Source organism: Vanessa tameamea, chromosome 7 (assembly GCF_037043105.1).
Source record: "Vanessa tameamea isolate UH-Manoa-2023 chromosome 7, ilVanTame1 primary haplotype, whole genome shotgun sequence".
In the NCBI taxonomy this organism is placed as follows: domain Eukaryota; kingdom Metazoa; phylum Arthropoda; class Insecta; order Lepidoptera; family Nymphalidae; genus Vanessa; species Vanessa tameamea.
In genome coordinates, this window is record NC_087315.1 from 5,168,130 (window position 1) to 5,450,766 (window position 282,637).

At 30.7% G+C, this 282,637-nt stretch overlaps 7 protein-coding genes across 13 annotated transcripts; 3 read left to right on the forward strand and 4 right to left on the reverse strand.

The window, feature by feature from the left end:
• Positions 1-5,048: 5,048 nt before the first annotated feature.
• On the reverse strand, positions 5,049-193,916 carry LOC113401342 (poly(rC)-binding protein 3). 7 transcript variants are annotated; one of them, XM_064215377.1, is made up of 15 exons: positions 193,502-193,916; positions 130,904-130,933; positions 64,747-64,797; positions 32,533-32,565; positions 25,676-25,887; positions 23,436-23,492; positions 23,086-23,202; positions 22,163-22,315; positions 21,412-21,519; positions 21,107-21,226; positions 16,746-16,847; positions 15,256-15,349; positions 14,636-14,760; positions 14,295-14,449; positions 5,049-9,802 (listed from the first exon to the last, which is right to left on the reverse strand). In XM_064215377.1, the coding sequence occupies exons 5-15, from the start codon at positions 25,754-25,756 to the stop codon at positions 9,718-9,720; spliced, it is 1,197 nt and encodes a 398-aa protein (XP_064071447.1). In that variant the 5' UTR covers positions 25,757-25,887; positions 32,533-32,565; positions 64,747-64,797; positions 130,904-130,933; positions 193,502-193,916; the 3' UTR covers positions 5,049-9,717. The 7 variants fall into 7 exon arrangements, with proteins under 7 accessions (XP_064071447.1, XP_064071449.1, XP_026496997.1 ...); XM_064215379.1 differs by lacking the exons at positions 32,533-32,565; positions 64,747-64,797; positions 130,904-130,933; positions 193,502-193,916 and adding an exon at positions 26,276-26,544 and having other exon boundaries at positions 22,163-22,303; XM_026641212.2 differs by lacking the exons at positions 32,533-32,565; positions 64,747-64,797; positions 130,904-130,933; positions 193,502-193,916 and adding an exon at positions 26,276-26,544.
• On the reverse strand, positions 10,211-13,099 carry LOC135193357 (uncharacterized; the record flags this gene model as incomplete). Its single annotated transcript, XM_064215309.1, has 1 exon — positions 10,211-13,099. A coding segment is annotated over one exon (456 nt), but the record flags the coding sequence as incomplete, so codon positions are not given.
• A 34,348-nt stretch (positions 193,917-228,264) lies between the features above and the next one.
• Positions 228,265-236,564, forward strand: LOC113401331 (uncharacterized). Its single transcript, XM_026641185.2, has 8 exons — positions 228,265-228,345; positions 228,435-228,683; positions 232,821-233,086; positions 233,255-233,438; positions 234,102-234,201; positions 234,298-234,402; positions 235,772-235,927; positions 236,511-236,564. The coding sequence occupies exons 2-8, from the start codon at positions 228,454-228,456 to the stop codon at positions 236,562-236,564; spliced, it is 1,095 nt and encodes a 364-aa protein (XP_026496970.2). The 5' UTR covers positions 228,265-228,345; positions 228,435-228,453.
• Positions 236,565-261,503: 24,939 nt separating this feature from the next.
• LOC113401201 (lipase 3-like) lies at positions 261,504-263,073 on the reverse strand. Its single transcript, XM_026641019.2, has one exon. It carries the CDS (start codon positions 262,881-262,883, stop codon positions 261,657-261,659), a length of 1,227 nt encoding a protein of 408 aa, XP_026496804.2. The 5' UTR covers positions 262,884-263,073; the 3' UTR covers positions 261,504-261,656.
• Positions 263,074-273,324: 10,251 nt separating this feature from the next.
• Positions 273,325-277,326, forward strand: LOC113401178 (molybdenum cofactor sulfurase). The gene is made up of 6 exons (XM_026640989.2): positions 273,325-273,549; positions 273,702-274,521; positions 274,647-274,941; positions 275,123-275,762; positions 275,841-276,268; positions 277,006-277,326. Exons 1-6 carry the CDS (start codon positions 273,477-273,479, stop codon positions 277,198-277,200), a joined length of 2,451 nt encoding a protein of 816 aa, XP_026496774.2. The 5' UTR covers positions 273,325-273,476; the 3' UTR covers positions 277,201-277,326.
• A 789-nt stretch (positions 277,327-278,115) lies between these two features.
• Positions 278,116-278,917, reverse strand: LOC113401180 (migration and invasion enhancer 1). The gene is made up of 3 exons (XM_026640992.2): positions 278,683-278,917; positions 278,510-278,607; positions 278,116-278,378 (listed from the first exon to the last, which is right to left on the reverse strand). Exons 1-3 carry the CDS (start codon positions 278,733-278,735, stop codon positions 278,215-278,217), a joined length of 315 nt encoding a protein of 104 aa, XP_026496777.1. The 5' UTR covers positions 278,736-278,917; the 3' UTR covers positions 278,116-278,214.
• A 653-nt stretch (positions 278,918-279,570) lies between these two features.
• Positions 279,571-282,343, forward strand: LOC113401179 (ras-related protein Rab-27A). Its single transcript, XM_026640991.2, has 5 exons — positions 279,571-279,988; positions 280,217-280,284; positions 280,843-280,957; positions 281,083-281,279; positions 282,232-282,343. Exons 1-5 carry the CDS (start codon positions 279,833-279,835, stop codon positions 282,335-282,337), a joined length of 642 nt encoding a protein of 213 aa, XP_026496776.1. The 5' UTR covers positions 279,571-279,832; the 3' UTR covers positions 282,338-282,343.
• Positions 282,344-282,637: the final 294 nt, after the last annotated feature.

The window sequence follows — 282,637 nt, forward strand, 5'->3', positions numbered from 1 at the left end:
GATTTTTTTTTATTTAAAAATCTTGAATTTTTTTGGACTACATATAAATGCATTTATTATACTAAAGCTATTAATCTTTATCAAAATAATTTCTCCCAGTAATGAAACAGTCAACGAAATAAAAAATTTAATTATGCAGAAAGTACCGGGTGAAGTTAAGTGCTATAAATCCATAGACACCGTCACTAACATCGAGGACACAGTGCACTACCCCCAGGAATTTTTAAATTCTCTTAATCCCGCTGGGCTACCACCTCATGAACTGTCGTTACAAGTTGGCACGCCGATAATGCTTCTCAGAAATTTAAGCCCCCCCAACATATGTAATGGCACGAGACTTCTTAATAAGGAGCTACAAGATAATTTAATAGTAGCGAAGATTATTATCACCTGCCCTGCAGCTGGTGAATTAGCTCATATACCAAGAATACCCATGATTCCTACTGATTTGCCTATACACCCATATACAGATATACCCTTCAACAATACAATGCTACAATTTCCAGTAAAAAATTCTTTCGCACTAACGATAAAAAAATCCCAGGGCCAAACATTAAAATTAGTAGGAATTGATTTACGAAAAGAATGTTTTACGCATAGGCAACTTTACGTTGCCCTATCACGGGCCGGGGCTCCCGACCATCAGTATATTTTGTTACCTGAAAATAATTTAACATCAAATGTTGTGTATAGAGAAGCACTACAATAATCGCTTTAGTTATCTATCCTAAAACAACGAGTTGCACTCCGGGACTGCCGGCAGAAGTGAAAACTTAGTATTAATTACATTTAAATATTTTCATCATCAACAACTTTAACATCCACATAAAGACAATCTGTGCACATTACATTATATTAACAGAGAACAAAAGATTGGGTTTGAACACGCAATCATCGGTTAAGATGCACGTGTTCTAACCACTGGGCCATCTCGGCTCATCTATGCAGCCTGCGGATAATGACAGTGTCGTCGATGTTAGTGTCGGTGTCTGTGAATTGACCTGGGAATCATTTTGCTAACCGTCTTTCCTGGGTAGGCTTTTTGCAGTGGTAACCGATATCCACGCGGGCGGAGCCGCGGGTGAGCGCTATTAAACATATAAAAATATAAGCTTTAAATTTTCAAAAAATATTCAATGTACACATACAGATTCGGTCAATTTACTCCTTAATTGAATGAAGGAAAATTAATTATTATTGAAATAAATATAAATTAATCATTAATTGAATGTAGAAAAAAATTGTCGGTAAATAAGTTGACAAAATCAAAATTCAAGTCATAATATAACTATTTACATCACATCCATGATCTGTTTAGTGTTATAAAGTTTTCATAATTTTCGCAAAGTTTAAAAAATTCGTCTTCTTACTTCTATTTATTTAAAAAATATATATTTTCTATCTTTATGGGTTATTTTGATTTCCGTTTGAGATACGCAATCCTGTCACAAATCTGAAATCTACGCGGACGAGGTCGCGGGCAGAAGCTAGTCAATTCTAAAGCGGTATTAATGAAAGTTATGTTTTGTGAATGTTTTAGCGACGTTTTGCGTTTTAGTAATTTTAAATCAATTCCGAAACTATATGACCGATATGTTTACTGTAATAAGGCAAATCTTGTCACTTTATTATGTCAAAATAATTGATCTTGGTGAGGATTCATATGTTGTTTACATAATCATACACGCGTAAGTACATATGCCGAGAAAAATAGTTTTTTAAATCACAAGAATTTTCTGCCGCAGACTTTTTTGTAGAATTATTTAAGACGGACCAGGTTACCATACATTGTATTAAAAAAATATGATAGCTCGGCTAATATGCACGATATACAACTAATTTTTACTCTATAGTGCTCAGGAAGAATGCAGCTGCCGATGAAAATTATTTTAGACTTGGTTCATTTGTACCAGAAATTACCCCGTACATACAACGAAACAAATTTTATCTCTTTGGAATATTAGTATATGTACATAGTACTGATTACGCGAAACTAACTTATCGTCGAGACCAAAAGGTAAAAAAGAAGGCATAGCCAGAGAAAACTCTAGTATTTTAAAGTTGGTTTGGTCCTGAAATTTAACCAATCCCAGAAATCCCACCTGGGGTTCAATTAATTATTACATAATTTCGAAGAATATGATCTAAATATATTTTATAGTGTCTAAATTACTTTTATTCTTTAGAACGTATTTACTAAAACACATTATTCAAAATTTTGAGCATGACTAGGATTTTGATATTTTCATAAAACATATTTATTTTTAATTATAAAAGGAAGAAAGACAGGCAAATGGACCCCCTGATGATGGTATCTATAGAAATTAGCACGGAAATATATGAAATATAAGTTATATATTCCTTACTCCATAAAAATTAACCAATTCTATAACATATAAGTACTTATACTACGAGAATATAATACTCCTACGTAGATATTTTAACATCATTTATTATTGAATACTAAAAACCCATAAGGGTGCCAAGGTAATCCTTACTACTTGTGTTTATACTATGCTTAACGATGTTTCTATCAAAATTAACGATGTTGTTGTGATGCTACATTATATTGTTTAAAATTAAATAAGAATGGTAGTTTGTAACAGTTTTATTGGGGTCTATATTATTATTGCTTCAATACTAGTGATTGTTGTAAAAAGTTATGTTTTAGTAGGTAGTATAATAGTAGTCATCAAAATAATGTTAATGTGGAATAAATAGAAAATAATATACTATTAGTCAAAGGCGATAATAATGGTATCCACTTTTCAAGCGGGTATTGTTGTGCAGGATGTTGACTCTTAGTCAACGATGAATTTTGGTGGCAATCAAAATTTGAATAATTGTAATGTTTGTATTGAGAAGAATTTGTATTGAAAACAAGTTATATTACATTTAGGTTCCTTTGTAGTTCTTACTCATATATTTTATAAAAAAATGTTAAACGAATTAAAAAGCATTGTAACATTGTATACCTATTACCTACATAATAATGAAAAAATTAAAAATGTTGTTCGAATAAGTATATCATTTCATATGTCATGGTCTTATAGAACCTACCACGTAGGTAATCATAATTCCATCTATTCTACTTCAAAGTCTTATAAGTAAAGTCGAAATTATAAATTAAGGCAAAGGTCGTATCGGCTACCTTACACTATATTGAAATGTCATAGGACAAAGACGAAAATATGTATTGTGTTTTGCTATTAAACAGTAGCGAATTAAAACTAAACCAACGTACTATCACAGGATTTTTCAAATTGTCATATTTTTATAACCTTATTTTACTTTAAAAATTAAAGAAACAATTCTTCAGCAAAAATAGGTTTGTAACCCAAAAAATTAAATAAGTAAGAAAATGTTCAAAGAATCGGCACCTACCTGCTCTCAGGTATAATCAAAATTCGGGAGATCTCACCTCAGTTTTTATGATTTTTTCGTCTGATTTCTCAGATAATCAGAATGTGGCATTTTTAATGCCGTAGACTTCTCGTCTATGAATAATTTTAATTAATTTTTCATGTTACATGCGACCCTAATATTAGATTATAAAATACCTGTAAATTACTTGTAACTACTTCGAGACTAAAAAAATGTTTTCAATCTTCAAAGCTGTACCTATCTTTTGTTGATGATCCCTTGTAAGTCTAAATAGGAGGAGATGAAAAAGATAATCCGTTATAAAAATCGGTACCTACAAAAAAAAATCTAAGATAGTTTATGGATTGTATGAAATATAATTTATTTACTTTGTCAAGTTAATATAGTAAATAGCATTCTTGAAACCAAAATCTATCACATATTCAATCTTTTATATTAACAGGATATTAGTATATTTTAATATAATCAGGACGCATGCTAAGTAAAGTTGACGAGAAGTGTCTATTTCTAATCTATATTATATCACACGATCACTGGCATTTTATCGCGTTATCGCGAACCTTTCCTGAAGATTTTTTGAGATAAATCTCATACATAAAGTTTTCCTCGAAACGCGAAGCGAAAGCATCTCATGTTGGAGAACGTGAATCAGGAAAATATTGAAATCAGTATTAATTAACACTCATTTAAATAAAAATATACTTAATAATTTTTTTTTTTTTTTAAATTAAAACCGTAATCAGTCGTTTCTTTATATAAAATATAATCCACATAAACCTTATATCAATGAGACTAGAAAACTTATGGATATTTTGTAAAATGGTATGTTTACCGTCAAATAAAAAAAATATGTCTATCGTTAGAATCTATCTGAAGAGACAACTATTTCAAGAACATTTCTTTTTCTTTTGACTAAATATGGTACGGTACCAACTTACTTTGTTTTTTTTTTCATCTAACATTGACAATAAAAAAAAATTGAAACGTAACTACTATATTTCTCGAGTTTTATAACTGGTAAACCAAAGATACATGATTTAGGTTGTCCAATGGTCGATGACTCAATTTTAAGATGTAAATCGCGATGTTTCTATTTATTAACCAGGGGATTTGCCAATTGTATTGTATCAAAAAAAAAAAAGATCCTATAGTCGACCAAGGTTCATAACAATAGTTTTTGTTTTACTTGTTTAAGATTATATGCCACCAAACGAGAAATTCCTTCAACATAATGATCATTAAGCGCTTAAAAAATACACTCAGGAAACAAAAATTCCGGTTCACTACTGGTACAAGATACATAATAAAACTCATGCGTACTCATGGTACAAGCTCATGCTGTGGTACCTGTATATTTGTGGTTTCCCCTTGCTTTCAAACTTGGTCAACCTTTGGTTTGTACCAGGGTTTGTTTACATCTGGACCCTTGGCTGGTCAAGATAGAATACATTCCAGTATTTCAGAATATATTTGAAACATTAAAACATTATAACTTGGTGGATATCAACAACAGCACACACCGATTTTTAGGCTCAAAAAGATCATCGGTCAACAAAACTTAATGAATTAATAAAAAAAACCATTCTAATTGTAGGTGGCTCAATACTAAATAATTACCAAAATACTATAACTATGATAAAATAAGGATTCGTCAATAAAAGAGATTTATTTTATTTACACACTTTATTGAATAAACATAATGAAAACAAACATTAATTATATCGAAACTAACCATAATGACAGTATACTGTAACCGTACGTACAACATTTATATTAACATTAATCAATTCAATTCACAAAACGATTAGATATGTTGACAATTACATTGATATTTGAAAGATATGACAAGTGAAAATCTAACTGTTCGATCTACGTGTCACCTATCTATAGTACCACTAAAGATTTGCAAAAACATAAATGATTAAGTACCTACATTAACTGAAGGCTCTGTCTTTTGAACAAACATTGAGGGTAGAACAGAATCAAGTTAAGTAACTAGTATAAGTAGTCAAAAATATATTACAATACTCTTATATTATTTTTTCATAAACATACAAAAAAAAATTATGTATGAGCCATACAAGGATAATAAAACATTTCTTTTTCATTATGTAAAATAATTAATTAAGTAATTATTGCTTTATCAATTAAAATAATTAAAAAATAATGACACTTATAAATATAGACAGAACCTTTCAGGGCCCATTTAATTGCATCACTATAAATTGTAATACATCAATTATTTTAGAATTTGAACACCACATATAATATAGATCAATATATTACAAAAATGGGTGTGATATTTATTTGCAAAGAAGTTTTTGGAGAGATGATCATCGAGATAGCCACAATGTTGATCAAAAAGGTTATAATTAAATAATTTAAATGCTTATAAAAATTGTAAAAGAGATTGACAGATATTTTGTTATTAGTTATTGTTCTGATATAGATCTTAACTATACTCAGTCAAAGTACGAATGACTTTATTGCTAAACGAATTAAAAAATGGCTCAGCCCACTCTAGACTCGTCAAACATTCGTATACCACGTCAATTATGCTTTTTAAAATTATACAATTTAATTAATTATTCTTATTTCACAAAGACAAGATAAGATTCTAAGTACATTTCTTAAATATTCTCAAAATTTTACAACAGATAAAGATAAGCTTTAGAATTATTTGTATAGTGATTTTAAACTCGTTTGTGAAGTAAACTTATATCGACTAAAATTATTATTATTTACCCTGGTATTCTACAATATCATAAATCGAGATTTGCAACTCCAAATTGAAGTGTGTGTTTGAAGAATTAAGCGAATATTTATATTGAGTTGAATATTGTATAAGCACAACAAACTACACAACCCTTTTTACCCAATCATCGGAAACCTTTAGAGATTTCAAAATTACTTTCATCATATTTTACGTGGCAACATTACAATTTTTCTTTCAAAACTTCGCAGTCTAAGAGGAATGAATGCGTTTCATACCAATTTTTAAAAACTTTTCAAGTGATATTAATTTCATCTTGTACTAATAGTCACAAATTCTTAAGAGGGAGTTTCCAAAAAGGTGCAATAACAATAAAAAATTCAGGTGCTAACACGAATAAAAATTTACTATTACATTTAGTAAATATTTGCTAAAATTGATTTTAATTACACTATTTTACAGCGCAGTTGACCCTGTCTATAAAAGGCTAATAATTAAGTCATACATATCGAAACGAAGCAAATATAAAAAGAAATAAGAAGGCACGAAATTTTATGATTTTTTTAAAACATATTGCGTATAATTTTTCAACAAAAACATGCAAATAATTTTTTAAACAGAGATTTTAATAAAATAACTAATAGATTTTTTATCCTTTGGCTGGATTATTGGGGGGTACATTTAAAAATGTAAATATTATGCGTACCCTAAAATATTAATTCACGACACTGATCTGTATAATAAACATTAGAAGTGTTCATTACGCATATTTAATAATTTATATAAAGAGACAAAGTAGACATAGACATGGATGTTGTCTTCTTGTTTTCCTAGTGGAAATTCTTGCACACATCCGAAGACGACGGACATTTTAGCGTCGCATTAAATATTTAAGCTACAATTAAATTCCAACAAAACTAACACGATTACTTCAGATCTAGCTTATATAAACATTTAAATAATTGAGCAAATCAAAATAACAGTAACAATAATACCTAAGATAATACGATTACAATATTGGATGTTTTCAAAGTATTGCAAATTATTTATATACTCGAAAATAGTACATAAGTAATATTTTTAAATGTCATTGTACTAAATGTATAATTCAACAACACCAATAGACTAATAAATACTTCTTTATCAGAAAGTATCTGCGTTACAATTGCCATTAATAGCATGCCACGTAAATAATAAATCGCCGCTCATCGAATTACATTAGCGACGTCCTACGTTCTGTGACCACGTGACCTCGCTACGAAGCGCCCTCTAGAACTATTCACATGCCCTCCGACACCTCTTCAGTTTAAAATGACGTAGCATGCAGCACAAAAGTGCTTCTTCAATCGTACATCACAGCTATAGAATTACCTTTCTCTCTCTAGTAACTCTTAACGTCACCGAGTTATTTGTATAGATTATAATCTACTATACCTGCGTGTTACTTAAAGTTAAGAAGCTCTATACATTGTCTTATTTGTATATATTTTTTATATAAATAATTGAGTTTATTATTTTTATTGCTAAGATAAAATACTTTAAGTGAGAGCACGCAAACATATTTTTATATTTTTCATCGACATACACAAGTATAGTTAAATAAAATACAGTATAAAATAAAAAATAACCAATCCAAACAATAATTTTGACTAGAATTTATTAAATAACGTTTTGTCTTTTTTCATCAGACCAATTTGACTAGTACTAAAAATATTATTAATTGTAATTATAATAATTTTAAGAACGTCACAAACACAAAATAAGTAAAATCATTGTATATAGATATTTGGCACTAAAGTTCAAAAATTCACAATTAAATACTGGAAGGGAAGACATAAGGGATACGTTAGGGATATGTTTGAAGATTCTTTATCCTAACTGTGAAAGTGGTCTTACTCTAGGGTGCAAAATAATGTTATTGGTGGTTTAAATTAACGTGTTTCAATTTTTAAGATACCCAATAGTTTCGAATATTGAGTGTTACTTTTTATATATTAACTTTGACTGTTTATTATTGGCATTGTTGCATGTATTTTGGCACAAAATATTTCATAAAATGTGGCACTATTTCTTTCTAAAAGATCAAAAATACTTTACTGGAAAGCATCTTAATACACTGGTCCTATACTTACCTTAGTCTAGTTAAACCTAACTTTTTTTTTCATTTTTCTTTTTTATGTATCTTACCACAGACTATCTAAAATCTCAATCTAAGACTAAATATCATGAGCAGTCTGGAGAGGGTAATAAAGTAATCGAAATAAACTGTTCTTAACTCACTAAATTGTAACTACATTCAGAATAATTTAGCAATAAATCCACAACATTCATAATGTTAAACAAATTCAACAATCTTTGGCTTTGATCCCTGGACCAATATTATTTATTCGACTTAAAACGCTGTTGCCGATGTACACGAGGTGTTTATGTTAGAATTCTTCAAATGTTAAATAAATTAGAAGACTATCACATTTAGTAACACTATTTTACATCTAACGTCTTTTTTTGTGATAATAGACGATATTTTAAAATATAATATACTGAATGTTTCAGTTCGCCACCGTTTCTCTGTTAATGTAAGTTTCTTAAAGGATTTGATCCCATCGGTTTCGTAAAGCCACATCGCGTTCGCACGACGGACCTTGTAAAACTTACAAACTGGCTATTAATGACAATTTTGTACGAGTAGAATATATCAAAAATCGCAAGAAAAAACAATTTATCATAATGTCAAGAGCGTCCGAACTTTCTTTCAATTGAAATGACTTCCGAAACAACCGGTCGCACCTCCAAACAAAAATGTTTCTCGGTGCAGTTCAAGTAATCAATAACATACGATTTTTGGAACAAAATTGCCATTAAACGCAAGAATGTAAGAGTGCTTACTGTAACACCTAATTTTCCAGGTAATTACGATTATGTTATTTACAAATATTGTCTTTAACCCTCTCACTCTGTTCGCTAGTCTAACGCTAAGCTACGTCAGCAGATCCGAGGTCGATTGTAACGCATCTACATCTAATGTACGCCGACGCTCGATTAAATAATTTCGAACATTTGTTTATTTCCGATCAGTCCTCTACCGATCATAAATAATGAAAGATCCAACCGAATATAGAATTATTTGACCGCTTAAATCCGTAGTAAATTCGATCAGCTTAGTCACTCCCGACGTCGGAAATCTTATTCCCTGAACAGTGAACAAAGGCAAAAAATTATAGATTTCTATTATGCGCTCCTCATATTTATCGTCGTGCACTGTTCACGGACCGAATAAATATTCAAAATTTCAGTCCTTTAATTAGTTTTCATCATTCGAGTGCCGAACTACCACTCTCGACAATCGATCACACGACCGACGGGTGAACTCCAATCAATCAAACATTGGAGAATAAATATAAGAATATCTAAAATACTTATAAACTCGTAACAAATGTAAACATACATTCAGCTCTTCGCCGATCGCTTTCCCTCTCGTTTCCCGATCGTTTGGTCGATATGTTTTTATTTTATTTGAAGAAGTACATCGGAGCCAGATTCCCGTATTGCGGTTGGATGTAGTAGCGGTCGGTGTTGTAGAACTTGGTTGCAATGCTGGAAGTCTGGCCACGGAGCCCCATTCAATGGATCGGCGCCTTGACGATGTGGTTGGGCGCGATGTAGTGGTAGCCGGGCAGCGGCAGCCCCGCCGTCTCCATCGTGATCCTGCAACGGAGGGAGCGGCTCAGTCTCGCGCTTACACGTCGGGCGCATTCCATTACTGTTACGGTAAATTGGATTTGGAAACAATGAGGAATTTCGTCGGTACGATTAGTCGACGACGGGCGTCTCGTCCGTATATGTGGAAAAACTAGGAGAAAAATTAAAATGTAGGGAAAGAAACATCTTACCAGGATATTGGATGATCCAGTGAGCTGTAGGATGAAGGTACACGTTGGACCGAATGTCAGCTTTCAGGTATCACAGGAATATTAAGTGTCTGAGTAGACAGGGAAGTGGCGTGGGTCTTGAGGAAGCTTTGTATTTCAGACCGTAATAAAATATTTATCTGTACCTGACACGAAAACACATTAGACAAATACCGGTATGGCATGGGGAAAGGAAAACGACACATTTTGTTATGATTTTATTAAGTAAGTTCTTAACACTTTTTCTTAACAATACTAGCGAATAATACGATTCCTGAAAAGAAAATGTCTATTATCTTATAGTTAACATGATTTTAAATTACGAATAAAATTATATTGACAGGCAAATAATCTGCTTTCCACCTGGAACTATATCTAACTTTAAAACATTCGAATTGGACCTCGATTTTATGTTCGCCCTAACTAACGAGATATTGTAAAGGTAAAACGTAGTTTATTATTATCCTCATCATTATCTACTTTCAGATTCTAAACTAACTCTCCTTTACGATGTGAAGTACAAAACATTCCATTCTACAATAACTAACCTAACTTCTTAACCGATGACAAGTTTTCACAAGTTACTTTTATAAAATACTATTATTGCTGTGAAAGAGAAATATTAAACGTACAATATAATGAAAGTGGTTTGATACATAAATGAAACATAAACCGATAATATTTCGTTATATTGATAAAACTTCAGCAGTTAGCCGTCATCCTCGTACATTTTAACCTTATTATCGACAATCTAAGTTAATTAAAAAAATATACAGAGTTAAAACTCATCTATCGCCATCAAACTATACTTCAGTTTAATCAATGCAGGATTAATATACAAAACTATTAAAGTTTTTCGTTAATCATCTGATTTTGGTACCAGCGATTCGGAACATAAAGGACTTACGAACAAATAACTTCCAGTTTTGAAGTATGGTTTGATGTCTTCGCTAGACACCCTGTATTTGTATTACGTTAGACTTCTATACAATCGTTTAAACGCGAAGCACTCTGTATACCTACAGCCTTTAAGCTTCTACGTATTTCTACTATTGTCACATTCCTAGTTATCGTTAGATGACTATTGCTTTGAGTGTAATTTAAATAAATAGATTTAAAAATTATTTACGTAGCATCGATTCAAAATATTTGTCAAAATAAAAGCGATTTAACAAATGTAAAATTTGGAATTTTCGTCACAAGTTATTGAAAAATTATTTTAAGACATAAAATATGAAAATAGATTTTATAAAAATTAATATTACATTCGTTTATACTAATATAAACCAGGGCTTATAAGTAATAAATATGCAAAAAAATCTACAAAGTTAAACCGTCAGATTGAAAAGTAATAATGGTGGGTGACACTGCCCTTCAAACAAACAATACAAAAAAAAAAAAAAAGCGATAATGGCCATGAAAAATAAGAGAGAACGACGGGACGAATACTATAATTTCAGTAGAACGAATCTAAAGATTAGATCTAACCTAAATTCTATTTTTAAATGACTACCGACGGTATAAAAATATTAGCTATGCTATCATTTTTATACATAACTCTAAAACGCGTCGTTAAATTTCACTAGTTGTCTCGATTTTGGTTCTCTTTCGTTTTTATAAGGAAAAACAGAGACAGCGAATGTACCACGTGAACTCAAACAGCAGTCGCTTGTAATGTATACGGCTGGATTGTGATCTTGGGTTGATGGAATAGGGAGTTCAGAACCAGTTTCATTATTTACTAAATATTTCGTTTAAAAACAGAAATAACGATTATTTAAAGTTTCAAACATTTCATTAACGGCAGAAATACATTGTCTTTTTATGCGCGTGCGGTTGAACGTGCAATTTGAAGAACTACAACATGGATGCACTATTATGATACAAATCCAACGTCTAATCGTAAGTGCCAATTTGAAGTCAATATATTTTTTCACCTCCATTTGACCTACACTACAAGACAATCATTAAAAACGATACAAGCTCATTATACTGACATGACTGTTCATGTTAATAAATATTATCTTTTGATAGAAATGTATTGACGCAATTCGTAGAAAAGTTAAACAATATTTATTATCATTAGTGAAACGTTATATTTTGAATAAATTGAATCAATGAAAATCAGTTTGTATCGCGAATAAGCTAAGAATCGTTAATAGTTCTTTGTGTGCAACTGGTGACGAGTTATACTACGACGGGTTGTCTTCGAATGTTTCCCCGTTACTACTTTTCAACCTGTGTATACTTTAAGTAGACGTAACAGTCTTTTAAAATTTTACACCGACAACGAGATTCACAGTGCGTCACACATAAACAGCGACGTAATTAACTCACACTCCTACAAACGTGACCCACTACGAACTCGCTTTAAATAATACATTTCTAAAACATATAAAGTATATTTCATCGATTACGACATACGACATTATACGACAGTCACGGATGAGCGATTCGAGCCTTAGACGAAATCGTTCTTAAAACAAAAAAAACGGGACCGACTACGAAGAAAGCGCGCCCGGAGACTTTCTCGAATCGATATCGATATTCTTTGGACGAGCGATGTCAACCCCAGAACGGGAGAGGGATACGAGGAAAAGAAATCGATCCGGCGGGAGCCATAGCGACATCGAGGCGCCTAGTAGGGGCTGTATTTATTGCGCTCCTTGGAGGTCTTGGAGGGCGGCTCGTCGTCGGCGCGGCGCGCGAAGGACTTGTGCGAGCGGTGCACGCCCGTGGTCTGCACGGGCGGCGCCGCGCCCGCCAGCAGGTCCGACAGCCCGCCCAGCGCCGACAGCGAGCTCAGCGCGCCCAGCGCGCCGCTCTTGCTGAGCAGCTGCGCGAGCGGGATGGCGGACGCCAGCGGGCTCGAGCCGCTGCCGCCCGCGCCCGACGCGCTACCCTCCAGATTCGCCTTCTGTAGCTCCACACTGCGGGGGCGGGACAGGACTCTTGTAAAGGGCCAGGCGACAACCTGAGACGTCTCGATGCCGGCGGACCGGGCGCGACCGACTACTGACCGGAGGGGTCCGATATGACCGAGTACGGGTGCGAGTACGATGTACGATGTGGACGTATTAATGCGTACACTAAATTATTCCTACAAGCGAAAGTCCTAAAATTACACAGTCCCTAAATGTATAATTTTAGTTAGAACATTGAATGTTAATAATAATTAATATTATAATTAAACATTAGTATTTCATAGGTTTAATTACGTTCTAAAAATATAAATTAAACTTTAATATACCAAATTATCTATTTAAATATTAGTATATACAAACAATTTATTACGTAATCACAAAAAAATCCCGTAATAGCTTAAATTTACGGTTAATCATCACCGAGTGTTAGAATTTAAGGCATATGATTCATGGAATGTTGATAAATAGAATGAAGCTCGGTTTTTAAAAGTCCATGTACAATGGTCCCTAACTAATAGTTAAACGAATTTTTGCGAAAGATGAAATGTCCGGTAACTTCCAATGCGTCTGTGTATACGTACACATTTCGTTTAATACTAGTTTATAATTCATATTTTCCAAATACGAAATATTTATGCGCCTGCGCGGTTTTTTTTCACTGTATATTCACTTTACTCATATACATATTTATAAAAGAAAAACATTTAAATGCACTGTCATAGTTTCACGGGTGAATAATTTTTGTATTGTAATATACTTATCGAAGCGATATTTAAATCCTGTATCCGTAATAATTTTGAAATAGTTTCTCCTTCGGCTTAAATTTCAAAGTACATTGGAATTAAATTCAGAATACTTCCGAATTAGGGAAAATGTATTCGTATCGTATTCGTTATAGTATTATTAATACAAATACACTTGATGTAGTTCGTTACAAAATGAAACGTCAAATAAAGTTATGGAACTGATTACGAGCACACATTGGTCAGTTAAATAACCCTTAGTTTAAACGGAGATTATATTACATTGCGTTGTTCGGAAATCTGCTTTCAAAAATTATCGAATTGATAACACTATCAAATAGAAAAACTGCCGATTAAAGTACTTCGGAAACCAAGCGTTAATTTTTAATTTGTACTATGGTTGCGCATATCCGAAGTGTAACGTTCAAATTAATTCGGTCATCGAAACGCCTCAATAATAGGTAGAGACAAATCAAAGGAATGTCAGGGGATGACAAATAAACTGTTGCTTAAAGGTGGGCTAGGCATAACGTTTTGGACGAATGGGTTACAATTTGTTCGTGGGGCATAAGTAGGGATATTTTAGAGGATTCGTTAGTTTAAATAATATTAAAAGACTTGCCTCATATTGATGAGATACTGGGCCAGAGCAACGGAGTCAGGGTTGCCGGAGATCGTGATGGTGCGGTCGGTGCTCCCACCCTCGCGCTCCTCACAATTCGATATCCGGATCATTGCGCCTGAGATTTGGCGAATTTCTGCGATTTTGGTGCCACCCTAAAATGTACGCATCATATTTACCTGTACTATTATACACCAACAAAAAAAAAATTAGTAGAAATATCGGCATTCTTTACATTACCTTCAAAACACAACAGCGCTTAATAAAAATAACCATTTAACAAAGATGATTATTTACGAATAAAAATGATCTCTATTACAAGGCGAGAGAGTGCGACCGACCTTGCCAATGATGCAGCCGATGAGCTCGTTGGGCACCGTCATCTCGTGCGACTGCTGGTTGGTGGCGGGCGTGTTGCGCGTCTGGTTGGACGTGCGCAGCTGCGAGCCGGCCAGCGCCGCCAGCGCTGCGGGCACACTCGGTTACAGAACTGGCGACTGATCGTACTGTGACTTTTGTTATGATACGCGTTATTTTCGTTTACATTATTCAAGTATGATTTCCATAATGAGTGAATGACACGAATCTCACTATTATAATAAAGACAACACGACAGACAAACAGCTATCTGAATAGTTAGTAGCATATAGCACAAGTTTGGGGATCCCGAGTGAGATCTTGGCTTGACAAAAGTTAGTGCAATATAGGTGTTGTGAACGTTAAAAGCTACCGCAAATCGTTGCGTACTACCACTTTTTAGAATAAGATAGTGAGGATCTTCATCTTACGCCAATTTTGGGATTGAGATGTGGGTTCATCGCTTTGAAGTTGAGCCAAACTGAGCCCACGCAAAAGCACAAAAAGAGTACATTACCGCCTGCGAAATTTAAGAATCAGTCGGAGTCAGTTTTTGCGAGACCGAAGGACTGATCTTCCCTCCAATTGAGCTTATAGTATTTACCTGCTGGATTAAGACCGCCAGTATTCGCTGGTCCGAGACCTCCAAGTCCGAGAGCAGCTAATCCTGCTAACGGTGACTTAGCTAGCCCACCCATCTGAAAAATAATAAATTATAAGTTTATCTTGTTGAACGATTGAGCAATAGATACAATATAATGTTTTCAAGCTCCAGCTGCTTGTTTTCATCTCCGTTGATATGATGAGGATGGGATCGCTGGAAAGGGTTGCCTGGGTAAAAAATAGTTTTAAGAGTAATAAATATTGTTCCAAAGAAAATTCGCATTTACTCTGCAAGTTTGATTTATGTAATAAAGTAGAAAAACACATTTTTGTTTTCTCGAACGATTCATATTAAAATTTAATTTATTCTAAGTGAAAAAACAGGCAATGCGAATTCTCTTTGCTCGAAAGTCCACCACGTTGTGAGTTTCGAGTGGTGCTGCCCGTGAAAAAATGCATTGCCAAAATTGGGAGGAGGATAAGTTCATTTTGAATTCTAGAACTGAACAAATAGTGTCATGTATAACATGCACTTCACGGCGGTTAATCATTGAATTATAACGTATTACAAAAATAAAATCGGTCAAGGCGTGGTAAAGGCTAAGTAAGGACAGGTGCACATATAGGAACGTTGAAAAAATCATTTGCGCCATCTTAATGCAAGTGAATGTTTAAAACTTAAAGCTCGTCTCGGCGATGCCAGAAAACAAACAGATAAAGCTTGATTTATTACGAATAGTATCTACGAATATATTTTCTACATAATGATTGAATGAACAATTGTGCTGAAAAAAATGGTAGGATAACTACTATTACGACTGTTAAACATTACACACTAACAATAGGGGCCAGGTTAACGTGCATCATTTTGAAGCCAGGAATTGGATATCATGTACTTCCTAGCAAAGCATAGGGTATCAGCGCAAAATAAATTAATAAATGAGACCATTCCACACCATTGGGACATCTACTTCATTCGCATTTAGTTATTAACTACTACGGGGATAACGGAAAGACATCTAAGCCAACTTGGGGATATGGGGCAGCACCAATCACATAAATTCACTCCTTATCCCACTCAACCTCATAGAGAAATGGCATATCGCCAGTTGTCCGTATGCTTGACGTGTTAAATAATCAGGTATATACAGTTCTATTAAGATTATTTTTAAAGATGAATAATTTACGAGAATTTAATGATTTTGAAAGTGAACATTAACTTTTAATCATTAAAAATATATATTATTTTTTTAAACCAACAATATTATTATTTTCAATATAAATAAGTTTTAAAATTTTCAAATTAAATGGTTTTTATTATTCGCCAATGTTTTTTTCTCCTTTTATAAAATTAACCAAAATTACAACGATATCAATTCTTCTGACGAGTATCCCGCCCCGCGATCACAGTAAAGAGAGCATAGAGATCGGAAGAGTCAAGAAGTGGTAAGGGTTATCGGGGCTCTATGAGGTCGGGCGGCGGTCACTCACAAGGTGGTGTTCGTGCAGCGGCGGCAGCAGGTGCGCGGGAGGCAGCGCGCCCACCAGGGGCGGCTTCATCTCCAGCACGGGGAACACGGGCGCGCACACCGCCTGCCACACCACACCCGTCACATACCCACACTACCACACACGTCCTAACATGTCTTAACCTGGGCTAAACCTGGGCTAGCTCTCGATAATAACTTCTGATGTCTTGCTAGATATATTATTTTGTATTGTTGGTTTCTTGCACGTTTGAATTTTTACTAAATAGTTTATACAAGAGCAAGAGTAATTTATGGAGACAATCATAACGAAAGAATAGTTTCGATCGAAAGGAGGTTCAAAAATCCGCGACATGAAAAGTAAATTAAATTACAAACCAAATTTCCTATTCAATTTTTTCAAGTTCATAAAAATTAGTAGGCTGGCGTACTAATTTTAGAGACAGAGAATACTGGTACTCTAAACACATTTTTAAAAAACTTTTTTTTTGACTTTACTCTCTGAGCGTTTCAAAATAGTCTTTCACTTTGGGGACAATTCCACACTTTACCCTTGTAAATATGAAGGCATTATACTTACAAAGAAAGTATTATGCTTTCATTGTACCTTTTTCTTTTTAATAATCTTAAAAATCTTGAATCTTAAATTAAACAACCATTAAAAATCTTTCACTCTCTGGCTTATGCTGACACCTTAAAATTCATAGAAGGTGATGAACATTATTTTTTTTTAAATTCAAATCAGTATCCAATCACAATCCAGTTCAAAAGCCTTGTAGGATTCTCACCATACAGCTCCAATAGGTGGTTAGAGTTAAGCGTCATCAATTTGCAGTTGCATTTGATGAAATGTAAAATTTTCTATTATGAAAAATACTTCAAGATCGGATTATTTGTTAAACCATTATGTACTTGAAAACGTATGAGTCAAGATGTTAAAACATAATAATATAGAATTAGGTAGCCCTGACTGTATTTGCTTGGCAAAATCCCGCAACAATGAAACAGGCAGCGAGTAAACGAGAGCAGTGAAAAAGTAATATAAATATATAATAATTATTCTTAATTTAAAAAATGAAACGAAAACATATAATTTTTCTTAACCCTTAACGAGTTTACTTAGTTTTTAAACAAATCAAAGAATCCGTAACCGAACTAAGAGACCTGTGCAGTCAGACCGTGACGGCCTTACACTCACGGTTATCATTAGTTACATATTTACCTACAAAGATTTGCTTTGATACAGAATAATAAAAAAATATTATATAATTAAATAAACTCTTATGCTTTGTAATGTGTGCATGTGTGTGTAAAAGTAATATTGTTTATATATGTATGTATAGTCATTCTAGGAATGAATATATAAAGTATACATTTTTATAATTAGGTCTGAATAGTCAAAAGTTTTCCGCTTCAGTATACGACGTAATTTAAATGAGTTCCCAATTACCACCTTGCCCTCCAGTCGCTGTTCTTTTGAACCTTCTCTCGTATTTTAACCACTCGTTTATTTATGGGTTCTAACACATTTACGTTAATTAGGAAATTCCATCATTGTCTTCGCTGAAATTACGATGCGAGACACTAAATATGATACTTACGACCTCTTTCATAATTTAATAAAGTGTGAATACTCAGTTTACATATCTACTCTGTACTAATTTATATATCTGTGGTGGTGGATTTTTTTAATGAATGTTTGACTAAATATTTAATTATAAAAGGTGTTTATTATGTTTTTTTAAAAACGTTTGTCCTGTTTGTAATTAAGTTTTACAAGGATATGAAATAATAAATTGTTAAAACAGTTTCGAACCAGCCAATATTATTTGTTAGTTATTCCTTTTCGTGAACTATTTTCAATTCATCATTAATTTAATTTTTCTTATTTTCAAGATTTACATACCTCGAGGGAAACAAAAACGCATGTGCCTTATGGATTAAAGTGCTTGAGTTTTTTTATGTGGTATCGTGGTTGCTTTACGAGCATATGGCTCACCTGATAAAAAATGACTACCACCACCCTTGGACATCTGCAACACCCGAAGGCACGCAAGTTCGTTGCCGGTCATTAAGAAAGGAGTAGGCAATTTTTTTTAATGTTCTCAAGTGGGAAAAACCGCCAGCGAAAGCTGGTTGAAAATGCCTTAAAAATCGCGTTATTGTAGATTTCCGGATATCGAGGTGATGTGGATGCTATTTGGAATTGTGATAGCTACACTAGGAGCAATAAATAAGCTTATAACGATACGCGTATTCCTTTTTTATTTACCGTCTAAAAATTTACTAGTCTCAACGGCAGTTTACCTACATTGCGATTAAAATACAAAAATCTTTTTCATTAATATGCATCGATACCACAAAATTGTCATTTGTCTTTTGGAGACTGAGCTTTATAAATGAAGAGAACTGCCTTTGGCTTTTTAATATTTTACTGCTTTGAAAGTTAATAACCATTTTATATTAAACAGATTTTACATAAAGAAATATATATATTGTACACATACATGACCATACCACGGTCAATTTTTAAAAACTCCCACGTTTAGTAAATTAGGTTATTTTTTCCAAAATGTGTTGTCAATACTATCCTGTTAATCTATGCAAAATAGACTAACAGTAACTTGATTCTTGACAATTCATATAGGTATCTATATGGTATAAGAATTATATTGCTTGATGTTTAAACTTTTTCGTGGAAGACGCTAGTAGCTCTTAGCTATAGAGGCTCAAAATAAATTATTACCAGCTAACATAGATAAAGATTTAAATTATTTGCAAAATAAAACAATATTTTTCATTCAAATAATGATTGTCTTTAGTCCTCCATTAAACGTAATTATTTTTTTAAACGATATGCAAAAAAGTCTGATTGATACTGATACTGAAACGGTCCTACTTAACAAGAAAAACGGACGTTCTCAATTCAACCGTATTTTTCCCTACACGTTTCTAGTGAACACGTTTAAATTTCAACGAAAAATATTTATATTAGGGGTAAAGAAACTGTGGAAAACTACGAAATTAAACTTTTGTTTTTTCTTAAAGGCGCACAGAGGCGCAGACGCGGCGCTATTTTGGGGAACATTACAATGGCTGTACATATGTATATAATTAAATGTATATAATTAAATGCTTATTTAAAAATTCCACGGGGTGTCAAATAATTTAATATACTTAGTTAAAAGTTTGAAATAATAGGTATATTTACTGAAATATTTATAAATAATTAGTTGTTTTTGGAGTAAGTGGAGTGCCAAAGCAAGTCATACGAGACGAGTATTTTTATAAATACGTAATATATTCCGTATTTAGATATATTTTCCTTTAGCTTTTGCTGGTACAGACTACAATAATCACTGGTAAGGATTTATATATATACAGGGTTATTGGTAATTCGACGTATTCCCGTTAGGAGGTGATAGGGGTGATTATTTGCGATAATTTTAACCATGGTGGTTTTTTTCGGTTGCTTTGAAATAAATTCCTAGTTTTTATACATTTTCGGAAAGCTAAGTAAACGATTATGTTTTTTAAATAATCTGCAGAACAAGTTTTATAATGTTTTTTTTTTGTTTTTCAGGCATATTTGAGGGAAAAAAAATTAAAAATATATTTAAATAATATCGTTTTGTCTCGCATTTTTAAATTTGGACCGATAATTTTTGTTTTAATATTGAAAAATATCCAGTGTTTAATCGTTTTTATAAATCAAAATAAAAAAATACATTTTAATTGATACTTTTTTTTAATAAGTTTTTGAAGTTGCAATTTTGACTTATTTTGAAAAAATCTAAAAAACGTGATAACTCAAAAATGGTTCACTTTTGCATGATTCATATGGGGGTTAAAATTATCGCAAATAATCACCCCTATCACCTCCTAACGGGAATACGTCGAATTACCAATAACCCTGTATTTTATTTTCACTAGAAAACTGTTTAATACAAAAAATATATTATAGATTTATGTCTATTGGTATTTCATTATACATACATAGATGTGAAAATAAAAACTTTTCAAATATTTTACATAAAATTTTGAAATGAGTGTATATCTCTTTCGTAGTACCAATCTTAAAATTATGTAATCCTTCTGAAAACCACATAATAATATAAAGTAACATCCTGTAAATGTGGGCCCAGTGGGGTTCTCCCTTTTAAGAAGGATTGGAGCTCATTTCACCTCACTGCACATGTGATCAATTTTCGTACAATACGTGCAGGTTTCGTCGTGATTTTTTCCTTCACCTCCGAGCACGAGATGTATAAACACTAAGTGGTTCTTGCCGAATTGGTATCCACGATTTAATAATGTTGCCATCTCGTATATAATCATAATTTTTTATAAATGAATTCAACTTACATCTTGCGCCGGTACGGCGTAATTTCCCTGTATTGTGTAGGCTTGTCCGCCAGCTAGTATGACAGGTCCTGCGACATTTGGCTTTGGTCTGTATGGAATTGTTGCACCTTTTGGTGGACTCTGAATAGAAAAACAACTTATATTAATTTATTTAGGTTAGATTACATTGTGTAGACGAATATATGCATCGGTAGCATTTGCTAAATAGGAATTTTCAGAAACCATTAAGTTATACTTCATATAAGTAAATGTATAGTCAGCAGGAGTGGGACTAGTATTTATATATTACATATATTTGAACTCACCTCGAGCATAACACAGCAAATGTGATAAATGCACTGCGTTATAGCATCGCATGTGCCACTGATTGTCACCGCTCTCTCAGTTGAGTTTGGAAGCATCTCACTTGCAACCTTTAATAAAATAAAGTTTTGTCTTTAATATAGTAGTTAAAAAGAGATATAAATATTACATTTTTGTAATATATCATAAAGTTTAATACAGACTGTAATAAGTAATTTTATATCGTGACACTTAACCACTGAATCGGAATGTACTATTCGACTAGATTGAACTAGTAAGAGTATAGTGCTTTTAAAAATTTATATATTTAAAATATATCAATCACAAGTAAAGTTATATCAATCACAAGATTTTATTATTTTTGGACATAAAATTCAATAATATAATATTTCTTAGTATTTTTAACTTAGTGTCAATTAATTAGATAGAAAAAAATGTGCAAAGGTTACATTTATAAAAAAAATTAGTTCTAAACTAAACTAGTTTAGTTCAGTTTACAACACTTTATACTCATTATTACTTAAAGGGTGAAAAATGTCAAACTCAATTCGTAGCAAATTTCACCAAAATCGATTAAGTTAATCTGTATGAAAATGTGGCAGACAGACAGTTGCTTTCGCATTTATAATATAGCATGTCTTGTCGGTATCTCGGGAAGTCGTCTGGGTGTGGGTTTATGTCAACAGTACAAATTCATAGGAGCGGCCCCGAGCCAAGAAGTTGGCAGCGCGCAAGCGAGCGGAAGGGCGGTACCTGTATGTTGGCGCCCGTGACGTCACGGATCTCCTTGATCTTGGAGCCGCCCTTGCCGATGAGCGAGCCGCACTGCGACGCGGGCACGATGAGCCGCAGCGTGATGGGCGCGCGCGAGCCGCCGCCGCCGCCCTCGTTGAACTGTGAGCACCACTGCAACGTGTACGGGCTCTCAGCGGGCGGAGCAACCGATACGGCGAGGATTGCATGGGCGATACAGAGGATATCGCTCGTTCAGACTTTGACTTTAACTATTGAACTTTTCTAATAATAATCAAAACTTAATTTCTAACCCAGAACTGATAGAAGAATCGACCAAAATTATAATTATTTGCCATAATTATAAAGTTTCCTTTAAAAAGTTTTTATTTTAAGTCTAAATTACCACATACAATTCTATTTGTTTATTATTGACGTAAGATACTGAGAAAATATTATCATATTAATTCAATCAATCAACTAATTACTACTTAATTATGTTTTCATTTATTGAGAATGATTGATAATTTTTTGTAATAGTAAGTTGTAGTTGTGGTATTGTATAAGCAAACATTTTATTTTTTTTCGAAAAAACCATTCATATGCATAAGAACAGTGCATGAAAGAAATATAATTAAAATTGGTAATAGGTTATTATATAAAATTGTTATTATAATTTATTGTGATTAATAGTCGTTGATTATGATTTAATATTATCTTTATATAACTTTGAATATTATCAATAAATCAATATCCTTTATATCTAATTTTCCTTTATAATGTAATTGTTTATTATATATTTATTATACAAATAAATGTTCATAAAAAATGTTATAGTAGTAGTTTACATGATGACTATTCTATACTATTTGATAATATACATTAAGAGTTCATTCCGTTCATTGTTTTACACATTTATAATATTAAAACATTTATATACAAACCTCTTCAAACTTCTTGCAGATGAGTGTGAAAGCTTTGAATATAGCACTCGTGTTGCCAGTGACTGTAACAATTCGCTCTGGACATGATCCATCTGATATATTGATTTTAGCTCCAGACTGAAAAAAAGATGCAACAAAATCATTACCAAACTATATTTTTTAATTTTGTTTAAAAATGCCTTGTTATTAAATTAAATCCGGACGTTTATATTGAGTTAATTATAAAAGTAATATTTATAGGCAGTTAAAAAGGTCATTTAGTTTAAATATATTTTTTAATTTTAATTAAAATCATATCAAATGTTTAAAATCAAAAATAGTTAAATATTGAAAGTATTTGTTTTGCTCACCTCTTCTCTGAATCTTTTAACAATTTCGCCTTTTTTTCCAATGATGCTGCCAACCTCCTATATGATAATAAAAAAAAAAATAGTTATAAAATATGACATTATATTTCGCTTAAACAACTATAAATTTAGATATTCAGTTATTAATGCAGTTAGCATTGGCAAGTATTGTGCAACAAGCTCACGCATAATTAATGCAACTGCACGAAGATTTATATCATACAAAAGATTTCCTGTCTGGTATCCATTAATAGATGCAGCATAGCAATTCTTTACAGCAATAATAGTATCAGGGATGCACAATGACAGTTTTAGAGTGTCGGCGACGTAACTCCGGTTTGTTCCTGGCAGCAACGCTAGTTGACTTCTGTAGTATGTGAACAATGCACATGCGTCAGTCTAGCCTCTCAAGTAATACATCTTAAAAGACGCAAATAGAAGTGGGATTGATGGCGAAAGTATTTATCAGTTCAAAGAACTTTACACTTAAACATTATGCAGTTTATTCAAGCTAAATTATTATACATTTTAATGCAAGTGTGTGGAGTTGTAATGTAAAATAGGCAATAAGACTTGCTACTAAATATAAACTGTATGCATGCAATTTAAGTGAATCACGATTTTAATTTAAAAACTAAACAGACATGAAAGAGAAGAAATAAGAAGAAAGGGCTCTGAATGGTGAATATCACTTACATTATTTCAATTAGAAAAAGATACAAATCGACATGTTTGATGAACAGGGAGAGTGCCAATAGCTGGCATGATGCCAGGTATACTTTATATTGGATTACAGCCAATTAAAACTGGATACTAGACATATCACATAGGTAGACGTTCACATCAATACATTTCACGGCTGAGACACATTTAAGTATTTAATTAGAAACTATTCAGCTACGGTTTATGAGCACAATAAAAATATTTCCTTGAAGTGTTTTGTAGTTTTCTACTTTTAATTATATCCATTTATATTGCAAATGCTTATTTATAAATTCACATTTTAAATTATTTCACAAAGGAATTAATTTCCTTTGTCAACCACAAAGGAATTTTCATATCATATTGATGGTTCATTACAATAAACAAATATTAATTTGTCTTTTTTTTATATGAAATTTTGCAAACAAAATGAAACATATTTCTTAAGAGATATATATAAGTGACTACAATAATGTGATCTTCCTTTGTCTTTTATGCGATGTTAAAGTTATTAATAAAACAATCAACATCCACTATAAAATATTATTTGTAATTTTTTAATTCCATTAAAAAAGACACATTTATATTTAAATAAAATCAAATACTTTAAAATAAATACTCATATAATACATGAATATTTGATAGAAATCAATTTGTTGGTAATTTTAATAGGATCAAAATAAGGTGCCATAATTTTATGAGTCACTTCCTTTGGTTTTGGATTTTAATTAATAGGCATTAGCATATTGATAAGCATGTTTGATGGATATAATCATATTATTTTTGAATGGATACATATATTGTTTATAATCAAATGCTAAATGAATGAAGAACCATCTCAGATTAATTGCTCTTGTTTGAATTAATGTTAACTAACTCGGTTAAGGTTATTTGCATTGACTTGTAATTGTACAATTGATATAAACACTTTCTAAACAATTATTGGAAAGTAAAAGCATGTAGTAGTATACTTTTACAGTTATGTAATAATAGGAACAGCTTAACTATTAAAGTAAGATAATTTCTTTAAATAGCTACAAAAACCTATTCTAAGCAAGCAAGGTAATATATAAAGAGGATATTGTGTTAGGCATCCATACAAGTGCCTGTTTTCTAACAGGATTTAAATATCAATGTCATGTAAGATTAACATACTTTAGAGTCATACAACTCATTTAAAAGACAATTATTATTATTGTATTTATATTATTTTTTATTAATGTAATGTTCAATTATAAAATATTTTCTTATATTAATGTTTTCTTTATTTATTTTAAAGCACAAAAAATTGTTTAAAATGATTATTATATGACTTCCATTGTGTGGTAAGCATACTATATTTTATTGGAAGGAAGTAAAACTATTATACATCACTTAAGATTGAATATAAGTTAAAAGACTAATCTATAAAAAGCCTCATGTTATTATAAAGATAAGGGAATATAGAAGAAGGTAAAGTGCACACTTTCACAGAAAATGCAAATAGAATTTAAGTGAAAACACCCAGTATTTGTTATTATGTTTAGTGCAAACATTCTTACCTTCCCCTGCATAATCAATCTGATAGTGAGGGTAACTTTGGAGTCTTCTTCATGGAGAGTGGGGGCTTTCTCCAGATCCATGCTGGAGGAGGTGTCCGTTGTATCTCGCGGAATTTTGGCTGCGTACAGGGCTACGTGTGGGCAGGGGACACTCCACTCAATCTAATGGCTGGGACTCTGGGGCTCTTGGCACGCACTGCAGGCAGGGTAAGCTGGAAAACAGGCGCACATCTCATAAGGAATATCCAAAGGTTTCGAGCGCTAAAGGTTCGGGGCATAGGAAATACTCCTCGTTTTGAAGCGAAGCTAAATACCGAAGTATTTATTTACAGTGATTATCTGTGGCAAGCGCAACGGAATGAGGGCGGCTAATGAGGATCTAGACGCTATTATAAACTAACTTGTCCTAAGTCCGACCGGATTTTGCGGCTGTAATACGAGTCGGCTCGCTCTGGTCCGCGGGACCGTTACTTGAACTCGGATACTGGTTCGCAACTCGCAACATAACCTCAGCGTCGCGCCTCATGGCTAGCCGACCGGGTTATCGATCCCGCAAATTCTAAACAAATCTTGACGACACTGACTTCGCAGCTTTCTTACCTCGTAGTTTATTCCGAAGAACAAAGATAACATAACAAATCTTAACACTAATATTATCACGAAGATTTGTATAAAATCACACTTATCACAATTTTCTTAATCACATTACTAAATTATAAAAATAATAAAATTCGACGCAGATGACGCGTCTATGTGAAGCTTGTAGTTGTCATAGACAACGAGAATTGTTTTGCTTTTGCTTGACTTGAATGCTAGCTACTTTAGTATTGAATCTGTGGCGTATGGCGACGATATGACAGCAGCCAATGAGTTCATTTCCAATGACAAAGATTACGGTGGCGATTGCAGCGCTACTAAGGTATTCCATACATTGCCTTACGAGACTAATATTATAAGTGAGCAATACAATTTTATCGTAGTTATTTTGTTTAAAGTAGACCTTTGTTTTGGTTATATGGTATGTGTATGTAAATTTACTTATAGTATTAAATTTTCTTTGTTGATGTATAAAGACCAGCGTTCAATGATATATTTATTTAAGCCAAAAACAACACTAATCATTTTAAATAGCGACTAGTCCTAATTTTTAATATGTACAGGCATTAAAATACAAGCAAGTTAGGAACATAATTAATTAATTAAATCTTGCAAATGCCTAAAATAATTAAAGTTGTAAAGATTTTCTCAAATTATACTAACGTTTCGTTTTAACTCGTTATTTGATATTATAACGACTTAACTTAGATTGTAGAATGAAAAGTAGCTTGTACTTTTAATCCGAGCAAAATCAGAATGAGAAGCAGCCTTTTTGAGCCGTGTCCGATACTCTCGTTGCTGACTCACGAGATGTTGTTACTTTTTAATTAGTGTGGATATTGTTCGTGATTTGCAGTAGCAGAGAGCTATTTAAGAGATTTAATTATTCAAGTGATACGATTATTATTTATAAAAATATTTATTATATTATTAGTATTAAAAGTCCCTAGAAATAATGCATTTTCATACATACTATTTACAAACACCTACAATTACATTATATAATTATTGTGACCCTTTGGTATACTAGAGTTTGATAAATAATAATTGTCCACAAATTCTATGCCAACGCTCCCTCGCTCGAGAACTGTCATTTTCTTCAGCTCATATACTTTACAAAGTCCCGCCATATTTTAATTGAACATTTAAAATTTGATGATTGATAAACCACCTTTTCTAATCTAATATGTTAATCTCTGCTTAAAGTACAAAAATGTGATTTTTAGTTTTATGGAAAAAAACCTTAACTACCACTTATTCACTTATTTATATATAACGGTATAAAGTACGGTAAGGTTCGGTTGTAAAATATTACTAATAAAATTAAGGTTTAATATTCTCTCAGACAATTGTAGGTAGCTAGAGCTATTATATGTATATGCTTTTTGTTATTAACCAATTTATTGAATTATTAAGTCTTCCTTTGTCTTTGTTACCTTGATTTGCGAAAATTGTTTTCCTATTATATGATGGGCTTGGCTTTTCTATTTGGTTACCGGTAGCAGGGGTTTATGGAAATAAAGTATCGTATATGATAGAGGCTTGGTTAAAACAATATCTCTGGTGTAAAATGACAATGAACAATATGCGAAAAAATTAAAAAAAAAAGCTATCTTATATCGATACGATCCCGTAATCCGTGCCGCAGACGTTTATTGCATTAGTGCATTATTTGTATTAGTTAAGAATCTTACATAACCCGGTTCTACCTTAGAACCTGGGTACTTTTTTGAAGATTTCCACTGCTTGAAATGAAAAATGAAATAAAAGTAGGCATAGTCGTATAAATATCTCGGAATAAAATCCTTATTTTAGATATATGAAGCCGAGACGGGCAGGTAGTTTGTTATAAATAAAGGTAACAATGAATTGAATAAATTGTAATTGTTTCTAAAGATCTGTACGCCATTTGGTGTCATGTCCACAGTGCTGGCTCGTTTTTGTATCGAAATATATCAAGTATTATTTGTAAATTAGTCTAAGGAATTAATTACCTTTTACTCAACCTAATGTGTTTTATATATAAAAGAGGATTTTCTAGTCCTAAGTCCACGACAACATAAAATCAGTGTTCTCAATATAAGTATATATAGAATATCAATATAGTATTAATCAGTGGAGTTATTAAAATGAAGATGAGTTTTATTACCTAAATATATTTTATTAATTATTTTTATATACATAGAATTGGGATAGGATAAGCACTAAATGTAAAAAAAATTTTTTGTTTTGTAAAGTTCAAGAAAGAGATGTACCAATAATAAAATAAGGGTCACAAATAATATACATTGGCAACATTGGAATGTCATTTATTTATTTTCCCGAAGCCTGTAAGTTCGCATGGGTAGCAGCAGTTTCATTCTAGATTATTTAATTTATACGCTTTAACTTGAATCAAGAATACCTCTGCAAAACTCGACTTGCGCGTAGGACGATTTTATTTAATATACCTTGAAATAAAATCTTTGTAAAGAATGTCATCTTACTTTATGAGATTTTGAAATTACTTTTTTTTTATTTGAATGGGCAGGCATACTTTATTATTAAACTTATTAAAATCTTTTTTTAATTAAAGCGCAGTAATAATGCAGGTATCACAATATTTTTTTAGAAATATTTCTAATTCTTTGGTTATGTAGACGTGTAATTAATCTAATATAATTGAACACCATCAACACGCATTGAAGCAGCATGATGCAATATGCTCCAAACCTTCTTCCCAAAGGCAGAGGAGGAATTTAGCACAGCCGTGGGAAATTTACAGGCTGCTAATGTAAATAGAGCATGATCTTTTTAATTACTCTAAATTAATATTATATGTCAAAAAATATAGTGCAATATATGTAATGTTTCACAGTTTTTGTGTAAAATATTTTTTGTTCCCATTAGCGCTTCCGGTGCTAAATCTGCGCTGTTATCGATTATGAGTGTCTTGAGTGCTTATTAACTCTTAATAATACGTATAAAAGAGCCACTACACCTAATCCAAAGAAAAGCGCTAAGTTGAATATAATAATATTATTGGTTATTAATATATTTTTCCCATGATCAATTATACATAAAGTACTCATAGAATTTCACTTGGCGGAAGGGTTTTTGAAAGTCAGTCTGACCATTTGAAGTTAATATACAGTATCAACGATTCAAATTAAATCACTCTTAAATCGTGAAGCTTTTTTTTGTTCGTTCTCTAACCAGTAAGATTCATTTAAGAAGCACAGCGGATGAAATCGTCGGGTAAACATCGGTTAAAATGAAGCATATTTTTGCCGAGTGCACACTAATGGACAGCTTTGTACTGTATTTGTTAGATAAGTTGAAAACAAAGAATGGCCTAGAAAGATAAGTTATTTAATGCAGTTAAGTTCATTTTAATAAAAAAAAACTACTACTACTAGTCTTATATAATAATATATTCCCATTATGACAAACACAATTAAAGCAATTATTTAATTTTATTTCTAGTTTTTACTCAAAATAATTTATAATTAACTATATATACCCATCTAGGCGGTCTGCTAAAATGTAACAGTAAAGGTTAAAAATAAAAACGTTTTATTCGTAGTGGTAGACTCTGTTCTTCTAATTTATATAGGATTAGGATTAGCAATAATATCATAAAATAACTATTTTTTTTTTACCGTGTTATATATTGAAAACGACTTATTTAATTATCGTTACCCTGGTTTAAATTTAAGCTTGTCATCACAATATTATTAAATTAACTCATGGTTTTCTTAAGGAAATCACTGCAAATCAAAACAAGAGTTAGGTAGTGATGTCTCTGGAGGGTTTAGTTAACAAAGTCAGAATATGTAGATTGTTGGAGGACCCGTTTATTAACAATAACCACTTTAATTACTTGTGACTGACTCTATTAGATAACGGGTTGTAATAAGAACAATATATTATATATAGATATGTATTTATGTACATATTTAAAGAATGGAAGTTAATTATATGCGTAGAAGTTAATTTACATACACAATAAAGAATCATCTAAAAATGTTTTATAAAATTAGAAATTGTCCTTTGGAATTCGAATATATAACTTTGAGCACATATTATTTCAATTTTATTCGATACAATATAATCACATTTATTTGTGAATCATTGTTTAATTTTTATTAGGAAACTAGTCTAACTAGATGCAGTATCAAATCGTTTTTAAAGTTTTCATGGAGTAATATTTCGCTTTCAATAATACTGGTTCCTCATCGCATCGTAAAATTTACTCATAAAAATTATTATGACGCTCTCAACAATAACTGTATAGAAATACTGAGTTTCTTACGGAGTTTGTACGGGTGGTAGCTTTGCGTTTAATTAATTCAATAAAATGAAGATTCGAAATGTCTTGGAAGAGTCTACTTGAATATTTTGCATTGATTTTATTTATCGAAATGTGTCATATCATTAATGTATATGTAATGTATCTTTAAATTCATTTCAATTAGTGTTTATTTACTTAACGCATGTTTTTTGTCTGCATACTCTTCTCTAATATTGCATTTAACGTAAAAATAATATCACCATTTGAGTTTTCTATTTAGTTGAATGTAGAAACGTTTTTATTTAAGTATGGCTTATTGTAATAAAAGGGTAAGTAAATATTCTGTTTGTTTTGAATATTACTGCGATATATGGTATTTTTTAATAGATGACGACATTTTTTTTTAACTACTACGATAAAAAATTATCATTAAATTATTTGAGCATACAGAATTACTTACCATATAGGTATTTGTATATATATATATTTTATATTTAAATATACGGAATTTTTTTTTACTTAAAATTATATGGATTAACTTGTTATTTTAAGCTTTAACTATAATAACGGTTCCTTGTTTCAAATAAAGTTCGTAAATATAAGTGAAATTTATGAAGTCAAGAAAATAGTTATTTTATATTTATTTCTTCGAAATTTGAGTTATCTTATCTGTAAGCCAATAATATAGTAATAATATTTCATACTCGATAATCCTCTTATTGGATTAATACAGAACAAGTGGAATTACCCATTATTGGACAAATCTGAGTTAGTACCTATCCACTTAAACCTATTGAATATCAGATACTTAAGTATATATTATATGGATATTAGTCGTAATCATTATGTAAGTATAATAATGAGACGGACAAAACCGAAAGAGTACCTAAATCTCTAAAGAAATTATTTAAACAATACACACAAGATTAGTGAACATTGTCGTAGATAATTAATTCTAGGATTAAACTCGTCCTCAAAAATAATTTTGGTCACGTTGCGTATTCAGCGGTCCACTGTGTCCACATCGTGATGACATATGATAAATTTATACAGAATGAATTGCCGTCGCCGTGCCAGAACAGCCGGGCATCGGCCATACAAAAGGTTATTATTGTTGGTAACTCTCAATTTAACATTGGAGCGAAACGGAATCAATTAGTTTGCGTACCCTTTTGAATTTTTCAGGTTTCATCAGAATAGAGGGATTAGAAAGTCAAAAATTTTAAAATTATTCCTTTATCGGAACTTGGTTACGATACTACAGTATTAATTTCAATCGTTTTTCAAATTTGGTTAATGTTTTAGTAAATATAACTATTATGACTCAGAGGTATGTTTAAAGTTTATTTAGTTAATTAAAATACAAGAATAAAAAATATGTATATATTATTTCGTATTATATAGGATATATTCGTTAAACAATAACACTAAGCCTCAAAATAAAGACGAAACTTTGTAAAATTGATTTTAATTTGTTTACTCTACCTCCTTTTTATTTTAACAAGGTACATAATAGCTCTATATATATAAGGTAAAGATAATTAAAAAAGGAAAGTAATTTATAATATAATATTTTATGCAACAACAATTTAATACAACGTAAGTTATGTGGGATTTTGTTGAAAACATTGTAGTCATATGATAGCGGTCAAATAAACTGACAACGAATTACTCATAGCGAAATTTCCATATTTCACGTGTAGCTTCTAATGCAACCTGTCGTAAGGGTTTAAATTATGAATTGTTATTTCAAGTTATCATTTAAACGTAAATTATTTCAGTAAATAATAACTATCACAAAAGCAATAAATACTGTATATGTTAACCAAAACTTTGACGTAAAGTTTTAACGAGTTTTTTTATATAAATTCCTATATGTTATATGTAGTTGTTTATAATAATATATTAACACCATTCAAAACTAGTGATTGGTTTTTAAAATTGTAAATAATTTTTATATTTATTAAAAAAAAAAATTGATACTTACATTTAAATCCCGCTCGTTTGATCCCGTTCAAAACTAAAACAATAAAATATCGTCGTTAAAAATACATTCTATTCTTTGAATATACATATAAATTATCTAAAGGTATATTTTTTTTTAGAGGGTTTAGCAAACAATGGTAATTGTTTAGTCTAAAATCAATAGCTTTTTTTAATATTATAATATATTCCGATTTCTTGTTACATTTATGCACGTTAAATTCTGTAACAAATTAAATCGCATTTATTTTGGAACATTACATTTGTGATACAATATTTTGATATACCTATGCTACAGTTTTACTTAAGTAATTGTGACACCCATGTAAAAAACGTTCAGATCTACGATTATTTTCTCCAATTACATTACAGAACTATATAAAGAATGAAATGCTATAATATGTTTGTCTCGAAACTACGTACCTACCTACTTACATACCTAGTTTTTATGGAAAATACCAGCAACAAATGAGTATAGAATTATGAAATTTAACTTGTCTAATATAATTAATGAGTAAAGTTTTAGCTTGTCTACATATTATACTCGTACCTATGTAGCAACCCTACTTAATATAATGTTTATTGAATAGACAAATATATTTCAAATTAAAAAAATATGTTGGGTTAGATTAATTGTTATATTTTTAAAGTCATCGCTTAAAGCAACATACTGATTTTTAAAATATTATTAATTTGCTTATTTTAATAACATAGTATGTGGGATTTTTTAAGGTATAATTTTATGATATTTCAATAATATGTCGATGTTTACTGTAGGTCTTATAATGATTGCATGATAAACTGATTATATGTATAGGTAATATTAAGTGGTTATTTAAGCTTCATAAAAGTTTAGTCTTTAAAAGAAGTTTTCATTGTAAGTAGTATAACAATGAAAATAGAAATGTTTGTGACGTAAAAATCTAAATATTATAAAATAGTTAAATGTAAATGACAAAGGAGCTATTTATAATGTTTCTTTATGTTTTAATTTTTTTAATTCTAGTTACGCAATGATTATGAATTATGATAATTAAATTAATATATTCGATTGTATTTTTTTGTGGGGTGATTTAAATACGGAACAACATAAAAATGAATGCAAAAAACATATAAATAAATTATTTATCTTCGACGAATAAAATATATTTACTTTGTGTTGTTGTTGTTCCTGAGTGATATTTGGAAACACATATACGAGCATAATATTTCTTTTACACGGGTAAGGGATATAATATCATAAGTCCAATTCGCGGAATTCTTAAAATACTATTGATATATAAAAATCGTGGACTTAAATTGAATTTTTATCTGAACTGTAGAAGAATGAGATGGTAATCTATAATTAAGAAAGCATTAATACAATAGGCGTCATCTTTCTTCAGAACTCTAAGTAATTTAACTTAATAATCCACTAGCATAGCTCACTTCTCAATTTAAATAAACGGATTTTATTCTTTTATCTTTCATTGTGCCGTTTTAAAGCGGATCTATAAGAATATGACAATGTCATAATTATATAGTAAATATATTTTATCATGATTACGTGTTTCTTTCATTAAAAATTAATTTTATAATCAATGACGAGAATGATAAATTCATTGTTGGCTTTAAACATTTTATTTTTTTCGATCTCTGTAAATCTTAAAAAATAACATGCAATCGTGATAGTAATGAAAGTACTATTTATCTAACCAAACAAATAAAATGAAAAGTGAAGCTTGCTAACGGTGCTCCATCTATTTAGGCAATCTTTGACCATATATATAGTGATGTATGAAAAACAAAAATGCATTTACTTATAGTAATTAAGCTTAACAAAGGTACGGGCGCTTTGACCAGGGCGAAAAAAAAATGAATTAAAAATGTATAAATAAAAATAATAACGAATGTACGAAATGATGTGGATATTTTTAACAACTTAAATATATATTGAATGATCTGTAACAAAAATGATAGGAAAAATAATACTATTAATAAAAAAAACATTTTTTCAATTTATTATTAAAATTTTCTAAACGAATAATTCTAATGAAAAGACTTAATATTGTTACGGTATCCTTTATTATTATTTATTTATATACATTCCGTAATAATCATACTTGGCTCTTAATGCGATTATTGTACACCGGAACTTCGACGCCATTATACTTCGCTCACTTATTACACTCTAGATAATATGTTCTATAGGACATCATTCTATTGTTTCACCGCAGGAATCCATGTGAGCAGCTAGAGTTGCATAGAGCTATCGCATTCCCGTCCGTGTTTACTGCGGAACCCATCTCAGATATTCCAAATAACATGATTGCTTGTACTAAATCTATCTATTAAACTAACTCGATAATCTACATGCGTAATTGTTTGTTTATATACCTACAAGTAGCTTATGTGAATTACGTGAATCTATGTTAAACTAAAGTTCCGGCGTTGGTGAAATAAGTTCTTTTTGTATGTATTGAAATTTTAAAATTTAATTGATATAAGTGTTTAACGAATACGCAGATCATGTTAGATTTTTAAACTTTAAATTTTTGTTTTTGGATTTAATTTAAAATAAACCCTTTGATTTAAATTCTTACTGTTTTTTAGTATATTGTTATTTTGAGATGTTTAGTACGAGTTTTCAAATTTGTAGACCAGAATTTATTTTTAAATCACAAGCAATATCGGTAAATTGTTTCCCATGGTTAACATTTACATTATTAGTGTATGTACAATGTATGTACTGTTTAAACAAATGAGTCGTTGCCTATTAATTATTTCTGGAACAGTCCTCGCCAACACAATATATGCTAGAACCTATATGCAGTCAATTCCTAAGCGGAAACCAATCAAGCGCTTGAATCGCTCGAGGATGTTTAAGTGGGTATATTATTCATTGGTTTCTCGGCCAAATCGCAAACCCTGCTATGTCAAGGAAAGGTTCGACGGTATGCGATTTGTTTGTTTTTGCTTCATTTGCTACGAGCGTTATTTCATTTTGTTGTATTTCGAATTGATCTGCGGCGAATTGTTTAATATGAAATAATGTTCTTTAAAATTCCTTAAAGAATAATTAAAAATTATATATATATATTAGTAATAACGTAACTGATCACCAATAAGCTATATGGAGTGTGCTCTTAAATACTAAAAATCAAGATTTAACAAGAAAAAGAATGAAAAATGTATTAACGAAATATTTTTACAGCTTATGCACTATAGGGTTATAGGTTTTCTCTGATCGTGAGAAGATGATATGGAGTTCAACTCCGTAATAAGGAGTCAAGAGTGATGAAACAGTATTGCAAAATTTTATCGTTTTTTCTTTAGAATGTCAAGTACGACGTCTACGAAGCTATATATATAAAATGATATAAAAAGTATACATTGTTTCAATTAAAATACTTCAATAAAATAGTGGGTGTATGATGCGTGGCAACAATAACGTAAGTCTGTACCTAAATACCAATATTTAGGTTAACTTCTAATGTCAAAGCTATGACGTTTTTCTAACAGCTTTACTATTATTTGAAGACAATTCAAAGAATGTATTTTTTATTTACTATAGAAAATACTTTTCCAGACAAGATAAATAAAACATATTAATTTTTACATGACATGACAGGAAGTCAATTGTTTCGTTCAACATTTGATTGCAAAATAAAATAAAAAATGGTTGTTTAATGGGTATTATACGTTAGTTGAGTCCACGACTTCGCCCGTTTTTTATTATTTCTAAACTATAGTTTTTAATTCTCATTTCAGAATTTAGTCCTTTGTCACATAAAGCACTTTGTATGTTAAATAACAATATGTTACTATGTAGTTTTATAGTTTTCTTTAATTTTTAACCATTATTTGAACATTGTTGTTTATTGCTCGACTTCATAAGTGTTCCAGTTTAATTATTTCCTAAGACACTTAAGAGTTAACATTGTAAATTATTTAGAGGGAAACTCAAATTAGATTTACAAAATAAAATGTATAGTACTTACGATTAAATTTCCCTAACTAACTATCATATTCGCTGAATGATTTTTTAATGATTTCATAAACAATTCTTAAAATTATTCATTGTAAATCAACGTTAAATCAATACGAAAATAATATTTACGTGTAAATATGACAGAAATTTAATTGACAAAGTTAATAATATGTTTTTTAATATTTCATTTCACTATATTGCAACTTTTAATTGCTTCGGCTGACATTCCCTGCTTACGTCTAATACCCTCTAATAACTTATATTCGCTAAAAGAGGGATGCAGTAAAAGTTTATTTAGAAGTAACGGTTTTTTAGTAAAATTCGAACGATAACAATCTAACAACAAGATATGAGTTACGTTATTTCTATTCATAAATTAATAAACAGGGTTCGAAAAAATCCGATTTTTATAATAAATATCAAAAATCCGATTTTTTGATATATATCCAGGCGAAGAAAACGAAGCGAATTTCATTTCGTAAACACTTAAAAATGTGAAAGGAATTTGTAAAATAATACAAGTGTCGAAATACCACATTTAAAAAAAAAAAAGACCAAATGAATTAGTGTCTATCTATTTGAGAAAGAAATTTTTAATGAACACTTAAAAAACAAGTACCTTTTATTATTACAATAATCTTCATTTGTTTGTGAGATAAATCAACTAATTTTATTTTAATATTCATTTGTAATCGACTAATCATAAAAAGTAATCATTCAGAGTCAGGCCTTAAGCATAGATCTATGAGTGTTGTTCAGAAGATAGGGAAAAATCAATTGATATATATCGTGATATATATCCGCGGACCCTGTTAATAAATAATATATATATATATATATATATATATATATATATATATATATATATATATATATATATATATATATATATATATATATATATATATATATAATATAATATAAAGTGTTTTATCATTGATTATAAAATAAACAAATTTAAAAGTGGAAATAATTATAAGAGTAAGCAAAAGTATCCATGAATGTAACTGTTGTGATACTGTAAGATATTTTAATTGGAGCCAATATTGATATTGTAGAGAGAGAATGTTCAGCGCTTAATTGAGAACGCGTAGAGGCTTATTACAACCACTTTTGAATATTCATTTAATGTCTATCTTTTCAGCTCCAAGTACAGTGGTAGTAATCATTTTAGATTTGAGATTTGTTTTGTTTCAGTTATAATTAGGTAATAGGCATATATAAGATCATGCTTGAAGATCAAAGTACTCTTTATGATTTCCACTTTAATCACGTACACATTAACAACTTAATATTAATGGCTATGTATATTGCGGAATAAAACATAAGGTCATTATAATGTTAACAATTAATCTTTTTACAATATTGTATGCGCGCATAAATTATCTAAATTTCTATATTTTTATTTCAATTTGTACAATATTGCCGATATGGTTCAATGAATAGAACACGTGGACCTTATGCATAAGTGGCGAGTTCATATCCATTTTCGTTTGCATCATTTGTGTTTATAATTTAATTCATCTTGTGCTTGGCGGTGAGAGAAAACATTGTCAGGGAACTCGCATGTCGGATCAAATTCGGTCACTTTTATAATATATTAAGTCCACGATCTCGCACAGAAGCTGTAGTATGTTCTAAATCTTTTCAAAAACAGGTCTTTATTTGCCCAGCACGGACGCGGTGGACAGTGGACGGACAGTGGGCACGGGCTGATATTAAACATCACATTATCTTTATATTATGCCAATGGTGTACGTGGAAAACAATTTATATAAAAACTGTTTGTAATATAACTTGCAAGGCTGTGTAATAATAAAATAAACTACAAAAATTTAATATAAAACACTTTGCCTTGAATTCTTTGAACCTTGCAAACGTGATAAGCTTAAAAGTATTTTCATTAAAGTATTTGATGCATACAAACAAAGTGCTAATATATTTTTTTAATTAAGATCAATTGTGTAATTTTGAAGTAACAACAATTATCTTCTGTAGAATAAACTTATATATTGATAGGAGTTATAAAAGGGTTCAACATAAGCTTACAGAAGTAGTAAGAAGTAATATTTATCGCACGCTAGCAATATATTTATGAGTGTGTAATAATAAGAAAGAGCTTACGCTGTGGTATAAAACTTGCATAACGTATTACAACAATTACCCTAATGTTAGTTTTGCATGTATACAAGAGAACTTGACTGTAGATTCTCATAGATATTAATTCAACCCTGACTCAGGCCAAAAAAAATTTCTGTCGAGAGCAGTGACATGAAATCTGGAAGTTGGCGTTATTAATACTCCGTGGTTGATTCCGTAGCTGTACTCTCACCGGTCGTGTTGGAGTACCGTGCTATCGGATTATGGGAGGGGTAATAGAAGGTACACCTATGTTCGCCCAAACACTTGAGCACTATTATATATCCCGCCCAGTTAGCTATTCTCAGTTGACAATGGTCGCTGTGATCCAAATGGTACAGGAAGGCAATCTTTATATTATAATATTACAAGATAACAGTATAGTTAGTTATACTAACTATATCAGTTCATATTATATACGTTTATACATCGTTATATTATAGATGTATTATAAAATAATATTTAGGCTACTGTAAATACGCTTGCTTTTATTACAGTTTTCGGGGTTTAGCTGCGTTTAAACTCGTATGATGAATAACATTAACAAAAACATATGTCGGCTCTCAGGTCACCCACCAATTCTGGTGCATTTAACCAGAACCACTTGCCTCAAATGAAAGGAAATAAATATGTTATGAAATTTGTATTGTATTGTTTTAAATATTTTATTTACTTTATATTATAGGATTATAAAAACATTTTTAATTACTTTTGTAATCAAAGACAAACCATGATTTTCCATAACACAAGTGCTTTATCTACTTACATTGGGATCAGAGTAATGTATGTGATGTTGTCCAATATTTATATTTATTTATATTTATTAATTATGTTCCTGTTGCTTATTTTATTATTCATTATAAGTTTATTCGATCTAGTCAAGGAAATATCTACATTGCAGTTGAGATTTGGTTCCGTTTTGTGTTACCTTATTCGTATAAAGTTTCTAGGATGTGAGGCTATTTATAAAGTTAAGGGTGTAAGCTCTATTCCAAATTTCATCAGCTCATTGGTTTTAGTGTTAAAGAGTAACAAATATTCGTATATCCATTACAAACTTTCGTGTTTATAATACATATATGTAAGATTACTGATAAAAGTAAGTGTTTAAGACGACATTGTTAAGTGGTTATTTAATCTCAATTTGTCCCGTAATAGCTGTGTATTAAGTTTACAACGATTGCGGATATTTTTTTATTTCTCTTACGAGATATACTTTAGACATTCTAATAATTGTAATAGGTAGAATGTGCAATTGGGCTACCTGGTGTTAAGTTCCCATACATACAACATCAGCGTTTTAAGAAATATTAACCATTCTTTACATTGCTATTGCACCACTAACCTTTGGAACTAGAAAGTTACGTCCCTTGTGCCTTTAATTACACTGGCTCACTCACTCTACAGACCGGAACATAAAAATACTAAGTAATACAGTTAAGAGGTAGAATAAGTAGTAATGGTCTGAGAAAGATTGAGTTATGAATAGGGGTCCGTTTCTATACTAAAATTCCGCAGATATTTTTAACATTGTCGATTCATAAATTTAAAAAAAAAGGCGTATTATTCAATACAAGATTATATAGATGATAAAAAAGCGCGGAGCTAATATTGTTGATTTCCAGATAGGATATAACTTTTACATGGACTTAATGAACATAACTTTGTATTTTAAATGTTGAAAAAGAGTATCTACCGAAATTCTTGCCGTTTCTTCTCGGTAGATACATATACATTATATACATTCCAAACAGGTGGAGCTCCACTTAATTTTGTTTCTAAAATGACGATTCAAAAGTGCTTGTAAAAGCTTACTCGATTAAAGTATATTTTGATTTTGATTTTTTGGTAGTACCCAAACTTGCTCGTAAACTCTACAACCTTTTTTTTAGTGCTTTATACGTATACATATTACATAAAGACAGAGAGTTAGGAAGAGATAATACCTATGAATCTACAGATTCAACTATAATTTTACCAGATAGTAGAAAGATCCCGAATTTTCTAGAAATTCAACATATTTCCCCTGTGTCGTCTTAACATTGTACTGTAAGTAATCCGATTTTATAATAACCATAAGTTGGTCAAATGATATTAACGTAAAGATATAACCGGTATTCACTTCTGATTCCAAGGTACTTTTATATATAACAATGTAGCATATTTTGTGACCTGTTATGTTTTTATGGTTTAAACTATTAACTTGGTTAAGACATACCTAAAATGATTTTATGATAAGAATTAAAAGAGTTTAATGCAAGTAATAGTTTGAGATACTGTATATATACTACCACCAACTTATACTGTATGTATAACTTGGTGGTAGGGCTTTGTGCTAGGTATAGGTATCACTATATGTATACCTATATTGTTTTACTTGGTTATAGGGCCACTGAGTACCATTAACTCATTAGATATTCTAACGCCAACAGTAGTACTGAGTATTGTGGTGTTTCGATTTGAAAGGTGAGTGAGCCAGTGTTACAGGCACAAGGGATATAATATCTTAGTTCGTACATCGATGTAAGGAATGATAATATTTTTTACAGCGCCTTTGTCTATGGGCGGTGGTCACTTATCGTCAGGTGGCCCAGTTCCTCGTGCGCCTACCCATATAACAAAAAAAAAAAAAATTATGTCCATAAAATTAAATCATTGTGACAGGCTGATTGAGTTGTTACTCATCTATTTTGACAATAGAGTCAAAAGATTAAACATTCAATTGATGCAAGTGTAATGCAAACATGAATTGCATACTTTCATTTCTGTAAGTATCGCATACAAAACATAGTAGAATATAAATTGATAATTTATCATACTTAACATATAACTATACTTACTACCAATTAAACCAATTTCACTATTATGCTAGCTGTATCAAACTCCATATTATTAAGTCCATACGTCTTAAATTAATATTTATCAATTAGAATGGCACTATTAGAGTCGGTTTAACAGTTTCTTTTGTAATTTTTACATTATCCAAACTACGAGTCAACTTCTAAGGCAGTATGCGAATTATGTATGAAGTTTGTAACTTTGCCAAATTTTTTTGCAATAATGTACAACCCGCAACGAACGTAAATGAAATTGTAAGAATTTAATTTTTCTTGAATAAAAAAAAAAACGAAAACAAGAAACTTTTATGGTATGCGTTTGGGGAGGTTTGATTTTATTTATAAACATTTGTATTTTTTATGATTTATGTTTTATAATTATATGGTACTATAAGAGTTTTTAAAGTTTTATTCTCTTTTATTTTGTTATTATCTTTAAAAATGTCACGTAATTAAAAACCGCATGAAATTTATCATATTCTTACTTTTATGTTATTTAATAAACACATAATTACTTTTAAGAAGTAATTGTACATATTCTGGCTTTGACGTCGAGTAATTTCAAATTGCGTGAAGCGAAAATTAGTGTGGGATAGCTTTAATTCCATCCGTAGAAATGGCCCGGAAAAGAAATGAGCCGACATCCCTGCCAAAATTAAATGAGACTGATTTACAACGTACGTAAAACCTGAGACTGAATCTTATTAACATTACTTTTTATAATACCAAGAACAGTTACTTGCAACAATGTAGGCAAAAGTTTAATTAAAAGATGTGTTAACTGGCATTACTATATATATATTTTACTTTACAACATCCACGGGCTCACAGTTGCCCGTGCCTTTTTTTACATTTTATTTTTATATCGCTGGACATCGAGCTTGTCGTCTTCTTGGAAGACGTGGCCCACACTGCCTCGGCGACTCTGATGTCGCGTTTATGTATAGACGTCTTAAGGCTGTGCTCTAGGATGGTCTTATCTGAAACGGCATTATTATATATTTTCTTGGTGGTAGGACCCACTCATCAAATATTCTACCGCCAAAACAGCCGCACTCAGTATTGTTGCGTTCCGGTTTGATGGGTGAGTGAGCCAGGGTAACTAAAGGCATAAGGGACATAACATCTTGGCTCCCAAGATTGGTGGCGCATTGGCGACATTTCTTACAGTGCCATTGTCTATGGGCGATGGTGATCATTTACTATCATAAGGCTCAATATATCATAAAAGAAAAAAAAAATTAAACTGGGTAAGGGAAGAAATTAATTTGTGTAAATATAAGGTTTACATTAACCAATTTTTAACGTGGATCATTAATTTTCTTTAAAAACGATACCCTTGTCGATTACTATGAGCATTCTACATTTTTTTTTGTTATATACTCCCGTTATTCGAATAAGATTTTTTTTTAAATATATCAATTAAGAAAGCAGGGCATTTTGTTTGAATACAACATACATTTTATTATTTACTATGACCAAACCCCTTTTTCTTAACGAATAAATATAATTTTAATAATTACCATTTAAATACGAATATGATTTCGAAATGTTTTATATATTTAAATGACTCGGATTTAAATGACAAAATAAACTATTCATCAATGACGGAGAGACGTTAACTGAACTATTAGTTTTCAACAGAGTTCATTTTGTACTCAATCACGATACAACGGTTGAATGGTTGTTAATGAAACTTTGAATAGCAAGTTTACTAGCAATCGATTGATTAACGCTTCATTTTAGTATTTTAATATACTTGAACAATTTAGAAATATTTTGTATAATATATTTTAGTAGTAATGTCTACTTATATCCATATAAGTAGGTAGATACTCGATTATTAGGTTATCGGATGACATTGATTAAAACGTTCATGTAATATAGATATGATTATAATTAAATTAATTGATTATTTATCTAAAAGTAATAAATTATAAAACCGACCCAAAGGTCATTTTATCTAAATTATGTTTGTGATAGAAGTTCGAAATTGAGGCATATAATTAAGGCAAGTGCACAAAAATATATTGTTGGAACATAAAATATAATACATTTGTTATAAAATGAACATATGGTTGTGACAAAGGCTTATAATATCTGGGCCGTGTAATTTGGAGTAAGAGCCCGCGGCGCTATGCTATTCTCTATACGATTCTATAACAGTGTTTCTTTTACTTTAATTGAATTTTTAAATAATATACGTTGTTTTGTTTTGTTGGGAATTTTTGGAAGTAATTACACAGAAATAAAGATGTAATATGTATGACAGGCAATCGTTGCGTGATACGATTATGTAAATGTTATTTATTTAAATTATCATTAAAATAAATTGTAATAGAAATTATAATGAATAAATACTAAACACATTTTTACATCTCAATACATATACTAAGCACTTTTCCCTTCTTGCCTTATTTTTGTACCATCTGTTCATCCCTACTTTGAAGTTGTGAAATTCATAAAATATGACACCAAAGGACAAACAATTACAAGTATGATTTATTTGATTGTATTCATACATTTATAATATTTATTTACAAACAAAAATAATGACTTTGACAATAAATAAATTATTTAAAATTTTTGCAGGTTAAATATAATTTAAAGATGCTATTGGATCTGCCCTTAAAGATCAGAAGTGAAAAGTAATTTTTAAAAAGAATAGAACAATAACTATCTGACTTTATAATAACAAATAAAAATCAAGAATAACATTGATGACTTTTAATGAATAATAATTATTAGCAAAAACCAATTAAAAATACTATTTTTTTCTATGACTCTGAAATATTATGGCCGCGGCACCTAAACTTCGCGAAAAGTAAACCCAAGTCTCAGTGTCAGACGTTTTTTTTAAATGTTTTTAAGTCACAAGGTATTGACGCATAAGGCGGTAAAACATTATGGTGACAAAAGGCTAGTGTACCTTTTCAATTTATGGTAAAAAATAACATCAACCACGAAATTAAAAATGTATTAATCTGAAAACAAAATGCATATATATACGATTTTTTATCCAAAGTAATAATAATACTTCTGGTAAATAAACAGCATGTAATTAATCCAGCTTAACTTTTTAGTCTGTAGTCAAATATTATTCATATTTGACTACAGACTACTAAAATGTATTGTCCGAATGAGAGAGGATAAAACTTGTAAAATTGAGATCGATTGTTTACGAAACCGAGAAGTTCTATTAGGAATACCTTTGGGTACGAGAGCTTTGAATTTTTTACATTTTACGCAACAACGATTTAAGAGGTCGAATGATTTAAGACTTTAGAAAGACGACTTTTTACCTAGGGATATTATATAACAATTTATTACAACATAGTCTTTATTTTCACTTAGAAAATTACTTTATTAATGTTTCAAGTTAATTTTCGTAATCTGTATATATTTTCGTTCACCAACGATCTGTTGCCCTTCGACTCTTTGTATCTGCACTTGAAGTCTTGAACCTTTTCGTGAAAGCCTGCTAAAAATTTCTTTGTACGATTGCCAACGTAATATTTCGCCGGGCCTTCAGACGGTCTTTGTTAATAAGAAACTCAGTCTCGAAATAATTTCAAGATTGATATTTACTTGTTTAGGTTAGAAGTTAATATATTAAGAATTTTCCCATCTTCCACGTTTTTTACGAAGCTATACAAAAACTAAACTAATAATAAATTAAAACAGTGTAACTGACCGCTTTACTAGTATTTGCATAAGTCATATAGATATTCTTTCTGCCTCGGTGGTCTAGTGGTTAGCTTATATGGCTTGAAGCCATATTCCGGGTCAGGCAAATGAAAATTTATTGAATTTTGCCTTGGCGGTCGTGTAAATTGCCAGGTAATTGTAAATGGTTACCAACGCTTGTAGGCATGTAGGCAAGAATTTTTAACCATTGCATAAATCGCGAACGCGACACCGAACTTGGAAACCAAATTATAACAACTTAGTTTCCAAGCGGCAGGTTTGTCTCTTGGGCATGTAATAATACTGCATACCCTTCAAATCAGAATACAACAAAACGAAGTATTGCTTGGCGGTAAAATATAGGATAAGTGGATGGTGAATATGGTATGAATTCTTTTGCGCAGTTTACTAGTCTTTGAGATTGTATACACATGGCCAAAATACGTCAGGAGTACTTCACTTCACAGATGTATGTGACTCGTCGTGTTTTTCTTCGTTCTGGTGTCATGGGTGTCTATCAACACACGACACACACACACGATAGACACCAAGAGCAGAGTTAACAATTACGGGCAGTTAAATGTGAATCGTTTAATCACTTTATATAACAACGAGTCTCAGAACATATCTTACAAACTTTTTTTGTAAATCAACATGCCGTATTTAATTAAAATATTTTCGTCATCAATAGTTGGATGAGATATTTTTTATATTTAATTAATTCATATTACTCTCTCTATTCTTTGCATAAGGTAGGCGAACTGTGTGCAAGAAAGAATCTTTACGACGCATCCATACATTCAGTAACGTATACTATATTTTTAACAAAATTTATGTGTATATATATTTATCGACATATTTCATCATGAGCATAACGAGTTTTACTCGTAATGATCTCATAAAACATTATGTATAGAAACAGCTTCGTTATTGTTCATTAGGTATGTAGCTATTCATTTGTTCGAAACATTTTTCACTTAGAAAGGTAGGTGTAGTGAAAACATCGCGAGTTTTTAATAAAAATGAACAAAAGGCGAGACGAAAGAGTTAGTTGTTCGAAAGCTAAAATGTTTATGGATTTTTTTATCGCTACTATCGAACGCTGTGAAAGGATGTAGTCATAGCTTTTTAATTCAAATTTCATTCAGTGGATTTGAAAATGTTAAAATTTTTCCTAATATTTTAAAAAATATTTCACAATAAAATAATTGAAATATTCTTAAAGTTTATTTTAAATTCTGCCTCGTTTTTCTATTGGTAAGAGTATAGTTCCAGGTATAAAATTCGGGATCGGATTCCATTCAATGAATTTATCTGGTTTTTTCTTTCCATAAATTCTTAGTAGCAGTCCCAGCTAGGGATTTAGGGAGTAAACATGTGCTTGCGCAAACTTGTCCAGTTTATTGTATTGTAGTTGACTAGTATCGTTTGAGAAAAGTCACTAAAGCTGAATTCGGTCAGGGATATGATATTAGTGTAATATATATATTCATTAACAAAGTTATAAATCATAAAAATAATTTGAACCGCATATATCATTTATATACATATACTGCACTATTATTTTACTATACTGCATCATACAAAAGGGATCATGCTATTAGTATTAGAACTTTAAATAACTTTTTAAGCGTCAATAGCACAATGGCCACATACGCCAACGGCCAATTACGAGCCACCTACCGATGTAAAAAGTCGCAGGATCGATCCTGACTCCTTGGGCCATTATCGTCCCGACACTTAACACAAGTGATACTAATATTAGTAATTCCTTAATTAATTTGGGGCATTGATACTTTTTTTTTTAATGTATATTAAAATATACTTAAATAGTTTTGAAATTCGATTCTGTTTCTTATAATAATGCTTAAAATAAATTATTTACAAAAAAGTGAAGGGTATTCATTTTCATTAAGGGTATTCATTATGAATACGTTTGAAATGTAGCAAATAATACCCATTTAGATTAGTAATGTGAACAATTAAATTCTGATATACACTGTCTTCTAAGGAATTTATAATATTGCACTATAAATTGTGTTCGATAAAATTCGGTCACATTTATATCCGATAAATGAGGCAGCGTGGTGGAATAAGCTTTAAGCCTTCTCATTATTTAGTTTAAGCCTTTGCCCAGCGTTGGGAAATTTACGGATTGTTACGTTTTTGTTTTAAAATTGTTTCGAAATGTTTCTCGCGTTGATTCTCAAATTGCGTTTTTGTAAACGTATACTTTTTAAATATTCAAAAGTACTATGACAACAAAGTATGAAGACATCGCAAAGCAATAGTGTCGGAAATCCGAAGAGAAAGGGTCGAAAAAGGGTTCGGACGCTAGACACGTGTCTTTACAGTAAAATAAAATTACTAAATGTGTAAGTTTATTGTAGTGTTTCTGATACTGGCTTAGGCTGTTGATCCTTTATACAATATTGATATAACATGAATGTTACTTGGTAGTAAATCGGCTTTACTGAGTGTAATTCTATATCATCCCGAAGTATATACAAGTATTTGATGCAAGATCTATGTTGTGAAGGATTAAAGAGTCAGATGTATTAACACATACGTACATCTATGGACTACCCATTGCCTAACTGTGTTGAAGATCAATAGATAAAATTTCAAAGAATTCATTTTAGGTAAGTTGTATTCCTGAATCAATGACGAATTTACTATACAAATTCTTTATAGATTTCTTTCATGTATTCATAAGGCCGATCAATGATCATGTCGAATCATAAATTAAAACAGGGCTGTGATTTTGGGTATTTTTATTCTGGAGGTTAAACTTTATTTGTATATACAATTTTAATTTATTTTAACGCAGATGAGCAAATGTGTGACTTGAGCGGGTAAGTGGTCACCATTCCTCATAGATACCAAATCTGCAAAAAATTTAAACAACTTGTTATGTACTGATGTAAGTAGACATAGTCTCTGTTTATAGTTTCCTATACACCATGAATGACGCTCATGACAAATTACTATTAAATAAACATATTTAGCGGTAAAGCGGCTTATGTAGGCACGTCTGTGTGGATACCACCCACGTAATACGGGTGCACGGTTAGATGCATATTATATTATTTAACATCAATATGTATTTGATATTATTGATATACACGCTTATATAAATATAACCCTATTTTGATTTATATAAATCAACTTTTCTTTGTTTGTTTCTTGACGTTATTGGTGTGTAATTTTGAATGCCAAGGTTTCTGCTAAAATGTCATATTTTCTTTGTTTGTAGAAAATATATACAAAGAGGTAAGTATTGCTAGGTAATGTCGGGTATTAGCTAGTTTCATATAAAAATCAATGGAAGAAGGAATGATTTTCGTCCAACTGCCAAACTGAACAAGTTCGTTGGCATTATTCCCAAATCGGTGAATAAAATTGCTATCAAAGCGCTGGTAAATTCAATATATAGACAATAAATGCTAATTCAATCCGAACTTTTGGAAGAAATCTAAAAACTCACACCGCAAAGTGAAAAGCCATAGGAAAATATGCATGAAATCTTACTCGGGCTCTTTTTATCGTAGCTTGAGAACTAAAACTTGTTATAATGCACTCAGTAAGCTACGTAAATGCATGGCTCACTCCTACCACCATCTACTTTTGTTATTTTCTCCAAGGTATATACATTTGACGTAACGAGCTGCTTTAGTTGTTACATTTCTTAAGAATTTTAGACGAGAGTAGTTATGAGTTGTATTGACTATTGTTTGTTATATAAATATATTTTTATCTTTGCTTATAATATTAAAAAAAAAAGGAAAATACGAATATATTCTGTAAAAATGTAAAAACACATTTTGCCGTTTTAAAACAAAAACACCTTCAGATTTGCATAATAAATCAATTATAAAGCTCGCCACATTAATGATGCAAATTGGTAGCATAAGCTATTGCTCGCCGCAACCCTGTTTTATCCCACGGGGCCACTAAATAAATACTCTCAACAGGGTGATCGTTTTCAATAGCCGGTGTTGAATTCGGAAACACGTTTAATCCGGACGAATGGTAGTTGCCATTTATATATGGCTATTGACGTAGCAGCCGGTGTAATTGGAAATTAGGGCAGCGTCGGCAGGATGTGATGAACTTCTCGGGTTTTTTATATTGTTTTTTTTTTCTTTTTATAGTATGGGTTGGCGGACAAGGGCACTTTAAGTAGTCACCTTCGCCCATAGACAATGGCGCTGAAAAAAATATTAACCATTCCTTACATCGCCAATGCGCCACCAACCTTGGGAACTAAGATGTTATGCCCCTTGTGCCTGTAGTTACATTGGCTCACTCACCCTTCAAACCGGAATACAACAATACACAGTAATGCTGTTTGGCGGTAGAATATCTGATGAGTGGGTGGTCCTACCCAGACGGGCTTGCATGATACCCCACCACCACGTAAACTGGCGCTGAAGACAGAATGAACTAACGTGATATTATTTTGAGGTATATAAATCTATCTTACAACTTCTCTTCAATCTGTGATTATGACTACCTATTAAGAAAATTCGAGAATAATTGTTCATTTATAGTTATTTATAAAATACCTTTATTTGAGCAAAGTTGTTAAGTAGGTTTTGGAAGTTTCGATAATCTGTTTAAAATAGGAACAATTGATATTCAATTTAGAACGACAAAACTTTAAAATTAAATACCGTGCAATACTGAAATTTGGTATTCTATTTGATGGTGAATTTCTATCGTAAATTTTGTAATAATTTCCGCATTATAACGATACAAAATATATTCCGTTAATAATAAAATATTAATGGGACAACGTTTGAGTTACGTTCTGGAGCACAAACGGATACGGAGAACAATATTCTTGCGGTCCATACGTAGCGTGCACGAATATTACTACTATTAATCAGATAGAGAAAACCGTGGAAAAGAAGAATGGCACCCCTATATAATACAATCATATAGCAACATACGTACAAGCTTAATAATATTAGTTAGAGCATTCATTTTCATTTTACTAATTCTCGACGATTCTTTTGTATACGATGTTTTGACGAAATTCTAATGGAGACCTTTGTCATCCTTGTTATTTATATAATAATAGAGTTTATATAAATATTTTTAATTTAAATTGAACTATTTTTTTATGTAATAGGACGGGCAACTGGGCTATCCGATGGTAAGTGGTAACCACCACCCATTAACATTAACGCTGTGTGTAATAATAACCATGTAATGATATGTCCCTTGTAACTGTAGTTATACTGGCTCATTCACCCTTCAAACCGGAATACAATAATACTAAGTATTGCTGTTTGGCGGTAGAATATCTGATGAGTGGGTGGTACCTGCCCAGGCGGGCTTATTTACTGTTTGTAGTAATATTCTTTATTTGGTGGTAGGGCTTTGTGCAAGCCCGTCTAGACAATATTTAAAGATATTTAAATAGATATATGTAGATATTTACAGATGAGACATTTAGATTTCTTTGAGACATTTATTTATTGAGTCAGGATACAATAATACCCAAACATTTTATAACATTAACGGTTATATGTTAACAAAAATAGCATTTTTAATTTAATGTATTCCAATTATAAGGTTATACATTGTATATTTAAAAATTGATTGATGATGAGATAAGCAAACCACAGTGAGACAATGCAGAATATGCCATTAAAATCAATTTTTGAGTTATGTTAGGTTTGTGTGTATGATATGCTTAGCTTCAAAATCACTTAAAATTTAAATTGAACTTTGTTTATACGCAACAATGTAACATGTCATTCCCTAAACCCAAATTCAATTTTCCTCTTTGTCAAAATTAGTTCCATATGGACTTCTCCGCTAAGCTAACAGAATCAGGAACATATTGACTTTGAAGAAGCAATTAAACTTTTCATCGCAATTTCGGAACTAATTTTCAGTAGTTTGACAGAGTCAGCCGATCGGTCGGCAGGTAACTTTGACAGCGACCACTTGCAACCTTGCCTATTCGGGAATTAATAGCGACCTTTAATTTTCGTGAACCTGTCAAACAACTCGTAAGTCGTAAATTTACAGAATATTCCGAAACGTGCCCGAACAGAAATGCAACGCATAAATGCGGTCGACAAGCAACTATCGAATAAAGTTACGTTAGTTGAAAAATTGCAACGAAATCTCGTTTATCGAAGCAATTAACTTGTTATGTTGAACGAGTACTTACCACAATATTTTTCAATATTTGAATCATAAAAAAATTAAAGAACGTGTTTTGTTAAAAAAAAGTCATACTTAATCAAGCGTTCACGTGGTCGTTTAAAATATTTGAAAAATCTGAACAAAAATTAAAAATACATATTTTTTGTTATATACTATCGTCTATCATATATTATAATATACATAATATATTTATATAGGACGAGTAAGGCGCTTCAAGAAAGAGCAGTTCTTGCCTTGCAGTCACTATCCAAAATTCTTGGACTACATTCTTGCAATATATTATAATGAGTTACGACACACATTTAATGCGTTCTCATGTGATAAATATAAGCATTTTGCAGTGTGTAATTTATCAGATTTAATAGTTTAGGTTTTACGAGATTAATGTATGTATCATTATAGTAATGTTTATTGTTTATTAATATATGATTATCATCTAATAATAATAATAACTAAGATTTTATGCTTAACATTCATAAATATCTTATTACTTCTCAACTAACTTATGTTATGTCGTGTACTTCAGAAGTCGAGCTTTTTCCACATCTTAATTCTAATAAGGTAATCAAAATTCATCTAATATTTCTGTGTACCTGTGTATAATAAATGAGTTTAATATGTGTTAATGTATATTATATGTGTGCGTGTAGATAAATTACATAAATTGGTTTAATCAATTTTTATCTTTTCTTAACCTTATATTGCTTAATATGTTTGGAAGGTAATTATATTATCGCTGTGTAGATTTTATATGATGGTTTTGGATTATTGTTGTAAACAAAAAGCGTTCCTACTAATAACACAACTCACTAAATTATTTATGAGAACAAATTAGGTCGAATATATTATATATATGTACATACAAATGGCAGATACACGTTAAACTTAAGCAAAATTCTTTAGCTTCAGTGTCTAGTTAATGAGATCTAGTAGCAGTACCCAAATGCAGTAGGTAAGAATACATTCTGCTAGTGATTTATATATATTTTTAAAGAAGCGGTAGAATGTTACTTGTCTGATTTTTTAAAATACATGTATTATTATACCATGGTCCTCAGTTTTTAAAAGTGATGCGATATATTTTTTCGCTACGCATTTTAACTGTATTCACAATTATATGCATTTGTTACTCGGTGACAAGGCTTTGCTCAAGCCCACCTGGGAAGGTACACCACATTCATCAGATATTCTACCGCTGAATAGCAATGTTAGTATTGTTAAGTACAGATTTGAAGGGGAAGTGAGACAGTGTAACTACAGGCACAAGGGACGTAATATGTCAGCTCCCAGTTCTGTAGGCGCATTGGTGTGATGTAAGGAATGAGCATTATTTCTTACAGTGCCAATTACCATCATATGGTCCATTTACTTTTCTGTCTATCTATTACATAAAAAGCATGTATTCATATATCAGGTATTTTATTTATAGTGTAGATAACTACTCATAATTTTAAACTTGTATCACAGTAATAATAGAAGTGAATGTCGAGAATCCAATTTAAGGACGACTTCATCGTATTCATATTAATTCGAACACTGTGTTAGCGTTTTTGTTTCAATTAAGCGGTAAAAAATTACTTATCTCAATAGCACAGATGATTAAATTAAGTCTAAAGTTATACATTTCAATACAACAGCAGTGAATTGAATGTCAAATAAATTTCGAGTCAGGTCAAGCGCGCTTGCTGTTTCGGCTAATTTGAATAATTAAGAACTTCTTCATTCGTTGCAATGAGAAAAGTTTTGTCATCATAAAATTTAAAATATCCATACGAAGTACTAACAGTACTTTTAGTTTTCCATGATGAACAATAAGCTTTGAAGTTGACACTAGTTGAAAAAATATTTTTAATTATATGTATAAAAATACTAAATCCTTCCACTGTTTTTAATTTATTTTCAAATAATTTGATAGTGATTTTTAGTTAATTTGATTAATAAACTTTAATCTATGCCAATTTGAAATAAAAGTATCTTGTAGTAACCTTGACGATAAAGTTGAATAATAATATATTACAATGAAATGAAAATCCACAAACAATTACCGCGACGTCGACTGCTGACAGTTGATACAGTATCGAATAGGGACTAAACAGGAAACCTTTACAAATCGCGTCGAAAGACGGTCGTAATGCGATAGTGGGTTGTAAGGTAGCCTTTGTTAAGCATAACGACGGAGACTCACGGAAGCACTTGTCACTGTCATTCGTGTTGCAACGATAAAATGTTCTGTATCGTAGTTTGTTTTGTATTGAATAGCACCTTTAACGTCCACACTGACAGCTACGAAGTTACTGACTCATTTACACAAAACTATGATACCTTTATGTGTGTCAATAATGTAGAGTCTAATTCAATAGCAGAGGTAGAACAAAATAAATCATCTTACAAATATTCATTTCAATGTATATAACATTTACTTGACATGTTTAATCGATAAGGGTAAAGTAGGACAAGTTCATTACGTTTCAATATTATATAACAGTTTTCAATGCTCTTGCTATTTTATATCAATATTTAAAACACTAAAAAGGTTTAACATCACAATGTTCTTCTTTTAAATGAACCATTTAAAAAAGGTTTTTTTTTTTAAATACATTAACATACTATTTTATATATCTATAAAAGCGAAATATCACTCACTGATTAATCACGAAATCTCAGAAGCTATATAACCTACAAACTTGAAATTTTCCTTATTGGGTGTAGACATCTGCTAGACGGATTTTACGAAACTAAAAGGGTAAAATGGGGGTTAGAAGATTGTGTTTGTTATCTATAAAGTTGATTGTATTTATTAAAAAATATTGTTTCTGAAATAAATAAATAGGTATGTATTTTATTATTAGTCTGTTTAATATATATGAATGCCAGGATATTTATAAACGTAAAAGATGTAAAACTTACTAATATTGTTTATGTTTACAGATAATAAGTGATTATATGTGATCACCATCACCCAGACAATGGCACTGTAGGAAATATTAACCATTCATTACGTCGCCAATGCGCCACTAACCTTGGAAAACTTGGGGATATTATGTCCCTTGTGCCTGCAGTTATACTGGCCCACTAACCTTTCAAACCGGAACACAACAATATTGAGTACTGATGATTGGCGGTAGAATATCTGATAAGTGGGTGGTATTAATATTAGTAATTAAATAAATAAATAATTTAGAACGCTAAACTAAACCCTTACTAACTAGATTGTTTAGATCTATTATTATCGTAACTAAACGCTCATAGTTTATGTTACAGAGCTAACAATGACGTTTAAATCATTTGACCTTTTCTCTACTATGTAGATTACAGATTAATTATTAAATAGAAGTTATGTTTTAGAATATATAAACCATTTTTAAGCACAAATATAGATAAAGATATGTACATACATATAAATATATAAGATACTCTACATATTGTATTAATAAATAAACATTATTCTTTGATTTGGGTCATGTAATAGCAAACCTTTTAAAAAATTCATTCGTTCATTCATTTGCGTTCCCAAAGTAAAGGTTAGGTTTAAATTTGAAAATATACGTATATTTTCGTTGTTGTTTTATTAAAATTTAAAAGGTGCCTGAGTGTGAATCTAAGAAATTAAATTGGAAAAGTTTACAATACTGATAAATACATTCAATCAGTCTTTGGTCGGTTTTATCAACGTCTAAGATTTTTTTCGATTCGATACATATTTGCAAAATTAAAAGCTGAATCTCATAAGTCTATTTACAAATTATAATGTTGCTCCAACTCAATATAGCATAAGTGTATTGACTATATGTACGACAAGAACACACAGAGAAAATTGTCGTTCCAGGACCTTATAAAATGAACGTTAGACATAAATATGATCGATACGCAAAAATATTGTATGAGAGAACAGTGACCATGTTTATGTTTAAAATAAAATGAAAAAACGGTAACTGTACTTTACATTTGTTTGTATTGTTTAGCATTGTATGTATAAATATTACTTGTTACAAATAGAAATTCGAAACGGTAGTTTAAAAAATAAAACGAGATATTTAAATAGACGCGTACATAAATAGGCGAGACGTTTTGTACTACGCATTAGTACAGTACGGGCGAATAGATCGGTGGGCGACTGTTAATATGTCACACGTTCAAAAATAGCTCGGGATAAAATACCTACTTTACCTGTACGAAGTTTGGGCGGGCAGCTAGTATTATCATATAAATAAATTACACTAATCACCAGATTATTGGATTTACAAGAACACTTTATTCTACATTATCCATTCGCATCATTTATTAAACAGTATAAAAGTAGGTAAATAAAACGAGTTGGGTTAGCGGAATTAAATAATTAATAATTTCGCAACTCTCATGCGCCTCGAGTAGGGAACCGTGTCACGGGTTCAGAAACAAGTAAAACACAAATACGAACACCAAAACCATAATAAACATCCATATTCCTAATACAAACATTTGTCTCAGTGGGGTTCAAACCAGCGATCGCTAACGAAGGAGTCAGTAATTGTTTAGGCCACTGCCTCAAACAATTGTCATAGATAAGTTGATGCCATTCTCTTTGGAAGTATCACTTCTCGAAAATTGACTTGTAAGTTTCTTATGCTACGTAACTTTTTATTCATTTTTTATGTAAATATAGATGATATATGGGCTTAAGTTAGAAAGTAAAGTGGGTTATACTCAATCAGGAAATATAAGTCGGTATTATGAAATAAGAAATTCAATTGGAATACGATGAGAAAAGGTATATACTCTCTTCTGAGGGTTAATAAAGAACACACTTATTTGAGCTACTCGTAAGGCTTAAAATACGACGACGATTTTACAGAAAAATATACAAAAAAAATTGCGTAAGACTTTTAGTTTTAGTTTAGTTCATTTTTATTATTGTTAAATTGGGACTGGTAATAGTGCAAACAGTTGTGGAACATGGGATCTTCTTTAAATGATCTATACGAATGTTATAAATGTGAAAGTAACTCTGTCTGTCTGTCTGCAGCTTTTTCACTGCCAAACCACTGAGCCAAATACGATGAAATTGGGTATGAAGCAAGCTTGAACTCCAAGGAATGACGTAGGCTACTTCTTTTTAACTAACACCTAATGACCAAACCCCTAAAACGCGAGCGAAACCCGGTCATGTACAAATGTATGATTTATGACTCAAAACATCAAGATCTACAAAAGATTCGTACTAAATAAATATCTACTGTACTTTTCAAATGCTCCCATATAGATAATGACGACGGTAAACAAAAAAACTCCGAGAATCTCGCCAGTTATGCATAAACAAAGCGATGAGGCATAATTTCGTTCAATAAAGAGATGCTTCGAGCGTAAGGTATCTTGTACAGTAAGCCTCGCATTTACCTGTTATCCTTGTCGCACTAGTGATAAAGTCTATATCACGGTGATAGAAATTGCCAACGAAGCCATCTGTACCTCATCCGTACATTCCTCTAGGGGAGGGAATATTTATTCTACAGACGTCATCGTGGACGTGCAATTATTGAGCAAATATTTACCGAGAAGAGTGTCCAGTGCTCACGTTAAGTGTACCTATTATAGGAAGGACTAGTCGCTTGCAGGAAACTTGTTATTTAGTGATCCAATAATCTCGATTTAATGGTACTTCTATTGCAAGGTAAACAGCGATTATTTAAAGATCGTTTTTTTAAATGAAAATTTAAACAATCGTGGTTGTCATATTACTAATAATTATATTGCCTTTGGACCGTAAAACGCGTACAAATTATATTTATTTATTTATGTACATAATGTCCGATAGATTTGCATGTTTATTTTAGTGATTATAATGTTTATTCACTTAGTAAATTGTATCTATTCTATTTATGAATTTGAGATTTATTCTTAAATTAGCCTGTTATTATATTTTCAGATATATACTTCGCTCTGGCAACATTTGCTTTTAAATATTCATGAATCCCATGATTTTTTTTTAAATTATAAAACGTCATTGACTTCAAACGCCATAGTATAATCAAATAAATCTTCGCATAAGAGATATTAGGGTTGGCGGAACAGATTCGCTAGCAAATTGAATAAGAGGAATGTGCTAACGAAACACATTGTCGAATCTAAGACGAAGGAATTTAGGGAAATTTATCTATACATGAGACAAAATTGTAATCAAATCTATCAAGTAAAATTTTTTTTTTTGTAAATTTTTTAAAGCATTTATCAAACATTGATCGATGTGGTTATATTTTTGTTTGGCTGTTTTAAATAAAAAAAAACATAATCGGGAAAATTTTGCGTATATAATAAGTACATTACCATGTAAACTTCCACCCAAAATTGGTTTAAACGAGATCCTTAAGTAGTTTTTTTTTTTAATTTCATAAATCGTAAACCGCAATTTACCTTTCATTTAATCAACTCAAATATATAAAATAAAAATTTAATTTCATAAACATAAACCTTGTTACTTGCTGCTACGGAACCCTTCATGAGCGAGTCCGACGCGCATATGGCCGCTTTTTTATTATATATTTATTTGTTGTTAAATAATGTGATTTGTTTTTCTTGTTTATTTTTTCACATTTAAACTTATTCAAAATTGGTTTTATTAATCTGATTCAGACAACTTGACTTAAACACAACTTAATACACATTATAGCTGAAACATACATATATTGAGATTATTTTGACATTATTTATTAATATAATTAAATAAGCTACAAATGATTAAACATAAACTAGTATAGGGTATTTTGTTTTGCTTCTTTTTATAATTTAACAATCCAGTGTCCCACATTCTGTCGAGTCGGATCGGGCTGACACCCGAGGGAGTGTTTCATTACTTCTATCAAATTTAGCGGAAAATCAAATCTTTCGATGAGATTATCCCAAACGTCCGTGTCAACAGCATTCCGATGAATTCACGTAGTTTGTTTTGTATTTTGTTGTTTTTTTGTAATATGAATTTGTTTTCTTTTTTGATTTACCTTATTTGTTTATTATGGTCATTTGATATTTTTTGTGAATTCTGGAAGATTATCATTTCTTTATTTAAATAAATTTGTACCACGTCAAAAGTCTTAGTATTTAAAACAACGTTAGTACTTATTATATCGCTGTATTTAATAGATAAATGAATGCTTTATTTAAATTAGATTTTAGATTCAAAAGTTAAGTAATTTAAAATTTTAGTTTAACTGAATTTGCCTAAAAAATAATCACATTATTTTTATTCATTTGGTAATGGTAAAACAAATTCCAATTTTGTTAAATGATTTTTAAGTTTTTGGATTGATTTTATGAGAGATCCAAATCTTAGATGTCCACGAACTTAAATTTATATTTTTTAGATGTACAATTTTCTTCTGTCTAGATTTTAAAGAAAATATTATGGCATCCTAACTAAAGTGCAGACTAACATGCACCCAAACAAAATGTTATTATATTTTACGCTTATTAGCGATATTCGTAATATGAACTGATATTTTGGGATTTACTCAAAGGACTATTAAATCCCAGAACATATCATGTCATTTTATTTTTGAAAAATTATGATGATTTGAAAAATTAAATAACAAAAAAACATATTTCCTATTTGATTTAAGTCCTTACGGGCAATAAATTTTTTAAAGCGAAAATTTATTATTTCTATTCGAAAAATGTTGTGCAGAATTCACATGAATCATTATTTTACTGAATAAGTAAGATGTGAAAGATTAATAGTGGTGGCGGCTAGGGAAATCTTCCTGAGTATTATGAGTGTTTGTTATTCGAAAGTGATTTATACACGATTTGCGGTCACAATTTTTTCATGCATTACGATAACTACCATATTTATTTAAATATTTTTACGTGATAGTTCAATGTTTAAAATAAGTGGTAGCTTGTTTGTTCAGGTTACTTTTTTTCTTTTTTTCCCAAAAATTGGTTATGGTTAAAGGCACTGACTGACACGTTTTACTTTAGAGTATGTACTCTATCCCAAATTCAATATATTTTAATTAAGTATATTTAAACGATTTTTAAATTCTTGAACGAAATAATATTAAAGTAAAAATAATTTAATATAACTATACTATTAAAGTAAAAGATTTACACATACGATAGTCGCCCTCAATTCAATCGAAAAATAAAGAATTTTATTTGTGCTCAATTTTAATCATATGGTTTATCTTATTGGTTTTATTAATTATTATTTATTATATAATAGTTTAAAAAATGTATTATATTTCATATTTTTAATTATTATGCTTATGTTTAATTTATATTTTCAATAATTACATTGTGTAATATGATAATACATGGTGAGACTACCTGTAAGTAGTAGAATTTTTGCGTTGATAATTTTGAAATGTAATTTTTTTATTTTTATATTGGATGTTATATTGTATCTGCTGTTGCTTGTCCTAATGAAAATAAAATAAAATAAAAGCCCGTAAGAGGCCTACAGCTCGGCTAAGGTCTCCATCTTCCTTTGAGGAGAAGGTTTGGAGATAAATCCACCACGCAGCAACAATGCGGTGGATACACATGTGGCAGAATTTCATTTAAATAAGACACATGCAGTTTTACTCACAATGTTTTCCTTCACTATTCGAGCAGGAGATGACTTATAAACATAAATTAAGCACATGAAAGTTCCAGTGGTGGTTGCATGGGCTTGAACCCTTCTATTAAAAGCACCTTCCAGTAAAAGCTAGTTTTGGGTACTACAGACTCTTTAATAGTGTTTGCTTTAAAATATTGCTAACAGTTCAGGATTGATAGCAAAATATTTCACCTAGATACGACATCAGGGAGCAGTGTAAAAAATGTTTGTTTGCTGACGATACTGGTCCTAAATCAAAGTCAAAACGGTTCTCATACGTAAAAATATTAATATTATTTAATGTCAACGAGAACTTTTATTTAAATAATATATTTTTATATGTTATAAACAAATAATCAAATAGTGAAAAAAGTAATCCTATAAAAAAATTATGTCTGAAAAGTAATCCTTGGAGACTTAGATACTAGAGAATTTTAGAGTATTTTAAATTGGTCTTCATTATCGACTTAAATAGACGAAGGCAAAGTTACACTGCTTTTTATTAAAAAAAAGTAATTTAAAACGAACAAATTTTATATAATAGAGTTTTTATTTTATTTATTAATTGGAAATTGCAACGCGTGTGAAGTGACCCAGCTCCGATCGCAATGAATGTATATTTATTAAAATAGTTGAATTGTGTAAAGGGAACGTTCAACTAATTAAAATCGGTCTCTCACTAGAGTTTGGTTGAAACTGATCGATATTTCTTGTTTAATATGATATCCGTATTGTGTTCAATGTAACTATTCTAAAATTTCGTTGTACAAATTCGGTCGTAGGCTTTAGATTGAGTAAATTCATCTAAAATAAAGCAATGATTACGAAACATTTAGTTTGAACGGAAAAAATAAATAAAAAACACAAGAATAAATGATACTTAACAGGAACTTAACAGGTGCGTTCAGTAAGTGGCGGTGAAAGAGCAACAGGCAGACAGACATAGAGTGTTACTTTCGCATTTATAATAAAAGTATAGATTTCATTATGTAGCAGTATATATTAGTAATACTACTACACAATACATATATTAGTAAAACAAGTAACCTTAAAGACCTCGTTTTTCACCTCATTAGTGCTCCGTTGTCAATTGTTAAAAATGTTGAAAAATATTTTAGAATGTTCAAATCTGCCTCTGAGAATTGCCTTTGTTCAAAGTTCTTCTACAAATATTACATAGTATTTATAACGTACTTCCATTATTTATATACGTCCTCTTTCTTTTACCTCAAGGTATAGGAAATGCCTGTTAGACGTCAAAGTATATATCGTCTCTCGCAGTAAATATGATTTTTTAAGTAGGTAAGTGCACACATTGCAAATCTGGATTGTTATATTAAATAATGAGAAATACTACAGAAATATGTTTTGACGGTATATTTCTCCTGGTTCCAATCGATAGCGCCTCCCAGTCTTTAAAAGGTCTTTCATTATTTATTCGCGTAGTTTTGATGATAGTATAAAAGAGACACGAAAAGAAAACTTCTTATAAAAATAAATTAAATCGATAAGCCCTTTGAAAATGTTTATACAACAAAAATAGAGAGCAAACGTCTACTCTTTTTTAATAAATAATTGGAGAATTACTTTTATTCAGAATAAAATGTATAATTTTTGAATGTAGCATAAATTGTACGTCTAGTAACATTTATATATAACTAGTTGTCGCCCGCGGCTACGGTCGCGTTTGTGGGTTAGTTGTCAGGTTTCAGTTATAAACATATAGCCTTCTTCGAGTTCAAGTACTCTTCGTACGAAAGTTCATCAAATTTGGTTCAGTGGTTTGTATGTGTAAGAGCAGTTACAGTAGTAATTTACATATTTTGACAAAAAAGTCCTGTTAAAGATAACAGCTTTTCTTTACATACATAACATAATCAGTCTGTAAATTTCCCACTGCTGGGCTAAGGCCTCCTCTCCCGTTGAGGAGAAGGTATGGAGCATATTCCACCACGCTGCTCCAATGCGGGTTGGTGGAATACACATGTGGCAGAATTTCGTTGAAATTAGACACATGCAGGTTTCCTCACGATGTTTTCCTTCACCGCCGAGCACGAGATGAATTATAAACAAATTAAGCACATGTAAATTCAGTGGTGCCTGCCTGGGTTTGAACCCGAAATCATCGGTTAAGATGCACGCGTTCTAACCACTGGACCATCTCGGGTCTTTTCTTTATTGTATTATTTTAGATCCTAATTGTTTGTATTTTAAGGCCTGTTTTGAATTTCTTATTAGCACTTATTCCCGCGATCTACGTTCTCAAGGAAATCTTATCCTTAAAACTTCTTCATAGTTCTTCCTTTTATATTAAAATCTTTCACGATGTGCTCAATGTAACTGTAATTAAAGAAACTCTAAACTAGAAACGAATTACTTTCGTTGTGCATTACTAGCCCTACCTTACCTACCTACCTACCAAACAATACTAATATGAGTTGTCGTTGTTGAGTGTATGCCACACTAGGTGAGAAACGGAAAACACATAATGGCTAAGACTGTTCTCTGTGGAAATATCGTACAGACTACATATATTCATGAGATATTATAATTATTGGTTGAAACAACGAATCCATACAATCATATATATCGCTTATACAGTATATTCCCATCACGATTAAACGCAAAATACGTAAAACATGATACCATATAACAACATTTCCATTTCCATTGTATCATTATTCGATTCAGTGACTGCACACATTAAAGCCTCAAAATATTAAATGATTTGACGAACGGATGTTAAAAAAAATATTATTTATTACAGAGCTATAATTCAGTCACATCGTTATTTTAACGCCAATTAAACAGGTTGCGGTTTTTAGTACAGACTCGTTGAAATCGTGACTGTGAATATAGAAGAGTCCATGCTTCATGTTAATTTTTTTATATTTTTTCTGTGTTTTTTTTTGGTTAGGCTTGCACCAGGTCATGGTGTGGAAAATGGGTGATTTGTTTCAAGGATAGCAAACACTTTTTATTTAAGGAAAATCTGAATACAGTCTCTATAAAAACGTTTGATTTATGTACGTTAAAGTGATAGACGAAGTCATAGTCGGTTGACGAAAGTTCAATACTAATCAGGTTATCAGCTCAGAGGCCGTTTTGACTGCATACAAAATGCTGAGCCGACTAATAAGTCGCTATCAGGTTATTCTTTCAAGAAAATATAATTACAGCCTAGAGTTAAAATATTAGCAGATAAACACTTCGTTGCCTTGGAAAATATGTACAGCTGTTTGCTCTACTTCTAATCTCTTTCACCGCGGTCGAATTTCGATATGAAAACAGCTTTAAATTAATTTGTGTTGACTCTCATGATATATAATGTAAGTATTTTTATTTTTGAAAACATTAAAAATGATTTACTAAAGAGTAGCTTCTTTTTCATTGCCTTCGATTACGAATCGTGATAGATTTGTATGCTGATTGTATCCAAACTTAAATTAAAGTACGTAATTCTGTATTATATGAAGTTCGGCCGTCTGTATATTAAGTGAACTGTGTGATCTATACTAATGTTATGAATTCGCAATTACCTCTGTCTGTCTGTCAATTAAGCTTCCACGAATAAATTATTGAACCGATTTTGATGAAATCTGGTACGAAGCGAGCTTGAACTGGAAAGGACACGTTTGGTAATATTACTTATGTAGTTGTGTAAAATGTGTTTTTCTTGGGAATAATTAAGTTATGAAAAGTTTCTGTAAATTCTTCAGTTTTGAAGATGAAATAATGGGTATTAAAAAGAAAATAAATTTAGTAGGATTCCATATAGTGTTGACATTTTTTGTGAAGTTTGAACATATATATTTAGGTTTTTCGGTACAAATAACATGCAGTAATATTTTTATGTTGAGGGATGAAACTCAATAAATTGTGAAATCTTAATTTTGGAAGATATTTATGTGTAGATTAATTTATTTAGGTAAGTATTTAAGTTTTAACATATTTTCAACAGCATACTAAGATGATTTAAATATTCACCCCTAATGTAAATTCGAATATATTAAGATATACATAGATTCAAGTCTATATTTTAACAAATTATAATAATTCAATTATCAACCAATCACAGAGCTTACTAATAATAATTTATATTTTGTATAATTACCTAAACGATAAAATATCACGATTGCAATGGATTTTCATAACAAACTGAATTCCATGCGGGCAAAGCCGCGGCTTCAGCAAGTCTTTAATGTTAACATGAAACAAGACAGGACTTCATAATTGACGAATAGGCGTAGGGTGTAATTCTTTTCGTCCGTCGGGGAGTTTTGATGGCATGCGTGATCCTGTGACGTCTTACGAAGAGACAACGTATGTACCGTTGGTATTTTATTGGGTATTCCGGTGTATTCGCTGGCGTACCCCTCCCCCTCTTTATGTAGGGGATACAAGTACGCTGTTTTTATAATAGGTTTTATGTCAGTTTTGCCGAATTTAATTTTCGTATAAATGCGCTACGGTAATCTACTTTAATCGTATAAATTTACTATTAATGAAATACTGACGGATTACTCTCCATTAGCCTAGGGCAGAATTTTAATTAAAAAAAATGGCAAAAACAAAACATGTTTTCTAAAAATAATTTTAAAAAGTTGGAGCCCTATTCCATTCCATCACAAATTACTGTCAAACAAAAAAAAATAATATTCATACCATTTCGTTATAGTTAATTTTACATAAAATGAATTAAGCTTAAATCATGATAGATTCATGAATTTTATAATAAATTATGTCACTAACTTTTTTAAGCAAACAATTTTAGGCTTAAGCTACTTTGATATATATATATAAATTCTACGAAAAAAACATACGTACCTTTTCAAATTTAGAAGTGAACTGTTGTTTGAAGCACGCTTTGTTTAATATCTGGAATGAAATAAACGCTGAGTTAGAAAAAGTTAAAAAATCCACATCATTTGTTTGCCTGAAATCGATTCTAATTACATTTTCCGAACTAACGATATCGACCTGACAATAACACTAATATGGTTCAAAGCATGAATAATTATATAATACTTAAGCATTACATTCAATTCAATTAAACGTAATATCTATAGTACGAAACCACAAAAATGATAATTTACAAACCAATTAGGAGGTGAAGTTTTCCGCTGTTGGTATTGCGGTCGGGAATCTAAACTAATAATGAATTGTTTGACGGGGCTTCGCTATTATAGCTTAAAAATATAAAATAGATCCCTGATTTTAGTTATGAACAAAGGTTTCTCATCGAAGTTAGATCTGTTTCTGACCAATAATCATTCTTATTTAATATTGATAATATAATTTTTGTATATTAAATAAAAATTGCGGTAGACAATACTATGATTAGGTTATATTTATTCCCGCAGAGCATATTTCACGACGTCACGATAATGTCAATCAATTCTCAAAGTTTTATTTATACAGCGCTATGAAAATTCAAAATAGTCATTAATAGGGACGAGAATGAACTAAATTTTCCTTAATTTATATTGATTACTCCACTCAAAAACTTATTTCAGAATTAAATAGCGATCGATAAGACAGAGGATTCCGTAATGGTTCTGTTTTAATGATCATCTACTATATAAATTTAAAGTAAAAAGTAAGTAAGTTATGAAATATCTCACTGCTGGGCGTCCTCTCCTTTTGAGGATAAGGTTTAAATCTTATGTCACCACGCTGATCTAATGCGGGTTGGTGTATGATTTTTCAAGTAATCCGAACTCACGAAGACTGTACATAGCTGTCTAAGTATTGATTAATTCTATGTAAAAAAAAAATAGTTATACATTTTTTTAGTTTGTCTTTTAACATTTTAATAATATAAATATGTATTGCTTTACCGAGATTTGAGACTTCCGTGAGGGACTTGTGTATTAGTTGGTTTGCATTTGAGTCAAGTTTTCGAAAGATTTCGAAATCTTGAGAAATCATTGAGATTTTTTTATTATTTTAGCTAATATGAATAACAAATATTTTCGCTTAAGCAAGTATCGTACAACTTTGACGTTCCTGAAACTAATATTAAATATACAAAATTTGTTTTTATATCATACTTGTTCTTTTGTTATACTTTTGAACCATTTTTTATTTCATTTTGTAAAAAAATATTTGCTTTAATATTTTTATTATTATATTTTTTAGTATTGTTTTATTTATACTTATAATCAATACTGTGGTTTATGTTTAGCGTCTTTGTCATAGCCAACACATAAGCCATTTTACTAAGTGGCTGTTAGTTGGATGTTTAATAAACAGTTCGATATTAATAAACAATTCTATTTTAAACAGATATATTTACAACTTACTAAATTTAATTAAAGTAAGAAGCGGAAAAAACACGGTTGTTACGAATATCTAAAAAGAAAATATATTTTATACTATCTAATAGATGTCATGTTATTTTTGGCGGTTTTTAGTGAAAATATCATGTTATCTTGTCCACAATGTCACGATAGCTCGTTCAATACGTAATCCGGCTGTCTGTTCTACGATCGAGGGTCCTAAGCAAACCACTCTTACATCGAGTGTTTGCATCCACACCAATAGAGCGTTCGGAGATTTCTTCGGTGAATTGTGTTTGGTTCTTGTTCACCTGTCAGATCCTTTGTTTTATTAAACATCAGGTGCTCTTTCAAAATGAGTTTGTTAATAAAATTTATCTGCCAGTGGAGTTATCTACTCAAGGCTTTATACTTAGTACACTCACGCTAGTTGTTTCATAACATTACGTAAAAATTTTTGAGCTTAATTTGTGTTTATAATTCATCTCGTGCTCGGCGGTGAAGGAAAACATCGTGAGGAAACCTGCATGTGTCTAATTTCAACGAAATTCTGCCACATGTGTATTCCACCAACCCGCATTGGAGCAGCGTGGCGGAATATGCTCCAAACCTTCTCCTCAAAGGGAGAGGAGGCCTTAGCCCAGCAGTGGGAAATTTACAGGCTGCTAATGTAAAAATGTTTTCAAGGATGAATGAGACCATATAATTGCAGAAAAATAGACCTAACATCTAAATTCCATGGGTTGGTTAGCGTATTGAGAATATGAGGAATATTTCTTTTGATAATATCATGAGGTGTTTGTGACCAATTACGCCTAATATGATACGTGCCTTCTTGTTATTTCTGTAATAAAAACCGCTTAAAAGAAAGGATTCAATATCGTAAATAATCGATAAAAATGTTTGAACATACTACTTAGTTTAATAGTATATTAATTAAAATGAGTACGTTAATTTGTTCAATATCCCCAATACAGCTGTATAACGAAAGGCAGTATGGAAATTTAATTGAAGTTTTGATTAAGCACTATCGCACATGATAGAGGCGTCGAACGTTTTTCAGCGAAAATGTACCATTATTTTGCATAAATCAATATTTGACGACTATCTTTACCGATTTAATAAACTTAATAAAAAAATCCCAATATATAACAAATTATGTGACATCAAAAACGTACATATAATTTAATTCCAACTATGTTAATAATGCGGCTAAACCAAACTTAGGTTAAATAATAAAACATATTATTTTGCCAAAAATATTGTTTTCGAAATTTCAGAAAGTAATACCAGGTTACTTTTTAATCACATAGGTAAGCAGACGAGCAAATGGGCCACCTCGTAAGTGCCCAACGCCGCTTGTGTAAAAGATATTCCAATCGATATGGAATGCCAAAATCCGTTTCTGCCCTACTGCATTCATGCGAAACAAAGATCAATTAACAAAAATATAAGCTACTAGTTGTCGTCTGTGGGTTCACTCGCATTTTAGGTTGGTCGTCAGCTGTTAGGTATAAAAAAGCCTAAGTCCCTCCTTGGGGTTCAGGTTTCCTTCATACCAATTTTCATCAGTATAGACAGAGACAGACAGACAGACCAAAATATTTTGCTGATAAATGCATAATATTTGTCCCCTGTTTCATTTTTCGTTTTACAAGTGAATGCTGATGTATTTCTTTGTACCAACGTTACGCACACCAGATCAGAAGGAGTTATTTACGCATCTAAGAACAATATTTATGTTTTTAAAATATGTTTCGAATAAAAACATACACGAACATCATTTTAAATAAACTATTTTCGTACAAGAATTATAAATATTATTATGTTGTTCTTAAACTATAATTTCTAATTTTTTCCTTACGTAAAGACACGTATCTAATAGTTGGGCAGAATTTTATTTATCTGATAATTTGAAGATTTATCGAGAAAACATTGGGCAGACCTTCACATATATTTTTTTCGAATTGTCAGTAGCTTTTGGCCATAGTAGCCTCTACAGCGTCACCAGGCAGAGCAGAGGTTAATTCCCTTGTGACATATGAATTCAAACAAACATTTTTTTATCGATGTTTTGCTTGAATCTGTTATTTGCTCAAGGAGCATTGATTATCTTGTCATATTTTAGCATTTAGAGTCAGTGAGAAGACAGAATTGTAATTGAAATTTAATTTTTTTTGGGCATCGTAAAATTACGCTTAAAATATGTGTGTCAGCATCAATCTTATTCAGTGTCCTTTACACTAAAAATGTCTAGTATTCGACCTTGGCGGGTAGAGTACAAATAATTGGGGTGACGCTTGGGTTGAAGATAAATTTGTGTCCTAAATAAACATTGCTTAGAATTGATCCCTGAATGTCATGATGTTGTGCCTTAAAATATTAATCAAAAAGTTAATAATACTAGTAGCAATTTATTAACGTAAAACGCTGTTATACCTTTGCAACATTAATAAAAAACGAGAATATGCTTTTTTAAAATTCTGTTTTAAAAAATATCTATCAATGCGAAATTGATAACGGACGGTTTAATTCCAAAATCCATTTTTGTTTCATTCACCGAACAAAGATCCTTTGGCATTTGATTGACGTTTAATTTTCCTAAAAGTTTAAGTGTTTGTTTTTTTTTATAGTAAAACTATGTGAAGTACGTAAATACTGGATTTATTTTTAATATATTTGTGGATAGCGCGATCAAAACTTCGTAGGTGTTTTATTTCAATAAATTAACCTATAATTGTATTCTGCTAGCATTGGCAAAATGGTGGGGAGTAAAATGTAATAAATTGATATTAGGTGTTTTTTTAATAATAATGTATTTATTTACTTCGCTTAAATTTTACATAAAGTAATTAAATATATCATAGTTAGAATAAATATGTGGATAGAAGTATTGTAATCACTTTAAAAAATAAATATATTTAAATGCTTCTCACTCTAAATCTCATGTTCATACAATAATTTTCGCAGTAGTTAGATCGCGTTCATCTTAACTGATGATCGTGTGTTAAAACCCAGGCAAGCACCACAATTTTCATGTGCTTATTTTGTGTTCGTGAAGGAAAACATCGTGAGGAAACTTATATGTGATTTATTACAAAGAAATTATGCCATGTATATCCACCAAACCGCATTGGAGTAGCGTGGTGGCGCAGACTCCAAACATTCTCCCTAAAAGGCAGAGAAGGACTTAGTGCAGCAGTGGGACACTTTTTGTATATAATAATTTTGAATGAAAGCAGTTTCAGTATAAAAATTAGTTATTTTTATAAGTGTTCTGAGGAGCTTAACCTTGTTGTAAGGGGCGTTAAATAAGGATTTAGTTGAATTTCAAAGCCATCTTATACTTTAGAAGAAGCGAGTGATCAAACGTACATACGAGAAAAGTGGGCAGCCGAGAAACAGAAGACGCCCGCAAGCCACGTGCTAGATAGCCGTTTCAAAATATTAAGAACGAGGCTTAGATCTTCTATCAGACAAACCAAGATAAGACGGACTAGGCGCCTTAGAACAAGGAGGCCGACTCCAAATGAAATGAGAAAAGGCACAGAAGAAGAAGATCATATAGATAGATATGTAAAAGAATGCTTCATTCATTTCATTCATGCATATTTAATAGTAACTTAAACTTAGACTGTGTGTGCTCATTAAATTATATTTGACCACAACATGTACAAGGAGGAAGCTGTATATACATAATCATCGAGCATGTTAGGATCTGAACATTTTAGTCATGATAAAATTGTAATGAATGCAGATCCGATCTAAATATGTACCCGCATTAAATCGCATAAGAATCAAGTACATCATTAAAACTATATTTGATATCGAAACAGTTTTAAAAAAATATATTTTCTAAATTTTGTTCGTACATATTTAGTACGAAGTTAACAAATAAAACAATTCATTATTATTACTGCTGCAGATTCCAATTTTCTTTCTAACTTTGTCCTCGACGTTATCTCCTTATCAACGTTGAATGCTTCGTTAAATATAATTAATTAACGTTTTACTCTAACTGCCTAGTTAATTAAGTAACTAGCTTATAAGGCAGATCTATGTATTTATTTTTATATATTTCTGTCAAGGCATTCTCAGTCCTTAGATTGGACTGTGGTACTGTTTACACTTCCAGCCTCGGAAAATACGTTTGTATTATACTTGAACTCATTCTGCTCGTGATAGTTAACCTACCTTTTGGACTTTGGATTATGCCAGTAGGATATAATAAAATACATTCTGTATATGTACACTATAAAATGTTAATTCAAAGGAGGTTGTCCGATGATGATAATATCATCATCTTATATGTAAACCTTTATGATAGGGTTCTGTAGAACGAATTTACATAATTATAATTACAATACAAACTTGTACCAATATCCAAAAGTCTATTGTACTGTATTATTGTGATATTGTTGTGCCAAAGTGGTTCAAGATAAAGATCTCGATTAAGTGGTCTTGATTGGGTCACGAGATTGCCGTCGTTTGAGTGGAGAGCACTGTTAGGATTGTTTAAGTTTGAACGATAGACGTACTGTTTCGATGACACTCTCAGTGATAATAATAAGTGGTGCTCTGTTGTTAAACTACTAATCCTAAACAAATATTATTAAAAAAATAAATACTGCATAATTTTTATTATCGCTTGTAAGATGATATTGATTGATGTTTCTATTACCTGTGTGTTCGTTTGAAACGTCAGGTAAATAAACTTTCTAGACGAATGGCCCCGGTATTGGAGTGAAACGCAAACAGAAACTCGGAATAAATGGCGTATGAAAGTTAGGGAGAAAACGCTCTCTTAACAATAATCTACACCATTCAATAAAAAAAAACATTTGATTTTTTCAATGACATATTGATATTTAGTTGGCTGAATGAAACAAATCTGTAACATAACTTATTTCTGTGAAATTACATCAATGAAATTTATGTTCATGTCTTTATAAGTAGCGGACTCCGTCAATCTTTCATGTTTACATTCAAAAAACAAATTTAATTATTTTGTTTAGATCAAACCGAATTCAATAAGTGGATTTATGAATATTAAATTTTATATAATTTCAATAAGCTTCCATCTATCAAGGCCTTAAAGATTAATCTGTACAAAACTTTTACGTTTAATTAAATTCGTTACGTTTAAACTGGTTTATATACAATTCATTATATGAAAATATTATTTTATTAATCGTGAAAAATGTGAGAAGTAAATTTCAATTGCGAGTATCATTCAACCGTCGGGGGCCACCAGTAATGAGAACAACGGAACTTCCACCAACTCGTTTACCTGGTGCGGATTAAAGTACATTAAACTATGTAATAGAGGCTGGCGGTCTGGATAGTTTATTTTTTAACTAGCGGGTTGCGAGAAAAGTCGTAATTAACGCGGCTTTCACGATGCGACGACCTCCAAGCGCCTCCTTATAGGATTGTTATTATGACGTGAATATAAAACTGCTATGTTACAAAATGAAAAAAATACTTTCTTTTGGTTATTAACCTCGTTTTTTGTTTGTTTTATGACGTATTATGTCGAAGTAACTTTTTAAAATACAATTAATTAGTCGCTTTTTTTTGTATAACATTATACTATTTGATATAATTATTGTTACGAGGTAAAGGTAAAAGTTCTACAAGTATAATTATATTTCGAGAAGTTGTTCATATAAACATAGATGATTTTATTTATTTTATTATATAATGGAAGAAAAGCAATTACTTTACAAAATACATAAACCTAATTTAAATTTTGTCGTGATGCGACGCAGCTTATAAGATGAATCACATATCACTGTCATTTCCTCTGTAATTATATTATGCAGATTAAAAAAAAAAAAAGAAGGGTGACACTTTATCGTCATACAATAGCTGTGACGCTTTATAACTTTTTCTTCACATTCAACCGACTTAAAAAAAAAGTAAAGTTTTCTATTTGCTCCGTATTATTGCATATTCGTGATATTATCAGAAATAACAGAAACGACATCATGATTCTTTGACTGGGTTAATTTATACTAATATTACAGATGCGAAACTCTCTCTGTCTGTTTGTCTGTCTGTCTGTTGCTCTCTTACGACTAAATCTACCAAGTGAAATTGAAATTTGGTACGAACCAAGTTTAAACTTTAAGGAACTTTTTTATGTCCAATACCTGACGACTGATCTCTAAAATGCGAACAAAGCTGCGAGCAACAACTTGTAATTTATATTATGGGAAGGTTCTATAATAAATATTAAAGCACCATCCTACTGAAAAGACCAATTTATAATAATAATAATTTTGTATTCCATATAAATTATTTTACTTAAAAAAATGTTTAGAATCAGTCGCGAGTAAATAAAACTCAAGAATTTCAAATTTTATTCGGTGACTTGTGCCCGTTTGCGTTGATTCTATAAATTTTTAATTTATCAATTAGCTTTAAAAGCAAAATGTATTTTTTATTGAATTCGAGAAAACAATCGATTAAAGTAAGCTTTTTAAAAAATTATCGAAACAAAATAATTATAATTCGACTTTGTACTTTAATTTATTAAATATGAGATGAATAGTTTGAACATATTGAAAGACTCACTAAGTGAATCACAGCACGTGGATGTCGTAAGAATAGACAGAATGAACTTTTGTTAAACGCATCAATTTATTGAAATCATTAGCACTTTTGTAACCCGATTGACGATGAGATAGGAATAAAAGCAGTTGAAGACCTGACTTAGAAGGCAGGCGGATGGCGGATCAAAAATATGTTAAGTTTGTCTGCTGCTTATTACACTATAATAACATAATACATAATCAGCCTGTAAATTTCCCACTGCTGGGCTAAGGTCTCTTCTCCCGTTGAGGAGAAGGTATGGAGCATATTCCACCACGCTGCTCCAATGCGGGTTGGTGGAATACACATGTGGCAGAATTTCGTTGAAATTAGACACATGCAGGTTTCCTCACGATGTTTTCCTTCATCGCCGAGCACGAGATGAATTATAAACACAAATTAAGCACATGAAAACTCAGTGGTGCCTGCCTGGGTTTGAACCTGAAATCATCGGTTAAGATGCACGCGTCCTAACCACTGCGCCATCTCGGCTCTTATTACACTTATTACACTATACTACAAATAAATTGTATAAGGTAAGACGAATATTATGATATTTACTAAAGCTTATAATTTGCTTTAGAAACTTAACGCACAAACGTAATCATTAACTTCGAATGTTTTGATCTTTGAAGTTAGGTAATTTGTAATATGAACAACAGTCATTTTATTTTATAAATCCTGTTAAAAGGCCATTGTGAACTAACATAAGCTACATCAGACCGCCATTATCGGTATCCTTTTGATTAAAGTCAATCCCCTAAGTAATTTTAATAGTGTATGAAACCAAAAGTTTATCAAAGATTTCTAAGAAAAACTCACAAAACAGAAGTACCCAACGTAAAAGATCCACGTAAATTAATGTTTCGAGAGACAGAAAGAGGAATAAAACTTTTTGAGTATAAATTTGCAGACTCTGGTTGAAATATTGAGAAATATTAAGAAAAATATTGTGTCTGCTAGAAACGAACTCGCGATGTTTCTTTAAGCATTTTTAATAAGAAAACAATTTACAAATTTAAATATATATTATTGTTTTATGATTGAGTTTTTTTTTTTCTATCTTTATTTATACATAAAGTTATTTTCGTTATACGTAAATTGTTTTATGTTATGTGTGTTTATATTTTGTAAAAATTTGCACTACCCAATTTTTTTATTCAAATCACGCTTTTAATCAGCTGGATATCATGTGTTCCAACTGTAAAAACTCCATCATAGAGTTAATAAAATACAATTGAAGTATTACCATAAATAAGTGTTAATATTCAAATTTCAGATAAAATTATATAATTTTGAAACTAAAATACCACAAAAGAACAGCAAAATATTAAACGTAACTTTAAGATAACAGTCTTATATAAACAACTATAATATAATTATGTACAAATAGTAGTAATCCATCCGTATATATAACATATATTAATATAAAATTTGCATCTTTGAGTTAATTTTGTTTGTACGCTACGCTTATTTATTTACATTTTTAATAAAAATTGAGTTAAATATTTCGCTGCTGGGTAAGCGGTAATGAAGTTTTTTATTAAGGGATTATGAATGTATTAGTGTTGGAAATTGACCCAGTACGTTCATTTTATGAGAAGATTTTAATACAAGCGTATTCTAGTAACTCATAGAATATATATTTGTCATAAATACTTTTTTTTAATGAATAACTTAAAGCCATACAATATATAAAATTAAATTAGTGATTATTTCGACAGATATATGAAAATCTTATATTTTCAAATTTAATAGATTAATTTCCATAATACGATAGCTAAATGGACGTGATTCAAAGTATTTACAACAAACGTAATAATTAATAATAGTATATAAAGGAAAAAAATACGTTTAATATATTCAAACATAAATATGTAAGTAGTTACTGTCGTATCTCATTTAAGCGTTCACCAGGTGCACATTAAGCCGACTGTATAGAGCCCTGTGGCTTCACCGAAATTGAATTTAAAAAATATTACCGACTCGCGAACCGTTGGCCGCTATCCAAAAGACAATACAAAATGTCTTGCATATTCATTTTACAGAAATGAATACATACAAAGTAAAAAGAGCTTTGAAAACAGAACTTATTAGCAAAGCGGTAAAAAGAAGCCCCTTAAGATCTCAACTGCAGGATAAAATTCTTCTTAATGAACGCTGTAGCTGGTGTCGGTTTAATTAAATACCGTACTCAATGTAATCTGATCATTTCTATTTAAATCTATAACTCGAATATCCTGCAAATCAACAAATTTAAAATACTATCGATGTTAAACAGTAAAGTTGCATTTATTTTGTCAAATAATGAGTACTGATGTAAGAAGAACAGAAAGTTATTTACAAATATTATAAATGATATCAAAATTACTGAGGTGAAGGGAAAATCTTATGGGTTCGCGTCAACGATATGCTCATGACTGGCGCATGCGTAGAGACCGTGTGCTGTGCGCGTTAGACGCTTTTTGGATGGCTGAAACCTCGTGTGTTCGCGTCACCGACATGCTTAATAGCTATACAGCTGACGTATTGTGTAACATTAGTGCTGCGTATACCTTTTGTTTACCAAATGATGGTTATTTTTTGAATTTTTAATTTGAAACATCATGTAATTTCAAATTTTAACTATTACTAAAAGTTCTAAGTTTTCACTTCTATCGGCTGGCCCTATAACTGCCATAATATTGTTTTTAGAATCAATTATGAAAATATAATTGATGTACCTACTTTTATTTTTCGTTTTATTATTTTTTCACTTTTCGTAAAGTTTCGTAATGAAGTAATATTGTGTAGACAACAACGAACGCTCACGGCTGAATAATGTCTGAGTGTACTCGATCCGTGATGTTTTGGAAGCAAAGCAATACACTGTTGCCGCCAGAAGTTTTTACATTAGCTTGCACCGAGTCTGTTTATTTTGTGCCTTCGAACCTGTTTTCAAACTACGACGCATAAGTTGGAGGTCTCGTTTCAAACTCTTTGCCCTCGCCCGGTAAAATTTTAATCACAAAGAGACAAAAGAGATTAAGGTATCTGTATTCAGAAACTTTCAAACGGATCGGTTCAAAGTTTTTATTTCGTTTATGCAATGAAAAAATTTTTTTACGTTCATTTAGTCAAACGCGTTCTCGTTTAGAAAAATCTGATATGAGTTTCATAAAGTTACTTCGACGCGATGAGTTCATTTCGTAGCATTATTCAGAAGAAGTATTCAGTTGAATACGTTACCTAAAAACTTTAACAGCATTGTAAATTAGATTACTATTGAAAATCATTCTTGCATACTTTAACGTTCTAATGAAAAAAATAGTTCTTTGATATTATGTTAAAGGCTTACGATATAGCAGTATACATTATTTCTAGATTAAGTAAAATAATTTTACTACAATAGATACATATATGACCATATACATATATACAAGGAATATAAGTCATAAAAAGCAAATGATTAGAATTTTGAAATTTGTTTTTACTAATGTGTTTAAAGATTTCACTCGTTGCAATGACGCAAACGTAACTAACAATTATATATTATTCCACATAATTACGCATATAATATAAGCCGTTCCGATGTATGTAATTCAAACTGTCGCTTGAACTGTTTTTAATGAAAAAATCCGCTATTGCTACAAATAAAGCGTTACGAATGAAATTGTATGTCAATATTGGCCAATATGTGAATGATATTTTGCAAACATTTGCGGTAGGGTTCATTCGACTTTGTTGGATATTCAATTGTATGTACGTGTAGACGCAGCATTAATTAACACCTTAAAACGATGTTAAATAATAATAGATTTCAGTTGCCATTTTCATTGCACATCGTACTGATATCAACCCAGCTTGATATTTTAATTATTATGCTATTCAACTGTGATCATATTAATGTACGTTTATTCACGTAATTTATTTATACTTGGACATAAATAAGTGGTTACATAGAATAAAATAATGGGTTTATTTTATTCTAAGAACATATTTATATTAATAACAGTTGAGAGTCTCTCTGGACGATATACTGTTGTTTTATTAAATTAATATTGCTCTGAAAAAAATATTTACTATCTCTATTTACAACGTCCATTTTCTTTGCTGGCTGCATAATAAGAATAATGCAAGAACAGGAGTGACATCATTTAAATTCAGTTTTGAGAGAGAACCAGGTGGAAGCAATTTTTTTCACGTAGATTTTAATAAACAGAGCTCCATTTTTTTTAATACGTTATTTTACGTTATTTTCGTCGTTTTGTATTTTACAAATTAACAAGTTCGTATAATTATATATTTCATTAGCTTCTAACCATGGAATAATTAGATTATTATTTATCAAGCGTTCCCTTTTAAAGTAAGTAAGTATGGCCTCGGACCAAAAGATCCACCTTGAAACAATAAACTAAAATATTATTAAAGATATATTCAATGGTTTAGTAGTTTGAACGCGAATCGGCAAAACAAATTAAAAAAGCTTGGTTCCTAATAATCGTAGTATTGTATCTTATTGAGGCAGTTTAAATATGAAGAAAAATATTGTATCACAATCAAAACAATAAAATTGTAATTGATAAAACCGTTTTATCGTTTCAATGAATTGGAATACTTTAAATAAAACTATGTTGCTTGCGAAGATTTATATGTATTTGCAGCATTTACTTTATCGGCTCGGCTACATGAAAAGAATAATAGAGGTACTTTGAATTAATTTTACAGAATGACTCCTGGTGGAAGCTTTATCGCATTGTTTTTATGCAACTAAGTATAAAAACCTCTTTAGCTATTTAACATTTGAAAAGTATTTCTTACGTTTCTAGTTAAAAAAGTAGTTCATTTAAATTTATTTAGCCGTTTCATTAAACTCTTCGTTTCACTGGTATTTCGTTCGCTAAAGCGGCCACGTGTTAATTGATTCATAACATTCAAGATTTTCAATTTCAAAGGCGAATATTAATAAGATTGCTCGGTCGGTTAGAGCAATAATGAGTTTTCAGAATAACATTTTACCAAAATGAAATCTTTCTGAGTTCCGCTTTATTTCGTAACGAATTTGAATAAAATTTGATGATGTCGCAACTTAACATTTAATTATCGAAACACTTAAAGATTAGATTCTATACATTTTGACATTTTTTTTAATTTTCACATTGTTGCATTTTAACTTCTATAAATTATCGAAAAACAAAACAATTAAAGATTAGCGAGATGCTGAGAAGTTGAGATGAGAGATAAGGGATAAGTTTGTTATTTCGAAATGATTAACATTAAATATATGTCAAAGTATTTTATGGTAGTCAAACAATATAACCTAATTGTAAAATCGTCAATAATATTGTGCAAGTGACATTTCTCTTTTTTGAATTTTTTAAAAAAATATTCTTACGTTTATTAATGACGTTTTGTATTGTATTATCGGATACTATTTATCGATAAAGGAGCCACTAGAAATTTATGAATTTCTTCAGTAATTTAACAAAGAAATTGCTGTACAAATTATTATACATTAAGAAATTTCCAACCGTGTATTGAACAGTATGAAGAGTAACTTAGACGAAATTATTATAAAATTTTAACGCCAGGGAGTTTTAATCACGGGGCGTTTTCTGAAAATTAATACGGCCACTCACTGCGAGTAAGGGCCTACCTTTTTGTATGAGTAAACATAATTTCATGACAGTTTAATTAAATCTCTAATTTTGAGGTATTATATTTTGAATAGCTTTCAGTGTTTGGGTTTTAATTATTCGATTTATTCTAGTTGATAATTCAGTGAAGTAAAATAAACATTTTTTTAATTATTCACAAAGAAATCTTTGATTTACAGTTTTTTTTTTGTATGTACACGAGAGAAAATCTACTTTATAAGTAAATGTATATTTGTTTCATTGTATATGAAGAAAACTTAGGATACTAACAAATAAATAGAACATGTGATAAAAGTTTACGTCTAAATCTAACAAACCTATAAAAAAAAAACTTTGAGAAGATAAATTAGGTTTAGAATAATCACAAAAGAAACTTGTAAATCTTTAAACATTATAAAATTATCTGGTAAATTTAAGAGAAAGAAGTTTTCGTTCAAGTTATTACCTTGAGAGTAATTTCCTTCTTTGTGTCATGGCGTTTCCGTAACGCAACGAAAACGGGGATCATTTCCCCTAATTCTTATTTTGTACTTTGTTTCACTTGCCAAAAACATTCACCAAGTTTCCACCATAATTCAACTTGTTATTTCAAGCGTAAACACTTTAGACTTACAAGATGGTAATAGTTATTTTTACATTATAATTCAAGTTTTCTTGGTACTTCATATGACCATGAAGGTTTTATTGAGCAAACTATCATAACTAATACATTTTTTTAAGCGCATAAGTCTAGATAGAACCCAAAGCTTAGCCATTTTGACAGAAGTATACGTTGATTGACAAGCTAAACTAAATAACAAATGATAACGAAAATAAAATTAGAGTAAACGGTTAAACATTTTTAAAAATAATCAAATAATACAAAGACAAGAAACTAAGCCGAGAAAGTAAATAAAAACGTAAGCCAAAAACTATGAAATAGGCTTACTTCACTGAAAACACGAATGCCAATGAGCTTGGACACCTTTTATATATCAAAACATGTGAGAGTTTTGTGTACAACCGAATCTGCACCAACATGATATTTTGTAGGCAATAAGCATGGAGTCACAAGTATTTACAACTCGACATTGCTTGATTTATTAGCTACTTGTGTCAATCCGTCATTCCTGTACATCCCTCACCAATACTATAGTTACCCGAGTTATTTTTTATATCACCCAAAATCACTTTCGAAATAGCGTTATCACTAATGTCATTTATATCTTGATGAGTATCGACATGTTCACGAGGCATTAACTGACAGACGAAAGAAAAAAAATAATTTCAAACATTTTTTACAGTACAGCAGATTACCTACAGAACATATTCGCTATCAAAATATTTATTGAAGTCGAAATTTTCGATCGGCTTAAGAATAAATCAAATCCTGAGTATTTAATCGTCTTCGAAATCCTGCAATTAGGGGACGTCGATTATGAGTTTGTTTGACAATTAGCCAAGAAGTGAACGGTTTGTACTAAGCTCCTATAAAATAACTATACAAATATTCGTCATATTGTACGAACGTATATTCTAACATGAAACCCTGGTTACGGGAATTTCAGGTAACACAAGTTTCTAGGCATATTTCGCATTCAAGAAGTAACAATATTTGTTGGGCAGCAATTTGTTCACAGTTCACTTGAATTTGCAAATAACATTAAGTTTTAATGTAATAATGAGGTTATTTACGACAATAATTGGTGCAACATCTATTAACTTAAACAAATATTAACTTAAGTTCGTATATAGAGTGAATGATATGATGAAAGTGAATGTTAGAAAATTATAAATGACGTATCATCCAATAACGAATACTTATTAGAGTTGGCATTTTTTGGATTGCACATGAGCTAACAATAGTCTCTCTGAATACTTCAAATGTACCCTACGTAATTGATTTTTGCGAGAGTGTTCGGCCATGGAATGTTTCCAAGGCTCACATCGGTGATATTTTTCAAATTCAATTTCTGCGCACCGCTCCAGTACTTTGCTTAATGTACTGCAGGTGTACTTTTACCTATAACGTAGCCTCCAATGTTTCCTGTTTCTGAATAAAATAATGTTTGATGCATGGTTAAACAGGTTAACTTTGGTCCCGAGAGACGGCGCGCCGCGCAGTAAATTATGTTAACTTTTATCAAATATTATTTTATTAATTATCACGAGATATTTTTTAACAATTTTTCAATGTTGGCAACAGTTTTTTTTCATTTTGAACAATTAAAACTTAAATAAAAACTTGTTAATTATTTATGAACATAACTTATTCTCGCGTACGTCGCATCGTATAATGCAAGCAATGACACATCTAATAATATAAGCCGCCCTTTTATTAAATATGTTTTTAATGTACTTGATGACGCCTAAGAAGGTTCGTATTAAAAGAACGTTGGTGTAAAAACAAAATGGAGTAGGTAACCAAAAGCCCATCTAGCAAAATTGCCATCCGCCCGCTCATTACCGACTAAGCCAACCGCTTGATCTGATATCCCCGTGCACGTGACTAAAGGAAATTGAAATCTCTATCGGTTAATCGAAATATTGAATAGTATCTTAAAATAGAATTTTAATTGTTTCATTAAACTACATTTCCGCTTATCTATAAAACAATTGAAGTTTATTGTTAAGATAGACAGTCAAAAAAGTGTTATACGTTAACAAAAATTAAAGTATCAATTGGAAAGGACATTACCCGATTTTTTTTATAGTATATACGCGAACTGGATTTTCTACCGCACAGGCAGGCAACCTTGATGTCTAGAGTGGTGAAAAGTAAGCATAATTCTTTATGAATAAATTTGAACAGATACTCCAACACACACTCGACGAAGAAACAGGTAGGGCATAATGATTAGATAACAAAAAATATGGCGATTTTCGAAGGCCGCTTTGACGGAACCATCTTATTATGAGCCAGCACGATTTGCTACTTGAACACGTTTTCTACAAATTTAAAAAGACCGATACCGTTTATTTATGTCTTATTTTATTTTATATTTACAATTTATTATTATATTACCGTTTTTTTTTCTTTGGTAAATGTGTTTTAATTAACTTGATTCTTATCAAAGAGATAACACTTATGTTATTTATCAAAACAAAACCTTGTCTTTGATGTGTTTAGGTAAAATGAGACTCGAGTCGAATTAGAGCTTGAAGACATAGGTACGTTTACTAAATTTCAATTTAAACTCATTGAATTGCTTAGCCTACAGGTACTTTATGAGCTGATTCGAAACTTCAGACTAAATCTGTAGGAAGTTAGAACTAACTACGAAACATTGAATGGGCGCTTCAATTCATTACAACTTTTACTACATATCGAGAGCCCTGATATATAATTATTTAAATATAGAGTATCATTATTAAAATTGTAATTTTTTTATATATATATTATTATTTCGTTCTGAGTCGTGTTCGAATCGCTGGAATTACAAAATATTATTGAATTTTCTGTCAAGATGTTCTCAGTAGTTGTAGTCTGAGTTTGTGGGTTGGCTATGTTTACGCTTCCGTGCCTCGGTGAACGGTGAATCGTGTAGCTGAAATATATGTGGATTATTATCCCATTGGTTTATGAGTTTAAAGGAATAGTGTTCACATGTATTTACATCCTCCTACGTTGATAGCCGATGTTTTTTGACACGTCTGCCGTTGTCGTCATCGGTCAAAATCATCGATTCGTTTAAAGTACAGTTTAATACATACGTATATAAATTGCGTTATATTCAAGATACTCATAACACTGTTTCTACAGCATAGCTTAAAACTGAACTGGAAACGGCACAAATGGAAAAACTATGAGATATAAGCTCTATCTGTTTCTGTGTCTATTACTCCAGTTTTGTACCCACATAAGTATTACCACAGTATTATGACATATTAGTGTTTACATTACATTAACAGCCTGTAAATTTCCCACTGCTGGGCTAAGGCCTCCTCTCCCTTTGAGGAGAAGGTTTAGAGCATATTCCACCACGTTGCTCTAATGCGGGTTGAAGGAATACACATGTGGCAGAATTTCATTGGAATTAGACACATGCAGGTTTCCTCACGATGTTTTCCTTCACCGCCGAGCACGAGATGAATTATAAACACAAATTAAACTCATGAAAATTCAGGTGTTCTTTCACTAGGCTTGAACCCGAATTCATCGGTTAATATGCTTCTAACCACTGGGCCATCTCGGCTAATATATTAGTGTTTGGTAATGAAATACTTCCACGTTTAAAGATGTCTGCGATAAATTAAAAAAAGACTTAATTTGATGTTATGTATATCAACAAGGAATATTATTCTTAAAAGAGATCATCAAATTTATATTATTAGTGATTTTTCAGCACATTAATTTTGTCTAATTGTGGCAAAAGATATAAAAAAAACTAGATTTCATAGTTAACACAATGATGTTAAGAACAATTTTGTAAGAAAATGTATCAATTCGTTGTTTCGTTTATTTATATTAATAAAAATATAGAATTATATCAATTATTGTTATATAATATACAATTATAATCTTAGATTACAGCGTCTTTTTGTTAATACATTAATATTAATAATTAAAGTGACCGCACTTTTGACGTAATTTAGTTTCCTATTCGCTTTTGTTGCTTAACTTTAATGTTCAACGCGCATGTTTATAATCTGAGGTAGAAATGTTGTCGTTCCGGCCATAATAAAGACATAACATTCGTAGGCTTACTAATTGAAATTTCAGTTATATTGAAAGCATCAACGCGTATAAAGTGAAGCGATTATAAATTACTAACGAAGTTTGTCTGCCTGGGTGACATGAAGGTGTAAATGGAGGCAAATTCGTCAATTTATATGCGAAGCAGGCGCCTTTGAGATAGCTTTGATGTTAGCTGTACAGAAAATTCTATTTGTTTTCGTTAAATATTTATTTACGATTTAACTCTTGATTTGATCCTCATTGAAATAGGTCATTTAATTGAATAAAGACATAACGTCGTCATTTCATATATTAAATACAACATTTAATCGACGTAATAAATAAAAAATATGCACATATATTATAGTGATATTATTTACCGAATTTCGTATTTGTAATTTTGCTTGAATTATTTAACAGTGAAAACTTAGTTATATTATAAATAAAGTCCAATTACGGGACGGTTGAAGTTCATTAAAAACGCTTTGAATTTAATTATCCGTTTTCTTTGTTTGCTTTACTAGAATAGAGAACGACGCTAACAATGTGTTCTATCAAAATCTTAAAAATTAAATTATAAATATAAGCATTTTTTTTTAAAGTTTATGGTGGTTTCATTCCAGAAGAAAGGTACTGTATAAAATGGTTGCCGCAATTGTTATAATATAAAAAAATCGGTCAAGTGCGTGTCGCGCAACGCCTATTGTAAGGTTTCGTAGCTATGCTAATTACTTGAAACAAAGTTGTTTTTATTGTCACTCAGTCTGTATGATCAGGACTAAATAAGAAGTTACAACAGTGTACAAATATTTTAAGCTTCATAATCAATAAAAAAATACAAGAATAGCCTTTGTACTTGATGGCCCTTATAAATATTTTTATTATTATCAGAGATTGAGCATAGCAGCCTAAAGCAGTAACTGCTCAGCCAATTAAACGTCGAATAAAAAATATTTTCTAAATTGTATTGAGATTAACATTATATATACATACATATAACATAAGCAATAGGTATACATATTATTCTATTCCAAAGTATTATCTTATGTATGTTTATTTGATAGAATAACGAAACAGGCAACATAATATAAATATATAGTGCAGAATTCTAAGGCTTCATTATTTTTGCTATGAAGCCATAGCAATAAAAGGCTTCATTAAGACCGTAATAAAGCCATCGGTCAGTTTCCTTATTACCTTTATACACACATCTTAGAATATAAAACCTAATCATATAATGCTGTACTGTGCTCGTTTATCTTAATCAGTAGAATACTATATATTTAATTTATCTAAAAAGTGTGAACTCTGAAGCATAAGAACGGACCACAATTGACCACGACACGACAAATCACTTAGCTTTACTTTATAGTCTATTTGCGGACCACGACTGACTCTTGGTAACATTTATTTTACTTTTTGTGCAACTGACAGAACTATTAAGGATGTTACTAAGAAAGTATTGCGTCAGTTGATATGACTAATATTTTAAAAGTTCAATAATAATCATAAAAAATAATGAATTTAGTTTTATCGTGGAAAAGAATATTTATTATTATATTTAAAAAAAAAAACACATTTAAGGTTCGCTGCTATTGCTATTATCTATATGAACTGACATTAGAAAATAAAAGTGGAACGGAGGTCGATGCAGAAACTCGTGCAGTGTCAAAAGGCGCGTGACGATCACAGGCAGCTTGTGATAACAGATCCAACTCTCTTGAAGCGTCGGTCAGAATAAAAAGGTTTGATCGCAGTTAAAAGTCTACTATACAAATACTTAACCTGTGGCTTTACACGCGCTAAATTTATAAAAGAATGGAAAAAATACTATTGATTGTTTTCGAGTTGAAGAAAAATAAATCAAAACTAATAACTAAACCCTTGCCATAGAATAATAAATGATATTCATATAAATTCTAATGCAAAATTAATTAGCAGATGTTAGGTGGTTGACAGATATTACTAGCATAACATTACAATGACAGGTTAACACACAGAGATAATATTTGAATACGAAATTAATCACAATGTAGTTAGAACAATATTTCTTGGTAACTCGGTGTTGCAATTCAAGCTACCTGCGTTACCAGTAAGTGTTAATGATAGTTAATAAAATTGAAACAATACAGATTATGTGTAGTAATGTGTGTACAGACACACATTACTACACTAATGTACACGCACACAACCATTACTCTTATTTTAGTATCTTTTCTTAAAATTAATTCTCTATTTATAGTATAAAGTATCAATATAAATAAACAACAACAATTTACTTACGAGTTGAGACTGAGACAGAATATATTTTTTGTTATGATTTTACAATTTTGAGCTGTAGTAATATATAACCTGTTTATTTTGTATCTGGTAAACCAAGTTATGGGAGGAGGCTCACTTTGGATGATACGATACCAAATATAGTATAGTATATATAGATCAATATTTGTCGTAACTTATTTAAGTTGGAGGGTAAAAAATAGGTCATTTCATTAAATCCTCAATGCTAATTATAAAATATAAAACAAATTTTGTTGAAATAGTTTTGTTATACGAATATGAAATCAAAAATAAAGAGCGGTCCTATCTAGTTACAATTCATTTAACGTGAACGGCAAAAAAGCCTTTTTTTATTTTTAATACAGTATTCCAATGTTTTATTAGAAATATATATGTATTGATATTACAGATTATGTCATTTTGTGTGTATAAATTAAAATTATATCACTTACGTATACAATTTTTTAGAAAAACAAAATATCATTGTCGTTTCCGCATCACGGAATTGTTTTTATCTCAACCTCTTGGTGTCATCTATACGAATGATCAAGTACAGAGTTCCTCTTTCTAACGCGGCTGAAATAAACTAAATCGTTTTATAAACCGGAGACGGTCCAACTCAGGTTACCCTAGCCGGGTTACACGGAGGTGAATTGCTTGAAACGTGATTCTCCGACTGACGGAACAATAGATGTAATCTTAAAACGGAAGAAAAATCAGTAGTTTGAATAGAAAGACTCAGAATAAAAGTAAACCAGTTTACAAGGAGGTAATAAAATTATATAGAGGTTATATTTACATTTTTCGTACAATGAGTAAATAAATAAATAATTTTGTTATATTTATTTATATTTATCTTGCTTTTATTGAATCAAATTTTTGTATTATACGTTTGGGCTTAAATCTTTTCGCTTTATTTGTTATTACCATTGCAAAGATCCTGTTTTAAGTTTGCAAGATGTATTGTTGCTGTCATGACTCCTTACCATTCAACAACGTTCAACGATTCTTAAACGTTACGGACTTCGGTAATTACGGTAGCGGTTCAAGCCAAATAATTGACACTAACTGGAAAGTTCATCTGTACTGAAAACTTTTAACGAGTTTTAGAGGTATTCGAATTAGAAAGGAAGAAAAGAAAAACAGACTGTTTAGTTAATGAAAATTTATTGTATCTCACAGAAAAAAAAAAATCTTATTATTTTTAAATTAATTCTAAATATAATTACTCTGTTTTCAACTTAAGTGGCGCAAATGTTTATTAGTTTATTATGTCTCGTTGGCTTCGTGGCTAATTTTTAGGACTGCAGATCGTAAGATGCTGGGTTCAAATCCTGAGTCAAGTTTTTGAATTTCGTTATCAAAATGTTGGAACTTAAACTCTTGTGTACTAGACTCTACGGTTGTGTGTAATGAAAGGTAGAGAGTGTATCCGTGTTTGGAACACACGTGTCCGTTATAATATTTCATGCATAGATGGCTACACCATGAGATAAGCCATCGTGTCTTCGATCAGAGTATTTCTATTTCATGATTTTTTTTGCCTAAATTGAAAGTCGTGTAACAAACTGTGTGCTAATAAATGTTTACTACGAATTTGACTTAGAGACTGATAAGATTGAATGACTGGAATAATACATACTCATACACATTATGTTTAAAAAATATAGCATTTATATTATCTAGACCCCCATTATCTAAATTTTGTTACATGTTTAGATGTAGACGCTAAGCAAATAACTCATAATATTTGACACAAATTATGATCCGCATTTTTTATAAATGTTTACTAATAAAAGAAATAAAAATCTTCTAATGAATAGACACGTGCTTCATTTTTATTTCTGAGCATTCAAGATATTCATGCTTTTGGTAAGTTAAGCTTTTAAATGAGTTTTATAATTATGCAATGACATATATATGCGTTAACAAATTGCATAACATCTGAAAAAACACTGCTGAAATTTTATAATAACGAATTTTATTTGACTTTGTGCATACGTTAAAGTGGCATGAATTTTTCAAGTGTTATTTCTTTGTAGAATAATAATAATATATGTTAATATAATGACACATAGATTCTATTACATTTAATAAAACGGCTGTGTAGAGTTTGAATTCGTTAATTTTAACCGATGATTGTGGGTACAAACCCAGGTACGCAGAGATTTTTGATATGCTTAATTTGTGTTCATAATTCATGTCGAGATTGATGGTGAAGGTAAACGAGACAGAGACATCTAAATATGTCTAATTTCACTAATATTCCGTTATATGTACATAAATGTGTCCGCCGATCCACATTGGAGCAGCGTAGTGGAATAAACTCCAAAATTTCCCCCCAAAAGTCGTAACTGTGGGATATTTACAGTCAGTTACTTTAGTAAATAACAAAAATATTGGAGATATAATGACGTCAAAAGTCTTAATTGTAGTATGTGAGCCAAGTCGGGTCACATCACTAATATACAATGAAAACCGTGCTGGTACTATATAATTATATCCTTTTTAATGTTACGTTATTTTCTTCTAGTGTGGAAGAAAGTACAAGATCATTCATCGTTAATTTGTAACCGAGTACCTCATTAAATAATGTGTAATATAAATTAGAGTATTTTAAGAAATATTACATGTTGTTCAATTAAAAGGAGTGTAATGGCGTATATATTTGAAAAAACTCGTCACAAATAAAACCATTATATATTTTAATGATCTTGACATTTTCCTCAACTAAATTTCTCTTTAACAACCATATTTTATTTACTATTTTGTGTTATTTGTTATTTTGTACAGTCATTTTAACACCATTAAAAAATAAAAATGAAACTCTAAACATTGTATTATGAATCAGGGAAATCCCATGCGAGAGAAATGGGTATTATTGTATCTGAAATAAAATTCAAAATATATTATAAAACAACGTCTAACAACGTCTAACGTATCTTTGAAACAGATATGACGAATGTCACAAGGGACATTTTTCCGACGTTTAATTTCCTCCTGTAAAGTTTTAATTCGAGACATAAAGCGAGCTTAAAAGCGGTGTCTGGCAAGTTTCATCATCGCACAGATGCGTCGGTAGGAAGCTTACTTTACAAAGCCTACAAGTACAAAAGGCTCAGCACCGCTCCATTTTGCGCCTGACAAGCGAAGTCGGGGAATGAGGTGCGTCAACTCTCGTTTAACGTCACCACATACCTAGAAATTCAATATATACACATGTGTTTGCGTAGTGAGGTCGATTTGAAGATGTGCCATTTCTGCCCTAGAACCGCAGTACGATAAAAAAAACCATATTTTTTTATGAAGTATTTTGTTAAATCCACTGCAAAGTTTATAAAGTTATCGGTACACCGTTATTAAAATTAGTAGGCCTAAGTGATTTTAAATAGATCGACGAACAGCTAAAGGTCGTCTCCCACACTCAGAAAAGATAGAAATGTCAGCGAACATAACGACAATCTTGGATCAAATTTAATAAACTATTTGAATAAAAACCTATTTAAAAAATTGTACTATTTATAAAAAGTTTATTATAAAAATCAAATTACAAATAGCAAAATACTGGGACTATTTAAAAATACAATCTTATTTAACGATACATTATATGAATAACAATGAATTAATGAAAACAAAAATACCGACTAACGTCGTTTCGGATTACAATTGAACTTAGTATATTTGACGCGCAGCGAAATATCCTAATATCTACAAAACACCTGCATTCATTGCATCTGCTTTATGTTAATTTATTGATTCTACATAGATATGATATACAATAGCGTCGTACACTTCACTTTTCAACTATAATTTACATTGTTCTTAATTCACATAAAATATATTCATTGAAATAATCAATTTAACTAACAAAGAACAAACGCATACCATTTCGATCTAGTGGTGTACTGGGCAACGTAATCGGTCACAAAGCGTCGGTCTCATCAAAGTTAAGGCAATAAATAGATTGCGGTGCGTGTCATGTGCACCTGCCTAGCGATTATGCTTTAGGCGGCTTTGACCATTTAATTATAATACAAGATCTAGGGTTATGACTTAATATTGTGACATTGCAGTCGGCCGGGAATATTACGTTCACGTCGATATGCAGTGTGTTTAAATTTGTGACTTTAACATAAGCTATTTGTAGAAACACCCTTGTTTCAGATCAGCCGTATCACAAACCTATTAGTTCATACTGTAAATTCGTTACTAACTTAGTCAGTAAAGGGAACGATCTACTTACTAATATAATAGAGTTCATTTGTTTTTTTTCCTTTTGCACGCAAAATCTAATTCAATTTTAAATTAGACTAACAGATTATTTTAGTATAAAACGAGCATGGACATTGTTTATAATGTATGTTAATATGTTGTATATTTTTGCTGTTATAAATAAATACTCTGACGTAGTCGTAGAGTAAATTGTCGGTCCAGACTCTAAGCGCTTTCGAAACAAACTGTGCCAAAACTATACGAGATACACAAAAACTTTATATGACACATTTGCATATGTCAAAAGTCAGCGACAGCATATACGTATGCTTTATAGTCAAATAACTAGAATTACCCCATTTCGAAAGAACGGGAAAAATGTAACGAAAAGTTTAATTTCATTGGATAGTCGTAAAATAACATTTATGACTTTGTAATTTTGATTAAATGCTTAAAATAAAATTCATATATAGTTGGTGGTAAAATTTATTTTACTCTAACATAAATTTAAATGTATCACAATTTATAGTTATTATTACTGATAAAAAACATGTATATTGATTCCATAAATTCCAAGAAAGAGATGGCGATGTTGTTTTTGTGACTTCGTAGCTCTCACCCATTAATAAGGTCAAAATTCTAATTAGATACGTCAACTTCGCTTAACATGTTAAGAAATTAAATTAATTGCTGCTGAATATTATGTATGTGTTCCTACATACATTTACGCAACATGTGTATTTCAAATGTGCCAAATACACAAAGCCTTCGCGTGAAGACGGTATGTGTTAAATATTCATTTCTATTTCATCAATCTAAATTTTCTCGTTTTCATAACGTTACTTAATGAAGTATTCATTACAGGAGTATTAAGGTTCTGAGTCAAAGATATACAATTTTATCTTATGATATAAAAAATAATGTATATAGTATATTAATCTTAATATACTTGAACATAGTTTGAACAATTATTATGATACATACATAGATAGATACATTTGTTTTTTAACAGTCATCGTTTTGTTCTAACTGGTAACTAGATAGCACTATATAGATGGTACATCAATTTCAATAGCATTCAAGACAACATCTACCTGATTTTGCTAGTATGTGTATAATATGTAATGTTATATAGAATAAAAATTTAGGAGCCTTCGCTTTGCAATGTAGAGTCGCTCCAAAAATATTTTTTGTAATTTTTTATTGACACTTACAAATTGTCATTCTTGTAAGCACACCTCGGCAAATAACATAAATATTTTTAAGATCAGATTCTATTCGATAGTATCAACCCAGAACCGGTATATATCTTGATATATACAGAGACGTATAAGGAGTAAAAACCAGAAAATAAATTCAACTAAAAAAACCACAGCTATCATACATATAGCGGTGAAACTATTAACAATATGAATAAATAATATCAGGTAAAGGAATTGATTACTGTTTGCAATTTCAATATTGACACATATGAAACAGCAATGGCCTAGCAGGCAGCTTGTAAATAAAATATAACAAGCTGTTTCAAAGCTACAATTGAAGGGTTCTAGATGCATAAATGTCTGTGTCTCACGTTTAGTAACACGAGCAACTGCTAAGAGACAAGTCTACTACGTTAATACATTTCGTTCGTCGCTATGATGCTTATTAACGTCTTCTTTATAAATCATTTATAAATGTTACGAATCACTTGATAACATATAATATATACGAATAAAAATGGTTTAATTAGTATTTGTTGATTTTCATGCGGATAAAATAATTATTTCAGAGTATTGTTTAACCTATGTTAATACTCTAGGTGCCTTTTTTCTCAGTCGGTGGTCACTTAATATATAATTTATGATGTTAAATGGTTATATATATATATATATATATATATATATGTATATATATAGCCTAAGAGTAAATATATATATATATATATATTTACTCTTAGGCTTAACAATTGTCTCTACTATGAATGCATAATATTTTTTTATATAATCTTTAAATTTAAATATTATTTTAATATACTGCAATTTTGCATGAAACTTAATTTGTCTGTAAGAACTTCTATAGGTAATACCATAAATTACTATTTTGTATATATAATTGTGTACGTCGTAATAAAAATTGCTGTTAACAATTTTCTCGGAACTAAACTTTGCTTCGAATTCTACTCTAAATAAATAATGCAAAGAGTTGTAGGTCTTAATTTTCTCTTAAGTCGCGTTCACGGGACGGAAAGAGATCTTTTATTTGCCCGTAAATTTTGTGTGAGCGCAGCCCTAACGAGGGAAGACGGTGTACTGTTGTCTACTCTACGTTATTATTTTGGCAATAATATAGCCGGTGCTTTTAGACGACACCCTCCCGCCCCGCCAGCTGGCAACGACGAGTCACAGAAATAGTTTTAGAAATTCATAGTCTATTATTGAACATGTACTTTCGTATTTAGAGCGACGACTTTTGTGATCGAATAGCGCCAGCTTTACTGATCTTAATCATTATTATAGTAATATCACTTACAACCTTACAAAATTATACTTTAAGATTTCAGAAATAAATTAATAACCATTTGAATAATTGTCGTAGTTATTTATTTGTAATATATTTGAAAACTTACTCTACTATACTATTATTATTTATTATTATTTTATACTACTATAAGTATACTATAAGTAGTATAAAATAATGTACATGGTATAATTCTACGTAGATGATTAAAAATTTTCATATTATCATCTAAAAAAATATTCACGTATTTTGCTAAAATATGTCTACACAAGGCTTGAAATAAAGCTGGATACATACTCGTAAATACAGCAAATCTGAACCGTAATAGGCTCCCAGTTACAGAGTATGCTTGTACTAGTCTATCCTTGTTTGAAGTGATAGTTACTAAGTATACCGTAAAATAGTTCGCTTTTGTCATTAGCTGATAAAGGCATATCTACATTATGGAGAATGCATTGCTTCTCAGACTCCACGTCTCGCTTGGAACATTCGATTGGACCGAGTTGCTAAGATCTAAAATACATAATGTAAACAGTGTGGAAAATTGAATTGTAAGAAAATATTCAGATGCAAATTCAATCTTCAATTTGTACGCACTCAGTAGTAAACGAAAACCTCGCAAGATACTACTTGAAATAGCTGCTTGTTGTTTAATAAAAACATTTTTATATATTGATTTCAAAAGGACGTTTTTACTTTAACATTCAGTGATGAATTCAAGAACAGTATTAAATGAAAAAAAAACACATTCCATATGTAATGGAAAATACCATAACATGAGTCAAAAACACGTACGGTAAAAAATCCCAAACTAAACCTCTACACAGTATCAACACCTCTACATTAAAAAATATATATACAAAAAAACCAACATATATAATAATGTCGATGTTAACTGACGTTCCCATATAGAAAAAACGTAAGTTAGTATTAATCAATAATAGCTATATAAATAAATAAATATTGGACAACATCACATACATTACTCTGATCCCAATGTAAGTTTCTAAAGCACTTGTGTTATGGAAAATCAGAAGTAACGACGGTACCACAAATACCCAGACCCAAGACAATATAGAAAACTAATGAACTTTTTCTACATCGACTCGGCCGGGAATCGAACCCGGGACCTCGGAATGGCATACCCATGAAAACCGGTGTACACACTACTCGAACGTGGAGGTCGTTAATATATAGATGCTAGCTGTGTCGAATAATGTATATTTCTTAATATTAAGTGTAAAATGTAAATAGCGTCTGATTTCAAGATCTTCGGTGGTTTATGAGAATTATTGTTTAAAGAATTATCGCTTTTAATTGAACGTTGTATTTATTCTAAACAGCTTGGAAATGAGATAAGTTCTGATTCTTTACTCTGTTATTGTGAAAATAGTAGTGCTATTCCTGTCGTTAAATTGAGACTTCTCCTTCTCTTGCTGTAGTCTTTTTTTAAACTTTTTTTTTAGTTGAAACGAACTTCGATGCAATAAATACCTTTCCTCCTGTTAAAGAGATGGATTTGAACACGAAGTGACTAAAACTACTACAAAAATATATGCAACAAATGGTGTGAAAATTGTAGCGTTTTTTTATTTTTTTATGTCATAGGTGGCAAAACCGTTACTATTAGGCAAATAATACGGTTTTTCTTTGCATTATTTTTTTATATCACATATAAAAGGTAAGGTAGCTGGACAAATGGGTCAGTTGATAGTAAGTGTTCACCACAGCGCATTGACGTTGAAAGAAATAATAACCATTCCTTATATCACACCAATGTGCCACCAACCTTTGGAGCTAAGATGTTATGTCCCTTGTGACTGTAGATAAACGGACTCTCTCATCCTTCCTACCAGAACACAGCAATGCTAAGTATTGTTGTGGCGGTAGAATATCTGATGAGTGGGTGGTACGTGCCCAGACGGGTTTGCACAAAGTACTAAAGTACACTAATCTTTGATTTGTATTTAATATGAACATACATCAAACCGTTGATGAATTTATGTGTGAGATTAATCAATATAACAATTATCAGATTTTGTTCGCTGGCAAATACCGCACAAATGTATATTCATTATTATTCAATGTATTTATTATTATATATGTTTATAGTAGTGTATCAATTTAATTAATATTGAAATATTAAATATCTGCATTGTAATGAAAGCGTGTTTAATTAAAAATAATAGCATTTTTTTTTTCTAAATAATATTTCCAAGTTTACGATGTCATTGATGTTCAAGATTGGTTTGATGTCTGACGTTTGCAATATCCGTTACGATCACGTTTTATCACAGGAATGTCATATCAAGATATTCCTTTGATGTTATTTAATATCATTACTTTGTACTTCACCAAACAGCTGATCCCAAATAAATACTTTTTAGAAAAATTTACTCCGTCAAAGGGGTAATAGCGACTGTTTCATCATTTAAAGTGACATTTTCAATAATTGATTTGATTTATTATGAAATTGATATTTAATTATTATTATTATCTATGTAAGATAGGCAATATTTAGTTAGTTGGATCATATTGATGATAAAAATCTATTATTATTCTTGAATAATTGTTTGTTTTCATACAAATTCCATAAATTTTATCAAGTGCCTAAATATTAAACTGAAATTATAAATTAGCCGTTCTGTTTTTTGCAATTTTTACGATAGATTTTGCAATTAAATCTGATGTAAAATGTCGTTAATAAAAGTGTTTGAAACAAATAATTGAATTATATTTTTATTTGAACTAAAAACATTGTGGTTTAATTGGCAATTGTTATATGGTTCAATGATATTTATTTGTTTTTTTTTCAGAAGCTACCCGTAGTTGAGGTCTTCAAAAGAGCCAATACAGTTCATCAGAAAACACTTAAAGCTGTGGGGCTCTCCATTTGTCTGTTTGCTGTCTCATCGGACTATGTCAATGATAGAATAAAATATGCCGCGTGCGCTCTATTACATCTCCCGCGCAATTAGTTTCAGTTGAGATTGGTCGAAATTAGTCGATAGGACATAATCATCACACTCATTTTTTTATATATTTAGTGCATAAACAATATAAAACTATATGTGATCTTATAACAGAACACCTAACGGTACGTTGTAGTTAAGGTAATCATTTTATGGAACATAACATTTTTCTTGTTGTCGAGATAAAAATATTTTCTCTCGGCTTTTAAAAGAAAGGACCGGCGAGTAAACTCTTTGTTTGTATTCTACATTGTATGATCGTATTAAATCATTGTACTTGGACTAACATTTTACATTCTCGGACTGTATAAAATAATCTAAGAAAAGATTAAACTTGTTTTTCGTTAAACGTTATTCTTATTTATTTGCAAATTATTAAAAATAAATCACATCCCAATATTTATCGATTATGATATGAATCAATCATTATAGTTACAACAATATACGACATTGTGCTCAATTTTAAAATTCGGCAATTGTACAAATTATTAAGTTAACCTAAGACCTTTTGTTCACGATGTATCCTAGCACTAAGTAAAGTAAAATATTAAATATCATTTAAAATTGCTTTGAATCACATCTGCTTGTCAATATGACATCTGCACTTACAATAAACCTGAAGACTGAGTATTATTTGTAGTCTGAGACAACTAGTCTTTCGTGTAACCGCAAATTACGCTTTAGCGTGAGACGCTTCGGATGAATGAACTTTTGAATAAATATTATTTTGTAAAATAAGTTTTAGAAACGAACATGATACATTGATTCTTGGCGAGAAATCCAATACCTTATAAAAATACTTGTATAATTTAAAGAAAACGTACTTTAGTAATAAACTGCTTCTTCTATGTGGATTAGTATGATTTCTTTTTTTAACAAGCGTTTTAGGTAGCGGTTGTTTTTATTTTGTACTAGAGATTTATGCAAGTTTTGCTGTATTTTTGAAGGAAGAATGAGCCTGTCCAATTATACGTACAAGAGATGTGTATCGTAAGTATTGAATAATATGCCTTATTTATTAATGTTTATTAACAAATTATATGAATTTATAAATTGACTTATCTTTAACATAGAAAGATCATTTATATATAGTAAAAATAGAAAAGGACCAGAATTGATCCTTGTGGAACACCTATTTATAGCACAGTACCAGAAAACTTTATTCCATTAATGTAGTCTAGTTGGACTCTTTGACTTAAATATGAAACAATGAGATCAAAGCCTTTGATACCGTAATGTTTGAGCTTATATGAAAGCGTTTCATGATCTACATAATCGAATGCTTTAGAAAAATCAGACAGCATACTCCAATAGCATTTAGTGGTTTTATCCCATGTATCGTAAATATGTTTAAGAAGTAAACGTGAATTCTAAAATGTTTTGTATGATTTTAGCAATTAATGTATTAATGATTATCGTGACCTCTAACTAGAAGCCCAGGCCGTATAATATTAATGCGAGAAAAAATTGGCTTCGTCCTACGGCCAATGTGCATGCCCACATTGCATTGTCGTATAGTTTATTGCGAAGTCGCGAGGATAATTGCTAAAATGTTATCGATACATTTAACTAAATGATAAATTTAAATGTTACCGATTCATAAATGATCCATATCGAAATTATACTTGCGTTGTACTTATTGTGCACGGTGTTTGATTGAAATGTGGCCGCGTAAGCGAAGCTAATCGCAATAAAAATACGAAAATGTTAGCTTAATAGGCGATGTATGCGACGCTGGCATCACAAGAGCGTTCTTTGGCTGTAAATGAAGTAAGCTGATCTTGACAATAATCTTGTTGATATTTGCGATCATTGTTTGATTGAATGCGTGAAAGCAAAAACGTGAAAGCAAGAGGAAAGATGTCACACATCAAAAACATTGTGATATCTAATCTTTCCTCTCGCTTTCACGAAATCCGTGGCACTGATTTCATGAAAAGGGACGGAAATGTGTAACAGGAAGCGGGAAATGCCCGTTATTTTGACCAATGAGCGCGCACTGCTTGAGTTGGCCTTCAAATGATACGAATTCATTTTCCGAGTGCATATAATGTTAGTGTTGCATTAACAAGATGAGATGTCAGATTTTATATGATATTGCGACTACTGCAAGTTCGCTTGTTTTTTTTTTCTCGTTCTCATAATCGATAATATAAGTGATTAACTATAGAATATTTACAAAATATAATCTAATTGTAAAAAGATTTTTTTTGAAAAGGTAAATTGAGATTAACAATTAAGCCTATTTTCCGTATTGTATTTTACAGACGTGCCTTTAAACGTAGAAAAGCTTTTAATAGAAAGAATCTCTCTTATGCCCGGTATTGTTTGGTCTAATTTTATTTCGTCTGGAAATAGGCTATTACGTGAGAGCTATTGATCTTTCTCTGCCGTTATTGTCTCTGATTTTATTTTAAAAATAGACCCATCATAAAATTTAGCTGTTAGATATTTCTTTGATATTCGAGCGTTTTCAAAGTTATTATTTATATCAAGCAAGGACTTTATTTTAAGACGAATTTGATAAATGTTTTTATAATTGAAAAAGACTGTAAACATAAAACTAATTCATTTCTTCCGCCATAAATTGGCGCTGTTATAGCTATTAATCATTCTTAATATTTTATTTAAACGCTATCAACCAACAGTATACGATAGCGTTGATATATTTCTGTTACACCTAAATTATAGCATATCAAAGTATTTTCTTCATCCTGTTTTTACCTAGTAGCCATAATGGATAAAAGGAACTTATTTAGTGCCAAAACTATGGAAAGTACTATAAAACTTCAAATCAATATCAGGTTATGCAAATTTAAATGAGTCGAACATGGCTGAATACCTGCATTTGTTAATTAGTTGCATCCCGTAAAAGTTTAAAATATTCGCGCACTAAAGTGCCCTCATTTCCGCTTGCTCGCATTTCAACCTATCGCAGCTGGAGTATAAAATGCCAAGCGCCCATAGCAGTCGGAAATATTTTGTGGGAATAAAATATTAAATGACGAAAATGTACGTTGTAAATGGGACATCGTAAACTTAGTTATTTCGAGCCTCAGTCATCATTAACCTGATCATTTGTCTTCATCATATTTAAAATATTTATTACAACGACTAGGGTTGTTTATTCGAGATCGAGAGCAAATTTGCAACAGAGAAACATAATATTGTTATCAAGACGATGAAGACATATCTAAATTATATTGTTGGAATTTTATTTGAACTTCTTTTGAATATTTAAATACTATGAAATTAAATTAAAGAGGTATTTAGATGAAAGGAGTATATTGTCTCGGTCTTATTGTAAATTAAAATAACAACTGGCTAAAGGCACTTCTCTCTCAATTCATAACATACAAAGGCAGAAGTGTAACAATCATGAACATGTCGTTTTAAATTAGTTCCGGTAACTAATCATTATAAAACCAATTTACTAACCATTTGAAAAACTGACTTGTGAATGCCAGGACACAATTCCATTAAAATCAATATCTATTAATTGTAATATTTCGTCTCAACCCTTATTAAACCGTTAATTGTTAATTTTATTACTTGCCTTACAGACAATCCTTGAATTTGATATCAATATTATATAGCGTCAATTTGAACTAAATCCCCTTATTGTCTGTCTATAATATGTAAGACGGCGGCTAAAGATTATATATTACATATTATATAACTATAAGAAATATTTACCACTCATAATGACATTGGTGTTTGTATATAAAAGATCCCTTTGACAGAGATCTGTTATGGTAACGTTTTCTTTTAAAACAGTTGAAAGAGAATTCAAATAAAACGAATGAGAGTCGTTCTTCTCAAAGAGAAGTAAGGTGTTTCAAATAAAAGCTTATTCTCTGTAGGATTTTTTTTTTAAGAGTTGTGTCAAAATATAAAATGTCAAGAAAGGATGGAAATATTACTTCCGTTTTTATTAATTGTCTTAGTTTAATGACAAATTGGTTTTTAAATATTTAAACATTCATCAGTAAGATTAATGATAATGTCAATCAATTTAAAAAGAAATACTATCAGCTTAACGGATTTTATAATGCAATGCAATGCAATGTAATGTATATAATTTCTATAAATTTCCCACTGCTGGGCTAAGGCCTCCTCTCCTCCATAATATACCACCACGTTGCTCCAATGCGGGTTGGTGGCAATTATATGCAATTACATAATACTAACTACGACCCTTAAAAAGTGGAATACTATCACGAACTTCAACCAATATGGAAAATCGTCATCATATATACATAAATGTATGAAATACAAAAATAAATTTTAATGCGAGTGAATCAACGAGGCAAAGCTAGGTAATAATAAAAATAGAAACTAAAGCATATTTTAATGAGATGTGCATATTCCCCGCTTACGACGGTAATAGGTGTTCACAGCGTAGCGATTAGGCCATATAAATTTACAAGAAAACTGTATACCTTTCACTAGCAACGATATATTAAATATTCCTATGCTACTTTATCAAAGACTACTTTCAGTTGCGATGTAATTTGTTTAAGTGGACACGTACACAGCTTACAATATTATTGGACCAAATAACATATTTCTCATGTCATATTGTAAAGTACTCGAGCGTATTATTAAGATTGTAAATATAAGTAACTGCGCATGTAGTGCAAACTGCCAAAACGATATTAATTCGCAGTCAACGTTCCACGGGCTAACGTATATGTACCGGATTGACGTCGCGTAATGATATTGTCCGTTCAATTTACGCAGCTTGCTATTTACAATTTTACGTTAGAAATTAATGGCATAATTGTTTATGAAATAGTTCCATAACAACAAAATTAATAATACAGAAATAAACGACTGTAAACGCTGCGCTGCCCCACTCGGTTTTCGATTTTGTTGATTTAAAAATTTTAAAAATATTTCGACGTAATCGAAATTTAGAAAAATATTTTTTAATCTAAACAAAATAATGAATTATCAGAAAGACCAAGAAAGAAGTTTTTTTTTTTAAATCGATATTAAAATTCGACACACTTTAATTTCTCTTCAAATAAAATATGCTGAAATTAACTGTTAAAAATAATATTTAATGTCAAATCTTCGAATTTTTAAGTTATTAAACTTTTTCCTTGATATTTTGTAGGTAGGTTAGTACTATGGTAGTGATTTTTGATATAATTTATCTATATTACACAACGTTAAGGTATTCGTTTATCTAAAAATAAACTAGTTATTTTATTATTTATTGTAATTAATGTGGTGTCATTAAATACCAAGAGCAACAGGAACAGTGCCAAGGTATTGTAACTGGCCAATGATTTTTACTAGTTGGCATTCGATATTTTATCACCTGTGATATAAATCACACACAGCAATTAACAATACATTTGAACCCTATTTTTAATACAAACTTCACCTGTTACCCTAGAGGAATCAGAAGTTTACTGTACATTTAATAATTTAGAGTCTAGATTTACAATCTTTTGGAATTGCTTAAGTGATATATATTTTTAAATTGCTCTATTTTATTTTCAAGTTACTGTCATAATAAACAGACATGACTACAAAAATGTGACTAAGCCTTTACTATATGTGAATATAAAAAAAATATATATTAGAAAATTCCATGTAGCTCAATTTACTATACTAGTTAAGAAAATAAGAATCTTATTAAAATACTATAAAACTATATTTCAGACAATACCTTTTGAAATATAGTGTATAAAAAGCGCCAAATTATGATTCGACACATTTAGTTTTCCATAAAAAAGAACAAATCACATATAAATTCATTGGAGTTGCAATGTTTTGAACTACTACTGTCGATTAAAGTCCTTACCCCAGTGGTAAGGACGACTGCAATTTTAATCAATTAATTTATTAAGATTCTATTAATTTATGCCTCGCAACGAGAACATGTTATGTAAGTTTTTATAAAGTATAATGTTTGATATAAACAGAATTTTGGAACGATACAAATAAAATAACGGATTCCTATTCCAAAGTTAAGCAACTGATCGAGTTACAAATATATTTTCAAGTTTTCTGTATAGAAGAATAGCGTTTTATACGTTCGCTTCGTAGTTTATGGGCAAAACAATCGGATCGGATGCCGTAACGTTTGAAATGTGTTTGCTAACTTTCAGCTTATGTCAGTTCTTGGTGATTTCATTATATTTGAAACTTGAATAGGTTACGTTGATTAAATACTAGCAGTGCCCGCGACTTCGTGCGCGTTTGAATTTAGCAAAAAAGTTCAGTTCGCAGATTTTACTATAACTTATTAATTATATATTAGGCAGCTTTTGTGATATTTAAGTCGTTGGTCGGAAGTACCCGATGTGACGGCGGAGTGCGCGTACAGCGGACAGTATTTGGACATTGCTGCGTTACTTTATTATTATTTTATACACGCTTCTAAAATAAAAGTAAAAGTGAAAGTCCCGTCAAAATCGGTTCAGCCTTTCCAGAGATTAGCCGGAACAAACGGAAAGACAAAAATTGTAGAAAATATAATTTTGGTATATGTACCGTGTATGCATACATATGCATTTAGTAAAAAGAAGTTATTTTAATATTACAAACAGACACTCCAATTTAATTATATGTATGTATAGAAGATAATGAATTGTAGAACTGTAATTGCGTGTTTAAAATTTAATGAAATGCAAATTAATCAATTATAAAATTGTATAAAAGTCGTGTTTTTTTATTTGAAATATCTTTTGGCTTGACCTTGGGGGACAGGCCGGTGCGTGTTTGATTGCAAACGGTTAGACAGTATCTCATGTCTTCATGTTCCTCCCCGACGGTTTATTTTATGAACGACTGTTTATGTGTATAAGTAATAAAAATAATAAGATCCCGTAGTCATTGGATAACGTATACTTTTTATACATGCAGTTGTAGTATTAGTGCAACAAGTCTTAGAAGTAACTAGCGCTAAGTAGATAAAATAAAATGGCGCGGACTTTTCCTAAGAGCTATTTGAGTAGATAATTTCACCCTAGATAATTTACATTTAATTTTATTAGTTTAAATAGAGCGAGCTCTGAAGACTCCGAGGATGCACGTTTTTTTACTTAATTAATTAGGTAATTTGAAATATAATATAAAACTTGCTCATAAATCAACCAGTCTATTGGTGAAAATTAAATAAAAATATACAAGATCACGAGGCTTACATCATTTCTAACTTTTTATATGTAAAGCAAAAGCGCTTTTCAAAATGTATCGCGTCATGAACAATATTAAACGTCAAAAGGAATTATTTTAGAATTTTTTAAATGAAATACGTAATTTTGATCAGCATAATATATAGTGAGATATATATTATCCAATATTGTATGTATAGTGCAAAAATACGAAATAAAAATAACTAACTTTAATTTTAAAACTTAATATTAAAACAGGTAGGAACTGAATGTTTAGTAAGTTTAATAAATTAATCATTTTTTCTAACTTAGTACATTAATAATTGAGCACAGAAAAAACGTATAACATTTTATTTTTTTTCAAAATTACTATTAATCGAAAGTATTAATTCGTCAATAACTTTCTCCATAAAAAATAATAACATTATTAACAAGGTTCATTCCACTCTTAAGCCGACTAACGTGAGTTAGTAACTATATTTGTAAAAGAATTTGTATTTGTTAGAAATGATATCTGCAGTCAAATTATTAGAAAACTACACTGACACTAATCTTAGCTTCAGCATGATCGTGTGAGTTTGAAAACGACAGACTTCATTACAGCTAGTGCAAAATGTACTTATTATATATTTTTTTCATAAAGCATAGTAGCAATGCCCCAAATTAATTAAGGATTTACTAATATTACTATTTACTTCCTTTTAAGCTTATCACTTGTGTTAGGACTGAGGACGACAAAAGCCCAAGGGGTCAGGATCGATCGATCAATTTTTACACCGCTTGGTGGCCCGTAAACCATTGCACTATGACGCAATTTAAGATTGTAATGGTTTATGAGGAAAATTTAGAAAATATATTGGTCAAAACATAGCCTTACTTTGTTTTTTTTATATTTTTTTTTCTTTATAATAAAAATAGTGCCCTACCCCGACTTTTATTAATTGATAAAACAAGAAAATAATTAATAAGTATTTATGTTTTTAATCGATTAATGAGAATAATAGTAAATTTTATTGCGACGTAAACTCTATAAATAAAATAGAATCTACTTTCCAAACCTTAGCTTAGCTTTCCATTTAATTCACGATAATCGTTTAACATCCAAAAGCATTTTTTAAATTGTGTTCGAGTTCTGATGCCGTAATAAAAAAAGTAATTTAATGAAATTATTAAGAATTATAATTAATTAAATTTGTGCGTTAGGAAGTATGAAGTTAATAAGTTTGCAATAAATATCACTACTAGTCTTACAAACATGTGGTTTTGGTTATGCGGTTTGTGAAACTTATACATTACACAATTGATATAGTTTCCAGCTGTTGCCAGCCTAGATATGTGGATTTTAGGTAAAATATTGTACCTAATTCTATAAAAGAAATTATAGACTTTTTCATTTTCTACTAATTAAGTTGCATATAAAAATATTAGAATTCTAGCCTAGTGGTAATCATGCCTAACTAAAGAACTATTTCGGTAATAGCTTAAATCTTTTATGAATATCATTTATTTTACTGTTGAGAATAATGGTGGATTTGAATTCATATAAGCGCCAATTTTTTATGAACGTTTGCGTGTAGTTTACTGTTTAAGTATTGCAATATATTACAAATCTATGAAATGTAAAAGGTTTGTCTCCAACGGACAATTATATAAATTTGTTTCAAATTATCTATTTGGAAAATATTATTATTATTAAAGGATGATATTACTAGAGGATTTCTGGTTCGATCAGTAATAAATAATGTTTTTTTTTTTAAATTCACTCCGTTCCTCGCCTTGCTTGTAATAGGGTAGAGTTTGAAAGCAAAACGTTCATTGTCATATGCTTTTTCGTCATTATGAATACGGACTTAAATCATCTACAATGTTGACACAATCACGGCGCTGTAATAAGAGGTCGCCTCTCACCCTCGGTCGAGTTCAGGTAATTGAAAATGCCAGCTTATGCTTTGTAAGTAAGTAGTTACTTATAAAAGTGCGTACGCAAACATTTCAAGGGATATCATGGAGTGGTCTTTTGATCTTATCGCAGATCGTTTATTATCATATAGCTTCTTTAATCCAAGAAAAAAAGGTGAGAGATCATCTTTTGAAATAAAATTGTATTGAATAAATACATTATTCCTTAAAAAATGTTTAGGTAGGTTTAATTATTTGTAATGTTCATTCGTATTAAAACGTCGATTTTTAATCATTGTTATGAAACATCTTCAACCACAATTCTATTTTATTATTAGCTTAAGGTTAAGGGTCGAAACGGTACTACGTTTTATAAAAGTAAATATTTGGAATTATTATAATAGATTTTATTAGGTCAATGTTGGGTTATAAGATGAGATCTTTCAATTATTTAGTGACATATAAGTACTCGTACGAACGAAGTACAGACATAATAACGACCTGCCTACGACTACGACACGAGTGACGACCTATGTATCTGTATAATTAATAATTACTTAATATAATAATTATTTAGAGCTTCAGTGATCATATGAACAATGCCTTTTCCAGTAGTAGTCTAATTTAATTCATTTAGTATATACTTATTATACATGTAATGTTTACTAATATACCTACTTATTAAAGTTGGTATAGACTTGGTATTGAATTTTATAAAAATTAAGATATTTATAACTATTTCAATTATAGTAATTACTTACTAACATCTAATTTATATAATACTAGTTTTTGACCGCGGCTTCGATCACGGTTTAGGGGTTGGTTGTCAGGTATTATTCAGACAATATATTTATAAACTATAGCCTATGTGTTAATCTGATGTATATGATATATTATTGTAAAGTTTCATTAAAATCCATTCAGTAGCTTTCCCTGAAGAATTATCAAACATCCATACATACAAACATTCGCCATTATAATATCAGTAAGGATCAAAATACATACTACATTCGAATCCGACTAAAATTTAGGTTATGTATGTCTGATTCGTATAGTTTGTTGCTGTGTATTATTATTTCAGGGCTTTTGTTACAGAGTCCATAAATTTTATTACTAAATGCCCATTTTAAAGCAAGAAGAATTATCCAAATCGCACAACAATGACTCGGATAACAATACAAAAATATATTGTTGGTTCTCAACAAAATCCATCGTTACAATTTATTAATAAAGTATAAAATAAAACGTGCTTGCTAACAGTAAGAAGATACTCTGTACACTAGAACGTAAAGTTATATTGTGTCGTGGTACTGTTTTATCTGAAACATAGGTTATGTTTCAGATAAAACAGTCACCTAGATTCTAGTGGTAGTACCGCGTTTCATCGTTCCTTTGGGTTGCAGTCGAATGGGTCGGCACGCTTGGGAAAGTACCACTCTCTGACATCGGCGTACAGTAGTATCTAAGCTATCTACTATACTATACTTACTATTCGGGGCAAACAGAGTAGGTACGCTAAGGTATACTCTTTAATATTTTATTATAATTATTTATATACTAACCATACACAAATAGATCAGTATAAAATATTAATTACGACTCTACAGTTAAGTTAATTAGATTCGATTGTATATTCAAGTCATGGCAATGCCATTTTAATGTTCAACTGATATTCGAAGGTTATAAGTGTTGTAAAAAAACACAATATAGCTCGACAAGGAAATTAACATTTTATTACATTTTCGTTGATTACGTTTTCCTTTGCAATTGAAATAAAAACGAATGAATTATCTGTAAATAAGCAAATCTGTCAGCAAATATTGTGTGCCATATATTATTATATGTATATTAAAACGTTCTGATCGTGATGTATATATTTTTGTATATTGGTTTAGTAGTTTTCAGTTAGGGAACACAAAATTGATTTCCTCATGTTTTAAGTAGACAAATACTCGGCTATATAATATTGATTAAAATCATTTAATGTTATATATCTATCAAAATAAATTTAAAATATTATTATATTACTAAATTCATTCACCGACTTTAGAAATATACAACGTTTTAATAAAAATAATTGTTGTTATTGCATTTTAATGGATTGCTCGGATAATGACTTCGATGGAGGATGCTATTCGATCTGCGCTTACTATCAACTTTGGGCCATTTCAGTAAAATCTCTTTCTGCTTTGATACAGTTTGTTACAACGAAGTTCTTCTGCGCGACTTATAATTAAACTAGGAGAAATCGTCACGTAAGAAAAAGCGTTGGGCCCTCCATGCGACCTTTGCGTGTCTTATTCCGTCTCTCTCTATTACATTATTATTTTTGTTATTCTTTTAATTCTCATGGATTTTTTTAAAACAATTTTATTTTTTGTCTTGTCTTATATATTCTACAAAATATTATTAAATTAAATATTCTATAAAAACAACTTCGTTCCCAACGGGTGTCCCTCAATACGTCTCGTTTTTTTTTTAATTACTTGTTACAATCTTCAAAATCTAATTCTGTTAAATATTATTAGACTTGACTTTTGTCAATATTATCAATTTTGCTTGTGCACCTTTAAGCTTAAAATTTAGTACAAGATATTTTTCAAATTGTTAGACGATCGAAATTAGTATATTTGTTATTTGATAACTATTGATTGCCTAAAAAATTAGACTGTGAGTAATCTATATAAGATATATTTTCACGTAATTTTCTGACATTTTGAAGAAATCTACAAACATTTCGTGTATCTATTATAGTTTTGGCAGAGTCCGCCGGTTAACCGCTTAGACCGACAATTTTCTCTACAACTACTTTGACATAATGAGGTATATTTCTATAAATATATGTAGCCTTTAATATTTTTGAAAATGTAAATGATCATAAAACTAATTTTCACATCAATCGAATAGTAACTATTGCGTAAATCCACAAGAAACAAGCAAAACGTAATTCTCTTTGATATAAATATAATATCACAATTCTCTATGATATTAGTATGAGTACTAGCAGTATGGAAAAAAGACAAAGGCGTGAAGAAAATGATATTGAACCTACAACGATGTTACGAGTAGCTTACACCTGTATTATTTTTCCATTTTCGTGTAGTTTATTTGATCAGAGAGGTTCGGAAAAACAGTGAAAGGATTTATAATAAATAGGATTTAGTGTTAATATAATAAAAATAAATATAAAATTTTATTATAAAATAATTTCGATATTCAAATTGTATCCATTGCCTTGATTTATAAAGTACCATAATTAAATTATGTGTTGTTCGGTAAGATTTTTATTTTGTCTGATTTTTTCTACTTATCTTCTCCGAAACATCATATTCGACAATTTATTCATGGTTTATTTAAATGTCTTATGTAAAACTTGTCTTATGTAATTTGTTTATAATTCATCTCGTACTCGGCGGTGAAGGAAAACATCGTGAGGAAACCTGCATGTGTCTAATTTCAACGAAATTCTGCCACATGTGTATTCCACCAAACCGCATTGGAGCAGCGTGGTGGAATATGCTCCATACATTCTCCTCAACGGGACAGGAGGCCTTAGCCCAGCAGTGGGAAATTTACAGGCTGATTATGTTTTATGTAAAACTTAACCATTTATTTTTAGTAGCTTTACTTAAGTATATATTCAAGTAGATTTATACTTGTTTAATTATTAATATCTTATCATTCATATGAAAAATGTGTGACTAAAAGACGTAGTCTGTTCGGTAACAGTACAATAGATCGTTTAGCTCGAAACGAATCTTATAATACTTTTGTCGTTTTTATCTCATAATTAATATAATATCATGGAATAAACCCTAAGTTATTTTATCCGTCTGAAGTTGAGTGTATGTAGGTATAGCGATACTGGAATATTGTCTTTGAGTATTCACGCTCTGAACGGGACTATGAAGGCTTTGAAAAGATGTCTCTGCGAAGTTATAAGCATATGACAGAATGCTGTTGCTTTTAGAATGTGTGATATCCACATGTCTATACTAAGAAATTGAATTGTAAATGTCTTGTTAACGCGCGACGAGATGTGCGAATTGTATTAAAATGATATATTATTATTAAATATTATTTAACATCTCTAAATTTTATTTATAATACAATACCCAGTTAGTAACTTTTACATTTGTTTGAATTCAATGTATTGAAAATATCTGTTTACTTTCGAATAATAATTGTAGCCTGTTCTGTAACACGAGTTGGTTTAATAAAATATGACGTTTTTATTATTAAACAAAACGAAGTTTGACTTACTATGACTTAGACGTTTTTGAAATAAAAAAACATTTATGCGAATGTTGTGTACGTTGAAATTCATGTTTCAACCCCTCATTGCCTTGGGGCCCTTTCATCCCTTTTACTGCCTAAACAACCCTATCCGCATTAATCTGATATGTTGAGAATCATTACGGGGAAATTATTAAATCGGTGAATTCGGGAATTGCGTGTTGCAAAGGTACGATAATAACATTGAAAATAGCAAATGTACCATAGACATCGGTACTGTAAGATATATTAATCATTTCTAATATCCCTTGTGACTATAGTTACACTGGCTCACTCACACCTCCAAGCGAAACATATATATTGTGTATTGCTGTGTGCTGTTGCTGTAAAATTAATTTATTAAAAGTATATATTTATTATTGTCGTTGTTGTCAGTACTCTTTAAAATTAAATATTAAATGTTGCTAAGAATTTAAGTAAATTGTTACAGTTTTAATGAAAATAAATTATAAATATTAAAACAGTTAATAAGACGCCATACATCAAAGGCGCAAAGGCGCGTAATATTTGTACGACTGCCAAAATGTCAAGCGCCTAGTCGATATTATACGTCGCATCTATTAATATAAAAATTGATTAGCTTAAATGTTATTTATAATTAGAATGAAAACTTCCAAACTCCAGTTGATATTTATACAAAATTGACCATTGATCGAAATAGAGTAAAATGCAAAATGAGAACGCTTTTATAAACACATAACAGTGCCCTAACAAATTCACTAAATTTGGTACAGGAGAGTTCCATTACGATTGTCTAGCGACACTTTCCAGAAGCGAGTCGATAGATGCTGCTAAATTAGGATTGACGCCGACAGGTTTTGTAAAAGCATTGCACTGTTGAATTATTAAGGCAATTCTGGCGAGCTAAATTCGTAGGTCTGGCTACAGGCGGACTCGACTCGGGTATACAAACATAGCTAATAGTCCATTTACAGATCCGGTTCATTTTGAATTCTGACACTCGGATAACGGAGCTAACATATTAAGTTGGCATGAGCGATTTAAAATGAGACGTATGACCGAAATATGTCTGTCTTAAATCTTATCTAGTTATTTTTATAAGCTAAATTAGTAAACAAATCTTTACAAAAATATGATTAAGGCTTACCAGCCCGCCCTCGAAGGAGGGTTATATTTTGTATTGTATGTTTCCTTGGCCTGAAGCCTATTTGGCTCAATAGCTTGTGATGTAATGTGAGTTGTCGTTTGACTATTCGTAATTGTGGGACTGACATATTGTTAAGCGAAAGTAAAAATGACCGAAACCAATTAAAATTATAAAAATTTAAAACATACCCCAATATAACTATATGATATCCGAATTTAAATTAAAAAACATCTAGCTTAGTCATTACGCATTTCATTTCGCCTTTGACAGGATCTAGCTATCCTACGCCTAGCTCAGCCACTCGTCTTCGTCTTACTTTTTTAAATTAAGAATATAAAACGTTAATGTTTGTCTTTTTTTCAGTTTTATTTGTAGTGTAATTTTTCTTAATAATTCAGTTCATATAATAAATTAATTCAAAGCAATTTCAAGATCCAAACCACCCATGTGTAGCTAGATCGCTAATCCGAATGTAACCTCCTCATTTCTTGTATGCGTTATTTCAAACATATTTTAATATATAAATTAAAAACATATAACTTTTAGTTAGTTAAAATAGTGTTATTGACTTGATTAACTGCAGTATTTTTTATATATAAGGGTCAATACGGAATTACAATTTTTTTTTTCACATTAAAATGGTTATTGCGACTGATTTATTGACAGTAAGTGCTTATAGTACAAGTTACGAAGATAGGTACTAAACCACGTATTTTATTTTGAAATCCTAAAGCCTGACAATAGTATTTATGTTTTATCAAGTATGCAATTTCATTATTTTTATTTTATTATATAATTCAATTGGAAAGCAGATGGGATTTCTTATACCTCATCAATTGTATAAATCTACTTGCCCCGTATTAGAAAACATAAATATCTAGACGGTACCTTTTTGTTTCTTGTACTATATAATTTTGATTTATATTATGTTCGTTCGGTAAATAAAATATTGAAGTGTAAACAAATTAGGAGATGGGTGACAGGCGACCTCTCTTAAGACGTAAGTATATATGAATGTAAGATTTTATACAATACAATATCTACAATATTCGGATCACATTTTTTATTTTTATTTAATCAAATATGTGTGAGAAATTTACTTAAACCATCGTTTATAAATTCATAAGGAGCTTAACGTATCGGTTATTAAAACACGAAGGATATATTTCGAACTATGCCTTTCGAAATTGAGTTTGGTGCTATTGAGAGTGGAAAAGTTTCAAAGTAATTTCATGAAAATTTAATTCTCTCCAGAACTTACGAGAGTGAAATGTAACCGGCATTGTTGCTAATATTTTATGAATTATTAACATGAGAAATACAACTCAAAAATATAACGAAAGCCTGAAATTAAAAGGTGATATGATTTGAATTATATATAATTTGTCTATTTATAAACAGGCTGAGACAAAACAGTTCAGTAATTTTTTCTTCTCTATTTAGGAACCGAGTTTCTTATGTTTTAGCCCAATAGTGACACATTTACAGGCTGTACATCTTAATTATTTTTGGTGATAATTTCGGACACTGAACTAACGCTAGTTAACATAATTTTGATTGATAAGTTTTTGTTAGAGACAGTCTGAGAGGTTGTATACAAAGCAACATTCCACTTCACACGTATAAACGTTTTTTTAATTGTTTATATATATAGTATACTAGACGATTTTATGCACTTTATTCTGCACGGATGCACGGAAATCACTCAAAACTTTCATTTCGATTTACATGAAACTTTCTCATTACGATAGGTATAGGATACGCTTAGGATTTTAGTGCCGTTGGAAAGACAACTGAATATAAGCTCTCGGTATACCAATTTCAATATATTAAAGTACAAAAATAATTTGTGGATTTAGTAATAAATTTACGTATTCAATAATTGAAGTAATTTTTAAATACGAATTTTTATTTTAGTAAAAAGTAATAAATTGTCTAAGAATAGTCTTTTCATTTGAGTAACTTTTCTAAATAACAAATAAAACTAAAATTGTCTCCAGTTGAACTTAAGAGCGCTTCATTAGTGAGGTGTAACTCCAGTTTACTTGAACGTACAGCGAACTAATTACTCGTTTAGACTATTTACGCAGCACAGCGATTGCTTTGTCGCTTCAGAACTCTTCACACTAAATCAAAGAACGATTTATAGCTTTGCTTAAAGTCACTTAACTAAGTCATGTGATATATATGAAACTGTAATATTAGTTTAGATTTTAAAGGAAATAATGTTATTGTTTTTAAACAATTCAGACATATTGATGGTTGCTGTGTTATTAAATCAAGCTTGTCTCTGTCCCTCTGACGTAGTTTTGATTAAGAGAAAGAGGGTAGGCATAAATCCAACCGCCATGAATCAATAACCTGGTTCACTCACACAGGTGTGTATTTAGTGGATCCAAGTCACACAACCTTAACATACGCAGACGATATTTTGACGGGAGACGGTAACGGTATATTTTGAAATTATTCTGCTGTTAAGCGCGTAGCAAGCGTGTTTGGTACTCCCTATATTGTTCATACATATATTAATGCGTTCAATATTTCACATTTGGATTACAATCCATACTTTTCTATAAAGCTTTCAAAATAAAAGTATTCTGTCAAATTATTTGGACTATAGCTTCGTCCGTAAACAAGCTTATATCATAGTATCGAGGGTATATCATCGCTGGAGATATATATTTCGTTGTTTTTTGTTTTAATATTGTTATTTTAAGTTCATTAACAGATTTTCAACTGTTTAGAATTCAATTCATATATTTATGATTTTCGAAATATCACTAAAACCACGAAATTAGCAATGCAAGCATAGCATGCAGTGTTGTTAATTTTACAAATACACATAAATTGTGACCAAGAAATAATTTCAATTGAATTTTTCAAGGCTCAATGTGAATTAAAAAAGTAAAGGTAAACAATTGTACGGAATGTAACATAGATATTTTACATGATGATTTTATCACGTCCCGCCTGTTTGAAATATTCAACAGTTTCGATTATCTGCTCACTTGTACACAAATTCTTTTTCATTCAATTCTGTCGCGGGAAATATTCGCCTATCGTGATAAATTATTTATATACTAACAATAATGTTATGTAAATTAGTAATTGAAAAAAATATAGAAGTATATTTTTTTCTAAAGCATTTAATTTTCTGGTTACTAAATAGCTCACAATTTTGCATTTTTTATTTTTTTTCGTTACATCAAATTTTATATCACAACAATTCTAAAGAAATTGCACTTCAATAACAATTATATACGAATGTACTATTTATTACAAGTAAGCGAGTGGTTTTTAAAAAAGTTGTGGAATGTAATTTTAAGGAAATTCGTAGAATACCATGTCTGAAGATCAAGGAATATTGAATTATTTTACCAATATTATATATATATATATATATATATATTTATATATAGTCTATAGCTATGAAATTGCATGTATCCTGATCTGAGGTTAATATAAGTAAGCAACAAAATTGTATTACTGAACTTTCTAGCACCCTCTATTTCTCGAAGAATCTTGTCAAAACTTTCGCGTTCAGAATGTTACCTGTAAGATGAGAAAATAGGTTAAATATTTGTAATACTCTATACATATCGTATAAAATTAAATTAACAAAATCTAATCAGCAAACTAATTAAAGTTTGTTCATAATAAAAACAAGATATTCCTAAGAAGTGACTGTATATATTTCGTGATTAAAAAATGTGGATATTAAACGAATATCGCGATCTTCTAAATTCAAATATAGAATCTGGGTGAGTACCACTGACTTTCAATTGTGTTTATAATAAATATCGTGTACTATTAGTAAAATATCGTGAGGAAATCAATCATCACATAAAATTCTACCACGTGCATCCAATCTGTAAACTTCTCGTTATAAGAAGAAAAGGTCTGCCTGCCCAATGATGGAACAGTTACGGGATTTACCTTCAATAGTAGGTTTAGCTTTATTGTATCTTGCAGTAAATTTTTGTTTGGAATATATTATTTTTTGTCAAAATTCCATCCCGATATTTTTTATCAGGTTAAAATTTTTCGTTTAGTAGGAAGAAAATATCTGTAGATACAATTTTCGTGTTGTTATTAAATTGAACAGGAAAGTGAATGTATGTAGCCCATAAAATAATCCTTGTTTTGTGCAGTTGTATATTAGTAGCTGTTATCAGCTTTACTCCGGTGGAAGTCAAATCCCTGGGATTTTCGAGGAGGATCAAATTTCGTGGGAATTTCGCCAAATCTTATATTATGTGCCGTTTACTACAGCGAAGCAAGCTTTGCAAAACATTTTACAATGCTTTGGAGAATTTGTAACATTTCATTACTCGTTTTAAAGTAAAACCTTTCGGGATTCTATTTTTCAATGTAATAGATGAGTAACTTTCATCTGTTGGCTTCTACTACACGTTGGCTATTTATAAAATGACCACTTTTACTTGATTATTAATGTTTGTTATAATTAGGTTGAACCAAAGCGTTCCTCTACCCGTTATTCCCTATAGAAACTAGTGTAATAAATATAACATCCTTTTACTATGGGAATCCGAAAAAATATATTATAGTGGATACACATGGCGTACGTAAACACTGATGCATGAGGCGATCGCATGCTGGACGTGATCAGACCCAAGCGAATGATTTTTTAGCTCACTGACGCATCTTATAAATTATTTTGAAGAATTTGCGAATTAATTCGTTATTGCGAGATTTCTTTAAATTTAAATACAATTTTGGCATCACGACAGCTTACACTACGTTTTCGGTGACTATTATATAGTATAGTACTAAATATAGACGCCAAAAACGTTAGGACGTGATTTGTATTAATCGTTACAAAACAATTAAATAAATATAAACTTGGTAGGAGGTTTCGAAAAGAAGCCTGTATTAGTCAAAAGTACCCTGTACGATGACATTCGGCAATTAATATAATTTTCCTTGCAATGCTTAACATTTGTCCAGTTTAATCAAATAATTAAGGAATAGATTCAATTTAATTTTGATACTTAAAAGTGGGTGATAGGAAAAGTAATCCAACCAATTTCATATCAATATGATCTATTGAATTTAAAAAAATGTATATTTTCAAAGTAAATCTAACGAATAATTGAAATTCTGTAGGTATTATGATTGATGCGGTAGTTGCGAATCGCAAACAATTGACGGCAGTTGGATTGTAATTAAAACTTCAACAGAATTGCTAAATCAATTTTTATAAGTTTGTTGATCGTGTATAAATTAGGTATTTTGTTTGGACGTCTTTTGTTCGAATTCTATACGTTTATTCCAATTATTTTCATTCATTCTGTTCCTTTTAATTTAATAATATAACGATAAAACAAATTGAATAAGGAATAAGTTTATAAATTTTGTTTCTCAATTGTTCAAAGTTCGCTTTAATTCGAGAAAAATATAACTCATAAGTAATACGTACCCATTTCAATTGGCGTTTGTTTGATAGTTTTGTTTTCTAAGGCTATTTGGTTTGTGCGTTGTTTGTTGTTTTATTATTAATAAGAAAATTTATGTGTTTATGAAAGTTTTTGGATATATTTTCTAAAAACTTAGAATAAGGATATTTTATATAAATAGTTTGCTTGCTGATGATTCAGAATATGTTTTGCGTAAGATCAAAATTATTCGATTCATTATTTTGAATTACCATAACAAAATGTACTTTAAAAAATACATCACACATATTATATTTATGAAATTCATATGGGGTTAGTTTTTGTTATTTTATTTGCGATCCTAAAATTTAGATGTGCTATAATATTTTATATTTACTAAGTATTAAAGCTTTTAATCTGCTATTCATGCGAGCACTTCTTATATATCCCAGAAGACTTTCTTCATTTTTTTTCTAAAGTATCATTTAATTCAATTAAAGTTATATTTAATTTCAAATACGTAGCGTCTATGACTTTTTTTTAACTAATAATCAGTTGGTTGCGTTCAGAGTTTGGATTTCGTTAAGTTTATAATTTCCTTTGTAGTTTTCGGAAGCCTAAAAGATGAAGAAATCGTAGGTAGTTGTTACATTACCACGAAGTTTATCATTATTGAATTAAATTGACAACACCAACGCTCTCCAATAGCAATTAAAAGAAAACTTGTTGACAGAAGAGAGAAGGAAAAAAAATGTACTGAACTATTTTATCTTTACTTTTTATATTAAAGTTTATTAGTACATAGATAATGTTAGAATGTATCTTTATCATATTTACGACGCTTGAGTTAATAATTCAATTGCGTATTTACCTCAAAGATGAGATGTCGTCTTCCAAGTATTGATTAAGAACAAACTTTGATAAAATAATAATTCATTTTATTAAAATACTGCCATACATATATGAAGAAACCTTGTAACGACTAACTGAAAAAACTACTAAATCAATGTACATATAACTTATACCAGAAGTCGCAGCGAGCTTCGGAGAAGATTTTAGTACATAATACAGTATTTTTATGTAACTGCGCTTTCCAGTTCAATTTGAATTAATTTCAAACTACTCACAACAGCGTAAGAGACAAGCGTAAATTTAGCGTTCTTATAATTTTTGTACAAATGTGTAAAGACCTAGTGTTTGAGTAAGTGAGTGAAATGTTTATATAATGTTAAATATGTGATGAGTGGATGCTAGATATCCAGGCGATCCTGTATGAAGCACTACAAAGAAAGTAAATTTGAAGTAATAAGTCGAAATATAATAATAATTAATAATTACTTATTAGCATAGATAAGGTTAATTTTAAAAATAAGCGTAGTAATTTTTTAGTTATTCCTACGTCTAGTTTAAAAATGGAATAATCTTTTTTGAATTACCCTCAATATTAATATTATAACTTACAACCACCGCGATCGAACAAAGAATAAAATCTATTGTGAATTTTTCAAAGCTTGATAATCCTTCTCTCTTTGTGAAGTGTCAGAATAGTTGGTCCACTAGATTGTGTAATTAGCACTTTTAAAGATAGATTGTCAATATAAAAAAGTACACCTCCGTTATAAGCAGTTCTCTTTTTGTTTATTAGTATCCTATAATCCTCTACAACATTCGTATTTTATAAAATTAAAATAGGAATCTCGTCTACACTGAATAGATATTATTATGAGAGTTTATAAGTAATTGGTTGTGTATATATTTACGGTCGATTTATTTGTATCTCAAGAACAGCCTTGTGACCCGAGACTAAGTCCTTGAATACTTAAATTTTATATATTATACGAAATATTATTTTTTACCGAGTAAAAAAATTCCAAAAAAACTTTCTTTTCCCAAACAAAAAATGAATGAACCCGCTATTAAAAATGAAGTATCCATTTCATTATTAATCATTTTGCTTTGTAGCAGTGTTGTATTTAATTGAATATGGAGTTATGAATAATAACTCAAATATTATATAATAATACTTATCATTCTGAATATATTTATATTGTAGAGCATGATCCTGATCATTAAAATATTTTAAGCAAATTTAAACATATTTCCTTAGGCGTGCAAAGACAATCCTCTGCACGTCTTTCACGGAATCCAATTAATGGATCGAACCGAAATTGGGTTAAATGATAGTTGGTGTCCCGTGACAATATATAATTATTTATAGTACTTAGATTTATATATATATAGAAAACTGTACTCTATGTCTATGTACTTTGTACGACTCTGAGCAATAGAAAATAGAGAATGAATTTCTCGCAAGATATATTTTAATATTATATAATTAACTTTACATGTATCGTCACTAGATTCAAGTGTGTAAAACTTCAACGTATATTTTTGCGTGGAACTAGTTAAAATATATTTGGAACATAGAGCGACTGCATAAAATGAAAAAAAAACGAATACTTATTTGAATTTAGGTAAATAGGTTATTCAATTAAATGCAATTAAAATACTTATTTCAATCCGACTCTTTCTTACAAATTCAAAGCTACAACTAGATTGAAATAATAATGTTTACTGTACCGTCAACAAACTAAGTAGTTATTATTTTCCGCTAATCAATTACGTAGGTATGTTAAAAGTATGTTTAATAAAGATTATTTTTTTGAGATGAATTATGTACGACAAATTTGTCGGTTTATATTAATATACAATGAAATGTTAATTAATCAACGAAGTTCGCTTAATTTGTTCTCTCAATGCATTCGATAATGCTATTGTCATTACATGCTGTGGTAAAATATTTCAAAATGAAAATTATTTATTTGCAGAGTATAAGCTTTTGCTATTATCAATTAGCCGTCTTTTATATACAAACAATATCGTAATCGATTATTATGTTATCGAGTATTATGATAACATATTAATATATGTAAAATAAAACTTTATATTCGACTAATAGAGGGTTAAAATATAGTAAATAGTATTTCCACACAGTGGTAAAAAACTTGAACACACTGCGAATTGACATAGGATTCAACGCATGTTATCAATTCAAAACTTTCAAATTTTTCTTTAGTTTAGTCCAATCTTTTTCAAAATTTTTAGATTGTTAAACTATTCAATCTGCAAGTAAATGCACTTACAGGTTTCCTTGTAAGGTAATGTATGTCTGCCCGTCTGGATGGGTACCCACTCATTAGTTACTGGTATTTTAAGTTCAACATCTATACTTTGTGTTACTGTATTCCGACCGAGTGGTTGTATTTACAGGAACAAATGACGTGATATTTAGATCGCATTGTAGGCAAAGTGATACCGTTCTACACCTAATGTCTGTAGGAGCAGGTGATGTCAGTTACTAATAACCCTATTGCCTTTGTGACTTTTCAAATATTAATCGAACATTTTGGTCAAACCATTGATCATTGTTTGATTATCTGCTTAAAACAGACAGTGTTTCGAAATTAAATTAAAAAAAAACCAGAAAACTTCTGTGGATGCAACAGTTGAAAATCTATATTGTTAATGTAAATATTGCATGCTCTTCAATCAATCTTCAATCTTGTTAACATGCAGTAAAGAACTTCATCGAAATTATATCTCTATATGGTGATCTCGATTTAATTGTCACTCTATCGGTTTGTTAGTGTGCGTAATTTGATTTAAATTGTAGAATAAACCTCTTGTGGCACAACTTTATATTGTACATCGATTTGAATGGAGAATGCGAATGAAATGGAGCGTTCACCTCGCTTGAATACTTTCTCGTAATCCACGAAAGCTAAATACAAAGGGCGGTATTTTTAACTTTTCTGCATCACCTGTTTCACGGTATGAATATGGTCAATTGTGGAGAAACTGCGAGGGAAGCTGGCTTTCCCGACTGGCTGACTTTCATCTAAAATACATGTTTATAAATGTGAGAAAGTAAACTCAAAGATTTGTAGTTGTTACGTTTTGACTTACTTTTCAAGATTAACATTATAATATTATTCCAAACGCATTGACATTCCAGAAAAGCCGGATTTGACGAGTACCTACTGGATAACCTCCTGTGTCCTGAAATTTCACTGTGATACAATCTTTACTAGATGTACTAGACATTTTCCTCGTAAAATATCCAAACGATCTTTGTGTTTTTGTATGTTTCGACATCCATTACTTTTTGATTTGATTTTTTTTTTGCGTGTATTGTCCATGCTACACTTAAATAGGTAGCACTGAGATAATAAGGACGAATAATTAATTAATAACAAAACTGCGCGCTGCTACTGCGCTCAAAATTTTTTAGAAAAAAGTCTAAATCCAAATAAAAATTGATAAAAATGAGACATACAAATCGTCGAATTATAAATAACATTAAAGGAAAATTTAGAAGGTATAACAAATAAATTGTATAACTGAACATTTCGCTGACGATTTCTCTGAGTTGATTCAACGAAATATTCACGTCTGATAAGATTCCTAACGTATTCCTTACGTAATTTCAAAGTAGTGTTTTCGACCGCTGTTAGTACACCTTTCAGGCACCTTTGACACGTATTAATGACTTGTTTGCTGCGGTGAATATGAAATATCTACCAGTTAACGACAACTTCACGGCGGTTCCCATGTTTTGACTTCCATATGACACTTTATTAAGTAACCTTCGTAACGTTTTGTGTGAAATATTATGGCTGTCTAAACTTCTCTCTTGTATAACTATTCTTCGTTCTTGATTTTGATTTAAAAATAAAATACCTAAACGCATTTAAATTCGTTGTGTAATTTTAAAGATCTAAGCATACACAGGGACAGCAAGCGGTAAGCGTCTTTATTTTATACTATGTAATGAAGAAAAACTATATAAAAAAAATATTCCGAACTAATTAACAATTTTTTTTTAATCCTATTTTTAATCCTGTTCTAATATCAAAAATATACCTCTATAAAGTATAATGGTTTCGAATAGCAGCGTTAACTGGTAAAACGTCAATGGTCTGTCAGATCAATCTTAATTAACATTTGCGGGAAGTTTGGACTCATGGGCCATTATCTAAATGAATGCGGGAAGGACTAGGTGCAAGCAACCATACTTTGTTTTGTTACTGCCGTTACATTTACGATTCTGACACGGAAGAAAATGTAATAATGTTCCATGCTTAATGTATGTACATAAATAATTCACATCCAGATCGCATAGTACTTACCCAAAAATATACCAAAATATTAAAGAAAAAGGAATGATATTTGTTAAAAATGTTAGTGAGATATACAATGATAAAAAGGTTTTTTTTTCTCTTTGTTTGTCTGTCTCTGAATTTAGGTTTATAAATTATAATGTTATATCTAGTTTATTAAATGTAAGCAATAAAGGCAGTGTTTTTTGTCAAGTGTTACCGAAAATTATATACCGGGGCATTGCATATTATATTATATGTACAACATTTCGAGCTACATTTTCGCTGGCACCTGACCCGCTTGGGATACAAACAATATTAATATTTTATTTAAGCGTAACATCACGAGACAAGTCCGCAAGGTGTATTTCATTTCGGTATTTCGTATATTAACTTTGTAACTTTTCATAAATTCAGAGAGACTATTACGTGTAAAATATTTGTTTTTATTCATTCCCGTGTCTTGAAACCAATTCACTTATTGAACATTTATTATTTATATATGCATTTTTTTTACCCATCGGGATAATAATACAGTCTCATATGTATATCAGGTGCATGAGATATTCTGTATATGTACGTGTGAAAGTGGTACAGACAATTATTCAGCAATATTGTTTTTTAATTAAAGAATATAGGGTTAACTTAACAATTAATGATTCTGATATAAATCTCAATTTTAATAAGATTCTATTGAGATAATTTGTCTCAAAATATCAAGATTTCAACTTCCGATTATGAATTATAAAAAGTACTTCTATAATTTAAGCTCCGATTTTAACATCTAAAAGCGACGTTTCGGTCACTCTAACGTCTTTGTGGAAAGTGAAGACGAAGAGGTCAAGTGCCCTTGGTCCTTCCATTATTACTGACACTGGAAAGTTAGACTACAACCTCGAGTTAGGTATGCGTTTGTACGAGTTTCTTGTTAGTGTTGTGACTTTAGACGACGGAATAAAGTATATTTAGGATTCATATTTTAAGTGTTGGTTACGTAATTATTTATTTTTTAAGTTTAAGAAACAATATTTTATTTGCAATGGATTGCTTTGCATTGCAAAGTAAAGGGAAAGTAATCATACTTCATTCTATTTGTGTTAATAATTCATTTCGTGTTTTGAGGAAACGAGTTTGGACGGGTAAAATGATCCCACAATATGCGTATCTTCTAATGCGTACTGGCTACCTTCTCTTTAAGATTAAAGCTTAGGAGGTTTTTACACTTTAAGGGCATGTGTTAATTTAATTTATTTACTTCATTTTATTCATAGCCATTACATATTACAATTTCTATAAAATGTTGTTGATTATATGGTAAATGTTCCATGAGTTCGTTCGTTCATTCGATCATTCGATCATTCGATTACGGAAGTTGGTTAAGCGTTTGAATTTCGCCCCCACCAAAATGGCGTCCTGCAAATGGCTAATTGGCCGTCTGCATGATCTGTTGCGAGAGCGCAAGGACAGAGTTAGGACGTGTTTTAAGTGGAGCGTAATTTATGATCCTAATGTGTAGTAAATATTATCTACATTATCTTTAGTTATTGCATATGAAATAACGAGATTTAGGAATAGGATAGTCGTATATACGAACGTTGCGTAAGTTACATTTGATTCATGAGCTTGAATACACCTTGTATAGATAAAATAGTGTTAATATTCTCTGGTCGTTTATATATTTTTGTCATAAACATTATATGCTATTATTTGTTTTCGATATGACGTAAAATCATTCGTTACATTAGGTCAACCATGACAATCAAATATGTGAGATAATGTTACCTAATCCAGTCACGGACTATAATAATATTTCGATTCTCATATTTAGTTTTTTTCATAAAATAACTTATTTTACATATATATATTAATTTCTAAGTAATGTAAATTCAAAATATGATAAACATTCCGTTTAGAATATATTGGCAAGTACAGTCAAAATTGATATCATAAAAGTGGATATTTCCTACTTGCGCACAAAGACTTACTCGAATATTAATTAAAATAAAGGCATTTAGTATCGTATGAATATTATGCACATTTTTCAATTAATTCACGGTAAAAATAAAGAAAATCGCCGTTAGATGCGAAACAGAGCCGATTACTGGCTTTGCTGGAAAGTACTATGGCTTGTACTGTTGTGCTTTTAGTAGTTTATATCTCTTGTTTTTATTTTAAGCGAAGTGTTGTATACTGATTTTCACTTACTTGTTAATAGGATTATATAGTTTAACTCTGAAATTATTTACATAAAATTTAAGATTAATTAATTGATACTTAACTAAGAATTATGCCGAATGAAATTAAATTAAAAATTAATTATAAATACATACATATGTATTCATAAAACATATAAAAATATTTTTATCTGTTTATTATAGTTATATACGTAATTGTTTTCTAGTCGCCTTATTTTCAAATATTGTAAACTATTTCTATCTTATAGAATGTCTAAATGTAATCAAAAATCATCCTTAAACTATGTATATACATTTTGTCTACTTTGCTATACAAATCATAAGTCATTATGCTTATTTCTTTGTATGGTTTTTTTTTTTTTGTTATAAAACACAATGTGAAACATCAATTAATAAAATAAATAGATATTTTAAAAAATTATCAAGAAAATTATCCTAAAAGTTAAATTTCTAATTCCTGAACAAGAACTACGAATCTCCGCAAAAATTATGACTCGTGACCGCACTAAACTATGGTACCGTGATCGAAATTCGAAGAAGTATTTTCTGAGAGTATAAAATCCTACCAAACATTGCAGTAAGCAGCTTAATGATCTGAAAAACATTGCCAATTTGCTCGCACTCCGATACAAGTAAGTTTTTTTTGTTCCGTAAATTGGTAAATCGTTATATACACGACAGTAAACCCTATATCAATATTTGTTTGTAAAATGTTAAAACTATTGCTTTATATTCTAGAAATTCAAATACACTGATTTGACAAAGTCTGGATCGCATTTTATAATTTTATAAGGAAACTGATAACAATTGTTTATTATATATTTTTGCAATGTTATTTGACTTTTGAGTAAAACTTATTGTATTGGAATTAAAAAAATGTACATAATGACGATAGAACTAATGACTAATTTTGTAATTTCGTGCCTAGACTAGCCAGATTTTTTTCCAATCGTAAAATAGAGAAAACAGCTGTTTTTGCACATACGCTGGTTTACTTTAGTATGACCCGCACAGTTTGCTAATCGCTCTTAAAAAAGGCTGCCGTGGCTGGCCGAAAACCGTCATGAGGATAAAATGATGAATATTATCGTAATCCCTTACGAGGATAAAATTATGATTACTATTATCATTTGCAATTATTTCAATTGATTAATTATTTTGCATCATATTAATTTTCACATTTTTTAAGTTTTGCTATTTCTAATAATATGATGTTGAGATAAAAGTACTCGATTCGAGTTTGTTGCAGTTTTTGTATAAGGAAATGTGTTGGGGCTCTTTGGAGGTTTTCAGTTCTTCAATTAATCTTGTGGTTTAAACAGAAGGGAAGGGAAACTCTCCCTAAATAATATGATTCATGAATTCAATTTTTTCCTTAATATTTCTTTTAGTCTTTAATTTAAAAAATATATCATAATGTGGAAAATATGATTTATGTATTGTTATATTATTAACATTATAAAAAAGAGCCGAGATGGCCCAGTGGTTAAAATGCGTGCATCTTAAACTGGACTGCGGGTTCAAACCCAGGCAAGTACCACTGAATTTTCATGTGCTTAATTTATGGTCATAATTCATTTCGTGCTCGGCGGTGAAGGAAAACATCGTGAGGAAAGCGACACGTGTCCAATTTGAACGAAATTCTGCCACATGTGTATCCGCCAACCCGCATTGGAGCATCGTAGTGGAATATGCTCTAAACCTTCTCCTCAAAAGGAGAGGAGGCCTTAGCCCAGCAGTGGAAATTTACAGACTGTTAATGTTACATTAAAAAAAAACTTAATCCAAAAACGATCTACTTCATTTCATAGCTCCAATATATATTAAGTTTAATTTTGTAGACATAATATATATTTTTATTTATTTAAAGGTGATAAGATAAAAAGTATCAAAATTCTTTAAACGCCGCCAGGAAGATGTTGAGACTATATACCGTGTTAATACGATACACGTGAAATTGTTTCCGAATTCAATATCCGCTAAAATCATTGCGAAACCTTTTCGTAATACATACTTGAAAAAAAAATATGTAGGGACGGCGAGGAAATCTAATAACTGCGCCTAATATTCATGTAAAAATCGAATTTTATCTGTGAAACTAATATTTTGTGGGACTACTGCTATTGGACTAATCTTATTTCTGTTGAATTGAGAATTCATATAATACATTCTGAATACATCTAAATATACGTTGAACATCCAATGATGTTTTTACTTTATTTGCAATTTCTTTGCCTTATTTTTCAATACGAGCCGAGATGGCCCAGTGGTTAGAACGCGTGCATCTTAACCGATGATTTCGGGTTCAAACCCAGGCAGGCACCACTGAATTTTCATGTGCTTAATTTGTGTTTATAATTCATCTCGTGCTCGGCGGTGAAGGAAAACATCGTGAGGAAACCTACATGTGTGTAATTTCAACGAAATTCTGCCACATGTGTATTCCACCAACCCGCATTGGAGCAGCGTGGTGGAATATGCTCCATACCTTCTCCTCAACGGGAGAGGAGGCCTTAGCCCAGCAGTGGGAAATTTACAGGCTGATTATGTTTATGTTATGTATTTTTCAATACTAATATATATATCACTCTTATTTAACTATTTTTTTAAATATCTGTAGTCTGTTATTTGACCACTGCGTACATTAAACATATTATTCGATGGTTCGCAATAAAATTTAGCACAGTAATATTTAGCTATAGGAGTCAAGATTACTATTAAATTACTATTATCTATAAATATAGGCGATAGATTTGTCGTTTTTGTATAAAGTTCTATTTCAAGTTGTGGTAGAGCTCTGTGTTCATCTGAGATGGTATCTACTCAATATTCATGTAACAAACAATACTTCGTGTTATCGTATTTCGGTTTAAACATGAGAGTACTACAAGTGACGTAACATATTAGTTTCCAGGTGTGGTTGCGCATTGATGGAACAACTGAAATGTACAACATCCCCATATTGTACATTTTATACAGTGTCAACCTTTGTTATGATCGCTTACCATCAGGTGACCCATTTGTCAGGCTGCCTTACTATCAAATATTGAATCTACAATTGAATATTAAAAAGGCAATGATAAATTAATAAACTAACAAATTTAAAATAGGCGTACTCACATAGTAAGAGAGATAAACGGGCTTCCAGAATCACAGATTCAATTTCCAAGGACCTCAAAGATCATCAAAATTTATAAATATATGCCCTGCAAAATCGGACAACTAACTTCCATTCGGAAAATTAACCGATATACCGATATTACTCATTCCGGAAATATAAAAAAGTTATAAGGTTACCTGTAACTTCAGCATTAGTCTGATATGTATTATAGCAATGTTGATGGAGAGAGTCAATGGGATAATAACAGAATATCACTTAACGTCAATCTAGTTTGAAACTTTTGTTTTTCTTCAAACAATAACAGATTCCCGTTTCCCTGGGGAAACAATATTTCAGGATAAGAGTATAATGTTGCAAATATATGTAATATCAATCAATCATTGCGGTGCAAGGTTTTTCCTTGGATTTATTTTTAACAACAAATGTTTATTTCATAAAAATACAACGAATAAGTTTCAGCGTTTTGATCAAAGTTCAATATAGGTTTTTATTTGCATAATATAATTTATGCGTGTCAAATGTTATTACATTGTATATGTATTAATAATACCATTAAAAAAATACTCAAAAAAAATAGTTTATACTATAACTTATAGATTTATAATTAATAATAATTTTAAATATTTTATACTTTTTACTTTAAATATTTTCCTCTACCTCAACGCATACATTTCAAAAACATCCGATTACAGAGTTGCTAGTTGTAAATTGTGCCGTAGAGGAGTAAATTAATAATTAAAAAATATATACAAATTAAAAAAAGTAAATAGTATTTTGTACGTATTTTTTTTTAATGTTGCGTTATCTAGCATCTGTATATTAATAATATATACTTGATTATATGATTTTATCTTTTTTTATACCTACTCGCTTTTCCATGGTTAATTTCAGTTTTCTAACGCTCTTTACAAATATTAATCCTTCAGATTTATCCTTCACTCAGTTTATAAATTATCCCGTTACATATATGAATGTTTCGCCGACATGCATCAGGTCAAACTTATTAAGATATGTATTAGAGTCACGTCGGACCTAAAACCATCAAAAGGTCAAGGGATCCTCTCGGACCGACTTGGAATTATCTGCAAATGTAGCTCCGATATCATGCACACGGAATACGAGATGTGATTACCTTTTTCAGCAATTATTGTAAGTAGTCACAGTTACACGTGTACAATGTGCACTAATAAAATAAATGTACTAATAAAATGTTATTTGGTGATAGCCCATTTAGGTAGGTACGACTTATGTATTTCATCAGCCAGTGTAACTGCAGGCACAAGGGATATAACGTTTCTGCTCCAAAGGTTGGTTTGGTGGCGCATTCGTGTGTTGTAAGGAATGTTTAATATTTCTTAGCCAATGTCTATGAGTAGTGGTGGCTTACCGTCAAGTGTTCAAGATGCACGACCGCCTGCTTTTAAATTTAAAAAAAATTACGTTAACCTCTAGTAAAGAAGTTGCAGTGGTGTTGGTGGTTGGTGAGTGTGTGTTGGGGTGTACACTCCCATGCCTCGGAAGCACATTAAGAAGCATGGAAGCAAGCAAGCTCGGAAGCACATGGACTATTTCCGGTTGTGCCAGATTTGCCACTTCAAAAATGTATGAAGAAATCTTGTTTATCTATAAATAATAACGATATTATATTGATTTACTATGTAAACAAGAATAAATGCCATCGTTACTTGAATAAATTCGATTAAACAGTCGTCGAAATAAAATACATAGATAACATTTTATATCTTAGTACTTTGCAATAAGGCTTATAATTGTTTAAGTGTATTATATATTTACACGTGACCTATCGTACCCACCGGTACTGGTTTAATTAAAAGTCTTCACTCAAGCGTATTCGCAATATTGGGGCGTTTGTCCTCGCTACGTACTTGTCAGCTCAGATCTCACTAAGATGGATTAGGTAAATTAAAAAAATAAATGATATTTTCTATTACGCTTAGAGCAAATTTATTAAAATTAAAACTTCAATCGATGTGACGTGCTATTTTATGAAATATTGGATTCGATCAAACGATTACTTCAAATTTCAGATGCCTTTGAAATTAATAGTGCTTTAGTTTGGTTGGGTTAAAATAAAAATTGAGGATTGAAACAAAATAAAAATATTCTTTATTCAAGTAAGCTCATATACTATTGAATCGTCACATTTTAATGTGACTATTCAATAGTTTTATAATTTAGTAACATAACATGGCATTAAATTACTGAGAGATGTTATATTAAAAAAATGTTTTTTCATGTAATTGTTATTTTTTAAAAAAATAGTGGAAATAATGAAGTTCAAAAGTAGAAAGCCTTTTTTTCTAAATCCTGTCAGTCACTTTTTTTGTTAATTAAATGGATGAAAAACCATTTCTCCCGAAATTGACCAGTTAACAAAGGTTAATAAGACATAAAAAGGAAAAAAAGATTATATTAAGGTTTGTTATTAAAATTTAATTAGGTTACGATTAAATTGAGGTGAAATTCCGAGATATTTTTAAGAATATTAACGAACAGTTACGCGACTTCTACGTCCATTTCATTGCTAACAAACCTTTACAGCACATCCCACGTGGTTCCGAGTGCTTTTCTTCAATCACGTAGTATTACTAAACAATAGAAGCGTCCAATTTCAAGGAGTATAGTTATAACTCCTAAGTAATAACTATCATAAGCATTTACATTGGACGAACGAATCCAGTAAAAGTAATCGTTCAAATATTCCCAATTCTCTAAATAAACATTTTTATTTACTAAGACTGACATTCATGATTCTTTAGCGGGCTTAAAAAAATATTTTAGAGACCAAAATATATTCCAAAGAGATTCGAATGCTTGTGAAATATGAAACAATAACAAGACATTGATATGAAAAAATTACGTGTTATAACTCAGTTTCCTAAATAGAGTACACGAATAATATCCAAAAAATAATCTTTTCGAAATTAATAATAATCAGCCGTAATTAAATAAAACTCCCATATTGTTGTAAATGCACATTATACATGATTATGTGTAATGTGATTGGCTGCCCAAGTTGCTTGTTCTCTAACTCCGTAAGGTATTAAGTTAGCCATAAGCGATTTAACTATCTATCACCGGCATTTCAACTACGCCGTATTATCTTCACATAGTATTAAATAGTCTCAAACACTTTGTGCGATTAACTGTAATTCACTGGCGTTAAGAATTGTCTTAATTCTGCTTCGTCAAAAGCAAAATATGGTTTTACAATAATATAATTAGCAACTTGGTGCGCATAAAAATATACTTTTACATCTTAGAGTAAAATTTTTATCCTATATAAATTCTATTCCCCGGAAAATAAGATTAAAGAAAAGAAAATTGATTATTTTTATTTCAAGCATAATTTTTTTTTTGTTTAACTTCAACAATAAGTGTAAATATAATTAAAACTGGAATACCTACATATTTTAAAATTCTTACACCGCAACAATTGGTGTTCGAGACCATACAAGTACTTATTTAACTATATGTATTAAATAAAAGCTGGATTTTATATATTTTTTAATTTATAATTTTTCTTAACCATAAAAAGTCTATTTATATTATTTTTTATTTCGTAATTCTAAATTGAACAACTTTCTATAAATATAATGTTTAAGCGGAATATTCTTATAAAAATTTCGTACATGTAGACCCGATCAAAACCCATCCATAATTATAGATCGTTAAAAAATAATGATTTTTTAGTCGATAACATTAGCAGCCTGTAAATTTCCCACTGCTGGGCTAAGGCCTCCTCTCCCTTTGAGGAGAAGGTTTGGAGCATATTCCACCACAAGTCGATAACATATAATCGCAAAATTCGTAAAATCGAGAAATTTGGATATTAAATACGTGAAATGACAGTTCAATGGACAACCACAATTGACGTTTACGGGGGCGTTCAGAAAGCTGCGTAAGGAATGATTATTGTTAGTTTTCAGTGATGTTTGATAATAAAAATGTTTGTAAAAAAATAGTAAATGATAAACCATATTCTTTTAGTTTTATTTATTTAACCCGAGCGAAGCCGGGTTTTCATCGAGTGCCTAATAAAATGAGACTACTTTGTTCATACTGCTGCTTTAGTACTTCCAACTTAGCGATGATACCTCAGTCTACATGTTCATCTATTAATAAATCGTATATAAATAGAATGGATACATTTTAAATATAGTTCAGTCTCTTTTTTGTGACTAGTTTCATATAAATTAAATTTAGAATACTTATAAAGAATAGTTGTAAAAACTTTATTGTTAATTAAAATGATGAAAAGATAATTTAATATAATATTTTTGGTTGAAATATGTAAAATTCAGTTAAAAAGCATATTTGTATTATTTCATGAAATGGTGAAATTAATGTTATTGTTTAATCAGCGCTGCTTGCTTGTGTGTACATTCGAAACATAAAATTGTGTGTGATTTTAAAAAATTAAAAACAACTTTGTTTTTTAATAAAAGAATATTATATTAAAAATTCTGTCAACGCTTGACCCACCTTGATTTAGCAAAGTCTCTTTTTATTGAAGCAGAGATTATGAATGACTTAATTAAATCTTACAATGAAGAAAAATTCCTGCGCAAATTGTATAATTAAAACGAAAAAATTACAAAAGAGCTACACTTGGTCTTTAACAGAAATAGAGATATTATTTTAGTTTATTGTATAATATTTAATTTAAGACAGGAATTTACATTGCACGATTTTAATTTATACATTACAAAAAATTATATCATCATCAATATTTCAAACTAATTATTATAATTAATTCCAGAGATATTTTGAACCAAAAAGAAGAATTGAACAGGGTTTGAAATTGTTAAACTACTATTGTAAAACGTGTATTTATTTATATAAGGTACGTATAATGATATATATAATAATAATTTACAAGACATTGACATATGTATATATTATTTATAATAATAAACCCTGTGTGATAAAAATAATACATTATATTTGATTACGGTTGATTATTCAACGGTCCATATGAGTTGAGTTATTCTGTTAAGTATTAACTTAAAACTTATTGCAGAACATGATCGTGAAATGTCGGAAAGTGATATTGACAAAATTATACCATTAAAAGATTAAAATCAATGAAACAACCATGAACATGTCATATGACCGTAAATCGGTTATCAACATTTCACGAGTGAAATGCTAGGTTAGTTCTTAAGTACCCAAAACAAATATAAATATAACATTATTTTCAAAGATAAATAATGAATTTTTTTATGTAATTTTATGGAAGTAAATGTTCTTAGCTGAATGTTTTATCTAAATCTCACTAATTTTATAAATGAGAAAGGTTGTTTGTTCGTCACACCTTTACAAACACCCGAATGAAGGGGAGAGTTCAAATGAAATTATTATACAGAATAGGTTATGTCAGGAAATAGAATTTATAATTTTCTTTACTACTTTTTTAATGTTTACAACAAAAATTGGTTCTATAGTTTTCTTTTTTGGTGTTTGAAAGGTATAGAGAATCTTTTTTTTTTCGTGTTATAAAACTTAAGTCTAAAACGTACCTTAAGAATTTCGCTGGTTTTGGTTCCAATCTATAACAAAAAAAAAAAAATAGTGAATATCTTAACTTATGATATTAAATAGTGTGAGTAGGTCATATAATATCGGAAAAATATTTATCATGTCGTAAAAGTGAGTAGGTAACAGTTTATTGACCCTAAAGGCGTGTTATCGTTACATTTGCATAAGGCTCGATGTACGGTTGAGACCCTCTCGCACTAACCCGATGCTTTTACGAGGCAGATAGGCATATGTCTTACATCAGCCTTTTATTTTACTAGTTTATTGTTATTTGTTTTTTTTATTATCTTCTCATAATCAAAGTCTTATATGAAATATGTATAAAGATTATCATGGGTAAAAAATACTTCGTACTACCTAACGCTTGGTGGTAGAACTTTGAGCAAGCTTGGTAGTATCACCCACCTAGCAGATATTCTACCGCCAATCAACAATGCTAAGTATTATTGTGTTCCAGTTTAGAGAGTGAGTTAACACCTTAGCTCACTAGGTTGGGGGTGCATTGGTGTTATGTAAGGAATGGTTAATATTTCTTACCATGCACATGTCTATGGGCGGTGGTGACCACTTACCTATAAAATAAATAATAATTCAATAATAGATCGATAAAATCACTCTGTTAGTCATTATGTTCTGACATTAAGTAGAAGGATACGAACCTCAATTAAGACACTAATTCACAGCGAATCGACAATTATACGTTTCTTAGATTTTCTTTCGACGTTTTTCCTTCATCGAGAACGAGATGGACTTAAAAACTCAATGACGTTTGCTTACATTTAAATTCATGTTTTGAAGTTAAAATCTGTGTATTGTTAATTAATTGGACCGCAGCCGAGAACGAGAGAATTTTAAACACAAGAATAAACGCATGAAAAGCTCTTAGAGGACCTTGTGACCTGGTAATTATATTACAATATTATATGAAATCAAAACAAAATATTTTCTAAATTTATATCAAAATGATAATTTATTTAAAAATTACACAATGTTTGCGTATCGTTAACATAATTATGTATTTAAAAATACAGAAGGGATTTCCCTTATTCAGCCCTACGGTGAAATTCGTTTGAGTAAGATATACCGACCTCGTTTTAAAAAATAATTTGTTTTGTTTTTATATGAATGCCGCAAAATAATTAAAAGAAATGAATTTAGAGTATATGGTTTATCTTATATATTGAATATTGTTTTTTTTTTATCAATTTGAAAAGAGAACACTAATTATTCCAAATAAATAAATTTATATATATATATATATAGATATTTTTTTTATGGCGTTGGTTGGCGGGCGAGCATATGGGCCACCTGATGGTAAGTGGTCACCACCGCCCATAGACAAAGGCGCTGTAAGAAATATTAACCATTCCTTACATCACCTATGCGCCACCAACCCTATATTATTAGGGTTGTCCATAAGTATAAAATTATAAAAGTGTTACTAAGTAATGTGAACAATCTCGAAATATAACTAAATAATGCAGGCACCATACATAAAAAATATCACACACGCCGACGCTCTCTCTATTCTCTTACTCATGCAATTGGGTGGAACAGCAATCCGACACGATGGAAGAGAATCAGACATGGGACCTCCAACTTTACGTTCCGCTCCGAGGCACAGGAGTGTAATACCGTTACCTTTTTATTAACTCCGACTGTCACTTATAAGTCAGTTATAGAGAAATCAAATAACTCTAGCCCAAGCTAGAATCCGAACTTAGAATTTCATAGTCAGCTAGGTAAATTAAACAATCTAATACTGAATAGTATTTGGACTGTAGAATGAACTTGGAAATCTGATATGATTAATTTTTTTATGATTTAGTTGTGAGAACGGGCTAATGGACAACCTGATAGTGGTCACCACCGCCCATAGATAATGCCGCTGCAAGAAAAGTTAATCATTCCTTACATCACCACCACCAACCTAGGGAACTAAGATGTGTGTGTGCCTGTAGTTACACTGGCTTACTCACTCTTCAAACCGGAACACAACAATACTGAGTACTATTATTAAGAATATCTGATGAGGGGGTGGTACCTACCCAGACGAGCTTGCTCAGAGTCCTACCACCATCAAGTATATATATTTATAATAAAGCAGTTACTCATTATATATATATATATATATATATATATATGAGTCACTGCTTTGACAGATTAACTTGTTGGATTTTCATCCAAAAATAATAATTAATAAAAAAGTCCGCATCTTACAGTCGTATCATGCTCCATCGGGACAATAATACCGTTTGAATCTTAATTAATACCAATTAATCGCGCTTCAAGAGACAATTATCCAAACAATGGTGAATATTTAAAAAATAAACGCCTAATTAGCTGCCATCCGATTTTTTCAGCTTTAAAGGGACAATTTTACAAAGCAGTGATTATCTCTTAGCCACTGAATAAAAGTTTCCAAGTCTACTGAAGTCTGTAATTCAATTAGCGTTGTTATTTAAATTGCATTATAGCTGATAACTTATGAAGAACATTTTTTTCTCTTGTAATATCAAATATTTAGTAGTTGTTAGCATTACCATCGGAATATATACTGTGACTTTGGTTGTTTGACTGTTTAACGTTATGCTTAGTAGCTAACTTATGCTTATTAAACTCAATATAGATATAGCTTATGTAAATTTGCCACAAACCCCATTGGATGAAAGAGAGAGATGGAATAAGTTTTAAAACTTCTCTTTAAAAGGAAAGGCCTTACTTTAGTTATTACTTTACTTTACTTTTTGAAGTACACTTTACAAATAAAGATGTGCTGTACAAAACTGCCTGCTTTGCAGTATATGAAAGTCATTGTATAAGCTTTGTTCATTCTTAAAATACTTCTTCTTCTTCATATTATTTTGAGTATGAAGGAAACATTCTGCTCCTATGAAATATTCTTGGGATCACTGGTTACATATATTCTTGGATCAGCTCAGAACTCTGGTAGAGTGTGAGACGATTCATTGATCGGCGTAATCGTTGCAGTTACAAATGGACGACCAACGAATAACAGAGCTGGCGTCTGTTGTTATTATTAGAACCTGCAGACATTTCTAGTCTCTGTTATAGGGGATGGGAGGTCAGAACTCTCGTTCAGCATCTACGTGTGCTGGAATGAAAAAAAGGAATTTTTTTCGCTTAACCAAACGCTCTTCAAACATAGGTTCGCAAATTTGGCTTGTAATGAATTGAACCGTGTAAATGCAATGTAAATTCATAGTTAGCGTGGAAATTGTATTACATAGTTATTCATTCGACTTTTGTAACTGATTTTTAAGGCAACTACAACAGCTGAATGGTTAATGAGGCCCCGCATTCGACTTTTTGTTCTGGCATATTCATTACCTGCTCCCATCGCAGGTTGTTTACAAAAAAGCTTTGTTCTCGGCATGCCCTCTCGAGAGAAACAAACAATATCTCTAACAATTTTGAGGTCAAGCGATTTCACCCGGCAAATATTCAGTGATAATTAAAACAACAAACGAATCTAACTAATTAAAAATATCGTATACATATATGTATATAGAAACACAAAGATCCGTATAAAATATGTAAAATATATTTATTTATATTTCATGGTGAGTTATGAATGATTAAATTTGTTTTCAACTTTTTAATGCCGTATTTTTTTATTTTTTTTAAATTGAAAAACAGTACTTATACGAGTATTGAATGTTGCGTACATTTATTAAATAGTTATAAGTTAAGTTAAGATGGTTTGATTTAAGATACAGAAGTTACATCCACGTTTTAAACAATAAAAAAATGAATGAATCAATATGCTTCTTTAATAAAAAGAAAATACAGACTCAAGGGGTGATGTTGAAATAATAAAGTGCATGAATAACAATTTCATAATTTAACGGATATGAAAATACAGAAAGGTGGAGTTGGAAGTAGTGTCTGATTTTTCCGCCGAGTGTTTATTCAATTGTAAATGAATGACCAATAAATTACTACGAAACAAATCCCTATTTTGTCGGGCAATGAAACGTAGCTAACAAGCAAAAATGAGATACAATAAAATAAATTTATTTACAACCGAGTGCGCTATTTATATTTTCTTTGCAAATAACGTTTTTCATTGCAATGTAAATTATTATGATTAAAACGATTCTTATTTTTGCAACGGATAGTTTGTAAAGACGCTGATTTTAAAACAATAAAGAGTTATTAAAAAAAATGTCTCCAGAAACATATTAAAATGTAATTATGTCAACTTAAATAGAAAATGAATAGTACAATATATTTAAATCATACCAAAAATTTTGAAAATAGTGTACAGAATCGTTAAGCATCTACCCCATATGAAAGTAAGAAATAAAACAAGTCAAGCGTGTGACGACTGAATGTAAATACGTCCTCGGCTTTGAAGACCTAACATCCAAGTTATGAACTAAGTTACCCTAACTTACAAGTTTGAGCTGCAGTTCATTGCTGCCATATAAGCTGATTTAACAGTTTGTATGAGCTCTTTAAGCTTATTATATACATGTAAATAAATAATATTATAGGGAATAGAGGGGTCCTAAATATGCTAGTATTCTTTTTTGTATTTCGTTCAATTAATCAGCTTTAATTACGCTGTTGTAAGTTGTTTTTGGAAGTCCTAAACTACGAGTAAATAAAAAAAAAAAAACATGTATTTATTGAAGTATATTTTATTTTATTAATGTATTTCAATTATTGATTTAATAATTAAATTGAAATACATATTTTATTTCATAAATAATAACGCGTACAAAACCAGAGTTATTATACCATTAACTTGCCAGATTAAGCCATAATGGCGGAAAAGTTATTAGGAAAACTCATTAATCAGTTTCATTTGGGTATATTTAATAACAAATCCCTGGATACCTACGAAAAAGATTTTTAAACTGTTTTTAAGACTTATAAAACAACGTAAGCCATGTCGGTAAAAAGTTTTATTTAGCTAATATTTTAGAGGTAAAATTTTTATTGTGGCTGAGGCAATAACTATTTAAAAAAATGCTTTTTATATTTTTTTTTGAATTAACTGTGATTTTTTATTAAAATATAAAGTGAAATATATATTCAAATAGTACATAAAAACAGTTCGTTATTTCGAACGAAATCATGACCGTATCATGAGGCATTTAATATTTTTGACATAATTCTAAGCATTATTATCAATAATGTTAAACATTTTCCACTAAGCGTGAGAGTAATTAACATACAAATTATATCTAGTCATCATCAGATGTTCTGATCTGTTTGAGAAACAAGCAAATTAACTTAGATGGCGGTTTCTATCACAATATTACACGGGATTAGGCGTAAACCGATGCTGCTCTCACATATAATTTGATTGACAAATAAAGGGATCCGGCGCATAAGGTATAACTACATACACGTATGTTCTATGTGCAGTGTTAAAATAAGCCTTTGACATTTGTTAGCGTTGAAATCCTTATTGTTATGTTTACTCCTAGTATACGTGTATATATGGTATTATGTATTACATTAACATAACGTACTAGTATATTTATATACATATAGAAGCGAATAACATAACATAAACATAATCAGCCTGTAAATTTCCCACTGCTGGGCTAAGGCCTCCTCTCCCGTTGAGGAGAAGGTATGGAGCATATTCCACCACGCTGCTCCAATGCGGGTTGGTGGAATACACATGTGGCAGAATTTCGTTGAAATTAGACACATGCAGGTTTCCTCACGATGTTTTCCTTCACCGCTAAGCACGAGATGAATTATTAACACAAATTAATTGAAGCGAATAGAAATAACAAAAATAAGTATCTGTATTTAAAAATAATTAATTAGTAGGTTTGATTGAAAACATGAGCTGTGTGATGGCACAAATATTGCAGACAGTCGGCTCAATATTGTAAGCTTGTAACGAGGTTGTTTCGTTTTATTTTTTAACAATCTCTCAATTGTTATACTCTTTATCTGCATGTATGTCTACTAATTTGCAACGTTTCTGTACTTTTCATAAAAGACTTATAAACATTTTACCTCATTGAAACGTTATGTCGACTAGTAATGTAAGGATTTTATTACAAAAATACACGCAAATGGCTTTACCAAAATACCCAAATACACTTCATTTAAAAAAAAAATGCTTATCGAAGAAATACAACTGAGGTCAAACAAATCCAATTTCGTCGCGTACGTATATAAAAAAAATCATTTTACTTTCTTCTCAAAAGATTTCAAAGAAAACACCCTCTATTAGCATTGGAGGAAGTCGACATAAAATCTGCGAACGTAGAGCTCTAGTGCGTGAATAAAGGGAACAATTTTCGATACATAAAACGGCAACTTATTTATTACTGAGCCAAGTGTGATTGGGTAAATCCTATCGTATAAGGATTGAAAACTAGGGAGTAGAATTACTATTACTGCCTTCTGTGACCTTTGAGACTGTTTCAATTTAATTGTATTATTTTGTAATGGCAACATTGTTTTCGAATATTTCATGCGAGTTTGCTGCTGACGTTATTTGAATTGTTTTGTATTAAGGATGTTTCTATAAATCTCGTTGATATTGAATAGCGACGAATATAATAGAAATATTACAAAGTAAATATCTTTTATAAGTCTCTCTCAGCCTGTAGCCTTGTTTCAGTGAAACTTAACAAGCCAATTAAAAAAATTGTATAACATCGAAAACTTTATAGTTAGCAGCTTTTGCTTGCGGTATTGTTCGGTTTTTGTCAGGTTTGACATTTCCTTTATTAGACTTGTGTACAATACTTATAAGAAAAAAAAAAATTGGAAATTATATTAATTAATTGTGTTTTAAAATTGATTTATTTTTTATTAAATATAAAACACCTTATCATTTAGAGAGTTGTGAAATAAAAAAAAAAAACAAAAGCATTTTTTTTTAATTAGACTTACAATTCGAGTCTGTTATTAAAAATTACATAATATTCCGTAAGTCAAACAACCACTATACAAAGCGTTATAAAATATTTTATTTATTTCAAGAAGACTGACAAACAAATGGGCCACGCAATGCAATCAAACACCCTTACTCACAGACAATACCACTGCAAGAAGTATAAAGCATTCCTCCCATCTTTATTGCATCATCAATCAAGACCGACAAAGACATTATACATAAATATAAAGCCCACTTATGTACTTTTCTAGTTACACTCACTGTACTAAAATGTATATTTTTTTAATGTTACAAATTTTCAGTTTAGTGGTTGTTTATTATATTCCAGCTGTAAAAATGTTTAGTTTTCTCAGCACGTAGGCGAAAATAGTGCGATACATTGGAATGCTTCCTGCGTTACCGTATCCGCATGCAGGTCGGTTCATTTAAAATTAATAGCATACGTTACAGCTCAGCGACATATGTCGGCGCTTGGCTTAGTGCTCATAAACTAAACGTTGGTGCAAACCGACGATACTGTACAAAAATATAAGACAAAGATTTATTTATATGCATACATTATAAACGGAACGTTATATATAAAAGTTATCACTGAAAAGAATAACCTGTTGTTTCTTTATTATTTATATATCTAGACAGAGGGTCGCAATACAAAATAATTTAGTTGTAATGAGTCAACTTGATTATCTCTGTGCGCGTGACACCTTCGCTTGACACTAGCCAAACGTCATACTACCTTACTAGTGTGCGTGTACTTGGTGGCCAAAGCTTTTTTGTTTCATTCAAAATATTTTAATGTGGTTTTGTCGTTACGGCCCCGGTCAAAGTCAGACGTACGTATATAAAATAGTCATGTTACAAACATAACCGCACGGCAACAGCAATCCCTAATTTTGGTCACTGATGCAACCTCAAATGTGTATAAATAAGTTAGATTGCCCTCAGTTGCTAGCGAATGTTAGGGCATCGAGTTAAGGATCAAAACATTATTTCTAGCTAGTCTAATAAGTTAGGAAATCATTAAAACATTGTTAATCATTAAAACCATAGGGCAAGATGCTATATGTGTATGAAACAGTATAATAGTTCAGCCCGCAGCTTAACTCTCGCTTTAGGTTAAAATGTTAGTTAGCAAAGTCTTTTCTGCTATATCACATGTCTATCTCCTAAAGTACATTTATAATAACCAATTTTATCTATTAATAAATATTAAAAACTGTAGATTATATAATTCTTCTGTGTATTATATAAAAAAGTTCATTGTACCCTTCCTAAAGTGCTGGGCCGGTTTCGAAGTTTTTTTTTTTATGTATGAGTGATTGATTAAATTGTTGAGATTGAATCTGGTCGGCTACGGGTTGGTGGATTTTTTTAACGAACAAAAAATAACAAAATAAATTTCTTATTTTACCCGTATGGAGCCGAGACAGCTTCCCTACTAGTATATATATTGATATGAATATTTATTTAGGAAACAAAAAACACTATACTGGTAATATGAGTGTATTCAAGATTATACCGCCATTTATATTTATCAATAATACAATACCAAAGTTCTCTGTTGATACATTACGCATAACGAGCCTCATTGCCATAGGTCATTACTTATGTACCCTGAAACTTACTTTCTTTAAATAAAAATAAATTATAATTTTCATTTTAATGTATGATATATATTTTTAAAATACATATCTCTTAAATTAAATTAATTAATGTTTTATCGAAATCTAAAAACAAGTGATATTTTACTGCCGAATTAAAAAAAAAAAGTTGTACTTGGACTGGAACGCACGCAGACCGCGTAATTGAACAAACTGCTTAACCAGGAGTCATATTAACCCGACGCGATTTCTAACGTTCATATTTCGTTTATTTTTAATATCACGTCTTTTAGCATTCGAGTAGTTGACATGACACTCTACTCGTCTTGTTCATGCACTCAGTATAATACCGCTTGCACAAAGGATTACACCTACGTGAACTCAAAACGGGTGAGTAAGACAACATCACTATAAGTGAGATATATTTGTAACGTAATTTATTTTATTTATTTAGTGATTATTTACAATTTATTTGTAGTGTAGAGTGTAGTGTAGTGTGTAGTGTAGATTTTTTTTTACACGATACTGTTGATAAACCCCTAGCGAATATAGGCCGTGAAGAGACAGACTTAAATGAAGTAGATCTAAACCCCGCTTTAGACGCAAGAAATGAAGACAATAAATTTATAAACGTAGTACTTGTTACTACAAGATAACTGTGACACAATAAGAAGCAAGCGAGATGACCGCATCAGAATTTTGGGATACAAATCCTACTGATATTCATAATATTTTATTGTAACGAAATTGACAAAATAAATGGTATTTTAGAATCTGATTAATATAATATGCTCTGAAAACGTGATTCTTGAAAAGTGCAGTCTAAAAAATTTTTTAAAAAAAATAGAAACGAAAAAGAAACGTATTTTTACGTGGAATACGTAAAGTGTTACGCATCACATTTTAAGGCATTCGAATTGATCTTTTAAAATTACTACAATCCTGCCGAATAATTTCCTTTCAAGGGGAAATTGGATTTCAAATGACTAGAAGAACTTTTCTATAGAACAATTTCCAGAAGTTTTAATAGACAAATTAATATGTCAGTTACACCAGAGGTTATTGATGACACAATCGTTTAAGAATCCATTAAAACGGGCGTAAACACACAAAAGTACGATTATAATTTTTTCATTATTAATTATGCCGGTTTGACCGATTTCGGCCAGAGGTGGCCAATCTCAAAGGAAGACCTCCCAGCTACGCAGAATATCTTATAGTGTGCGTGTGCGCAAACAGAGTTACTCTGTCTTTTACTGTCATAAACCGATGGGACGGCAATTCCGACGTGACCCGAAAGAGTTTAGGCGCAGAACCAACGGCTTTACGTGCTTTCCGACGCACGGGAGAGTACACACTTCCAATTTTCAGACTCCAGGCTGTTCTAATATTTTTTCGATAGAAAAACTCAATAACTTTATCAGCTCGACCAGGGGTTTGAACGCAAAACCTCACGATCTGCGGCCTTTTTGTAAACATAAAATATACGACGATATGCTAAAGCTGTTGTCAAATAAAAGTTCTTCGATTGCTCTTTTCTAATTTTTTTATCAAAGATAATTTTAAATTAACATTCGTTAGAAAATGGAAACGAAATAACTAATTAACATAATTAATTAAATTACATTCGACGGCACTATACTGAAATTACGCTTTATTACGTAAACATTAATTACAATTATAATAGGAAAAAGCTTTATATCATTATTTCGAAGTTTCTGTCGTACCTAACGCCTATAACGAAAACATTTTATATTAAAAATTAAAGAAAATAAATTATATAAAAACAAAAAGAACCAAATTATTATTGCAGTAATTGACGTGTGTTGTAAAAATAGGTCATCAACATTAATACGCATTTCAAAACATTTTTCGCTTAACCTAATTTTTTTTTTCATTTGTGCTTATAATTTTTTTATATTGGCTTAAAAAAAACAGATTTACCGATCACAATTATTTTGTATTTTAGCGCTCTATAAAAAAACAAAACAAAAAAGCAATTAAATTTTATTACAGATAATCTTAAAAGAAAGAGAATTTATTATTGCAGAAAAGTAAAATCTTTTAAAGATTTCAAAGTTATATTTTCAACATTTTGTAAGTATATGAAATATATAATACGTCATAACGTTATTATCTCTTATAATATCATAATTTCAGACTCTCCGTTTGAAAGCATTTTCGAGTCTTTGGGAGAAGCGCATTCGAGACTGGGGAGGACCATAAAGCGAATAATTAAACAGTTTAACTTAATCTATACTATGATATTCAGTGCACAAGAGATAAATCAATGGAGAGAGTCATATATAATCGCATTTTCTTTTTCTAAGTCAACACCTTTTTTATTTAAATACAAGCAAAACGAAAACATTTTTGATATGAAATATATTTTGGCGGTCTTGGGTAAGACCGACTCGTATGTGATGGCAAAAGGTACTAAACTATCTTATGCCGTCGTGTTCTATCCGCCAACCCCCTCTAATCACTAGTACACCAGTGATTAAATTAATTATTATATTATTATAACAGTATACTCTATATTCGCCACGCACACGCATGGCACAGATATATTGTTATAATAATGAGGAAGATATTTTTACTTTATAAATGTTTATCTGTATGCATTGTCTATATTCCTTTTTTATTTTTTTAATTGCAAATTCTGATCGAAATCAGTTGTCATTAATTTCGTTAAGTAACAAATTTACCGAGCCTCCCGTGACGGTCACGTTTTTTTTCTATTATTTTTATAATATAAATATTATCTCTCAACTAACAGAAAAATACTTAAATAAGTCTTACTGGGTCAATCTTAATCAGACCAAGTAATATGAAATTTGTAGAATTAATCTGGCCCCGGACTATATATTAACTATTTAATACTTATCAAAGTAATTCACAACCTAAGTCATGTTATAATAAATCATTAAATCAAAACATATGAAATATCTACATCAGGGTTTATCAAGCCAAGTGCTCTCGTAAAGGGCTTGTAATTAATGTTGAAATGGGATATTGAAGTTTATTAGTGAGAGCATGATCGTTGAAATAATATGCATGTTAGTTTTAATAATTAATATTATGTACATATTAGTATATAATATTACATAGTTAAATAAAGTATAGTTTGAATAGATTAAATAAAAAAAAAAAATACAACTTTCCTTAATTGAAGTTTTGAGAATTTTATTTGTTATAATATGATGAAAGTCTTTTGGACGAGAGGAAGAGTTGTAGAGTTATTTAAATATCTCACTGCTGGGCTAAGGCCTCTTTACTCAATGAGGTTCATTGTTTATACTACAATGTTGGTTGGTGGATATGAGGTTGGTCTGTTGGTTGAAATCAACATCTTCTAGCTACTGATTCTTCTCTGCTCAACTTTTCATACTGTTTCGAGTATTTTGTGTTCATAGTAAAAATCGCAAGTTTCTGCATAACATCGCTGTTAACGTTTGCTAATGTTTTAATTAGAGCCAATTGCAGAAACGATTTTGTATAAGCTTTGTTTCTTATGTTAGCCTAATAATTTCAATCGCTGATTAATTAGAAATTTATTTATCAATTTTAACAGGCCAACAACCATTAGTCCTTTCATAAAGATTATTTAAATAATAATATTACCTATATAATTAATACCTATTTAAAAGAAGAAATATTTTATTTAATTAGTTTTTCATTTTTCTGTTAGATTTATTATTTTTACATTTATCAATTTATTTCAACCAGATTTATAATCGTTTGTAAGCACAAATAATCAATTATTTATTTCTATTCAGGGTATCTATATCTATATTTATCATCTATATCTATTTAAGAATAAATTGAGACGTAAACGCCAGATTAATAATATTTAAAAATAAACAATGATTTCAAACAAAATAAATATTTTGATTCTAACTGTTTTGTAAGCATTTAAATTTCAGACAGATGTCGAGAACGCTGCGTCAAATCATGAAATCCTTATGTCCTACAAACCATCCTGGCTCCTAACAAAGTTACTTGAACACAGATGATATATAACTGGAATAGATATGTAGCAAAAATATCAGTTTTAGCTAAATATGATGTACATAGTAAGAAATTTAGACTTTATCAAAATTTAAATTATTTGCTAGACTTATTATGTGATCAATAAAAATATTCTCTTCATTAATACTATTCAAAAAATGTAGGAATAACTATTATAATTGGTTTTGTAGAAAAAACGGTAATTTATGCATTTCTCAAGTGGTATCCATTGGTTAATTATTATTGTTTTATAATATTGTTATTTATATCAGACATAAAGAAATATATTCAAGTTTTAGTAACCCTATGATATTAAGTAAATAAATTATTAAAAATATAACATTGTATTTCTAAAATACGTAACGTACTACAAGAACAATAGTTTATGGTGCCTGCTCTGTTTTGATACACATAATCTTTAATGTACCTTGACAAATAAGTCTACTTTTTGTAATTATTAAATGAATATATTTTAGAGTCATTTAACAGAATAAATATAGCAATAAATAGTCTTCCCTCGCAACTCCGTTTGTTTATATCGTTCCAAGTGTTAACTTTTTAAATTACAGCTTAGAATAAAACCAACCGAGACTGATTTGCACTGTGGGTTCCGTACCACTAGACAGATACACAAACAGACACTGATGTTACAGCAAACTTACGATTTTCGGACTTTATCCTACACTCGTACTACAAAATACTTGCTACTTGCCAAATTTCATGATTTCACAGCTCTAAGGGACCGCAGACATCAATATTTGATATTAATTTTAACTTTATACCTCAAAGCGTTCCTGAGAAAAAGTCTTGATGGTCAAACAGACACAGAGACAGAAAGACGTAACGAAATGATCTTATACAGATATCTTTTCTCCTTTAAAAGTACGGACCCCTAATAAAATAATTATTATATTAATAACTTGACTAAAAAACAATTACATGATGATACAAATGCCACCCATTAGATTCTATCATGGCTGTGAACCATCGTCCCATAAAAGAAAAGTTACACGATGCACTAACATCAAAATAACAACATACGCGTCAACGTATACTATAACAAATGTATACAATTGTTACATTATATAATACTAGCTGAAGCTGCGGTTTTACCCTTGCAAAATTAAAAAAAAATTACTTATACTCACCCCACATGGGAAAAATGTAGGGTGAAGGTTTGTGTGCTCGAGGCGTGAATTAAAAAAGTCAAAGCCAATGGCCTTCCCCGGGACTCAAACTATCTCCACAACGAATTTCATCTAAATTGGTCGAGCGGTTTAAGCGTGAAGAGATAACAGACAGATTACCGTCGCATTTATAAATGTTATGTTACTAATTAATGAATACCATTATCTCTCCAGGGACTTACTGAAACAGTTCAAGCTTAGGCTCTCCTAAGAACACAATACCTAAGCGTAATATTAATACCATCTGTGTCTGAAATATTAATGATTTTTATGAAGCTTACGCATTATATATTTTGTCTTTGTGTTATAACAAAACGTTGGTTTAGAAAAGCAGATAATTGAATGAGTATTCAATAATACGACTCAAATAATTTTGAATACGAATAAAAGACATAAATAAAATTGAAAAATATGCCATAGTTTGAGCACAGATAAGCGAAACTTCAAACAATATTATAAAGTAATAAATGGCATTATTATAGTTTAAAGCTGATATTTTATTATTTGTTTTTTTTTAATGATTTATATAGCAAATTCGCAGGAATACAAATTTAATATAATACTATATAATATTTATTTGTAAATATGAGTGGAGTTATAAATATTTTAATACAATCGGATCAAATAATATCTGTCAGTGTGGCTTGGTGGGTTTTCACATTATCCGATCCGATATCAGTTTCGGGCACCAATCCGATATCAGAGGAAGTAAAATGTATGACATATGTGTATCTGTCTTTCATATTGTCCGATCCGATATCGGATATCGGAGCCGACACCGATGTGTTGACGGCACCATCGGAAGGCCATGAGCTCACGGACGATATTGTTTGTAAGTGTGCTATACGTGCATTTAAATTGTCTCTGTGTGCCATTTTGCATTTTTGTTTTGGGTGCGTTTTGTAGTTTGCTACAAAGAGCATAAAATGCTCCCTCTGAATATCTAGCTTCCACAATGGGATGTATCCAATACTTTCTTTGTACAGATCTTTTTTTGAGTCTCATATATAATAGACACATTAAATAAAGTTTTCTATTATGGTCTACTATAGCACGAAGATATGGAAATGGCAGATTCAGAACGATTTTGTCGGACATACTATGTGAAAATAGCACATGGTGCCACGGTGGCTATCAGCTGTCAGCTATCGTCGTCCGACACCGAACTCGGATCGGATAATATGAAAACGCTCTTAGTCTAGCCAATGTACTCATTATACAAATAAATTTTACTGTATTGAGTATTATTGTCATTTGTTTAATTATATGTTTGTTCAACACTACTGTTCAAAAATACAAATTATATTTTTTGTCTTAATAAAGTATATCTCGTGTGCTATTTATTGCGGTAAGAGTTAATATTCCAGAAGTACATTAAATTTAAGTAATTAAAAGTTATGTTTGACAATTTTGGAATCTCAAATTATTTATATAGAATTCGTGAATAAAATATTTTGAAGCCTATACATAACTTACTCAATTATAATTATGTTAACATGACAAGAATATAATATTATCAAAGCGTTTTTATATATATTTAATACTATAATATTAGAAATATCGAAAGTGTAAACGACAATATTACGTTAGCTATCGTTTCTAGTCCTGCCTTACATCTTCGTTTGAAGCCGACGTAGTATGTCGTGGTGCACTTATTCAATAATATGATCCAATTCACGACGTAGGAACAGTTTCATGCTTCCTAGCGTCTAGTTTAATATTCTATTACCGAACTCACTCATACATGTACCTGCGTAAATTTGAAACTCGTTCCAAGAACTCAATGAAAAAAATATAAAGTTCAATTTAAAAGAAAATCAAATATACTGTACAAAAATCTAAAATGGTCTTATTAAATAATATTATTAAAACCGTTCCTATACCGGATAGGTACTCCTTTTGTGCCTCTGCACTGCATTTTATAAAAAATGCCATAATAACGTTATTATCGTAAAAAGATATCTTCGTAGAATATTATATACTATAAAATTTTTAGATGATATGAAAATCTGTCGATTTTGTCATATTTTTTTTATTCATCTAAAAAAATTCAACATATGTTTAATATTGTGACGCTACATTTTCAATAATATTGAGAATAAAATGACATATTCTTATCTAAGTTATGTTTACTGCGATACAACAAACAAAACTTATAAGTAGTAATTAATTTAACCACAAGTGAGGTAAAACACAGTGTGAGGGCGAATGTCTCAAGAGATCAAAACCAATGTCCGCGGAACTTCCGTTGCTTTATTAAGTTAGTGTTCATTTTGAATTCTTTGTTATTAAACGTAATAAAAAATACTAATATTTAAAGAATTCTAATATTCTATTTGCACAAAATCTCAAAATCATTTGATTGAAAGATATTTTTTTACTTAAAATAGCGTACAAGGTTAACCGTAGCTAATCTATATCTAAATACATATGATGTAATTGGAGTGTCTGTTTGTAATAATAAAATAACCGCTTTTTTCTAAATGTAAATCTAATGTTACATATACCTAACTTTTTTTTCAATTTTTGTCTGTCTTTCTGTTTGTTCCGGTGGCTAATCTCTGGAACGGCTGGACCGACTTTGACGGGACTTTCACTAGCAGAAAGCTGATGTAATAAGGAGTATCTTATGCTACAACATTAACTTTTTTGTTAATTTGAAATATATAACTAAAAAATAAAAACATATTCGTTCACTTTATTAGTGTATGTTGGCAATATATGACATATATATACTCTTTATATAAATAATTCGTAATTTTCGTAACGCTCATAGAAAAGCCCTGACAGAAATTATAATATTTTTTTTCTAAATAAAAGGGCGCACTCATACAGAACTTCTTATTTGAATTGAAGTAAAAATTAAGCAAATTTCCCAACCTTCCAAACATGTTTAATATTATTTGAATTTTACGTGCTATATATTTAAATAAGAGACGAAATTTCGTTAAGCCAATTTTTAACATTTCAATTAACATGAAATCTCGACTAATCCTAGTCTATATTATTATTGTTTGAAGTCTTAGTACCTTGTTAAGATAATTTTGTTTTCAAACTTTTATAAAATAACTTAGCCTGAAAATAAAAATATTTAACAAAATAAAATCGTTGTTATTTAAAGCAATTACACTGGTTAATTTCGAATTGAGCATCCTATAAAATTTATGAATAAAAAAAAAATATATGTATGAAATAAAAAGGAAATTCGTTATTTCATACATCTGAAAATTCTTTGATCTTTGACGCAGATGAATTCTGCCTACTTGTTCAGAATCTCTTTTGTATCACCATTTGAAAGGCTATTCAGCTTTCCAATAAAACTTGGATGAATTCACCGCAGGATCGTCACTAAAAATTAATAATCCCCCGAGCATCCTTATGCTGACATATCATAATCACGACTATAAAATAATATGTGAAATATTTTGTATACAATGTAAGCTCAATATAAATGAACTCTTCGTAAAATAAAATTTGTGAATAATAATTTAGTTTACTAAATATTACATATAAATGGATAATTAATCCTCTGAAAAGGAAAATACCGTGAGCCCTTTTAATTTAATCATGTCGTAAACAAATGATAAAGGTTGATCTGGGTCATCAATGTATATGAAAGTATAGCTTACCGTCGTTAACATATTAAATAGGAATTAGGATAAAAGACACGTGCTATTTTTTTTTACCATCACATTACAGCTTCCATTTTTAAAATACACGTTATGTAAAAAGAAGGAGCGATATATTTTTCTTAAAATGTCAAGTTGAAAAAGCAATTTTGGTTTAGTACTGAGTTTAAAAGAGGCAATTACATATTTGCTCGTGAACACGCAGTTTGTTTGAATACATAAAATACAGCTCTACTATTACATAGCGTTAACGAAAAATACTTATTATGTTTAACTGATGTTTCTATTAATGATATTAATGTCATATAATTTTCTCTATTAATAAATTACACCCGTGCAAAGCCGGGCGAGACTCTAGTTTCTAATTTTATACGCATGTTGCAGAACAGCGTAATTCCCTAAGGATCAAGTGAGTTATTAGTTCCGAAGCTTATTAAAAACGGAATAGTTACCAAATCTGAAAGAAATTCCTATTGAGTTTTAGAATTTTATTATTTATTAAGACGCCTGAAGTACATAAGAAAATCGCAATATTTTTAATTATCAGATTAAAGTCAGATAAAAACGCCATTGATATTGATTCTGAATTTAAAGAATCGATAAAATTCTATTAATGTTATTTTAATATACTTAAATTTTATTTTAGTAATAATTGTAATGCCTGTGGTCCCTTTAAAATATTTCTCAAAATGTTGTTGATCATATAATAAAAATGCTATATTTTAAATGGCGTAATTTATTCCCATGAAGCCGTGATCCAATGGATCTTAGGCGAAATCTAAGGCCTGAAGTATATCACTAATATATTCGAGCCACGACAAAGAATTTCTTTAAAAAAAACTCAATCAATATATACAGTTATAGAGTTTTTTAAAGGCTGTACCCGAGTGGCTCGACCCGGAATTTAAGCACTGGACCTCGGAATACGTGGTCTTAAAGGCTACTGGACCATCCAGGCTTTTGAAAATTTTCTTAATTCTTTTTGCTCCGTTTGTATAATAAAGTCTTAAATCCTGCCAACAGAAACTAACTGTAATTAATATTGTCTCTTCGTTATATTTTTAGATCATAGCTAACATCACGTTACATTCTATAAGAAATCAATAATTTTATATTTTACCGTCTTTGCCTTTTTATTTCATCATTGTAATGTTAGTAATAAGTAGATTCTGTAACTGAATTCACACGAAAGGTGTTAGTTTAGATCAAGCTAACAATGCCGTTGTTCTTCCGTTGTTTCGAAAGAAACCTCTAAAATGAGCAAGCGTAATGGTTCCATTAGTGCCTCGACATTAATTATAATAACGTGTCCGTATTATGAACTATAATAATGTTATTTTGCGTAAAAAGCTCATACAATTATAGTATTTTATAGTGAGTAGAAAGTTATAGTAGTTTGCAAACGTATATCGTTATAATATTAATTAAATTAAATTAAAAAAAAAATGTTGTTATTAAATAATATTTGTTTTTGTTGTCTTATGCTATGTATGTGTCTAATGGAAAATGAAAAAATGAGAAATCTTGAACAATATATGTGGACTATTTTTTTATTATTTATCATATTTCGATATTTTGGTTAGTTTTATTTTCTCATCCACTTTTCGAATGGATTATTTAATCGTATATTATGTATTGATGTGTTTTAACAAATAAAAACTATAACGCTTGACGGTTTGAATGCAAAATCATTTAAATTAAAAATTTGAATAAAGTCTCAATACAAAATGACGTTTTCTCAGGATGTTCGTTATTTAATTTCATTTGTAAATAAAATTTAATACTAAGTTCGGAATTCAAATATAAATAAAATAATTAAAATAGCAATTTCTTTTAAAATAACATTAGAATTATATTTTCGTTTCATTTATATTAATGGATACTGTATGATTTATATTTCGTTTCGAATGAATACATTTTTAAATATTATAACGTATTTATATCATTATGAATCAAAAAAAATATCCAAGGGACGAATTGCAAGAAAAACGTGTTCGACAATGACCCTTATGACAGTTTCACAACCAAATAGACGTAATGAAGTCGTATGCCAACTCGTCCGTAATATAATATTAAGTTATAGTAAAGAATAGTTCTAACAAGGTACATATTAATGTTTAATTGAAATATATTTTTGAGAAAAACAAAGGAGCGTTCGTTCAATCTTTGTAGTCAGTTTCGTGAAATCCAATAACAAAGTATACTGAGGTAATGAAATTCAAAACCTCTTCAGTTTGTTTGAAGTTGGATTCAAGGGGATATTGAGTCGAAATCTGATATAATGCTTTTAAGAAAAGTGTAAAACGAACAACGTAGCATTTTATCAACCGCATTGTGTTTTATTTAATAGAGGATTTTTTTTTTCATATAGGTAGGAGGATTGTCACCTGGGTCACCTCGTGGTAAGTTGTCACCATCGTCAATAGATATTGGCGCTGTAAAAAATATTAACCATTCCTTACGTAGCCAATGCGCCACCGACGGGGACTAGTATGTTATGTCTCATGTGCCTATAGTTACTCTGGCATACACTCTATAAGCCGAAACACAACAATACTAAGTTAAAGTTAAGTAATATCTGGTGTTACCTATCGCTAAAATCGTTCATAATAATAAGCCTTAGAAATTAAAAATAACCTTCAAAACACAAAAGCTGGTAACAGCGTAATTATTTATTATTAAAAATGTAAAATTATCACAAAATTAAGTATCTAAGTGAAAATTACATATTTAGCGAGTGTTCGACTTGATCCATGATAAGATTAACTAAAGTAAAACGTTTTTAGATTCATTATTTTATCGTTATTTGTAAATAACGTATAAAGTAATATGTAAAAAAATATAGAAATTTACATACAACCTGCTCCTAATGTTCAAGTTATTAAGTTCAAGATGTTACTAAATAAATGTATTATTTAATAATACAATTATTTAGTAATATCAAGATGATGATGGTTTTATGTGATAGCCCACTAAACAAAGAAATGATCCTGTCATTTCTTTGTTTGACGGGTAGCATATTGCACCGAGAAAAGCATGTTTTTTTTTAAGTTTTTAAAAAATAACTAATTTTTCTTAGTTATATATTACGTTTTAAAAAAAAATTAAACAGACGTAATAAATTGGTGAAGTTATTTAGACAGCAGAATAATATAATTTATTGTGTTCTGATTGTTTTATTGAGTGCAGATATATCGCAATTATTAGAAAGTCCGCGTAACATATACATATTAAGTTACCTAAGTCGTGTTTACACACGAACATGAACGTATTCCGCCCGATAGCCTGTGGTTTCAACCGCAACCGCAAACCAACAACTGACTGTGAGTACAATATATGTGTTACATATATAAACATATAACATGTATAATGCTTAATCTTCATAATTATATTAAGAGTTTAGCAGTGTTATAATACGCAAAATAGTTTATTTGTAATATTTAACGCAGTTAAAGCGCCGAACACAATTCATATAAACTCTTACTAACATTTTATTTATATCATAAATTTTGTATGTATTTCGCAATTTTTTTTTATTAGATATAAATTTCACCTACCTATTGAAACATATGAACAAACGTGTAAACGGATTCATCTGCTCCCACTAAATGTCCGTCGAAGGACCGCTGATATTACCTTCGTTGTAAATATATTAAATAGCCGCATTGACTACACAGATCTTTTGGGCAAGCTTAATTTGATAACACCTAAAACCATAAATCGACGTCGTCAGCCCCTACTGCATGTCCTAACGGCTAAGACAAATTATAGGCAGAATTATTTTCTGATAAGAACGTCTGCTAGTCTTAATGAGCTTATCGAAGTTTGTGAAGATTTTGATGTTTTCTGCAGAAAGCATAATAATGTTAAGCGATACATGACAGAAATGTTTGCAAAGACATAGTAATTTTTAACTTTTTAACTTGTGGTCTCACGGGCTTTTTAATTACAGACACTTAGTTTTATATGTATTGTTGTTATCTTTTTTTTTTTTCGTTTATTTTCCTTTTCTCAGTCTCTTTAATGTTATATGTGAGAACTGTTATTGGCCTAATAGTTATTAAGTATTTGTTATTTTTGTTTATCAACGGCTGTATGTTCTCCAATTAAATAAATAAATTTTATTTTGGAAAGACGATACAAATATTAATTAAATTAAATTTGAATAAAAAAAAGTTTTCGTCTAGAGCAATGGATTATAATATTATAATCAAATATTATTTATCCACTGATTTTGATCAACAAATATATATTTTTAGTACAATTAATAGTTTTAGATTACGTCGAAGACTTCATCTATTTATTTGTAAGTCGAAGGGTCTCTGAAAGCTTGTCAGTTTAAAACACGACTTAACGCTGCCTTGTCATAACTTATTTCTTCAATATTACGAGAGTCTGATCAGCTCTTAAATAAGTATAAAATGGAGATGAATTTATTTTTTTTCTGAATAATACAGTGTACTTTTATATTGGCTGTTTACACTAACATTATAAATGCGAAAGTAACTCTGTCTGTTACCTCTTCACGCTTAAAGTGCTGAACTAATTTAGATGAAATTTGGTATGGCGACAGTTTGATTTCCAAGATACCTTTTTTAATTTACTCCTGGAGATGGTAAATTAGGGGGGGTAAAGTTTTTTAAATTTCGCGCTGGTAAAGCCGTAGGTTCGGCTAATATATTTATTAAGAATTTTATTGGATAAACTCTAATATTTGTAACCTCGTCTGAGAATGTCAAGCTTTTAGAAACTCGAATTTATTGAAATAGCAAAATCACAATATCGTAAACACAATATTCAAAGGTATTTGAGAGATCTAAACAGTATACTTCCAACTAAAGCGGTAGAAGAAAGAAATATTCCAACATGAAAATTTACGTTCTATTCACCGAATTCAACAATATTAAACGTTATTCAAAATCTTTATCAGAATAGTTAAGGCGGGTTATGTTTTAAAGCGAATATTTGAATGTCCCTCGTTAAAACTTCAATATAAATATCTTTTCAGGATGAAAAAGTCTTTTCAATGGTGTAGACGTAAAATTTTTAGCCAATCGCAAACCTTGTGTAATATGCAGGAAAATGTTTCTAGTTTACTGAGTGAGATCATAAAGAATGCTAATCAAGGTGATAAATATTTAACATATTCACTATGTAATCGCCCGCGCTCTTTGGAGTTCATCATCCTCGGACCCAGATCTCTTTATACTGGATATATATCGCTTTTTCCTTACTCCGAATTTCCTACATAAATTTTCATTTAAAAGGACACTTAAATTGTTCGTATAAAAAATTGTGATTTGAAAATGTTTTTATTGGTTTTGTTTCAGTCTTATATTAATATACATATGTTCAGTGTGTTTGTATGATATGGTATATATCATGAATTGATTTAGTCATAACAGCCTTCAAGAGGGAATAGCTCGCAGGACGTATTTTAATGACCGATCAATACATAAATAATATAATGTTTTACATGCTTTCAGAGACGCGGAATCGTCAGCATTTCTGACTTTGGGCTGCTACTGAGATTTTAACTACAGAAAAATCCAAAAACTTTTTTATTGGCCGAACCGTAGCTTAAACCTAAGACCTCGGATCGTACAGCCTTATATCTAGTCATTCGATTATCAAGGTAAACTATCAATAAACGTTTTTTTTGTAAAAATGAAAACAGGCAATAACAAATCAAAGAAATACTTATGTTTGGGTTTATTTATATTGATTTTATTTACTTTATTTATTATAATTACAAAAGTAGCTCTGTATATTGTTTGTCTGTTACTGTATCTCGGTCAAATCAGTGAACCGAGTTTAACTTTTTATGCCTAAAACATGGTAAAATAAAATAAAAATAAGAGATTCTCGTTAAATTAAATGTCTGAATTATTATTCTAAAAAAAAGTTCTCTCCTATTTTTAGTGTAAATTACATAAAATTTTATATCACCATATAAGGGATAAAGTTTTTTACTAGGGGCAAACTTGTGATATGAATAATAATCATAGTATAAGATTACAATAAAAAATATTTTTTTAATAAAATTATTATATTATATTTTTAGTGAGTACTTACTCGTCACTTTAAAATAATAAATGAGCCAGTGGAAATACCATCGCAGATCCCATAACTGATCATGAATTATTATTTGTAATAATAAAAAATAAAAATATTCATATGTACTATTGTATAAATATACATATATACATACTCCTTCGAACTGTACACTTTACCGCTTTATAAATCTGATGTCCTTTGCCCAAAGGTCGTCTGGGAGAGATCGCTCTCTTAGTGATAAGGCCACCTTTCGTACATATCATTTTTTTATTATTTGTTTATAAATGTATGTTTTATTTACTCCTTTTGTATACAATAAAGCATATTCTATTTGATGTGAAACGGATCAAAAACTTGTGCGTATAAATGTGTACCTTACCTTAAATTAATACGTTAGCGTAATTACTTTAAAACATCCGAATATACGTCGTATTAAATAAATAAAGAGGTTTATGAAGCAGCAATGCGGTACTCTTTGGTGTAATATTTCTTTCATTTAATATTAAAGTTAGTCACATTTCTACTTGAATTTTAATGAACGGTAGTTTTGAAAAAAGTAATTATAAAAAAGTAAAAATAAAATTACTTTACTTATTAATAGTATAGTAAAAATTAGCTTGACACAACTCAAACAAATAATTTTGTTTCACATTATTTATGAAAATTCGTTAGCGTTTATTTTGTAATAATTAATCATTACTACTTAGGGTCAAAGACTATACCTTATATTCATATGACTAATCTAAAAATGACAGGAAAGAAAGGTTATATAAAAGGTTATATTACTTTATTCTACGACTTAAGGAACGAAGCAATAACCATAAACATCAACCAAAATAACAAACAGCATTTAGTTAAAGAGATGCTCATCATTATTATATCATCTTTTTATTTGATTATACATTCCTATTTCATACTAAAATATGAAAACAAAGACGTGTAAAATAGCTAGTATTTGTATAAATGTTGGGTCCAAGGTAGTTTTATTAACAGACCAATTTACCTAATAGACTGACATCTTATTAAGACATTACAACTAAAGGATTTGCGTTATACATACTATGGGGTCGTTATCGTAAAATTGTAAAGAGGCGTGTGACTCCACACGTGTTCTTAATGTATTGGTATGTTTTCTGTTGTGAGACTCGTATACCGTGACGGTAAACGACATAGTGTGCTTATTAATTGCCTAGGACTTCGTGCAAGCCCGTCTGGATAGGTACCACCCTCATCATATATTCTATCGCCAAGCAGCAATACTTAGTATTATTGTGTTTCGGTTTAAAGGATGAGTGAGCCAGCGTAATTACAAGCACAGGAACATACTGACTTAGTTTTAGGTTGGTGGCTTATTGGCAATGTCAGGAATTTAAATTTTTTACGGCGCCAATGTCTATAGGCAATTGTGCTCAATTACCATCATGAGGTTCATTTGCATATTCGTTTATCAATTTTATAATAAAATGTTTTTTTGATTTCATATTTACTTATTGGTTTTCTTAATTTATTTGTGTATTTTTATTTGAATACCACGCGATTAACAACATCAGTCATTAAGGCAATAAGTAGATCAATTATCGTGTAGACAAAATATGGGTGTACTGTACGTGGTTGGTTGCCTATTCATTTTAAAAATTTTATTCATGAACGAAATTGTAATAATAAAAATAAGAGCTCGCTACATTTTCATGACAGGAGAGTAATCTTCAAAACAATTTTAATTTACTGAATACCACGTTCGTCAAACACCGCTGGTCGCAACTCGCTTCAAATAGAAATGATTTTAATTACTCGGATTCAATGAACACGGCGCGTATGAATAAATTGAAAACTTCGGAAGTATAATACCTTATGTACGTTTATATAACCAATCATCACAAGTAATTGTTAATAATAATACTTTATTTTATTTGCAATCGCTTACTTCAATGCATTCATATAGTCAAAGAAAAAAATTTAAAAGTGATTATAAACGATAGAAAACAGCCAAACAACAAGTTGATCAATAACTAATACGAAATAATTTATTCCGAAACGAATCCGAAACCGGTCACGGCAGCCAATCCCATAGACTGCGCTAGCCAACTGCGCAGGAGATATTACAGTCAACAAAATAATATGTGACAATCAAGTCCACTTTCCTATAATATCAAATAATTTGTGATGTATCCATGTTTAAACAAATTAACATTTTTATTAAAAAAAATATAAGAGACTGTTAATTGATCCCATCCTAAAAGTATCAATCATTGAGCAGAGGGGAAGATGATATACTGTCGGTATAAAAATACAAGAAATATTTCGAACGCAAAATAGAAACGAAATTGTAAAATTAAATTTTTAAAGTAAATTTAATAATTTAAAAGGGCCTACTCGTCCTTGACGCGATAAAAAAAGACTTAAAAAATAACGTTATATAAAAAATATTCAATTGCCTTTTTATTAAAAGGTTTTATACGTAATACAAAAGTATCTTAATTTGGCGGAAAACCAACGAAAATTTTTCAACAATTTTTTATACATTTACTAAACAATAAAAATATAAATTCAATATGCTATAGGTAAAACATCATTTTTTTTATTTTTAGTGCAGCCCATAAAACTGCTACATTGAATTAGGACTCGGTTCAAATTAGGTTGCAGGAAAAACCTCCATTTTCATTTCAGAATATACAAGGGAAAGAAACAAAATAGAACGAAAATACACATATGAACATATTATACTTACATCATTCTAAAAAAACAATACATTTTCTGATGGCTTCATTAATTGGAGATATTTGAAAATGTATTTGAACATTGAGCTTCATAGTTATTCATATGTTTACTAATGTGATATATATAAAATTATATATTAAAATTGCGGTAAACCGTAGTATTGCAAGCATATTTTGTTAATTGTCTTATACAAACCTTTTTAACCCTCTTTACGAGTTCAGTGTCAAAAAATCCCTGCTCTGTGGTTGCCTATCACTTCAATAACTCCTAAACCCTATGAGAATTACTTTGTGTAATAATGTTAATTCTGCATAATATTTTTATTCAGCCTTTACTGTTATATAATTTTTCATTTAAAACAAAGTTAAACTTTTATAAACAGACGCTCCCGTAGCTTGCGGCTTTCCCTTAAATTTAAACAAACAATTTTGAATCAATTACCGTGCGCCTCGAATTACTCTCTTAAAGTATCATGCTACACGAAATACTTTTGGGATAACATCAAAATGACACATTTTTTTACTTCATTTTCAGTTTATTTTCATAAAAATAATAAGAATTATAAACGGTATCACTCAGATTTTGTAAGATTATTTATTCCAGGTAGTGCGAAACGACCCATCTTTTTGTTAATACGTCAATAGTTAATACTGTCAGTTTTATCATTCACAAATTGTTAATAACAACACACAGTAGCATGTATTTGCTTTTTTTGTATGTTTTTTTGCTTCATTATAATGTTCCATGCACTCCATCTGCCTTTTGTAATCTAATCGCAGCTAGAATTAAATAAAGATATCATTCAGAATCTTTTTTTTTGTTGAAATATTATACTGTAATTAATATTCAATACCATAAACTTAAGAGGTGCTTAATCTTGCTTGGAACAATAAGATAATTTCAATATAAATTGTCCATTACATTTATATTTTACTTTGTGCTCACAGCCACAAGTCTTACACATCCCCGAGGAAAACTTAATGGGGTCCTAACGCCAAACTTTATCTCGATGAAAATACTATTTAACTATTTATGGTACTCCCTTGCAATTTTGCTAACAATAAAATGTACAATTGACAACGGTTTTTCCGATACTAAACTCTCTTGTGAATCGTAACAATCTTCTTCACAAACGATCGATTTGAATTCAAATTTTCACCAATATTACAGCGCGGGGAAAACTTTCATAGTTGACTCTAAAGGCTGTCATTAAACCGATTTCTGACTTGAGATTTCAAACTTTATAAAACTCTTGATACTAAATCGGCTAAAGCTGAAGCGGTCAAACAATTTTATAAATTGTAATTCACATTTGATACAATCATAATTGTACAATAGTACACGTATATGAAGAAGCCTGATTTACAAGAATTTTTAAAGGGATTGTGAGATTGATTTGTTCTCTTTTTAATAGAATATATAGAAAAAACTATCAACTCAACTCAACTCAATAAACATTACCAATATTTGACAAATTATTTGATAAAAAATTATGTTTTCAAAAATGTCTACGTTTCGGTGCAAATTGAACGCTGTTTAACATATAAAAATGAGTTTTAATTTATTTCTTTAAACACTACACAAACGAGCAGATTACCTTCTCTAGAAAATTTTGATGAAAAATAAGTATTCCTATATAATTTTTGAGAAAAAAAGGAATGAAAACCAGGCTAAATGAACAATATTAAGCTGCAAACTGTTAATTGTAATTTCTACAAAACTACATCGATAACCGAATAAATACTAATGATTCGAATACCATTATATTTTCTATGGAATCAAAATTAAAACTCGTAGTTATTTTATACGGAAAAAATAACATAACATCACGATGCTTATACAGATTGGTTTGACTATAGTATTCGTGTTTATACACGCGTACGCAGTTTCATGCACACAAACTTAAAAATGATACTGAGAAGCGGCAATTGGATTAAGCGCTCTTAATGTATTGAAACAAAACTAAACTGTAATAAGTAAATAACCGCGACGTACATGAAGGTTAATTTTCCATTCATTTTTTACGGAGTAAAATTATTGAAACATCGTAATTGCAATTGATTGGTAGTTGGAAGGGATTATTGGTTAATTTTGATGCTTGAAATGTATGCCAGTCGCTTAATTAGTCGCCTTTATAGCTTGTTTGCAGGTCAACACTGCGTCATGCAGTAGTCTCGTAGCATGTAGCGGCGACAGATCGGATATCAGTGGAAGTGACATATGAGGAACTTTACGGTAGTTCTAAGGTATAAGGTATAACTTTTTTGTCTTATTTAGTTCACCACAAACAAAGATAATTTTATTTTAGCTAAATTACAAACGCTATTGATGGTGTTTATACAAAGATTAGATTTTACTTTACTAGGTACGAAATTTATAAAACATTACCTGTACAACCACCACCAACATTTTACCCCCTTGAAGGGTGAATTTAAAAAAGTAGCCTTTGTCCTTCCTCGGGACTCAAACTGTCACCATATCAAATTTGATCTAATTCGGTTCAGCGGCTTAAGCATGAAGAGGTAACAAACAGATTCGTAGTTATAATGTTAGTTATGGATTTTATAATTTTAGTGAAAAAAACGAATGCTTCTCTCCAAAGACTTCTTGTCCAAGCTTTTAGTATTTTTACGTCCTACGTGTTTCTATTTCCAAGCAGCATCATAGTCGCAATTTTATAATAATTAATTAACTCTTAGATATATTATAATTCTATTTGTGTTTTGACATAGTTCTATAATATATTTGTATATACACTAAATAACTTCAATATTGTACATTCAAATAAAATAAATTTAATTTAAATAAACAAATAAATAACAAAAAAACTAAGCCTTAAATTTTCTTAACACTTCTTCTCACAATTATATTCTAAGGTCCTCGTACTGATAGCATTTACAAAATTAAACTAGAGCCCCGTGTCCAGTACACCATTACAAACAAGTGCTTTTAGCACCTGACCACATAATAACGCACATTAACAATGTAATTTGTGCCGCGTTGTGTTTATATTATCTGTTCATGAAATGTTAATTAAATTAGTTTTCCTTTTGAGCTAATCACGCTACGTAATGTGTTTAAGTCTGATTTTAGTCCGTATATTTATACGGAGTCGTGGACGTTTTTATGCTTATTACTACAGATTTTATTTTAAAATGTCTGCTATATATTCTTAAATGTGTATTAATATGGAGAAAATACATATTTTAAACTTTTCCCCTTGAGCCGAAATCAGAGTTTTAAAAATCCCTCCATAAATCTCTTTACCACAACTTGTTTGATATGCACGTTTAAAAGCTTTCTCTTTCAAAATTAATATTTTGCGTTTCACTTTAAAATGAGTTTTTATTTATTTTGCCATACTCGCTACTTTATTAATTTGTATTCGTCTCATAATAATCTTCGTTAAGAGATTGACGGTATTCTATTTATTAATACAGAATATCATCGCAACAATTTATTAAACTAAACTGTAATGGTCGCCTCGTAATTAATATTCACAATATTAAACATACGGATCGTTATTAAAGATATTTGTCAAACTGTTTTTTTTTTACCTACAAAATAAAACTTAGTAAACAAAAATAAAAAGTATCTTAAATCTATGAAATCAGTCATTTGTGAATATTTAATATGTTATTTTATTTCTACCTTTGTCCTTTAATGCGTGAAGCCGGGATGAGTAGTTAGTTTATAATAAATCTAGCAAGATAGAAAGCTGTCAATTAATTTTGAACTAATTTTAAATATACTGCTTCCAATGTAACGGGCAATTTGTGTTTCATATTTTTTCTTACATGGGAAATATTCAGAAAGGTACCCCGAACTCTTGGGGGAAACCGAGTTACTTATATGAGAGCTTTAAGTAATTTCAATAAAATGTTCGAAGTATAGCTTTATAGTTTTTATATATGAAGTAAAATTATTGACGTGGTGACATTTATTTGGTTAAAGAATAGTTCTGTTAAGCAGATTACAAAACGGTTTTCAAAACAAATATAGTTGTTATTAAACTAAGTGCTTCCTACCAACGTTTTATGAAGTCCGACGTTTTTCATTCGCTGTAAAAGCAATAACGTTACTGAAATACAGACGCCCGGACATCAGAGAGTATTTGCCAGAACTTGTTTCACTTAAAACCCGTTTTAAACTAAAAGCCAAGTGTTAATCGGATCCGAGTATTCAATGTAAATTTTTATCCGTCCATTGAGTTCACGTTAGGTCATTTGTGGAGTATATATTTATTTATATGCAAAATTTACGAGGACCAATAAATAGTATACATAAAATAGAAACATAGTACTTATTTAAAAAAAAAAAAAAAAAATTACGCAATGGGATGGGATATAATAAATGGAAGTAAATGGCGTATAAAAAACCGTAAATCGAATGTGAGCTGAAGGTAAGGAGATCCAGGACTTACACGGGGATCTTAAACAAAGATTATGGATTGAAACCCAAGCACTACTGAACTTACAGGTGCTGAATTTGCATTTATTAATAATTTATCTCGTACTCACCAAATGTTTTGGAGTAATTGTTACCACACCACTACTAAACCTTCACCACCGACAACAACAACGTAGTGGATTAAGCCTAAAATACTTTCCTCAATGGGAAACGAGACTTGACACAAAAACAGAAATAAAAGTGTGAGATATTCACAGGCTGTTATTTTATATAAATAAATAAATGAATAAGACGCGAAATCACATCTAACGTAAATAAAAATACAACTTACGGTTACGCTAAGAAAAACAAAAAAAAAAACATATTAAGACAACTAATAAGAAAGTTCTTGGCATTCATGCGAGAATATACGAGCTTTTGTTTAAAACACAATATTTCAATGTTTGTCAACAATCAGCATCCATCCACCGTCGACTTACATCCAGAAACAATGGAGTATACGACGTAACGTTCGTCGGTGCTAAGCGTCGTTGTAAAACGTTCTCTCATCAAACGATACAATGTACTTTCTTTTTAGAAAAAATGACTTATGTCTAAGTGCATTATATATGTTTAGTTTAGGCACGTATCTACTTCTATATTTACACAAAAAATAACTAAAATAAACAGCTCTTAAATGCACTACTGGACTAACAATTCCTCTTCTGACAAGGAGAAAGCTTGCAACTTACTCTGTTCCTGTTTGTATTCATCTCTTGTTGGTATTCGTGTTGCTTAAAACAAGCATACGCTGTTTCCTCATCACCACATGAAATCATTCATAAACCTCATAAAAATCGAAGGCACTCGCTCGGTTTAAAAACTGTAACGATTAAGATGGATGTCTTCTATACTGGACCATCTCGGCAGTCGAAACCATGTTTTATTATCGTTATAAAATTTATTTCTTAAAAAATAACTAAAAGCTAGCTAAGCGGAGGAAAATTTATAGTGAACAAAGAAAAATGCCACCTGCTAACGCTAAATTCAATAATTTTCAATTTATTCAAGAAAGGCGGCAAGGCGATTAGTCAAATATATGTATGACATACAAAAATTAAAAAATCTAATTAACTTAATTATACTAGTTTTTTAAATGACACCCTTAACATTCAACGCAAATAATAAATTCCACCAGGCGTGCGGATTGATTAATTTTCAGAGAGGAGAGTTGAAAATCCAGGGAAGTACATATTATTATAGTACGTGACGTCATACTCAAAATATATAACGCAATGGCTAAAAACGAATGTATATTTAGTCCGTGTGACAGCTTTTCTATGCAATATATCCAGTTAAAAATACAGGCAACATTAACTAAACGAAGGCAGTGCTTTGACTACTTAACGCTTGTATTTGTAGTGTCGTCTTTGTTCCCGGTCGAGCGGCTAGTGTAGATGGTTCATTCCAATTATATTCGTACTAGCGAGAACACTTGTCATGTACGACTGCGAAAAACCAAGGTTTTTCAATAAAAATGTTTTCATACACATCTTTTATTCTCGTATGAATTTAAACTTCAACGTAATTGGATATTTTAATTAAAGTAAAAATTTTGAATTTGTAAATTACAACTTAAAGATATTGTGTTGCGAGAGATTTTTTGCCGCTTTTTTGTTGAAATTAATATATCGACAAATATTTATTATGAAGAGTATGCGAATGTGAAATCCTGAAATACTTATATGTACTTAAATGATTTATAGTTTTGTAAATTAGTTTAGTGAAACTTTCAAAAACAATATTTTAATTGTGTTTTATTAGATATCGACTGACAAAATGTCAACTATCTAAGGTATGTAAGGTAACTCCTCTTATGTAAGAATAATAATAATATTTGTAAATTATAACAATACATTGTCATAAAAAAAGGAAACATTCTTAAAATTTTATATTGTACATTTATAAAACTTTGAATTGTAACTTTCGTAGAAAATGAAATCTTAAGATATGGCACCTAACAACACACTATCCAACGTTTGATACGATTATGTTTTTTTTCGAAAGCAAAAGGCTTCTTTTTGTAGGTGGGATTTGTAAGGATTTGGGGGTTGCCAATCTCTACCGCGGTAAGACCTAACGGCGCTAGATACTTTGAACGGGCAAAAAGATCCAATATCAGGGTCGCATCAACAGATTTCTAAAGCAATCTCGTAAGGGAAAATAACAACAAAAAGCTTTTAATATCAAATAAAGAATTTGTTCTGAAAGCCTTGCTTCGTAATCCGTTCGTGATTTATGTATTCTATCATTTCTTATGAAATATATTTAAATTTAACTGTTTTTTGGTAGACATATTAAACAGCAATGAAGCCTAATAAATTCGTTCACGTGTGTGTGTTTAATGTGACGATCTGTTCATTGGTAAATATAAAACTCGATGAAGAGATAATATTTTGACTTATACAGATATGATGATTCAATGGAGGTAAGCACATGGCCTTGAAGGCATTTTTGATACTGTACTTGTTAAGAAACCCCTGGATATAGGTATAAACTGTAGTCCTGATAAAATAACATGTTGACTGAAATATCAGCAACGAGCCGACACTGAATCTGAAAGTATAAAGTAGTGAAGACGATTATTTTATTATGATTTTTTTATTATATGGGTGGACGGACCGACTTATGGGACACCTGATGTTAATCGGTCATAACAGACCATAGACAATGGCGCGATAAGAAATATTAACCATTCCTCATACCGCCAATGCGCCACCAACTTTGGGAGCTAAGATTTCCCTAGTGTCTGTAGTTACACTGGCTTACCCTTCAAACCGGAACATAACAATACTTAGTACTGCTGTTTGGCGGTAGAATTTCCGATAAATTGGTGGTACCTACCCAGACGGGCTTGCACAAAACCCCACCATAAATAAATCGACTCGATTTCTGAATGACGAAGACAGCCGCTAAGAAAGTAAGCTTTACTTTCTACTTTTACTTGATTAGTGTGGTAATTTTGGATTCTACCTACTGCGATCAAATAATTTAAAGATTGTGTATGCAATAAAAAATATGAAAATAGATGTTTTGATCTGGTTTACAAAAAATATAATTGTGCTCACAACTATGATACTTCATATTACTTCTTTTATAAAACACGAAAAAGTACGTGCATGATTTTAAAATAATTTCCTGAAGGGGTTAAATAAAGAAAAATTTGAATTTCAATTTCGTAAATATATTTTTTTGGTGAAATCATGAAACTGAAAGCATTTTTTTATGTATAGATTGTATTATGATTGACGCGAAAATTTATTTTCAATGATACCATAGCCTTTATAAAATGTTTTCCAGTAAATCTGGAAAATACACATTTATTAGACTGGCAATGTTTTTCATGAATTATATTTCTTAATAAAGTGAAAACAGTTGTTCATTATTTTAATTAAGTCCCTTAAGGAATTTAAGAACTATTTAGTAATATTTTAGTGATGCAATAACGAACAATTACTAAAGTTCATACTTCAAGATATAGGTCAAATTATTTGACATATATCAATACAATACAAAAATTAATAATATTTATATTCAATTTTCTGGCAACATTCTAATTATATAGTATATTAAACATGGAACAAAAATGTGTCCTAGTAACCAAATGATCGCAATTTACACATACTATTGGTACGAAGAAGTTCCCATATGTAAAAAAACTTATTATAATGAATATCAGCTGTGAATGGTTATTTGGCAATGATATAAATAATAATAATGATTAAATTACTCGTCTTGTCATCGTATAAGCTAAAAAGTCTAAAACGAAAATTGCCAAATTATATCAAGACTTTTTCATAATTAACACATAAATACGAAAATAAACAATTAATATACCACAGCAGACTAATCACTTACACAACCATTATTCATCTACAAATCGACGTATCATCAAGAAAATTATATAATAACAATTTGACAAGCTATTAATTGTTCGTGGACGTACTATAATTCAGTTATCTTGTTTTGTATAACAATAGAAAATTCATAATGGAGATTATACCTTTTTGGCTTTTCAAATATAATTACGATCGACGTGATCGTGATATTTGTTTTATTTTATAATTAATTTTATTGGTCCGATCAGATATTCGACCTGCAGTCACATAAGCTAGTTATTAGACCGATGACTGAATTGAACCTCATACATATATAGTAAGTAGCATCAGCTTATATGTCTAATGGTACATCATAAGCATTACTGTTGATTGGTTAACTGATGCTACAAAGTATTCTGTATAAGTAACCGATACAACAACATTGATTGAACTGATCCGAAAACTTTTCAACGATAGTTTGCTAATATTTGTTAACTATCTCGAATATTTCGAAACATCTATGTTTCGCGATATCGATGTTGCAAATATTATTTGATGATATCGAATGAATTTAGAGAATAGACGGCCGCAGGTGGTAGCACTCAGAAAATTATCATCACCCATATGGGGTGCTAATCCATCAAGCGATCAGGATCGTGCGCTGGCTTTCATTAATCATACTCTATTGATTAATGCTTCGCTTACAAAGTAGGTAATTTAGTATAATATGATGGAGTTGGGCTTCGATTATTGACCAAAACGTTTAATAGACACATATTATACATACAAATAGCAAAGTTGTATTAAAAAAAAAGTCGAACTGGAAAAACCAATAAAAATTCTAGCTAATGTTATGAAATCATATTATATTAAGTTATTTCAATTTCTAATCAAATATCGTAACAATGAAAGTGTAAAAAGGCTATGTACGTGGATAACGAAAACACAGGCGTTAAACCTTTATAACCAGTTTAAAAAACTTATTATTTTTAGATGCACTTAAAATTCGTAATTCTTAAAAAATTCAACGTATAAAATTGACGTTACGCTTTGATCGATCCCAATGGACGGAAGTGCTCATTAAATTCTTATATTCGGTTTGTTGTTTTCGAGTTGCGATGCCTCTACCCTCGTTTATGGGGACGTTAAATAAGGAGACAGTTTTTTTTGGTTATACTCTAAAATCTTTCCAATATTCGGGACACAACGTATCATTTGTAACGTACAATACGGATACAATAGGATATAAGCTACAAGTATTATTTAAATTCAAATTTCATACCCTATTTCAATATAGAAAATGATTATGTAATCAATGAAACTGCCATCAGTTTGAAAATGACAATACCTTATCCTGAGAAGAATTGGCGAAAGAAGTTCCGCGGGTTATTTCCGACAGCTTTTTTCATGATAAAGGTAAGCGGACATTTATAAGGGGCATCCGATGGTAAGTGGTCCACCACCACCCACCACCACCACAGATATATTAACCATTTCTTACATCGCCAATACGCCACCAACCTTGTTTGCTAAGATGTTATATGCCTTGTATTTAACACAACAATTATAAGTATTACTGGTTGGCGACGAAATACATGATGAGAAGGTGGTAGCTACCCAGAAGGGGTTTCACAATACCCCACATAGTAAATAGCTTTTGTAATATTTCATGTCATACTTGCTAAGAACAGCCGCTGAAATCAGACAATGTTTTTAAATAATAGTAGCATTAATAGAAAAATAATTCGCCACGATTAATTATTAGTACACTGCATATGCCACAAAATATTTATAATATTATTAAACATGCGTATCGGCGATACGACGTCGAATTGTCTGTTATTTAACTCGGAAAATCAAGCGTCCATTATGAAATGAATATTGCAAACATTAGTGCCGGATGTCCGTCTGTGTTGTATTCAATTTAATATAAATATACTTTACAAAACATAAAATATTTATGTTATGTATTTTTACAAACTCATTCAAATTTTGCCATAAACTCTTTAGTTTACGGTAAAATTTGAATGAGTTCATTTATATGCTTAAAAAGTGTTCCCTTTGACAATATAAATATATATTGTGCGATAACCAAACAAAAGAATGATTTTTGAGTATTATAAACAAACTGATATAAACATGAACATGAACACCCCATTTTTGAGCAGCCCTATAAAAATATAGTTCAATACAAATTTACAATTTAGTGGTATTTCCTCGTACACGGGCACCCTACCTTCGAACAATTACAATTAGAATAAATATTTTAATAAAATAATTGGTATAGTACAAGGATTGCCTCATATCTTATTAATTGTACATTTTTAAATACATTTACATTAGAAGCCTGTACATTTCCCACTGCTGGGCTAAGGCCTCCTCTCCCTTTGAGGAGAAGGTTTGGAGCATATTCCACCACGCTGCTCCAATGCGGGTTGGTGGAATACACATGTGGCAGAATTTCGTTGAAATTAGACACATGCAGGTTTCCTCACGATGTTTTCCTTCACCACCGAGAACGAGATGAATTATAAACACAAATTAAGCACATGAAAATTCAGTGATGCTTGCCTGGGTTTGAACCCGAAATCATCGGTTAAGATGCACGCGTTCTAACAACTGGGCCATCTCGGCTCTAATTGTACAAACCAACGAATTTTTCGAAAATCTGGTAATAACTTTAAGGATTGGCTTACGCCAGTTACTGGCACTGAAAGGTACAGTCAAATAGTCCATTTGCCCGTGTTTGATAAAACCTACGATCAGTCATTTACGTAAGCCTAATTAAAATAAAGTGATATTATAATAAACTATAAATATAATATCAACGATACAATAAAAGTATTCAATTTCATGTCAATAATAATAATCTGGTATTATAGAGCAATCGTTTAAAAGCAGCAATCAAAAATAAATAATAATGATTGGCTTTTATCTTTAATTTCCACATTGACGTTCAAATAAGCTGAAAAGCCGTCTGATCTGATTAAAGTTCAAATAAAATAAAGTGTCCATTTATCTACATATATACACTAATATTATAAATGCAAAACTCTGTCTGTGTGTCTATCACGGCCAAACAAATTTTCACAATTCGATGAGATTTGGTATAACGTAAGCTCGAACCCCAAGAAAGGACAAAGGCTTATACTTAATACCTAACGACCAACATCTGAAACGCGAACAAATAAGCAGGCGACAACTATATTACAAAAATAAAAAAGGGACAGTACTTAAATGTACCCAACCCCAGGAGTGGGACATTTTTTTTTTTAATGTCTCCGTATATGCAATACGTATAATAATAATAGCTAGTAAAGTTTATTTTTTTTTATTAATTTAGAAAATTCAACAAATAATCTTTATCTAATCTAATAAATGAATTAAACTTATCATACAGTCTCTTTGAATGAACAAGCAAATTTAACATACAATTTGATGTTAATTTAACAACTATGTATGTATACACCCGTACTGGCCACAGGCGCTAATAATAACTGCCCCGTTGATATAGTTGTTTGCTTATTAGGTCGCATATCCCGAGGTTCAGGGTTCAAGATTCCAAGCAAAATATATTTGGTTTTTATGTTGAGAAATTCTCAGTAGCAGCCAGGAGTCTGGAAGTAGGCAGTGTTTACACACGTGCTTCAGAAAGCACGTAAACGGTTTTTCCTAATGTTAAATACATTCTGATCGTATCTGATTTAATCTCCCGTGTTTAATGTCCTGCTCAGACGGCTTTTTCTTGTGAAAGAAAACGATAAACACGATCAAAACGAATACTCTAATAGCCTTCGATCAATATCATTTCTAAAGAATTAATTTCGAAGAATTCTAAAATATCTTCTGCGAACTAATAAAAGTTCTTTCGAGAATAACTACGCAATTTGCAGGAGTGCTTTACGTTGTTTCTAAAGCTCGGGGCGAGAATCATTAGATTTAATGTAAATATTACATTTCCAGAGTGAAACTGAGCATCTACACACACGACACACGACGTGAGACATGATGTAAAGTTACGCCGAGCCTCTGTCGGCCCTGTGTCTATTTCCTTAATAACAAATCCATGGTTACCACCACGCCTATTCCTTTTGTATATGTTCTATAGCGGTTCTATCAATTTTGACTATTTAAAATATCTTCAATACAAATAGGTCTCGAAGTGGTCCAATATTTTTTTCTCTGACGCATTATATACCGTAAGATACGTATTTAAAAATCTGGACATGTGATTGGTACACTTTACATGAATAATGCTTTAATCAAAATGAAGAAATATTGTCATTTGTTTCATAATATTTTGGGCCAGATTTAGTAACTGAACTGGACACGTTTAGTGATATTATATCTAGTAACAAGCTAATATGACTTCAGCAATAAAAGTGTGCAAGAAGAGCTGAAGAGATTGGAGACAAATTGTCAAGAGTGCGCGAAAGAGACAGCGAAACATCCTGGAAGAAATCCAGTATATGAATACGGAAATAAATGAATAAATACGGACGTGTATGCGCTACAACATTTACTTTTTGTCAACTGACTAATATTTCTCTTCTATTCGAGCGTTATGGAAGGAGGGAAAAAAATAGACCAAAGATCAGGATCAAACCTGCCACTTATGCATAGCAGAATACCATTGAACTATTAAGTACATAAGTGAAGCATACCGAACAAGTTAAAGATAAGCTAAAGGGTATGATTTTTTATGGTTGTATGTTTAGATGCGATGATTGCGGGCTCAAACCCAGGCAAGCACCACTGAATTTTCATGTGCTAAATTTGTGATTTTAATTCATCCCGTGCTCGACGGTGAAGGAAAACATCGTGAGGAAAACTGCATGTATCTAATTTCACGAAATTCTGCCACATGTGAATCCACCGACCCGCATTTGTCCAGCGTGGTGGAATATGGTCCTAACTTTCTCCTCAAAAGGAGAGGAGGTCTTAGCCCATCAGTGTGAAATTTACAGGCTGTACATGTTTATGTTTAGATATACAAAATATTATATTACACTATAAAGAAAGAAGATAATATTTCGTGGACTAAAGTATTCTGCACAGACTAGTGAAATAAAAATAATAAGGATCAGACTTTAATGAAGTGACTTTTTGTTTCGTAATTACAAAATGACGAACCCGTCTTTAATATTTAATCTTGGTAATTAAAGTGTGCTATTAAAATATCTAGTACGTAACCTGTCTGTGTGTGGAAGGGCTATCTCACTAAAATATGTAAATCTAATTTTCACATCCACTTCTATTTCAAAACCAGCAATTATGATTAAACTTGACATTATATTCAAATTATGTTTTAATAAAAAATATTACTGTGCGATTGGGAAAGGCGCTGTATTCAAACATCGTTTTATTATGATATTTCGGTTAAACGTTCGTTTTAATTTTAACGACATGTCGTATACGACATTTTATTTTTTTATTCGCTTCAAGTTTCTTAGGTAATGTTGTCTGAATGTAGCAATGACATTGTATTCTGCAATTTTTTGATAAATATACTTATTAAATATAAAATATGTAGTTTCCGTGGAACGATGGCCCTAGGGCCGCTCTGACGCCGTGGTGTAGGAGACCTGGAGATTCACGAAACCTTAAGTTCACCAGTTTTTAGTGCAATATCTAAATATAATACACTCTCATTGATCGCAAAAATAATAATATTTTATTTATTACTATCCGATTTCAAAAATACAGGAGTATATTCAACTTTCTTTCTGTAAGATAATTTTAGTGTTAGTCAAAGCAAATCTATTAAGATATTAACATCCACCGAAAAATAATTAATCATGTCAAAATCAAAATATACTTTATACAAGTAGAATCTTGCTTGCAGTTTTGAATAAGTTCGGAATGTAGATTTAACCGAGAAAAACCTAAAGAAACTCAGTAGTTACGTATTGTTAATATTTTAATAACAATAATAAACTTTTCTTCAACGCAATAAAAATATTATTTTTGAGTCAAAGTTAATATTTGAAATATGTTTTTACTTTCTTTGTAAAAAACATTTGTATTTTAAATAAAGAAATTAGGAAGGCTTGGTTCCACATGTATGAAAATGATTTAACTAGATATTTCAATATAATATTTTGTAAAAACATACATTAGTAAGCATCCAGTAGCTCTGCAGTTTCCATGGCTTATATTTTATTTAGATCACTTCTTGGGACCGTATCCAATTGCATACGTTATGAATGGCGGTGGGTCGACGACCTATAAAAGGGCTTTCTATGTAGCGTTGTGATACGCGGAAAACTGCGAGGATAAGATTGTCGTTAGTGAAGTTGAGCTACACTGGCTACTTAGCTGAAGTTATTCGATGTACTTGTACCTATCACTTTCATTACAAATGTTAAATCATTACATGACTTTTTTTAAATATAAATATTCCTAGGACAAAAATATTATCGTTTCACAATTCAAATACCAATTAATAAAAACTATACGCTTGCATACTCTACATATAGACAATTAGAAAAGATAATTAAATAGTAATATTTTACTCACAAAAATTTTAATTAAAAGAACAAGGAACGAGTATGAAAACCTTTTATAAATATTTGAAATGAACAAATTTTAGACAACCCTGTTCGACGACAGTACGCCTTCGTCGTCAAAGCAATACACTACTTTGACAATATTGAAATTATTTCATAATGTATAGTATATCTAACGTCTATGTGCAATAAACAGATAAATATTTTCAAATTGTATGTAAATGTTATACAGCTGAGGAATTTCTTTATAGGAAGGAACACAAAATTCCGAACGTATTTTAGATCATTTCGATTTCCTCGCGTTGTTTCTGTTCAATCCAGAACATCAGAGTGTAGATACTAGACAAATTAAGCAACGAAGGCGATCGTTTCTGGACTCACTCATTATTCAATGAGGTTCTGCTATAAAATACATAGTATAAGTAAATAATAGTCTCTTATAAAATAAACGTCTAGTAAATTGTCTTTTTTTATGATGTCGGTAGGCGGACGTGCAAATGGGCCACCTGATGGTAAGTGGTCACCACCGCCCATAGAAAATGGCGTTGTAAGAAATATTAACCATTCCTTACATCACCAATGCGCCTCCAACCTTGGGAACTAAGATGTTACGTATTGAATCCTAATTTTGAGCTCTTATTCAAAGTTCATAAGTATAAAACTCATTATCCATAATCATTGTAACGTTTTCATGGTCACGTACACAAATAAACCAAGAATCATTAAAACCATGTAAAACTCTAAAGTTGTTGCAATATATATATATAAATATAGAAGTAAATAAGATTTCAATTTTTTACCAACGTAATCGACAATATTTTCAAAGTGCGTATGCTATGAAAATACTCGTACATTACTTATGTATGTGAATACGAGTTAAGTCCTTATTATTTTTAATTAACTACAAAATTTAAATGGGATTTTATATGAGATTAGTATTTTATGGATTACAACGTGTGCAATGGCCGTTTTTTTTTTATTGGGAGCCATTCTAACGTCAAATTTAGCGGTATTTGCAGATTGAACGAACTCGCTAAAACGAAAAACAGTTTATTTGATCAATTGATTCTTCGTGACGGCAGATTTCTTTATCAATACAAAAATATAACGACTGACAAGTTGGATGAAGTGATCGGTCAATGGTTATAGTATTTTCGGGAATATTTTGTTTAACCGATGCTGAGCTATCACGAATTCCTGTTATGATGGATCAGTTTGTTAGTTTCTATTTCTTCATTATAATATAATTACAATACATTATATATATAAACAAAAACACTAATTAATATAATCTAATAGTAACTGTATACCTCTGCTCATAGACTACATTGTAAACGACCTAATAACCATTCTTAATATAGTCAAAGCTCGGCCGACTGAGAGGATCTTAGATGTTACATTCCTTGTGCCCCTAATTACATTGACTCAATATCCGAGTCGTAACATAGCAATGCAGCCTTTATTGGCGTTAGAATAACTGCTGAGTTAGTTGCCCTGGCGTTACAAGCCTGAACAAAACACTGTCACTGTTTTTTTTAATGATACAGTATTAGAAAATACCTAGCGGTTTTCTCGATTTTCCTCACGTGGTTATCATATCAATGTGATACCAATGGGCTACCAAACAATGAGGAGGTAACAATTTGATTCTACTTTTAGGGGGTCGGGTAAAAAGGGCCTCGTTTGTCCATTGTCAGGATCTAATTTATTAGATTTCTTATGCTTCTTTTACCGTTCTTGTTGATCGTTTATGTTGAAGCACACGCCTGTACGCTATATTATTTCTGATATAGTTTGATCTTTTAGTTTGAAGCTTACTCATAACTCCTACCGTCATCACAGAGCACAATTAAAGGTCATTGAATCTGCGCCCAGTTTAAGCTTTAATTTTAATGACCCATTCTATTTATATTTTCAACAATTAATAGTTATTTATATATTTAACAGGTAAATAATTTAGAAAATTTAGTAGATATATTCAACCGACATGAAAATACTTAGCAATCCTTTGACGTACAACTTTATAAAAAACATGCAATATTTAAAATAAATGAACTACTCAGGTAAAATAACTTATTTCTCGCAGGTAAAATTTACTAAGACCTTGAAAATAATTAAGACAATTTTTATTCACCATCAGGACTTCACCATCGCTTTCATAATTTATAAGAGTTTCTGAAGGTAAATAAAAAATGTTTTCTCTTTTAAGAAAGGGTACTTAAAATGCTTGTCTTTTAATCGTTCATAAAAAGATCGAAGTTGTGCATGCTCGCTCAATAGGACATTAGGAGACTATTGGAATAATATATTCTTCAAATTAGAATAAAATCTTTTAAATCATCATTTTACAAAATTTAATTAATTGTAAATCGGTTCAAAATGTAGTTCTATCGAAATAAAAATTATTTTTTATGATTTAGGTAGGCGAACAAGTAATTGGACCAACTGATTTTAGCGGGCACCAGCGCCCATAGCGCTGTAAGAAATATTTATGTCCATTGTAAGAACTTATGTTGACTTATGAAAACTAGTACTTTATTCTACATTTATATACAGATATGTTAATTGTGTACAGTTAAATTATTATTATTAACCCTGTGCGAAAATCTAAAAATTTACAGTCAATAGTCTTTTATCGAGTAAGCCCTATAAAGTATTTTTTACACGTGATTTAACATTATTAATTGGCTAAATATATTTATAGCCTTTTTTTAATTGGATTGTTGTGAAGGATTTCTAAATTAATTTGTTATGGTCCAGCGATTTCGACTCTAGTGTTGCGAACCAGTAAGCCCGAGTTTTATTTTTTTTAATTATTTTATTTCTCTTATACATATACATACAGCTCTCACTTTACTAGCAAGGGGTGAAATAGGGGTTGAACGTTTGTATGGAAGTCCGTAATTTTTTAAGTTAGAAACATGAAACTTTGTTTTTGGGATACTGATTAAAAACGAGTAGATAAAATTATAATTAAGAGTTTCTGCATATTCTACCCCTACGGGGGTGAAATAAGGGTTGAAAGTTTGTATAAAATTCCGTCATTTTTTAAGATAGAAACATGAAAATTTTTATTTTTGGGATAGTGATAAAAATGAGTAGATACATATTTAAGCGTTTCTAGATAATCTACCACTAATGGGGTCAAATAAGGGTTGAAAGTGTTTATGGGAGTCAGTCATTTCTTAAGTTAAAAACATACAACATTATTTTTGGAATACTGATTAAAAATGAGTTAATACATATTTAAGTGTTTTTTGAGATTTCTCTACTAAGGGGGTGAAATAAGGGTTGAATGTTTTTATGGAAGTCGTCATTTTTTAAGCTAAAAATATGAAACTTTATTTTTGGGATACTGATTAAAATTGAGTAAATACGTGTTTAAGCGTTTTTTAATATTCTACCTCTGAGGGTTTTAATTCTTATAACATTTCTTATACAGGTTAGTCTGAAGGTCCGTCATTTTTGAAGTTAGAAGCACGAAACTTTATTTATATGTTTTTAAAAATTAGTTGATACGTATTTAAACGTTTCTTGATATTCTACGACTATAGGGGAAAATAGGTGTTGACATTTCGCATACAGGTTAGTCTGGATGTCCGTCATTTTGAAGTTAGAAGCTCGAAATTTTATTTTTGGGCTACCGATAAAAAAAGTGTTGATTCGCATTTAAGCGTTTCTGGATATTTTACGCCTCAGGAGAGAAATTGGGTTAACATTTCGTATATAGGATAGTCTGGAAGACCGTCATTTTTGAAGTTAGATGCATGAAATTTTATTTTTGGGCTACCGATTAAAAATGAGTCGATGCGGATGTAAGCGTTTCTGTATATTCTACCCTAAGGGCTGAAATACACACCAATGTGGTATACAAAGAGGTCTTACATTAACGTAATATTTTAAGTTGATTTGTAAATATATTCATATTCTACGCGAGCAAAGCCGCGGGTAGCAGCTAGTAAATTAATATGTGTACATTGTATGCCGTACGCATTGCTTTTATTTTAAGATGCAACTTTTATAATATGTTTTTCTAAATATTGCAGAAAATAAATAAAATAAAGAAACTTATACTACATTTATAAAGTGAAACTGAGCAGTAGAGATATTCTGTAAGAAAAACTCTAAACTCATCATAAAATACGAGCTTGAAATGCATGTGATGTGCAACATTGACTAGAATAATAATAAAATTTATAGGATACACGTATCAAAATACCGTAAGTCGGTTGTCAATATTTCACGAGTGAGGTATGAAGTGAATACTTACAGAACCGCGCAGCTAAACGTCCAAATCAAGACACATGAGACATAATGTAAAGCCACTCTGCGCCGCCGTCATAAGTGCCTTTATTTCCTTAATAGCAGACCAACGTGAGATTTACGATTTTCAAACAAATCTTTTAATTATATGTTCATAACTCGGCGATAAAACCGATAAAGTATATCTGTACGACCTTATAAACATACATCACAATTTTTTTTTTTGTATAGCCAACTATATGTGCTAAAATGCAAGAGATCATATAAAGGCTGCAGATCTGCACATTCCACTGCTTGTCAAATGCCACTTGATTCATCACAGTTTTTTCAATCGCTGACCACAAAATGATTGATAACTATATTAAGATTCGCATGTCTTAATCATTAGGCCGGTTTATGCTTGTGATTTATGTAAATAACTAAGTGTTGCTGCACCTACATGTAATCACTGAATGCTTAAAAGTAACAGAATATGTTAAAAATACTTAAGATCAGAAAATAAATAGTAATACTCTCGATCTATTTTTTAATCTATTAAGACCTAGATGTCAGCATATTCCAGTCACATGTTTAAATGCTTATCTGGATCTACTCGTATTCCGTTTTTCTTCTAATCCGAAGGTACTTTTTATATTAAATTCAGAAAAAAAACAGTGCTGACTTTCCATCTCAAATGAGTCTAGAAACCAACGTAGATAGATAGTGCTGACATATCCAATCTTTTTGCCTTTAGCTGATCGTTCCATGTGAATACTGAATTATATCCAACTACTTCGATAAATTACCCCAAATACGATTATATAATTTAATTAACTTAAATTCTTACAAAAATAAAGGTTCGTTCAATTTGTCATAATAAAATAATATCAAGATTAAAATATCGCACATTAAATTCTTGGTTAATTAAACAAATTGTTATAAAGTGTCAAAGTAATAGTGTGTGTCGTCCCCTGAACCGTCTACGCCGCCCTTATTCATTGCATGGAATTTGATTTTTATAAAATATTTTCTCTGTAGATGCTTTGAAATGAAAGGACACTGATACGCCAATTTTTTTTTAAATATATTTTTAGAGATTAGTTACATAGTTTGTGTAGCTAGGTGTAGGGCCATGTTAATAAATAAAATAAAAAACTTTAAAAACAAACAGGTTTTATATATAATATAGTTTTCTTTTTTTTATTTTTAGGTGAAAAAATACGTTTACATTTGTATGAAATTAAAAACCCTGGAACCCGGTCCATTTTTAAATTTTAATCAAGCTTGGGAGTCTAATATGTAACCGAAAGGACTACCTCACTAAAATATGTAAATCTAAGTTTTATCCAATTCTATTTCGAAAGTAGTAGATATTTAAAGTGTGTACATTATTAAAATCTTATTTTCGTAATTGTAAACTTTATTTATATGAACATCCTAGTTTATACCCGCGATTTCGTCTGCGTGGATTTACGACAAAAAGTTTATTTTGCGCTGTCATTAGCCAGAACATGGCCATAGACCTCTTCAATGCGGAGATAGATACTTATGAATCTATATAATGGATTTTAAATTTTTCAATTATAAACAATAACGTAATATGCATAATATTTTTTTAATATATAGTATTTATAAACTGCCATCTATTTTATGAGCAATAGACTATTTAAAATTCTGTTAATCGCATTACATAATTAATTTATATAAAGGAATTCTTATTTATTTAATTTTTTCTAAATTATTTTTATTTGTATTGTTTGTAATCAGAAAAATTTACAACATATTTAAATTTAAACGAACGAAATATTTGGCAGTAAGCCCCTTATTTGAAGTAATGAATGCAGAACTTCCGAAACAAAGCATCCGTAGCCGCCTCGCTATTTCATAAATGTCCGTAGCGAAATGGGCAAACTATAAATTCAAAAGCAGATCTAAGGTAAGTGAGGAAGGTAGGTAAATTACTTACTACTATCTAATACTAGGTTATGTAAGATGTTTTTGCAATAAGATAAAAGTTTACGTTCGGTACTAGTCACATGACCGCTAAGAATAAATGTGTAGAATAATTACTTTGTTAAATATTAAATTGTTCTCCGAAGTCTGCATACACTAGGTCCGCGGTCGTTACGCCTCCATCGTCAAAATACCCAAACTCTTTTACAATATTTTAAAATCTGTATTCGAATTAAAGATAAATATATTTTGTTTCCTATTATTTTAGACTTACTTACTGTTATAAAAGCAATATCGAAGTAATACGACGTATGTAATTTTTTTTAATTGTTTCTTTACACAAATGTCATATAGTCAGATAATTTGGCCAAGTAAAAAGATTTCCTTTTATAACATCTATTTACAAATTTTGCCCATGAAGCACACGTCCGAGGGGTGGTCAACTTAACTTTCGACGCCAGAGATGCATTCGATGCCGTTAGTACTGCGTGTGTATTATGGCCGGGGGAGAAGTTATCGTACCCTTCCTTCTTTTAACAGGATTGACCAAGACATCTGGCGTGCCTCTCTTGGCTGTAACGGCGTGGTCAGAGCGACCGAGGCGGTAAGCTGTGGTGCGGTAATGTGCGGCTGCAGCTTTCCGCTCGGGCGAAAGTGTGGATTTCGGGACTCAAGCCGGGCTAGCCGCCTGGGCGTAGATCGGATCATTTTGCTGCACCAACTGCCCCCGTTTTTAGCCGCTAGCGGGTGGTTGACCTACTCGGTAAGAATTTATCATCACGCTGAACGACAGGACTATGGTGGCCTATAACTATTTAAATGCCTGTGCATTGCACACAATGCACGTGCCCGCGTGACGCTGAAGATGCGAACCATATCACTCCAACAATTTTCTGTGAAGATGCCGCGGAATCCTTTATTTTGGTTATATATCCCTCTTTTAAATATATTTTTTCTAGATTTTACCTATAAAGATAATGGTATTATAAAAGGTATTATAAAATGAACATGAAATATTTCATATATTTAATGATAAAAAGCAATAAAAAATAAGGTAGATAGATACTTTATCCTGTATCAAAATACATTACCAATATTATTTTAGTTTTTAATCAAACTAAAATCATATGAATAAGTAAATTACTGTCAACGCAATGATAACTTTGTATTTAGTATGCGATAGAAGTGTGAGTCAAAATAAATATGTTTTGGAAAAAAAGATCGTTAAAAGATCTTTACACGTTAAAAATTATATTCGGCTTATATGTTGATTCTAATTCATCAAAATTTTTGCGCGTTTTATTAAGATTATACTGTATTGTTTATTGTGTTTATGTCCTAATAGCACTGCTGGAGATTAACAAATTGGAAAACACATTATTTATTATACCGAGTTTAATTAAGTTTATATGCAATATAACTTTTTCATTATATTTTCAAGATAAGACCTTTTTAAGCTTCTATTCGGACATACTTGTTTTAAGTAAAATTATCAAATTTCGTTCGAAGTCATTAATATTTATTTGCGTTTTCGCTTTCTTTACAACATTCGTAATAAACATGCTCATTAAAATTATATCGAGGTTACAAGACACAGAACACACATTTTCACGTGGCTTAATTCTAATAATGTTACTATATATAACCAATCTACTAAGCTACCTTACAAACTTTTTAATATTTAGTATATTTTGGACGAGATTGAACTTCCTACGGAAGTTGTTGCAATCAAAATGCTTGAATCAACAAATGCTCGAAAAAGTACATATAATACATAAAATTACTTATGTCTACAAAAACATACTGGATGCCGTTAACTACAATACGACGCCGATAAATTGTATGGTAATGTCATATGTACTATAATTTTCCCATTCTTAATGGTTAGTTTATTTTATTTAATTTTCATTTTTTTTATTTTCATAAGAATGAACGATAGCAGATTTAAATTAACGTTCAGATTCTATCGATGAAAAATTAAGCTGCCCTTCTGTCACCAGTCACAATAACGCGATCTTTTAGGCTATAATTGCACTATTATTTCAAGATCCAAAAATATTCAAGAAAAAAAGATATAAATAAATAATATTTACGATTCTGTAGTGTCCGCTGTGGCTGTGGCAAAAATATCTTTCCAGACACGAGACGGAGATCATGTGTCAACGTATTTAGCGTCCCACGATAGAACCCCCATTTACTAGGGAACCAGTGTCAGTCCGTCGAATACTGTGCCGTGACCCGTGGCGGAAAGATCTACATCAACAAACGATCGGAGAAAGTTCAGTTTAAATATGTATATTATTCAATGGCAGTATAAAAAAAAGAGAGGACATGTGTATTCTATAAAAATATAACATTACATTTTTTACATTAGCAGCCCGTAAATATCCCACTGCTGGGCTAAGGCCTCCTCTCTCTTTGAGGAGAAGCTTCGGAGCATATTCCATTACGCTGCTCCAATGCGGGTTGGTGGAATGCGTGGGAGAATTTCGTTGAAGTTAGACACATGCAGGTTTCCTCACAATGTTTTCCTTCACCGCTAAGCACAAATTAAGCACATGAAATTCAGTGGTGCTTGCCTGGGTTTGAACCAGAAATCATCGGTTAAGATGTACGCGTTCTAACCACTGGGCGATCTCGGCTCAATAAAAAGATAAAGTAGTGATAATATCATTTTTTTTTGCTATCCTATTATTCTAATGGTACTGGGGCCGCAATATGATTAAATAAAGCCGATTGTAACGTTTTAATTTCCTAAGTAACTATATATTAAGTATAACGCTATACGGTTTCCATAACACATGTCGTTTACGTATCGCAGTGAGATCAATCCAATATATTCAAACGGGATATCAATGAATTTGAAAAAAAAATTAACGTACAGAAATTTCTTAAAGTTAAAATTGATATTCGGCTTGTATAGCGATATTTATAGTTCGATAATTTTTCGTTATATTTCACGACTTTACTGTATCTTATATTGTGTAATTTTAATTTATATCGTTTATTTTCATCTGAAGTTCCGAATGACAATGTTAATAACTATTTCTACGCCAAAATTAGTGTTTAATATTTTATTTATGTTATTTTCAAAGTCAGAATATTGTTCGAATTTTTATTCTGATTTAATGATATTTGACAATTTATCAAAGTTTGATATGAAACATTTAGATATGAAAGCAAATTTGATTGGTTATTTGTTAATTATTACTTTGAGATGTTTCTCCTTTTACTATTCGGAAACGTTTGAATTGTTCTCGTTGGAAAGCTCGGCTTTGTGTATGATTATGATAACAAATTACTTGTTCTACACAACGAGTAATTCAATTTTTAATTTTTACTGGGCTCGTATGAAACACTTGAGGGCTAAATTATACGATAATACTGAAGCTAAAAACGCATCGTTTGACAAAAAAATATATAACATAAAAACATTTATTCACAATTACAAATTTATACTGGACTGTGTTTTTCGACGAAAATGCGGTATACAGTTGATGGTATATAATATGTTTATAAACTTTTTGAAGTTATAATTAATTCTTTTTGTTTTTTCTTATTATTATTATATTAGATATTATAATTAATTTTGTTCTGCTCTTATTATGTTTTTAGTTATAAGTGGAAACTTTACTGGTATATGTGCTAATTTTTATGCTTTAGCTTTAAGAATGACTTGTACTGTTTGTTTCCCTAATAAAGTAAAAATAAAAAAAAGTAAAAATAAAAATAAATAAACTTTTTGAAGTTATAATTAATTCTTTTTTTAATATTTAAATTACTTTAGATAATTCTATAATGATATATGTATAAATGTAATACTAGGTATAAGAAATAAAATACAATTTCTTAATTTTCAGATTTTCGTCAGTTCAGTTGTCAATGTTGTCAAAATAATTACCTTTATTTATTTAAACATAAAACATATTTTAGACACTGTAAGATATTATTTTGCTTAAATAACTAAAAGATTTAATGTTTTAATTGAATTGTGTTTTTGTAATAAAACAATATTTTAGGGATATCAAAAAATACAAGTGACGCTTTTTATCGAAGCTATAACGGGATGCACTCTGATGTCTTACACAGCGGTTTTTGCGGAACTGGTTTTATACGAATACGAAAGGATCAAAGAAATTTTGGCGTATCAATTGGTTCTCTGTGACAGTAAGTAGTTTTTAATTAGTAACTATACAACGAGTTTCAGACTGCATAAAGTGGTCTGTGAATGTTTGACCAACTGTTATTCAAGTGCGGCATATTATGTTTCTTTATAATAATAATGAGTTTATAAGATCCTAATAAATTTCAAATATAATATTATATTATACGTCACTCGGTCCTATAGAACAGATAAACGATCCCTGCCTACGAAATCACTAAATAGTTTTCACTTAGTCTTTTCTATCAATACAACAACGTCAACATAAGTAAAATAAGATCAATTCGTTAATGGAAATAAAATATAATATTGTCATCTTCTAAAACTATTTAGTGATTTACAGAATGATATAATATATTACAACAGTTATAAGTGTATTATCTTAATATTAAGGCTTGGAGCCGTAACCGAGATGATATTGTGGCAAGATTGAATACCACAGATATAACAGATGGTTCTGCTGTTTACAAGTGTCAAATGTGATACAGACCCCTAAAGTTTTTATTTAACTTTACCAATTACAATGACTCATCACCATTTAAAATGAATTAACCGGAACCAAGCAATACAAACTATTGATTTCTTGTGATAGAATTACAAACGTGTGGGGAATATTGTCGGGCTTACGCAAATCCAATCCACCACACTATTCTCAAAAATTTGCCCATACGGTTAGGTATTGCGGTATGTTTTTATTAAATCTCATAAAGATGGTAAGTGTTTACCACCGCCAATACACATAGGTGCCGTAAGAAATTTTGATAATTCCTTACGTCTCCGATGCGCCACTAACCTTGGTACCTAGGTTATATCTCTTGTGCCTGTAGTTACACTGACTCACTGACACCGTAAACCCGAACACAATAATACCAAGTTTTGCTGCTTGGCGGTAGTGGGTGGCACCCACCCAGACCAAGCCCAATCACCAAGGAAATATCAAGTTTAAATTATATTTTTCCAGATGAAGATTTACATGCGGAGATTCTTACTGCACTGAACTACCTCGAGACGCGTCCTCCTAAATATCCCATATACGGACTGTTTTCTTTAGACCTAAGTCTTATTACAGGAATAATCGATGTTTGTGTGACATATATAATTATTTTATTGCAATTTGATTTGTAGACATATTGTTTTGATGTACCAGTACTTAGTAATGCGATAAGTCATTATTTTAACTTTATATATACGTCACAAATCTACAATATATTAAATTATTTGGAACTAATAAATAGTTGTGGTGTAGAATGGGCGGTATTGATGCTAATTAATCACCTCTTTCAGGCAATCCCAGAAATAAATTAAAATATGTACGTATTCTGGGTAAGCAGTCCACCCAAACCTAACAAATATCTATAAACGGTTAAATACTTATATATGTAAATATATACACGGATACTAGTATTTCAATGTCACTTATACCCCTTCACCCCCTTCACTCTCGAATATTTTTTTACTGTAACAAGTGTAGTTTTTACGACCAAATCAACAAACACTTTTACATTCCATTACAATACATAGTATAAAACTAAGTCGCTTTCCGCTGTCTGTCCCTGTGTATGCTTAGATCTCTAAAATTACACAACGGATTTTGATGCGGTTTTTTATAATCGATAGATTGATTCAAGAGGAAGGTTTGTATGTATAATATATGCTCAATATAGTAGAGACACAGTGATAATATTATAGGTTTCTAAAGTGATGTCGTAAATATATTCATTTTTTGCGCTTGCATTGCAAACGCTGGCTGAACTCTACGAGATAGATCAAAATAATTTAGTACAGTATTGTACACCTTAAAAAGGTCTTTTAAAAGTCGGGGATGATACATGTCTATCTCTTAGGGATAACCCTCAATAACCATTTTTTATCCTTTACTTTTTACGATAAATAATGGCTTATTTTCGAAGCGATTTTAAGCAATAAGACATTAATCCTTATCCAATTAAGTGCCTTAAATACATTGTGTATTTAATATAGACGAATATGGCCCTTTACAGCATGTAATTTAAATGAATATCTCCGAATATATTACAGATTTAAAATGCAGGCACATAGCGATTTGTATTGTCTAATGACTGAAAAACTGTGAACGTTGTTAGACATTCTGTGGTATATTTAGTATCAGGTTTGCACCCGTGCGAAGCCGTGTCGGGTCGCTAGTAGTATATAATTGCGAAAGTGGATGTTAATGTAATTTATTTTATCTGTTTTGCAATCAGTCTTGAATTTTCCAGATAAAAATATATTTAAAAAAGATTTTACAAAATTAAACTAAAAGTGTATTTGTATTTTTTTTAAATGTAAAGTTATGATGAATTCTATGAAGAGATTAAATTGCTTCGGATCGGAAAAACTTCACCGAATTCGACCTTTCAACTTGAACATTTTATAAATATATTCGCGTTGCAAAAAAAAATACAGTTTTCCTCATATAAATAACTTAGCTGGAATTAAGATGTATATTTAAAAAAAAAAATCTGATAATAACAAAAATAACAAAGAAAATTGCTTAAAACATGATTTTAAATAAATAACGGGAAATATAAAACAAGAATGATCACGAAGTATGAATTGTTCCACATATACGATATTGAATTGTCATATTGTACGTATATATATATAACCTTAAAAGTATAAATTCTATGTTAATTTAACAAAAAAAAAACACTTTGCGATTGTAATAATAGTATTTTCATAAAATAATAACAGCCCTAACATTTTATATTCGGGATAATAACGTATCCGTTTTGAGGCAAATTCGATCCAGCAACGGCAGTGAAGCGCAAAGTCGGGGCGCGTACGTAGGAGCGAGTCGTCCACGCGCAGCAGATTGACAACCGGCAAAAATACTCAATGAAATTGGGACTCCTGGTAAAAAAATTGAGGAAAAGAATCTGGATGAATAAAAAAAACTGGATTTTGTTCCTCTATTATCTACTCTGTCATCTTCCTTTTATCCCTGTTGTATAATTAGATTTTCGAAGAAATAAAACATTATTAACTTATATTAAAACATAAATACATATTTTTATCGTTTTGTTTGATAAACAGTAGAAATTCTTACTTTATGAAATTTTAAATTCATTAAAGTATATTGAATTTGACGGGAATCAAATCATTTTAATTAAAATTAAAAGCGATGCCAATATTGCTTGCCTGCAGTTTCTGATAATAGCCCAAATCAATACAGAGCGTCCATCGGTCTGAACCCGCTAAGTTATTTAAAATGCAGTCGACACATCATCCGAGTGAAAATGCAATATTCGCCTTGCCCATGCGGAAACATGGTTATTTTCAATCACGTTTTCATCAGAAAAATGCTTTTAGCGCAGGTATTTTCAAAACAAATCTTATCAAGAATCGTACTTGTTTCAAACAAAACTACTTTGCACATTTTAATATTGACAGAGTTGTTTATTTATTATTACCTAACATGAAAATACCTACTATATATCTATATTTATATAATATTAATGGTCACTCTGTACTATTTTTTAGCTGGTTTATATTAGTTTGATGCTTATAGTACAAAAATGCGTTGAGCTACTTATGTACTCATAGTACTAGCTTGATAGCAAACTAAGGTAATTTATTTTCGTCTTTCTCTTTAAATTATCATATACTATTTTATATTTGACAGGTGAGTATTTTTTAAATATATTTAACTCTTGTTCACAATCAATATTCTAGTATCATTTTTTGTTATAAAGTCCATGCCAATTTTATTGTCAAGGCGCGAATTAATTGAAAATCAAGACAAAACAGTTAGCGTAAAAGTAAATAGTATAAAATGATTAATAAGTAAATAGTATAATATAAATTGGGACAGAGAATGTAGTCTACAGATAGTCTAGGTATGTACAGTGTACCTAATAATTACTTAGTAATTTAAATTAAAGTAACTAGATTTACATTTTTGGAGATATCACTTTTCTTATTTTAATAATAAATTATTATTCTTTCTATTAGTAAATACATATGACACGTATAATACGAGCATATATATTGGATCTGAAACTATTAATCCCAGTTTTCGCTTTCTTTTGCAGCATTCACACAAACGACAAAGGTAAAATATTATAAGTTCTATCACCTGGAACTAATGAGGTCACCACTTGCATTACTTTTCAAACTTTTACCCAATTTATTTTATATTATGCTTCTTCTTAACAATAACCTTTGTCCTGGAGTTTTGTTTTGTTTAACTTTTATATGCTGTTATGATAAAGTTTTAACAAGCTTCATTCAAATATGGCTCCGTGTTGTCAGAATGTGGTATTGTTAGAACAATAACAACTGTTAATTTAATCTTATGTTAGAAAAAGATAGATATATTAGTTTATAGTATTTCATGACGAAGATGAGAGTCACGATCTCTTTTTTTTTTTTTCGTATAGCTTTGTGCAAGCTTGTCTGGGTTCCACGCACTCATCACACCAAGCACTAATATTTAGTATAATTGTGTTCCGGTTTGAATGAATGAATGAATTAACATACACAACAGGCATATAGGATATCATTTGAGTGAAAGACGATATGGTTAGTGAAAGAGTGTTACTAATGTGTGATGACGTCCGACTTTAGATGTCTGAAAAGTATCTAGTACTTTACCAGCTGGTATTGGATTAGCATTACCATAAAATAATCTTTAAACCTAATTTGATACATATTTTAGCCCAATAACTATAAATAACCCCTTTTTCCTAATCACATCCTAGTAATAAAAAAAACTACTTAAAATATATATATCTCGTTTATTAAATAGGTTTTTTATTTATTTTCATTTAAATCTAATGGGATGCTGACATGGAATAACTAGGATTTAAATATAAATTAATATTTTTTTTGATGATACGTGTCCGATTTCTTGAGAACTGTAATTAGCAAGGACTCAAGTACAAGTAGCTTAAGTAGACCCGATGTCGATCATGGAATAGAAAACATTGCTGTAAACATCGAGTGCGACTTCAAATCCAGGTATCTCAGTCTCAGCAAGTTAATGTGTTTACAATTCATTTGCGGTGAAGGAAAACGCCGTGAAATTCTTAAACGACTACTTACTCGTAAACTTGCACTCAATGGAACTGAATGCTGGATTAAGATACAAAACCTTCCGTCTTTAAAAAAGAGTGGATTGTAAGACCATGTCGACTCAGGACGAATAATTTATACGTTGTGATTATGTATATGTGAAAATAAAAGTATTATATATCTCAAACAATACAATAAACTAGAAACGTGAAAAATATAGGTATTGTTTAGAATTATTCATATTATACACTCACCGTTGTTGTTGTATGAACATACTAGTTTTTGTCTGCGACTTCGCCCACGTGTTAGGGGGAGGGCTACAGGTGTTCGGGATAAAATCCCTGTATCCTATGCCAGACGATAATCTATCTTTGAGCCCATTAAGATCCGTTCCGTCATTTTGGCGTGATTGAGTAACAAACATCTATTCATCTAAACTCAAAATTCGCCATTGTAATATTAGTAAGGAAGACAAGTCAATTATTTTAATTACGGAATATTAAATAAAAACAAGAAGATAATATCATACAACATAATAAATATTTATGGGAGTTTTTTATTATTAATATTAGACATTATTAGTATTAAGTAATACACGTAAGCCTTTGGAGCTGAGCCGAGAACGCGTGCATCTTAACCGATGATTGCGGGCTCAAACCCAGACAATCACCACTGAATTTTCATGTGTTTAATTTGTGTTTATAATTCATCTCGTGCTCAGCGGTGAAGGAAAGCATCGGGAGAAAACCTGCATGTGTCTAATTTCAATGAAATTCTGCCACATGTGTGTCCACCAAACCGCATTGGAGCAGTGTGGTGAAATATGCTCCAAACCTTCTCCTCAAAGGGAGAGGAGGTCTTAGCCCAGCATTGGGAAATTTACAGGCTCATAATGTTATGTAGTGTAAGCCTTTGGTCTTACGCCTGATCTGTCTCTCCCTTATCAGACTGCCGTACTAGAAGCTTAATTTGTGATTTTTTTTTGTGTGTGTACACACACAAGCGCTCAGCATTGTGTACGTTTGTGTACGTTGTGTGTACGCTTCTTAGATAAATACTTAAATTACGGACGCAGTGGTCGAATCCGGTCAGTGGGACAAAACATCTTCAATATCATAGACGCACTCCTGTAAAATGCGTTACTTTTAACTAATAGTAAAACCATTAATCAAATCATTTGCACTTAATTAAAATTAAATATTTTAATGTGAAAAATGTATTGGCGCGCAATACGATCTCTCGATTCGTTCTCAATATTACACAGTATATTAATTAGAGAGTTACAAAATATATACTAGGTAAATGTATACAGTATTCGTGACCAGAAGTATAGCGTTATATGTATCGTAAGAGCACACGAAGCCAAAGTGCTTTGAATTTAAATATATTCATATTTTTTATACGTCTTGATCATTGTAGTTCATGAAATTTTATACTAAAACAACAGTAGTTTAATATTGAACGACATATTTCTGGTGATCTTGTCTTTTCGTATATCATTTATATAAAATTTCTTCGTATTACATTTTACAGTACTGACTTAAAATCATATGGCATATAAAACCATTTTAATTAACATAAATCAATGCGTTTAATATGGCTTCTTTATCAATCACATGAATTTACTGTTCCAGTTTTATAACGGAATCAAGTATAGCCTGTCTCCGTAAACCTGTCTAGGGCTTACTAGTTATTTGCTAGGTCATTCACACTATCGTCTTCCTTAAGTTGCCCTTACAGTTATTCGAGTACTGGTAGAAAAATTTAACTTAATTTATATTTATTTTAATATTATAACAAAAATACACAATTAATTTAATATTTTGGATACGTTTCACTTTCAAACCCAATTTGATGAGCTTTAGTTTATGTTATCTTTAGTAGATTATTTAGTTTGGTATTTTATTTGGAGGGCTAACAGAATTGTTCGAAAAAAAAAAAAGAATTTTAATGATTTTATATTTTTCATGTTAAAACTTTGGAACTGTTTCTTTTAACGTTAACAATATATTCCAACAATGTATTTAATAGCTAGTTTCTTTGTTAATAATATTTGACTCCAATGTACGGGTAAGCTATGTGTCTAAAGATATTCATCTGAAAATTGATTAACATTCATAGACAGGGCACCAACATCTCATGTGATCTATATTTTAGTAATAAAACATAAAAAGTAAAAAATAAATTCCTTAATTAAAAAGAAAATTAATAAAAAACGAGCGAGGAACGAACACAAATATATATACGTATCATAAACAATAAAATGTTTAGCGACCCTTGACATTCATAAATCATTAAACACTTTCATCTCAATATATGATACCTTGATTCGTATTAACGATTAATCAAATATATTTAATAAGGTCAGCGAATATGTTAATGCCTAAACGTTTTCAGAACCTCACAAGCCACTAATTACGTCGGATCCTACAAATAAAGACTCTCACAAAACCCGTATTAATGCCGCTTGACCCTCAAGATTCTCAAGTTCCCAGAACAGTATCGCGATCGATATAAAATTCATGGCATTTGAAAATTTATGCTCGGAAAGCAATAAAAGCATTTTTATAACATACTTCAAACTTGATGAGATGAAAACTTTGACTTTATGGAAGAGTGGTTTTACAAAGCGAGAACGGTATGAAAAATTTCTCGTGTACAGAAGTTCAATAGACTCTCTTCAGATGTATTTTGTTTGGACTTTGATAATAAACAGAATAATCTAAAGATGATCAAAACACATTTCCATAACAGCAGGAGTTCGAAATTTTCGATGTGAAACATTAAGAAAAATATGGTCCATTATAAATAACAGACAGCATTTGTTTATTACAAAAGATAAGAAAATATATTCGGTATATCTTTTAAGTGAAGATCATACCAGACAATAATTGAATATAAATGACGTCATAATTCTAAAAATAGCAATTTTATTCAAATCTGATGACAGAGTTTAGTCTCGGCTACATACTCACAATTCTCAAACTGTTATTTTATATCTGGGTGAATTATGAATATCTCAGTATAATTATTATTAACATAAGCAGCATAATTATGTTTCCATCGTAAGTTATGCTTAATACAAAGAGCGACTACCTTTGTAGCCAATATGAATTGACTTACTTCATTTTCAAACTAAATGAAAATTGTATTGCCAACCATACTATGCGTCTTGTTGTATAAAAACTGAGGTATTAAGTCGCGTTGCGGCTTTCAATTCACAGTAGGTACCGGATTTCACCGTACTGTCGGACTCGTCGCGCCTTTTACTCGGAATTAGATGTTTGCTTTATAAGGTAACATACTACATCTCTCTATACGTAATAAAATCCTTACTGTATGATAACATGTCACTAACGGATTTTGTTCTGTGTTATTTAGGATTCTGTAAGAGATGTGTTTTTCATTTCCTTTAGTACAATTGAATCTAATAACTAATAGTATTTATTACTCGAAATATATTATGAAAAAAATATTGGATGTGTGAAATTGAAATAAATATAAAAAAATTACCTGTGTCTTTCTTTTTTTATTTATCTGTCAGTTACCTCATACGTATCATAGATTATAGAGTATTTTAGATTACGGTGTATTGGCTACATACTTATTATCCTTATTAAAAGTGTAGCTATTAAAGATATTTACTTACTTTGTCAGGAGTATAGATACAATATAAAGTAGGTAGGTATGAAAAAAATACCATTTAAGAAACCGTCAATTTTCTCAATTTCAAATATTACATAAACCAACAACAGGCGCAGATAACAGCTTAGTTTAAGCTACTTTTAAATACTCCATACTCAACATATACTAGACTAATGCTACCGTTAATCTAATCCTGCCAATTTAGAAGAATCGACAAGTTCGGTTTTTACTAAATAAAAAAATTAAAATAATAATTTAAGATTACTTAAATTCGCTTTAATAATTATTATTATTGGGGTAGGGTGGGGTGGCCCCATGTTATATATATCGTAATGATAATTTAAAGTGTGTTAATTATTAAAATAATAAAAACATTTTTATCTCGTCAAGTAATTTAAGTAACTTGTTAATTATATTATACGTATTAAGAAGGATTTAAATAATTAATTTAATTTAAAAGCATATTTAGTGATAATAAATTATACCAACGCGTGAAGTAGCAGTCTGTTGCAAGTATTTCGGAACACGCGTACGATTCTATTTATAAGATATATATTAATAAACAGCTTTAAACAGCGAAGCGTTTGCAAATTTATATGACTATTTGTCCATTGGTTGTGAACACGTATAAAACGACATGAATATTTTAAACCCTACATTTTTTATTATTTCATTATATAGTTTATTAATTCAATGAAAATATTATTTAATTGTTAACGATTTCAACTAATAATATAATGTTCGAAAATATTATATGATTAAAAAACTATGTTTATGTATGAATCTCATGTAAAATCTAAGTAATCAATAAGAAATAAATAAACTTGAACACTGTCAATCACAAGCATATTTAATCTTTCGAACGGTAATCCTCTATACAAAACTGTCAAAGATGCATAAAATCAGAGTCCCTGCTGGAATTGAATAAAACATAATTTCAACACGTCATGGTGTATAAAATATGAATGAGATAAAGTAGTATCTACAGTAGCAGGGCTTCTAGGTCGACAACAATGCTCCCAGAGTCCCAATAGGAAAATTTGTCTCCATTTTTGCGCCCCTGAGCGTATATAATTTAACCCATAAAGACCGTAAGGGAGAAAGTTTTCAACGCACTAAGTGTATTTTCAGAAAAAGTTTGTACCGAAACAGTCAATGCTCTTTGTACTTTTATAAAATAATAAATTCATGAATTAAATGTTGTCTTAATAAATAAAAATGTTTTTTCTTCGTAAGTTTGTCCTCTATGTTCCGAAAACATTCAGTCGATTGGAATTAAACTTTGATGAGTGACTTCAATATCGATGTTTTATGTAGTCTCTTATTTTTCCTGAGGGCTTAATTTTTTTTTTCTAATATTATATTTGTACTGAGCTATTCTCCATATATTTTTGTAACGTTTTTTTTTGCAACCTTTAGTTATTTGTTTATAAATAAGGTAGACCAAATAAAAATATCGAGTCTTTATAGACAGTGATTTGAGGGTTTATTAGACGTTCTAATCGAAAGAGGTTGATAAGAGATCGTACAATCAGACATAAATAATTAGATAATTAATTACATTTGTATTTTCAATAATATCGCAAATTTTTACGAAGTAATTTAAATCAATATTTTTAAATTTTAAAGTCAGTAAGTAAAGTTAGTTCGATTCGGAATAATAACAATGAAAGCGTATTCTGTAAGTTTTCTTTTCGCGAATTTTGTAAACGGTATGGTAATGTTGGTGCTTTCAAAAAGTTAATTTTTTTGTATAATAACTAAAATAGTGAAAAACAATAACTCATTTTTCTATTCGAAAGTCTTTGATAAACGAGAAAATTATTAAATATATTTCTTTCAACAAAAATAAAAAGTTCACCGCAACTTACTAGCAATAAACTAAATTTATACGAATTTGAATAAAAAAAATCATATTGTGTATTTTTCATTTATTACTAAACAGAAGCTATCGCAGATATTGCTATCACTGTTGGGTAAAATTCATTATATATATAATATATTAAATCTTAATATCACCTAACTTAGCTTACCCTCGTCTAACATTTATTTAAAAAAAAGAAACAATATTTAAAAATGGAACCATACAGTTTTGCCTCAGTTTAGAAAACATACGCTTCCACAGCTTGATGTATGATACGATCATGTCATTCAAGCCTGTGGTGGAGCGGGCGATTAAGAGAATTGGTTTTATGTCATATCAAGGATTTCAATGTCATTTTGGCGCGCTTCGCCTTCGATAGTGTAATTCGATGGATTGGCTTTATTGACAAGTAGATTACTTGAAATTATCATTAATATGGCAATTAAGATTTTTTTAATATTATTTTTATAACAACAATTAGTAACGTATAATATCTTCATTGCAACTCGTCGTGACGTCATTTTGGCTTAAGTTTAATACATTCTTTTAACATTCGTAAGCAAATAAAAATATACAATTTCGTATTTTAGAGTTATTAATTAAACATGCCTGCATTGAATAAGGATAGTCTTTATAGAAGATAAAACGTAAACAACAAACGGAACATAAATAAAAATAAAAATAACACAAATAATGAGCAAAGTAAAGTTTCTGCTGGAAACTTCAGGGATCTTTGCATCTTTAAAACGCAAATTAAAGAGGTAGATATTAAAAAAAGCAGACCAAGAGGAATTCTTACCTATTTAAAAGATGTAAATGAGATCGGCAACTTGAAACTGGCGCCTTTGACTTGGGACACTTTTCACTTCTCCTATAATCCAAATATTCTTTTTCTCAATCACAAATGTCTAGTCGAAAGTCACAGTTAAGCTATTCAATTTATTTAATCTTAAAGACACAACAAAATAAATTTTAAAACTATGAAATGAACTGTTAAATAAACGGAAACGAGATTAAAACGATGAAAATTTATTTAAATGAATGAGAGGTTTATTTATTTTTAAAATGATACTTCGGGAAAACGGCACGCTCAAATTAGTACCGGTAGGATTTGGATATCGTACGTCACGGACAGGAGAGGTTCGGACACACGACCGAGGAGACCGAGTCGACGTGAGTGACGCTGAACCAGGGCCTCCCGCCCGCCTAGCGTCGCGCGCTCCCGTGAGCAAAAAGGATGCAGCGAACTAACCCCCGGCCCCGCGAATATCGCCGCTCTGATCTTCTAGCCAGAGTCTCAAGTACTCTTCACAGTTGGCAGCGCTCGTTCGGAGAGGGAGGGTTTTCTATTTATTAATACGAAACTGACATATGTAGCACAGACGATGCCATTTGATTTTGTAACTTAGATTCATTGTAATAAAATTGATTCTAGCTTATATCGCATGGGATGAACACCTGACGTTCGGCGTCATATCGCGAAACATATGCCCCGGTTGGCTAGGTGTAGCAAATACCATAACGAATACTTTGGCTGAACACGCGCCATATTATGCAACGTTACGTCGTGTATTGTACTGTTTAAAATTTTCTTCTCCTTCGAGTAAGCTTTTAAAGCATGCCAGCGCTTTTACTATGCAACAACGTATGCACACTATTCTTTTTTTAAAAAAGATTAAAAAAATGTCTTGAATGGCTTGGACCTATTTATATAGGATGTGTTTCTTTATAATTTTACATTCTATTGTGATTCCATGTTAGTTTTCCGGAATAAACATATATTTAATATCATAAAATGTAAGAGGGATCGGGATAAATGATCGTTGTATTTTTAAAAACAAATAAAAGTATAGTCGACATAATTCTAGATAAAAAAAATATAAACTTATTTAAATTTGCAAATTTAGTTTGTCAATAAACGGGTGTTTTCGTACACATAATACAGCACTGTCCAACCGTTTTCATTAAAGCGCGCTTTGAGCGTAGCGCATCTCACTACTTTGTTTACGAACTACGCAGCCGATAATATTATCGGTGCGGCGCCCGGCCGTGCGTTTTTATCATTTAAAAGCTTTCAAGCGAATTTTAATAAAGCAAACATTAAAAAATATATATCTTTTACCTAATTTTTTATACATCTACGTTGTTTTTCATCAGACTATGAATAAAAATTCATTGCAATACAGACCTGGATGGGCTTCAGCGTAACTTAATATACGCTCTATAACTATAAAGAATATATAAATATTTTTTATTACTTTATACCAATATATTTATTGGAGATGAATCATAAGTCCACAGCGTTTTTCTGGCACACGGATAAAATAAGAATAATAATTTATTTTAATTGGATAATTACTGATTTCAATGCTAACAAAAAACTTTAGAGCATTTAAAATGTATGTAATAACAATTACCGTGTATGTTTGTATGTGTGTGTTTGTGTATGGATGTGTTTGTGTATGTATGCATGTAATAATAATAACGCTTAAAGATTTAAGGTCATTTTAGCCTATTACTTAAGAAGTTGTTTGTTCAATCAATTTGAAGCTAAAGTAAAAGTCAACAAGGTTACTAATATGTATGATGTGTCGTAACAATTAAAAACTTTTTAAATTATGCTTTGCCAATTTTTTGGTATTTTTATTTTATGGCTGGGAACAGAAGAGATGTTGCCATTATGTGGTCCCGTCACATCAGAACGTATGTTTTGACGTTGTGTTTAGCAGTTGACGCTTCTGTTATCATCAGTTTTTTTTTTAACTTAGGTTGTACTTAATATCATCACCATCATAATTTACATCACTACTTTTTAAAATTTGAAACCGATTAATCTCAGATGCTTCATCATTTTTACACGTAACTGTGCTCAAATAGCAGAGATAAATAAAAAAACATTGACTACTAATCAGTGTCCTCAAGTTATTATTGTCTACTGTTTTATATTTTAACAGCCGTATTTCATGTTACTTTTAAAATATCTATCTATAAAGAAGCTGACCATTACACGTTAATTTAAGAGTACAATAAAAAAACATGTTTGATCTAGGTTTGTTCTCATGCGTCTTCCGATTCGTCACGAATGGAAATTATAGAAAATTAAATTATGTATGGTATATTTTTTACCAATAGGTTCTACCTATTATCATTATTATAGGATAATAGTCGATAATCGTATCGAAAGGATAATACGCTCAGAAATAGTATTCATCTTTATTCATTCTATAAATATTAATGAACTGGCTCGTATTTTAAAAAAAATTCAGACAACAGTTAGTCAAACATCGATATGTCTTTATAAATGAACAAACAAAATACATTTACGAATAATTTATGCGTACATATACAAACACATCCATTCTCCTATAAAACACGGTAAAGAAGTATTCAATTCTTTTGAACTTATTGATTCAACACCTTGAATTTTCGAATATCGATTCGAACATGATATAATTCATTAATTGTTGTCATCAATTTCTCTACACAGCATAAATGAGCATCAACTAACAATCAACAAACTAAAACCTTATTCCACGAGCACGTCTTAATTCTCACACTAACCAAAGTTCAGAGTAAATAACTACACGAGTTTCGTAAGCAAACAAATTACGTGCTATTGGGGGTACTCGGTAGCATTTTCACGGTAACATTTCAGTGCATCGGCCGGAAGTTGCCGCGGAGCGAACAGTGTGTAAACAAGCTGCCACGCCGAAACACTTACAAAATTTGATTGTATTTTTTTTTACTTTTCTGTCTGATATGAGAAATGTTTGTTATTTAAAAAAAAATATAATTGAATTAGTAATAATAAACGGAGTGTTTGTTTTGTATAATTCGTTCAAGACTTTTTTACAAAATTTGTTTTTTTGTTTTTTTTTAAACAGTTTGTAGGCATTACATGTTATCTTACATCTTATAAATCAATATAATATTTAAACTAAAATAACAGCAATGCACAAATATCCCTTTTACTTAGTGATAGGACTTTTTACAAGACAATCTTGATAGGTACCATCATACCTTACCATATGTTCTACCACCAAGCAGCAACACTAAATACTGTTGTGTCCCAGTGTGAAAGGTAAGTTAACCAGTATAATTAAAAGCACAAGGGACATTACATCTCAGTTTCAAAGGTTGGGGACGCTTTGGCGATATAAGTAATGGTTACATTTTTTAAGGCGCCAATGTCTTTTTTTTTGTTTAGTTGTGCGAGGCAGAAAATGTCTTAAAAATCGCGCTGTTGTGGATTTTCGGACATCTAGGTGGTGTGGGTGATATTTTTAATTTTGACGAGATGTCCGAAGGTGAAATTCAGCAACCGGGATTAATCCGAACAATTCCTCGGAACATTCCCCGTGATAAATTCTATAGAAGATGCAGAGCGATCCAACATCTCTACGGAAAGCCAAAGGATCAAGCAGATCCGAAAGGGCTTGATCGTCGATAATTCGAGCCGCTCTACGTTGGATACGGTCAAATGGAAGAAGCTGGTACTGGGGAGCACCCGCCCAGAGGTGAGAGCAGTACTCCATTTGTGGCCGAATTTGAGCCTTGTAGAGTCTTAGACGATGGGCCGACGTGAAATACTGTCTTGCCTTGCTGAGCACACCGAGCTTTTTTGATGCCAATTTGGCTTTGCTTTCCAATTGACCGCGGAACTGAACGAGGCTTGAAATATCGACGCCAAGTATTCCGATACTAGCTGTGGCGGCTAATGGAATGTTCTCAAATCGTGGAGATACGACAAATGGTGTTTTTTTAACGAAGACTCGATTTCAGACACAAGTTTGTTCCGGTTTTCTTCGACGTTTTCCCGAGAAATATTAGCATGGCCGGTGTATGAAGTGTCTACGGTGCTATCGTCTGCATAGCAGTGAATATTACTGATTTCAACAATTCATTGATAGAAACAGAAGAAACAGAGTGGTTGATAGAACGCAGCCTTGTGGAACACCAGCATCGACGAATTTTAAGTCGGAGCATGCACCGTCGACGACGACTTTGATGCTCCGATCTGCCAAAAGACTGGTAATCCAATTGCATAATTTCTCAGGAAGCCCATAGGAAGAAGCGCTTTGTGCCACACGCGATCGAAGGCCCATAGAATCGATTGTCTATGGGCAATGACTCCATCTGTAGGCCTATTTACTCAACCGCCTAAATATGCTATAAAAATATTTATGTTAATAGTAAAAAAATAAGATTAATAGTACTAACGACGTATAAGATGCCTACACAAGTATAAATACACACCCACACACACACACGCATACAAACACGATCAAACTCTAGCTGCTCTATAAAATGGACCTCTGTAGCTATCAAACCAATCCTTAACAGTTCGTCTTTCGATCTGACCGAGCTTGAAACTATACCGGAGCCTTTGTTGTCAGTTTCAAGAAGCATTTACGTCGTTTTATTGGAATACTACGACCGAAACTTCAATTGTGCTCTTAAATGAGAAATTCAAATAAATCCTTCCAAACCGCGTTACGATCTAAGTATAGACGTTGCTACGAGTATCAGCTTTAGTCTTGGAAATTCTTACCTTAACTATTGTTAATTATTATTTATGTTCACAAAATAACGTAAACCATTTATATTTACCATTTCAAATAAAATATAATTATTTATTTTTTTATAAAGATTTATTTTTTTATGAGAGACGGAACGTTTTGAAAACTATCGTCACTGCCAGCTGCGTAAAAAGAGAAGGAAAGAAATATATGATTGTCGTCTTAAATAAAGCTACTATTTGTAAATTGTATAAAGATAAATTTTATATTAATTTAATAAAATTTCAACTAAAAGAACGAATTGAAAACTAACCAAGAACTACATTAACAAAAAAACAAACAAAAGTTGTAACTAATAATAGGTAACAATTTATAGAATCGTACTACTACAGTACGACCTTTTTTGTGAAATCGAATATATATAAAAAAAAAACAAAGACAATAATAGTATAAAAGAAAAATACTAATAGTCCGGGATGAATTAGATAACTGACAAGGGATATAAGAACTTTTTAAACTACTCACTTATTACATTACAGCCACAATAAAAATAATCATATAAAATTCGAGTTTAAAAGAGCTTCATATTCAATATTACTAGACTTGGCAAAGTACCAAGAACAGGTTTTATTGTGATCCAGTTTTGATAAGTTATTAGTTTAACGCATTTTGACATTTCACTTCGACAACCCTTTCATGAGTACACAAAACAATGTTAGAATAATTTTTTTTTGTATATGTAAAATTGTATTTCCGCCGAAGCGGCGCCCATCCATCAAGAGTAGTTTGCCTTTCACAAGTACACAACTGTATGGAAAAAATATGTTTTTTTTTTATGTCAAACGAGCAGGAGGCTCATCTGATGGAAAGTGATTACCACCGCCCATGGACATCTGCAATACCAGGGGGCTCACAGGTGCGTTACCAGCGTTTAAGAAATCAGTACGCTCTTTTCTTGAAGGTCCCCAAGTCGTATCGGTTTGGAAAAACCACCGGCGAAAACTGGTTCTACGGAGTGGTTGTGCGAGGCAGAAAATATCTTAAAATCGCGCTGTTATGGATTACTATTTATATTTCTACTCTTTATTCTATATTGTAGTTTCATATACATACATGCATACAAATTGTATTTTGATTGGTGGTAAGGCTTTGAGCGAGCCTGTCTACCTATATGGGTCTGGGTGTTACCTGGGTATCACCCAGAATTTTTTGTGTTCCAATTTGAAGGGTAAGTTAACTAGTGTACAGGAACAACTTAGTTCCCAAGGTTGGTGACGCATTGGCGATGTAAAAAATCTTTATAATTTATTTATTCAAACTAATGGTAATCGAATCCAGCAATCATAACAAAGAAGATAAGTTCTCTACCACTGAGATGATAGTGATATATATCCAATTGAATTGTAAGCATTATTAAGTAGTCTCCTTGAAGAAAGCAAAACATATTATGGTAAATTAATACTGTGTAGATAATACATTTTGATGTTTTAGAAAGTTTCACTCAAAGCTTTGTTCATGTAGACTAAAGGATTTAGAAATAGGATTAAATATATGCCTTGAACGGGCCATATTATAAACCCTTTATAATATATAAATCTGATATAATATTTAGTGTCCTGTTACCTATGTAATATTTAGTTGAGTTAAAAGTAAGTAATCATACTTTTCAATCCAATGCACTGTAAAATATATTAACCATTCCTTACATGCCGCTAACCATGCGAACTAAGAATAATCCCGCTGTGATTTTCTCGTAGCTTGGCGGAGGTCTTCTCGGGGGTAAAGGTAATCTTGGCCTCCCACTCTCCTCATTAGTGCGAAGCTATCCCTGCTGTTATCCTCCCACGTCTATGGGTCTAATGTCACGTCTCGACCGAGCGGGTTCGGCTTTTCCCATTGCTACCCACCGTCTTCATTTAGACCATGCCGGTCTCACATAAAGAGAATACGGCTTGCCACACCGTTTTCATGCAGAGCATTGCCAACATGGTTGCTGGCAGGGCGAGTTCTCGTTTAACCTCGCGAATCAAGATATGACTCTCCCCATTCCACGCGGGACACTCCAACGCATTCTATCTACTGGACAATCTCACCTTGTGTATAATTGAATATCAATTGAATTTCACGAGACATCAATATCCTATCACTATAACGGTAATGCATTTGAAAATGTTGTTTTTCTGTTTACGCATATCGCCTGAACTGCTAAGTGGATGACTGCTAAGGAGTTGACTTGACAAAGATAACTTAGACACTAGATCCATAAGTAATATTTCCCGAAAACAAATAAAAAAAGAGATTGTGTTATGGTTTGACAAAAAGCCGAGATAGCATTACTTGTTAATTTATATTAAAAGATATTTTTGACGTTCAATGTAAACGTAGTCGTGTATTTTAATGAAAGGAATTCCGAGAATTTGAACAAGTATCATAAATAAATATAAAATTTAATATATTATATAATATTATTAATTTGTTTAAACGCGTTTCTTTATTGGTTTCTGGAATAAGTCCGTTAGGTTAAAAGATGATTTGTCAGTGAAAGATTATGAAACCTTACAAACGCGAATAACTATGTAAAATAGTGTAACAAAGTTTTATGTATTCATTTAAAACCTTAACGTCGTTGTAGTACAAAAAATGCGTTCAATGTGACGATAATGATTTTAATCTCTATTATACTATATGTTTAATATATAATAATGTGCCTATCAATATACTTTCGAAATATTGTTATTGTGCAACTATAGTCCTTAACTTTTCGTATTATATATATTCAATATGACCCAGTAAAAGCTAAACGTATAGTTAAGAAAAGTTTGAAGGTTCGAACGGGTATTGCCGTTTGCAATACATGATATCAGAAACCCTATGAAGTAGTTCTGTATCCTTGACTTCATTTAACCAACAATTGAAAATTTTCAGGTTATTTTAGTCACTTTTGAGTTTTGCTACAACATTTGCTAAAAATCATATAATATCATATAGGCCCTTTTAAGGTTCTATCGTAAGCTAACTTTACGAACATTACAAACACTTTCGGTTACTATTTTTTATTCATATTTTTTTACCTAGAAATAAAAATAAATAAATAATAATAAGCAAGAAATATAGTATTTTTAAAACACAATGTAATGTTAAATTTTGCATACATTTTATAGATCTGTTCATTCATCAAGACGCGCTCGCCCCTTCACTTTAAATTATTATCGGCGTTCGTTAACAAATATTATTGCTGTATTTGTTCTTACATTAGTTACTCATGCAAGCCCATTTTAATTGAAGAAGGAATGTAGATAAACAATGCATAGATTTGTGATTTGTGATTTGTGGTTTGCGGTGGTAGGACTTTGTAATAGCTCGATTTGTATTCTGTTCCGGTTTGAAGGGTGAGTGAGCCAGTGTAATTACAGGCACAAGGGAAATAAAATCTGAGTTTCTAAGATTAGTGGCGCATTTGCGATGTAAGGAATGCTTAATATTTTTTACAGCACCATTGTCTATGGGCGGTGGTGACCTTTACCATGAGGTGGCAAATTTGCTCGTCCGCCTATTTATATTAAAAATACGCCATCACATTCCCCATACGATTTGCTAATAGCTCAGCTATATTGTTCACTACTAACAGTTCTTGATTAATTTATCTTTATTTGTAATACTTTAATAAAATGCAAAGAAACTTTCTTAACTATTTATATGTATGTATTTTATTTTATTTCCAAAGTTCCGATAACAGCTTCGTCATCGTTCAAACAGTATTTTTTTTATGATATCGGTAGGCGGACGAGCAATTGGGTTACCTGATGGTAAGTGGTCACCACCGCCAATAGAAAATGGCGTTTCAGAGAAATATTAACCATTCCTTACATCACCAATGCGTCTTCAATCTCGGGAACTAAGATGTTACGTCCCTTGTGCCTGTAGTTACACTGGCTCACTCACCCTTCAAATCGGAACACAGCAGTACTGAGTACTGCTGTTTGGCGGTAGAATATCTGATGAGTGGGTGGTACCTACCCAGACGGGCTTGCACAAAGCCCTACCACCAAGTTTTTCGCAAATCCAAAATGAATATTATAGATTATTTAAGTTCTCGACCAATGATATCGCGTCGATTCGATGTCAAATATAGTTTATTTGACTTTTGTCCTCTCGTGGTTGGAAAAGACTATAGAGGGTCGCACCTTCTTTAGTGAATAAATGTATACTTATGTAGATAACATCAGCATAACAGTATTGTCTTATGCAGAGAAGAAGATTTAGCTCCCAAGATTATTTTCAAATCATAATAAATTATAATTTAGTAGGCTCTCTTAAATCATCGTTTTATTGGAATAATTTAAAGGAAAACCGTTCGGAATGTAGATTTTTCTCTTCAATGGTTACTTTTTTCATACAGAATGTTAAACAACCGTTTTATATTATGTTAAAAAAGTACAATTAAATTATAAATCCTGTATGGAAATACAAATAGCATGATATTATCATCTTATGAAAGATTTAAAAAAAATAAAAAAATTAAAAACTTTTATAGAAATGATTAGTTAAAAATAATTTTCTATAAGCTAACCGGCAACAGAATCGGCCCTTAATTTGGTAAATGATATTCCTTTTACCCTTACATCTAACATACGATAGTTTAGATAGATAGCGTTCGGTATCAGCAAATGTACGCGTGACATCGCATGATGCCTGCTCGTCACACCGCAAATCGATCACAAATCTACTAGTCAGTACACATGAAATGCTGTTTATGCATTTGATATATCATATTATAGAGTATACTCTAATGACCTAAACGTTCAGTTAATTATTATCAATACTAGAAATTGTTGAAAATTTATGGAAATATTTTTATGAATATGCAATTTGTATGATTCGATTTTTTTTTTTAAACTGATGTTTTTTTCTCGACAATAGTGAACAAACAAAATTAAATAAATAGGATTAAAAACTTAGGAGAAAGTGGTATTGAATTGTTTTGTGTTTGCGTATTTATATGTAAATATAGATTGAATTAAATTTTATATAGTCATCTTAAGACTTTATTTCATTAAGAAATATTCAACGCTTATAATTTACGATAACAGTTTGAAATAATAAAAATCGTTAGAAACTAAAAAAATAATATGTATATTAGTTAGTACCAAGGCTTTATGCAAGTTCGTCTAAATTGGCAACACTCACTAATCATATATTTTACTGCCAAATAACAATGTCTTAGTATTTTTGTGTTCTGGTTTGAGAGTGCGTGAGTCAGTGTAAAGGTATAAGGTAATAATGTATTAGTTCCCAAGGTTGACGTAAAAGGTATGTGCAGGATGTTAATGTTAATATTTCTTACAGCGCAGACTGTGGGAAGTTAATATTTACAAGGTGCTACTTATAATCAAGTGGTCGTAAATGTCAAAAAGTTAGATATGATCATTTCACTGTCTTAAAATATTTAAGAAGCAATTTATTATTCATATTTATAATAATTCTAATATAAATAAAATCAATGTAACGTATATAACAATATATAACCCTATAGAACTGTGAAAGTGGTAATATTTATATAGAACTTTAAATTAGCGTTTCGTTTAATGGAACAGAGCGTTTTCCGCAAAATGCGGAGGCTCCACGGATACTCTCCCGCCGAAGTTAACTAACTTCCGCTTCTGTTGTAATCGCATTTCCTTAATGTTTCTGACCGAACTAAAAACATGTTTGTGTTTACTAAATAAACGACGGTTTAGCACTTTAACCATATCCATACTTTGTGTTGATTTTCAAATTCGAATTCGAATAATCGATAAAGTTTGACATTTAATTTGTACTCTTTAGGATAGAAAACAAACAAAATATGTTGTACTCCTCTTTCTAATGTCAAATCAATGATGATAGAAAGGGAGAAAGCATGGTTTAACAAATCACCCACTAACGAAGTTAAATGAGTAAATCCGTTAAAATTTAATGTAAATTTTGTAGAAATTTTTATTTGGCTATTAGCCGTGAATCCGATGGGATGTCCATTCGGAAAACATCTTTACATTAACTTAAAAATATTGAAGTTCCACACAAACTTTCATCCCCAATTTAACTTCAGGAGATCAATTTTAAAAAATTCTCCCGTATTGTTAAGCCGCGTTTCATAAGAATTTTTTATGTTAAATTTCATCCTATTAGACTCACGAGCCGGGAAAAGCGTGGTGTTCCAGCCAATCATTTAAAAAAAAATAAGTAAATGTTATAGCGTTACATTGTGGCATACGTTATCATGCAGCATAGTGCATTCTGTTTGCATTCGACTGCAGCTCAATCACCCGCGAGTTTCCCGCCATGCATACGAGATAGCGACTTCATTGTCACTATATTTTATGCTGCTATTATTTGTCCAAACACTGCTGTTTACAAATATTCAAAATTGTTCAGCCGTTTCAAAATATAAACTGTTATTAAATATATCTTGTACCGGTCATAATAGTACGTATTCTTATGACTATTATCGCCATAACATGTTAATAAGATCCTGCTTAATACTTTCATCGTTTGTAATAATTTAATCCACAAAACTGCTGTAAATGAAAACTTATTTGAAGCAGTAATAGAATTATAATAACACATTTTCTCTGCACAATGTATAAGTAATGGTACCAATGCATTTTGAGCAGTTGTGCCTAAAATAGTTATATCCTTCGTAACCAAAAGTGCATCGCACTAGAAATATCAACCAGCAATGCGCCGGTGAAGCTCAAACGATCAACCCATGAATTTAGATTGCAGGTTTATACCTAAATCGAAATTCATCCGATATTTGTATGTTCATATGCGTAATATAATCACTTTTACCTTTATAGACCAGCCACTGTTTGAAATCTCATTATTTAAATCACTCATCATTTCCAATCTAGATTACTGCAATGGAATTATGATAATTATGGTAATCAAGTAAAATTAGTCGATCATTCCTTACAAATTTAATTATAAGTTACGTTAAATTTATATATTTATGATAACGTATTTTCTTTCTATTGTGTTGTCTTTTGACGTTTGCTCTTAAAAAATATTTATTTATCAAACTAAATTTTCTGGTTCCATGAAGAATGTATAATTGTATAATTATCCCCATTTTATCCATAAATAAGACTGACAAACAAATCGAATAAGCTTATAAGCATGTAAACTAGATTCGGTACTAAAATACGCAATGATTTATATTTAAGTAAACACTGTAACCTACTATATCACTTTACTTTGAATATGTCTTATAAATCAAATCAAATCAAGTTTATTCAAGTAAACTTATCAATGTCAATATTAAAATACTACCACCGTTTCGGAAAGCAGCCTCCAGCGAGAAGAAACGGCAAGAAACTCGCATAGTTGCTCTTTTCAAATAAACAGATTAACAATGCTGTTTTTTTACAATAATTTGTGTCCTGTGATGGAACCCGAGCATAAATCCAGGCGTTTTTTTTATAAAAAGTACTCTTTTAATGAATAATAAGACTTATTTATTAATTTAGTCTTAATAAACTTTTTAAATTTCGTAAATGGTAAATTGGTTACATTTCCCGGTATCTTATTATATATGCGTATACCATTGCCCAAAAACGTTCTCTTTACCGTATGCAAACGGAAAGTAGGGGTTACAAGTTTATTCTTATTTTTTGTATTAATAGTATGTATATCAGCTTTTATGGAATACTTTTGTATATTCTTACATATATAAAAAAGCGTGTAGCTAATACTTGCTGTGCTCTGTTATAGAGAGTCGTGCGGCGAAGGTGTTTGGCGAAATGGTTCGAATGGTTCATCGATAAATTCTTATCCTCTTAGTTATTAACAACATGGACTGGGAGACTTTCGACTCTAATTTTTCGTCTCTGAACACTACCAGTTTCTCGGATTCGAACTGATATATCGGGTAGCCGTTGATTAGGAAACAAACGCGAATAATCTTGCATTGGTTAGGTATGCGTATGGTAAGTTTTGTTCGAATACGAATTTCCACCAGCGTCCTTTGTGGTCATTTTATTTCGATTGCTTTGAAATAAGTTCCTAATTTTTGGAAACCTAAGAAAACCGTTATGTTTTTAAAATAATCTGCAGAAGTTTTATAACGATTTTTTTTAGTTTTTAAGACATTTTTGTGGAAAAAAAATCAAAAAAATATTGAAGTAATATCTTTTTCCGTCTCGCATTTTTAAATTTGGACGGATAATTACTATTTTAATATTGACAAATAACCAGTGTTTAATCTTTTTTACAAATCAAAAGAAAAAAATAGATTTTAATTGATACTTTTTTTTAAATAATTTTTTTAAGTTGCATTTTTGACTTATTTTGAAAAAAACTAAAAAACGTGATAACTCAAAAATGGTTTACTTTTGCATTATGCATATGGGGGTTAAATTGATCACAAATAGTCGCCCCTATTACCTCCTAACGGGAATACGTCGAATTACCAATAACCCTGTATATATAACTGTATTGAAATAACGTATTATTTTATTTTAAATGTTGTAGAAGAGCAACTACTGAGTTCTTCTCGATACAAATTCCAAACCGATAGTAGTATCACTTTATATAGTCTAGATTTAAAAGTACTTATTTAAAAAAAAATACATTTTGATTTTTGATATTCGTTCTTATATAATCGTTATTTAAATAAACACGTAGAAAAAAGAGGAATTACTAAGACAACGATAGGTATATGATCTACATAAATTTGTTTATTTAGATAAGAATCACGATGAGGATATTTACGTAATGATTTTACAGTCTCATACACAATTACAATCATTTGCAACAATATCATTTAAAATGACACTCAAATTCATGAATTTAGAAAGAAATAAAAAAAAATTTAAAAGAAGTAGAACTAAAGGGGATCATAAACTAGTTGAATTTCTACAATCATTGCCGTCGACCATCGCTTATTTATATGCGAGTAGGTAGGCTAGGCACCGCAATAAGTGAAATGGTGAAACTAGCAAACCGCACTTGAACTGCACCAGTGAGATAACAGCAAATTTTGTGAGTACTCTTGGCAAGATGACCATTTTCCTTATTTTTTCCTATTAAGTACTAATCTTAAATTTATTTTATATTTCTATATTACTCTCTTAGAATCCTTTAACATAAACTTAAATAAAAAATATAATATTTTATAATTAGGTCTTATGATTATAATTAGGTTCCTTCAGTATGAACGAGCCGTTACTGTTTCACACCGAAATAAAATTCAAAATATGTTCAAAGAATATTATGTTTATAATCACGGCTAAATTATTCGTAGCTAAAATACAATGCTGGATTTGAAACTACTTTTTAGTAATGGAGATTAAAAAAAATTAGACACATTTTGCATTGGAATCTCGATTTGACATATCAAGATTCCACGTTGATTTTGTATAATAACCGTCAGAGACCATAAGTTCAATCGACTATAGAGAAGTCAAATAAAACCAGGTTTATCTTTTAAATACGTTTTTAATATAAATATTTTGTTTTATTAATTTGAACAATAATAATCGGATGTATGAAATACCGGTCCCATTTCCGTTAACACGTTTTATGAGTAGCTGAAGAATATCGCTCCTTTCCGTCTTTATATATGTTTATATATTTAACTGTTTTAATATACAAGTGGGAGCAGGTTGCGGTTGGCCTCGCGCCCGCCATCAACTGTAGATTCCAACCATATATTGGTGAACCTTCAGCGAACATGGGACGTACATTTTTATAGTGCGCCAACACTTTGTTAAATAATATATTAATTGGAACTAAAGTCCAGCAGGTATCACAGCAGTAGCTGAGTTGTGTAAAAGACGAATACTCTTATAAATAAACTAGACCATATTGCAGCCGATAAAGCCCGGTAATAAGTGCGATATTTAAACGTTTAGAATTATTAATAAGTCAACTAGACCTTGGTCCAGTGGGCTTCACAGTAATAACTGCGATGTTTATAAAGTAGCCAATGCTACAACAATAATAATAAAAATAAGGATCAAAGTCCCATAAATATTCAATCAGTCATAGCTGAGGAAATCTGTAGCCAATGGGTTAAGCCCTGGATTATCATAGCATTAAATCACTGTTTCTCATACCAGTTCAAGTGCACGACCGTCAGGCGGCCTAATGCACGCAAAACGTTTTTCATTCCTATATCCACTGTCGCAAAATGTCGTTTTATCGTATAATAAAACATAATAATTCCAACCATAGTGCAATAATATTCAATGAAATTCATAGATTACCGCGTAGGAATCATTGAAGTGGATTTACATAATTTGTTATTGTTATAATATTTATTATTTTATTGTATATTTATTTATTTATATTCATATGGCGGTTCACCATACCGTCATTTGTAATAATCATTTGTAATACGTAAACTATATTATAGGTAATGTGCACGAAGCACTTCCCCATTTTGATTTTAATTTGCCATGCATCCACCATTGATATATGAGTAGGCTCTACACCGACACACGGATTTGCGCCACTCCCATATTCCAGAATAATTATGATAGAAACTAATTCACCAATCTACCGCTAAAAATTATTAGATGTTAGGACAGTTAATGCATAATAGCAAAATTAAAACATAAAGATAAAAGGGCAACATTCTATTAATTTCTGGTGCATCATGTATCATGTATTTGCTGAAATAATCAATATTACTAAAGTAATAAACTGAAACTTTGTCCATGAAAACTATAAACATGTCATCAAATCTTAATACCATGTTCTAAATATGCACCTGCACGGGACTATAAATTATATGAACATATTTGCCGATAAATAATATTCGTTGATTAATTTTAGCAGAAACGCATATTGCTTAACCAAGTTTAGAAATTAGTTTTAGTTACATCATTATTTATTTATTTATTTAATTAATATTTGGGAAACACACAGATATAAAATATAATCTGATTACATAATACAATTTCAATATCACATTATCCAGCGAAGTTTCCACCGATTGATAAAACATAAAATGCACTCAAATATTTTAACACAATAAGAGAAAAATTATTGGACATTATCTATCATATACATATATTAATTACTGACAGTATTTAAAACGGGATATTTACCATGTTTTTTATTTTTATTTGGTGTATCTACGAATGTCTTGTTCACGAGACTAACGTTTGCGAGTAGATGTTGACGGCATTAGAAGTGTCCATATCGGACTACCTCCTTTCTCGTACGTTTGCTGCGTAAACACTGGTTACCACTACCACTGTCACTTTCACCCCTACTATTTGTTTTATTTACACTCGAAACTCGATCCCGTGTTTTACAAACGAAACTCACCGTATCGATTCGCGATTTTTTTATATTATTATTCAAGGGTATGCTTTAACATTTGATTCCATACTTTCGACAGTTGAAACCCATCTTCGCTATTGAAATTACTATATTTAGTAATTTCAATGGTAAATATCCCGTTTTAAATACTGTTAGTAATAAAAATAACCATGTTAATTTAAAATCTTACATATATTAATTATTTGTCATAAGTATACTGTTCAAGTTAGCTTGATCTTTTTGACAGACGGGCTAATGATGAGAAATAGAAAATATAACATATATATAACAGTCGATGGAACGATGGAATGCGTAATTCAAATTAGAATTCAATTTTATTTTAACTTATTTTTCTAAAAACAGTTATACCAGCTAAAGAGACCCCAATCACTAGCCAAAGACACCCCAACCAAAAGGACCCCCGCTCGTAACAAAAATTTAACAATGATCTTTAATAAGGATTTTTGTAATCGATATTTGCCACAGTTACTGCCAGTTATTCGCATCCCTACCGTCCGACCGATGTAACATTGTACAAGCGTCTATTATTTTTAGTGTTGCTATTTAAATTTTACTTTGAAGCAATAATATATAATAGAAAAAGTCTTAAAATTTTCGGATAACGCTTGAATCTTTAGGAACTTTTGTATTATGTGTATTTTTTTAAACAATTTTATAATTTTTAAAATCATTAAAGTAATAAAATAATATGTTCGTCATTGCAAGGTTATGTCGATCAGAAAAATTTACATCTATCAAAAAGATCAAGCTATCTTGTACAGGGTATAGTGTGCCACTTACTGGAAAAGGGAGGAGTGTGCAGGAAACCCTACCACCAAGCTAACAGTAGTTTCGTATTATAAATAGTAATAATACAACATGCAGCTACAACTTTTATATTTTATTTCTGGTATATTAAAACTATCAATAACTGATACGAGATATTATTTTCGCTTGAACTCTTTACTTTGTCATTATTATTTTTTTTATGCAAAAGAGCAGGAGACTCCTCTGCCGGCAGGGGCTTACAAGTGCCTTGCCGGCCTTTAAGAACGTGTACACTCTTTTCTTGAAGGTTTCCAAGTCGAATCGGTTCGTAAAAACCGCCGGCAATAGCTGGTTCCGCAGAGTGATTATGCGAGGCAGAAAATGGCTTAAAAATCGTGCTGTTGTGGATTTTCGGACATACAGTTGGTGCGGGTGAAACTTGGAATTTAGTTGCAATGTCGAGTTCGGGACGTCAGATTTGGCGGACGGGACGGGATTGCCAAAAAATACGCATTAAAACCTCGGGATCATATCCGCAGTACAATCAGAGGGATGCCATCGGGTTGCCATTGACTCAGCGTCCCTGTGCAGTGATGGAAAAGAAAGCTGACAGAAATTCCCTAAGACAGCCTTAGCGAAGGACCAGAATACCCGTGTTCCTGAAAGGAGGCGCAACAGTCTCTCGCCAATTCTGCCTATGTACTCCATCTTTGCCTTAGCAATGACGTTTTTGAAGAACCTGGAGGCAAAGTCACATTTTAAGGAAATATCAAGAATAATAAAAAATGTAAAATATTGAAAGAATTATAGTTTTGGTGTACATTTTAGGATCCATTGTTTTATCATATAAAGCATCCCCCTCATTGCGACGTTTTTATTCGTTTTTCTTTGCAACGAATGCATCATTTAGGGAAACAACTTAAATACTCCAGCAATTAGAACATTTGAAGTATTTTATATCGCTCCGAAACAGACGTATTTTAGGCGACGTTCTTTTAAAGGATAATTAGCGAGATTAGACGGTTTATCTGTCTGTTCGTGCATTATTTTTTTTATTTTTATTTTCAAACTTCTTTATTGTATGTGTGCGTCAGTTGAACTTCATAGAATAAAGATTGGATCATGGATAGCAAACAGATGTATAAGCTGCGGACTAGTGATTAAAAAATAATACTACGTAAAACTTTATTTAATACTTATCTACAAAACACGACTTTTTTTTCAAAAAGTGGTCCTCATGTATATGAATATATTACATATATAAAATACGTTATGTAATATCGCACTGATCTAGAAGAAGTTGCTTGTGAAAACTGTTATTTTATGTACATATATTATGCATTTACAAACAAAAAATAGAAAAAAAAACTATTCTACATTTATTATTTGCAAATCATCATGGTTTCCATAACATATAATTATCTACTAATTAAACTGAATCGAAGTAACCAAGTTCAAAAGTGTAGATGTAACAATTCGGCTCCTGGCCTTATAATTAGAGAATTATAACAAAGTTGTGAATCTGTTTTATAGACGAACAAAATTATAAAGCAGAAACAACTCCTATGAATTTATAACCAAATAAATTATATATCGCTATTTATAAACTTATTATAAAGTTAATATCAAACGAAATACTTATATTATAAATGTATTATTAGAATATATAATTCCTCAAACTAACTTACTAATAAGACAATTACATACATTAGTAATTTATGCAAATTTTGAGTCAATATTATCGGTTTCTTTGATATTTAAAATTATTTATTAAATATAATGCTTTAGTATGCTGTAGGCAGTTTGACAATATCAAATCTTAATTGCATATGTGTAAAAGCGTTGCTGTAAACATCTTGTAATTAATGAAAATATACGGTACAAGAAATACCTGCATCTTCTCACCCTGTCCCTTTATGTCCCCTTGTATCACCACTATGAGCATTTCAGCTTTGCTGGAGATATATAACAAAGACATGTTTAACGGTTCAGAAATTCGAATTATAGTATAACAGCAGAATACCAACTCGTTACTGTTTGACTCAATTCATTAAATACACTGACTTTGTTAACTTATGTATGATACTGTATACAGTTCTATTCTGTCGCGTATATAATTTTTTTATATAAGAAAGTATATTTATTCTAAATTTAAAATAGGGTTATTTAAATGACTGTCCTATAATAGCTGATTTTTGCTCATATTTATAAAAAAAAAATTATTTAATGTTTTTATTTTAATAAAATTTGAACAAGTTAATGGTTTAGAAACCGAATAAGCTGGATTAGGATTTGATACTTTTTTGTTTTAATTTACTGCTATAGTTTTAAGGAATTATTAGTAGAAAATGCAGTCGTTTATTCATTATTTCAACTTAAAAGTTTTACTTTAAGTAACTTTTCAAGTTAATTATCAAAAAGTTTTGACTTCCGACGCGTACTAAATGCACGTCCTTTTTCTTCGACAATTAGTATTTCTACGGTCGGTATTCAGTTAATATACTGTCATTTGGACTTAGTTATAGGATCCGTCAATTTATCACAGATTTTTTTTAAGTGTAATTTTATATCGTAACTTTTTGTGATAAAAATTGTCAAACTTTGTATATTAATCATGGATAATGTGCTTATAATAAGTATTGTTCAAATGAAACATTTAACAAGGGTTTTGTGCAAGTCCATCCAGCTACCAACACATTACACATTCTCCTGCCAACCAGGAATACTAAGTACTGTCGTGTTCTGGTATAAAGGTGAGCTAACAAGATGCACAAGGGATATAACAACTTAGTTCCCATGATTTATGTCACAATGACGAAGTAGGGATTGATTAATATTTCATAGAACGGCGATGACTATGAAAATTGCAATTACATGTTTTTCTACAAATAATGAAGACAAAATAAAATTTAAAAAAATACTTCAACATAAGTAGTTTCATTATAGATCTTTTGATCATTAGTTAAAACAAACCATGACCGGAGATAACATGATATTGGTTGACGTGTAATTTTGAAAGTTGATACTTTACAACTTATTACAAAGTTCACCATACGATGTTTTTATTTAATGAGAAAAAACATAGCAAAATGTTACGCGTTTTAAACGTTGTAAATTATCATTACAGTTGACTTGAAGTACCTACTAATTAATTTCTATACTTAATTCACATAGAAATTACGCTCTCTATGGTATTATGTTATATAATTAAATATTAATATCAAATAAGATTGAGGACAATATTTGACTATTAATACCGTCTTAATTAAAAAATATTTAAAAGTACTTATTGTGAAATACTAACCGTATTAAATCCATTCACAGTAATCCACGAGGACAGGGAAAGGGTTAATTAAAATATTGACTAAGCATCTTACCCGTAGAAACTGAATATTATGTTACTTAATACTTGTCCTACTTTACTTTTAATATTATAATTTGAAATGTCAAAGCAAGGATCCGACTTTATAGATAGCATTCGCATGCAATATATAACAGATAATTCGATTGTGAGCGTATATTACAATAGCACGGCACAGACAATGATCGTCTTGACGTACTTACTGATGCATTGCTCGTTTGTGAACTGTTACAGAATTACAATTTACATTCAAGTTACATATATATAGTTGGTTGATTTATCGTGATGAGCGACTACTTTAAGACTGTCTTTATGTATTCACTAATGTGATAAGATAAAGTCAAATTTTGACGTTACAATGTGAAACTGACCTTGGGATTTGAAGATGTTATGTTTCATCATCCTTCCAACCAGAACACAACACTGCGTACTGCTGTTTGGCGTTAAAATATATGATGAGTGGGTGGTACCTACTCAGACGAAGATGCACATATCCCTACCATCAAGAAAAACATTAAACCAGGTGAATTCAAAAATTGGATTTTTTTTTAATATACATACCCGATCCTCTGGGCAAAAAAAAAATTAGCCAATCATCAGTTTTGCAATAAGACGAGGATACTTTTTCTAACGGACAAGTGTTACAACTGCAAATGGGGCAAACACATAATTTGGAATAAGATACGAATTTTTAGATCTATGCTTTGATTTTTCCGCAACAATTTGTTTTAAAATAATACATTGTTATTATGGTAAATAAAAAATTAACTACTATTATAAACAACGTTGATAATCCCTCTAAAATATGTAATATCAATACTTATTTAAAGTTATATCTGTTATTACAAATGGCACTACAATATTTCGAAGTGTGGTCTTACGTTAAAACTAACGTAAAAATTGAATGGACCCGTCGCACGTGATCGCGACGTAACCTACAAGATGTATAAAATTAAATAAACTTTTGGATATGACAATCTATCATATTATACACCATATACAATTTATTAAATTTAAATAAAATCATATATTTTCTTATTATTCGTAATGTATAATGTAATAAATAAAATACGAATATATACATACTACATACATATATATTTTTAAATTAATAATTGAATTTATTATGTTTACGTCAAGTGTATTAAAATTTAGCTTTAGTTGCGATTGATAGATTATTTCATATTAAAACGATTTTTTATAAGTACATTATATTTAAAATAAAACATCGTTTAATATTTTTAGTTTTATCTTACAAATTATGTGAAAAGTGATGAGAATCAAATTAAAGATAATGTGATTTAGACATAGACAATTTAACTAATATTTGACATATTCCTAACAGTGACATGATCACGACCTTGTTTACGTGAACCGATGTTACTAAAAGGCTGATGTTTAGTTAGAGATCCTACAGAGCCTTTGTTCAACGACCCATCTGAGTGGACCTCCCGTAAACAAATGGTGGTTGTGCGGTAAAGGGATTGCTGCTAGAAAGAGCTTTGATAAGTGTTTGTTGATTTGAATACAGGATACATTAATTTAATTGTATTTATATAAAATAATCTAAGTGAAATACCTAACTTTTTGACTTGAGTTTAAATATAGTCAATACCTGGGATGGTATCCGAATCGTAACCGAAACTATTGGACATCCGAAATAAAAATCTACCCGAACCCGTTAACGAATCCGATAAAAACAGTTTTAATTCTTTTAAAGTAGCTCCTTTTATTTTAAGGTTATTTGTTTTTTTCTGGCATTATACTATTTATACCATATTATAATCTACAATTAAAGTTTAATTGTTACTTGTTAATATTCTCTTTAACAATTTCTAAATAATCTTATGTTCGTAACTGATACTATCCGAAACAATTGGATAATCCGAAATAACCATATCTGAAACTGGTTATTCATATATCCGTATCCATTTCCAGATCGTAAATTACATATCCATAACATCCCTGGTCACTCCTTTCGCGAAATGTAGACGTCCACTATAAAAGGATTTTTAGAGATTTTAAATATTTAGAATTTGATGGGGAGAATTGGAAGAAGAAGAACCTTTGTATGAATTTTACCCGAACGAAGTCTTGTGGGACAATTAATTTACATGTATATTATTGATAAAAAGAGTGTCTACTGAGTTTCTTGTCGGTTCTTTTTGATAGAACCTACATTCAGGCGGTAGCTTTACATAAGATATAATATAACCTCACAAAGAACATCGAATTTTGATTATTTACTTTAAGCCTAATTATAACAATTATTTATTTTATGCGTTCAAAACATAGTTCTATAATTATATCTATACCTACACTATCTTAATGTTCTGGGAATATTTGTCACATTTTAGTGGCTAGCTAATAAAACTCTGCTATATATAATTCGTTGATTGTCTATATAACAATTGTTATAGAGTTACAATCATATTATTGATAGTGTGATTTAGGCACACTCTGCATTACGTAGCAATATAAACAATTTGTTTAATATTGTTTTAACTACGAATCAATGTATTTAGAACAACTTTCATATCGATATATATACAGTTAGACAACACACTGACACTATCAACGATATCCTCTGAGTGATAATTATAATCACCCACCAGCTGCACCGCTTATAACCATTCCTATATGTTACTGATAAGCGTCATCGCTGGCGGCCAATCGACGTCGCCGTACTACGATCCTCGTCACTGACCGCTTACGTCACAACAGACGGCTAAGCACCGACATCTCCCCGAGGACCTCCGTAAACACTTTGCCGCTGTAGGTATATGTGATTATGAAGTTTGGCTCGGTGCTCCCTGGATTTCCTCGTGATCCTTCTACTGGGAAAGATTGACGCTAAGTATTTTAAGTTGAAGTATTGTAATTATTTACAACTTTTTAGTAATAATATGATATATGCTCTGAGACTATGTATTACATATTTTTTGTTACATTCCATATATTCCGTTTATTATTATATAATTGTTTCGTTAAAGTTGATTTATATTTAGGCTTAGCTTACCTACTACGAATTTTGCTTATATTAGATCGATAAAACTACGCTTACTGCCATGTCTTGTACCAATACAACTATACTAAAATACGTGTTAAATAATTTAAAAACATTGTATAGAGTTGAAATTTAATAACAGCTGTCTTAATTAGGTTTTTTATTAAAGAGTTTTTGTAGCAAAATATTAGTTACAAATAATTATCTACTCGAACGAATTGTTAACTGTGATAATCTAGAGTACATATATTTTTATTTTAAATACTTTTTGTAAATTTAATAGTGTTATTTCTTTTGATTCCTAGATCCACGACGGTCATGCTTTTAAAGGATTTATATCCTTTTAGAGGCACGTCGTTCTAATTCTTCTGAAGAACGCTTTGCGGTTGCCTTATATTGGTCAACGAATTGCCATTATCTTATTTAACCTAACCTTCACTTGTTGGTCATTTTATAATATAACTTATTTTGAATATCGCGTATTAAACTCAAATTTAATTAGTAATATATAAAAAAAAATATTTTTCATTAAAACTTTTTTAGTTTTAATTACGAGAATCTATAGAATGTGCAATTTTGATTTGCATTCGAAATGTGAATGTGTAAAATTAAATTGCAGCTGAAACCAAATTCAAACAATTTTATTTACGTATCGAAATACTGTAACGATTTATCTAAAATATACCTGAGTACACATTTAGTTTAGTGTATACTTCCTATTGCCTAAGCTTAAGTGCAGACTCAGCTATTAGTTTCTGAGGGCGTTAGTTTGAGCATAGATTTAATAGTTTAAACCTAAAATCTATAATTTTTTTCGAATAGAAAATAAATACAAGATAATACTCGTACATTTAATTTTAGCAGATTTCAAATAAGAACATTTTGAATTCTATCGTCTTTATTTGTTTAATCTTTTATAGAATTATTATTTATCACAAAAGATTCTGCTTATTTTCCACAAAAGATTAAAAAACGATCAAGAAATATGATAATTATACCAATATCTAAATTGATTCTCTTTGGATTACTTTGACAGGCACCGACTCCAAAAATTAGGACTTAAATACCAACAAATTTCAATAATAATCGTAACCATCTCGGCTTCGTGCAAGTATTGTTGAATCTAAATAAAACACTTATTATATTGAAGAACAAACACATAATGAATAACATATTTACATCATAATCTGATCAATGTTTTAGGGACGATAGAGGGTTGGCCGTAGGCAAGGGATTAGATGATTCAATGCACTATTTCACTTATGTTTAATAGTTTTTATTCAAACGTCACAAATTTCTGTATACCATGCATACGTTTATATATACAATATAATTCTAAATCTGGGTACCAAAGACCTAGACGGCGTGATTAAAGAGCGCACATTGGCTTTCTATAAGCCCGACTGGGTTTGTACTACCCACACATCACATATTCAACCAAAGATAAGTGAGCCAGTGTAGCTACAGCCACAAGGGACATCACATGTCAGTTCCCAAGGGTGGTGGCGCATTGGCGATGTAAAGAATTGTCAAAACTTCTTACATCGCCAATGTCTATGGGCAATGGTGAATACTTATTTTCAGATGGCTCACTTGACAGTCCGCCTTACTTTGTCATTAAAAACAACTCATTGGCGACACATTTTAAAGTAATTTGTAGTAAGCGTTCTTTATAAATAAATTATCAAATTTTAACAATAACAACACTGTTATAAAGTAATTGTTTCTCAAAATATTTAAAATAACAATTTATGCGTTTAATATCAAATAATATTAAATTTCAGGTCTTTAATTTGATAAATTACTAACATCTACACAAACGTACCCTTATTTAGCTCTTAATATTTTTTCAACTCTAAAATCAAAACTAACAAACTTCTATACAAATATTAACGATTAAAGATACTGTCTTCGACTAATACAGAAGCCTAAAACCCAATTACCATAATAATAACATCGAAGAACGAACGTTCGTAACCAATATCACCCTCTATGATTTTATATATATTTTTTAATCTAACATCAGGAATGATGAATTTCCATATAAAATTTTATCAACTTTTCAAAATATTTGAGGGTTAAACAGTAATTGATTAAGAAAAATCCTTTTTAGTGCTCATCTACGTTATTATACCAGCAGATTTAGGCTATGCTTTGTATATTAGTCAGTCATTTTAAATTTTATTAAGTATATACTTAAAATTAAATTATAAGGTGAGCCTTTTAATTAAATTTGAATTTAGTTTTGCTTATTTTAAAATAAAATTACTGGTCCACAATTTGACGTCATCAAATGAATTCCTGGCTATAGCCCGGTATAGAAGAGGCTTTTATGAATATACATAGATTATTATTCTTATAGAACTTTCTTCCAAGTAATTAATTACTTTTTTAACACTTTGATTTTTATTATTTTTAAAGTCTGTTTAATGTTATATTAATTAATTATTTGTTTAATTATGTAATAAACTTTGTTATCTCATTAACAGATACACACATTATCCAACTACAACGATAAGCGTATCATACTAATAATTGTATAATCCGTATCTTTTGCTGTGACTATAATGAATAAATGCAAATTTCCATTCAGTATCTACGTTTATTTTAAACTAGAACAAATTCAAAGGTAGCTTTGTGATTAAGTCCGCAGACGCTAAGTAACATAAAGCCAAGGTTTAAGAGCGAGCAGCTGCGTTACGGGAATTGTAAGTGTTCGTTTAATAATTTCCTATTAGCGGAATTTATTCCCAATAAAATTTAATTGATGTAATATAAGGTAATATTTTAGCTTACCATTCTCAAAGTTTTTAATATCCAAGCCAATTATACTTTTAGGCATATTTTATACAATTAAGACACACTCATTGTTAAAATTCGGTCACGTAATGCAACATGGAATTTAAACATGACGATGAAATTCAACGTCACTGTTTAAAAAAATATTTGTTTTAAATAGTAATAATTAAATAATATATGTATATTACCAAAATAACATAAATATATAATTATATTTAAAAAAATAATAACTATGCATCTATTCCGAAACAAGTTGAAAATAGAACTGCTTTTATCGTAGTGAAGCGACTTCGATTTCCTGTTCAAGTAAATATTTACACCGTCGGAAATATTTGTCGCGGTGCGACGTAATATTTCAGACGCGTTTCTACGTTGAACACAGATTACATATATACCTATACTCTAACTCAATTCAATTTGTTTAAAATTTAAAAAAAACATTTATTTCTCTCTTATTTTCTACTTGTTGCTAGTAGTAAAGCCCTTAAATTGCTGTCTTACTACAAAAATGCCAATCGTTGGACAAAGATAGCAGAAAAAGATGTTAGACTAATTTGTCTTGACCTATTTATATATTACAGATTTCTATACTTACCTAGGGAATGTGATGTTAACACACAATTCTCCGCTTTCATAGTTAACAATTTTAACATATCTAATATTACATATTTTTAAAGTTATTAAATAGTGTTTACTTACGTTAAGTATCCATGATTAATATTTTGATATCGTTGTCATATGTAAAATATTTGATCGACAGATTATTGTATCGATGTAATTATTTAATTTATTTGCATTAAGAGCACATTATCATCATTAAAATCTATTTATAAAAATAATAAAAATACATTCATATGAAAGAACCGAATGTTTTACAAAACCTATTTAAAACTAAACACGACAACAATAAATAATATGATGTAAACATTGTTCTTGCATTGTCTTTGTAGTTTGTAAATTTTGTTATGACGTTCGAAGTGCCCGGACTCGGATTATAAACAAAAAGAAGTTGGAGCGACAGGAACATCAGGACATCATGTATCCAGTAATTGACCATGTTGAATGACAGCGCTGTAGAAAAACAGGTGTCAGTGTGCGTTTAGAAACGCCAAACTTATCAAAAAAATCCAACAAAATTGAAAAAAAAGTATCAGTAATGTATCAAGTAGTGTTCTTGTGATTTTCTTCCTCAAAAATATTTTTAAGAGACCTCTGAGGCGCCTCACCGATGGTCCAAAACTCGACCATCATCAGCGAGGCGTGTACCGACGCGCGGGTTCCGAGTTTTTTTGGGTTTGTCTGGTTGGCAAAAGACTTTTAGTTTATGTCAGTGATTTGGTATTTACCCTAGGGTAAATGTTTGATATGTATGCTCTAGCACAGTTTTCTGATTATAACTTTAACGATATTGACCACCAAGATCTATTTAATAATAGAATTTATTTTTTCCCAGTCTTAAATCGTCTAGTAAACTATATTTTTAACAATCTCATGACAGTGTGATCAATAATATTTCCTTTAAATAACTATGAGTAAGACGGTAAAGTAACGGTTCAGATAAAAACAATAATAGTCCAATATGGTATTAAACTATATAAAGTAAATATCTTAAAACAAAACTATATAAAAATACAAATGAAATGTTATTTTAAACGTTGGAACTTAATGAATAAAGGTTAAGGCCTAAGAAATTTATTAAAATAGTAAGTAAGTTGTTGTGCAAGCCCTTTTCTTACTGCTGTCTTCAATTTTTTTTTAGGTAACGCCTTGTTTTTCTAGGAACTGCATTCATATAAATATAAGTATTTACTCACAAAGATTTAGTTATGACTATAACAGCTTAATATTTCAAATATTAATTTGACAACGTTCTGCTTGTCGATTTTGACTCTATTCATATTTTTAGAGATAACCTTCTGCATCATAGTGGTACTTTTTTTTTGATTCTCCAAATAGTTGTAGAGTTTATATAACAAATACCAAAAAAACTATTTTTTTTTCTATATTTTTTGACTGTCTCTTTGTTCCGACTAAATTCTGGAAAGGCTGGACCGATTTTGACAGGACTTTTACTGACAGAAAGCTGTTGTAATAAGGAGTAACTTAGGCTACAACAATAACTTTTCTTTTTTATTCAAACGTGCATGAATTCGCGGGCACAGTTTGTTTTATAATAAAATGTAGTGAATTATAATTTGGTGATATAGTAAGCGTATCAACTAAACTGAGTTTTAAATATGACACAATATGTGACACATCCGCCACGCACCGACCAAACGAGTGAGTGACGTCTTATTTCCTCAATGTGAATCCATTAACCATATGATACCGCCACTGTTGAAACATGCATTTCGCCGCTAAAAGCAGAAACCACAACGTGATATTAATAAAATTAAAACCGTTAAAAGTTATATTATGTTACGAAGTCTATTTAAACATTAATTTAACTAAAATACTTATAACTTATTTACAATTATAATTTAATTTCGAATATTAAAACTATTTTTGTTTAATATTGAATTCAAGTCGCAAGAATAAAATCTAGTCTTACATTTATAAACTCTAAGTAGATTGTAAGCGATCCTTATAAAACTTCAACAATACCCTGTCGTGTGTCTGGTAGCGGATCAGTTCAGGGCTGTAAGCGCGCAGCATTTGCGAAGTATGAGCAGCGGCACTTCAGCCTGCGACTTGGAGATAAGTCACGTATTCATTACACGAACTTCGACTGAACCTGTCTTAAGCTATAATTAAGTCATGTGGACATGTGAATATCATTTTACTTATGTACAAAGGAATATATTAATAGCGCCTAATCTGAAAACTTTCAACGTTAATTATCCGCTTATTCCGCTATCAAGAAAAAATATCGTTGATTTTTCATTAATTATAGCCTGTATTCATAAATAATCTTCTACGTGCCTCAATTAAAGATGACTTCATTATTAAATATACTTTTTAAATTGAATTAGAATTTAGAATAAATGTAATAACTTTAACAAAGAGGTCCGCACAAAACTTAGAAACAAGAGATCTAAAGTATATAATCAAACGACAGTACTGTTGTTTATTGTTTAAATATATATTCTAAAGAATCTTTTGCGAATAAAACAAACACTAAAATCACCCAAATATAATTTATACCACTCAAAATGATGGTGGACTGCGAGCCTAGTATAACGTCGACCAATAAAATAATTACACTCGTCAAGAAATTAATTTTCAAAGATATATTAACAACCGTTCATCATCATAAGAAATCACGAATACACCTAGAAATATCTAATCAATAATAAAATATATAAAAGGAAAAAAGATAAAATGGAAAATAATAATATCTGTTTACTTAATGATTTGCATTCAATCAACTCGATGAATGGACTCTTCTAAATAACAACGCTCTATACTCAGGTACTATTTATAAATCATGAAGAGTTATTATTTAGAATCTAATACAAAAGGATGATAGATTTTCAATTTTTTTTTTATTGACTATCAGGGGTGACGAGCAAATGGGCCACATGTTGGTAACAGGTCACCGTCGTCCATGAGCGTCAGAAACGTCAAGAATACAACCAAGCCGCTGCCTGGGGAATTTACTCCTCTTAAACCTCGCTTTAAGAATGATATATTGTAATACAGAAGGAAAACCGAGGAGGGAAGATCATTACATAGTTTTAAAGTGCGAGGCATAAACCACCTCTGGAAGCACACGGTTTTGGATGTTATTATACGGAAACTTTTGAAGAGACAGACATTTCTATTAGCACTAGCCGTGTAGTCGATGGGATATCCCATTGAAAACAATAGTCAGAAACTCACCGAATTTTCTTAAGTATTAGAGTCGTTTGTTAATCTTCATTGTTCTAACCCCATCTCATTTTACCACAGAGTAAAATGCAGTTGCTTTAAATTTATTATTTAGTTTTTTTTTTAATTTCTTTATCTATATTTATAATGAAATAACTGTCTCTTACTAATAATAAACAGACGCCTAAACACAGAGTTTCTAATTCTAACTTTAAAAATAAATTTTATATACATATGTAACAGCTTAGCATTTTACTCAAAAGCAGAAACTTAAAATTACCAAATGCTGACCGAATGCTATATTTTCAAATTTTCTTCTTATTATAAATCTTAAGGGTTAGATTTTCAAAAACGATCATTTACTCATAAATAGAAGCTATAAATAGGAGCCCAAATACCGATAACCATTTTTAATAATGAAAAAAGGTTAATTGCTATGCAAATCATCATCCCCAATTTCACCATTTTAGGTAATATTTTAATTTCCATGCAAAAAATTATCCTTTATTTAATCCCATTAGGAGATAAATATTGAAAAAATATTTCCTAGTGCTCACTAATATATTCCATAAGGAATTCCTCTGTGAAATTTCACATTGCTAGAACCACTGGTTTAGGCGGAGCGCTGTATGTCATTTTAAAATTTTATTGAGTAGATTATTTTGTCTTCTGCTGCAGATGCCGAGTTATGACGTCAAAAGAGATAACAAATTCGAAATGATCAGTACCATATTCAGAAACAGCTTATGTTTGCAAAAAAATAAATGAACATCTTCATTAATTAATTTAATTAAACAATCAATAACTTTAGAAGTAAGTCATTCAATGACCGATTTTATATTTTTTAAGATTAATAATAAAAGTGATCATTGTAATGACTGAACGTTGCTTACAGAAATGTTATCAGAACCATTTTCCTAATAAATTTGTCTCGGTACTAGAATTTCTTGAAAAAACAGCTAACTCTCGGTTTGTCAAGGTAATTTCCAAGATACTTTAAACATGCGTACAAATATCTAGACAATTTGAAAGTAGTTTTATTCGTTTTTGCTTTGGTATTTTTAATGGATAAATAAACACATAAATTATATACTATTGATATTTCAATATCTCATATAATATTGACTATTATGGACTAGAAGGACCTGTAAACTTTATTTATTATTCTATAATTGACGATTTTCTAAAAAATATTTAATAAAGTCACGTTAAATATTAGGTTATATGAGAACATGTGTGTCGTTTTAATATAATTGCTAATACTGAGGTAGCGGTGACCACAAATCGTTCTCTGCCTCCGGAGACCGACGTTCAGATAGACGGCCGCTGCCAGCTCATTACTGAAAATACGAGTATTCATTTTTCACGACCGTTTCCACACTTAATTGAACTTTTCTAACATCAATCACAATTTGTATAAATCCTTTATATGTTTGACCTTTTCAAGGTAATCATTTTCTGAACATCCATTTGGGTCGTTTTATAAAATCTCGCATGGTAATCTAATCATTTAAGAAGATATCTGAAAATATATATACGTGTATTCATACACGTAGAGTTTACATTTTGCGTCATTATGTTCACAATAGTAGATTGTGGGTGAAGCACAATTAAGCACGAGATTGGATTCAAATGGAAGTAAATTAAAGTGGTTAAACATAGAAACAGAACGACACGGATTAATTTATTTAGTAATTCACATACTTATAATGTTAAATTAAGGATTTCATTAATCCGTAGACCAACCTTTTGGAAACTTGATTATTGTATGTAAATAAATTATTCTATTTTCAAATATATATATTATAGATTTTTGTAAATTACGACTATCGCGGGTTCAAATCCGGCCAATAATACTGAGATTTAATGTGCTCAATTTGCTTATCATTCATTTCATGCTCGCTTGGGGTAGGGTTGTAGAAAATCCTTAACTTTAGTGGGTTAATAACGGAATGTTACTTACTTTTCTACAATTTATAATCAATACCTACTTACTTCAAATATTGAGTTACGCTCTTTTTCAATTTCGTATTCTAATTGTAGCAAAATATTTTACTTGATTCTGATAAAATACGGAAGCTTAGCATAAAATTGTTGCGCTAAGATAACTCAATTAATGAAACGAATCGGTCTTAACAAAGGAGTGCAGGTTCAATATCTTTGGGTTCAGAGTAAAGTGCATAATTTATGTTTGCTATTCATCACGTACCTTTTGGTGAAGGAAAACATACCCGCAATACAGCAGCTTGGCTGAATAAGCACCGAATATTTCTTCCTGCACAGAGACCCGTTCTTAAGGCAATAATATATTAATTTGAGGATTATACCAACAAATTGGAAATACCAGAACTCGAAACTGTATGTTACCATACAGTTACTTAATTGAAAAGTCGTTGTTAATTAGGACAAGCTTTAAACCGAAATAATGCATCACAACTAGAGTTTCTATGTATATTATTCTTGAACTCTTTTTCTTACTTAATTTCAACTAATATAAGTAGACAATTCTTAAAATATGTTTAAATTATTAACATTAAGGCTTTAAAATGCCTATATAGAAGAAACAAGCTGATGAATTATTTTATTTAATTAATATTTGACATCTTTATTTACAGATACTGTTAAAGGTTGGCGTTAATTATTATAATTTGTAGTCCATCGTCGATCCCACAGTGCCTTAAGACGAAAGTCTTCAACCAGTGCGTCCTACCCGTCATGATATACGGAGCCGAAACGTGGACACTCACGACAAGGCTGGTCCACCAGTTTAAAGTCGCTCAGCGTGCTATGGAAAGGGTTATGCTCGGCGTTTCTCTGAGGGATCGCATCAGAAATGAGGTGATCCGTCAGAGAACCAAAGTCATCGACATAGCCCACCGGATTAGTAAGCTAAAGTGGCAGTGAGCTGGCCACATTTGTCGTAGAACTGATAACCGTTGGGGAAAACGTGTTCTACAGTGGAGACCGCGTCTCGGCAAACGAAGTGTAGGACGTCCTCAGGCACGGCGGAGTGACGTTTTGCGCAAGACGGCTGGCAGGAGCTGGATGCGAGTTGCCGAAGAAAGACCACAGTGGCGTGCATTTGGAGATACCTATATCCAGCAGTGGACAAATATGGACTGATGATGATGATGATGATGAGTCCACCAGACAAATATCGTCGGCTGATTCAGCGGGCTCAAGGGAATGCTCCTCGAGCTGCCAAAAACGTAGCACCTCTACCAGAGGAAGACGTCAACAAACTATTCAACCCAAATATATTCCCCGCTTAAATTGTAGAAAAAATATATTATAAAATTTCTTAAAACCTTTTCTAATTATTCAATAAGTATTTTTATTTAATTTTCTCTTTTTATCTTACCTTAAATATGTTTTTATAATTAATAAAAAAAAAATTTAAATATTAATATTTAATAGTTCAAAATCTCTAGATTATCTATCTTAGACTTTATAATATTTTCACGTGTAAATGGTATTAATATAAGGCGAGAGAAAATAATTGATACGCGCGCTTTGTGTGATATACTGTGGTGTGGTTATAATTAGCCAAAGGGTTAACCAAAAGTTTTTACTCTTAAAATAAAAAAAATATTTACTTATTAATGATGTAAAAACTTTTTATAATTACTATTATTGTTGTTTTTCAACTCAATTGGTTTGTTTAGTGGCAACATTTAATCTATACTTACATTACCCGACAAAAAAGAAAGGAATTTAAAAGTCCTAATTAAAAATACATAGCAGTAATATAAACATTATTAATTTATATTACTTTGAACGATAGTTTGAGATAAGTTTAGTTTATAAAGACAATCATCTAATAGAAACAAACCAATTGATCAATAATATCTAAAAAAAACTACAAGAATGTGTGCACGTAAATAAGGCGTAATGGCGAGAAGGTGAAATATACCAGTAACTTTTAATAAAATATCTTGTACAGCTTAATAATATTGTCTGCTTCGGTACAATGTAACTACAAATGCAGCAAATTCGCAGGTAACATAATAATTAAGTCTCTGATGGAAGCGCCGGAACATAAAGCTAAGGTTTAACTGCAACCAGCTGCGCCTCGGGAGTTGTAAGCTTCGATTAATAATTCTAGTGTTCCTAGAAGCTGAATTTGTTATAATTTTTACCTAAATTTTCATAGGAAAAAGTAACAATATTTCATGCATAAATTAACATTTTGAATTGTCATGTGTTTAATACTACTTACAAATTAAATATGGTGTGGCATTACCCCTTTTTTATCAAATAGGTTAAAACAAATGAAATCATAAACGTTCAAAGGAAACGAAATACGAATATAATACAATTTACTACGCCAGTAAAGCAAAAGTGAATAATATGGTAAAAGATATAAAGAAAGTCTTTTACTATAATCAGCTGAACCTTCCCCCTTTCATCAAACGAAATAATTATAGAAAAAGACGCTCGATTTCATAAGCACTTTGTACGGAATACCAATAGTTTATTGAAAATTATTCCTTATGTCCAAAGCAGTAAGAACCACAGGTGTATTTCCTCAGTCGCTTAGCGTACACGTCAGAGCTCAAGGCGATGCGGCAAACGCTATTTGGAACTAAAAATTATGACCCAGAAAATGTCGAGGGCTGGTAATAAAAGACAAGACTTCTCAGCAAATTGTCACTAGTCTTAGTAGTAGCGACAACTTCTATGTTAAGCTCCCTTGTTACAAATCGTTTCATAAATTGCCATCGCTTTAAATTATCCGATATTATTTTTTCAATAGCAAATCCAAATTTTATTGTACACTCTTTTGTTTGATTCTTACATTCGTATTTCATATTGAGGTAAAAAAACACAATTACAAAAAAAAATGAGTTATTACGGAATTATCCGTTTATAATTTTTACTTTTTTTTTAAATAAGGTAGTTGATGCCGGTATTCTTATATACAAAATGTTAACTTTTAATTTTAAAGTATCCGAAGAAGAATATGAAGAATTTGCGACAGGGGTTATTGATCCTCAAATATTTTATAAGGATTTTTACGTGCTTTTGAAATTTTTTCAAGTACTGGACGCTCCAATTCCAAAATGGACGTAAGTCGATGTTCAGTACGACTTCGTTTCTTGATAAATTTCCTGAACATTATCGTTTGTAGCAATCTGTAATTAATTTTTTTTTCTAGATATTTGGCTAAAATTTTCATGGCGTTTTGTGCAATTACTGCTCAGAGTCTCCTATCATTGAGTGTCTATCATGGTATTGACAACTTTGATTTATCATTCATGACAGAAGCGGGCACTTACTTCATTGTCGTGTCGTACAAGCTGCTGATACTCGCCTGCACGAAGTTTAATCTTGCCAGTTATCATGGTTTACAACGTATCATGAAAGAAGATTTTACATATGTCTGTAATAAGGGTGGAAAATACAGGTAAAAAAAATTTATTATGTTATCGATAATTTTCAATTTTTTATTTAAATTAGTGATTTATTTACTGCTACGATTAAAATAATTAGTTTGGTAAAAATGAAAACGAAAGTATAAAATCAATTAGGCAGGTAGTAGCTATTTTTTATAATATGGCTAGCCGAGATGGCTCAGTAGTTATAACGCGTGCATCTTAACCGATGATTTCGGGTTCAAACCCAGGCAGGCACCACTGAATTTTCATGTGCTTAATTTGTGTTTATAATTCATCTCGTGTTCGACGGTGAAGGAAAACATCATGAGGAAACCTGCATGTATCTAATTTCAACGAAATTCTGCACATGTGTATTCCACCAACCCGCATTGTAGCAGCATGGTGGAATATGCTTCAAACCTCCCCTCTTCCGGCTGGTATTCGAAACCGAGAGGACGTGTCGCTGGTGCTTGTTAAATTTTATAATTTTGTGTTGAGCCCCGGACTTTGCCCCACCAGAAGTTAGAGACGTTTTTGGCTGTTTGCTGGAGCGCCAAATTGTAAGAAAAATTAAATTGATTATGTCGAAACGGTCGGAGTTTGACCCCATAGATTTTCGAGAGGGTATATCCGCCGCTTTTGCAGGCCAAGGAATCACCACCACTTCCCGGTGGAACCACTCATCACACATCACGTCATTACATTAATCGTCTCTTAAAATAACGGCGGAATAATATTACAAGCGTTTTTATTCTAAGATTGCAAGGTATTGCAAGAAAATATATGACATAATGACACTGACAGACTGACAATTCAGTAGAAGATTTCATATCTAATTTAAGTCTTGTAATGACCATAGACAATTAGGCCATAAAAAAGTTTTTATGTTGATATGACAATAGACGTAGTCCCAAGATGTTACACTATTTTGAACCAAGTTATCATACTATGTTAGTTTAATTTTATATGCAGTTGTCTGTTTAGTGCTTTAGATCCAAAAGGTACTAAGAGTTTACGACTCGATAAAGGAATGTATTTGAAAACTGACGAAGGTTTTCTTACTCTGACTGTACATATCGATCCCCTTCTGTTTATAATGCAGATACATTTCTGAACTCATTGGACAGTATAATTAGGCCCATTTGGTGTGCTAACATATTTTTGATAGGTGACATGAATATTGACATTAAGCGGGGGAACGGTGATAGAAATAGCTCGTTATATCTCAATCTGGTGGCGGAACTCGGACTTCTTTCAGGTCATTACTTTCCAACACAAGTTAACAATTGTTTAGATCATATACTTATTAAAACAGAATTTCGCACTATTGTCTTTGTAATGAATTCTACTGTTACCAATCATGCCTCGGTTTTGCTTAGTTTATGTTTAATCTACCAGAAACCACCTAGTGATAGTTACTTTATAAAAACATATCTTGTTGCAGCCTTAGACTGTGTTAAAAACATCGATTTCTCATTTATTTCGTTATCAACTAATGCCGATGTAACAGCGTCTTCCTTTGTTGAAAAACTTTCCTGCGCTATTACTAGTACCTTAAAGAAGATAAAAATTCCCAGTAGGAAAAAAAATATTAAACCCTGGATCACTCCTGGCATACTTAGAAGCATTCGCCATCGTGATAGGTTGCACAAAAGATTCAGAGCTGATCCTAATAATACTGTGATAGAAATTAGCTTAAAAGGTATAGAAATTTTTGTAATTTACTAATTAGAAAACTCAAAATCCAATGCAAGTCAAGTCCTTAATTCAGAACACTAGTTATAATAAGCAAACTTGGTCTGCTCTCAAAGCCATAGTTGACAATTTGAGTGAAAAAGTTTAATCTAAAGAACTTTTACATAAGTGTGATGAACATTCAAATGCTGTTACAGCTGTAAATAATTATTTTGCAAACATTGGCAGTAAGTTAGCGAGCAACATTGAAAGCTCTCATAGTGGTACCCTAATAACTCCTAAAACTCCGTACCTACCTAACTCTATGGTCCTCTTACCGCCAGATGAAGCTTAAGTTGGATTAATAATTAATAGCCTTAAAACCAATTGCGCCGTTGACTATGACATGATTTCGAGTAAATTTCTAAAGTGGCTAAAAATATCATTGTTCCTCCTCTTACAATCCTATTAAAACTTGATTTGAACAAGGAATCTTTCCTAAAGTTTTCAAGAAAGCTCTTGTAACGCCGATCCACAAGGGTGGGAGTCGAGAGGATGTTACAAGCTAAAGACCGATCTCAATGCTTACATCACTATCAAAAATAATAGAAATCATGCTAAATAAAAGACTTATGAACTTTTTAGAAAAAAATGAAATTTTGTCTAATAATCAATTTGGCTTTACATCTAATAAAAGCACTTTACATGCGGTACGCAACTTAACTGATTATGTTACCAATCATATCGACTCCGGGGATAGATGTATCGGTATCGTCCTCGACTTAGCAAAGGCTTTTGACACCCTCTCGATAGCAGCCCTTGTGGAGAAACTGGAAAGGATTGGTATACGAGGTACTGCTTTGTCCATGTACACTAGTTTTCTTACTGGTCGTTCTCAACAAGTTAAAATTGATGATTTAATTAGTGATGTGGTGCCTGTCACATATGGAGTTCCACAAGGTAGCGTTCTGGGTCCCACTATGTTCTTGATTTATATTAACAATTTGTGTCAGACAACCTTAATAGCTGGTAGAATTTTTACTTATGCTGATGACACAGCTGTTGTATTTTATGAAACAACCTGGGCCGATGTACGGGATAGGGCTCAGGAAGGGTTATGTAGGATAACTGATTGGCTACAGACAATTCGTTTAACTTTAAAGATTAAAAATACAACAATTTTACAATTCACTACTGCTAAAACGAGTATCCCTAACGTCGACATTAGGGTTCATACATGCCATCCATCGATGACCGATTCTTGTGCGTTCTTGTCTATCTTTAGATCCTCTACGGTCCAATACCTGGGTGTTATATTAGATGATAAGCTTGGCTGGCAGCAGCATATAGAATTAGATTTTTAAAAAACTCAGAGACGTAGTTGATCTCGATATTTTGCGTAGCGTTTATTATGCTCTGGTGCAGTCGATTTTAAGCTATTGCGTTGTTGTTTGGGGGGGTGCCGCAAAATCTCATATGATATTAGTTGAGAGAGCCCAAAGGTCCCTGCTTAAAACAATGGCATTCAGCCTTTATAGATTTCCGACTGTAGAGTTGTATAAAAAATGCTCAGTATTAACGATTAGGCAATTGTTCACATTACAGTCTATTGTTTGGCAACATCAGCACACCCCGTACGACCCTATTATAAATAGCGGTAGGCGAGTAGTGAGGAATGTAATTGTGCTTCCAAGGGTTTGCACTGCTCTGGCTAAAGCCATAAGAGGGGTAGTATGCACGTCTCGTACAATTTATACGCAAACATATATATACATACCCACACAAACATCAAACATACAATTAACATACACGTTTACATACACATACACACACACACACACACACACAAATACACATTCATTCTCCTTATCCTTCATTGTTTTTATTTCATTATGTGTAATTTGCTTAAGTTCTCATATGTATAATTTAGCTGTAAGATGTAAATAATGGAAGAGCACACTGGTTCGTTGTGGCACAGGCTTTTGCTTATCACAAGAACCAGAGAACTCATTTTTATCTGTAAATCATTTCTTATGAATAAAGCATATTATTATTATTATATATTATTAAACCTTCTCCTCAAAGGGAGAGGTGGCCTTAGCCCAGCAGTGGTAAATGTACAGGCAGCTAAGGTAAAAATGTATGTTGTGAAACTACATATATTAAACTTGTTATTTGTTTTAAAAAAATAAGTGTAAGTATTAAATAAATACTATATTTTATAGGAAACTAAAGCTTATCTCAAAAATTAATTATAGTAAAGTATTTCTCACAAGTATACAAGACTATATATATATGTTTATTATTTTTCCATTTACTAAGCCGAATAAAAATTAGTATACGATTATTTTATTATCACCTACAGAATGCATTTCTCCTAATCTTCTCTAATTCTTCTAATTCTCCTATAGTTTTAGTTGTATTTGTATATCTTATATACAAATACAACTAAAACTAATAAGATTTATTGAATATTATAATTTATTTTATAGGGAGGTTTTTTTTTACAATCAGATCCAAACACGTAAAATATGCAAGGTGGCGATTATTTTCATGGGTGGTATAGCCGTGGCCATAGTAGCCATATCTGTACTTTCACTTGTATACTATCTGGCAACTCACGAAAGGGGTGAAGGAAGCAGACCACTTCTTTTCCCATTTTGGGCCTTCGATACCGATTTCGGAGCGACGCCGACTTACGAAATAGCGTTTGTATTTGCAAATACATGTGTCAGTGCATACGCATTTAATTATATTTGTAAGTATGTATATATTACTTAATATTTTTATTTACAATATATGTATATTTTAAACGATTTCTTATTTTTAGGAAATATTTCCATGAATGTTTTCTAAAAATTTGTGTACAAAGCATTACTTTTTTATATGTTCTATAGATATCATTTTATGTTTGGTTTTCCTTTAGTCATGAGTATAACCCAAATAATATGGATCAGAGAAATAGCAGCCAAAGCCGATATCGTCATATTGTGCATCCAGGACCTAATGGACGGAATACACCCAACTAATGATAGCGACGAGAAAAAATATTTCGGTATTATAAAATATCGAATGAGGGAAATTGTCAATCAACATCATTCAATGATTATGTAAGAATCTATGAATTGTATACATATATTGTGTATAAGGTGACACGTACATGTACTAGTGTAAGAAATCGACCAGATCCACGAACTCTTAAGATCTTACGTCACTCCTGCATATAATAATTTTACTAGCTCACTGACTCACTAGATCGTCGATCGAAGACATTGAACGATGATAGAATGGAACTGCAATACTCTTGGAGTTGAATAATTGTCGATCGATGTTTTATAGAACAGTATCTATCAATCAGCCAAAGCCATCAAATAAATTTATCGACGTCGATCAAAGGCATCGATCATTGATCGATTTATTGTTCTGTTTTTTTTTTACTTAACATATAGCAAAAATATGGCTATATGGCAAATAGGCCTACCACCAAGATAACTAATAAAAATGCTAAGAATTTTTGTATTGACATTAAAGTTCAGAAAATCGTAGTACGTAATTAATACAAATTTACCCTAATATAACTATAACAACTGACGGGTATAGGAAAATATTTTATTTTACAAGTCTTTAAGCCACTTATTACTTTAACTTCCTTTTCATAAATATTGTACGCCGCTTAAAAGTAGCATGTAAAAAACTTGGTTTTAGTTTTTAAAAGGAGAAAATGTGCTGCTTGTTTCAATAGTGTAACTAGAGTATACTTTACTTTTTTGTAGCTTGATAGAACATTATGCCAAAGTTTATAAGAAACTGCTGTTATTCGAACAAAAAGTTAGCGCTCCCGTTGTTTGTCTGAGCGCTTACTCTGCGACCGAGGTAACTTACTAACAATTTTTTTAACTTTTTAAACATAACTTGTTAATATGTCTTATAAATCTTATACCTACTAAAATTTTTAATGTTCTCTTTTAGTCAACGGATGGAGGCGAATTTAATGCTATTCTGATGGTTCTTTGTATCGGAGCAATAGTATTATTTTTTATACCGTGTTGTTTATGCACTTACTTGTCTATTAAGGTAAGTCGTAACTATCAGAACTTTACTAATACATTTGATTAAAATGATCGACATTTTAATACAATCCACCCTCAAGTTTTGTGACCAAGTGGAACTTCTGCGTTACAAGAAGTTCTTCTTCATTTCAAGACCTATTTTATTGTAATTTTTATTAAGTTTTTATATTATATCTTAACCTCCATTTCACTTTTATGGTCATAAATATAAAAATAGGTATATATTTAGTGTAATATTGACAAATTAAGCCCATAGCATTTCTTGATAAAAAAATATATTTACGTCATTAGACTTCTCTATGTACATATAACGTAACAATTCTACTAACAACTGTTACTTTTTTTGCATTTTTTTTTTAATTTAATTGCCGTCTAGAGTTTTAGGGTGCCGTGTATTAAGTACTAGTAATTGTAAAATTTTGCAAAATTTGCGTTTCTGGTCTCACTCGTTACTCCAGGAAGATCTGCTATAAATTAATGGTACATACTTGTCTCTTATAAAATAAAATTTTAATAAGCAGGACATCATTTGTTCTAACAAATTGTGACTCCATCGCAATTGAATAGAAACGTTATCGATTTTGTATTCTACTAACACAACAATTCAGTTGCGGTTCGCATCGTAACCGTCATAAATTAGAAGAATTGGTCCAACCAGAAGTTATGGCAAACAGCGTTGAATGTGTGTTTATAGTATCAAATATAGAAGATAAAATCTAAATAAAAATACACTAAAAGACACATTTCGTTGCCCAAAGATTAAATGAATGAAATTAATCTATACTAAAATTATGAAGATTTAAAGTTTGTTTCTTTGTATGTATGGGGTATCTCCGGAAATAATGATCCAATTAACAAAAAGTCAATGGTTTACAGTTAGAATAAAATTTACCCAATAGCACCCAGCATGCGCTATAAGGTAAATTCATAAAAAAATGTTTTACTGTTCATATAATATATACGAATATTATATTTTTCTTTCTGTCTCGTACGAAGCGAGGCAGGTCGCTAGTAACACATACAATTCTACTCTCGACATTTGATTAAATTTGTTAACAAAGTGAAATGTAGGTAGACGAATAAAACTCATCGCATAACTGCGGTTCAAATCCGATTACAACATACTATGGAATGAAAAATAAAAACACTGATATTTTAATTTGTACAAAAATATACTGCCCGGAGTAGATTCTCATTTATCAAGACTCTCAAACAGTAGATGTAAATCGAAACCTTCATAGATTACAAATTACTTAATATTCTATATTATAATATATATATATATATATGTATATCCTAGGCATAATTCTATTGGTCTCAATAATTAACAACTTTATTAAGTTAATATCACGTATTTTTTTATCTGGGTTCAGGTCACTTCAATTTGCTATGCATTTTGGGACATCCCCTTCTGGAATGGCGGTCTTGTCATACGGCCGTATCTAGTACTTATTACGCAAATGTGTCTCAGACCTCTCCCGCTCAAAGCATCGGGTTTCGAAGAAGTGTCCGTGCAAACATTTGCTAATGTAAGTTTTCTCATTACATTCTAAAACTTTGCCATGTCTTTATTTTAATTTTAATTTACTCAAGTGAGCGAAGAAAATCATATCCATACTAATATTATAAATGCGAAAGTAACTCTGTCTGTTACATCTTCACGCTTAAGCCGATGAACCGATTTAGATGAAATTTGGTATGATGATTGTATGATTCCCGAGAAAAGACATAGTTTACTTTTTTAATTCACTCCTTGAGGGGGTAAAATGGGAGGATGGTGATGAAAATGGGTTTTGTGCTATAGGTAAAATCTTATAAATTACGCGCGGGTAAAGCTGCAGGTTCATCTAGTGAAATTATAAATGTTTTAGATAACTCATTAAAATTTTGGTTTCTTCATTACATTAGTGTATGAAATTTTAATCAAGGTCACCGTTCAGGTCTTTAAAGTTACAGTATTGACATTTTATGTATAAACTTATTACTACTTGCCCGGACCTAGGAATAAATTGCGTTTATACCACGGGTATTTGATCCGCTACGACTAAAATGTATTTAAGGCAGATTTATTTCAAAGAAACGAATTAGTTAACAAAACTATTTTTTTTACAGAAAATGGCGTCTGCGTTTTCTTATTTCAATATGCTGCGACAAGTAAATATATGAGTGTCTCCACTAAAGCACTACAAATTTGTTAATGAATACTATATTGCACATATTATTAGCTTATTATAATATCACTAATACTTATTTAAACATTATTTTGATTTAAGTATATCTAAATAAAGTTTTTTTGGAATCTGTTTGTTTAAGTTTATTATTGGTGTGCTGAAAAAGATATGCAATTTTCTTCTCAAGTTTAACTATGTAGAAAATATATAGGTACACACAAGAGAATTTTATATATTAAATAATTTAATAAAATTCCCACACAAGACAAATATAATATTTAGAAAATAATAATAAACTTATTATATTAGCCGGATGGGATTATTCGAATATTTTACATAACCGGCTTATAGGTAAACGTGATATATTTTGGCCTAATATCAGTATAACTACGCTCGTATAGCTGTTCACTGACGAATATCGAGAAAGACTTAAAGTAATACTAACTAATATAATTAATCCCTTTAAGCAAATTTGAAATGGGCTTCAACTTTTAATTTTTCATAATTTCATATACCAAACCTGAAAAAACACACATACAATAATCAAAAAATACATTAAAAAACGTTTTTTGTTATAAATACTGACTGCATTAACTTACTGTCCATTTTGAGTTTTATGAGTTTTTATAATTATCTCAAAAAGTGTTTACGGTAACGGATAAATCCGTTAGGATTGGAGAACGTAACAAAATTAGAGAGCAAATAAGTGCCGGTACCGTCTATGTATTTGTCTCACCTCCCGACGCCGCCGCGTCTACGTGACCAGAATGAGTACACTTCTATTCAATTGATATACGTCCCCGTTTATTCCACTATTCCAGTATATTTGTTTTGGATTTAGGATACAGATAAATTTTAAATTCAAACGATGGAATGTTGATATTTTTATTATGTTGGTATGTGTACGCAAAATTTGTTTGTACTTTACCTAGAAATAGGTAGGGTAGACAATAAAAAAAAAATTAATATACGTTGGCTAATCCAGTGTTTGTAACAAATTTAATACTATAATAATCAATCATTTGAAGTATAATCAAAATTAAAAACAAATTTTCATCGATATACTAAAATTAATAAAATTTAATACTCTGTAATAGCTGGATAGTCTTTGAGATTAGCGTGTTCAAAAATGAACGCTATATAATATTAAAAAAAATAACTGCATAAAGCATATACTGGTCTATCCTAAACTAGATATACCAGTATTATTCATTATTTACTGTTACATTTACAGTAACTATACAAATATTGCATTTATAAGGATTTTGAAAAAAATCAAGATTCAAAGATGATATTAATGATATTATTTATCGACCAAGAGTTCTTTAATATGTCGTATATTAATTTATCTTTATTTATAAGACGAGCTAAATCTAATAGTCTATTATATAACTGATTACTAACAACGTATACATTATTTATTCTACTTATGCATAAAAGATATTTGCAATTCCAAACTTCTCTATAGAAATTTTGGATCAACAATTTTCCGATACAAAGTTACAGTGGGTATTGTATTTTTGCCGGCATTTGTCACGAATGCTCCCGGACCAGGCTTGTTTTTTTCGACGGTGTAGAACAAATAAAAGTACACACAAATATATACTAATATTATATATGCAAATGTGCGAAAAGTAACTCTGGATGGCACGCTTTCACTGAGCCACTATACCGAACTTTATGAAATTTGGTATGAAGCGAGCTTAAGCTCATAGGCTACTTTTTATACCTACTTATGACCACTGACCCTAAGGGTAAAGTCGCGGACGAAAACTATAGTATAATAAATTACTTATACGCTTATTTCTAAATTAAACTTGTGCGACATTTCTTGTACGAATAATGCACTAGACCTATTTCAAATAAACAAAATTCACTCAAAATTTAATATAAGTTATTTTTTTAACTCTATTAACATCTCATAAAAACTCTAAACATATAATAAAATAAGTCTCCTGAGCGCAATATCGAACAAAACATGTAAATTATGATGCCTCGATGAACATTGAAAAAAGACAAGGAGAAATGAAGCGAGCTTTATTCAATAATAATTCTCACTTGAGTCGCTCTATTTGCTCTCCGTCGCATCATCTGATATTGAATATGGATAAAGTGAATTATACTCGGAGTGGCGGCCAGCGTCGACTCGCAGACAGTCAGATAAGAGGATTACTTACAACTTATAATTGTTTCTTTATATTTTGAAGAAAAGATAATTCCAATAATCGTTTTAATTGTACGATTTTTTTTATTACTTTTTGATTTATGAACAAATTAGACATTATTTACTATACATACATTATAAAATATTTTTATCTACGTAAAAATATCGCTTGTATAATATTTAATTTGTTTTACTTAGTGGTTGGGCTTTCTGCATGCTCGCATGGGTAGGTTACTCACTATAATGAGAGGTGATACCTACACGCCGATGTAAGAAATTTTTAATACTTCTGGTGCCGACGTCTATGGTGACTACATCCCATCAAGCCTTCCTATTTGCCCGTCCACCTGGATGATAACCTAGGCAGCAGGTTTCAAGCAGTACTCTGGCCATCTACCAACCCCCCACAAAGGAGACCATCTGGTGCCTTCAACGATGTCCCAAGACATGACCATCATCGGTGAAGCACGCCCAAAGCGCAACACCGGGGTTTCTTACACCCTCTTCCGCCTGGATTAAGACGGGCCTACCTAAGCGTTCCTCTTTTTGCGTTCATGCATCATTTACCCAATTGAGTTTCAACTTTGTATAGTCGTTGTTGGTACTTATATGAAAGTTTTTATAATACCACCAAAGCTTAAAAAGCGGCAAATCGTATCAAATAATGCCTTTTAAATGCAATTTGCACGCCCAAGTTACAAATGGCGCGCATAATGTTAGGACGTATTGAAATTTTGATTTCAAAGGGAGAACACGTGAAACCCGTCATTCTTCGAATACACTCAATTATACCGTTGGATGTGTCATTCATTCAAGTATTAAAAGGTAAATCAAAATGGTCATGTAATTTTTTTGAATACGTTATTCGACGCGACTTAATCATATAAATAATGAATACATGTAAATCATCAGCTTTGTCCAACAGACCCGTTTGAACTGATCCATTTTCAGTAAACGGTGATACAAAAATAAACCTATGAATACTTTTTTTAGATTAGTCAAAGCATTTTTTTTATTTAAAATTAATATGCGGTCTGGCAAATGGGCCACTTGATAGCGAAGTGGTCACAACCGCCAGGTATTGCTGCTTCGTGGTATAATATGAAATGAACCGGTAGTATCTACCATGGCGAGTTTGTACAAAGCCTTACCCCGTATTAAAATATTTTTATAGGCGAGCCCATACACAGTTTAACAAACGTACATATTCACTCTACACACACGCATATATTATATATATGTGTGTGTGTTGAGTGTTTACATATACATATATACAGATATTCATGTATTAAACCCAGAATTCAACTTTGCGAATCTTAGAAAGGCTTGCAAATATAAAATATTAAAAATTAGATTTCACCAAAATGGGCGATAGTTTAAATTTGTGAGCTCGCTAACAGAGGTCATCATTTTATAACTGAAAGAGAACAAACATAAAACTTTATATCAAGAAATTGCATTGTGAATTAAAGTACAAATGGAGTTTTACTGGGCACGTGCAATTAAAGAGCGTAATTACATTCCTTTGAACGAGTTATCTTGTTACGAACTAATTCAATATCATACGAGCATTTTCACCAGCAAATAATATTTTCAGCTTTACATATTTTTTGCAGTTTATCGTATAACATGTTTTTCACACGTGAACATGAGAATTAAATTATGTATATATTGCTGCTCGTTATTTTTTACTGAAAATTCAAAAATGTTACAGATTGTTATTCGTATTAATGTTACAAAGGTTTTTAGTTTTATATTATACCACTAGAAAAAGTTTAAATATTGACGTAAAAAACTCAATAAATTCACAAATATTTTTTACTAAATTGAACGAACGAAACTTTTGTTTTCACTGTTAAAGTGTTAAACACCTAATACAAAATTTGAAAACAAATGAATTCATCATTTAGCTTGGATTCAAACACAAAGGTATTGTTACGAAAGACTGAACAAAGAGGCTTAGGTACAGAGTTCATAACGACGGGCAGGTGATGTGTAAAAAATCGACTCACTGACTGGGCACAGTTAGGAGTCGAGCGCTGACATGTTTCCAACTAACACAATTATAGCCCCCGAAGGCTAGCAATCTGCAGCCAATTCAATTAACATCAGCTTTTAAGGGTATACCTATAAACCTACCCATTGTTTGCTAGAGAATATCACAGACCTATTTGACAAACACAAACGGTGCTTTATTGACATTTCAATATTCTAATTTACTTTGTTCAAGCCAAACGTAATAGTCGCTTGGTTATTTTAATTTATAATGAAGCCTGTATTATTTATAATTGATATATTTATATATGTATCTTCGACTTATTAAATATAAAGGAAAACTAATATCTTTGCAATATAGTTACATTACATGGAACACTAATGTATGCTACTAGATCGAGGTAAAGTGACCAAACTACTGTCAGCTATGGCTAAACCTGATCGAATTAGCAGCCAGCTCTCGGGTGCCCTGTCGAATGAATAGTTTCGAAATGTTTTTCAAATTATTATTTTTTTTCAATTCTACTCTCATTGTGTAGTGTCGCCTTATATACTAGAGATGTAGAAACACATGTACCTAATGGTTAAGATTACCACTTGGTAATGTAATATTATTAAATTTATTGTAAAATATATTCTTAATATTGATACACTATAACCAATGATTTAGACGTGTACAATGAAAAAATATCATGTGAAAAGGAAAAAACTTTACAACTTCTTTAGAAAAAGAAAACACTTTTGCTAATATTGAGCTATTTACTTACATAGATAAAGTATAAGTAAAAACTGAAGTAAAGTATACTTTGTTATGGAAGCATACAGTATCCAAATACACACGTATACACACACGCGCGTACATATACAACAAAAATGAAACACATAATATACTTTTTTCTGAAACGTATCAAATTTATTCATTTTCAACTTTAATTATCATTATCATTGTTGTGTATTTATTGAGAAACCGAAACAATTTTTTTGTATCACCAACAACAAAGGAAACGTCGAGCGTTTATTTTCTTTCAAATATCAGAGATTAGGTAAATTATTTTGCTCTCGGTTCATGACAAGAAACAATTTACTCGTAAAAAAATAAAGAGCAAAGAGATCATGACTGTCTTACAACGTCTATAGCTTCCGAATTAAGAAAATTAGAAATTTACCCCAAAAAGACTATTTTTTATTACATTTCTTTCTTGCAACCATGAAAAAAATCGATACGAACGATTCATATAGAGCAAATCAGTATTATTTTGTAAATAAAAAGGAAACAAACTAAAATCCAAGGACATCTATTTCATTTTTATTCGGCAAGCAATGCAGCGTGGCCTTATTAGAGTAGTTACTGTCGCTAGAAGACTATACAGTATACACCGCTCTTACATCATGACTGGACTATATTGGTTGTAATATGTCAAATCCTTTATACCTGTAATTACACTGGCTTACTCATCCTTCAACCTAAAACACAGACATGACTAATGCTATATTCGACTACATTACATACGAGAAATGATAATACTATTGTGATTCTCCTGTTAAACATCAGAGCCCTTCTTTACTCTATTCTTTTATAAATAAGTAATCTAGCATAATTGTATTCATAATTCTTTTTTGTTAATAAATAATTTTGCACTAATCAAAAAAGGTTGAAATTTTAATACAAGGTAAGTTATAATTATTTACACCTTCTGTCCAATTTTCAACCATCTAACAATTTTTTCACAAAGTTATAAGCAAAAACGCTTTTCACCTTCTCAACCCCCTAGCGCTCACCCCAAAGGGCTGACAATTTTAATATGTTATTATTTTAACGTCCGAAACCACATATCAAAAAATCATAATTATACTAATTACTTGACCTTCACGGGCTTTATTGACTGGCCTAAATGACCAGACATAGAAATCAACCGGCGTTTAGTCCGGACTCCTACCAGGCCACGAAATGGGTCCTACTCTACTCTAATTAGGAAAATGGCTATCAAACTATCGCGTAACATTAATACTAAAATGTGCAGTACATCTGTCTTGCTGGTATATGATATTTTGTCTCGTAATCTTTATTCTGTAAGTCTTCGAGGAGGATAGGATTTTTTGTGCACTTTCTCTCCCCATTCATGTTTATTATGAGTTACATAGTAATCTCATCTTGATCGAATTTGGATTCAAATAGTCCAGAGATGTTTTTTTTCACACAAGACGCGACTCCTAAATCCGCATTAAGCACGGATCTACAAAAAATAACTCTCCTTTCAGGGACCTGTTCATAAATAATTTGCGCAGGAGTATAGTAGGATGGAATCCTACATTATGCACTGTAGACCATGCTGTGTGTGCTGTGCTCTGTTACAGAGAGTCGTGCGGCCAACGTGTTTGTCGAAATGGTTCGAATGGTTCATCAATAGAATTCTTATCTTCTTAGTAATTAACAACATGGACTGGGAGTCTTTCGATTTTAATTTGTCGTCTCTGAACACTACCACTTTGTCGGATTCGCTTATTATAAACTGATACATCGGGTAACTAGTAATTAGGAAACAAACGCGAATAATCTTGCATTGATTAGGTATGCATTAAACCAATTTGTAAGACATTCAAAGAGTGAATTTAAGTTTTGTTCGAATACGAATTTCCACCAGCGTCCTTTGTGGTCATTTTATTTCGATTGCTTTGAAATAAGTTCCTAGTTGTTATACATTTTTGGAAAGCTAAGAAAACAGTTATGTTTTTAAAGTAATCTGCAGGACAAGTTTCATAACGATTTTTTTAGTTTTTCAGGCATTTTTGTAAAAAAAAAATCAAAAAAACATTGAAGTAATATCTTTTTCCGTCTCGCATTTTTAAATTTGGACGGATAATTACTATTTTTATATTGATAAATAACCAGTGTGCAATCAAAAACAAATCAAAAGGAAAAAATAGATTTTAATTGATACTTTTTTTAAATAATTTTTTTTAAGTTGCATTTTTGACTTATTTTGAAAAAATCTAAAAAACGTGATAACTCAAAAATGGTTCACTTTTGCATTATGCATAAGGGAGTTAAAATTATCTCAAATAGTCACCCCTATCACTTCCTAACAGGAATACGTCGAATTACCAATAAACCTGTATGTTTAATAGATGTCGCCCATTATAGGTAAATAGATAAGTAAAATTAGCATGCTCTAAATAATAATAAATTAAAATAATTTTTCATAAATGTTTATAATAATTGTCGCAAGACTGGGTAAATGCCGAGATGAACTTGTATTAAACTCAACCCCGGAATAAAGGTTTTAATAACATTTTATTTTACCAATTGTGTACATTGAAGATACATTAAATATAATGCGACATCACTATCTCTTTAAGTGAGTTTAAGTAATAGTCTATGATCCAAAGGACTAACCTTTTTTCTTGAATATAATCATTAGCAACAAGTCAAATCAACTATACTTGAAACGATTGTATTATTCTCTAAACAGAGATACAGTTTAAATCGTTCGATATAAATGGTAGAAGAAAATAATTTAGCGAAAAAAGAAACTGGCGATTTGCTTTGCTGAATATATAATTATTAAAATAATTTTATTGCCACGGCGATAGTATAATTTTACTGCCAAAAAACTTTTTCAAAATTGGAACAAGCATAGATGTGCGAGAGAGATACATTGAGTATTACGTTCAGTGCGATAGACAAGGACGCAACGTAGTAGCTATGCATGACTCGATTATTCTGCAAAATAAGACTTTTAATAGTTTATCTTAACTCTACACCTGGTCTGGCGTAATAGCAATTCGTGAACGCAATTTGTTTCTTATAAATTTTGATTAAACATTCATTTCATTCACGACCTTTCTTGTACTATGTTTGAAGGTTGAACCTGTATATATATACATATTCAACCTCACATTATTTTTCGAATTATTTTTCGAATTACTCTCAACAAGCCCTATCATTTGATACCTATATTCTAGAAGTGTATAAAAAATAACTATTCTGCCATCTCGAATGTTCCACCATATTGGACTTACAATGACGTCAAGCAGCTTATTAACGTGTATACAAAATTTCAGCCAAATCGGTTAAAGATATCTGCTTCAAAATTGAGTAGCAAGATTCCACCCGCACATATATACATATATTGCAGTTTAAACAAAAGCTTTTAATAATTATTATAACAGTCAATGTGACAAATTACATAACTAATAAATAAACATTTCTAGTCAATTGGTTAAAATATTATATCTACATAAGTTAAAGACATATAAAATAAAACAGCAAAAATTTGGTAACTGTAAAACCTTCCGAAATCTCTTAAGCGAGTATGACTCAATAAATATAGAAATTATGATATCATAACTTCATCTACATAAAAGTGGATAGCCTTATGTCACGAGTTACAACCGCTTCATAACTTCCACCGCCAAGTCTTTGTGATAAATCTCGTTTGTGAACATGAGATTTTCTGTAACATCTGCATTCGCTCGTTGTCGACCGCACCCGGCTTGTGGTCACGCTAAAACCTATTTGCCGGACTGACATTATCGGTACGGCAAATTTTCTACAATCTCGTGTCCTTTTGTGACCGTAACTGGTCATGACATGTCAATTACGTTATCCTGTAAAATCTGCTTAAATATAATATGTACGCGTGATCCTTAGAACTCGAGACTGGAAATATTAGTACCGATAAAAATATTGCGGGTTTTTTGTTAAGATATTTTCTATAAAAATATTATGATTTATTTACCACGTGTTGCCTGTGTTTGGTAACTAGTCAAGTTTCGGGAGCTTCAATTAAACTTTTTAAAAATTATTAAAATTTATTTAAAAATTAATTGAATTTTAAAAAGGAATTAATACTTAATTATAAAATGAATACATGTGACAGAATTGGATGCCAATCATGTAATTATTTGTTACGCTTAAAACTATACAATGTTAAATTTAAGAAATCAGCAAGTTATTGGAAACTCACGGAAGGTTTGGTTCCCGGAGATTCCTTAGTTGGCAGAAACGGTGTACTGCGCAACATAACTAACTTCGTTTTGTTTTTACCTAAATTTGATTTACAGTTGGAATAATTAATGACACTGCGAACGATATAGTTTGAATAACAATACAAGCTGCATTCATTTCTCAACATCCATAGACAATAATTCGGATTTCACTTCTCGCCAGCAGATGACGATCCCGTGCAACACATATTCATATGAAACGTATAACCAAAATGTATTTACCACCATACTAAATCAAATTTCACTTCAATAAATAAAAAACGTATCACATGAATATTTCCAAGTTATAATCAACACTTTTATCGATTTCCATTATTATCAGTCTCCATAGAGTAGTTTAAAAAAATAAACATTTTTATTATTTTGTAAATCCAAAATGTACAAGTTTATTGGGGTCAATATTGATAAATATTGTTTATAAATTATTGTCGAATACCAAGCTGTAGTTTCGAGATTCAAATATTGATTGAATTGGACGTCTAACTAGTCTCTTCCCAGGATCTCGAAACTTTTTATGGCGAAAGTTGTATGACAGTGATTTTTATACAAGAATGTAAATAATATTATTGTTATTATTTTGTGCGAAATCCTTATTTCCTCCTTCTTTCTATTTTTATGTCAAGTCATATGATCCTAAGCTCGGTAGGCTTACTCGACAGGTACCCGATTGATAGCTAGCATTAGAAGAATTCATTACCAAGTGAAATGTATGGGACTCGATAAAACCAGATATATCAAAACTAGAGGTGCTTACTAAAAATCTTTGAAGATCTGACTCCATCATCAGATCACCTCGATATTACTAAATAACTGTATCTAAAACATACTGAATCGACTTTCTAGATGTTGTTTTATGTATTCCTAAATACGGACTAAATCGTAGAATCGTCTAATTTTACTTTGCTAACGTCATACGAACGAGGACTAAATAGCAAAACATTAATTAATTAAACGTTAATTTAATCACAAATATTTTACTAACGATTTATAATACATATTTATCATTAATAACGAATATATTTGAATTTAGTTACATACGTTAGATATAATTTTGTGATGTAATTTTCAGACCTTTGCAAAGTAACAGGTATGTTAGGAATTAAAAAAAAAAGTACGATGGTCGATTGCTTAACTAAGCTTGTCCACAACAATGACCCATGCTGTCTTGTTGTCAAGTGTTCATCAATATAATTTTTAATAAATCACCCATGTTTATATTTTTCTTTGAGAAAGTTTATATTTAAACGAATTAAATAAAATTATTATGTCTTCGTTGATTTGATAATGGAGATGCGAGGTACCTAAACGTATTAGATATAACGTATATTTCATCGTACATTAAAATACATGAAAATATTAAAAATTGTTCAGTAAGTACGAGATATTTTTTAACAGTCTTCATGCACCTTTTTATTGAAACAATAAACGGAAGTACGATAAATTACTTTCTCACCTTTTACTAAATTTAAGAGCTAGACAGTAATATTTTATCTTTAAAATCTATAACTCTTTTTCCTAAATATTATAATACTTTTATTGCATAACAATTTTACTTAAAAACCATATAAAACCATATAAACCATTTATTTTTGCTACACACACACATTGTACACAAGAAAATAATTAAATTCAAGGAATACAGTGTAGGTAGCAAGGGGTTCATCTCAGTATATGCTGTGCTAATGCACAACACTGATTTTCAGATGGCCCCTGACTATTGAGTGAACATAAACACACACGCGTGCACACGAAAATTAAAATAAATGAAATTAAATTATAAGAAAAAAAAAACTAAAAACACTTATCCTTGAAAAAAAACATACATTAAACTGAATTTGACAAGAAGAAAACCATCACAAGAACTTAGGTACTTATCCGAAAAAAAATTACATGAAAAATTTATATGATAAATACTAAGACTAAGAGGTAGTAGGTACTTGTAGTATAGAACTCCATAGTTGGTATAGTTAGACGGCTTGATAATTCAGAAAGTAAGTCTACATAAATCTCGGGCTATTGCTCTAAATAGCGGAGTAGTAACCATAAACGTTAACCAATGAGCAATGAAACATGCACAATCCATATTTAACGTGACTAATAGCTAATAATAAAATAAAAATAAAATGCATACATTTCAAAATAGAGTTCTCTTTCAGTAAAAATAGTTCTTTAGCATGACAGGACACGAAGCGCATCCGCTAGGCATCGCCGCCAAACGATGAGTGACATCTTATTTCCTCAAAGTGGAGCTATGTGATGCCGCTGTCACGGGGACGTGCATTATTCCGTTGTAAGGCAGCGGAAACCTGGGGACATGCCATTTTCAATAAAATTGAAACCTACTTTTAATATCGACGATGTATTTAATTGCCCTTCTGATAATATCGTCCGAACAATTTAAGAACGATAATACCTACATTAATTATGTGCATTTTAAAATATTTACATTAAAAAAAACACTTGAACTCGGATATATTGCACAATTAAACAGCCTTCAACTTCAACATTAAACTTTTAAAATTGACACATGGTCGTACGTAATTCATAAATATTAAAATATGCAAATAAGACAACATACGAAAAAAATATTTAGACGCATAGTGTTCGAACACTGACTAATTAAAATATTAATTTGTCTTCATTAAAAATAACGATTTTTAAAAAGAAATATTATTAAAAATTTAATTTTTTAATCCGTCAAAATTAAGAAAATTCATCCGTCTCTATTCGATCTCAAAGAATAATTTCAACATACAAAAACAAAACACGATATAGCAACCTTTAACCTGATCAAAATTAAACACGATTAGTTACCCCCATTCTTAGGTAGCTAATGTTTGTGGAGAATGTCTTTATGGTCTGTTGAGTAAGCTGTTTCGAGTACCTATTCATAAAGATTAAGAATCCAAGAACTGTCAGACTTAAATCTCGTTTAAAATGTGTTGGTTTCAAGCTACTTAAATATTTATTTATTTTAATAGTAATTTTAATAAAAATATAATAATAATATTTACTATATTTGAAGAGCATGCGAGACAACAAATTAAATAAAACTAAAAGGAATCCAAAATATATGACATTACAACAAACCTTAACAAAATAACTTTAATGTTTTATACATATTTTTTTTTTTTATGGCATTGGTTGGCGGACGAGCATATGGGCCACCTGATGGTAAGTGATCACCAACCGTCCATAGACAAAGGCGCTGTAAGAAATATTAACCATTCCTTACATCACCTATGCGCCACCAACCTTGGGAACTAAGATGTTATGTCCCTTGTGCCTGTGATTACACTGGCTAACTCACCCTTCTAACCGGAACACAACAATAAAGAGTACTGTTATTTGGCGGTAGAATATCTGATGAGTGGGTGGTAATTTTTCCTTTAATTTTTTTTATTATAAATTATAAAAGTAACGATTTCAATTGATTTAAGAATAATATAGAATGATTGTGTTATATATCTTTAAGTCCAAAATGAATGAATGGTAATCGAAAAGATCTCTTTACAATTTTTATCGGTTGTTGAAAATTTACGACCAGGTATGCTACAGTAAAGTGGTTGATCCTTATAAAAGACTAATATTGCCAATGCTTAGACAAGCATAGCGTATCGATAGTTTATAAAATACCTTAACTCTGACAAGTTTATTGTAAACAGTATGACGTAAATCACATTTGTTTTTAATGACATACTATAGCGTAGACGGTGTTTTATTTATAAACTTGTATCATTTACATCTACTTGACTACTTAAATAATAATTTTTGAAACGTAAAAAATTGTACGCGTCAAAAGATTTGCATGGTTTTCTTTACTATACTGTTCCACTGCATAAAATAGAAGGAACCACACTTTGCTCTCAAAGCGATCTAAAAACTCGAAGCCACAGCAGCCTCATCTGTAGTCGCGGCCTGTTAATAATTCATGAACAGGCGAACTCGTGGCCCTCATCAACCCGCTTAACACCGCGTTACATGCTCTTTATCTCTAAACCGGGGACTAAGGTGTTTCCGATTGAGATACTTGACAATTTAACTCTGTAACCTAATAACATATTATTAAATATATATTTCGCGTTATTGTGGAGCTTCGAATGTTCATTTTAAAACTGAAAATCCTTACTAATATTATAAAGGCGAAAGTTTGTATGTATGGATATATGTTAATCTTTCACGCAAAAACTACTCAATTCAGTTTAATGAAACTTTACAATAATATAGCTTATATATCAGAATAACACATAGGCTATAATTTATAAAGATATTATGTAAGTAATATCTGACAGCCAACCCCTAAGCCGCGGGTGAAATCTAGTACAAGATAAAGATGACGAAATTTGTAAATATTACCTGATGGCCACCTGATGGTTAGTGGTCACAACCGCCCATAGACATTGATCCTGTAATAAATAGTAACCATTCTTTACATTACACCAATGAGCCTTGGCAGCCAAGATGTTATGTCCCTTGTGCCTGTATTTATACTGACTCACTCACCCTTCAAAGCGGAACACAACAATACTAAGTATTGCTGTTTGGCGTTAGAATATCTGATGAGTGGGTGGTACCTACCCAGGCGGGCTTGCACAAATACCTGTCACTAAGTATCTAATAAAATTGTTAATAAGACATATACATTTTAGTGATAGGTTACCATTATGTAAGCCTGTTTGAATGGGTGCCTTACGACTCACTCATCGTATAATATAATTCTACTGCCAAACAGCAATACTTAGTAATGCTGTGTTCCTGTTGGAAGGGTGAATGAGCCAATCTACGGGCATAAAGGACATAAAAATCTTAGTTCCGAAGGTTGGTGGCGTATTGTCGATGTCCTGTCTATCTGTTCAGCACTATTATAAACACTGTGTGATTTTCCATGTCTACTTCTTGACTATGGGAAACTTAGTCATTCCTAGACATGTCGAGCTTTCTTTAAGACACTTTAAATTTTCGTGATTATATTATGCCTTTTATATATTTGTCGCAACCAGTTCCAATTTTTGGTGATCTCTAGCTATCTGGCTGGCTATTAAAAAAAGTGAAGCGTAGTTTTATTGACTTCGTATAATAATATCATAAAGAAGTAAAATTGGTTTGTATGTATGTACGGAATGATCTCCGAAAATATTGATCCAATTCTATAAAATATTTCACTGGTATAAATTTTATTTTTACTTCATATCATTCTTCTCAATATTTAATGCGGAGCCGAGGCGAATCGCTAGTAATATATAAAATTTACAATTCCGCTCTATCTATGTGATATGTCACTTTATAACAATATTTTAAGACGAAAGTATGCTGTCAGTAAATATTCTTATAAATATATACGAATAATGTTTATATAGAAACTCATAAATAATACGTCAAGCAATACATTTCCGGGCTTAAGTAGATAGCTTCAAGCTGTCATCGCATTACAGCAAGCTAAAGCTAGCGGCTTCCTTTGTCAGAAAGATCAACTTCTAGACGACAGACTAATTCTAAGCAGCAAAATTGTAAAGTGATTTTATTCAATTCTGTTTTTTTGAATTTACTTCATTTTTAAATATAATTTATTACATATTTTGACAAAACAATTAACTGAGGTCATAATATAATTTAAAAAAAAACGACTTCAATAGCATATAAGCGGTTGTAATGGAAGAGTTCCGTTGTGTGTGTCCGAAACTAATCATCATAGCATCACGAAATTTATTTGAGACCATTTCAAAATAACCCTCTTTCGAATAAAAAAATAATTCTGCAAACCCTGCAATTCTATACATCACGGAGTTATGCCCGAATACACAAACAAATGTTAAACATCCAATTGAGAACATCCCCCTTTCTTGGATTCGGTTAAAATGGTACAAGTCGCAATCGTGATTATGGTAATAATAATCCAAATTGTTGGTTTGTTTTTTACATTTGTTTTGCCTTTCTTATGAGATTTTAAATTGTTAACACTTAAATGCCTATCAATATTTCATAAGCTAACCAGTGGATATGGGCATAATTGCTTATATTTTGCCTCGCGCTATGTGTGCATAGTTAACATATCTTCGAATGGTTGGTTTATAACGCTTTGTTGCTCAAACATGCCCCAGGTTATTTGATTTTCTCTATCATAACAACTAAACATCCGACTCTAAATCAAATTAGTAATGTGAGGAATAAGATGTATTATTTAAAAACAGACAAGCACCCGCTTTTCTAAATCTTTCAAATAAATCTTTTTTTTTTGTCACGATATTGCAAGAATATTTTTTAAAAGCTTTTAACGCCAAAACCCTATGCAATTTATTAATCTGTGCTCCTGAAACCTTTTTTCGCTAATTGTATAATGCGTATAGGCTTTCATCAGAAAAGCCTATAGAGTGGTTATTTGATATGAAGCTTTCAAAACAATTGCTCTGTTACGCTGCTGAAATTCAATTAAATAAAATTGTTATACGCTTATACAAATTAAAATGACGCTTAAGTTGAATAAATGTATTATTTCTGCGAAATCAGAAATCGGAATTACGCATCTTTTATAATAAACTCTACATATATTTTTCGCTTCTCTTGTATTATTTTAATAGTTACCAACTGCGTCCTTTAAGTATCAATCAAGGATTTTGTCTTGTATCCACAATAAACTTGTGTACAAAGCAGATTTTTTAAATAGTCGAATATATTATTGTATCGTATACTATATTATATATCCGACAGTTGCAATCGAAGACTGATTTTTATTTAAATGAATAGGTACATATAATAAAAAATATAATACATCAGTTTGTTGCATTGTATGCAATGTTAGTACAGCATTTATATAACTTTTGTATTCCTAATTTTTATACTCGTTATTAAAATTCTGATTTATCACATAGGTAGATAAACTGTTAAACTACTACCATAATTCACATATTTATACTTTTATAAATGTATTTTTCAATTTTAATAATATATAAATACCTATACCTACCTTTCCCCGTCGTCACTCTAATGGCTATATTTCAAAGCACACTATTCCACTTGTTAAGTTAGGCAAATAAAACACTTCACTAAGCACATCGGTTCAATCGGTCACAGGTTATATAACATTATGGTTTATTTACGACACTTTGAAGTGGCGCACTCCTCTGAAAGGGTTAATTAGGCGAAAGATTCACACGTCCGGTGAACCGAGTGATCGCGTTAAACAAATTAGAACATATTATTGAGCAAAGAACCCATTTATAACGTGACAAATATAGCTTTACAGTTAAAGAACAGTTGGTTTTACGAATTTGAGCCGTAATTTTAAGTAGATTAATATTAAATTTGTATAATGTTTTGCTTAATTTATTACAAAAACATAGATCGGAATATTCCTCCTATTGATTAAGGACTGATCGTGTACAGTCTTTAACGCTATGCGCTCGTATAACGATTAATTTTCTATTAAATTTTCTATTAATAAAATAAATTTTATATTAATACTAAAGACTGAGTCGTGATAGTGAACGTTATGACGATCTTTTATGACGTCATGCACCCTCTGTCGCAATTCTGTATTCCCTTGTGTGTACGTGGTGCGTATACTATAAACTTCGTTCATACAATATAATTGTATTATAATAATAAAAAAGCTACTATTTTTATCTGTCTTACTCCATATTTATTTATTGGTTTTCTTTCATTTTAAATTGTTTCCATAACAAAAAAAATCGATATTTCACATCCGGCGGGCGTCCCATAGCGACCACATTTTTATTTATATATGATTTCTACGTATAAAATGTTCATAACTATTTTATGGGTAAATATTAATTATAATATTTTACTTATTTAATTTGAACTCGTATTACAGTTAGTTTATTTTCTTTACCTGAACTTAATACCAAATGTCCTATAAGCTTGCAAGTTTTGGCTTACGAAGCTATTATTACAGTTGGCCCTCATCCAATGAAGGCTCCGTTCAATATTCTAATAAAATGATGAAACCACATTCCTCGACCATCTATTATATTTCCTTAGTTATTTTATTTAAAGATTAAAATGAAAAAAGAATAAAGTCTATTAACACTACCTTCCTCGAGCTCGCATAAAAGTCAATTTTCGAATCGACTGCCTGCGGCGGGCCGAGCCCAGAAATGTATGTATGTATTTCATCATAGGTTTTTATATTAAAACATTTCATGTTTATTTCTGTCTTTAAAAATATCCCTGCTGAGCTAAGACCTCCGCGCCATTAAAGGAGAAGGATGTGAAGTTTATTCCCTCACGCTGCCCCGTTGCCGGTTGGTGGATACACGTGTGATAGATTCTCTCGAAATTATTCTTCATCGCCGAGCGAGATTATAAACCCGTTTTTCAATTTATGAAAATGCATATTGTTTTTTTTTTCGTACTTTATAAGATATTAAATTTTCAAGTTCTACTCGCTTAATATAAACACTTTATCAACCAGGACGTAGGCCGTGGCCCAGATCGCCCACGCCTTACGCCTGTCTGTTTCATAAAAACGATGAGTTAACTCACTTCATACCAGTTACAATTTATCAGATTATCTGTATAACTTTTAAAGTTCCTTAATAAAGAACGGAATGTTTAGCGGAATATTTTATATTAATATTACTAAAATTCTGCGAAACCAGTTAATATGCTTAAAATTTAATTAACACCGCAGGAATATTAGCCCACTACCTCAAAACAAGCGATATTTTTTATATTTTTAATAACGCACTTTGAATAATCAACCAGAAGTTTATTAATGTACTCATATAAAATATTTGAGATCCAAGATGGCCCAATGGTTCGAGCACGTTCATCTTAACCGATGAGTTCAAAAAAGGGTTCACACCCAGGCAAGCATAACTGAATTTTCACGTGCTTAATATGTGTTTATAATTCGAAAACATCGTGAGGAATCTGCATGTGTGTAATTTCATCGAAATTATGTCACATGTGTATCCACCAGTCCGCTTTGAAACAGCGTGTTGGTATAAGCTTCAACCCTTCTCCTCAAACAGAGAAGAGCCTTTAGCCCAGCAGTGGGCAGCATTTACATGCTGTTGCTTTATGACATGTTTAAATAGATTGGAACAACTTTAAAATAAAAAGCTTATAACATGTATTTTTTAAGCAATTCGCCTTATCTTTATATAGCCAAGTAGCCAAATATACATATATTAAAAACAAAAACTATGCGTTTACCAAATCAATAATACTAAACTATCAACATAGAAGTAAAAATATTGTACACTGCCAATTTAATACTTACATAATAAAAGCTAGAAGTCTGTTAAACTTGAAGAGGACTGGAGATATAGGTAGGTACTATTCGCATGAATTCTTTGTCGCCGAGAGCGTGAAGCGATGGAGCCGTGTCGATTTGTCGGCAGGCTTTATTTCCGTCTGTCGCGTGGAAATATGATAGTGGTTATATTTTATTTTCAATAGTCCCGTAATCGAAATAGAAACACGGATCTCTGGTTTGCGAAACGAGAATTTGTATTGTAGACCTGAGGTTTTTAAAGCGCTGAAACTGATTTTTCGGGACTGATTTTGCTACCATGTTAAACTAGCGTATATTTGATCGAAAAACGTGCCATGCTATTTCGTTTTGAGGTTTACTGTTAAAAAAATATACTAACAATTTATTCAATAGATTCGGTAGGTATATGACTTTATACAGTCTACAAATTGTCGAATTAATATTTTATCACAACGTTAGTTTAAAATTAAATACTTTATTTTTGTGGGAATTTTTAAAATGTTTTTAGTACAACATGGTTTGGTATAACTTACTTCTACCTAAAATAGGCCTAACACGTAAGACTGGTTTGATACTTACATTAAAAATACTAATACAATACTATGGATGGTGTTTTAGATTCTAAAATAAAATGCAATATTCAATTATTATAAATAATAGTTAATAATTTAAATAATAATTGAAAAGAATAAAATAAATCACACAAAACTAAACTTCTGGGGAATGCTCGTAATGAGTATTTCGTATTTCTACAAGGTTATATTTATAAGTTATATATATTCGGAATCAATTTTACCCTTTATACAGTGCTTCTATTTTTAAAATACAAGTCGTCTAAAACGACACATTTTTCTCGAAATGTGAAGTTGAAAGGGTACTTTGATGTGAGTGTTTGAAAGACAATAATTACACATTTGCATCTGAAGCCACAACGTATTTGAATGAAAAGACGTTTCTACGACATATTACACGGAATAGAATCAACTCGGCTAAATCGTAGATATAATTAAGCGTAGGCAGTAAGTCTTTTGTATCTTGTAGATGAGGATAATAAATATAACTATAATAAATATAACTTATTATACGAATAAAAGCATATCATACGCCCTTTCAATTATGAAAAGTCAATTCGATCCTAGAAAGTATTGTTAGGAAATACCTACCTTTTGGGCTTTATTCTTGTTTCTAAGGAGGAAATTAAATATGATTTTATTATTATTTGTTTGTAATCATGTAAAATATATTAAGTACGTATTAAAAAATATATATTACTTACTTAGTGTAGCAAGTTTTTTACGGATTATGTTTTGATTAGATGTCATCACTTTTATCACCTGAAGTTTTTTAGATAATAACTATGATGTTTTGTTTTGATTATTTTCAAGTAAAGAAATAATAGGAAACCATAAATAAAATAATCTGAATACAAAAATATTAAAAACTCACAAGGTTTCACGTACAGTTGTTTATTATTTATTCTATCCTTTCGACAAACATTTTATATTTTTCTCTCTAAAAATATACATTTAGTTTGTTCATTGATATGCTGAAAATATTTATAGTATCACTGATATCAGGGAAATTAATGGTCTGTAACTCTCGTTTAATAATGATTGCTATAAAAAGTGAGGTGGCGCCTTTTATAAACCTAAAATTGGAACCATTATTTTATTTCTGAAGATTGTTAATAGATGTAGAAACGTTTGAAGAGCTAATTAATTTTACTAAATAGATTTGATTTTAATATTTCATTCATAATTAATATGAAATTAATGTAATGTAATGTACTTAGAGCTTTATAATTCATTAGCTATTACCCGTGTCTTTGCTCGCGTAGAATATGAATATATTTACAAATTAACTTAATATATTACGTTAATGTAAGACCTCTTTGTATAGCACATTGGTGTGTATTTTAGCCATTGAGTAGAATATCCAGAAACGCTTAAATGCAAATAAACTCATATTTAATCGGTAGCCCAAAAATAAAATTTCGAGCTTCTAACTTCAAAATGACGGACTTCCAGACTAACCTGTATACGAAATGTCAATCCCTATTTCTCCCCTTAGGCGTAAAATATCCAGAAACGCGTAAATATGTATCTACTCATTTTTTATCAGAATCCCAAAAATAAAGTTTCATGTTTCTATCTTAAAAAATTACCGACTTCTATACAAAATTTTCAACCCTTATTTCACCCCCGTAGGAATAGAATATGCAGAAACACTTATTTATAATTTTATCTACTCCTTTTTAATCAGTATCCCAAAAATAAAGTTTCATGTTTCTATCTTAAAAAATTACGGACTTCCATACAAACGTTCAACCCCTATTTCACCCCTTTTGAGGTAGAATTTCCAAAATTCGTTTAGTTTATAAGAGTACAGACTAAAATATAAGTTTTATGCTTCTAGTTCTAAAAATGACAATACTTCCAACAACTTACAACCTTTCATCCCCCTTTTTAACCCTTTACAGCACTTTTTTCCAAATAAAAAGTAGCCTATGTCCTTTCTCAGGCTCTAGACTCATTTCGCATTTATAATATTAGTATGGATAGTATGGACTACATTAATTCGATTTAATAAATAATTTAAAGAAAATGTGCAAAATTGTCCAACTATTTTTAATAAAACTAAAACACTCATTATAGTATTAAGTTTTATAATGTATATACCTACTTATTTATCTGTATATAGAATTAAAGATATAAGCTAATTTCAATATTGGTATTACATAATGCTCTGTTGAACTTGTAGATCCCGGCGTTGATGGTTACTGGTTATTCGCTCTAGTTGACAGATTTTACTTTTATCTAATATTATTGAGATATCGATTTTCAACAATGCTGTATGTATTATTTTTAGACATCTATGTCTGGAATTTATTATAAGTACCGCACTATAACTATATCTTAAAATTATTCACTTTTAGTCATTTTAAATAATTTTAGTAAATTTAGTAAAAAGTAAACTTTTAGTAAATTTAGTAATTTCATCTCTAATATTAATAGTATTACTTGATCCCTTATTTCTCTTAATATTATCTAGAATAGGAAAATAATTTTCCAAATATATACAAATAAAAATTACTTAAAAAAAAAAGAAAACAAAAATAGACGTGTAAATTTTACAAACAAAAGAACAATACTAAGTGTTTATATTTTTTAATATTATATTTAATACAATGTAATTGCGGAAAAATGAGATATTATTATTTCAAAAATTAATGGCTGTGCCCTTGCAGATGTATTCGAAAAAAAAATTACTGAAAATTTAGTATTATAATCATAATAACAATAACATAATATTACAATATACAAATTCATACAGGCAAAATGCCATCATTTATTTGGCAAAATCATGACTCTCCCCGATAAAACGAATTAAACTCGAAAACCGAAAACCGATGTCATATTTAATCATACAGTGCACTCATGTGCTTACGCCTACAATTATAAAGCCTCGTCAATAGCCGAGGTGACAATGAAGAAGAGTCTGTTAACCGGACCAACATGGCCCGTCGTGTTCATTATCTGGACAAAGCAGAGTGTTTTCCACGTTAAATTGAGTGTAGAGAGGCAATCCGAACTGGACGTCTGTTTCCGACACCGGCAGACAGATCGAGTTTTTTAATTTTTGGTCCTGCGTTCACACACACAGGTATGTGGAGTCTATCCACTGTTGTTTTGCTCTCCGTTTTTCACATTGTGTTCGTTGCCAACTCCGCTTTTCAATTAGATACGTTCGATGTAACGTAATATAAGGTTTGCTGTTAGCTTCATCTCGTTTGCAAATAGTAATAGGAGTATTTATAATTTGAAAAAAAAATGGTTTTATTTCAAAAAAATATGTCGAATTTAAAACCTACATTCAGTGAAGCATTACATTTGGTTCACATTAAAGGTTAACCTACTTATATTTTTGTTACATAATGATACTTTTTTTCATTGAAAATTCATAACAATGCAACTACAGAGTTTATGAATTAATGTATTTGTTGAAATAAAATTTACAAATTCAGCCATAATTATAATTACCATTTAAAAACAATGTTGATAGTTTTAAATAGACGTTGATCGGAACTAAATTAGTCCGTTCCATTGAGAGCGCACTCCCTCAAGCCAGGGCACGACTCATGAAATATTTACACCTCGAAAGTTTTATCGGCCCAGTCTACTCCGGCGACGTTAACTTTATACAGAAATATTTTATCGAAAATTTTATTTATACCAAAACATTAAAAAGTTATAATCCTTATTTCATACATAATTTCAGTTATATAGAACTATTTGCCAATTGTATTTAAATATTGTATGTATATATTTTTTATAAAAGCCATGATTTTTTGTATGAAACTATTAGCTAGTTCCATATAAAAAATCCGGCATAATTTAACTGAATGGGATAAATTTTATAGGAACTCATACGCAACAAACTATGATATAATCACTTTCACATATCGTCATTTCGCTGAACGTAATCAACTGTAGGACGAAAGACAAGACGCATCCGATTCTCCGTCCAGGGTTCCGCCATCATCTTCACTTCATAAATCTACTGGCCGAAGGGCGTTGTTGACGCGTTGAGTAGTTAACCTTTTTCATTAGCCGATCGATCCACTTTCGATCTCGTCTATTCCAAAAACATTGGTCCTAAAACTTACGTGACCAATCACTGCCACTTAAGTCTCATAATTACGCCAGCTATGTATGTCGGAAACTCTGGTTCCTGTTTGGATAATCTCATTTCAGATTTTAACCTTCTAAGGTACTCTAAGCATAGATAGATCATAGCATGCGGACCGTCTCTTGATATATTATATGTATAGAACAAAGAATTGCTGTATATTCACACATTGCAAGTGATATAATTTAGTGCCTTGAAATAACTTACATAACTTGCAATCTACAATATTGCCTTCCTTTTTCCGCTATATTTTTTTTAACAAGGTTGAATATATATTTTTATGTATGTTCACGTGGTTGCCAATAGCCATAGTGAGTTCTCATTTGCCTTGAGGATTGAGAGATTTTTAAATGTCGCCTCGGTAAACTTTTAACTTGTATTTTTAAGTTAATTGTCGTTAATTAAATGAGTGCTGTTTTATTTATCAATATCTATTAATAAAAAATAAATTATTTATGTTTCTTTTGTCGGTTACAAGGAAAAACTATGTACAAAATTTTAGGGCGGCAATTCGCTATATCTTATATTTTTATCAAAGTTGTAGATTTTTTCAGATAAATCTTATTATATCAACGTAGTCGGACAGAAAATTGTCGGTCAGGGCAATTTGGAGAGATCTCTGATATAACCTATAAAGCAAAATGATGAATGAAAAATATATAAATCTCTAGAATGTCTATAAAAAAGATAATGACAATGTATATCTGTCTTTTATAAACAAATCACCAACTAATTGCTGTGGTTAAAAAATGAAAAAAATATATGACAATTTTTAGCTCATACTCTAAAACAGAAGAATTGAATTTGAGTGTTGTGTTAGTTACCATAAGATTCGTATCTTAAGATATGTTTTTGAAATTATTAGTGGATAAGATAACATCACATTTGGTAATTTGAAATCACATTTTTAAGCGCAGAAGCAAAACGTAGTATGTATTACTAAAAATATATATTGAAGTAATGGTAAGCGAGACGTTTTTAAAAGATTTGTTAAGTCTTTATAATACACTGATAAATCTATGTGAACAACAACAGCCTTGTAATGTGTCATGACTACGCATACCAACACACTCTAACAACTTAATTTGACCTAAGCTAAGTATATTATTTGATGATTATTCTTTGGTCTGAGGAAAAAGTCTATTTAGAATTTATCGATATAGTGGTTAATCGCTAAAACTTGAATAATATTGAAGTAATCCCTTAACCCGATGAAGAATCAAAAATTAATTCTCACCGAGAAGTCACGTGTTGAATGAAACTCAAGAATAATTTATTGCACAATCATTATGTATTCGTTAACTCTATTTTATCCTAAGATCTAAACATATTATTTTAAAAATCATTTGAAATTTTGAGATATTATTATCAACTGCCTATGCAGTTACCTTACCTTGATCAGAATATTTAAAATTTTTGTGACATTGATCGATCAAGGTATACAAGTTATTTAAAAAGTAACAACACATGCTTATTAATAATTTTTTACACTTTAATAATAATGTTTAGCATGATTTAAGACCCAAATACGTGTTGACATTGTATTTGTTTAATTTAAATATTATCTTTACAACTTTCATAATTTAAACTTATAAACTAGTAGGTAGTTAGTTAGGTACATAGTAACTATCTTTCAATTAATATTATATATAATGAAACCTACTTATTCACAACCGATAACATCTTAGTCGCTTTGTTCAGCGTTAGGTACAAAATATATAAAACACAAGACTTAGTGTCTGGGAAAAAAATTATTGACGGTTATAACGAATTCTTGGCACGCATATCCATTATTATTTTTCGATATAAGAAAAATAACAAACGACAAAAAAAGTCTAACAACACGACTATTGATACTATAAACACAACTATAAATATACAATAATATAAAACATAATCAGTCATAACTTATTGGATAACTTTATAAAATAACAGTTAATTATAAGGATACCAAAACATTGGACAACTTTATCAATGCCATATTACCAAATGCAATGTCATTTATTTCTTAAGTTTTCTAAAATATTTATCACAGGTTTGTTAATGACAGTATTCACACGAGAACCATAAACAAATTCAAGGTGTGTGAATTGAACGGATTCATTTATATTAATGTATTTCTCTACGGTCTTTAGTTTGCTTTTCAATATGCCTACATCATCTATGTCCCCAAACCAGTCAACTTCACTAACAACTAGAGTCATCGGTACACTTATCAACGAAACACTGTATTCAGGTGGCGATAATGATGTGTATCTTTTCTTATTCTTTTCAATTCCATAATCATATCTTTGAAACCTTTTATTTGCATATCCCTGAATGAAATGAAAAAATGTCTTTGTCGACGAGCCCGCCGGTATATGACTAGCTATAACAGGCAAACGATCTGCCAGTAAATTTGTTATTTTTTTTAACCCAAAGTCTATATAATATTCTAATTCACATAACAATCTAAAGGGCGAATTTACTTGACACACGGTAGCGTGGAATTTATTCAATTGATGATTAAAAGGAAAAACTTCGTACACCTTATTATTTTTAGCATACAATGTCAAATTTTTTAAGTTCCGTGAGAAAAAATCAATTAAAGGAAACTTTGTATATTTCATCCAAGCCACCGGTGCCAATAATATAGCATGATCAATCAATGAATTATATTCGACTAACATACTGCACATGACAAAAAATACGGTTGTTCCTTGAGAAAATCCAATGTACGTCAGTTTTGAGCGACGTGTTGTATTAAGTATGTGATCTATTGTAGCAGGTAGATCTAGTATTCCTATTTGCTCGTAACTAAAGTCCCAGTACTGTTTTTGATTAATTCTTCTGGGATTTTCTTTACTGTATCTATTACCCCTTGCATTAAATAACCAAACATCAAATCCGGCATCTGCTAATAAAAATGCTAGAGAGTGTTTCGGTCCAAGCACCAACCAACAATCCGAACTGTCACCAATTCCATGAACCAGTAACACCGGTGGTCCATTCCGTGGTATACGGAAACTTCTTAATTTATATCCATCTTTGGTGACTATGACATGCTCCTCTGTAGGATAATTATATTTTTGTAACAGTTGCAACGAATTAAGGAACACGTCGGAACTTTGATTACTTCCTTTATTCGCTTTTCTTGTATTATTGTAACTGAAGAAACAAGTACCACCACTAATGTTTAAAAAAAACAACACAAGCCACAATTTTTTTGCGTAAAAAATATTCATTTTAATAACGAACCGTAATAATACAAGTAACCGGAATCACGAATCTTAAGGTAATGACACCGAATGGCCAAAGTCAATGTTAGTATGTTGATAATAATTAAATGCATGAAAAAAAAAAACTGGTTGATCTTGATATCGAACTTGGCAATGGAGTCGATGATCATCTGTTAATAATATTCGAAGTTTGTCAATGAAAATATTGTATTAACTTAAAACGGTGGAGTTATTCACATAAACCTATCTGTTGTGTTATTATTAACCGATTTTAAAGAAGAAGATGGTTATTAATAAGTACGAACTTATTATGTGCAATGTTCTAGATAGCTACGGAGACTGTACCGTAACCGAATACGTTTTTATTTTAAATGGTTCTATTCTTACCTAAAATTTTGAGTTCAAAACCGGTCAAGCGCTTGTATTTGTTTTTATAATTCATCTCGTGCTCAACGATAAAGGAAAACATCTTGGGGAATCTAACCACCAACCCGCATTGGAGCAGCGAGTTTGTATAAGTTCATCCTAGTTCAGTTATCCTTCTCATCAAAAATGAAAGATAGGCCATAGCCCAGCAGTGGGATATTTCTAGGCAGTAACTTTATTTTACTTTTTAACATATTTGACAATATAAAATTGCAAATTGATTTTAATAAATTAACTCGAGTAAATTAGAAGAAACAATTTCACCACCCAGGGTCAAAGACTATTTTAATTAAAACGACGCTGTCATTTTATTGTTATATAATATAATTAAACTGCAAAAATATATTTTAAAGCGTATAAATAAATTGAAGATTTGCAACTTATATCCGTTATTATTTATATTCGGCCGAATATCAAATACTGAAAACACACAAGTAAAAATAACGAAATCACAGTAAATTAATTATGATGCTTTTAATAATCCTGAACGTACAATGCCGTTTTTAGAAAACCTAATTTTTCTCTTTATTTATCTTAGCATTAATGGAAAGCAACCTTATAACTAATAAAATGTAAGCTAGCTAGGTATTTTTTAAGTATATTCTTAAGTTATGACAAAATAAACGACTCACAAAATCAAATTAAAAATTGGGTATTATAATTAGCAAATTAAAACAACATATTTTAAATTTTTTTATTTATATAAATTATAGATTTGAAAATAGAACTACTATTTTTATTTTAATATTATCTAGTTGTCGGTTTCGCTCACGTTTTACTAGTTGCTTGTCGTGTGTTAGAAAAAAATATATTTATGTCTTATCTGGGAGTTCAGGTATACTTCATACCAAATTCGTTTCAATGAAAGACAGTCAAACTCTACTTTAGCATTAACAATATTAGACGATTGCGATTTGTGACGAACGTGCAAATATAATCAGGCCGAATAGTTCCGCCGAATATTCGGGATTCGGTCAGAGCCGGTATTTATTTTGCAGTACAAAATTTAATTAGTTACTAACTGATTTAATTACCTAGTTAAAATATGTGTTTATTCGCGTCGGATAATATTATTTTGTTTAGACTATTATTAGATACGAGTATACAAAGAAAAAAATAATGACCACGGAAATATAATATTAATAATACCTAATATAACAATTAATTACCTATAAAAACGCAAATTTGACCTCAAAACTAGGAAATTCATCATACACACTCTGGCTCTAAAAACGATTTTAATCTGATGATTACCATAAAACAGTATGTTATGATGAACTGACAATGACTTCGATATCCCGCGAATATAATCAGAAACAACTTCACAATTTATTAAAAAAAGCAAAGATTATTAATCCAAATTTAATAGTCAAGTGCACAATGATAATAACTGAATATAAAATAGTAGCTCAATGACCTTTTATAAAAATTTACCTTGAAAATTTACTAAATCAGGAAGTTAATGGCCGTTTAGTTTCGCGATCACGTCTAAATGACTTAACAAATTTGTATATATACATATATAATATATCAATGCCGGATTATCTATTAGGTTTTAGGTCATTTTTGAGTTGCCTAGAGGCATTGACTAGGGGCTCAAATGCAGGTCAAAAATTGGAAATTGTTCAAACCACAAATTTCTACTAATTCAATAGGTGGATGACATACATCTTCTTTACATAGTATAAAACAAAGTCGCTTTCTCTGTCCCTATGTCCCTTTGTATACTTAAATCTTTAAAACTACGCAACGGATTTTGCTGCGGCTTTTTTTAATAGATAGAGTGATTCGAGAGGAAGGTTTTTGTATATAATAGAAAGACAATATAGTGTTACATTAAAAAATATTTTTATAATTTTAACCTTTTTTAAAATTATATAAAACGTCACAAAAGTGTCAATCCGTGCCGTTAAACCATTTCCCACTTCCCATATATTGGTATTGCTAGCCCAATACATCATTTTGGCATTTTCTTTGAATTTAAATAATAAAATAAATTACATTTATTTTATCAGTGCAGTGAAATAATTAGTACAATTGGATTTTATTATCTAATTCGTTTGCTATATTTGTCTAGAAGTCATTTCGCATCGTTTCAGATTAATTTATTAGCTGTCGTCCAATAAAGGGTTAGTATTTGTATGGAAATGTCGGAAATTTATTATGACAGATTTATTTTGCCTTATAATTGGCTTTTATTATATAAAATAATTATTTCTTTGATTTAAATATGGATATAATTCCCATTTAATTTTGGTGGTTATACTGGCCACACTCCCGCAATCTTTCAAAGTTTGAAGAACTTTCGATTTCGTTCTTTTTGTATTTTTACATCTTCGGTTCAACAACGAATTCAAACTTCAAATTCGATATACTGAATATATCGGTGAGTTACCTTAATAGTTGAGTTTCTTAATTTGTGATTGATTATTACTTCAGTGCTTTAACGGCATATATCTTTTCAGAATATATTTATAATGGAGTTTTGAAGTTTGATAAAACTTTATACATCGTATTTCTACCGACTTTAAAAAATTGTAAGTTTTTAATTCTTGTTTTTGCTTAAATGCGTTGGTTTGCAATTCAGAAAGTCGTAGTTGTTATGTAATGTTTAATTTGTAATTTACAGTGATTTTTGACCCATTGGAATGTTTCTCCGGAGTTGAAATCGTCATTTAGAGTAAGCAGGACTTTGAACCTCCAAAAGATAAATTACTGCTTACATCCCTCGTTAAAGGTATTTATCTCTTGGTTATTTACTTGATTATTGAACCTGTATATATTGTATTGCAGAGGGTTTTTTTTACCCACCACATGGATTTGAAATATTAAGTGTGGACGGCTGCAGTTTCCTGGTTGAGTGTATCCAGATAGCTGCTGGTGCAACTCCAAGGATGGCATACCTGTTCCCTTAGATATAAACAATATCCACATGTAGCTGGAAATTTGGTGATGTACCCACTTTAATTTTTTATACAAACTTATACACCGGCTTGGTGAACGGTGTACTAAATAATTAAATATACAATCTTTGAATCGTCAGTGGCGCCTAAATTTTAATATTTAATAAGTTAAATTATAATGCATTGAGTTTTCAAACATTCCTTTTATCCCAAGTGACCCTTTTTTTTTTTGTTTTACTGAATATTCATGGTAAGCGCGCCTAGTGCGCGTCTTACCCCTCATCCTCCACGTGGGAATGTGGCGAACTCCCCCGAGTCCGCCACTGGAGGCTCAGCGTCAACGAAGCTGACGCCCTGCGGCGGATAATATGGTAGGCTCCGCCGCTGATCGCCGGTGTAAAACACCTGGGAGGCTCGAGCAGCGAGCCCTCCCACTCCCTCCTAGCCAACGAGGCCGATCACATGGTCGGCCCTGACGCCGATCAGGGACGTACCAGGAGAAGCCCGGCGGCATCCCTCCCGCCAGTCTTAGCCGTGGCCGACGAGCAAGCTCAAGCCGGCCCCGTTGCCCAGGGTACACCACGAGGAGGTGACTGACATGTACCCCATCCCAAGTGACCCATGCTGAGTCTAGCTGGCATATTTTTTAATTATCTATAGTACAAAAGCTGTAACTAAACTTATTGTAAGATTTATAAATTTTGGTTTCTACAATTAAATAGTTATATAACGAAACTGTTTTCTTCAAATCCATACCCGCAGAAAAAGGTAACAATAGTTAAGTAACACTGATAATTTTAAAAGTTTCTAATGTGATGTCGTAAATTTATACATTTTTTGCGCTTACATTGTAAACGCTGGCTGAACCCTACTAGATAGATCAAAGTAATGTACTACAGAATTGTACACCTCAAAAATGTCTACAAAAAAGTCAGCGATGGTATATGTCTATCTCTTAAAGATAACCCACAATAAACATTTTTTTGTCATTTATTTTTTACCACAAATATTGGCTAATTTTCGAAGCGATTTTAACCTGTACAGCATTAATCCTTATCCAATGAAATACCTTAAATACATTGTTGATTTAATATTGATCTATATGGCCCTCAACAGCATATGATTTAAATGAATATTTTCGAAGATATTACAGATTTAAAAATTGCGGAACGTAGCATTTGCGGTGGTACCGGCCGGCCGGGGTGACGGGAGCGTGCCTATAAATAGCGCGTCGGAGGCTGCGGTTCTCCCACAGACACCCTCAGGACGAACGTCACTCTCGAGCCCAAAAGGGTTCACCTTAAGGCAGAGTTTTAACACTCGCCCCAACGTTCGGTGACGCTGTAAAGGCCAGTAGGGCCAACAACAGCACTACTTCAAACAAGATACAAAAAAAAAAAAAACCGCGGTTCTCCCTGTAGCACTTTGAATTTAGCAGCGATCGGACACGGTTATTATCGGAGCTCTCTAGCGAGGGATATAACAATCCATACTTCCATACTAATATACATACTTCCATACTATTACTATTACTAATATTATAAATGCGAAAGTAACTCTGTCTGTCTGTCTCGCTTTCACGTCAAAACTACTGGACCGATTTAAATGAAATTTGGCACACAAATAGTCTAGAGCCTGAGAAAGGACATAGGCTTACCCTACTAGGCCTACTTTTTATTAGGAAAAAGTGCTGTAAGGGGTTGAAAAGGGGGATGAAAGGTTGTAAGTTGTTGAAAGTAGGTATTGTCATTTTTAGGACTAGAAGCATAAAATTTATAATTTAGTCTGTATACTTATAAACTAACATATCATGACATGACTTTATTTTTGGGATACTGATTAAAAATGAGTAAATACGTATTGAAGTGTTTTTTGATATTCTACCAGTCAAGGGTGAAATAAGGGCTGAAAGTTTTTATGGAAGTCGTCATTTTTTTAATTAAAAACAAAAAACTGTTTTTGGGATACTGATTAAAAATGAGTAGATACGTATTAAAGCATTTCTGGATATTTTACGCCCAAGGGTAGAACTAGGGTTAACATTCCGTATACAGGTTAGTCTGGAAGTCTGTAATTTTTGAAGTTAGAAGCTAGAAATTTTATTTTTGGGATACCGATTAATAATGAGTAGATACGTTTTTAAGCATTTCTTGATATTTTACGCCTAAAGGGAAAAAGTAGGGGTTGACATTTCGTATACAGGTTAGTCTGGAAGTCCGTCATTTTTAAGTTTGAAGCATGAAATTTTATTTTCGGGCTACCGATTAAAATTGAATTGATTCGCATTTAAGCGTTTTTGGATATTTTACGGCTAAGGAGAGAAATTGAGTTGACATTTCGTATATAGGATAGTTTGGAAGACCGTCATTTTTGAAGTTAGAAGCATGAAACTTTATTTTTGAGCTACTGATTAAAAATTAGTAGATACGTATTTAAGTGTTTCTTGATATTTTAGGCCTAAAGGGAAAAATAGGTGTTAACATTTCGTATTCAGGTTAGTCTGGAAATCTGTCATTTTGAAGTTAGAAAGTCGAAATTTAATTTTTGAGATACCGATTAAAAATGAGTTGATTCGCATTTAAGCGTTTCTGGATAATCAACCCTAAGGGCTGAAATACACACCAATATGCTATACAAAGAGGTATTACATTGACGTAACATTTTAAGTTAATTTGTTAATATATTCCTATTCTACGCGGGCAAAGCCGCGGGTAACAGCTAGTTAGTAATAAAGTAAAGATCTTAATTATGAATAAATTTGAATTATGGTAGAAAATATATATTTTAGAAAGTTGGAAAAGGGTAAAGTGACTCCGATAAGGACATTGCCTATTGCGACATGGTTAATCAGCCCCGGCAGTTTTAGAAATGTAACTGTTATCTTGTCGGGTGTATTAACGTATGTCTTCTTTAAAATTATCACGATGATCTAGGGGTTAAGTTTGAGATTGCATGAGGTCCTAGGTTCGTATATCAATAAAAGTTATTTTTTAATTAATTGAGGGGTCTGTTGCTAAAAGGGCCAATGTCAATAACTCTTACTTTTAATCAAAATAAAATGAATGTACATATATTGGTTGATTTATATTATATAATTATTTATTTAATTTTATTAACAGAATAAAAAAAATAAACAAAACTATGTGTAAGTGAAGGCTGTTTCGGACTATGAAAGAAAGGGAAGAAAGGTTACATAATTTTGCCATTAAAACATGAGTATTAGGTATTTATTAATATTAAATTCATAATTTACGATGTCAATTTCTTTAACTTACCTATGATGACACTGGACATCTGGTGTTATAAAATATGATGTTAAATGTATCATTAGAGTAATAGTTACATAAAAATGGTCGTCGCAGAAGTATCTTACATTGTTGTTTTTATAGGCTGTCAGTCATATTACAGCCTTAAATATTATAGAATTAGTAGTTTCGATAAATTAATTAAAAACGCCTTCATTAATTAAAAGCTATTTTATACAAAATTTTATCCACCATACCTCGGTGAATAAAATACCCCGGTGACCATAAAAAAAGCATTATCATCGGAACATTAATAACGGAAGTATCAATATGTAAAATGTCATAGGATAAGAAATATTACTAATTGGACCTTCAAGATTTTACCTATCAAACTAAAATATAGTTAAATAAAACCTTGTAAAGATAAAATGAATTATTAATAAATGATAATGATGAATAAGCAGTTTTTTTTCATTACTAGCTGACTGTCTTTGGTCGGAGGCGCGTCTTTAGGTATGCCTAAAATGTTATCCACAGAACGCTTACTATACTTATTCTTAAATTGAGGATTTGTGGTATTTAAATATTTAGATTTAACAAGGCAATTAGTAATGAATGTATAAAGTAATGAACAATGAATCAATTATTTTCGTTTGTTTGTAAGCAAATTAAATTTCGATGAACGATAACCTACATTCGTTACCAAGCGAGGGTTAGCGAAATGTTATTGTCAAGTTTACGGCATTGTTTGAACCGTTATTGTAAACAAATTCAAACAATTATCAATGAGGTATTGAATACCTTCTTTATTAAAACGATTGTACACGTGAGTAACGTCCAATCAACGTTTACAGTTTTTACACTGAAGTTCACGCACAAAATGCTGCAGGTAGGTGTATTTTTGAAAATTTTAATTGAACCGTTTCTATTACATACTTATATTGCGTGTCTTGAAAGTTCTTAATGATTATATTTCATTATTTTTCTTCTGAAATAGCTGTCGCCCGTGGATTTGCTGCGTGGCAATTGGTTATATTACAAAATAAAATTTTACTTTAATTTAAGATCTCTTTATATACCACATCTGTGGTTCGACTTTCGTGGGCTAGATCCATCAGACTGCTCGTAGAACTCACTCTCGAACAGGCTATTTAGAACTGTCCATGCGAAAAAAGTCTTCTCTTAGGTCTACTCCGGCCAATTTAAAAATTTGACCGGTTGCTTTATTAATTGTCATGGCGAAGCAGACTTTAAGTGGGAACTGTACTCTCTTGAACATAAAGGAGTACTCTGATGATATGAAAGATATTCTTGGAATATAAACTGTTTCTCTTTTTGCACATCCAGTGATAAATGTAGCCTCTATGAAATGACGATGGAGTGCCGTTACTATTAGTCTAGTGCCGTTGCATAATTTTGGAGGTCTTAAATTCCTCAGTAACATTATTGGTAAAAATTACGGACTTCAAGACATACATATACAAAATTTCCACCTCTATTGTACCCCTTTGAAGTAGAATATCACGTAAAGCTTAAATACGTATCTACTCATTTTTAATCAGTATCCCAAAAATAAAGTTTCATGTTTCTAATTTAAAAAATGACGGACTTCCATACAAACATTCAACCCCTAATTCAACCCCTTAGAGGTAGAATTTCCAAAGCGAGAATAATCAGTCAGTCAGGACATGTTATTTTATATATATAGATAGATAGAGACAATTTTAGATTTTTATAACTTACCAGCTTATCAATATACATGTACCCATTATTACCGCTAATAATTTGTGAAAAAAATATATTTGTTAAGGTTATAACTAGGTTCTTATCTTATCAAAGCATGAGATATTCCAAAAATAGTTGCATTCATCTAGAACACCTTCTATTTCAACAATCGATAGTTCCTTAGAGAAATTACTAAGTTAAATTTTTGAGTAATGCGAGCCAAACATAGATACACGAGCAACTTAATTCGGATTAATGTAGGCCAAATTGACTACGACATAGGCTAGTATTCCAAATTTAACTTACAATCTAACATTTTTAACGCTAACCAGTTCAAGTATATTAAAAAATTAGAAATAGTTTACTTACGAACTTTAATTGAAATAAACCTATTAGAACAAACATTTATCTAGAGTGAAATAGTAAATTGAATGTCCTCTATCGTGAACGTCAATTCACTTAAAGGAGTCGATCACGCTCGCTTGCTACTAAAAGCTACTAAAAGCCCTCCATAAAAGCAATAATTAAATTGGCGTAAAGCAATTTAGTAAGGCGAAGCCGTGGAAGGTGCTATGGCGAACCTATGTCTGTGCAGCATCACTTAGTGAGTAAAACGTATTATTTTACATCATAATATGTGTCAATATTTCTGGAAGATTTATATGTACCTCATTTAATTATAAAAATCCATTTTTTTTAAATATCTATTACGTCCACAATTCTAAAACTATTATTATTTGTACGTTCCAATAAAAGTAATCAGACAACCATCAAGGAATTGATTTGAGGTGATGATCATTTAGAAACTTCTTGAGTGACTGTTCAAAGAACTACTCGTACATTAAATACTTAAATGTATCTGACATTTATAATATTTACGCTTTTCTATCTTAATAGAAATGTGGCCGGAACATATAATATTATATGTTTTACTTCCAAGAGTATAATATAATTATTATAAATTTTACAGTTATATAGAAACATTTAATGTAAGCGGAACTAAATGTGAGCGGAACGGAATTAAATGTAAGCGGACTGATCGTCTGCGTTCCCTGGATACAATATTTCCTCGAATTTTGAGGCAATAAGTGAAGAAAAACAAAATGTAAAATTTGTGTATTTAAGCCGAAAAAATTGAGGTACAAAAAATAAAATGAAATTAGCATAAAATATTACAAATATGATAAATATATCTTTTTCTTACGGATATTAGCAATTATTCTGAAAATTTCTATTACTAACATAAGTTAGCTACTATTATTTATAATATACCACGTATTCACAGACAGATAATCCTCAATTCAATGAAGAACTATCAAGTTGATATGTATATCAACTGCATTCGGTGGTTTGCCACGGTATAAGCCAGTGTTGCAAGATGTATGACTTAGGTCGTTTTCATTTCATGCGATATATTATATAGATATTTTATGCGTGTGCGTCAAAAATACAAAAATTGTACGACGTTTTACTTTTGCAAAAAAACTTTGATACTTGATAAAATCAAAACAATCCAACACCACTTTATTAAGGCTACCATCAATCATATGGAGATTTCCAATACATATAAAATATAATCCAACTGGTAAATTAATGATGATGATAAAGATGTTGAGTTCAGTTTTCTCCGGCGATAGAAATTATAAAATGATCGGTAAAACTATATGCAGGGTAAAAAGTTTAGGTACTCGGTATTGTGATTTTAATTGTCTAATGAAAAAATTAATCTACTTAGGGATACGATTTACTCATCGTACGACCACCACATCTGGCAGCACTGCTAGAAGTGCTATAAGTTGACATTGACATCTTGGCATTTAACGTTCAGAATTGTAATAATTATGTCAAATTGTCAACTGACATATTTTGACAGTAATACTATTGATATAATAAATAAATGCCCACTTGGCACAAAAATAAGCCACTGAGCAAATAATATTAAACATGATAAATTTAATAATAATAGTTCCGACTTTCGAGTCATGTAGCATCAAATGATGATTTTATTATTTTTTTTATTTTAGTATATATACGAATGAAGTAAATATTATTATATGAAACTGATAAAGTTAAAACTATCTGGGTTGGTAGTAGATATTTGTTTTTGGCATTTCAGCGTACATATTTTTAATTATGTTAAATGTACCATTACATCGTAGCGAACGACTCCGTTGTTATCTCTCATAAACAACTGTGTTCAAGGCTGAATTTAAGTAACAATCGTTACCATTTCGTCAGAAACATGAATGGTGGAAGTAAAAACAATATTTACATTTTAAATAGGAACATAATCAGAAGCAATGTCTGTTTTAAGCAATGTTATTGATGATCATCAGATGAAAATAATAAAAAATGAATTTATTAGACTTGAAGGTGAGTAACATAAAATAAAATTATACTTTCTTTAATAATATGGTTTACTAAAGCTAAGATAATATTTTAAATTATAAAAAAAAAATGTGCTGATGTGGAAAAAAATATAATTATTCTATTAAATTTGTGAATATTATTTTCTTTTTTTTTAGATAAATGTTATTTAGAAAATGCAGGGACAGCTCTATACCCACAAAAGCTATTAAACAAAATAAATGATGATCTACTTAAAAATGTGTATATGAACCCTCACTCTGACAAATATACCAGAGACTGTATAGAACAAATAAGATGTATGGTTTTACAACATTTTAATACAGACAATTCAAACTACACTGTGGTATTTACATCTGGTACAACACAATCGCTAAAACTTGTTTTAGAAACTTTCCAATTTCATAATAATAATGATGATAACTCAATAGGGTCTTTTATTTATCTTAGAGATAACCATACTTCTGTTATTGGCCTAAGAGAATTAGCTGAAAATAAAAATGTTGATGTTGTTCATATATCTCATGAAGAATTTCTATCATCTTTAAAAATACCTCAACCCTCAAATGATTTGCAAGAAAGAAACAAGAATAAAAGCAATACTTTGCTAGTGTATCCAGCACAAAGTAATTTTAATGGGTTTAAGTATCCTATAGATTGTATGGGCAACATAAAAAATGGATGTCTAAGAGGTTATCTAAAGAAACAATTATGTGATGTTAATTGTAATTGGTACATATTATTAGATGCTGCATCTTTGACATCTACAAATAAACTAGACTTGTCCGTCACACAACCAGATTTTGTATGTTTATCTTTTTATAAAATATTTGGCTTTCCTACTGGATTGGGTGCATTATTAGTGAAAAATAATAGCGCAGATGTACTTAATCAAAAAAAGTATTTTGGTGGAGGAACAGTGGACATTGTTTTGAGTGGTGAGGATTACCATGTGAAAAGAAGTGCTCTTCATGAAAGGTAAATTATGTAGCGGCAAAATTGTTGTACTTTACATATTTATCAAACAAGTCCAAACAGGTTTAAAGTGACATTTCCACAGCTAAACGTAATAATTAGCAATTTAATCAAACATTTTGTTACAGACTTGAAGATGGAACTCAGGCATTTTTGTCCATAATTGCCTTAAAGCATTGCTTTGATGTAATTTCTCTTCTGATACCTAAAATTGTTAATAACAATATCATGGACACAATATCTTACCACACATATTATTTAGCCAAAGATTTATACGAACAATTACAGAATCTAAAACATGACAATGGTGCTAATGCAGCTGTTTTATATATGGATTCAGATTTTACGGACATAAAGACACAAGGAGGGATTGTAACATTTAATTTATTAAGGAAAAATGGATCTTACATTGGATATGTTGAGGTAAATGTATAGAAATATTTTTTTATATATATATACATACATAGTATTAGCTATTCCTAATATATCCTGTTTTCTATTAGAGAGCATTTTAGGATAAATACTCAACTTTACATATTTTTTTTCAAATAATACAACAAATTATAATGAAAAGTTAATCATTGACAATTGTTTTATATTTCAGTTTCAACATATGGCAGATTTATTTAACATTAGCATCAGAACAGGATGTTTTTGCAATTCAGGATCTTGTCAAAGGCATTTGATAATATCTAATAAAGAAATGAAGGCCATGCATAAAGCTGGTCACAAATGTGGAGATGAAATAGATTTAATAGATGGAAAACCAACCGGTGCAATAAGAGTTTCATTTGGTTACTATAATACATATGATGATGTAGATAAGTTAATCTTAATGATAAGCAAATGTTTTCTTAGAAAACAAATCCAAAAACCAAAACGCATAATGATGAATTTTAACAAAAATGTAACACAAATAACCAATGGAATATCATCAAATGAACAGATCCTGAAATCCTTGGTATTAAAACAAAGAAATTTCAGCAATGGCAATGAAATAGACTATTATAACAATGATTACAAAATGACTTTAGTTGAAATTAACATTTTTCCAATTAAATCATGTGGTGCTTTTAAAATAAAATCAGGCTGGAAAATTGGTACAAAAGGGTTAGAATTTGATAGAGAATGGATGATTGTAAGGGACAATGGCATTTGTCTTACACAAAAACAAAACACATTAATGTGTAAAATTCAACCATTTATAGACCTTAAGAATAGATGTCTCACACTGAACTTTGATGGTATTTATATATTTATAATAAATACACTTATTTAGCGTATATTAAAAATAATGTTTCTTTTTTTTATTTCATTTACAGGTCAACAGCCCATTTCGATATCTTTAGACCCAGCAATATCTAGTACTTATACAGAAACACAAGTTTGTCAAAGTAAAGTTTGTACTGACATCATAAAAGGGTATGATTGTGGAGATGAAGTAGCTGATTGGATATCAAATGCTTTAGGCATTTCGTTCTTAAGATTAATAAGGCAGTCATCTGACAGATTGCTGAAAAAGAAAGCTAGTGAAGAACAAAAATTACTCTCCCTAAGCAATCAAGCTCAATTTCTTCTAATTAATAAAGCAACCGTTAGATGGTTGAGAGATAAAATAACAGATGAATTATTTTCTGATGACATAAATTCATTAGTTGATCGATTTCGAGGGAATCTGATTATTGATTCAAAAAAAGAACTTATAGAAAGAGATTGGCAAAAAGTAATAATTGGAAAACACGAGTTTAAGGTAATTTACTTTTATATTCACATAATAAAATAGTTCGGAATTAGGAAACTAATTTTATAATTGAAATTAATGACAAATTAATTAGGCGTTAACATGATATTAGTTTAAAATATAAAATCGGTCTAGTCCCAGTGGGACATACCTCCTAACATCCGATATATATTTAAAAAAACACATTAAAGTAGTTCTTGCCTAAAAAAATATTAGGTAGAAAAATTTATTAATAATAAAATAACAATTTCGTAATTGTAACCAAATTAATCGTTTAAATCGAAAAAAAAATAAAACATGAAGTGACATAAGGACATGGTTAAAAAATGCTCATGAAAGTCTAATTAAAAAAATATTTGAAAATTTTAAATTTATTTTTTTCTTATTACTTCTAAAAAAGTACTAATATTTTATTTAATTCAACTCTTATTCCATCCTTCAGGAATTTAAATAAAGAATCCAATACACGCTTGTGTACGCGTATTCACTTGTATTCCGATAAATTTGAAGCTCAGTGCACTTTTCTTTTTGCTAACAATTTTAAAATAGGCAGTGTAAATTTAAAAACAAAATACATTTGTGTTACTGATCCTACGCCTTATATATTGTAATCATATTTTCTAGCCCAATCTATATTTGTTAATTCGGCTATTATGGCTAGAACAATAGAACAAAAGTTTTTAGTTTTCTCATTGAATGTAACATGAATAAAATCAAATTAGACTAACTTTTTTTTTGGTTTTTAGGTAGAAGGGCAATGTTCTCGTTGCCAAATGGTCTGCATTGATCAAAGAACAGGCGAGAAAACTGTTGAGCCATTGAGAACAATATCGCAAGAGTTTGGTGGAAAACTACGTTTTGGTATATACTTAAGCTATATTGGACCAATATATAAATGTAACGATCGCATGCTAAAAACATATTCAGAAGTTAATACTTAAGTTTTGGGGATTTTGTAATTACTATAGTATTTGTAAAGTTAATGTTTTTGCCTGTAAATGAATTAAATAAAAGCAGTATTACTTATATTAGTTACTAAGACCACACTTTTATAAAAAATTTGCTTTTAGAAAACAATGTATCTAAACATTTACGTGCAATAAATCCAAGCAAAGTATGAAATTCAATTATAAAAAAAAAGAATTAGGTTTGTTTATAAAAACTTACTTAATTTAAGAACTGCAGTTTATTTTTAATATAAAAGTTTTTTTATTTTCTTATTTGAAAATAATATATCATCTCTAATACTTATAATTAGAGGTTCAATGTTTTCACTTCTACTTAGATTTTTAAAAGATCAATTTCGTTATTAACAAATATGGTTTGACTATCTTTTGTATTGGGGAATTTTTAATATATATTGGAAAGACTGGTTTGACCAATCAAGTATTGCTGAACATATAATGTAAATTGAATTAGCTTATTTAATAAATGTGAAATGTTTATTTAAATGGTTAATCATTATTGAGCTTATGACATCCAAAAGTTTTATTTTTTTTTTATAAACAAATAGAATAATTGTTTATTTTAAAGATATTATTTATGCAGAGATTAAGTTTGTGCTTTGTGCTTTGTGTTAGGTGTATGTTCATCATCATCATCATATCATACTACAAAGCAAAGCTTAGTGATTTGAACCACTGAACTATTGTGCCTTGAAATTTAACTGTAATATAAGTTAATTTGTGATAATGCTTGTTATGGTTACCTTTATTTTTATTTAGTAAAACTTTATTTATTTATGTTACATCACATAATATAAGACTGATGTGATGGCAATTGATATAAAGTACCATATAAATATTAAGGGATTCTAAAATATTACAAAACAGATCTAAACAGCCTTTGTTTGCACATATAGTTTATAATCTGTATTTTTTATCTATTGTTGTTAATGTCTTATAAACTTGCCCTTATTGTTCTTTATGAAATTTGGTGCTGTTATATATTAAATGTTATGATATTACACAGTTTACTTCTTGTTGTCCTTTTATTTTTCTTGGCTCTGCACCTCCACACACCTCCTGTACAACTTCAGCTACCTCTTCATAATCTGGTAATGCCATGGTTTGCAATTTTGAATAAACTAGCTTGTTATTAACTAGCACTTCAAATGAACCTTGAACAATTTAAAAATTAGAACTTTACATAAAATATATTAAAGTATATATTAAACTTATTACAAATTTTTTTTCTAATGCAAATTAACGTTTCGTAGTAATATAAATCATTAATACAAAAAAATTCAACCTTGTCGACCTTTTTTGCAATCTACTTCTGCTTCTGGACTACTTTTTTTAATTTGTTTAGCCAAAGCTAAGCAATGTCCCCCATAATCACAAACTTTACTGAAATGGTATAATTAAGTATGTTTATACTAAACATAAAATTGCGTTAAGGTAATGTAAAAGAAATTTACCTACCAAAATTCAATTTCAACTTTAGTGTTTTGTACTTTATTTGGATTTGACATCATACTATAAAATAAAAAGAATGAAAGAATACTGAAACATGCTATATTGCTATTGCTATTTAGCTGGATTTAAAATACATAGAGTTTAGCAATCACAACGTTATACGTGATTAAATAACGATTCCTAAGACCTAATAATTTATATAAATAATGTCATTTCTAGCTATTAACATTTAACAGCTGATTATGACAAGTGACTAATGTAAACAAGTCTAAAGTGGAACTTGCAAGCTCCAAAATTTATCATATTTGCTCTAGCAATTGAAGTAAAACAAAAGTACAACAATTAAACCAACACAAAAAATATCCCAACATCTTAAAAAAACTAAATATATTTATATAATACCAGGCAAAATAACTAAACAGGAGAGTCAATTTAAAAATAATATGTTATGAGTTGCTCGAAATCGTAATTGTTAAATATTATATAAGTAATATAAGTTTTGTTAAATTCGCATAATATTCACATGAATAACAATATATTTTCTTGTCGAGCCATAAAAAGTGGACATAGTCCTTTTTATTTTTCCTATGATTTTTATTCTACAGCTAAGTTAAGATAGTTAAGAGAGTCTCTAAATAACAAATAAAAAAAAGTTTTTATAGAATTTGAACTTACACAATGGCATAAATAATAGTTAAAAAAACGCATCCTTATGGTTTTATAACCTGGGATATAGGTACATCATGCACGAAGTTATATTACCTACTTAACATTTTTGTTAATAAGAATCTTTATAATACTTTACATATGCTTAGGATAATAAACAATATTCATTGGGCTTTTATGGAATTTATTTATTTAGATGTTGTAGCACTACAAATTATTGACATTAATATTAATTGTCAACGTCAGAATTATCGATTTTAAGATTTCATTAAAAATAAGTTTTAAACTTCTCTGGATCTCCGGTATTTCAAATTATAAACATTACAATATAGTAATGTGTAATCAATAAATCAAAATGTATTATAAGGTAGATGTTTAAAATGATTACTTTTATATAGATATCTATTGTGTTGTATGTTTCCATGAAGTAGTTAACTACATATTGAACCGGCTATACGAAAATATGCTACAAAAAGTTTTCGGTATCTAAATGGTCACCAATATGGACTACGATTATCTAATAAAACTTCTGTGCGTCGGAGATTCCGGAGTTGGAAAGACGAGTTTTTTGTATAAATACACTGACGGAGTTTTTCACACACAGTTTATTTCAACAGTTGGGATTGATTTCAGAGAAAAAACTGTGGTAAGCAATTTCAATTCTATTATGCGACTAAATCTTATAAAGTCCGAAGTCGTTATTGATATTTACGAAGTCCGTTTTTTACGTTTATGAAACTAGTAAAGTTATTTTTGTGTGTTAGTAAATGTTATATATTTTTATAATACATGTACCTATCATTTATATTTTATGCATTTATAAAACAAAGCTCATGAAATTATTTATTTTAGCATAAGTATTATTTAATTACAGATATATCAGCAGAATACAAGACAACACCGTGTACATTTACAACTATGGGACACTGCAGGACAAGAAAGGTATAATTATTTATTAAAGTTAACTAGTAGAGGTACAATTATTTTTATTTGTATATAATTATTTGATACAAAAGTTTTACTTATGTAGTCTATTCTTTAAGTAATTATATTCTTTGTTCATAATCTATGTATAATGTCTATAAAGCTTATATAGTAGAAAATTGTTGGGAATTGTGTACATAGATTATTATTGGTCTATGTAATAGCAACATTTTAATTCTACATCAAGTAAATGTACATATATAAGCTTAAAAAAAAACTCCTTGTAATTGAACTGTTACTCAACAGTTAGTCCAATTTGATGATATTTTTTGTGTGTATTCAAGAAGATAGTTGAGATAGTTTAAAATGTACTTGATACATACATTATAGTATGAAACGGTAATATGCTGTGATTGATAAGTAAATAAAATTCTAATTTCATCCACACAAAATACAGGCTGGCATCTAATAGCCTAAATAAAAAAATCAATAATGATTTGTCTTGGTTAAATTTGTCAAAAATTTTAATTTATTTTTGAAATACCTAGAGTAAACGAAATATTTTATACATTTCAGATTCCGAAGCTTGACAACAGCTTTTTATCGCGATGCAATGGGATTTTTGCTGCTCTTTGATTTGACTAATGAAGCCTCATTCTTGGAAGTACGGAATTGGATAGAACAGCTAAAGGTATAATAAATATGTGTTTTTTTTTAATTTAATAACAATTCAGTAAATAACCTAATAATAATATTGGTGTAATATACTTTTACCTTTGGTATTTTTTTAATAATAATTATTCAACCTTTTTTTAGACACATAGTCTCAGTGATGATCCAGACATTGTACTATGTGGTCATAAATGTGACCTGCAAGAGAAACGCTTAGTAAATCAAAATCGTGCCAGAGAATTTGCCAAAAATTACAATTTGCCATACTTGGAAACTAGTGCCAAAACTGGTCAGAATATTGACCGTGCTATTGAGATTCTTCTTGACAAAATTATGTACAGGTGAGCTCACTACACTATATAATAACTAAAATTGCTAGTTAAAAACTTTATGCCTTATAGATATTGTTTTAATTGTATGAATATTATTTTGGTTAAAGAGCACAATGTAATTACAATAAGATGCTTTAAGAAATTATTCACCAACCCACACTAGGGCAGTGTGGTGGAATATAGTTTAAACCATCACCAAATTATCTTAAAATGCTTTTGCTTTTTTTTTAAACTTTTTAAAAAATTTTAGCTATTTTGTCTCCATTAGGTTAGTCAAGATCTCAACCAATTACATCAGGTCAATTTAATGACTAAAGATGTCATTATTTTTATCTGTGAAAATTAAATATTAAGGCTATATTTTTAAGATAATTGTGAAAGTATTTTTATTGCCGAATTCGGTTAACCTAGTTAGTAATAACAGAATTATGAGATAACAGAAATGTGAAATATTTCTGAACTTGATATGAGAAGTTCTGATATTTTTCATACCGCCATAACTTTCAAGAAATCTACATTTGCCATCATCATGAAGCAGATTAATAGATATCATGTTGGAGAAATTGGAATAGAATATTTAACGAATTTTGACGACCTCCGTGGTCGAATAATGTGTACACCGGTTTTCATGGGTACGCCACTCCGAGGTCCCGGGTTCGATTCCCGGCCGAGTCGATGTAGAAAAAGTTCATTAGTTTTCTATGTTGTCTTGGGTCTGGGTGTTTGTGGTACCGTCGTTACTTTTGATTTTCGATAACACAAGTGCTTTAGCTACTTACATTGAGATCAGAGTAATGTATGTGATGTTGTCCAATATTTATTATTGTTATTATTTTATTATTTATAAATTAACACTTGTTACATCAAAAGTCGTAATTTAAAACGCTTCAAATTTATTAGTATAGATTTAAAAGTATGATTAATTTTTAATATAATCATCTATTTAATGTGTTGTTCTTAGAATGGAAACATCAGTGGAATACGCAATGCTTTGCGCTTCAGGGCGACGCCGTCAGTCGCTTCAAAGACTCCAAGCCAAGCAGGACAGAAAACTATGTTCCTGCTAGAACAGTGTCAACTGTGATTTTGATACATCCCTTTTTACATTTAAAATAACTTCAAAAATTATTGATCTGAAATTGTCTCTATGAATATCTTGTATTTATCTATTAAGAGAACTAATGCCACAAGAGCTGAACTGCTTTGAGACTGATTTTTATTTATATAAGTCATTGAAACATTCCATTTTGTCACATTAATGAATAAATTGAGATTATTGCCAAATAATATTGATTTCAGATTTACTATTTCATTAAATTTTTTATATTTTATTGTTGTGTTAATTTGGAACTTAATGCCTACTTTTG

Excerpts from the sequence above, each read along its gene's own strand:
- LOC113401342 (XM_064215377.1), bottom strand. The coding sequence starts at position 25,756 with ATGGATCTGGAGAAAGCCCCCACTCTCCATGAAGAAGACTCCAAAGTT. Across the intron at positions 23,493-25,675 it reads GATTGATTATGCAGGGGAAG|GAGGTTGGCAGCATCATTGG; the intron begins GTAAGAATGTTT and ends ATTATCATATAG. Across the intron at positions 21,520-22,162 it reads TCACGGGCGCCAACATACAG|GTTGCAAGTGAGATGCTTCC; the intron begins GTACCGCCCTTC and ends ATTTTATTAAAG.
- LOC113401331 (XM_026641185.2), top strand. The coding sequence starts at position 228,454 with ATGGCGTTTTGTGCAATTACTGCTCAGAGTCTCCTATCATTGAGTGTC. Across the intron at positions 233,087-233,254 it reads ATACGCATTTAATTATATTT|TCATGAGTATAACCCAAATA; the intron begins GTAAGTATGTAT and ends GTTTTCCTTTAG. Across the intron at positions 233,439-234,101 it reads CAACATCATTCAATGATTAT|CTTGATAGAACATTATGCCA; the intron begins GTAAGAATCTAT and ends ACTTTTTTGTAG.
- LOC113401201 (XM_026641019.2), bottom strand. The coding sequence starts at position 262,883 with ATGAATATTTTTTACGCAAAAAAATTGTGGCTTGTGTTGTTTTTTTTA.
- LOC113401178 (XM_026640989.2), top strand. The coding sequence starts at position 273,477 with ATGTCTGTTTTAAGCAATGTTATTGATGATCATCAGATGAAAATAATA. Across the intron at positions 274,522-274,646 it reads AGAAGTGCTCTTCATGAAAG|ACTTGAAGATGGAACTCAGG; the intron begins GTAAATTATGTA and ends ATTTTGTTACAG. Across the intron at positions 275,763-275,840 it reads TCTCACACTGAACTTTGATG|GTCAACAGCCCATTTCGATA; the intron begins GTATTTATATAT and ends TTTCATTTACAG.
- LOC113401180 (XM_026640992.2), bottom strand. The coding sequence starts at position 278,735 with ATGATGTCAAATCCAAATAAAGTACAAAACACTAAAGTTGAAATTGAA. Across the intron at positions 278,608-278,682 it reads AAAGTTGAAATTGAATTTTG|TAAAGTTTGTGATTATGGGG; the intron begins GTAGGTAAATTT and ends ATACCATTTCAG. Across the intron at positions 278,379-278,509 it reads TTGCAAAAAAGGTCGACAAG|GTTCATTTGAAGTGCTAGTT; the intron begins GTTGAATTTTTT and ends AAATTGTTCAAG.
- LOC113401179 (XM_026640991.2), top strand. The coding sequence starts at position 279,833 with ATGGTCACCAATATGGACTACGATTATCTAATAAAACTTCTGTGCGTC. Across the intron at positions 279,989-280,216 it reads ATTTCAGAGAAAAAACTGTG|ATATATCAGCAGAATACAAG; the intron begins GTAAGCAATTTC and ends ATTTAATTACAG. Across the intron at positions 281,280-282,231 it reads CTTGACAAAATTATGTACAG|AATGGAAACATCAGTGGAAT; the intron begins GTGAGCTCACTA and ends TGTTGTTCTTAG.